At 38.2% G+C, this 272020-nt stretch overlaps 15 protein-coding genes, 3 long non-coding RNA genes and 1 pseudogene across 24 annotated transcripts in view; 5 read left to right on the forward strand and 14 right to left on the reverse strand.

Moving 5' to 3' along the window:
- Positions 1 to 6474: 6474 nt before the first annotated feature.
- LOC122341748 lies at positions 6475 to 8687 on the reverse strand (annotated as a pseudogene).
- A 321-nt stretch (positions 8688 to 9008) lies between these two features.
- LOC122341753 lies at positions 9009 to 11561 on the reverse strand. The gene is made up of 2 exons (XR_006250487.1): positions 10899 to 11561; positions 9009 to 9286 (listed from the first exon to the last, which is right to left on the reverse strand). It is a non-coding gene; the product is annotated as an uncharacterized LOC122341753 (long non-coding RNA).
- Positions 11562 to 11696: 135 nt separating this feature from the next.
- Positions 11697 to 14374, forward strand: LOC122341749 (heat shock 70 kDa protein). Its single transcript, XM_043235342.1, has 2 exons — positions 11697 to 11813; positions 12186 to 14374. Exon 2 carries the CDS (start codon positions 12202 to 12204, stop codon positions 14131 to 14133), a length of 1932 nt encoding a protein of 643 aa, XP_043091277.1. The 5' UTR covers positions 11697 to 11813; positions 12186 to 12201; the 3' UTR covers positions 14134 to 14374.
- A 1227-nt stretch (positions 14375 to 15601) lies between these two features.
- Positions 15602 to 19288, reverse strand: LOC122341754. The gene is made up of 5 exons (XR_006250488.1): positions 19157 to 19288; positions 17326 to 17420; positions 16255 to 16379; positions 15890 to 16002; positions 15602 to 15736 (listed from the first exon to the last, which is right to left on the reverse strand). It is a non-coding gene; the product is annotated as an uncharacterized LOC122341754 (long non-coding RNA).
- Positions 15648 to 18139, forward strand: hsd17b1 (hydroxysteroid (17-beta) dehydrogenase 1). The gene is made up of 6 exons (XM_043235344.1): positions 15648 to 15744; positions 15880 to 16041; positions 16207 to 16386; positions 16969 to 17062; positions 17205 to 17385; positions 17852 to 18139. Exons 1-6 carry the CDS (start codon positions 15648 to 15650, stop codon positions 18017 to 18019), a joined length of 882 nt encoding a protein of 293 aa, XP_043091279.1. The 3' UTR covers positions 18020 to 18139.
- Positions 19289 to 19887: 599 nt separating the features above from the next.
- Positions 19888 to 22792, forward strand: si:ch73-141c7.1 (coenzyme Q-binding protein COQ10 homolog, mitochondrial). The gene is made up of 5 exons (XM_043235343.1): positions 19888 to 20219; positions 20987 to 21139; positions 21246 to 21438; positions 21630 to 21731; positions 22239 to 22792. The coding sequence occupies exons 1-5, from the start codon at positions 20122 to 20124 to the stop codon at positions 22395 to 22397; spliced, it is 705 nt and encodes a 234-aa protein (XP_043091278.1). The 5' UTR covers positions 19888 to 20121; the 3' UTR covers positions 22398 to 22792.
- Positions 22793 to 23902: 1110 nt separating this feature from the next.
- Positions 23903 to 28112, forward strand: LOC122341657. The gene is made up of 2 exons (XR_006250479.1): positions 23903 to 24079; positions 24546 to 28112. It is a non-coding gene; the product is annotated as an uncharacterized LOC122341657 (long non-coding RNA).
- On the reverse strand, positions 27314 to 46511 carry aclya (ATP citrate lyase a). Its single transcript, XM_043235164.1, has 28 exons — positions 46334 to 46511; positions 42205 to 42383; positions 41041 to 41163; positions 40246 to 40308; positions 39476 to 39666; positions 37852 to 37931; positions 36952 to 37082; positions 36055 to 36173; positions 34881 to 35017; positions 34327 to 34388; positions 34093 to 34210; positions 33843 to 33997; positions 33529 to 33622; positions 32925 to 33066; positions 32578 to 32746; positions 32353 to 32457; positions 31709 to 31905; positions 31547 to 31628; positions 31360 to 31470; positions 31113 to 31240; positions 30940 to 31033; positions 30708 to 30862; positions 29815 to 29965; positions 29588 to 29731; positions 29365 to 29478; positions 28687 to 28769; positions 28349 to 28425; positions 27314 to 28256 (listed from the first exon to the last, which is right to left on the reverse strand). Exons 2-28 carry the CDS (start codon positions 42361 to 42363, stop codon positions 28162 to 28164), a joined length of 3279 nt encoding a protein of 1092 aa, XP_043091099.1. The 5' UTR covers positions 42364 to 42383; positions 46334 to 46511; the 3' UTR covers positions 27314 to 28161.
- Positions 46512 to 48751: 2240 nt separating this feature from the next.
- On the reverse strand, positions 48752 to 54700 carry LOC122341692 (2',3'-cyclic nucleotide 3' phosphodiesterase). The gene is made up of 4 exons (XM_043235235.1): positions 54536 to 54700; positions 52195 to 52863; positions 51978 to 52105; positions 48752 to 50535 (listed from the first exon to the last, which is right to left on the reverse strand). Exons 2-4 carry the CDS (start codon positions 52841 to 52843, stop codon positions 50068 to 50070), a joined length of 1245 nt encoding a protein of 414 aa, XP_043091170.1. The 5' UTR covers positions 52844 to 52863; positions 54536 to 54700; the 3' UTR covers positions 48752 to 50067.
- A 1717-nt stretch (positions 54701 to 56417) lies between these two features.
- On the reverse strand, positions 56418 to 63638 carry odad4 (outer dynein arm docking complex subunit 4). Its single transcript, XM_043229678.1, has 12 exons — positions 63292 to 63638; positions 63052 to 63183; positions 60407 to 60560; positions 60244 to 60305; positions 59953 to 60100; positions 59632 to 59856; positions 58949 to 59077; positions 58789 to 58867; positions 58606 to 58692; positions 58307 to 58503; positions 58019 to 58119; positions 56418 to 56684 (listed from the first exon to the last, which is right to left on the reverse strand). Exons 1-12 carry the CDS (start codon positions 63406 to 63408, stop codon positions 56649 to 56651), a joined length of 1467 nt encoding a protein of 488 aa, XP_043085613.1. The 5' UTR covers positions 63409 to 63638; the 3' UTR covers positions 56418 to 56648.
- Positions 63639 to 63781: 143 nt separating this feature from the next.
- Positions 63782 to 76424, reverse strand: dnajc7 (DnaJ (Hsp40) homolog, subfamily C, member 7). 2 transcript variants are annotated; one of them, XM_043229668.1, is made up of 14 exons: positions 76246 to 76424; positions 71651 to 71739; positions 71169 to 71293; positions 70015 to 70128; positions 69823 to 69897; positions 69627 to 69745; positions 69122 to 69275; positions 67668 to 67832; positions 67398 to 67489; positions 67236 to 67309; positions 67009 to 67155; positions 66399 to 66548; positions 65899 to 65961; positions 63782 to 65326 (listed from the first exon to the last, which is right to left on the reverse strand). In XM_043229668.1, the coding sequence occupies exons 1-14, from the start codon at positions 76407 to 76409 to the stop codon at positions 65289 to 65291; spliced, it is 1569 nt and encodes a 522-aa protein (XP_043085603.1). In that variant the 5' UTR covers positions 76410 to 76424; the 3' UTR covers positions 63782 to 65288. The 2 variants fall into 2 exon arrangements, with proteins under 2 accessions (XP_043085603.1, XP_043085602.1); XM_043229667.1 differs by having other exon boundaries at positions 65890 to 65961.
- A 1140-nt stretch (positions 76425 to 77564) lies between these two features.
- On the forward strand, positions 77565 to 79984 carry nkiras2 (NFKB inhibitor interacting Ras-like 2). The gene is made up of 4 exons (XM_043229689.1): positions 77565 to 77648; positions 77858 to 77995; positions 78087 to 78328; positions 78893 to 79984. The coding sequence occupies exons 2-4, from the start codon at positions 77902 to 77904 to the stop codon at positions 79133 to 79135; spliced, it is 579 nt and encodes a 192-aa protein (XP_043085624.1). The 5' UTR covers positions 77565 to 77648; positions 77858 to 77901; the 3' UTR covers positions 79136 to 79984.
- Positions 79985 to 81102: 1118 nt separating this feature from the next.
- znf385c (zinc finger protein 385C) lies at positions 81103 to 157574 on the reverse strand. Of its 4 annotated transcripts, none has more exons than XM_043235760.1 (10): positions 157063 to 157570; positions 134918 to 135181; positions 102373 to 102515; positions 99777 to 99887; positions 94006 to 94228; positions 88294 to 88593; positions 87816 to 88003; positions 86551 to 86649; positions 85994 to 86086; positions 81105 to 85057 (listed from the first exon to the last, which is right to left on the reverse strand). In XM_043235760.1, exons 1-10 carry the CDS (start codon positions 157109 to 157111, stop codon positions 84830 to 84832), a joined length of 1698 nt encoding a protein of 565 aa, XP_043091695.1. In that variant the 5' UTR covers positions 157112 to 157570; the 3' UTR covers positions 81105 to 84829. The 4 variants fall into 4 exon arrangements, with proteins under 4 accessions (XP_043091697.1, XP_043091695.1, XP_043091696.1 ...); XM_043235761.1 differs by having other exon boundaries at positions 81106 to 85057; positions 85994 to 86083; positions 157063 to 157565; XM_043235762.1 differs by lacking the exon at positions 99777 to 99887 and having other exon boundaries at positions 81103 to 85057; positions 157063 to 157574.
- A 14200-nt stretch (positions 157575 to 171774) lies between these two features.
- On the reverse strand, positions 171775 to 179720 carry dhx58 (DEXH (Asp-Glu-X-His) box polypeptide 58). 2 transcript variants are annotated; one of them, XM_043233655.1, is made up of 12 exons: positions 179584 to 179720; positions 178826 to 178999; positions 178509 to 178713; positions 177808 to 177998; positions 176044 to 176157; positions 175815 to 175947; positions 175544 to 175729; positions 174495 to 174742; positions 173876 to 174187; positions 173591 to 173781; positions 172873 to 172966; positions 171775 to 172754 (listed from the first exon to the last, which is right to left on the reverse strand). In XM_043233655.1, exons 2-12 carry the CDS (start codon positions 178997 to 178999, stop codon positions 172566 to 172568), a joined length of 2037 nt encoding a protein of 678 aa, XP_043089590.1. In that variant the 5' UTR covers positions 179584 to 179720; the 3' UTR covers positions 171775 to 172565. The 2 variants fall into 2 exon arrangements, with proteins under 2 accessions (XP_043089590.1, XP_043089596.1); XM_043233661.1 differs by lacking the exon at positions 179584 to 179720 and adding an exon at positions 179314 to 179538.
- A 453-nt stretch (positions 179721 to 180173) lies between these two features.
- On the reverse strand, positions 180174 to 188990 carry kat2a (K(lysine) acetyltransferase 2A). Of its 2 annotated transcripts, none has more exons than XM_043233668.1 (18): positions 188678 to 188990; positions 188123 to 188246; positions 187159 to 187304; positions 186930 to 187019; positions 186594 to 186775; positions 185997 to 186188; positions 185813 to 185919; positions 185482 to 185586; positions 185209 to 185345; positions 184641 to 184849; positions 184393 to 184519; positions 183346 to 183456; positions 183111 to 183254; positions 182753 to 182867; positions 182629 to 182662; positions 181957 to 182020; positions 181791 to 181875; positions 180174 to 181591 (listed from the first exon to the last, which is right to left on the reverse strand). In XM_043233668.1, exons 1-18 carry the CDS (start codon positions 188894 to 188896, stop codon positions 181398 to 181400), a joined length of 2385 nt encoding a protein of 794 aa, XP_043089603.1. In that variant the 5' UTR covers positions 188897 to 188990; the 3' UTR covers positions 180174 to 181397. The 2 variants fall into 2 exon arrangements, with proteins under 2 accessions (XP_043089603.1, XP_043089602.1); XM_043233667.1 differs by having other exon boundaries at positions 182629 to 182665.
- Positions 188991 to 190293: 1303 nt separating this feature from the next.
- Positions 190294 to 201817, reverse strand: rab5c (RAB5C, member RAS oncogene family). Its single transcript, XM_043234968.1, has 6 exons — positions 201663 to 201817; positions 195632 to 195963; positions 193262 to 193413; positions 192144 to 192266; positions 191966 to 192059; positions 190294 to 191767 (listed from the first exon to the last, which is right to left on the reverse strand). The coding sequence occupies exons 2-6, from the start codon at positions 195798 to 195800 to the stop codon at positions 191640 to 191642; spliced, it is 666 nt and encodes a 221-aa protein (XP_043090903.1). The 5' UTR covers positions 195801 to 195963; positions 201663 to 201817; the 3' UTR covers positions 190294 to 191639.
- A 3548-nt stretch (positions 201818 to 205365) lies between these two features.
- kcnh4a (potassium voltage-gated channel, subfamily H (eag-related), member 4a) lies at positions 205366 to 228858 on the reverse strand. The gene is made up of 16 exons (XM_043228896.1): positions 228215 to 228858; positions 221740 to 221973; positions 221060 to 221191; positions 220829 to 220953; positions 217810 to 218071; positions 217065 to 217222; positions 216770 to 216977; positions 215702 to 215896; positions 215300 to 215499; positions 213281 to 213530; positions 212100 to 212299; positions 211155 to 211193; positions 209958 to 210319; positions 209734 to 209819; positions 207341 to 207417; positions 205366 to 207002 (listed from the first exon to the last, which is right to left on the reverse strand). The coding sequence occupies exons 1-16, from the start codon at positions 228288 to 228290 to the stop codon at positions 206118 to 206120; spliced, it is 3489 nt and encodes a 1162-aa protein (XP_043084831.1). The 5' UTR covers positions 228291 to 228858; the 3' UTR covers positions 205366 to 206117.
- A 1082-nt stretch (positions 228859 to 229940) lies between these two features.
- Positions 229941 to 231935, reverse strand: hcrt (hypocretin (orexin) neuropeptide precursor). Its single transcript, XM_043235530.1, has 2 exons — positions 231819 to 231935; positions 229941 to 230840 (listed from the first exon to the last, which is right to left on the reverse strand). The coding sequence occupies exons 1-2, from the start codon at positions 231876 to 231878 to the stop codon at positions 230457 to 230459; spliced, it is 444 nt and encodes a 147-aa protein (XP_043091465.1). The 5' UTR covers positions 231879 to 231935; the 3' UTR covers positions 229941 to 230456.
- Positions 231936 to 233090: 1155 nt separating this feature from the next.
- Positions 233091 to 272020, reverse strand: part of plcl5 (phospholipase C like 5) — a 53558-nt gene continuing 14628 nt past the window's right edge. Inside the window, exons 2-6 of the mRNA XM_043234962.1 lie at positions 252184 to 254673; positions 245844 to 246047; positions 244296 to 244371; positions 239546 to 239655; positions 233091 to 234657 (exon numbers count right to left, since the gene is read on the reverse strand). Of these exons, the coding sequence (XP_043090897.1) occupies positions 234463 to 234657; positions 239546 to 239655; positions 244296 to 244371; positions 245844 to 246047; positions 252184 to 254673 (3075 nt within the window). The 3' untranslated portion in view covers positions 233091 to 234462. The remainder of the gene's footprint in view (positions 234658 to 239545; positions 239656 to 244295; positions 244372 to 245843; positions 246048 to 252183; positions 254674 to 272020) is intronic.

Genomic DNA, 272020 nt, shown 5'->3' on the forward strand with positions numbered 1-272020 from the left:
TAATGTTACAGTTCACACACTTATTCTGTGTTTTGTTTAATTTGCCTTTCTCTCCGGTTCTTTGTTTCTTTTCACAGCACTTTGCTTCTTGAAATAGTTTTCACCATTGACTCTCTGTGACTTTTCACCCCTGACCCCTCGCCCCCTCTCTGACCTGGGCCCCATCAGGTGTGCTTGTGTGTCATGATTCTGACATCCCTGTCGCGGTACAGAATGTGTCCTGGTGCTGCTGGCATGTCTGTCCTCATGTTGCAGACCAGGTCGCATTGCTGCAAAAATGCGCTAGATGATTTCTTACCATTCACACTGAATTCCTTATATTCAAAACAACAAAATAATAGTTATTATTTGATTAATGCAACCTGACTCATCATAGCTATATTATATATTATTTTAAAATAAAAATGACATTTTTGTTTAATTTACAGAAAAAAAAGAAATGAATAATTTTGTTTAGCAAATGCATTGAATTGATTAAAGTGACAGTAAACACATTTAAAATGATTTATATATGCTGTTTCTTTCTATTTAAAAAATCCTCAAATTATTAACCAGAATATTCTTCAAAATACTCTTTTTAACATTAATAATAATAATTGTTTCATGAGCTCCAAATCAGCATATTACAGTCAAGACTGGACTGAAGACTTGGCTGAAATGGCTGTTAAGCTTTGCCAGGAGAGGAATAAAATTAATTTTAATTTTGTAAAACAGCCTATATGGGAAATCTGCAAAAATCTGTCACACAATAGGACATATTGATACTTCAACTACCCATATACAGAAAAATGAACATCAAATATAAAAGATAAACCTTTCTAATGATATATAAACCATATAAATACCATATATATTTAATGCCATGTTGGACGGGAATGGTGTTATCAGTAAAGGCAGCTGCTAGGTGTGAAAGTTAAGCGGTGTACAGTGTACAAAAACACAAAGAACTTGTAAAACAGGAGATTCGTAAGAGATTTGTGAGAGAAATTGATTGAGTGATGATCTCCTGCTGGTGAAGTGATTGACGGGGCGGCAGGATATCTGAGGTTGTGCTGGAGAGAGACAGGACACATGGAACTGACAGGTTAGTGCCGGAAGATTTAAGAAATAACATTCCATCATTTTATGAGTATATTTATCCTTCTGTGGCTCTGTCATTGTGTATGCGTCTTCCTTTTTAGGACTGTACTTGGCTCAGGGAACATACAGAGACGCTGCTGATGACAGGAAGACGGATCAAGGGAAAGAGAAGAGGGACTCAGGAAAGCCAAGATGCTGGGATGAATTGAAGGTTAAATATATACAGTGGTGAATGAGAGGAGTGTAGAATGGAGTTCGGGAAACAAATATGAAAAAAGTTACAGAAGCGACAGAGTAAAATGTGAAATCGAGGAATTAGAGAAAGTAATGAAGAGGAAAATAAGGAGGAATAAAATCTTGGGGATATTCTTCTTAACTGCCACTGACAAATACATGATTTGCAAACGCATTACAGTGGCTTTTCTGTCTTAATATATTTTGCCGGTGTGATTTCGCACATCTTACACACGTGTACAGTATGTTGTGTACATGTGTGTGTGCCAAACAAGTGTGTGACAGGTGTTGGACAGGAATGGTGTTAAATTCCCAGCACTGTCCCTATTCTTGGTTATTTGAATCTGTGGCTCCAAAGTATGGTGCCGTAATCCAGTCTTTAATGACTAACGCCTTTATATATGCACGCACACAGATGGCACGTGAATACGTTCAAGATCATCTCGATGCACCTAGAAGTGCACTTCATATTGTTATTTAACAATGATTTGTACCATCACATTAGTAAGGGAGGTATTGCATGCTTTGAAAAATGATCTGCCCCTAAAGCATAAAAAATGTTTTGTCAAGTAAATTAAAATCATTTCATTATTTCTATGTTAGGTTGCATAATATTTTGCATTTCTATAGTGCTTTACTGTAGATTGTATTCCCATTTTATCTTAGCAGCAAATGTAATAGATTTTTGTCCATTATTTAAGTTGGGTAAAACAATCATAGCATATTATTGTAGGAAGCCAAGAAAAAAAGGTTTATTTCACAACATTTTTTTCATTTTCTAAACACAGATTTGTGAGATATTAGCTTGCAATTCTGAGGGCCAAAAAAATAACTCTTCTGAATTTATTTCTTAGAATTTTTAGTTTACGTCTAAGTTTACAATTCTTTTTTTTTTTTTTTTTTTTTTTTTGCTTGTTTTTTTTCCTACCACAGAATGACGTAAAGAAGTTAACTGTGATTTTTAAAATTTTTATGATTTTTAAGTTTATCATGAAAGGTTACAGTTGACCTTATTATTATTTAAAACCACAGATGATTTAATGTGTTTTGACACTTCTCACTATGTGAAATAATAAACGCTCTGACTATCATAAAGGCAGGGACAAACATTATTTATGTGGGTGGTTGGGAGCTGTCAGATGAAAGAATGTTTTTGAGCAAGTCAGATGTCACAGCTGTGAAAAAACAGTTATCAACTTTTACAGTGAAGGAACATTTCTATGGGAACAGCTTCTTATCACTATTAATAATAGCAGGGTTGTCCTTGGGTATTCTTGAAAGAAGAGAGGGCAGAGGATATCCCAAAGAAAACTTAACACCCTCTACTCAATAATCTCTCTCTCTCTCACACTCTCTCTCTCTCTCTCTCTCTCTCTCTCTCTCTCTCTCTCTCTCTCTCTCTCTCTCTCTCTCTCTCTCTCTCTCTCTCTCTCTCTCTCTCTCTCTCTCTCTCTCTCTCTCTGTCTCTCTCTCTCTCTCTCTGTCTCTCTACCCCCCTCAGGTTATATTTAGTTCGGCTTTAGGGGTGTCGACCTCTTGCTCTGCTGCAGACTCTGGCCTTACAAGGCCCAACCACAAGTATGGTTGCATAGCAACCCTTGATGTTTTCACCTATGTGAACGAGTCCACCAATGTGCTACAGTAGCAGCTAATCATCATAATCATCCTATAAGCATCAACATCAGCAGCAGACTGAGCACGTGCACCTTGTGTCTGGTGATGCTCCTGTTGCAAGATGTGCTATTATATAGGCATTCATTTTATATATGAAAGCTTATTGTAGTTCTGAATGATTGATTTTCTGTAGGTAACGGTTAATTTAGTAATTTTGCGTTTGTGCGTATTCTAGATTTGTTATTTCGATTGTATTTTAGATTTTTAACTGTTAAATCTCTTAGCACTGTCTAGTTTTATTGTCATTTGCTTTTTTATGTTTAATTTATAGAAAGTTCTAAAACTGAAATAAATTTGTGACCAATTTTATTTAAAATGTTGTAATCATGAAAATGCTTTAAGAATACAGTATTTTGTTAGTGTGTTTTTTGCATTTGTATTTAAAAAATTTTTTTTAAATATACACCAAAAGTGAAATTCATTATTATAAAGTGCATTACATACAAAGTCTTGCGCAACAAATTGCAGCTTGAGCGCAAAATTAGGAATGATGTGTTTTTTATTCAACACAATCGGTGAAGAGTTTATTGACACATCCACATGTCTGGTTTTAGCTATCAGAAAGTGTTAAAGGCCTATTTTTATATATATCTATACCTAAATAGGCTAATAATGGTAAAACTTTATACACGTTTTTGAATACACTAGAACCGAATGTGAACATGCTGAACCATGACAGTAAGATGAAAGTGTTTTGCTGGCTTGTTTACAGTAACATTGCTGTAAATCGAGAATTCATACTCTCACAACTTTGTCGCTCAGTGATATAATACAGGGGTGTATTCTAGAAAGCAAGGTTAACTTGCTAAACCCTGAACTCTACCAAACCTTGCTTACTCGTGGTATGTTGGTTCCACAAACATGTCCTGGTGTAAGTTATTTCAACCCAGAGTATGTTCCTGGTTAACACACAAGAATAAACAAAACCATAGTTCTTTCTTATTCTATTCAAAGGACATTTGCATTTATTTACATTTAAGTTTTAATCCTTGAGAATAAGAATTATACTGTTTGATTGATGCTAATTACATAATACGTCATATCAGATATGTGATATCAGATTTTTTTATAGAAATACATTTTGGAAAATGCTGAAATGATCATATATAATTAAATTATTCTATATATATAAAATATAATAAGACAAACATTGTCTTGTCTTAATAGTGTTTCATAATTTTACAGATAACTATTATTTATGCCAATTAAATAATTACAGTAAACTTATTAGATATTATATTTGACAATATCGGCATGGTAATATGACAGTGTTAATGTGTTTGGCCTTGGAAGAATACGATCTGCTACACTGCTGTGGAGAATTACGATTGGACGGTTCGATTGCCAATATACAATGCTGTGAGCAAACATGCTGTGAGCGTGTAAGAAATACTGCTGCTGCACGGATAACATACATGAAATGACCCCCATATAGCATACAGGAATCACCTCGTAGCAGATCTATACAGGTGGAGCTGGGGAAGGTGAAGGGTTTCTGAAGCACAGCAACAACAAACAATAGTCATATATTTGAAAGTTAGGCAGTGAGCTGATTGGCTATTAATATAGGAAAGAACCAATCAGCCGTGCCATGTGGTAATGATATTATTAGGTCAGATTGACTGTGCCGTCTGTTTCATTGCCAGAACTTTGTTTGTATATTACATAACTATGTTATTATAAAATTTTATATTGTGGCCAGCTCTGAAGTGAACTAAACCTGAAACAGATATTTAGTTGGTTTATGAACATAAGCTTCTATATGTAATTGTAATATGTGTAAAAGGTAAAACATAGGTAAACAGTGTGCTTTCTGCATGGGTGTGAGTATAGAAATACATTCAGGCATCTATTTGTCGTCTAATAATAAATCAGAAGGTGCAGTTGTCTACTTATAGAGTTACAGTATTTGTTCCCTTACAGTTAGGGTGAGATTTAGTGTTACTATGGAACAAACAAACAGCTAAATGTGCTGTATATGTGTGGGGATCGTAAAGATATACCAGGGTGATTTTAAAAGCATGTCATGTGTCCATGCTATATATGTTTGTAGATCCTCTTTACTGTCCCACTCATGTGTTGTTGAGGGTTTTTATTGTTCTTCCATTCTGCATGCTGTATTTTCTGTGGTGGGACATGTTTTGATTGGCATGCTTCAGTCCAAAAGAGCTGTCCTTGTCATACCAGGGACACTGCTTAAACTTAATAGGGAAAGGGCCTGATATTTTGTACTTCACACATGGTGGCCTTACACTCTTCCTGACACTCACATTCATGCACATGTGGTTTATTGGCTCCAGTCACACAGAGACACACATGCCTGATGCCAACATAATTGCCCTAATCAGCATCTTAAATCAGTGCTCATTATAACTCATCAGCAGCTGTTACAATGACGGCCGAATGTGTTACTGATGACTAAACTAATGGCTTCAGTTCAATTAAAGGAATGTTCTGGCTTCAGTAAAAGTTAGGCACAATCAAAACGCCACAAGATTTCCACATCTCTCCTTTTATCTAAACGCTGAGGGTTACAGTAAATGTTAAAATACTCAATGTTTCAGTTGTGTCACTACAAGATACTAACATCTATTGACTTTTTAATCAGCATGATGTGACAAATGCTTATAACTGATCTTGTGTTGAACCCAGAATGTTCTTTAAAATGCTATTTAACTATCATTAGTCTCTATTTTTTTTTTACAGTAACAGTATTTAAATAAAGAGGTAACTTTACACCTAAGTATTTTCTTACAACATGGTATCTATTTATAACTCATATAACTATTATATACATGCTTGCTGTCACATGGCCATGGTGGACAGTGTCACCTTCGGACCATGTCTTGTTTAATCTTCGAGATGTATTGAACGTCAAACTTCTTGTTAGAGTGAAATAAGATATGAGCAGTAAAGTAAGGATCATCTCATGTACTTTTGTGCGTCTTTGGAATGTGTTCTACAGTTTGACATTCAATATCCTTTTAGTAACTCCAGATGGTGTTGCTCTCCTAGATTTATTGCATAATTGCGCTGTTAGTAATTAAACATCTTTAGCGTACAAAGACTGTGTGTTCTATATGAAGAAGTCTGGGTGTTTGGATGAAGTATGGTTTTCTAAAATCAAGGAAGATTATGTCATAATTTACTTGTGACAGGGTTCAACAAAAAAGCCTTCCAGCAGACATGAGGTCCAGAGATTTGTGGTCAGGACATGCTGACCCCTGCTGCTTATATCAGGAACTACAGCATAAATGTATAGAAGGATTTGGGCCTGAAATCATTAGAGAAACTGCACCTTTAACCTGATGTCTTTATAGCCTATAGGCATTTTAATGTCAATTAAGATCAATCATCTGTAATGTGTCAAACCCCATAATATATGGATACTGCCTTAGATTTGATTGTAAATTTCACTTTCTGTTATTTTATTTAAATATACCTTATGTAACTGTACTTACAAAAAAAAAAAGAGTGCACACACAGTTTAAAATATAAAGTTTTATTTACAGTTTCATAACATTCGTAATAATCGCAGTAAAAACATGAATGATAAATAATTTAAAATCTCATCTCAGACAATATCAAACTTATTTTATAAGTTAAAACATTTACTAAGTAATGTCAAGTTTAACGGTAGCAAAATGGAGTAAACTAGTATAATGTGTAATGATTGAATAAAAAAGTGTCTTATGAGTCCCTGGACCATTCCATTCCTGAGGCATTTTAATCCACCTCCTCGATAGTGGGCCCCTGAGCACCGGCCCCTGATGCTTCACGTGCCTGAGCTCCACAGCCTCCAGCAGGCATCCCTCCCTGATACAGTTTAGTGATGATCGGGTTGCAGACCTTCTCCAGCTCCTTCAGGTGATGTTCGTACTCCTCTTTATCAGCCAGCTGGTTGTTTTCTAGCCAGCTGATGGCCTCGTTACATTTCTCAATAACTTTCTTCTTGTCGTCCTCACCGATCTTTCCTTTCAGGTTCTCATCTTCCACGCTGTTCTTCATGTTGAAGGCGTAAGACTCCAGAGAGTTTTTGGCAGCGATCTTCTCTCTTTGCAGATCATCTTCAGCTTTGTACTTGTCTGCGTCCTGCACCATCCTCTCAATGTCCTCTTTACTCAGTCTGCCCTTGTCGTTGGTGATGGTGATCTTGTTCTCTTTTCCAGTGCTTTTATCCACCGCGGACACATTTAGGATTCCGTTGGCGTCGATGTCAAAGGTCACTTCGATCTGCGGGACTCCACGTGGAGCAGGTGGGATTCCTGTCAGCTCAAATTTACCCAGCAGGTTGTTGTCCTTGGTCATGGCCCTCTCTCCCTCAAAGACTTGGATCAGGACGCCGGGCTGGTTGTCTGAGTAGGTGGTGAAGGTCTGGGTCTGTTTGGTGGGGATGGTGGTGTTGCGTTTGATGAGGCCGTCGCCATGACTCCTCCTGCTGTCTCGATGCCCAGGGACAGTGGAGCCACGTCCAGCAGCAGCAGGTCCTGGACGTTTCCAGATGTGTCTCCCGTCAGGATGGCGGCTTGAACCGCAGCACCGTAAGCCACTGCCTCGTCTGGGTTGATGCTCTTGTTCAAGTCTCTGCCGTTGAAGAAATCCTGCAGAAGCTTCTGGATCTTTGGGATTCTTGTTGATCCTCCAACCAACACAATGTCATTGATCTGAGACTTGTCCATCTTGGCGTCTCTCAGGGCTTTTTCCACAGGTTCAAGTGTTCCTCTGAAGAGGTCTGAGCACATCTCTTCAAAGCGCGCTCTGGTGATGGACGTGTAGAAGTCGATGCCCTCGTACAGCGAGTCGATCTCGATGCTGGCCTGAGAGCTGGAAGAGAGAGTCCTCTTGGCTCGCTCACATGCTGTCCGCAGCCTCCTCAGGGCCCTCTTGTTCTGACTGATGTCCTTCTTGTGCTTCCTCTTGAATTCTTCAACAAAGTGATTCACCATGCGATTGTCAAAGTCCTCTCCACCCAGATGTGTGTCTCCAGCCGTGGCCTTCACCTCAAAGATGCCATCTTCAATGGTCAGGATGGACACGTCAAAGGTGCCTCCTCCCAGGTCGAAGATCAGGACGTTGCGCTCTGAAGATTTGCCTTTGTCAAGGCCGTAGGCAATGGCTGCAGCCGTGGGCTCGTTGATGATTCTCAGGACATTCAGTCCAGCGATTACTCCAGCGTCTTTAGTCGCTTGCCTCTGGGAGTCGTTGAAATAGGCAGGAACTGTGATGACTGCATTTGTCACCTTCTGCCCCAGATAAGCCTCAGCAATCTCCTTCATCTTCACCAGGACCATGGAGGAGATCTCTTCAGGGTAGAATGTCTTGTTTTCTCCTTTGTACTCAACCTGCACCTTAGGCTTTCCTCCATCGCTGACAACTTGGAAGGACCAGTGCTTCATGTCGGACTGAACAACTGGGTCGTCAAACTTTCTGCCGATCAGCCTCTTGGCGTCAAACACGGTGTTGTTGGGGTTCATGGCCACCTGGTTTTTAGCTGCGTCTCCGATGAGCCTCTCGGTGTCTGTGAAGGCAACGTAGCTGGGTGTTGTTCTGTTTCCCTGGTCATTGGCGATGATCTCCACTTTTCCATGCTGAAACACCCCCACACAGGAGTAAGTGGTGCCCAGGTCAATCCCAATAGCAACTCCTTTTGCAGATGACATGTTTGATTTCTTTTTGTTTACCTGCATTAATCAAGCAAAAGAAAAAAAAAACACAGTGAAGTAAAAAAAAAAATAAAAATCATCAATAAATTAGTTATTTTTGTAATTAAATGTAAGATAAAAGTTTCTATGGAAATACATTTTTGCATGTTCGCACTATATTAATACAATAATAATAATAATAACACACTTAAATGGATTTGTAATTAGTGATATATTACGGACTCTTTATCACATGTATACTGATAGTTAACCGTGAAACAGATGCGTATACGAAAAACACAAGTACAGTAGGCTAAGCGTTTCAAGTCAGTATTGAAATTCCATTAGAAATAAAACGTGGTAGTATTATTTTTCAACTTACCTTGTATGAATTTTGTCAGGTGTAGCTGTAGCTCGTCGCTTGGACAGTTCACTTCGATGTTTCGCTCTTCCCGCAGTGTCTCCGATCTCTCCCGCAGTATAAACCGCACTGTTGGAATCAGCCGTATTTTATACCGTCTGGGGTTCAGCGGCTGAAGTTTCTCGAAAGCGCCAGCGAATTCGACCAATCAAAACGCGGCACAGTAGAACGGCTCCACCCACACAGCCGCGTCATTGCTTAGACCATTCCAGCTGCTTCTGGAGGTTTCTGTTGTCTTGGGGCCACACAAAATTATAGTGAACGTGAGTTTGTAATAGTGTTGCTGTTAAACTTGAACGCTTAGCTGTTTCAGCCCATTTATCACACTGACGTTACGGAAATATATTTTAAAAAGCAAACAGGCCTACGAACAGGCTATCATTCCTCGGCTAGTTTTGTGTCACTCGATAAACTTATTCCAATTCAAATATCAAGGCAAAATTGAAGATAGTAGTGTTAAACAAACAATTAACAAATATTTGTTATTTTTCTGTAGGGTGTCAATCGCCTAAATTTTGGTGAGATGCGTGTTTTACCTCAATTCTCTTATTTTGTATTTTTTCTTTATTTATTTTTCTTTTCAATAGACAAGTACGCTATACTCGTATGCAAGCCTGGTGGGAATTAAAATGTTTTGCTATAAAGCTAAAGATGATTCTGGAACAGTGGAGATTTTGTTGCAGTCATTCTGCTTTATTGTCAACAGAGGGCTCTATTTCATTATTCAGCATTTCTCTCAAGACTATTTCTGTCACTCTGCTCAGCAATTCTGGTACAGAAAACACCAATGTGTCGTTATCATCAAATTATAAACGCACAATTTTTTTAAAGCTACTAAGTGAACTCATGGCTGTGAAATGAATCAATAGCCTCAATATCAAGATAAAACTACAACCCTCACTTAATAGGTGGGTGTTCTCTGTTAAATATCTGGTAATGACATAATCTGCAAAATGTTCTAAATAATATCTGCTTGTTGAAAATGCATATTAAATGTAATTTCAGCTGTATTTAGATACTAAGAATAGAATTAATGTAATTATCAGAAAATATATAACAGTATTGAAACAGTGATTGATTTATTAAATATGCAAACTCTGAGTAGGAATATTGCTTTTTTATATATATATTTTTTAGAGATAAAATGTAGAAGGTGCGTTTTGTTTCCCTACAATGTCTAAAGAGAGGACTGGTTTGAATGGATAAGGGCTGAGCAAGGAACAAATGTGGGGGGGCCATGCGATATACTTGGATGTAAAAAAAAAAAAGATCTCATGTTTACACTGATCCTCTTTACTGTCCCGCTCATTTTTGGTGAGTTTTTATTTTTTTAATTGTTCTTCCAGTTCAGAAATGCCAAAACATAGTAAAAGACTTGACCATCAAATAAATTTAAATGCTATTAAAAAAATAAAGGTCAATTTTATGCATGTTGCAGTTTTGAACATGTGTCCATTTGTGAGTCATACGCTTACGAACACACTTGTAGTCACACGGTCACGGTGGACAGTGTCACTTTTGGTCCTTGTCTTGTAATCTTGGAGATACTTTACACATCAGACGGTGTTGCAGGCTAGAACTGTATCATTTCAATATTAGTAATGAAACATATTTGAAGGACTGAATATGAAGAAGTCGCTGAATTAGTGTTGGAGAGTTGTTCAGACACGGTATTCATGTGTAAAACAAAATATAATTGTTATAGTCTCTTTTTTTGTACTCAAGCCAGGGTCCTTCCAGAAGGCACAAGATCCTGTTTTACAGTCAGGACATGCTGACCCCTGCTGCTTATACCAGGAACTACAACATAAACGTGAAGAACTTACGTCTTCATTAGTGAAACCTACCTTTTATGCCAATGTCAATCTTGGCCTGTAAGCATTCAGATTTTCTTGAAATCCGGTATACAGCAAACCTAAAATATACCTAAAATATATGCCTCAGTATTGTTTAAGCACGCCTTTTACTATTCTTTTCATATTAATACATATGTAATGTTAATGAAAATCTTATGCAAATACACATTATCGTTTATATTATCATTAATAGGCCTTTCTAACTCCCGAGAGTTTGATGTATTATGACTTTTTTACGTTTATGAATAAAGCAAAAGCGTTGCCTTGGGAAGACTAAGATACACCCCAAACAGAAATAAATATAGTCATGTTTTATTTAATTAACTGGAATGTATAACTGTTATTCTAGATATATAAACTAATAATCAATGGACAGTCATAAAGTGATTAACAACATCACAAACCAAAACCGTAGTTTACATAAAACTTTTAAACAAAGCTCATATCACTTAACTTACATTTTAACTAGATTTTAAAATTAATGTTTCAAACTGCAAGTAACGCCTTCTAACGCAATATACGAATCGGACAAAAATACAGTTACACAGGCACATATTTTAACATAATATAACATATTTTACCGTGAGTTTTGCAAGAGTGCATTCAAATACGCTGGAGAAAACACGTGTTTTAAAGTTCGTATTTATCCTACTTTCGCTGCAAAATTCTGGAAACGTCCATAAAGTCCACGTAACGCAGTCGCGCGGCCGCTTGCTGTGTTCTGATTGGTCCGATTCACTGGACGCTTCCAGAAGTGTGTAGAGTTTGAACGAGCGCGCTCTCTGGTGTATTTAAAGAGCGCACAGCAGCCACTAACGAAACTGAGCTGAACAGGAGCGGTCTGTAAAGAGAGCAACAAACAGTCTGACCAGACTTTTTCATCACTTGTTAATAACCTACTCTACGGTAAGTCTTTTTTTTTTTTTTTACAGTGGGGAATAAGTATATTGTGTAATATTGCATAGAATATGATTTTATAAGCTATATTATAAGCTATATGTACTGAGTCTATAGTCTCTCTAAAATAAAGTAGAATATTGTACTCCTTATTAGTAATTTTTTGCAGAAAGAAAAAAAGCAATAAAAAGATTATGTTGTTGTCTTTATCGAAGCACTATACATTATGTACTGGAAAAAAAACCTTTTTTACTGTTATTGTGGGAAGCGTAATATAAAAACAGACTAGAAACAGACAGAGGGTGTCAATAAAATTTTCATTGCACAATAATTTTTTTAATATTTCTGATTCTGACTGTTCATTTTTGTGTTTTACTACAGTTCCTTCTAAGCAAGCATGTCATCTGCAAAAGGAGTTGCTATTGGGATTGACCTGGGCACCACTTACTCCTGTGTGGGGGTGTTTCAGCATGGAAAAGTGGAGATCATCGCCAATGACCAGGGAAACAGAACAACACCCAGCTACGTTGCCTTCACAGACACCGAGAGGCTCATCGGAGACGCAGCTAAAAACCAGGTGGCCATGAACCCCAACAACACCGTGTTTGACGCCAAGAGGCTGATCGGCAGAAAGTTTGACGACCCAGTTGTTCAGTCCGACATGAAGCACTGGTCCTTCCAAGTTGTCAGCGATGGAGGAAAGCCTAAGGTGCAGGTTGAGTACAAAGGAGAAAACAAGACATTCTACCCTGAAGAGATCTCCTCCATGGTCCTGGTGAAGATGAAGGAGATTGCTGAGGCTTATCTGGGGCAGAAGGTGACAAATGCAGTCATCACAGTTCCTGCCTATTTCAACGACTCCCAGAGGCAAGCGACTAAAGACGCTGGAGTAATCGCTGGACTGAATGTCCTGAGAATCATCAACGAGCCCACGGCTGCAGCCATTGCCTACGGCCTTGACAAAGGCAAATCTTCAGAGCGCAACGTCCTGATCTTCGACCTGGGAGGAGGCACCTTTGACGTGTCCATCCTGACCATTGAAGATGGCATCTTTGAGGTGAAGGCCACGGCTGGAGACACACATCTGGGTGGAGAGGACTTTGACAATCGCATGGTGAATCACTTTGTTGAAGAATTCAAGAGGAAGCACAAGAAGGACATCAGTCAGAACAAGAGGGCCCTGAGGAGGCTGCGGACAGCATGTGAGCGAGCCAAGAGGACTCTCTCTTCCAGCTCTCAGGCCAGCATCGAGATCGACTCGCTGTACGAGGGCATCGACTTCTACACGTCCATCACCAGAGCGCGCTTTGAAGAGATGTGCTCAGACCTCTTCAGAGGAACACTTGAACCTGTGGAAAAAGCCCTGAGAGACGCCAAGATGGACAAGTCTCAGATCAATGACATTGTGTTGGTTGGAGGATCAACAAGAATCCCAAAGATCCAGAAGCTTCTGCAGGATTTCTTCAACGGCAGAGACTTGAACAAGAGCATCAACCCAGACGAGGCAGTGGCTTACGGTGCTGCGGTTCAAGCCGCCATCCTGACGGGAGACACATCTGGAAACGTCCAGGACCTGCTGCTGCTGGACGTGGCTCCACTGTCCCTGGGCATCGAGACAGCAGGAGGAGTCATGACGGCCCTCATCAAACGCAACACCACCATCCCCACCAAACAGACCCAGACCTTCACCACCTACTCAGACAACCAGCCCGGCGTCCTGATCCAAGTCTTTGAGGGAGAGAGGGCCATGACCAAGGACAACAACCTGCTGGGTAAATTTGAGCTGACAGGAATCCCACCTGCTCCACGTGGAGTCCCGCAGATCGAAGTGACCTTTGACATCGACGCCAACGGAATCCTAAATGTGTCCGCGGTGGATAAAAGCACTGGAAAAGAGAACAAGATCACCATCACCAACGACAAGGGCAGACTGAGTAAAGAGGACATTGAGAGGATGGTGCAGGACGCAGACAAGTACAAAGCTGAAGATGATCTGCAAAGAGAGAAGATCGCTGCCAAAAACTCTCTGGAGTCTTACGCCTTCAACATGAAGAACAGCGTGGAAGATGAGAACCTGAAAGGAAAGATCGGTGAGGACGACAAGAAGAAAGTTATTGAGAAATGTAACGAGGCCATCAGCTGGCTAGAAAACAACCAGCTGGCTGATAAAGAGGAGTACGAACATCACCTGAAGGAGCTGGAGAAGGTCTGCAACCCGATCATCACTAAACTGTATCAGGGAGGGATGCCCGCTGGAGGCTGTGGAGCTCAGGCACGTGAAGCATCAGGGGCCGGTGCTCAGGGGCCCACTATCGAGGAGGTGGATTAAAATGCCTCAGGAATGGAATGGTCCAGGGACTCATAAGACACTTTTTTTATTCAATCATTACACATTATACTAGTTTACTCCATTTTGCTACCGTTAAACTTGACATTACTTAGTAAATGTTTTAACTTATAAAATAAGTTTGATATTGTCTGAGATGAGATTTTAAATTATTTATCATTCATGTTTTTACTGCGATTATTACGAATGTTATGAAACTGTAAATAAAACTTTATATTTTAAACTGTGTGTGCACTCTTTTTTTTTGTAAGTACAGTTACATAAGGTATATTTAAATAAAATAACAGAAAGTGAAATTTACAATCAAATCTAAGGCAGTATCCATATATTATGGGGTTTGACACATTACAGATGATTGATCTTAATTGACATTAAAATGCCTATAGGCTATAAAGACATCAGGTTAAAGGTGCAGTTTCTCTAATGATTTCAGGCCCAAATCCTTCTATACATTTATGTTGTAGTCACTTTATCTTTCAGATCTCACTTAACAATTTGATCATGTATTTTTTTATATCATGCTGCTGTACTTATATTTCTGTTTTATTATTTAACCACAAGCCACTTTCATTTAGTCAATATGTATATACTGTAACTATGTAAATAAAAGCATGATTGTCTTTTATGGATAGAGAACATTGTTAATAAAGTTGGGTTTTTTGTTTAAGTAAAAGTGTATCAAATGTGTTTTCATTCAGAAGAACTGGATACAGACTCTAATACGAATCATGTTGATGAAAATATTAAAGTATGGTTATAATTTGGTAGAAATAATTTTTTGTTTAATTTTTAGACAAGTACAGTCTAGAGGGACTAGTGAGTCAATGCAATATGCAGTAGTATAGATGAGTAAATATTTTAATTTAATTATAACAACATCACGTGACACAATCAGTCAGACACCACAGATTTCAGCATTCTCACCCAACACAGAAGTTCAGCTTTGTCAGACTCACCAAACAAAAGTCTTAAATACTTTCAAAAACTGAAGGTCAACACCTTGTGACATTAACTTGCTTTTGTAAAATATTGATTTTGCTATTATCAAAACATTTTCCAAGCAAAATAGGAAAAGGGATTAGATCTATAGGAGTTGTCGTCAACATCCCTTAACACTTATAAATGAATCTTTGTGATGAAACTGACACCCTGCTTTTATGGCATCGGTAGAGCTTCCCATTTTTATCACAGCATTGATGAATTGTCCACATTATAATTAGTCATTTTAAAACATTTAGTGACCATTTCTTCAGTTTTATGATTCAGCACAGCTGCTGAATGTACTGTGTGTGCCTGTTTGAAGCTGCACCTGCTGAGTTGAAAAAAAAATGAGCGCGAAATCAGAATATTTGCACTGAGCTGGCCTTGGGATAACAGAGAAAGCTAAACCACTGGATTCAAAGACACAGCAGTTAGACAGACCTCATAACTTCAATCTCGGAGCACACTGCAGCGCTCGTCTCCTTTGTGTCGTGAACCGATATTTACTAGCAGAAATGGAGCAAAAAGTTGTTCTCATTACTGGATGCTCTTCGGGGATTGGACTCAGCCTGGCTGTGTATCTCGCATCAAACCCGACAAAAGCCTACAAAGGTAAAAAAATGCAACATCATTTTTTATTTTGAACTTTATTTTCTTGTATGTACATCTGAACATTACAATTTACTTAAGTAAAAAGTCTACTTTATATGTTGTTATAATCAGTGTGAAATAATCATTAATGTTTAGTCTACGCTACCATGCGTAACCTGGACAAGAAGCGGCGGCTGTTGGAGAGTGTGAGGGGACTGCATAAAGACACTATGGCCATACTTCAGATGGATGTGACAGACCAGCAATCTATACTTGATGCTAAGAAAAACATTACAGAGGGCAGAATTGATATACTAGGTAAGAGAAAGTGACACATTCTGGCTTCTCAAAGGAAAAAAGTTTGTATCGCAGCAAGGTATAAGTCCAAATGAAGAGGATTCCTTAAAAGTATTTATATACTGTACGCTATGACCAAAGAGATCAATTATTTGATTAATTCTCTCCCCAACATATTTGTGTTAGTTTGTAATGCAGGTGTAGGTCTGATGGGTCCTCTGGAAGCCCACTCACTGGACACTATACATGCAATCCTGGACGTCAATCTGCTGGGCACCCTCCGCACCATACAAACCTTCCTACCAGACATGAAGAAAAAGAGACATGGACGAATCCTTGTGACCGGCAGCATGGGAGGACTTCAAGGTTAGGAGGGCGAGACAGTGAAAAAAGAGATAGAGAGAGAGAGAGAGAGAGAGAGAGAGAATTGCTCAGAGAAGCAAAGCAATTCATTCCATAAATAATTTTCTTAACCGGTGTTTGCATCTTGTCTTTTCATTTAAAAAAAAACATTGCCACATTAATATATATAGTGTCACTATTTAGCTTAATTTTCGTTCAGTGTCGATTCAGTTTGTTTTGATAGGTGTCACTGTTGTAGAGTTAATGTGCAGCTTAATCGCTGGGTAGTGCAGATGAATCAATAATATAACTATTAATGTAATATGAATAGTCTTTTAAATCCCAATACATATGCATAAGACAATATTCCTGAGCATCTAAAACACAACTGCAAAATTTATAAGTAAAATGTTTATAAAAACACTTATTTTCAGAGAAAATCACCTTTCAAATAAGTTTCTTTTTCTTACACTATTGGCACTTTTTCCCCTTTTGAAGCTTAAATCCTCATACATTTTGTGCTTACAATAAGAATTAAACTCATAAAAATGGAAATTAGAAAATGTGTGTAAATTAATAAATAACCACTCTTTGTCTGAAACTCAGGACTACCATTCAATGAGGTCTACTGTGCTAGCAAATTTGCAGTAGAGGGTGCTTGTGAGAGCCTGGCTATACTGCTCCAGCACTTCAATATCCAGTGAGTATTATATGTGCACAACTGCATTCGCATGAGCAAGGAGAACCATTTTGCCTATTAAATGTTCCAAAACGATCCTCTGATAAATTGCTCAGGTACCGCTACACCATCCTAAATCCATTACATCTCTCCCATGCTGCAGTGTGAGCCTGATTGAATGCGGACCAGTCAATACAGACTTCCTGATGAACCTGAAGAGGACGGAGCCCAGCGACGAAGCGCTGGAAGTTGACGCGCACACACGCAGCCTGTATGATCAGTACCTGCAGCACTGCCAGTCTGTGTTCCAGAACGCCGCTCAGGACACCGAGGACATCATACAGGTGCTGGGAGACACTCACGGCATCAGGGCTTGATTCTGAGACAAATCAACAAACAGATATGAAATATTGACTGTTATAGAATTGCATTTAAAAAAATTTTTTTAAATAAATTTATCTTAAAGCTTCTGTTGAGAACAAACAACTGGCCTAGAAAAATATTCATATTATCACACAAAAATATTAATATTACAGTAATATGTCAAAATAATGCTCGTATTTTTTAAACTTCTCTGAGGTCATTTTGACTAAAATAGCACATTTAATGAATGGCTATGGAAACAGTTTTGAGGTCAATCGATCTGACTTAATGAGGCTAATGAGGGATTTATATTCTTAGAATTGGTTTTAACTGAAAAGAATAGTATCATGTTGTTAGATATGTTTGCACATGTCTATATGTCTGTTAAAAATATAGTTTCATAATTGATACCACACATATTTAACATGTTCTTGTCTCTGTTGTTAGGTGTATATGGAGGCAATCGAAGCCCAAACTCCATTCCTCAGATATTACACTAACAGAGCCCTGCTACCCATGAGCAGCCTCAAACTCTCCTCCATGGATGGCTCTCAGTACATCCGAGCAATGAGCAAGCTCATCTTTTCTGAACCCAAAACAGATCCACAGATGTGATGAGATTCTTTTCATGAGCCCTAAAGTATGCAACACACTATATTTACAGTTTAAAAGCTTTTGACTGTACTGCAGTGTTTCCACTTCCACTTTCATACTACTTATGTGATTTGTACAACACAAAACCAGTGGAAATAAAGTGTATTTCATCTGCTAGTATGTGTTCCTCATTCCTCATTGTTGAATTCTGTACTCTCAAGGAATTTCTGCTTCTTTCGCACAAGACCACCATCAGTGTTTTACATTCTTCTTCATCTGTTTACCAAAACCAGAGAACAGTAAGGTCAGAGCACACCAAATCAATGCAAGGTCATTATTTTGCTCTATTTTGCGAGCGTTTGTTCAAGGACACTGTGAACTGGACCAAACGCCAATGTCACCAATGAGATGCCCAGTATATCTCAGTTCCCACAGATCACACCTTCATTCTGGTATTTGTAGATCTTCAACCTATTTGTCCACACAACAAGAAATAAATGCTTAACCTATAAGTCAGTTATGCAATAATTTGCAAAAGGTAACAGGAAGTTACCATTCCTTTGCCCTGTTATTTCACACTACAGTACAGTTCCAGAGGACAGCAGAGATTGTTCATTGACAGGGTGCAATAACATACACACACTGACGTAGTAATTTGCGTATTCTGACGGTGTCCGGTCTAAATTGAGGACTCTGATCAGGCACTATTCAAGAGGATTAGATCTAACACGAGAGATCAGTTTTGGTGAGACAGTCACATAACCAACTTAAGCCACTTAATGCAAGGATCAGCCATTGCAATGCATGTGGTCTAGTCCGTGGGTTTGAATTAAATCAAAGGGATGATACATTTGTATTCATAATATATGTAGTTTCAGTAACCCACAGAACACAATGCACTGTTTCGGCCTCGTAAGAAAACAAGACTATATCTTGGCTCAGTGGCACTTCTTAAACGTATTTTTTTCTTAGTGTGATGTATAGGCTATTTTAGTAGTCTAAGGAGCCTTTTTCCAAAATAAAAATGTTCATACTGTATTGCATACAACTGCTGCTGACTGCACTAGGCAGATATAAAGGCAGATATAAGTGTTATAAAGTATAGGTGTATTTTTGACTATAAATGTGTTTGCCATGTGTACCGCAGCGCCAACTCACCTAGAACTGTGGACTTTGATCTGACTGCGAGAGTCCACATTTTCTACATCAAGACCGTTCTTGCAATATCATGGTTGATGTTCCTCTTATTACACAACAGAATTGAGTTGCACTTTGCAGTCCTGTTCCGAATAAAAAAGTTAACATTTAAGCCCCTCTGTGGTATCACCTTAATTCCAGCAGCCAATCACTGCAGTGACTTACTGACTCTGCCTTATCAGGATTACTGCTGTTCCTCTTTGGGTTAATGACATGTTGGGTCAGGCTCGGACAGAGCTACACAATTCCTCTCCTCCAGACATTTAGCATGGAAATGAACTTACTTAAAAGCTAAAATGTTTAAGGTTTTGGAAAGATCTATTAATATATAATTATTAATAAATAACGAATAGTACATCATTGGTCTATTATTATTTGTACATAACCAATTTATAAAATTTTGACAGTTTACACTTGAAAGTGTATTTGTTCATCTCATCAGTTTAATCTTAGTAAACGTCTTGATTTTGGAAATTGGAAATTTTGGAAATGGAAATTGCTATTGCATTTTCTTATAGAATATATCTGAGTGAAACAGCTTCTCGGGCGTAGACAAAAATTTGTTTATTCAGTCTTTCAGCAACTGGTCCCCACCATGATCTTGGCAAACCTGGATATGGGCTAATTGCCTTAGGGGCGGCGGTGGGGGGGCTGGGTCATTCAAAAGGAGGAGAACCACTGCCCTAAAGCGCATTCTCAGTCAATGACGCGCCAGAGAGAAACCCCTCAAGGTGAATAAGTTGACGACCGTCTGAGTACCTGTGAGAGCCGGTTCTCAGCTCCTCCCCTCGGAGCGTCACTCTACAGCTCTGCCCTTAATAGTAAAGCCACCCCGCCGTCTTTCAGTTCCAGCGGAGCCGCCGGTTATTACGGCCATCGACACGGTCATCAGTGCGCAGGGATTTTACAAGCTTCCAATAGCACAAATGGCAAAGAAGGCCACTTCGCTTTTAGTCCGGGCTCTGGAGATGTCAGAAAGACACTCGTGTGATGCCATGAGGAGAAACTCCAACTGCACCGTCAGGTACCAGCGCATCTCTCAGCCTGTATTTGATACTGACAAAACGGCTTTTTATTAATAAGATAAAAAATCATTATGCTAATAAATAATTAGTCTAAATGATTCAATTTAGGCGATTATACCTGAACAAACCGCCAAATACGCACTGAATAGTTCAGGTAATGGCCGGGTGATTTTTTTCGACTGTGTTGAAGGTAGTTGTGAATTGTGTAGGAATGCTGAACAAAGCAGAAGAGCAGCTAGTGCTGGCGTAAAATAACTCCCAGGAGAGAGAGAAGTCACGAGACTGTAAAACTGAAAGAGCTGCTGCGAGCGGCGAGCCTGCCAGAAGACCTGTCAAACATTCCCGATGCTATAACGCAACTATAACATAAGTCTTTTATCCAGGATATATTTAGTGTGTTTTTTTAAATTCGAATTACTTTTATTTTAAGAATCCTGATCGGAACTTGAGGCACGCGCATCGTTCGAATAACAGCTGCGCGCGCTTTGGCCTCGTGCCACACAGCGGTGAAACGGGTTGACCTGTATCGATCGGCTGCTCTTTGCCGTTTACTAGAAAGTGCGTCATTTTACCTGGTCAACACAGAAATTTCTAAAAACACCGCGTCACATCGTCCTTTTTACATTTGTTGAGAACAAATCTGTCAACGTGCAAGTTACCTGATGCCGCCCTTTACAGAAACACGACAAGACTGTCGTGGCTCTGATATCCAGGTATTCTGCTTTTGTCTGGTAATAACAACTTCTGTTTCTATTTTCTTGTTTAGACATTTGAGCTCATGCGGTATATTAGCTACGAGGCGGGTAAGCTTACCTTCCCCATCCGCATCTTCTCAGATGGTGCCCACCCGGAGCTTCATTAACTTGTCAGCCCCTCTCATAACACGGAGAATGGAGTACTCGGAGAGCCGGAGCATTGGGTACGCACACACCGCTGTCACATAAAACCATAGCATCTTCACTTTAAGGCCAACTTAATTCTCCTTTAGCAATATCATTGTTGATAAAAGTTGTTTTTTCCTCCAGCTACTCGCCAGAGCAGATGTACAACATTGTTGCCAATGTGGACCAGTACCAGCAGTTTGTGCCTTGGTGCAAGAAGTCAAAGGTAACAAGGGGGCGGAACGGGGACATGAAAGCTCAACTTGAAATCGGCTTCCCCCCGATCATTGAACGCTACACCTCCGAGGTCACAGTCATCCCGAACCACCAAGTCCGGGTGAGTCCAAAAACTATTCGTAAAGCAGACAACAGTTTAAACTACTCTTATTTTAACACAAAAGAGTTTTAATATAGATTAAGTAGTATTGATAAGCCTTGAACATGTCTATGCATCATAAGGATCAGGTAACACATTGGCCTAGTAAGATGCCAGTGGCTGTCCGTTTGAAGTATGCGCTTGTGTTTCAGGCGGTGTGTACAGACGGGACGCTCTTTAATCACCTTGAGACGCTGTGGCGATTTACTCCTGGAGCCGCAGGCCAAACCCAATCCTGCAACGTAGAGTTCTTTGTAAGTAGTGCAACCAGAAAATACAGAGACATGCACACACTATCACAGACTAAATTCGTCAGTTTGACACTTCTTTTACTGGTGTTCCTCCTCTTTGGTGATTTAATCCCATAATTCCTGTTCAAAGTGAGCAGAGGTATTAGACCAGATTAGTGGCTATTTTTACCGCGTGCGAGTTGCCTTTCCGGTTCTCCTTAAATAGCCAGTAACGACGACAGGCATGATAACTATTCCTTTGCTGGAGGGAACTGTACGACCTAAATGTCACCAGATTAGACATGCTGCGATGGACATCGCAGGAAGGAGACAGGGATTTGGGAGATTAAGGGACCCGTTGATTCAAAAGAATGAAGACTAAAACATGAATGAATGTTAGCAGTGCCTTTGTTAATTAGGCAAACAAAATAACTTTAGCATAAAGCTAACTACTTCATGATCACAAAAAAAGCTAACCTTTTGATTAAAATACGTGTTAATTTGACCTTTATTTGTGCTTTTCCTCTCCAGGTGTCCTTTGAATTCAAATCTCTGCTCCACTCTCAATTAGCGACAGTGTTTTTTGATGAGGTGGTCAAACAGATGGTCAATGCTTTCGAAAAGCAAGCAACCAAACTTTACGGCACCGGCATTCATCGACAGACGGCTTCACTTAGAAGAGCAACTTGAGGACCTTGTTAAAACGGACACAAGGAGATACACAACCACATACAATCATTAAAATGTTCTGGAGAAGAACAGATCCTCTTTTTTAATCCAGTTTGTTGGATTTTGGACTGGTAACGCCAACACATATTTTTGCTGGAAAAAAAAAAAAACACATTTGAAAAGCCTATTTATTTTAACCAAGAGATATAATTTATTGTGATGAGTGCGTGCGTGTATAATTTATATATTATGCGTGGAGTGAAAGACGAAGATGATTGCAGTAAACGTTGTTGAGGATGGATGCTTTTTCATATTTATGATCATTATATTCACAAGGTCGACCAAAGGGAAACAAAATTTATTAAATTATTGAGTGCACTTTTTCCAGACTTGTAATAAATAATATATTTTCATAATACTGTTTTTGTCGTGATTTATCAGAACCACACTAAACGAATCATCCGAACTTCAATTCTTTTTAAAATCTTACAGGTTTGTCCAATTTATTCAATCTTCAACAGGTTCATTTTAAAGTAAACTTTCTAACCAAACCCAACCCATACTCTGGTTTTCTTCATAAAATGATGCAACACAAGGAGACACAGGTTTAATATACAAAAGCTACAGGGCATAGTTATGAAGCGCTTTATGTTCTTTTGTTTGGTGTGTCCTTTCTTTCAATGAGATTATGTCACTTGCAGGTATTTCTTCGATATTCTCGACAGTCACAATATGCCAAACTCTTCTGTTTTGAAAATGATCTGAACCGCTTCTTACATTTCGATGAGAGCAGCTATTTTACACATTATACCGGCATTATGTGTATGATCCTCAGAGTATCACATTCAAAATGCTCCTTCAGTGTGAAGTCTTGAGGATGTTCCAAGACACTCACATGATTTCAGGATCACTTACATAAACCTCGGCTGCCAGCAGAGACCACACCCCTTTCTGTCCAAACAACCAGTTCCTTCCTGTTTCAGCGCTGGCTGATTAGCTGAGACCAACTCTTTATGACACAAGAGGAGAGAATATGTTCTGTAGAGAGATTTTCTTACACACACACCCTGACAGCAAATGTGTCCAACAATATCCTGATTGACAGTTTGTTGTTCCGTCTACATACACACATCACAATGTAACTCAATGCGTTTCTAACTATAGCCCTTGTTATGTTCTCTGCAAACTACCGACTCGCAAGATAAATCAGACTATATCTCAAACTAATTTGTCCTATAGTTCAAAATTACATAATCCAAAAAAACAAATGACTTGTATTATATTTATATTATGTTTATATGATGCCGATCAGGTAACTCATGACAAGGTGGGCTTTTTTCACTGTGTGGTTAAAGCGGCATCGACGTTCAACCATTCCAGATTCTGTGAAGTAAATATCCTATTTCCTATTTCAATTTTTACACTTTTTGAAGAAAACATAAGGCTGATGATGCGCGGGGATGTCACGGTGTGGGGCGGGAAGGAATGCAAGAAGATGAAAAGTACAAAAAAAAAACAGCCTTTAATAACCCACAATGAGGTAGTCCAGCAAGAAGGATAGCAATACACATAATGACATTGCATTGACAAAGTAGACCGGATGAAGAAACACTGAACTGAAAGGAACTTACGGGGAAAGGAGATAATGGGGCTAATTAATGACACACACCTGAACCATACGACACGATCATGACAGAAACCAGGTCACACAAAGTCCATAACTGAGCATTGTTGAGACCAATAGGATATAAAAGTTAAATCTACATTTAGTTTATTATTATTATTATATATAGTTTATTAAGCTTTTAGAAACCATTTCTTAAATAAATGTTCTAAATATGTATAATAAATAAATGAAAAGTATATTCTGACAGCTTCAATAAGATCTTCATAATATAAATAACAATAAAACATTCAGAAATCTTTTAAAAGATTTTTCTTAGTTATAAAACCAAGCATTCAAACAAGCATTTTTTTTTTTTTTTTTTTTAGAAAAACATAATGCAAAAATGATGATTGAGGTACACAAATAAACGTTTCTTTAACACTTTATCATCTATACGTACACTTTATCATCTATCTTAAAATATTACTAACAAGTTATTCTTAAGTTTATTTTTAAAATTTAAGGTTCCAAAACAAAAAAGAAATGCATACCAGAACCTGAAGGGCAACATTTTTAGAATTACACTAACAGGTCTTAAAAGATTAGTTAACTAAAAATGAAAATTCTGTCATTAATTACTCACTCTCATCTCATTCCTCAGCTATAAGACCTTTATTCATCTTCAGAACACAAACTAGGATATTTTGATGAAATCTGAGAGCTCTTTGACACTACATAGACAAGTCAGCAACAACTGAAATGTTTCCTCTTTGATCTCGTCAAAAAATATCTTGTGAGAATGACGAGGGTAAGTAATTAATAGCGGATTTTTAATTTATGGGCGAACTAATCCTATAAACTTGCTATCAGACAAGCATGTCATCAGAGATTTAGCAAAGTTTTAGAAACCTTGTTTTAATGATTTAGAATACTATTCTGTGTGCACGTTTTTAATTTATTTCAAGATAAAGTTTATTCCTACGCTGGTCTTTAAGGTGGTTTTAAGCATTTCCAACTAAGACGTATTTTGGCATACACATACAGTAATATGTTTGCAGGGACAGCAGCTCTCACAGAATCTTCTGTGTTAGCAAACCAGGTGTCCCTAGGGTTCATAATCTTAATCTGTGGCCAACATTTGATCTTATTTTGGGCTTGTCCTGAGTTAGACTTCGGGTGCTCATCACGTTCGTGGCCTTAGATAGTTGCAGAGCGGCAGTGTACCCTGATCCTGTGACATGCAAGGACAGATGCTCTGAGTGCATGTCTCGCTCTGCTTTGAGCACACACTCCCTTTCCTGACCTTGCATGATACAGCACACAAACCTTGACTGGTATTGGATTTCTCAATGGCATGGAGTATAGAACGGCAGTGCAGATACTGTAGGTTTTACCGCAAAAGGATTATTAAAGAGTGCATCATAAAATTGTTATATTTGCACCCAGAACAGTGGCTATTAGAACTAAGTGTAAATAGGGATAGAGGTTATTTACACTATATATATACTATATACACTAAATGAAAATAGGATATTTTCTTAGTGACAGATGCTATTTACACAGTGCAAATAGCTATTCTATTTACACTGTCAAAATAACAGAATTTTCTGCTATGTATACTACTTATTGCAATATTGGATAACTACTTTGTAAATTTTATTTTTCATTTAAATTATTAAATGGGTGCCACCTTTTTGGCACTATAAAGCCCTCCCTACACCTACCCTTACCTTACCGATACTTTATTTTCAACTTTTTGGATTATTTCCTTCATTCTTGTTGAAAAATAAGAAGCTTTTTCTGGTGTGATATCAAATTTGGAAAGGTTGAAATAAAAAAGTTTGAACCCGGGGTCGATTGCATCAAAAGGCGTACGCCACCTGCTTTCTCATCTGCACCACTAAAGCCGATGACTAACGCTTGTCTTTTCTAGTGTTGACTAGCCACACAATTGGAGGGTGGAGTTAGAGCAAATAGCCTCTGCCAACAAGGCAAGCTATTTAGTGTGCAAAAAGGCGGCAAAGGTCTATCGTCTAACAGAAGAGGAGTCCGGCTAGTTTCATTAACTTGGCTATGTCATAATATATGTGCTCTGCTCATGTTGCAGCACTGACCTGCTGTGACTCTTTTGAAATCCTAGTAAACCCAGGCTGGCATCGCTGCTGACATCTCAGTGACTAGTGAGATCTCCTCTGACTCAGCGGCCATCGTTTACCTGTCAACAACACCTCCAAAGGTTTTATAACCAAGCTACAGCATTTTATTATCCCCTGAATGAGTCCAATAGGACTTAAGATGACATAACTTAATTTCTTAAATGAAGAACACATAATTAAAATAATCTCGTAATTCTGTAGTGTACGTAGAAACGTAACGTTACCTTTTCAAAAGGTACACGTTTATCCTAGGTGCTAATGTGTATGATATTTGTTGCTTGTAAACAAAAAAAAAGTCACGAGCAGAATCAGACATTTAGACAGAAGAACCACCTGAAATAAAACTGCCGCTCGCTGATAGCTGATTGTAAAACTCATTTAACATTATGTTTATGAATACATGCAAATCTAATATTTGACCTGCAATCAGTTTGGTAGGTAAGAGTTGTAAAATAAAAGAGAACATCCAGCATTGTTTATCTGTACGATACTTCGTGGGGTTTTTTCCCTGGTGTTTCCATCGACACCTGAGATGGGGAAAAATCGTGGATCCTGTCTCCAAAGCCTGATTTATTTATTCATTATGCCCTATCACACTGCCATCTAGTGCGCATGCCTTTAATAACAGCTTGCTCTTGAACGCAATACCAACTATCACCAATTAATTACTCTTTAACACACACACACACACACACACAAGTATGTTTTTGTGAAAAGTGGGGATGTTCCATAGGCTCAAATTGTTTTTATGCTGTACAAACGATACACACTATACACCTACCCACACCTCTTACAGGAAACTTTGTGCCATTTCAGATCGTCAAAACACTACATTCTGGTGAGATTTATAAGCCTTTCATAAATGGGGACATGGGGTAAAGTCCTGAAAAGACACCTTCTCCTTGTAATACCCGTCATAATACAAATTTATCACAAAAATAACTTTAATTTAAAAATCTGTCACAAAAGCGCACACACACACACACACACACACACACACACAGACACACCTGTGAATTGTGCAGACTTTCTGTAGCTTTCTATTACTTTTACACTGACTAATAAACAATATTTTCTATCCCCTAACCCAACCCCTTACAGTACACACACACACACACACACACTAGTTCAATGGTCATCACTGTTAAGCATGGACTGAACAAAAAAAGAAGATGTAATTTCTATAATGAGTTTTATTTTTAACCAGATCATTTTAAGTAAATATCAGACAGTGAACTTCGTCATCTGTTCTTCATACAGCTGGACTGGCAGATGGACTGTAAACATTGTGAACTGTATGGCACACTGCACATTTACAAATAACATTGGTGGCCAAAATACTAACGTATTAGTTGATAAAAATAGCAACTTTCTTTTTTCTGCAAATTAGTTGATTTGACATTTAAGACTATTAAGACTCACACACAACACAAAACACACACAAAGCTATTGCTTGCCGTTACGAGCAGCGTATTACTGCACTGTTAATTAAAGATGTCACTACTGACAAAGACAACTCAAAATAACATTCAAAAATCACAGCCTAACTATCAGGGCAGATCAGAATGACAGTGACATTCTTTAAGTGCTTCTTCAAAAGTTCAGTTTATAGCCACGGCTACTTTTCCAGCAACCAGGCGATTTAGTTTCTAATCTAATTTCCCTTTTGCAGGCACACTGACATGACAAGCTGATTTACGTGTTTTCGATACACATGAGATGTTTACTACAGAAATATGGAATGTGTTAGGAGGTTTTCACAGTTTTCAAATAACTTTGCAACACAATCAATACAGGCATTTAGGTTATTGACAGGTTACAATTACAGTTTATAGCAGAAGAGTAAACCCTCACTTTTACACAAGATCACAGACATTAAACAGGGAGAGAGAAAAAAAGAAAAGTAACACGCAAACAACCACGTTTGGAGGAGTGCATACACACACAAACACACACACACACACACACAAAAACCTCTGTTGCTTCCCTAGCGCACCGGTTCAGCGGGATCTGGATGCCGTCGTTACATGGTCATGTGTTCTGGAAGTACGTAAGAAATATCATCCCAAGGATGGCGGTACAAACCCTGCTTCAGCCGCTTCTGGTCCAGATAATGACCTGCACAAAATGAGATAAGGTCGTTTAAATAATATTATTTGATAACAGACACACAACAGATAGATCGCACACACACACACACACACACACACCTATGAATCCCATGCTGCGTCCCAACACAAAGATTCCATTCAGTGCTCCGATCTCCACAAACTCATCAGCCTCGTCGCTGTATAACAGAAAGAAAGACAACTGTGTGAGAGATCAGGGTTAGTTTCACTGACATTTACATGAACACTAAACATTTAGTTATTGTGATATCATTAATTGAAATAAGCTGAAATATAAAAATTAAGCTGGAAAAATAAAATCGAATCTAATTAAATATTACAAAAAAAAATGAAAACTATAAAATCTAAAACAATTTCACTAAAATGTGAAATACAAAAAAAGAACTTCTTTACGCATCTTTTTCTTCAGTTTTACTCACCGAGTGAAGCCGCCACAGTTTCTCAGCAGGTCCACAAATGCCACTCCAATGAAACCATCAACATTCAGGATAAGGTTTGGTTTCTGATAAAAAAACATATCCAAAACAAAAAGATTTAAATAAAATACAAAATAGTCGTCGCACTTAATTAATTCTCACCACTAACAAACCATTAAATATGACTTCTGCCTTAAACTCCTAATTTGCTGCTTATTAATAGTTAGTAATGCAGTTAAGTGTAGGTGTTAGGTATGATTAGGAATATAGAATATAATCATGCAGAACATGTGCTTTATAAGTACTAATAAACACAACTAGTTATTGGTCCCTATACTAAACAACAAACAAACAAACAAACAAACACAACCTATACTTGAATTTTCATCTAGCCACAAACAAATGTTAATTTGCTATTAAGATTATCTAAATGTATTTACTGACATTTATTCATAGCTGTTGCTTTTAATAATCACTGTTCTGTTCTTATTTTCTTTTTAAGCTAAAGTCACGTTTACGGCTGTATGGTGAATTTTCACTGAGGAAAGGTAGTCATTTCAAGAGGAACCGATGCGGTCAGAAATTGTATGGACAGGGAAAAACAAAAGATTTCTCACTGGGTTCAGTTACAATGTAACAGCAGGTGTAAATGGGATCCCAGACACATGCAAGCGTTTGTACCTTTGAGGTGGTGATCTTCTCCACCTCCAGAGCGTAGTCCAGCAGCTGAGTGGCAGGAAAATGCTGTTTCACAAAGTCTTTGAGGATCTGTACCCGCATGTCAGGATTATTGATCTGAAAAACATTTATCAATCATTAAAACCAGCAGAACAAACTCTGAAAAACAGCGTGAAATACAGTATTTAACACATTTCTGAACACTTTTGTGTGTTTTTGTACTCACCGATTTCACCCGGTGTCCAATGCCCATAATAAGTTTGCCATCTTTTTTCATTTTGTTGACAAACTCCATAGGCAGCATGCCGCTGTCGAACGCCTTGCTGAACTGCTTAGCAGCTGCGTCCAGGGCCCCTCCAAAACGGTCCCCCTAAACAGAAACAGAGCCAGTGATGAATCTCTGCTCCTCTGGTGCTAGATGGACCGCTTTGAGAAAGCCTGTAGTTTTCTTACGATGGTGAGCAGTCCTGAGGTCAGGCTGGAGATCAGGTCTTTGCCAGCACGAGCACACACTATGGTGTTATGAGCTCCTGAAACAGCAGGGCCGTGATCCGCCGTCACCATCAGACACATCTCGATGAACTGACAGGCGTAGCGCGGAAGCCTGCAGAAACATGAATGACGTGAAAATGATAAAAGACTGAATAATACTAGGTAAAAAAAAAAAAACAGCAACACTTTTCAAAACACAATGAGAGACCACATGTCCTCTGGAACCTGAGCAGCCAAAGGTTGCCACCAAGACCAATCTTATACTGAACAATACAACTTATAAAATTATATATTAAATAAAGTCTTTATATATATATATATGTATATATATTATATACATGTAATTACACAGTGAGTTCTAATAAATCACAATTTAAACCAAAAACTAAGTTGGCTGTGCAAATACCCCGAAAAGATTATTTAAATGAGTTTTTGTGTTAAATGAGAAAGTGTTAGGTAGACATGACAAACCGTATAATACTTTATTTGATTCAACATAAAACTGACACATAAATGTTTAGGCTACAACACTGAGAATCATCTCAGATTTTTTATTTCACGGGCTGAAAGAAAACAAGTCATTCAGGTTTCAGTAAATGACAACAATTTAATTTATTGGTGGGAACTATAATTTTAAAGATTTTACTTCTCTTTCTTTTTTAAATATAATAATAACAACAACAACACTCTAAAGACAAGATCAGCATCACATCTGCACATTGCATAATTATATGATATGAAACTTTGTCATCAGTATGAAACGTCAGATGTACAATGTTGGTCTGTTAATGCATCAATAATTGTAATGCATGATTACTACTACTACTACTACTCAAACAAAAAAAAAAACATACCTCCTCTGGAACCAGAGCAGGCCGAGGGTGCCGCCCAGCCCAATCTCAGACTTAAAGACCTCAGTAATGGGCATGCCTGCATAAATGAGCTCCTGTCCTCTCTCATCACAGATACTCGTCATGAAGGACGCCGGTTTACGGATCAGACCCAACTCCTACAGAGAGAGAACAAAAGAGATGATGCTTAAGCACAAGACTATTTCTCTTCAAAACGCATGTAGTTCATACTCACTCGTGCCCAGGAGTAATCCATCGGCACTGTGGGTGGAGGAACCTCTGTAGCAGGCACAATCACGCCCTTGGCTACTAGATTATCATACACAGATCTACAGGATACACAGATATGTGGTTACTGATGGCAAGGTTTAGATATGAATATAACTTAAGTACACAAAGATGACATACTTGATGACGTCTCCGAGCTCATCGAAGCTCCGGGGCACAAATGCTCCTGCCTCTTCCAGAGCTTTGTTCTTAGCCACTGCAGTCTCTGACGCCTGGTTAGCACAAGCTCCGGCGTGGCCAAACTGGACCTAAACTCATAAAGCAGGATACAATCAATTAATTCAGCCATTAGCCTTACTTAGCCTAACTCATTTTAGTTGCTTAAATAAATCTTCTGGACACGTAAGCATTGCATCCGCTCGCTCACCTCAGATGAGAACAGGGTGGCGCAGGTTCCTATGCACCAGCAGACCACAGGTTTGGTGATCCTGCCTTCTTTAATGCCTTCGCAAATCTTGTACTCTTCATTCCCTCCAATCTATGAGCGAAGAGATGATCTGTGAGCGTCTTGCAAATTTTATAGTGACTGTAAACATCACAAATGGCTCACTCACCTCTCCGAGCACAACAATCATTTTGACTCCGGGTGTGTCCTGATACCTCAGCACGTGATCCATGAACACAGATCCTGGATACCTTCATGAAGGACATGCACCAAAGGTTTAAACTCGCACGCATCGAAACATTTGCGGTTTCAATGGGATGTTGACACACACCTGTCTCCTCCGATGGCGACTCCTTCATAAACGCCGTCTGTGGTGCGTGAGATGATGTTATTGAGCTCGTTGGACATCCCACCAGAGCGGGAGACATAGGCCACACTGCCCGGCCTGTACAGTTTAGATGCCAGGATGTTATCCAGCATCCCGCCAGTATTACCGATTTTGAAACAGCCTGGTTTAATACCACCGACCTACAACACAAGCACACACACCACAGACTTTAATTAATTAATTATTACACATTTTTTAAAGTACTAATAATAAAAAATAATAATCATTTCATATGCACTGTAGAACTAAGTTTTTTATTGTCCAATGTATATAAAATACAATGTAACATTATTAGTTATTTAACAATAAATAGAATATATTAGAATATAATAATATTACCACTACAAAAAAATAAACAAGTAATAAAAATAAATAATAAAAATAAATAATAATAATAATAATAATAATAATAATAATAATAATATATACATTTATTTATTTTATTTTATTTATTTATTTATTGGTGGTCCTTTAATCATTGGCCTGTAGAGGGCACACACACACCTAGTTTATTTGATTATACTTGCCCCTCAATACACACGGCTACACATACAATTATCCAACAGAAAAGCAGTTTGGAGTCGTACCGTTGCAGGACCAATGATAGTGACTCCCTTCTCATCTGCCATTTTGATGATCTTGCGAGTCAATGCCTCTGGAATACCCTCAGCTATGATCGCTATAGTGCGGATCTGCACATAAAAAAAACACCCCACATCAACAGAAGAATAATCGGACCACACTGATTTGTAAACATTTCAGGAATATTTCACAGCACTGTAGAGTCAGATGAGCTGCCGCTGATCTCAGACCTGTGAGTACTGCATGGTCTCTATGGTGCTGTCGTAGGCAGAGCGCAGGGAGGCGAAACTGATGAGCACATCTACTTCTGGATGTTTCTTCATTGCATCAGCCATGTTCTTGTAGACCGGCAGCAGGATCTCCTTATGACCCCAATAAAACTTCTGCTTATGGTCCCCACTGATTTGATTAAAATAATGTATTTTAGGATTAAATATGCATATGCGTGACATATTGACTGTCAATGTAGGAAGTAAAGTCACACAAGTAAACTCTAATCAAAAGTTTCCACTCCTAGGCATCACTCTATTCTGACAAATGTCCCACACTAGGGTTTGAAATGTAAGATAAGCCTCACGTGAAGGGGTAAACCATGGCTGCTACTGACGGCTCCGGACGAGAACACACGTAATCAAAGTCCAGCATTCCCTGCACTGCCCGTGTCTGCATACCCCACACTATAGCCTTGGTGTGGTTACTGAACAGAGTGGTGCTCTTGGCTACAGAGATAAAGACAGACGGACAAAGAGAAACCACAGAGGGAGGAAAAGAGGGATGAAAAAAAACACCAAAAAACAATACATTCAATAAGTAGTTGAACATTTAGTAATACGACTATACGACTATGCGACTATGACTGTGTGTTTCCCCAACATGCCCTGGCCAGGATTTCTTAAATGCCTATCCACCTTTTTCTTCCTGTAATAAAAATGGGAGAGGCCATTTGTAATGCAACTCCAGCTATTATTAAAACGTTCTTTTAAAATGCCAAAACCCAGACATTTTAGTCGCTTTTGAAATCCTATCCAGGACAAGTCAAGGAAAAAGATGATGTCTGGTTCCCCAGTATTATCTCTGTCAATGACACATGGGCCTGCAGGGGGCGCACCAGGCTACCACGAATCTATTCTGTTACTTTGCTTATTGTCTGCTTGTGGGAGTCCGATCAAGTTTGCACCAACCTGGAGGAAGTCCAGCACGCCTCTTATGAGCTGATGAGTTTTCTGCTCCAGTTTTGACCTCAGAGAAAGAGGCCGATCTGGAGGAGGCGGGAGTCTGGAATCAAGAGAGAGAGCAAGGTTAGTCTTTATGGTGGCACTTAAAGTCCAGTTCGAGGGGCACAATAGGAAGTGATCACTAAAAGCAGTGGAGAAAGACTCAACAATAAGAAAACCTCACTTCACTGAAAGCCCTGGATCATCTAATGGCATGCTTGAGGCTGTGAAAGGTTTTTAATGCGAGGAAGACTCACAAACACACACAGACAAACACTCACTGTGGTACCACCGCTAGTGTTGAGAAGGAAGTTAGCGGTGTGGGCGGCACCTCGAGGCTGTGTGGCGATTGGCCTATGACCTAGTGCCATTCCAACAATGGCGGTCATGTGGGTTTCAGTGCCAAAAACATGAATGGGGATACCGGTGGTCTTTCCTACACACATACACACACACACACACACAAAGACATGAAAATGAAATCAAGTCTCAAAACTTTGACTTTGTACACTTTCACATGCACAAACTCACCAACTTCCCCCATTACTCTTAAACCTTCCTGGTAGTTTGGACCGCCACGACGGACAAATATAGTGACCTCGTGCTCTTTCAGAGGATTCTGGTAATCTTTGATAGCTCTGACGATACCCTGATGACAAACAAAACAGCCAAACAAATATATAAAAGAGTGTGTTCCAAAATATTGACCTGTGCTATTGCAGATACAGATGCACACGCACAACAGGAGGGACTTCATGATCTAACCTTGAATGTTGCCGCTACGTTAGTGAAGTTGGCAATGCTGCCTCCAATGATCAGGACTTTACCTACACAACAGGACAATATACATAAATTGGTGATTCTTCAGTTAGAGGCACTTATGCCTAGGTTTTCAAATCAAACTGAATCTTCCAGGTAACCTTTATCACACTGCTATGAAATATGATCAAGGCCTTGTCTAAACGATCAGTAGATTTTACAACACACATCAAAAATCATCCCACAATACATGACATCCTTCACTTTCCGGGTTGAGAAGAAAGGTTAAGACTTGAGACTGTCAGCAAATTAGCTACCAGTCTATTGAATTAAAATATCTTAAATATAAATAAAAAAAATCTGTGTCTCAGACAAACATCCCCAAAATGACCAATATGACCTAATATTTTTCCCTAGCCTAGTATTTTGTAGGAGGTTTTACATATTTAAAAAAACATTTGGAAAAGAATTGTTTACTTTAAACCATTTTAAACTTTTAACACTTTAAAACATCATTTTTGGTGGAAGACTAATAATGTAAGTTGTACTTTAAGACGTACCATCAGTGTGCTTCTCACGGGTCATGAGGGAAAGGATGGTCTTGGCGTAGTCATATGTTTGTTGCTCACTCGGTGCACCTGAATACTCTCCGTAATTGGCCAGTTCATTGACTCCACCCAGATCACAGATTGTGTCACTGTGAGTAAGGAAAAATACAATACTGTATGTTAAACTATTTGCTCTTATGTCAGAAATATTTATGACCGAAATCCTAATGAAATCCAAAGATTAGAAAATATGGTAAATAGAGCAAGTCAATATTATCCAGTAAATCTAGCATCCAATTTAGTGGTTCATTTGTTTGTTTAAGAGAAAAAAAAAAAAAAAAAAAAGGTTTCTTGATCCTCAGATCTACTCTCAGAGGACAGCACAAAAACAGTCTAATTAGTCTCAAAACACTTTCTCTCTCTCTCTCAGTCTCCTTCCTCCATCAGAGAGAAGGACAGATGCAGCAATGAAAGATAAACCTCCAGATAACAGTTATCAAGCTTGGATGGGTAAAGTCATTTAGCTCTCAGAGTCTGGCACATACAGGTATCTGCTTCATCTCCGTTCTGCTCATTACTCCAGCATCTTCCTTCAAACCGTAAATGTCTTATTCCAAGATACTCTGAAGATTAAAGGATTTCATTTTGAATTGAAAATTTGTATATTGTTGTTACAAACGTGGAGGACTCTCTCTCTTTTGAATAATGTATAACTTGGTATTTTTGGCCAAACAATGCAAGACAGTGAGGTCCATTGTTGCTTTAGACCTCATTGACTTTTCACTGTCAAAATAGTTGAATCAGAATTATTAAAAAAAAATGTCTTGGCTCTTCCAAGCTTTATAAAATGGTGGTACATGGGGGCTGAGATTTAAAAAAGAAAAAGAAAAAAGCATCCGTTAAATCATGAAAAGTGCTTCACATAACTCAGTCTGAATTTCTGTGTTTTTGTAAAAAAAATGTATATTTAAAACGTTTTCCTTTGCTAAACAAGGGAAACTTTGCTTCCTTTAATCCGAATGTATTTGTTTGAAAGAAGAAGGGTCACATACACCTAGAAGAATGGCTTGAGTGGGAGTAAATCATGGGGTAATTTTCACTTTGGGTGAACTACCCCTTTAAGCAATTAACATCAAGAGTTAAGCTTCATACATGTAGGCTAGACTAACTAGTGAGCGACGGGTACCTGTAGACGACAGAAGCTCCGCCCCCTGCCACCATAGTCCAGATCCGTCCACGAGGGTTCAGGAGAGTCAGCTTGAGGCTGGCACCACTCTTAGCATCTAGATCCGCTATGTATGCCTCCTACAGGAACATTACGAAAAAGTTTGTGTACTGTACCTCACATCAGTGGCTAAAGACAATATATGCAGTTTAACATCTAAAAAAATATCTTTTTATTTCCCACTAGGTTTGGTTCAAAAGACATGGGAAATAAAAACTATTAGTAAAACGCCATAAGAGAAAAATAACTCATATAAATGAAGCAAAAAACACATTAGCTCCTGTGTGCAGACACAGTAAATGGAAACATCATAACATTTCTTGTGGACTGTGTGTTGACCAAATATTTGATGAAGCCAACACTCGTCCCGCCCAAACCATATGGACCAACAACCAACTAGCAGCAGCTCATCTGACAGAAGGTAAAAGAGCGCACCATAGTTTATTTATTTTTATACAGATTTAATTCCTGTCTAGTATATTTGTGTGTGTGATACCAATTAAACCGGCCTTCTGTCAAATAAACATACTGCCAAAAATGACACGGCGCAGAAGACACATCACTCTCTCTCTCTCTCTCCTTCTCTCTGCACGACTCATCACTGTAATAGTGTCTGTGTGTGCTCAATGAATGATTTATGAAAAACTGCAACTAATTAATTATTAAATCATATTCTTTAAAAGAAGTGAAAGCAAGCAAACGCAGCAGAAACACAAGCGTCCTCTGATGAATCAACAAAACAGTGATAAAAGAAGACAGTTTCTTGCTATTTCTTCTTGGACTTATAGGTTAACTCATACAAATTAATACTTAGATGGCACCCGTCACTGTATCACTGAAAACTTGAAAGCTTGTTACCTCGGGATAGGCCTCCCTGCCGAAGGGAGGGGGAAACTCCACATCACCCCACTTGGCTTTACACAAATAATCGGCTGTGGCATCGATTTTAGCAGCCATGTCCAGCACATACACTCCAGCTTTAGTGACCACTGACAGAGAGAAAAAGAGAACCTTAGGCAATAATGAAACGTATATTTTCACTGAATCTTTTATTTAAATCGGTCACTAAATGCTTTGGGATGCACTGTGGAAATGTTGAGGAGCACATGATGCTTTCAGGCACATCAAAGTGTTTCGATATTTTGAGTCTTATTGGCTTATATGATTCTTGAGTCATGCATTCCACTGGATGACTATGCACTTTTATGTTTAAAAAAAAAAAAAAAAAAAAAAAAAAAAAGGTGAAATACCATGAGAAACTCATGCAGACAGGCTATATTTTCTAACAGACCGAGAACATGTGAAATGATACAAATGTGACAAAAAACACAAACAGGAACATCAAAGGAAGATAGAAACAGTAACAGATGCTGTAAGGCACACAGGGATTATTAATTAGTGCCCTGTGAAACATCCCCAATCACCATCAAACAGCATCCAAGTTAAATAATCAGCTTTCATTTTCTCAAATTAAACCTATCCTCAAAACATTCTGTGATGTTATTTTGACACTTAGTTTGGAGCAGAGTTCAGCCTTTAGTTCAGAAGAAAAATGAGCACAGCGTCAAAATAAGATTTGCTCGGTCACTTATAAGTAATTAGCAAGTAGAACGGCCTTGCAAAGAACTGGAAGTAGTTTGTCTTCGGTCTTCATATAGTGAATCAACAGTGCCAAGACACTGGGAAGAAATGAATCAGACGTCTGGGTGGGTGCACAAGAGGTCAGCTGAGGTGGGACAGGCTGCTTCTGAGACTTACCAAGAGGGTTGATCTCCAAGTATGTAAAGTACAAGTCTTCATACAGGTTAAACAAGCCCACCAGGAAACTAGTCAGCATCCTGCAGAACAATAAAACGTCTCTATTTAACATTCTGTTAACAGAGTAATATTGTTACATGGGATATTACGAACGTGATAAACTGACACAAATGAAGTAGTTCAGTTTAATTTCTTCTCATCGCTGACTTCACACAAAATAAATATGTAGATTTGTTCAGAAATATGTAGAAGTTCAGTTAAATTACTTTAAAACGAATTATTGAACAAACATTGGAAATACAAAACAACACAGACTTACTAGACTCTAACATAACTTTTAGAAAAATCATTCTAAGATGCTTAAAACACACTTATTATTATTATTATCATTAGCGAAAAACAGTTACACACTTATTCAAGATTTAAATAAATACATTAAACAGTTAAAACTAACAGCATTTGTTTTGAAATAGAAATATTTTGTAAGGTCACTAATGATCCACACCAAACAAAGCATAAAAAAACAACAACAAAGAATAATAATTATTATTAAAAATATAAAAATTCTCAACACTGACTGCTTCTGTAATATTGTCTTCAAAACAAACTGTAAGCAGACCGACTATGAACAGTAATGAGACTGGATTTAACGGCAGAACTGGTTACTGATGTGAGCCGGAGCAGCTGGTGTTTGAGGTAATGAGGGAAAAGAGAGGGAGGAGAAAGTGAGGGAATCATCCGTCATCCACCACATAAAAAAAAAATAAAAATAAACTGTGACGCTCCATAGTCCGGAGAACACAAATAATACACAAGAAAAGACAGGGAGACTGAATCACTGGAGGAAGAGGGAGGACTCGTGGGACGACAGTAAATCAGTAAATACACTGCCTGAAACATGACTAAAGGAGATCTAGGAGCGGAAAAATATCACTTATGTCACAATATTTGTGAGAGGGAGTTGCATGTTGTTGTTCTTTACAAATGGTAATCTTCATAAAAATGTGTGTGTGTGTCTGACTGAGAAGAAGAAAGGGAGAGGAAGAATAGAAGAGAGGGATGAATAGAAATTGAGGTGTGGATACAGGCCAATGCAGCCAAACCCGTCTCCTCGTCAATCTCAATGTCAGCCAAGATGGTGAGGCCAGCCAGAACGAGATGTGTGTGCCATCAAAAAGACAGGCAGGGTTTATAGACGTGAATTGAATAAGACTGGGGGGGTGGGAGGAGGCTGGCAACGAGGAAAAATGTAATTTGTGTAATGGATCAAAGTGAGAGCACCTCATGTGCTTGTTTGTCCTCCTTCCTCTCCATCAGTCTCATTTTTTGCTCACTGTTGTTCTCAATATGTAGTAGACCCAGTACCGTCTGCAGCGTCTTATGTACAAGGATGCAGAAGTGAGCCTCAAGGGGGTTTTTTTGCAATTAAATTATGGTTATAATTGCTCTAGAGTCTCACGAACAACTGGCAAGAAAGAAAGCTGCACACCAGCATAACAAAGAAGTGCAAACACCTCAGCACAACGCTGAAAGGCTGACTAAACTATTCAAAAAAAAAAAAAAACTATAGAGGAGTATAATATTTAACATGCAACGTGTGTGTTTGTTTTATTGTCTGGCTCACTCTTTCTTATCTGCAGGGGCATGTGTGAGGAGCTGACTCTTGACCGTGTCCGCACTGATCTTCTCATCCACTCCCACCAGGACTTTCAGGGCTTTAGAGTCCACGTCCCCCACGTCTACACCTCCTTCATGATGGAAGAGCATGTAATCGCCTTCACGTGTGGCATAGATACACACGTAAAACTCCTCCTCCTGAGGGAAAGACACAATTTTGCAAGATTACCTCTCTGGAGCCATCGTCTTGGATAGTAATCCATTAACACACATTATCATAATCATTGTACAACTATGTAAATAATAACCTTACTCTATAAAATTGTTAATAATAAAAATAAGATGCAAAATTATTATTATTAATTTATTAAACAATACATTTTTAAATTAAATTACATTTTTAAATTATAGTATATTATTTTACTAATTTGTTGAAACTATTTATAATAATAATAATAATAATAATAATAATAATAATAATAATGAGCTGTAGAATTATTACTCTTGTTATTATTATTATTATAATTATATTAATTTATTTAACACTAATTATGCTTTTAATAATAATAATAATAATAATAATAATAATAATAATAATAAAATTATAATTTAAAAGTAATAAATATAAATTGTTTGTTTGATTCATAATTATGGCTTATAATAACAACTCTACAATTATTCTGCAGCTTTTATGGTGATCATTATTATCATCATCATCATTATTATTATCCACTTGATTCGTGCACACAGTACATGGCACTTACTGGATGGGCTCACCTGCTTGTGGGCTACGAAGGGTTCAATGAGGAAGTTTTTGAGGATGCCTTTAGCCTTTCCCACCTGAGAGACAGAGAGAGGTTCATTTTTAAAGCTTATGCTTACATGTAAGGGTTAAACATCAGAAATTGCCTTTGGTCTGAGAGCTTCTCCTAATGAAAAACACACAATGAAAAGTGAATTATGTAAGAGGCAGAAGAAAAGGAGGCCAGAGATGGGAAGGAGGAGATAGAGAAGTGTTCATACAGTCTAAAGGCTTGGGTTGAGCACCAGTGACTGGACCTCTGTGTTCAGGGACTCGCCGAGAAAACTGAACGATTTGACAAGCAGAGCCGCAAGCCAAACACACACACACACACACATCTCATTTGTGCTGCAGTCAAAACAGCAGGCCAAAAGGCCAACCGATATAAATCAGTGAGAAAGAAACAGGGAGGCGAGGTGACATTTCAGAGAAAGAGAGAAAAATTAAAAGATGCCAAGGTGGGAAAACAATGAAACACTCCTGTGAAAGTGACAGAGATAAAGACAGAGAGAGAACTTGCAGAAATAAGCTATGAAACATATGTACAGCATGAGACAACAAAACAAATACCTCATAAAAACAACAAAAAAAAGACTCCCTTCTGTCTGTCTCTCAGCAATATGTTTTTTTTGCCCTCTGGCAACGTTGTATGCAGGTACATGACATTTAATGTATTGAGTTACATAAACTGCAAACGCGCAGAAGAGAAGTTGTGCACACACATTAACAAAGGGATAATATTAAGAGGCAGTTTGGGTGTCTGTCCTCACCATTGTCTCTTTCATAAGGCGTGTTTTGAGCCATTCCTTCACACCCTCCAGATCCAGGTTCACACCCACAAGTCCCAGCTTTCCTCTGCGCTTGATCAGCTGATCTGGCTTCACAACCAACCGCTGGACAGAAACAAGAAAACACCAGAGCAATCAATCACAAATCAACTGTTTATGACGTTAAGCAAACAAAAATGGACAGAAAATAACAGGAAATTAAAAATTTGGCAACCTGTGACAAAATCCAGGGTTGAAACAGACTATAAGATCAAGAATGGTCAGAATATTCGCTTCAACTCTTTTGTTTAGTTTTGAATTTTAAAAATCCTCAAAAAAGGTTTACATGAACACTGTGTTAAATAAAACTTTACTTCTTTAATCATTTTTAGAAACACAAACAGAAGGCAGAAAGACAATCAAAAGAAATGCCATGATTTCCTAATCAAGCCGTCTCTATATAACGGTCTCAGTCACGGACTAAAGATAAAGGACAGGGACAGAGTCAGATGTAATATCATTATACCCTCCGGCTCCTTCATAAAGGTGATTAGGAGTGCTTTTTCAGCAGAAACTGTCGCTGTACTGTCATCTGAGAAATTCTGCTATGCTCACTTTACCTCCTTTAATTGGTGTGCTAGGCAAGCAGCATACTAATGTACGCCATCCTCTCCATCCAGCATCCTCACTATCTCTCTAGATCACTTCTTTTATTAATTTACCCCTCGGCAGATTTGGCCTTTAAAAAATTAATTTGTTGAAACTGCTGATAATAGAAGATTTTGCTTTTAGTGGATTATTTATTAATCATTAAAAAATATATATATATAAAAAAATCAAATGTATAAAAACAAAACACATAAATAAATCTAAAAATAATATACATAAAATCATGAATATCCCTAATAAAGATTCAAAGACATACAATTATTGTAGCAAACAAGTAAATCTTTGAATGGAGTACACTATGATCCACTTTGCATTAGAGTTTGTAAACGTGTCTAAGATGAACACAGAGAACAGGTTCTCTAATTCGACCAGCTCTATTTTTTAATTATTGGCCTATGTAAGTCACCTTTGGTCACTAAGTTGCATCACTTGGCTGGTGTACTTTCACCTCATGCGCAAATGTGACCCCAGATCCATTATTCATAGCAGCTGTCTTACCTCTGTGAGAAGCCAGGGATGATCCTGAACCAGTCGCACCCAGTCGGTTTCTGCGGTCACGTTAGCATAGCGAAATCGGTTCTGAACAGCGGCTGTAGTGCAAATGTGTTTGTAAAGAAATTCCTTCCCCGTCTGCTCCGAGATGGCTTTGGCTGACATGGTGCTCGATGACTACAGCACTGCAGACAAAGATGCACAGCAACTCATTAAACATCAGTCACCTGAGACCAATAAATGAACAACACTTTTTTTTTTTATAGAAGGCTTTACTAAACTGCAACAGCTCAGATAAATGCATTAAATATATATATATATATTTTAAAAGTGCAAAATAAATAAAAGGCTATTTAAAATACATGCATATATTAAATACATAAAATAATTTCAAGCTAATTTAATAACAAAGTTACATCATCCATTCTGCATTAATCAGGAAACTGATCAGGAAGTTAATTGGCTGAGTGAAACTAACACCCTTGCATTTAAATAGCATGCTTTATCTGCCGGTCTTCTCTCTCTCCCCCTTTACCTTTGCCTGAATCAGAAAAGGCAGCTAAAAATAAGCTTGATGGTCACCCTGATTTGATTAGCCCTGGACTTCGTGCTGTGCATGGAAGCAACATGCAGCTGCAGTCTGACTGACACACGATGGGTACATCATGAAACTCAACTGAGCGGTCTTAAACCAAAAGAAAGCCCATCCAGACAGACAGAACAGTGTGAGGTACAGACGCTGTCTTTAGAACCAATTTCACCTAATCTTAGTAACCACTTTGAGATAGAAGTTGTTATTTCCATTCTCTACATCAACAGTGACTCAGTGGAAAACTCTCATTCATGAGTGCATTTGTGACTGGCAGGCTGAGGTCGCATTCAGATGACATCACCGCCGCCCGTCTGAACCCTGTCAGGACATGCAGTGGAACGAGCTGTCAGTGGGGTCAACCAGTCTTTGTTTAAAAAAAAACACAAGATAAACCAATCTGCAGGGAACGACAAGAAGAACCAACCGTCTCCATCTGTATTCAGCACCATACTGTGTGTAGGCTGAAACAACACAGACAACCAGAGATTCAAAGAATGAACACGCTTCCATTTAAACAACTTCTTTTGTCTGAGAAAAGACTACTTTTAGTTTGCAAGAACATCCATTTCAAGTACGTTGTGCTTTTGAACTTTCTATTAAATCAAAGAATCCTTTAAAAATGCATCAGTTTCCACAAAAATATTAGGCGGTCCAATAGTTTTCAACATTAATAAAAAGAAATTATCATCAACATACTGAATCCTGAAGAACACTATGACAATGAAAACCTTTTTCCTTAAAGAACAGTTATCAAAAGAAGAAAAGAAAAGAAACAAGAAACAAGTCCTACTGATTTTGTTTCAGTAATGTGTAGGCTATGTAATATTTTTTTCTAATTTATTTTTTAACAAATCAAAAAACTACTGTAACATCCTAAAAATTCATTCATTCATTCAGCAACAATGGCTATATTTTAATGTTGATTAATCTATTTCAAAAACACACCATTGTTTCATTTTTAAAATGGAAATTTGAGCAATCTAAATTACAATTCATCAATAAATAAATCACTGCCCCTTACAAACATCCCACTAAAAGGTTTTTTAATTTGTGGTGAACATTTTCTGCAAGGACAAATGTTATTAAGCTAAATAAGAATCCCACTTAATCATCTTTATGCACCTTAAAAAGTGGTCTCACTGTTTTTCACCGCTCCTCTTCTGCAATGAGAATTAATGTGGATGCATGTGGAGAGGAGAACAGAGTGTTCAGTTACTGTAGAAGACAGTCCAGTCCTTGACCGGGCAATTTACTAATGAATAGAGAGGAGCGCTCCACCCCCAGCCCCCTCCCTACACACCACCCACCCAACTCACTCCGGTGCTGTAGCTGCACAGACCAAAAGAAAACAATGCATCCAAAGACCTCTGTATTTAGCACTGTTCTAATAAAATGACAAAAACACAACATCCCCCCACACCCAATGCCGCAATCATATATTGCTGTCCCGGCGTACATCTAGATTTCACATCCAGCATCACTGCATACATCAGCCAGCAGGAAGTGATGAGTCATGGCGCTGGCCACTGATGTACAATACCACAGAAAACCAACACAACTTGAGAAAAATAAAGCTGGTCTTTAACAGCGTAAAAACTACTTTCCGAACTTAATTCAAGAAAAAGATTATTGGAGCATGTCTTGCAAAAAAAAAAAAAAAAAAAAAAAAAAAAAAAAATACTATTTCAGTCTTTCTACTTCAAACTTTTGCCAGTTCTTTGTGACTATTTGTGAAGGTGAGCAATTTCTACGTGAAAATTGTTTATATGCTGTATTTTATTCAGCCTTGTCGGTAAGCTGAGGTCTACATTCACATCTCTTAAAAAACATCCCACTGTGGCCTGAAGCAAAATCCACACAGAAACCACACTTCTCCGGTAAAACTGCAGTAATTATCTTTTAACCAGTTGAATCAAAACAAATAATTACATTAGGATTGTGACAGCTTACACTGACTGACAAATAAGCCATATTATCTATATGGCGTATTTGTCAGGATAGAAACAATGACAACGGTTATGATGGACAAACCAAAGAAAAACTAGCAGCGTATCTCTAGATTCTCAGTTACCCGATACGGATGTGTCATGTGCTTTCCTATATTACTGATTGCGCTGCAGAGCGCTGATATTACTGATAGCTCTGTTTTATTAGTATTGATCCTAGTGAAATACCAGTGACCTGATCTGACCCCATTTACAATGGTACAGCGATGGTAAGTGCATCTGTAAGATCTGTTGGCCAGTCTGCTTTACACGGCTGGTTACGGGTCTGTGCATGACACTAGTAGTGATGCAGCTGATTTATAACTGCGTTTCCCTCACTCACAAAACAGCAGCAGTATCATTCATCACATAGAAAGGATGTGGGGAGGAGCATGGGTTTTCACAGTCAAGATATTGATCTTATTACACTTACACTGTTAACCCAGCATATCTATCTGATTCAAAGGTGCATTAGACCTGTTATATTGGAGTAACGCTAAAGACCAAATTTTATTAAAGACCAGGGTTTATGAAAGGAATTACTAAATCTTACTATCCAAAGCATAGACGTATCTTCCTTATTTAAGCTGAAGCTTATATAGTGATTATATAATGATTGACTTTAATTTACTTCAGTTAAATTCCTGACTACAGAAATCTGTTTATGCATTTATTCCTGTCAAAAGAATCCATATGTTAGATATGTTTACTAGTACTTGTTATCTTTTAATGCACTCTTGGATCACTAAAAATGAGTGTCACTAATAATTATTTACAAAACACAATTTCTAATCTTTTGCTATTAGTCACTGTAAGAATGGAACAGGTAATTGGTACTACTGGGATAGTGACTAGTAGCAAGGGAATAAGAACAAGTAAAGCAGAAGTAACTAATTGATTAGGCACAACTGCAATATACGCTGGTCACTAATTGAAAAAAAAAAAAAAAAAAAAAAAAAAAAAAAAAAAAAGTAGTAGTAGTAGTGTTCAGGTGCCACATCTAATTTATAGCAACTAGCAAAATCAAAATAAAAACATGCTGGTAGCATTTAAATGACACACTAATAATTACAACAAAACAGTCAAATAAAATAAATACTAGAAAGTTAAGGAATGTGCGTTTAAACTGACATGGCTAAATAAATTACAGATTTTGTCTCCAGATTTTAATTTACTAAAAGAAATCAGCTGAATTTAGTTTTGAAGCTTCATGTATGTTTTGTTTTGAAGAATATAACATGCACCTAACACTTCCGTGTACGTGAAAGGTGTTATCGAAGCCATTCATTCATTTAAATCACACGTAAAGACCAGTAGAACCTGTCTCTGTACGGGTCTGGGATGTTTGACTGATATCCACGAGCAAAATCACAATAAATATAGAAAAGCTGCGCTACAGCTCCTATACAGTAAGTGTTTTGAACAAAAAAGAGCTGTGTCACTCTACGTTTTATATTCTCTGTTTCTTATATTTCGCTAAATGTACTTGCAAATAAGAGACTTGCTTTCAATATCCAGTGTTTGTACTACTAGTGCGCTGAGATTTTGAGTCACTTACCGGTCAATGTACTCTTAATGGCAGCAGGTTTTGTCCTGTCTGGGGGTTCTTAGTGCGCTGAGTCTGTCTGAGAGAGTTGACAGGCGAGATATGTTTGCAGGAGACACTTTTTCCTCCAAGCGTGGCTGCTGCTCTCTCTCTCTCTCTCTTCTCTCTCCCTCCCTCACTATGCTCTCAGTCTTTCCTGTTTTCTCTACGCGGACATCTGACGATGGCCTTGGCTGATCTCTTCTGGCTCTGATTGGCTCTCGCCATCCCCTGTGATGCGAGGCCACACCCACTCGAACAGAGAACGATGCATCGGGCCCGAGTTTGATTGGTTAATTCCGACTCGTTCAGCCAATCAGGCCGCGGCATAGGGCGTTTAGCAACGCGCCTCAATAAACCCCATTCAGTACCGAAGATGACCCGAATGTGCAATGTGGACTGAGTTTTGAAAGTGGCAATTTCTAAAATTAATTGTCACAATCATTTGTGACCCTGGACCAAAAAAACAGTCGCAAGGGTCAATCTTTTTTTTTTTTTTTTTTTTTTTTTTTTTTACATTGAAATTCATAAATCATCTGAAAAATGAATACATCAGATTTACATTGACGTATGGTTTGTTAAGATATGATAGCAATGTTCTTAGTTCAAAAAAGAAAATCATGCTTTGATATTTTTACTTAAATTTACAAAAATATTTTCATGGACCATGACTTAATATCATTATCCTTTTTGGCACAAAAAAATCTATAATTTTGACCCATTCAGTGTACTGTTGGTTATTGCTACAAATATACTGGTGCTACGCATGATTGGATTTGTGCTCCAGGGTCACGTTTCTATTTTACCAGACAAGTAAACAATCATTGCTAGCAATTGCTCCATACTGCATGCACAGTCTGTTCACAAGTCATTATGTAGTATTTCATTTTAGTATTTATTTTATAATCACTTGACTATAGCTTAGCATCAAGAGTGACACTTTGAATATTACAACTATTATTTTCAGAAAATAATGTTCACATTTGCAAACCAAACACTGAATCATTAATCATAATCAACATACACTAATCCAGCAGAGGCTCCACAGAGAGCGCATTTCTTTCTTTTGCACAAGAGTAATTTAAAATTGAATTAGCTTCATATCTAATGCTCCGTGTCAGATAAAATCAAAGTTTTTCAGGTGAGTTAATTGTCCTTTACAAAGGGCACCGCTGCACTGGTTGTTGCTAATGCACTGTTTGGCTCCTCTGTCCACAGCAGCATCAGTTAATGGGTTAGAAAGGCTTTGGCCAAGAGACATGACTCAACTTGAATTTATAAAACAGACAGTGCAGACTTTAAATAGAAACATAACCATTGATCAATGGATGTCAACAGTGTTTGCAAAAGCAACATTCTGATAAGTCAGTTTGGAAACCACAAGTTCACCAGCGTGGCATAGACCTTAGTCAGTTAGTGGAATATATATATATATATATATATATATATATATATATATATATATAGAGAGAGAGAGAGAGAGAGAGAGAGAGAGAGAGAGAGAGAGAGAGAGATGATTCTGTGAGTAGTAGATTGAGCTAAATGGCTTGTAGTCTTGATGGGAAAAAAACTTTCGGTAAACAAAATATATGAAAATTACATGATGTAGGGCTTGCACGCAAAAACATTGTACTGAACTAACACCGTAATACTGTAATATACTTTTTGCTATAGTAGTGTATTGTTGCATACCCTATAGTGAAAACTTGGTACAGTATTGAGTAATGTGTTTATATTACTATAGTTATTGTATTGCCACAATAACTATAGATTTACAACTAAATTCAAGTACTTTAGTATGGTTAAAAAAACACCACTATTTACTATAACATTTTTTAAAGGCAACATACAGTGCGTGCCATTATAAAGTCTGTATGCCTACTCAGTCTTATGTATATACACACACAAATTAAACCTTGCTTATCAGAGAGAAATAAATGTGAGGGTGTGATTATTTATACCAATACAAAACCAACACCTGGCCTCTCTGGTCTGTCATCTTAGTAGCTGTTGAAAGTTACAGCTGCACAAAAACTAGAAGCGTTCATCTTGAAGCATTTAGTGGAGACCATCGCCCCCTACCGGCAAACTGTGAACCGAACTAAACGCGAAGAGGAGCGTACGCCGTCGAGAATTAAAAGGTTGCGTATTCACGAGCCACTTAAGCTACAGTCTCTCCCCCTGCATTTAAAACAATTGAATTTCCTATGAATCCAGAAACCGGTGCTGATGAGGAACCAGATGCTTGCTGCAGTTACGCATTTGCTAATGTGTGAAAAGGTGGAAACTATCTGAAGTGGATCAACTCGTTTGGAACACACGATCCCACGCGAATAGATTCAATCCTTCAAACATAGAGAACATGATTCACTTACAGCAAGAACACAACGCTAGGTTTGTCAGAGCCAAGCACATTCTTTATTAAGTGTACAAAACAAATGAAAAACAAGGTAAGTGCAAAAATTTAGTGCCTTGATGTCAGACCTATAAGAAGCATGGCTTCGGCCATCTAGAAACCTACAGAAGAGGAAGGCACCAGATAGATGCTTGTCACAGTATTTAGAGTGCACTTTTTTTCCTTTTTTCAAGATTGATTAAGAATGAGAGAGACAGAGAGAGTAAATGTACTAATCACATGTGAATATACTGGTTTATGAAAGCTGATCGTACAGATATAATGAAGTACAGGCATGTCTCATCCGACGTGACGGGCTGTAGATTCAAAAAAGGGCCTCCGATGGTTTGACCAACACTGTGTAAACGGTAAGTTTAAGAGAGAACACTATCATACACATATACGCACTTTAGCCTAAAAACATGTCACAGAGAGTATGTAATCTTATTTGATAAAAAGAAAAACCTTGTTGAATTTAAAGTGATTGCGAGAGAGGGATTAACCATGTGTTTTTTTTCTTCTTTTTGGCAAAAGGCATGCACACACACAACACACATACACACAACAGATCACTATCGGTGAGATTATAACAACGGTGCAGGATGAATTCTTAGAAATTACCAGCTCCACAAAGGCTGAAGAACGAGAGGGACACTGAATGATCACATACTAAACTAACAAATTTATACTCTATGCCAAAACTCCCTGTGATGACAGATCAAGGTGCTCTATTTCATGAAGTCGAAGGTCTAAGTGTACACTTGGAATGCAAATCTCCTAAAGATACCGAAGGTGAAAACGTGTATCTAGACTAAATCAACAAGAACTCAGCTGGAACAGAGTATAAATCAGTTAATCAAACCGGTAAAGTTGTGCTAAATCTAAGTGTTCTACATGAGTGTCACGTGTAAGGAAGACCGATCGTGGATGTACCTGTGTAAAGGGAACAGGGATGGTGTGGCGGCCAAAACGGCCAAGTGAACTAGCACCTAACGCAGAGTGATCCATGACCTTAAGGCAGATACTAAGGCCTCTGAGCTTGTGTTGCCAGGCAAAAGGAAAAAAGGCACCAGCTAAGAGAGAGCCGGGAGCCAGCAGGCCGCTTTGGAACGTCTGGTTTCACACTGCCTGCCAAATCATCCCAAGCCATCCCTGTACGCACACTAAAGCTGCGAAACATACACGCAATCCACCTACACACATGCAGAAACACAACATCATCCTCAGCCAACCGAGGGCCAGAGCCCTTAGGAAAAATGTCTTCTCCTCCTCCTCCCCCCCCCTCCCCTCTCTTCTCCTCCTCGCTTTGCGCTCACAGAATGGTACACTTTTTCTTTTTCTTCTCTCCATCCTTTTTGCCCTGGTCGCTGGTGGGCTTGTCGTCGGAGAAGCTAGTGAAGGTGGTATCCGCGGTGATCGGTTCCCTCAGAGCGAGGAACCAGCGGCCCTCGCTCAGGTAGGTCAAAGTACCCAAGTCCATCTCGACCTGGGTGCCCTCCTTGCCCTCTTTCTGCAGAGCCAGGATCTCCAGCAAATCCAAACCGGTCTGCACCGCCTCCACGCCTGCCGAGCAGCCTAACGTGACGTGGGCGCGGCTGCCCGCCGGAAGGGCCTCCACGCTGGGCAGGAGGGCCGGAGGGACCCCTTCTTTGTCCGCTCCCTCAGGCCACAGCTTCAACTGGGCTTCCGTCAAAGCCACACGGGCCCCAAACGTACGAGGGGTCACTAAAAGAGCAGTGACGGAAAGCTCATAAGATTTGGAAAGGGATTCCTTGACCACCTGCAAGACAAAATTTGGTCGAAGTACCGTATTAATATTTTGAGAAAGTTAAAATTTGTTAACATTAATGCATTAAGTTTCATGAACAAATTTTCAGCATTTATTAATCTACATTCACATACTAACACTTGTACACCGACACATTTACATGTGATTTTTTAACCGATTTGTTATAGTTACTTATTGGTTGGACGACATTAACGTCTCTTTTGATTCAGTTCTTGATTGGGTTAAGTAAACCAGTTTAGGTACCTGAATAAAACTACTGTCTATTTACAGTAAAACAGTTGGCTACTAACAAAATATCATGTATATTTTTAAAATGTGTACAAGAAATACAAATTCAAGATAATTTCCATAGAGTATAACAGAAAAGAACATAAAAATCCCTCTCTAAATAATAAAATGAATACATAATTCTGTTTTTAGGCTATCAAACAGTCATTACATGATCTCTCAGGAACAAATGGCAGTGGCTATTTACACTAACTCCGCCCACCAATGTGCAAAAGATGATGATAAAGCGCATGGTGACCGTATTTTCACGTGGTCGATACATCAGTTTCGGAATTTCTTTTTTATGGTATAATTTAATAGTTTAATTTCATTTATTTACCATAAAAATTAAAAAGTATTGGGTAGGGTTAGGTGTAGGGAGGGCTTATTGGGGCAAAGCATGTCAACCATGGCATCTATTTAGTAATTTGAATTTTGTTTTATATACCGAGATGCAGATAACGGTCACATGTATAGTAGTTTACAAGTGAAGTAGTATTAATAGCAGAAAATGCTATTTGCACTTGGTGTTAATAGCCTCTATCTATAGCCGCTGTTGGAATAAATTGTGAACCAAACAGCTCTGCAGAGTTTAGCTCCAAATCACACATTAAAAGTTTCTAGTGATGCTATAGACCATACCTTAGATACCATAAATAGAATGCCAGATTAGTAATAATTAACTTTGCTGATATTTGAAGCTGATAATATAAAAGGGAAACAGTCTTTTTTAATGATTTTTGACTTTAATATTGGTAGTGTAGTATTTCTTACAGTAAAACTAGATAGACAAAGGAATGTTAAAAAAAATAATTCTGTCATCATTTACTCACCCTTGAGTTGTTCCAAATCTGTATGAATTTCTTTGTTCTGCCGAACACAAATGAAGATATTTTGAGTCGTTTATAACCAGGCTGTTTTGGTCACCATTGACTTTCATTGTATTTTTTCCTCTACTATGAAAGTCAGTGGTGACCAAAACAGCCCTGATTTGGAACTACTCAAAAGGTGAGTAAATGATGACAGAACTGGGTTAACTATTCTTTTATTTTCCTAGAGTATTACTTATTGGCTGGAAAAATATAATATTTAGGCAGGGGTCTCATTTCAAAAATAGTTTGCACTACATGACATATCTAACGAAACGTCCTGTGTGGACAACCAACCTGTAGCTCTGCATATTCTTTTGCTCCCTCTGCTTTCCCGTAATCACAGAACATTGTAGTGCAATGAAGTTGCAATGGGTTCTGGAAATACTGCTCTAGATCCACTTCTTTCTCCGCCTCACCAGTAACTAGAAAACACAAAAAACTACAAAATCAGCACTACAAACACACCAACTCCGAGGACACACACAAGCGTGTGTTTAGACAGCTCACTCACATTCACTGATGTGTTCTTTGAAGGCCTCCAAAGTGTCCAGCGTCTTGAGAAAGTCCATGGTCGCACACTTAATCCGTTCCTCTTCCTCTGGAAGCAGGAACCAGCCAAAGAACAAAGGCACCTCTGGCTCTTTCTGCTTGGTCTCTGCCTCTTTTGTGGGCTCAGCTTGAACTCCATCAGCTTCTGGTTGCACCTTATCCTCTTCTCCTTCCGTCTTTGTCTCCTCACCTTTATCAGATTCTCCGGGCTTGGCTTCGTTCTCAGCAGTGGGTTTGGACTCCGCCTCTTTGGCAGGCTCCTCCTCTTTCTTAGGCTCCACCTCCTTCACAGCTTCTTCCTCCTGCTTCTCAGGCTCAGAGTTCACTTGAACCTGTGGCTCCTCAGACTTCTGCTGTTCTGGCTCAGGGGTTTCCTCAGGAGATTTTTCCGGTGCTTCAGAGTCAGTCGCTTTCTCCTTTTCTGCCGATTCCTCAGCAGGATGCGCCGTCTCTGCGGTCTTCTCGGGTTCAGGGGACACTTTCTGAGGATCTGCAGGCTCTGAAGGTGCCACCTCGTCAGACTTAGGCTCTGGTTTCTCCTCTTGCTGCACTGTCACTTCCTGTGTCTCAGCGACAGCCTCTGGAACTTCCTGATTCTGTTCAGCTTCCATTGCTACACAGCAGGCTGTTTCTGATAAACAAGATAGAATTGGCAGGAGTTAGCGCATTTTTTCTCCCCAACAGCCGCAAACGTGAACAAGGGGTTAAATGACAGGCAACTCCAGGAGCGCTTGGTAAAGATTAACAGAAACCATCCACCTGAACATGTCAGTCAAAACAACCACTTCTTCAGACCCTTCACAGCACGTAGGCTCTTGGAAACTTCAATTTTACTACCCACAACTGCATATTTTAGTCCTGCAACCTCTGTACTGCATCCAGCTCTTGTCCTTCTGAGCAAATCTGAAAACCACTGCTCCGCTTAGACCAATGCACATTCGAATTCATATGAAATAAAACACCACTGTGCACTTCTAGTGAAATCTGAGTAGGCACCAGACTGCCAAAGCAAGAGTTGCTTTTTTTCTGGCCTACACATTATTCCTTAGCTTTTTATCCATATTTATATTCCCTTTGTCTACCATCTTTCTCTATTACAGAGACCCAAGTAAACCGTAGAAGCTCTGTATGCCTTAAGTCTGTTTAAATGACACTTTGCGCCATCACGTCGCTGTTAATGTCAGCTTTCACATTAATAAGCAGAAGTACAGCTGTAGCTCAGATATTAGGTTGTTTTCAAGCCATCAGATGTCAAATGACTCGGCTTTCGTTGTGAAACCAGTTGCCATTATTACCTTCTGGCCCAAAAACATCTGTTCCCCATTTTATAGAGCTATGCAAATCTTTACAGCTTAATCAAATGACAAACCTTGATAGCAGCCAAGCGATACAATTCACAGCTGATGATGGGTTCGAAAGAAACCTTACACTGCCACTAAATGTTAACTTCCGGCCACTGTATGGAGAATTCACACGAATAAGCTTTAATTTCACCCTGTGGACCAGGCCCAGGTTCAAATGGAAGCCTGTGAGAAGCATGAAGCAGGCCCCCGTTTTACAGGAGCCCTGCGGTGAGCCGTGAGACACTACCACCTGCACATAATTTAGGCCACTTTTTTGTGGCTGTGCCTAATATCAAGCGTGCCGCCTGCTTAGGCAGCATTTCTCGGAAGCAAACGCGTTGGGAGTCCGTTCAGCGTGTCTGGTGCCTAATCGCCGTCTAGGTAGGAGGCTCGCTGGATTTTGATACGCAGCCTTTGTGTGATCAAATTAGATTCGGACACGCCACCTAATCTGTGGAAGACAAAGAAAAGCCCAAACGCCCCGTGGATTCACTCAGACGGCAGCGACACATCAAGCAGGGGTCACAAGCATATAACGGTAACGGCACACGCTTTAACGACGTCCCGCAAACGAATTTAGACAACTTGGGGAAAATTTGTGAGTAGATTTAAAGAAACGCGGGCCACGTTTGATTCAGCGAATGCCTAAATCTACAGAGGCTCGTAAAGGAATATGACCGAATGAGCGAGTTCAGTTAATTAGAGGTAACAATGCAAAGCCATGGACCGGGGAGTGGCAGTGCCCAGCCACGCTGCATGCAGACAAAACAAATCAGCGTGGCAATGCCTCGCGCAGCTGGAAAAGATAGCACATGCCTGAAGCATGTTTTTTTTTTTTTTTGGTTGCATCTAAAAATCTTTGTTTTCGCTTAAAGTTAGACATGCATAGACTCTCCGGTGGCAAATACGTTCCACAAGATCACAAAGTAATAGTCGGCGATAAGCGTAAATGCAACTCACTTGATTACAACGTTGGCGGATGCGTGAAAAGCTGTCACCGTTTCCGAGGCTGAAGGTTCAAATCGCACGTTTCTCCAGAGCGCTACGCAGAAACCCCCGCCTGGCAGAGCGCTAGCAATAATCAGGAAACAAAACGGAAACCACTGGCACTTGAGCACGCTCCTGTGCGCGCGAGCGCGGACGCGGAAGGGAGAGGCAGATGTAAAACTGAACGGAGGCACATTTTGAGCGCGCTCCCGCTGCTTCACTGTGCACGTCAGCAACCAGATATATATATATATATATATATATATATATATATATATATATATATATATATATATATATATATATATATATATATATATATATATATTTTTTTTTTTTTTTTTTTTTTGTACATCATCTTTGATGTCTCGATTACCACGTGGTTGAATTACACAATGCAGTTCAATTTCTTAACAATGACTTAACACTGTAGCACACACACTCCATTATTTGTGTGTGTGTGTATATGCGAGATAAACACTGAAGATAAACCTCTCTCGTGCTATTTTTAACGCTAAGAAAGGACATACGTGTGTGTGTGTGTGGATGATTCTATAATTGCGGGTACATTTGGTGCCCGACAACTTTGTTACCAAAGAGTAACAATGCTGACAATAGTGAAACAGAATCGACTTCAATTTTATTATTTCCAAAAACTCCACTTGCTGAGAACACGACACTAACGAAAACATGATTCAAAGACCTTTAAATAACCCATATAAATAATCAGTTTTCCTTTTGATATTGTGGTAACAGAGCTGACGTTCTACAAAATAACTCTTGGTTTAAGTTTTTAGATTAAAACATTTTCAGTGTTTCGGTGATTATTAGTGAAAGTGACATCATTTCCTGTAATTTACACAATTCTGAGAGATAATTTCACCAATTTAAGGCAAAATATGAGAAAATACACTAACTAGAAGAAAAATAGAAGAAATCATGATTTTCACATATTTAAGAAACTTAAAAAAAATCTTGTAATTTATAACAATTAGTAAAGAATAATAATATACAAATGAACACAAAAAGTATGTATATGGAATATTTGTCTACACCTCTAAGTTTGATAGTATCTACTGCGAAGAATACACAACAATCTTTGGATAAGACAAAACAAATTTCTCAAGCTTTTCATGCCTCACACTAGTATGGACTTGATTTCCAGCAAACTCTTTAATTTCCTTGTAGTTCCTGATTGTCAGAATATATTATAATGAATACATGCCTATCAAAATGATCAAAATATTCAGTTCCGATGTTTGCGCTTTAAAAAGTTCAAGAGAAGAATAAAAAAAAGGATCTGCAAGCACCATGTTCTTTGAACGCACTTTGCATGCCAGTTACACAAGAACGTACCTAGCAAAAATGAAAACAGCTGGAGTGTGCATGCCGGGTCTTGTTGACATCCGTGAGGGACGTGTGAAATGTATGTTTCTGAGTGGTTATGCTTTCTGACATTGCACCAACAGGTTCTGCAGTTAAGAATCGCTGCTTCAGCTTAAGTTCAGAACAAACGCAGGTTGGCTGTGACCGCTTTCTCACAAGTATCTGTGGTGTGTTCGCATGAATAGCAGATACAACCCACACAAAAATACACTCACACACAAACTGCCAATAAAAATGCGTAGATAAAGCATAATGACAGGGCCTAGACTTTTGTTCAGTTTTGTCAAGCAATATAGACAATATGGACTCACTAGGTGGAGAGTAAAATTCGAACAAATTTTAATGATTTTCAATTATAAAGTAAAGTATTTCTCTAGTCAACTGAAAGTCACAGCATGTGTGGGTCTATTGGAAAACAGTATTTGGGCAACATCACTTGGACACACTGCATCACAAATAAAACGCATGATTTGTTATACCTCTGAAACTGTGACAGTTTATTTATGTAAAACTATTCAAAACATCAATTTATCTATATGGAAACAAGCACAGAAAAGGCAGTCATAAAGTAATTCCTGCAATCCAGCATCATGTTCCTCAGGCAAACTTTATTCCCCCAGTAGGGATGCATTAGTTCTGACTTGTCTTGTAGGTGGATGGAAGTCGATTGCAGCCATTTTGTTCAGAGGGGTTTCTTATTTTACTGAGCCACTCTGTTTCTTGCTTCTCGAAGAGCCTGCGGGGTGAGAAATTGGTTGAAGTAAATCAAATCATTTCAGGGCAACATGAAGAAATATAATATCAGAAAAAAGAATGGGATGGTCAAGAATAAGATACAAGAAAACCGATCAATTAATAATTTATAAATATTTTGAAATGAAGTTGTAACTAAATGCTCTGATTGTGGAAATTCAGGGTTTGTTAGAAAAAGTTCTGTCACGGCAATTGCTTTGGTAATGTACAGGACAATGTTAAAAGAACACTCCACTTTTTTTGGAATTAGACTCCAAGAGGACGTGATGTTGTTTTTTCAAGAGTCTATCACAACGTATCTGTCCATAAAGTCTTAATGGATTTTACAAAACATTAGCATGCTAGTCTTATTAAATGAGGGTCATTTTTTAAAATTGTGTACCCAAGCAAAGTCTCTGAGAACCTGAAACTTGTGGACACTCTAAGAAGGTTGAAGTTCTGGAAAATTATGGTGCTGAAGACTAAATAGATCCGGATGGTTTCTCACCTAAATCTTGACATTAATTCTTTTGCAGTTAACATGTGTCTTTTCATTCTTTAGCTTTTTTAGCTTTTAATCTAAATTCAATCTCTTGGCTATTTTTTTTCTGGAAAAAGAAAACACTTTTTACTTTCAGCCTTCCCGGACAATTATATCTCAATTATTAAATGCAAAACCAATAATAATTATTAACACTGATGTGGTTTGGGATTGGTCAAATGTCAGAATTTCAACTTGCCTATTTCGGCACACAGTGTATATCCAACTTTATCTGCACAAGTACACTTGTTTAATGATATACGTACTATATAGCAAATAACATCTGCTGCAAAAATATTTTGCCGCAAAATGCAACTATAGAAATATTTCAAACTTCACCGTACATACAGTAGAGCAATTTTTATGAAAAAACTGCTTGATTGCTTGGATCGGACCAAAATGTAAACTGTATTTCCGCAATTTGCTAAATGTGATAAGGAACAACGATATTAAGGCTTTATAAACTTTAGCACCATGAATATCTGTACAGCTACTTCAAAACAATGTGTATAGTGAAAAGCGCCCTCATGCAAATTTTATGGTTGCATATATTCCTATTCAAATGACTGGATAAATATTTGTAGAACAATTGTACATGTGAGTATAACTTTGGTCAAACAAACAATAATTGTGATCATCTTTGATTAAAGAAACCATATTGCCCATCCTGCACGATTTAGAATACCACTCGTTTCAATGTAGTTTGAATGGGACTATAGAAAAGGCCACAGGCGAGATGGATGGCGAGAGGAATGAGGCATAGAGTGAGAGAGCAGGATAGGAATGTCTGTGTTGACCTTTTGGATGGCTTCGCTGGCAGAGTCGTCCTGCAGCAGTTTTGCCCGGTCCAGTGCCCTCTCAAAGTGAAACACACAGGCCTTGTAGTTACCCAGCTTCACTGTGTCAGAGAGAAAGAGGATGCAAAATGATCTAATGGTCCTGCATGGCACGGATCAAATATACATAACGACCACATTAACTCCTATTGATTCGAAGCAATGTGGGAAATTTGATTATTCATGGTCAGAGAGTCTATTAAACCGCTGACTTCCTGGGCAATTCTGGGCAATGTAGTTTGGACTCACATTCTGCCTGTGCCATGAGCACACTGGCATTGAGCTGCCATTTTTCGTCGCTGATGTCATCCGCAGCCGTGAGTGAGCGGGAGCCATAGTTGCGAGCTTCGCCATAGTGTTTCAGCTCTAGGTAACAGCGACCGATCTCATGGAACAACCAGGCTTTCTCTAACCCGCCACATACTAGAGGCAGCTTCTCCTCCCAGCTGTACAAAGACACACAAAACTAAATTAAATGACTAATACAATAGATTTCTCTGTGTACATCAACACCAAAGTCAATATTAATTAAAGGCAAATGCACTTACACTTCTATAGCTTGTTGAAACTTGCCAATCCGTGCATACACACGGCCAATATTGTCCAGGGCCCTGGATTTACTGTCCATCAGGTCGCTATGAAACAAAGCATAAACCAAACACTCCAGATGAATTGTAATTTGTTAACCAACCAAGAAAAAAGGTAGCTTTCCTGCTCCCATGGTTGCCTACCCTTTCTTGGCCAGCTCCAGATCCTTCTCATGATGATGGAGAGCCTTGTCTATGTTCCCAAGATCTATAAGTGCATTGCCTACATGAAACATAAGAGAAACTTTTAACAGAGTATCACATTTCTCATTCTTGTACTATGGTATTATAAATATATTACTACCTATGCAGCTGTGTAGGTTCCCAAGCACTTCTCTCTTATTGGGAAGCACTTCCCCGGACCACTCCTTCACCACCTTCATGAGTTCACGGGCCTTCTTCAGACCGATTTCCGTGTTGCCTGAACTCAAAGCTGTCAAGTGAAGAGATTATACTTGAAAAATGGCTTTTCTATTTGTCAGTGTGGTGAATTTGCATAACCAACCTAAATCCGGAAATCTTGCACCATTGAAAGGATTGGATATTGACCATGAAAATTTGCAAGGCAACATTAAATGTGACCACAGCTTTAGAAAAGTAGCAAAGTCAAAAGATCTGATCTACCGCTCATGACCATGGCACAAATCGTATACAGCTGCGTGCCAGAATGTAATATTTATGGTATGTTTAGGGTTTTTTCAAATGTCCTCAGAAAGCACTATTAAATATTTAAATAATCAGATGGGTGTGTTCGCTTAAGCAGACATTATGGGGTTACCTAGAGAATAATTAGGGCAATAATGAGATTTCTGTTTTTACTGTATTTTTTATTAAATAAATGCATTCTTGGTGAGACTTTGAAATATATCTAGAAATTCTTCGAACTCCCTAACATTTCATCGATAGTGTATGGTTTTGCAAGAGTATGGTACTAATGCTAAATTTCTTGCTAGGAACCTATACTGTGAGCTTTGAGCCGAGGTTTACCTGTGTCAATCTCCTCCAGACTGTCAAGGACGTATCGAGTGGGGTCTGAGGGAGGCTTGTGACGAACCCGGTTCCACTGCTGCTGCATGAGTTTCCTGTCTCGCTGACGAGCATAGATAGGCTTCTGCTGCTGCCAAAATGCCGTCCGCGTGTCCAGATATGAGATACAGCCTACGATCAGATCTTGAACACGCTCGCCAGTTCGTATCTTACCTTTTATAAGATCTGTGTAGGAGCAGATTGCAAAACATCACAGAATATGCACTTTCACAGATGCAATCAAAAAAACCAAACAAAAAAACAAAACCCTGAAACACGCACCCTCATCTTGTAAAAGTTTCGCTAAGTATTCTCTGTCACTGTATAGCTCTCCCAGAAGTTCCTTGGCTGTTTTTTCATTTTTGTCCCTCTTCTGGGCATGCTTTTTGGATTCCCTCTTATTAGAATGATTCAAATGCTTGGGACGAACCTTTGAACAAATAAACACATGTGTGTTACTAACTGCTGAAATAAACATAAATGGAAAGCATTAACAATGGCAGGGCTAACGATGGGGGTAGAAGTTTTAATGAGAGCGAGCAAGAGATAGAGAAGAATAAATTGCCAGCTCACCCCATTCGACTTGTGGAAGAAAGACAAGTCTCCTTTATTTTCCAACTTCACAGAGGAAGGACCTTTTGGGTTGGGGTGAGAGATGTGGGTAACTGAGGTCTGTTTGCTGTGTAACCAAAATATGCGCTCCACATTTGTCATCATGTTGTGTCTGAGGACTTACTGCCCACTGAGTTGTCGATTGCCTCTTGAGCTTTCTGGATTCCCAGCCTGAACTCCTGCAGCTCTGGACGCAGCTTATTGCCTCTGTGATAGTAGACCAATGCAAACTCAAAATCGCCCATAGTGTAGAGAGCTTCTGCTTTCTGATACAGACCCTGCAGGGGACAGGATGGAGATCGAAGGAGAATCAAGGGTTATCTGTTAGAAGACATTTTTTCATACAAAGCTGTTTATAGTAGCTAAAGGGACTGGACGCCCAGAGGAACATACAATGGCATCAAACAGGTTTCAGATTTTTCATTGTTCTTTCATAATTCTTACATGACACTACATGCTTTGTGGTAACAAGCCAGATCCTTAACCATTAAATCACCGCTATCCCATGATATACGCTCATCTGAAAATCTCTTGGTTTAAAAACCTAATAAAAAGGTTAAGCTTTTAAGTATCATTATTGTAGTCTTTAGTGTCACATTACCTTTCAGAAATCATTCTGATTTGCTAATCAAGAAACATTTATTTTTATTAAAAATGTTGAAAATAGATGTTCTGATTAATTTTTTTGTGGCAACAATGATATTTCTTTGATAAATAGAAATTCAAAGCAACATTTATTTTTAATACCTTGTTACTGTTTCTTTTCACTTTTTCTATCAATTGAAATTTTGACAAAATGTAGAATTTTAAAATTTAAAAACTATACATAACTTCTTATAACTCAGTGCTTTAACTGGGATTGGACATTATTAATTTAGAGAGTTTATATAGCAGCTCAAAAAAGGTATTTGCATATAAACTATGAAATAAATGTATTTCCTCGCATTACATAAAAAATACCAAGCTAAGTGTCAATTGGAAAAGGTTACATTTGCTAGAATTATGATATTAAAGACCCCATATTGTCAAATCTGATATCTCATGGCTTTTTTTTTCATGATAAGTGAGGTCTAGGGGCTATGTCACTACCATATAAGTTTCAAAATGGTCAATCCTCAGTAAACTGCACACAGCCTGCATGAAGTAGCTGTGATCAGAGCTGTGAGTTCCTTAAAAATGTGCCATCAGATCTACACAGTCATCACCCGAGCACCGCCCACTATCCATGACAATGCGTCTACCATATCACACGATTATTTAGAAATCGTTAGTTTGTTGTTTCACGCACATGCACACAGACATTATGTCATAAACAACATAGTCGCAATAAAACTTAAGGCACTTTAGTGCACATAAAAACAAAAGACAATACTTTATTGAAACTTTTCCAATAAGAAGTGTGCAAACTCAACATTTTTGACAATCATGTCACTATCCAATCCGCTCGTATTATCGTGTTTGACTTCAGCTGTCGTTTTTTTTTTTTGTTTGAAAGTGGGATCGGGTATGCAATCATATTTCTAAATTGAGGTCAATTACGTCAATTTTGCCACCCAACATCACAAGATGATGATATTTTAAGCTCCTTATGTAGCCGTCACAGTCTTCCCTTTGTTTTGCATAATTGTGACATCGTTACATTTTATTGGCCTGGTCGTGTGTCACTCAGAAAAAAAAAACAGGCCAACCAGAAGAGAGGCTCATGAATAGTAATTAGACAGACCAAAATCGACCTGTTTTTGACAGAGCTTCTGAGAAAGGAGCTGTAAAAACACATTAAAAACACATGTTACTCATACCACAAAAATATATTCTAAAGAACATCAACACCTCCAACAACTCCAAAAAGGTGTACAATATGGGACCTTTAATTTTATACAATAGAGCAGAGCAACACAGTGTTCTGTTCCTTGAATGAATCTGTTTTTGAATCAAGAGATCCAGTGATTCGACTGTACATTCAGATGGACTCACTCCCTGCGTCCCAATGTATATAGCCTACTATCCACCCTCCCTAAATAGTATTCAAAACGAATAATATCGCATAGAATTTAAGATGGATAATATGAACATTTGGACACAGGCACTTGTTAAGTTTCTTATTGAATCAGCTGTTTTGAACAAATTGTTTGATTTGAAGGATTCAGTAAATCATTTATTAAAACAGGGACTTGCTGCAACTTATGTACTTATCCATGACAGACGTAACCTAGCAAAAAATACATTCAGCAAAATATTCTATATTTATCAATATTGCCCGTAATTCCTTAATTTTAGGCCCCAGAAAAAAAGAAAACTTACAAATAATAATTATTTCTTATAATAACTTCATATACTTGTTGTAAGAAAAAAAGAAAAAAAAAAGGGACAAATTTAGCAATCACTGTGTAAAATCCGACCACTGCTTTTAGGTGACTTTTCACTAGTTTGACCTGTCCTTTTTGTCTTAATTAATAAAACATTTTGTTTATCAATTCAAAACCAGACGTTATTTTTGTAAAATTCCAAAGCATGCTTCTGACCTAAATGTCACTTGGTTTATCATTTTGTTATCTAATGAACTAATATTTATACATTTGTAAGTGTGTTACAAGTGTACACAGTTTCTGGTGCAACCAGTGTCCTACTTTTGCCAGAATCATCTGATAAGGTTTCAGATTATGTAAGCACGCCCCCTTCAGGACAAGTGAAAATACACTCTGTACCTGCCGGGACCTCCTGGACCGAATGAGGAGATCAAATAGAAATTAACAGCACATATGAACTCACCTTGAAGAAGTCTTTGTTGTCTTTGAGGGAGGTCTCGGCGTCTTTCAGCGCGCTTTCTGCATCCCCTAGTTTCAAATAACACCTAGACCTGGCGACCAGACAGTTTTTATCATCTGGCTGCAAACTTAAAGCCTGGGGAGCAACAAAGAAATCTCTTTTAAAGAGTGATTTAACGCACAGTTTAATGTATTATATGCAAACTGTATTTCTCTTAATGCCCAGTTATAGTTACTAACTCACCGTGGAAAAGCTCTCAGTAGCTTTGACATACTCTCCCTTCTGAAACAGCTGGTCACCTTCAGCTACATATGTGCTGAAGGTACTCTTCGGCCCTGGTCCTTCCTCGTTATCGGACATTTTAAGCGTATTTATATAAAACTACATAAAATCATTGAGTACATATCAATAAACGTACGTGTTGTCCGGGAAAGTATTGTCCACTGTATCCTAGCGACGAGCCTAACAAACCCTGAACAGCCAATCAACTGTGAGAGACCTTTGATTGACGTTCCAATACGTACTACGTCATTGCGTTTTAAACTTTTAGATGTAACGTATTCATTTTTTATTTCCAAAATATAAACATTCAAAATTATATGTAATAATTATATATATTTTTGCAATGTTTATTTAACTTTACCTTTGAAGCAACACAGCAAGAACGTAAAAAACGCCTTCATTGATGCGAAATAAACTCCACATGTATTAGAAGAGACAGAGAAGCTAAGAATTTGGTGAAGGGGAAAACAGAAAGAGGCTTACTTTATTTACATGGCTTTTTAAAAACGGTCCATAGTCAAGACTGTTCCAGCGGAGTGAGCAAAGTCAGCATGGACATTGTCTTCTGAATACACTGAAGATCTTTCAAGATGAGCAATATGAACATATTCCAGACAAATGCTTAAATTGCACAGTTTCCTAACTGGGTACACGGTCAGGTCAAAGACAGCAAGAGAATGCTGGAGCACAACAAATCTTCAGCGATCCAAGGAACATTTAGGTAAAACGGTAAACATGGCTCACTGATCATGCCTGCAATTTACATAGACCCATATTACACACACTGTGGAGTCAAATGGTATCAAGCCCACAAATAACCAGATCAATAAGCTCGTCTGACATTCACTCACTCCAGAGGCTCTTTAATTCAGAAGTTAATAGAGTGCTGGCCAAACACGGTCTCTCCCTGGGTTTAACCTTTAAGAGTGTAGATCCTAGTGTATCCAAAGATCATCCATCCATCCATCCGAAGCTCACATCCAGCGAATTTACAATAAATATACATATCAAAAAAGTGAGTGTATTTCAGTTAAAAAAAATTAAACAGTCATAAACTATCAACACAAAGAAACACTTTACATTCCAGTAAAATGTACAATGCAGCAAGGGGTTTGAATGGCAACATTGACAAATGAATCTTAGAGAGGGACGTGGTCAACAGGTGCGTGAGCTCGCTCTCTCTGAATCTCTGTATGCAGTAGTCAAACAATCCACTCGCTTGACGAAACCCAGAACCAGCGCTATTCTTACGGTCAGATTTGGCATGAGGTGCTGCATTCACATAGTAGTTTGCTGAGGTCTCTAAAACGGTTTGCAATGCTCCATAAATATATCTATGTGAATTCTGACTTTGTACATGTTTAAACAATCTATACGGCACTAGCAGTGATGATTTCCTGTACTAACCCGTGTTTTTTTTTTGGATTTGGACGATATGGATCATTTTGCTATCACTAATATGTTTGGGAGAGGGGCTGTCTGTGGGTGGATGGGAAATGAGATCGAAGCATTTAGAGTGGGCCTGGGGAAAAACAGCAGATTTGCCTGTAGCACCGTCTTAGATTCCCCCCCAAACATCAGCTCAGCTTGTAGTTGAAGCTTTTGAAAGTGACAATGAATTCAGGGTACATTCGATAGAGCGGATTAAAAAAAGCTAAACAAAACAATAAAATTAAAGCTGGAATACATGGGCCAAAAAGGACACTGATCAGAGAGAGAACTGTGCAATGCATCATGTTGTTTTTTCTGGTACAGAATGGTCATGCCCCTGCCGTTGTTGTCTTTGTGCGTAAGCAATAAAACAAGTCAATGGCACAGACGCAGGTCCAACTGTGGAGCCCTGAAAGCCCCTTACACCAGAGCGTAATACATCAGAGAGCAGGGATGGAGGGGAGTAGTCCGGTTCAGGGCAATTCAGAGGTTGTGAAACTACTGCATACATGCTGAACGTTGCCAAGTTAACCAAACTGGAAGAAGAAATTTCCAGGTCCAGATGCTGCAGGAAAACAAAGAGGTTTTAGTTGTGCTGAAAAGAATCAAGAGTTGAATATAACATGAGAATATTATTCACACAAATGAGCTACATTATAACAGCTGTAGAGTACATTTTTACAGTAGTCTTGATGATATTTAAACATCTGATTAAAAGTTTGTGACTAGTACGATTTTTTTTTTTTTAAAAGAAACCAATGCTTTTATTCATAATGGTTTCTGAAGGATCATGTGACACTGAAGACTGGAGAATGATGCTGAAAAATCAGCTGACATCACAGGAATGAACTACATCTTAAAAAAGGAAAAAAATATAAAGCTCTTTTAAATTGTTATATTTATCAAAAGTTTTACTGCATTTTTGATCAACTAAATGATTCCTTGCTGACCATTAAGAGGAGTCATTTAAAACCATGAGAAGGGGGGGGGATAAATAAAAAAAAATAAAAAAATAAAAAATCGTACCAATCCCAAACTTTACAAAAGTACTGAAATTCAATGGTTTACCCTACAGTTTGAATATGTGATTAATGAAATGTATGAAAAGTAAATAAAGGTATGCCTTACATGAATTACCTTCAAAACTAAACCCACCCGGGCCACCAAAGAACGCTTTGAAGATGTTGTTGGCATCAAAGTCTGAAAAAGAGGAACAAAAAAAACAACAAAATAAAAAAAATCATTAGTTCACCATACACAGATTAAATTAGATGTATGGGCCAATCATATATATATATATATATATATATATATATATATATATATATATATATATATATATATATATATATATATATATATATATATATATATATATATATATATATATATATATATATATATATATATATATATATATATATGGGGGTCACAGATGTGCTTTATGTCACACACTAACTACTAGGCTATTGGCGTCAACAGATCAAGTAAAATTATTTTTTTTAGTTTTATGGAAGCTTTAGTTGAAAGACAGTGCCAAGTAATTAGCAAAACAATAATGAAACCCATATGACGGAATAAATCAGCGTTACAGAAAGAGAAATGAAGAGGAGCCTGAATGTGTGAAGGAGACAGACCCATGTTCATGTCGTCATCCTCCAGGTCGTGGCCGCTGTCATACCGGGACTTTTTCTTGGGGTCAGAGAGCACAGTGAAGGCTTCGCCCACCTCCTTAAATTTCTTCTCTTCCTCTTTCTGCACTTCAGCACTCGCTCCGCTATGTCGGTCTGCGGAAAAAAGTACAAGAGAAACTGTAGCTATGTTTCCATCCAAAAGTTATGGATTAAATTTATGCACAAAATTGGAATATTGCATAAAACATTTGCGAAGCAGTTTCCATCCAGTGAGTTGAAAAGAACAAAATTGTGACTTTCTGATTGACTTGCACTAAATATCAAGAAAAATTGAATTAGCTGTAGTATAGTAGAATGCACTGGATATAATTGTTTTTTTCAAAAAATTATGACCTTCAGAGTGCGCAGACAAAAGATCATGTTAAGTGCTATCCCATTGCTAAGTCACGTCTTGATTGATGTGCATTAAAGAATTTGGTAAGAAGAAGTTTATGCCTTTGTAAGGTAAGACACACTGGTGGCCCTAGTACTGTCTACAGTACAGACTTCTGAAAAATGTGCAGATATAGACTGTATAGAGAGAAAACACTGATTCTTTCAATGAAATGTGTACCTGGGTGGTGCATCAGGGCTCTTTTACGATAGGCCTTTTTGATTTCATCTTCAGTGGCGTTTTTATCCACCCCAAGGACCTTGTAATAATCTTTCCTCTTGCTTTTCTTCAGCTCTAACTGAGCGTTCTTCAACAGGTTCTTATGTTCTGAAACACACCGCAGGAAAAAATGAGATCTTTAACAGAAATGAAATATAGCTTTCAACACATTCAAGATGAACGCATACCTTTAGTCTTCTCCGTTTGATAAACCTTCTCATAGTCTCTGACAGCCTCTTCATACTGCTCTGTGTCCATGTAACTAAAGTGTAAAATCAACAGGTTAAAAAAAAAAGAAAAAGAAGAAGTTTTAAATGTTAAAACTAATGCGTGTAGAAACACAGACGTACCATTGAGCTCTTCTCAAATAAGCTTTAATATAGGTCTCATCCAGTTTAATAGCCTTTGTGCAGTCCTCAATGGCCTGCTCCAGTTTATTTAACTAAAGAGAGAAACGTCATGTGTTAGAGCCAAACAATTACCAAAATAAGACCGACAAGTGTGACCCAGCTTCAGAGCAGGAAAATGTTCTACTGCTTGGCCTTGTGGGTCACTCCAATACTGATAATGCATTTAAACCAAATGTCTATAGAAGTACAAGGAGTTCATCAAATGCAGACCTTGGATCCGACTGTAGCTCGGTTACAGTACAGCTTGGCATTCGTTTTGATGTTGTTTGGGTCAATGGTCAGGGCCTCCGAGTAGAGGTCATATGCTTCTTCAAAGCTGCCCTCTTTAAATGCTTTGTTTCCTTCCTCTTTCTTGGCCTTCAGGGCTTTAGCATTCTATAACAGAAACAATTAGATACTTTACAGACACTGTGCTAAAACTTAAAAACAACAGTTAAATTGGCAGAAAATTTACTCCGGCCATAAAAAAAAAAAAAAAGAAGGCAAGTTTATTTCTTCTCTTTAGCGGATTTGGAGAAATTTAGTATTGCATCACTTGTTCACCAATGGATCCTCTGCAGTGAATGGGTGCCATCAGAACCAGAGTCTGAACATCTGATAAAAATATCACAATCTTGTGAAGCTGCACATTAGTAAAAAAAATTTTTTACTTCAAAGCAGGCGTGACTAATATGACCAAAAACGTATCGCAATAGGAATCATTTTACAATCACAATAACAATACACACCACAAAATAGTGTTTACTTTTAAGGTTTTTAGGATATCAACGTTTTCGTTGACAAAGTAGCAATATGGCTGCTTCCTTTATTAAGAGTGGACATGTGAATCCAATACAACTCACCTGTACACTTTCATTTAAGACCTCTATAACTGTTTCAGAGAACGCTTGCAAAGACTCTCATTTAAAGACAAAAACCCACACTTTGAGCAGCGTCTTCATGTGTGCACGCTTCAGACTGCCTCACAGAAACCACATACATATAAAATCACTGCTGTTTGGCATTTTAAAATCACTTTTTTTTTTAAATCATAATGTGTGACCATGACCACAGTGACGGGTTAAATGTGTCTACCTGTATATATTGCCCGCCTCTACTTCAAACTGTTTAAACTAACATGCAAGTCCTAGATCTATAAAAAAAAAATTCTGATCATCTCATCTTGTCTGAATCGGGAGAGACGTATGCACAGACCAAACACCATTTACAAGCAAAAACAGTCCAACACAGTTCTAAAATATGTTGACAGATTCTGATCTGAGAGAACAACAGGGAATGGCCTTTTTGTTACTAGAGAAAACAATATTATGGATTATGAACTTGTCAAAAAGCAACAGTTTACAGTTAAAATGCCTTGCTATATTTGTTTTCAATGAACACAGCTTATCGCTTCACTGATAGACAGAAATTATTACTTGTGGATTTTTGTGATGTTTTTAATCAGCTGTTTGGACTCTCGTTCTGATGGCACCCATTCACTGCAGAGGATCGACTGATGAGCTGGTGATGTAAAACTACATTTCTCCAAAAATATGGTAGGACAGAAATACAAACTCATCTACATCTTGAATGGCCCAAGGGAGAGTACAATTTTAGCAAATTTTCAATTTTGGCTGAACTACAACCTTAATTTGAACACTTAAAATGCATTTAAATACACTTACTCTGCAGGCCAGACGGGCCTTCTCATGGTCTGGTGCCATGCGCAGCGCTTGAATGAAAAACTGCACCGCCTTATCAATGCAGTCTTCGTAATACAGACATAATCCCCGCACATACAAGGCATCGCCATTGGTGGAATCCATCCGCAATATATCACTGAAGATGCAAAAAGCAAGAGTGAGATACACCAGTGGTCAACTGATATGGATTTTTCAACAGACAATGAAAACTACGTGGGCAATAACAGATAAATATCCGTCCATAATAAATGAAAAAAAGAAATATTGTATTTTTTGAATATTGCAGCTAAGGGCTTATTACATGGATTACAAATTGCCAAAACATGTTGACAAAATCGTATTGTTTTGAATTTTTTTTATGTTGAACCAGATGAAAGTTTTTTTCTGCAGTTCTATGGATGTTTTGCCCTCCAGGTTTTCAAACTGGTCATATGACTTAAATCTATGAATTACCTAAACATTTCCAGTAACACTATAGTCCTGTTACCTGGCGACAGATTGGGCCTCTGGGTATCGTCCCAACAGAGCCAGACACTCTGCTTTCAAAACCTTGAACCTGTGACATGCAGAAGCAGACTCTAATGCCCGATCCATACAGAACACCACCTACAGAGAGAGACACACACACACTTATATTCATCCGTACAGACTAGCAACTAGACGAATAATAAAAACACACTCACCATCCTGAAGTCTCGCTTCTCAAAGCTGATCTCAGCCAAGCGCTCAAACTCCAGAATGGACTCTGCGTTCTTCAGCTGCAGGAGACACAGGAGGTCAGAGGCCGTATGAATGACACATGCCAAAAGTTCAGAGGCGATTATGGAACGCCTGCGATGAGACATAACAGTGTTTGGTATTTATAGTCAATGTACCTCCTGCTGAGCCTGACTGTTGTCTGTTTCCAGCTCGAGAACCTTCTGGAAGCAGCGTCTGGCAGCCATAGCATTGCCGAGCAGCAGGTGGCACTTGCCCTCACGCATGTGACCCTGTGGAACAGAACGATAAAGATTAGGGACATGCATTTGAAAACAGAATGCTGACTACATTTACATTTATCCAAAACAACATGCATTTCATTCGAGCTATGCAGCATTTTAGCAGTTCATGAATTCATTTTTTTTTTGTTTATGCCAGTTGAAATCCTTTGAAATCCTGCAAGTAACCCTTTCAGTGCGAAATGATAGTCAGAAGGGGAGTTTGTATTGGAAGTGGACAAAAAACATCTCACGCAATTGCATAAATTCTTATAGCTTGTAATGGAAAAAGGGAGGTCTTTGTAACATTATAGTATACTACTTATGCATATAAACATCAGCGGTCACCTTATATTTCCCAATAATATGCATTAGTAAAATGGCATTTAAATGTGTTATATGCTCTGTAGTTCTGTAGATCTTGTCATATTTAATACATGTGTGACTATCAGTGATTAAAAACCAAAAAACAAACATTTTTAATCCAATAAACCCAAGTCAAAAATAAGTGCACTTACAAAAAAAAAGAATTACTCAAGTTGTTTTATAAAAATAAGGTTTCACAGGAAAAATTATGTTTAACTTATACAGTGACATTTAAAAAAAAAAAAATAATAAAATAAAAAAAAATAAAAAAACTAAAAGGCTTATTACGTTCTAAAAAAAAAAAAAATACTAAAAGGCTTATTACTTTCTACAAAAAAAAAAAAAAAAAAAAAAAGTATGAACTAGCAATAAGATAACAGAAGGCATTTCAGCTTTATTTTTAACTTAATTTAATACTTTAAAGGCCACAGAAATGTATCTCTCAAATATGATACAATAGGCTCTTAAACATTTGTTAAAACATTTATTAAAAATTTAAACAAATATAATAATTTATTAGCTTTTTAATCAACTCACAAAACACACAACAGTTCCCTCATGAACCACAGTATTGGGATAACCTGAGCTAAAGCATGGTGCCACCTAGATCCTTCCGAGATTTATATTACATTATATGTATAAAAATACAGAAGTCATCCTAAATGCTTAGAATGTCAAAACGTCACCTTCATGAAAGTGTCATCTAGCCGCACGGCCTGCTGGGAGTCCTCCAGTGCCTCTCTGTAGCGACTCAGCATCATCAATGTGGCTGCACGGTTGCCATAGTAACTGGCATTTTTCGGGCACAAGTCTATTAAAAGGACAGAAACAAAATGTAAATAGACGATTTAGTAAACAGTAAGGGGACTTATTAAAAAAAACAAAACCTGTGGTTATTTTTGATAAAACCGGAACGGAAAAGGTCACCAAAATATTTCTAAAACAAGTGGTTGCTATAACAATTTATTCAGGAAATTATGTTACAGGCTTCAAAGAAACCATGTGGGGACGAGAGAAACCGTGAATACGAGTGAATACTGAGTCTGGTGTGAAGGCAGTAAGTGATTCAGAAGTGTGTAGGAACAATTTAATGCAAAAGATGCCTACAGAAAACTAGGCCGTCAGACGAAGCACTAATACAGCAAAGCACACTTTTAAGGGTTCTTACCAATAGCCTTGGTGTAGAAGTTGAATGCTTCAGCATAGTCCTTCTTGACATAGTATGCGTTTCCCTGCTCTTTGAAGCCTTCCGCTTCCCTGTGCATTGAAAAACAAAAATGATAACAATGCCTAACAGCTGTTAGAAGTGTAAGATTTATCCGCTCCAAAGCTGAACGTGCTCCTTGCGCTTTGGGACAAGAATATGCCACAATACCTTACAAAGACCAGATGATACAGATGCTGGCGTGTGCATATCACATTTCGAAGACGTGAGATCTCTAAAGAATGGTCTGCATTGTCAGAACTCAAGCTCCAGAATACCTGCCTGCACCGGTGTAATAAATACTCCAACACACAATATTAAAACAGAGGCCCATCAAGGTCAGCGGAAGCATGCGTGTATTTACCCAATACATTGTGTTCTGAGCTATAGGTGTCTGGGGGAAGTGTACGAAGTTAGATTACGCTGCTAAACATAGATACTTCACTAGCAGCGGTGTCTGTTTTAAATCAGTCAAAAGGCACACAGATGTACTGACATCAGGTGGGATGAAGTGCTTTCTGGGAAACAATGCAGGGCAGTACACATTTAAAGAAGACTAGAGAACGAGTGTCACATTACCAGCTTTAACTCTACCCCTCCACACTGAAGAGTTAAACATAAGAGTGGAGCAAAAAGGAAACAGTTCTGCAACAGTGAAAGCAATCTGCAGAGATGGTAACTTTATTCCTCTGGAGCACAGCGGAACTGTGGGTAACGAGGGGAACATGAGCCCTTTAGATCTACATTATGACAACATTTCTAGAGCTTCAAAATGAAAAGCAAAAGGTAAACTAAATAAACTGAATTATTATTTTGAGCAATTGCAAAATCAGAAAAGTGTTTAGTGTTTGAAATTATGGGTTTTCTCAAAATTGTGAGGAAAAGGTGGGCTAAAAGGTCGTAAATACCATTCGATACGGCAGAGGTGGCAGGCTGTTGAGAACATTTAAAGTCACAATAGATTTGTTTGCATCCATCCACCTATTTTTATGCACATTTTGGAATATTGCATTTAAAAAAAAAAATGAATGGCAACAAGATTCTAAAATTGTACTTAATAAAAACAAAAACAACTTATGCACACATGAGAGTAGGATAATATTTTTTATTCCGATTATAAAAGAGCATAAATTATGATGCAAACAAATTTACCAAATCAATTCCTCGAACTGCATCGAAAAAGTGACTTTGAGCTATGAACAGGACAACCTGACTAACCAGCCGACCGACTTCGTTCACAGCATTTAGAGTCCATGTTTTGGTCATTCTGAAATCCTCTCATTAGATGAAAATGCTTGTTTTATGCGGTTTTCCAGTTTTGGGTTCAGACCCGAGTGAGCTTGACTGAATGTGGCTGGGGTTTAAGCAGACTAAACGTTCGATGTAGTCCAAAATGCATGACTCGAAGGAAGTGTCGTTTATCTGGGGATTGAGTTAAGACATAATAGCCTTACTCAGACTAACATTCATGTTGTTTTGAAATCCTATCAAACTGCATTTAGGGAAACCCGTTTTGTTTGGGTTCTCCGATCGGATTTTGTGTAGCTTTCTCATGCCATGTTAAACATAAACCGGTCAGATGTTGTTTGTATAAAGAAAACATGCTGAATGACTTTGTAGGAACAAGGTTGTATTGTTGCGAAGTGTAAGTCATGCTGAAAATGACAAAATACAGCTGCTCTACACACCTCTTTGAATTTTGAGACTAGCCGTGACTTTCTGCCTCCTATGTTTCTGCTGCCACCTCATTCAGTGAAATGGCAAAATGGGTAAAAAAACCCAAAAAAAAACAACAACTTTTAAATACAGATTATAAAGATGTTTTTCTTTAAATTAACAATAAGAACCACTTGCACTTGGAATACTTTTTTCATTTTCCACATTTTAATTTGACTCTGCCGTTAAGAGCCTTTCTTGTAAATCCCCGATTTCCTTGATTATCTTCACCCTGTTTTCAGGTCAAGCTGACCAAAATCCCAATGACATCATAAGATACACTGACACACATGACAAACAATAAACCTAATCACTTCCCTCACAATCGCAAGGCAAGGCAGCATGCCATCTACTTGAACGAAACCTGCTCGCGTCTCACACGGCCGAGATATTAGTCAATGACGCCTTTATCTCTGGAATATTCTCAAGCGGGTTTTAAACACCAATCAACAGCTGAGCCTACTCAGTCGCAGAGCAAAGCTCAACCTCACTCTCTCCTCCCTGACAGAGAGCGGGCTGTAGTGAAGGGTTTAGTTTGTCCTGGGCCACCTGTGTGGTCATGCAAATATATTGTTTTACTCCGACGTCACGGTCACACCCTTAATCTGGAAACCAAAACCACACTAACGCTTTCTGAGAGAGAATGACGTAATGATGTGAATCATTGGTAGAGCAGGTACACGAGTTGTCAACTCTTTAGCTCACATGCTCAATTAAGCCATGACACATAGGTGCTTCCCATTAAGCGCAATAGCATTTTTTTCAACAGCCTTTGTTCTGGGAGCGGTCTTCCCATTCATTTTTCTTACCTCAGTTTAAGAGTTTAAACTTTAACCAAACCAGACCAACTATGAGGTGAATCGCAATACAAAGTAGAGACCGTGGACTTAAGTTTTATTGAGGGAAAGAACTATGCTACAATCTCATAAAGCATTGCAAATAACAACTGAAAAATGGACAATTTAAAAAAAAAAAAGCGCATTTCTTTGCAGAATCATGTTTAATTAAATTTTTCATTAGCGGAGCGTGATTATTTAGAAATAAAATAAGTAGACTGAAATAACGCAAGCCGATGGCTTCAGCAAAAGCATACACCATCGATTAACAACATCATAGCAGGTCTGTCTTCAGAGGAATGAAAATTAATGTTTTTTTTTTTTACTTCCAGAGCCCGACTTGGTCCAATTGACATTTAGAGTTACGGTTTTCCTACTAACTCTACAGCAGACAAATTATATGCCAGTCTGGATAACATAAGTAGTCATAAGGGTACATTTACAAACAAAAACAGATTCATACATCACCTGAAAGCTGAACAATTAAGTGTTCAAATTGAGGTACGACTAATTAGGACAGGATAATATTCGGCTGAAATACAACAGATATTTTAAAATCTGGATTCTGAGGGTCTAAAGAAAGCCACAAAACTAAATATTGAGAAAATCGCCTTTGAGCCGGTCCAAATAAAGTTCTTAGCAATGCATAATGCTAATAATTAAGTTTAAATATATTTACAGTAGGAAACTTATAAAGTATCTTAATGGAACATGATCTTTACTTAATATTCATAAAAGAATGAGTACGCTTTGGCCTGTGCCGTTTCTTTTTGTGCTCCAGACGGTCAGTTAGAGCTCGGAACATCAAGCTTGTACTGTATCATTACAGAAGTGTGACTCCGACAGATAATACTCTAACTACACTTCACATGAGGAAAGTTATGTCAGACACGAGGTTAACTTCTCGCGCATCTAGTTACCGTTCGGTAAGCGATCGTTTCTAGTCAACGTGCAAGTTCACTTCGCGCCTCCGTCCGCCAACAGAGACTTCAAACAGAAAGTTCCAGAAGTGAACCACTTATTACAGCTATAGCAGGTCCCATACATTCACTCACACACACACACACACTTCAGGGTTCAAATTCGTGTCTTGACTCGAATGACACTAGACGTCGAATAAACCTAATCGAAAGGCCATGTGCATTTAAAGAGGCAGCGCATCGAAAATTAAAATTCGGTGATCGAAACACAAGTCAGCCGGTCTCAGACATTAGTGACTGACAGCCTCATTCCCCATACACTTTCTTCACACGTCTTTTTGTTTGGCATACAATAAAACATAACTCTGACTGAGGTTGTCGTTCTCCTTACGGTGACCTAAATCAGTAATCCAAGTGTGTAAATTCTGTCACAACGTACATATTTTCTGGGGACCTGTCCCTTTAAGAGGCACATTTTAACCTGCTCGTGTTCCTAACCCGGAGAAAACGTCCAAGCGTGTGTCAAAGTAGTGGCCTGCAAATGTAGGAGACCCGCGAGGACACAGCGTCATTTCCTATATACGCATGAACGTTTCCCCCCCATTGTAGTCCTAACTAAGGGTACAACTCAACAACTATTAATGCTATATATGCTTATTGCAAAAGCGATTCGCTGATGAGTACAGAGCTGTCTTGTATGTGGGTTTAAGTGCGTCTGCATTGTGCTCCTAAGAGCAATGATGTCACGCTGCCTTCAACCTAATTCTCACCCTAAAACTGTGTCACGGCGTGCCGCACATCTGTCGTAATAACACGATGCACGGCACCCTTAATAGTCGCTTTTAAAGCCCGAAGCTCGTTTAAAAGACGTAGGAACAACAGCAGGCTAATCGCTAGGCACCCCAGCACTAAAAGCAGCTGCCTGGCACACTAGGCCATAGACACCCCTTGATTTTCAAGTTATGCGGCAGTCGCGATCTCAGCGTCTTCACGCAAGCGTTGGCCCGGCCGCGGCTTCCCTAAAACACAGATACCCCACGGATCGATCGGCCGGCATCTGATTAACGCGATCGCTCTCAGCGGGTACCTCTCTAACTCCTCGTCGCTGGTTAAGTCCATCTCTGGATCCGCGGACGAGTCGTAGTCAACAGTCGCCATTTTGCTGTAGAGAGGCGGAGGAAGACGCGAGGCACCCGAGCCTTTCATACCGCCTTCAGCTCCGCCTTCCGCAGCCCTGCGCAATGTGACCATAGTAGGTCAACGGATGCGAGAAACAGTACCGCGATGTAGTGTACAGAAACAATTTTCAGACCTATAAGTGCACTTAAAAGCAGTTAAAAGCAAAGCACGTAGTCTAGTTGGTTAAAATGAATAGCTCTGGTACTGTACATTACATCCAAATTATAGCTTAGTACAGATATCTCTATGGACATCAGTAGCGACTATTATAACTATGCGAAACAACGTAAAAGAGTTCATTTATTTGTACGCAGGGGTTTTGATTCAAGTCCATGATTCGAATCTTTTGAATCTGTTCACTTAAATAAAAAGATCGCAGGTGAAGTCGCGGTGCGCCAGTAGGTGGCGACAAATGACCGCGTTTTGTATAGCTAAACGTGTGACGTGTAATGTTTAAAAAAAAAAACATCAGAGAAATATAAGAAAATTTAAATAAAATAATTGCAGATATTTGCAGATAGTAGCTGACCGCATTTGACAGCTTTCACGCTTTTCGGACATGATATTGGTAGGTATTGCTTTAATTGGTAGCTTTTGATTTAAAAGCTAAATTATTTTCATTTTATGTAGCCTATAACTACTAAATTTAGTGCTAGTAAATTATTGTAATGTGAGTTGATGTAACTGGTAAGCCATCAGTCCTGTTTAGGCTCAGCAGAATAAATCATTACATTTATTCAAGTGATTCGGTAAAAATAGAAAGTGACTCGTAAGTAAAATGTTTTATACCTGTACTAAGTGTTTTAAGAAGGCTCAACCAAAGCTTCTTCACAACTTCTGCATCTGACTTTGTATAGGCTACATCATTGTGCTACATAGTAACTTTCTATACTGATAAAAATAAAAATAAATGTGGGAGATTCCTTTTTTAGCATAGCTACTATTTTGTAGTTTTATTATACCTTCAGCCTACTTGTAAACTTTTTCCAGTTAATTGGATTTATTAAAATTTTTTCGTAGTTAATTGTTTTGAAATAATATCATCCTGTTTTTAAATATATTGTATTTACCTTATATATATATATATATGTCATTTTTGTTTTGTGATCAAAAGACAAATATTTTCAGACAAAAAGATTTGCCCTTTTTTTTAAACATATAACTTTTTTGCATTGCATTTCTTTCAAACGTATTGCACGTTCTTGAATGTTCTGTCGTCCTCCGGACAGAGGAGGGCGCTCTTCAGCTGAACGGAACTGGTGTCAAATTTCGTCGAAGGCTGAAATCTGACATAAACAGGAAGAGAGTACGGTAAGAGCAGATTTTATAATAAAAAGCTCCGGTTATTTCTTTCATGAATACTTATCAAAGATCGATAAAATGTAATCTAATACACCCTGACGATGTAAAGGCGGCATGTTTATGCGAACCAGTGTGGTCAGCGCTCATGTGACAGCATTATTGTGGTCATCAGTTTTGTACTCACTCACTCCCTCCCACTTTTTTTTTTTTATCTCTAGTGTGTTTGTATACTTTGATGAAGTCTGCGCGGGTTTAAGTGATCATGGGCAAGAGCTGCAAGGTGGTGGTGTGCGGCCAGGGGTCAGTGGGGAAAACCGCGGTTCTGGAGCAGTTACTGTACGCCAACCATGTCGCAGGTGAGTGTTACGACAGCGCCCACCTGACACGAGCTATTTCTTAAAGCCAGATAATGAGCTAGCACGGGTTCACACGGTACCGCTGTGGCAGGTTCGGAGACCATGGAGACGCTTGAGGACATTTACATCGGGTCTGTGGAGACGGACCGCGGCACCCGAGAGCAGGTGCGGTTTTACGACACGCGAGGACTGCGCGACGGTCACGAGTTTCCGCGGCACTACTTCACGTTCGCCGACGGCTTCGTGCTCGTCTACAGCATCGACAGCAAAGAGTCCTTCAAGCGCGTAGAGGCTCTGAAGAAAGACATCGACCGCTGCCGTGACAAAAAAGAGGTCTGTGTGTTTGGGTTGCACAGATTGCACAAACCTGTTCAAAAGCTTGGGATCTAGATATAGATATACATATATGATGGATATAAATACATTATGGATATAAATACATATAGATAGCTAGATTAATATTTTATTAATACTTCTACTCAGCACTGACATTAATTGACAGTGGCAGTAAAGACAATGCAGAATTTTTAAATAGTTTTATTATACTAATTGATAAGTATACTGATCAAAACAATGTATGACAGCAAACATTCTGAGCAAATGCTCACCCAGTGCTATTAATAGAAGGATAGTACTAAATGTTACTTTTTATGTCTTTATATACCAAAAATGTTCTTTTACTGGTTATTGTTAGATGAGTGATGATACTGTGTTTTATTAAATAAACACCGCCTCGGTGAGCATAGGAAGTTTAACTGTCGTGTCAAATCTTGAGGAGTCAAGTTTTAATTGATGTGTTGAGATAAATCACAGTAATTTTTCAAGCTAAAAAATGACGTTTATGAGCAGACACCATGAAATAAATGTGTAAAGAATGTGTCTTTCTCCGTCTCGCAGGTGACGATTGTCGTTGTGGGTAATAAGCTGGACCTGCAGGATCAGAGGAGAGTGGACAGTGAAGCGGCTCAGCAGTGGGCACGGCAGGAGAAGGTCAGGCTGTGGGAGGTCTCCGTGACCGACAGGCGAACGCTCATCGAGCCCTTCGTCCACCTGGCCAGCAAAATGACCCAGCCTCAGAGCAAATCCACCTTCCCACTCAGCCGCAACAAGAACAAGGGCAGCGGCTCCCTGGACAGCTAGACACGGAGAAGATGGCAATAGCGCTGGCAGAGGAACATAAAGATACGTTAGAAGAGCGACGCCGGGCAAATCTCTAAAGAGTGACATCAACAGACGCTCGATTTTATATCTTTCAAAACATTTGAACTTGGAGTGCCGTTATAAGTTTAGCACACTGTATGAAGTTACTGCATTAATGAAGTTTTATATTCTTAAACAGGATAGAATCCATGTGTTGCTGTGATATATTTATCTCATGCTTATCTCAAAGCAACCGACTGACAAAAATACTGCTTTTACACTGAAATATATATATATATATATATATATATATACCTCTACATTGCAAAACGTTGTTATATCTTATGAGAAATCATCTATTATGTTCTATTATGACATATTTAATGAGATTTGTGCCATGACGACTGCTCTCTTGTGACGTCAACTTGACAGAAGGTTGTCTTAATCGAGTTAAGGAGACCGCGTGAATGTTTTGCTTATTTTCAGGTGTTCATATTTTACGTCGGACACATTCCTATACAAATGCTTACTGATTTATTCCATAAGAACACCCAAGTAAGTGAAATTTGTGTCTGTTTGATTGTGCGTGAGAGTTCACCGCTGTGCCATTGTACTTTTAACCCCGATGACTGCATTTCTTGAGTATTCAGTCATATTGTGTAACGTTAGCTTTTAGTAGTGAACCTATACATTTCTGTTCTGGAAAAAGTATGACCCATAAAGATCTGACTCTTATTTTTAGCAGAGATCGCTTTCACATGCATTTTGACATGTCTGTTTAAAATGTTTTGTCTGAAACAAAGACTGTATAAGCAGCTTTTTCGTATCTTAATAAAGATATCGATCACACAGCTCCTTCATCTTTTCTAATCTAAATCTAAATAAACGATTAATTTACACCAGGTCCAAAAACAAGGTTCTATGAAGACCAACTACGTTTTAAGCACATGATCCATACACAGTTAAGATCCTGTCTGCTTAACAGCACAGCAGCCCTCTTCCATCTGAATGAGCCCGACATATCTGCAGTCTCTCTTCAGGGGGAGTAAACGGGACAATTGGTTTTATTTGCCCTTTATCTATCTTTTTACAGAGCAGATATTTCATTTAGTTCATGGCTAGATCGGCAGTGACCTTATAATAGAGGGCTCTCCACTTCTGCCAGGGAGAGTGTGCGTGTCCGTCTGTGTCTGTGTGTCATGAACGATGTCTAAAGTTAATGCTCGCTCCAAGCTACCCTTCATTTCACGAGGCTTGCGTCAGTGGTGTTTACAGATCACAGATCAAATGTTTCACATTACGCAAGTTTACTTTTTACCCACTGTTCTGCGATACGCTACACACATCGCAAACTTCACACAACAAATTGTTTGCAAAATGCCCTCTCTAAAAGGCGCTGGGGACACCCCATAAACCGACCAAAAACAATCCTACCTGCAAGATTTGAAGCGGAAGGCCAGTATGGTGGTACGAATAATCACTGACCTTCAATAATAAAATACTTTTTTGTATGAATCAGTGTATTTAGTGAATTAAAATATGATGCAAATAATGCATAGTCCCCGTTAACACATACTCTGTAAGAACGGTTTGCTAACATTTCTAGTTGTGAGAGCATTATTTCTGAAAGTTCTCTGCACGCTTTTTCTTGGTTAAGCGATCGTTATAGGGGATACATATACACACACACATACTTTGAACGAACACAGTATAAGTTACAGGAGAAATATTTTTTGATAACTTGATAACTAAAGTCCTGAAAACGTTACTTGGGGCGGCTGCCCGACGCAGAGCCTGGGTCGCAATCAAGAAAATACGATTGAAGCATTGCGGCGGGCTTTGTGCTGACAATGAATTTTAATAGAAGGCGAACATTTGAATTTGTATTAGTACATTTTTGACATTTGTAGAAATCTGAATAAACGGAAAATTTTAATTAATAACAAATATATATGCTACTACTACTACTACAACTACTACTAAAATATTCCAAATTTAAAATGTTTCTTAAAATGTTTAAAATGAATCTAAGGATACAATTCATTAGTAAAACTTGAGAAAAAAAAAAAAAAAAAGTCCTTTTCGTATTCTTGCCGTTCTCGTCTTAAACACAAGATGGCGCACGCTTGCTGAAGTGATCGAGTGGACTAAGAAAGAGTGCCTGTGTGTATTATCGTGGATACCAGTTGGTAGACCTTTTTTTTTTTTTTGCCTAGTTTTGCTGCGTTTCGACAGGTTTGTCATTATAAAGCTAAGACGCCATGACAAGCTGTCATCCTCTAGTCAATAACCAGGAGTCCCACAAGCCCCCAAAAGAACAGCCAGAGCACTGGAGTGGAAGTCTAATCGATTTATTTCTCTCTCTCTCTCTCTCTCTCTCTCTCTCTGCTTTATTTCGTTTTCACACATTCATACACACCCTGTACAGAGAAAGAGCAAATGAGTCCGTAAAACAAGACGCAAAATCCTATGAAAATACGTTTTCCTTTGTGTCAGCTGACAGTTCAGATCAATGTTAGATCAATCACAGACAAAAATGTATTGAGCACGAAGAACAAATAACATATATAATGTCATTAAATTACGCAATACTGGCCATGTCCCTTTTAAGCTGTATCAAAATCTTCCCATCTTTGTTCATGCTTAAGAAACATCTAGTTGGATTGGACATAGTTCACATATTTTTCAGTTGACACGCACACATGCACATTTTCACACGAGGCTCCGTGATTTCCAACACATTCATGGGATTTGTTTGTGCTTTTTTGATCATATGAGAGATTCACTCTAGTAGGTTGTATGTGCAGTCTACTATTGTAAAAAAAAAAAAAAAAAAGTAAATTTGGCATTAATGAGTGTATTTTGGCACAAGGCTGGCAAACTAGTGCAGGAAGTAAAAGGGAGTTTGAGTCAAATAGTCAAATTAGCTTGAAGCAACGTGGAAGAAATGGGAAATGCCATCCACTGTCTTGTCACTGCTGGCAACGGATGTTTCCATGACTGTCCTGTGACAAACAGATTCCATCGGTGTAAAAATAAAAGGGGGAGAAATGTCATATTAAGCTTTCCAATGTCCTCCAGACTGGCATTAGGAACAGTGTGCACACTACACTATCAAGAGCACTCACAACATTAAGAGAACGAGGGAAGAAACATGTACGCTAAAGATAGAAAGAGAGAGAGAAAAAGAAACAGAGTAATCTTCCGTTTTCTTAAAACAGTTCCAGTTTCCTGTCGTTATTGCTTAAAGATTGAATTTCACTTAACTGAAAAAGCAACATAAAATCCCAACAAACAACCTTAAAGATATTTTGGAACTGTTACTTTTGGACAACATGTGAAATTATCCACCTACCAGAGACCGTCACAGTATCATAACCAGCCATATCTGCTGTATGGACCTCATGAGTGGTGCGGTTACGTCTTCTTGTGCCTCAAGAAAGCATGAAGGTATCCAGTGACGGAGCAGTGTTATTTCTCATTCGCTGTTTGTCCGTCGTTGGACCTTACGGAGATCAGTTTGACGTTTGGGAGTTATCAAAACACACACGCACACACAAACAAGAGATCTGATTCATGGAGTCCAAGCAAAGTCCTTGTTCTAAAGTGTCCTCAGAAAAAAAAGCTGAATTTGTCCATGTTGTGCCTCTTGAAGTGTCAATATGGCTGTTGTTAGATAGCTCTGTTCAAGGCCCCAGGCTTCATTCCCTCAGGGGCAAACCGTCCTCTGAAAAGCAAGAGCCCTGAGTGGGCTTGAGACTCACCCGTGACTCCAGGCTCTGAGGCCTTGTCTGGGTGTCCGAGTCTCGGCCCTTTTTTTTAGCAATATTTCTTATATTCCATCGCCTTCTTTCTCTCGCAAGCGCTTTGATTAACAATTTGACATAAAAACTACATAAACTTATCTATTTCGCATGAGATTATCTCCTTATTTCAGTACGCATGTCTCTGCAGAAATGGTGACAAAAAGTAATATCTTCAAGTAGAGCTCGTTCTTATTATCACATTAATTACAATAACCAGATAAAGAATCTACATTAAACATCTCATAAAATTCTACATATTTACTCTAATTGTATATATTATAAATGTTAATGATTCACTTTTAAAAGCTGTATTCATAAAATATTTACAAAAAGCTTTGTATGCTAGGGCACATTAAAAAAAAAAAAAAAAAAAAAAAAAAAATCAGACAGATGAAAAATGGTACAACAAAGACTCGACAGCAACATCTAATTCTACAGGTCTGAAGTCAGATGATCAGTCTTATTAGTCCATCCAAAACCATCAGATGACACTGATCTGGGGCAAAGAGACGTGACTTTGTTCAGGCTGACAGTAATGCTTGTATACTTGTAGCGGTTGAGTTAATATATGTCTGAAATTGAATACACTGCTATTCAAACGTAATCTTAAAGCACTCCTTTCGACAGTATTGATGTATATTCAGTGACCGCGATTATGGTCATTATGTTTTGGCAATGGCTCCTCTGTGCAAATAATCAATGATGCTTCCAGAATCGAAAATGTTATTCTGAATAAAATTGAGAGTAATGAACTCATGACAGGTTTTGGATCAAACACACACGCGCACACACACGCACGCACACACACACACGCGTACACACACAAGCAAAAAACATGGTGAGGGTTTAGATCTTAATCAAGATGGGACGCAGGCAGATTTTTGACAGGCACACTGACCTTTGTGAGGCCGTAATGAGGGAATACTGAGAACGAAATACGCAGACATAAAAGGCCACGTCAAACTGTGACTGAACCGTAATCATCTCATCTGAGGGGGTGTGTGCGTGTGCGCATTTGCAATCTCAAATCATCTAATCTATGCATCAACACTGAGAAAATTACGACACTGATTGGGAGTGTGTGTGTGTGTGTGTGTGTGTGTGTGTGTGTGTGCGCGTTGTCTTGCTACCAAATTGTCACCTTCGTATATTAGACTGGCACTCTGTGTTATTCTGTGATTACCCATGACAGAAAGCTTTATCATCTGTAAACTGACAGACCAATGAGGTTTGTGTTTGTAACAAAAGCTGTTCAGATGAGGTTACTCGAAATGTTTGCGAATACACAGACCGACAGCGACATGAGAAAAGACCAATAACAATTGAAAATACTTTAAAAGAAAAGCATCAAGTAAAGGGATGTTTGCATTTCCTTACTAAATGAACAGCTAGCGCAGTTATAGGTCTCTAAAATTGGCTTTCCTCTAATAAATTATAGAATAAAAACCTGATTAATATCGGTATAATGATAAATATCACAAAAAGCAAAGTTAAATATCCTTCTTATAGCTCTTTTGCTCCTATATCATCCTTGCCCTGTCTTTCAAGCGTTCATCTGCATAGTGGGCTGGTGTTTGCAATGAGGCCCCTCCCATATTCCCAAATATGGTCTTGCTCTCTCTCTCTCTATCTCTCTCTCGCACACTCTCTCTCCCTTTGCTGCATAGTTCAAGAGTGACCCTCTCAGAGTCACAGTTTTTGAGGAGGATAGGGAACACTATGGGAGTGTGTGTTTGTGTTTATATACTTAAGTGTATACAGCTTAGAGAGAGCGGGAGCATGGAGGAAGTTTGCACAGAGACCGTCAGTACTGAGAACGGATCGTAAGACTAAATCACGTGAATGTGCGCTCTTGTTGTAGGAGCGTGTTTGTTTTGTTTCGAGGTGATCAATAAGGGGAAAATATGATGGGAGTGTGTGTTGCTCTCAGAGGTCCGGGCGCTGGCCTGAAGAGGGCAGGGCCGAGGATGGGCGTCTGAATGAAAGTAGTGCCCGGCGGGTGTCGCAGTGCAAGAGGATTGGCTGCGACTGTGCAGAGGGTGGGCGGAGTTAAGGGGGTGGGGAGGAAGCTGGCGGTCAGATTTTTTGTCAATTGCTTCTGTAGAACCAGTTTAGTCTGAGAGAGAGAGAGAGAGAGAGAGAGAGAGAGAGAGAGAGACAGAATGAATCATTATTTTATAACATTTTACAAATGTTTACGCAAGGAAAGAAGATGGAACTATTATTTTTGCTTTAGTGTTGCTGCGGTGCCATGTTCTGGAGATGCTATGTTTCATTGTCAAAGAAATGTATTCTTTGTGCTTCCAAAAAAGGAAAGAACTAGAAGTCAGTGATTAAGTTGTATTTACAACACTGTTCCAGAACAGTTCAACACAAATTTTATGTGAGTGTGTTCAGTGTATTTATGGAGGACTGATTCCTAAAACCTGCAGGGCAGCCTATGCTGGCTGTGGCACAGGGGGGCAATTCTAACTCAGCAAAGACTGTCTGGCGCTTCTGACTCACAACCTTTAAATGAATTAAGTTACATTTTCTTATTAAAAGATAAAAATCTGCTACTTACTATTCAAACACCAGTTTTGAGCAGTGAACGGTAGTGCTGTTGTTGTTTCTCAGATCACAAATGCAGATATGATGTTATGTTTATGATGTGCAATGCGTAAAAAGACAGCACCAGGTCATTATAATCAGTAATTATGTCTCCACTGGATGCAACAAATGCCTAGTTTGCAATGTGTATAGTCTACAAATCACAGCGCACTGGTTAGCTGGCCAATAGATAAGCTTTGTACAAATCAACCTGTTTCAGGAGGCGGGGCTTAGATGAGAAACAATAATGTACGTGGAAAATAATGTCTTTTTCGAAACCACATAAACACATTGCATTATACCAAATACACAAAATAATTTATTTTTAGCAACATCATATGACCCCTTTCATTTTTGAAATGTATAGTCACACCTCAAAGTCACATCAACGGCTGATCTGATGTTGCGATTTGGTGCATAAATTATAGACTACAACTTTAAGAGACTGAGTTCGGTCACTCACCTGTGAGGACAGAGAGGACAGATTGCATTGGTTGATAACTTTCTTCATAGCAGACACTGCACCACTCGCATAACTGTTCCATCTGACACCCTGCTGGAACAGATCAGAAGAGCTGCTATAATCACGTGTGTGTAGCAGACATAAAAATTATTTTAATTACACAAAATTACTCCTTGTATCATGATGAGCCTGTTTGCTGCATCCTCCCCTCAATAACTTCCTCTCCCTTTCCCCTTTCCTCTCTGTCATGCTGAGAAGAGGTATGCTTCATTGTTTTGTCCCGTCAATCATCATCAGTCCTATTGTTTAAAATTACCTCTGGGTTTTATGCATTTGATTTTTTTTAAGCACTCTGTGCTGATTAGCTGAATATGACTGTTACATTTACACCAATATATTTGGCATGTGCTTCTATCCAAAAAGATTTTGCTTTTCGACATGAATCCTCTGTGAATTGAATATCTTTGACATTCCCAGCACTATGCAATCCCACTGTTTGAGCTACAGGTACACAGGACCATCAGCATGTACATCACAGTGAGTGTAACCGTGCTCACCGATGCTGCTGAGGTAGGCTGGCTCTTGGCGTGAGGGTTGAACTTGGGCTTCGGGGGCTTCCCAGCCAGTCTATCCTTGTGCCTTCGGCTGTTCATGTGCTAAACAATATACAGACATAAAGGTGCATTTTAAAATTTCAAGCCTAACATATTAAACCCTTGGTGATTTAATAATGAGATAAAATGAGAGCAGTTTTTCCTTTCCCCTAAAAAAATCTTTAACTTTTTAATACCTTTCACCTCTTTCCCTGCCCTCTCTTTATTATTCGTCATCATCTTGTTTACTTTACACTTCAGAGACAGCTTAAGGGAAGCATGAAATACCATTAAATGTCATGTTCCTCAGGCCTGAGTAGACACCAGGCCAACAACACACACACATCCCCTCATTCATGACACAAACTGAAAAAAGTGTAAAGTTTGTAGAAGCATTTTAGCTAAATTGCTGTTACTTAAAAGCAACAAATGGCTATGAATGATAAGAAATTCACTGTGGTCATGATTCATGAAAAAGCTTACGTGTGTGTAGAAATTTAATGATGATGGAAGATTTAGCTCTAGTGTCAGTGTAGTCCTATTCGGACAGGATTAGTTTTACAGGGGGTCGTTAGAGACATTTTTGTTTCACAGACGTACTTGGTGATTTTAATCCCGTCTGAATCTGCCATGTTCTGTTTTTCTTTCACAACGTCTGTGATAATTCCAGAGCAAATTACCTACTGTTTTTCAGCAAACCTAGTGATCCTCCGAGAAAACTAACCCCATCCGAATGTGATGTCTGTGATTGCCGGTAATGTTATTTTTCACAAAGTGTTTCCTTGTGTGTTTTGGCCAACGCAAAGTATAGGAGCTCTTACTACACGTATGCTTGATTAAAAAAAAAAACAATTTATAAATTATATATATATAAAACTGAAAACCCAACTGTCCTGGGTAACAAACTTGGCCATAGAGATGCGTTTCTTCTGACTTGAGACACACTGCTAATACCAACAACAAACAATTGGTCTGTCAATGGTGTAGATAATTTGTTTGATGATTTTTCTGACTCGATAAAACAACAAGCCTGCAATGAAACTACTTTCCACTAAAACTAGTTAGCCAAGGTTTGGTAGTAGGGAACACAGGAAATGTGAACCAGGCTGGATTTTAATTTTAGCCTAATATGGCATATTAAGACCTAAAAATAGTCTGTGTTACTAGAAAGATTTTTTAATGATATTCCAGTCTGTCACTTGCACGTGAGCTCATTTGTTTTATGTTACCTGGCTAAGTTGAGTCTCAGAGTTAACATGGATCTCGCAGACTTCACAGTAGAAGCTCTTGCTGGCCACGCCCACACTCCCCTTGCTGGCCAATCGCTTGCTTTTACACGAGGGGCGGGACGACATTGCCTTCCCTCGTCGTCGTGGCAAAACACTCTGTCCCTCCATCATTAATTTATGCTTGGTGCCTGTGATGTGCGAAAAAGGTAAAGAATTCACATAATGAAGGTTAATTATTTATGCACATAAAACTAAAGTCAGTAATAGGAAGTATCTAGAAAACGAATATGTGTAGAACTACTACATTTGGGTGAATGTTAAAAATACAGGTGTTAAATAAGTATGCAACAATAGTCTATAATAATGTCTACAAATACAGTATTGGCTAATCTCAGATTATATTTAAATGATTTTTTATTATGGAGCTGATGAATGGTAGTGTAAATAAATGAATGAATGAAGAAAGAAAGATAGGCACCACTATTGTGAGCATCCATTTGAGTGGTGGAGTTGACTGTGACTTTGCAGATGGGGCAATGCAGATGTTGTTTGGTCTTTTTGGGGTCTTTCTCAGGCGGTGTGTCCCCTGCAGGGTTGTCTTGCTGAGCGGCAGGCTCACTGGGGGCACCGGTGGGCTCCAGCACACTGTCCGGGTTCTGGAAGTGAGGGGAGGAGACAGACAGGTCTGCGGATGACACCTCCGATATAGGTGTCAGGACCACCGAACTAGAGTTAGCATCGTCCACCCTCACGACAGGATCTGAGTCACAGGTAGGAGCTAAAGAGAGAGAGAGAAGATGAATGAGTCAGACATCAATTACACAAAAGTACAGAAGTGTTTCTGCTTATTTAAGTTTAAGTGTTTATTTTAAAGGGATAGTTGGTCTCATTTCAAGCCTGAATGAATGTGTGGCTGTCAAACTACAAAATGACAAAGCATCATCAAAGAAGATAATAAAATCATTATAAAAGGGTACAAACAAAGTGTAAAAGTGTATATTATATAAAAAAAGTCTTCTAAAGCTATACCTCAATGCAGTTCAAGAACTGATTACCCTTATTTGTAAATGAATCATTCCTACTGATTTGTGAACTGGATCATATGAGTCACTGAAAAGAACTGAATTGAAAAGAATGAATCACTCAGAAATGGGACATTGTACTTCTATACATCAAAAGTGTATCATGACCTCTTAGGCCGTGTTCACACTTGGCTTCTTTTTTGACAAGAAAAAGTTGACAAGAGTGCTTTTTTAGACAAATAATACGTTGGAAGCATCTGTTACAAAAAAAAGCGGCTGAGAGCGTCTTTTGTTGCTATAGCAACAGCAGCAACAGTAGCCTAGCGCAGTGTGCCGCAGAAATGTAAAGGAAGCGCAAAAAGTTGGCTTCTGAAATTAACGGGGAATAAAATGACGATTCACAACGACGTTCCTTGTGCTCAGAGACTAGTGCGATCAGTTTATCTATCGGCAGCTTGTCTATTTTTTCTTGTTGTTATGGAAACGTCAGACCTCGCTACTCGCTTGGTCATTGGTCAACTGTCAAAAGCTTGACGTAAGGCATTAAAAAAAAAAAAAGACACCCTGTGCTGCAGAAAAAGACGCCGGCGGTGGCGTTTTAAAAAGCGCTGAGAACTTTTTAACTTTTTTATTCTATATGACTCTAATAGAAAACAGACACTGGCAGCTTCACGCTGAGTGTGAACATAGCCTTACAGTCCCAAGATTTCATTATTTTAAATGTGTAGCAAAATACATTTTGGTCCTTTGGTTTCAGATGACGTGATAAATAGTGTGCATCTCTTAGTGTACACCGTTTTTAGGAGAACAATCCATTTAATTCATTTAAAAAGCCTGTGAATCTGTTTATGTTTTCAACATGGAAAATGTCCCGACAAGTTTCAAATAGCAGATTTCAAATCAGACACTATCATTGAGGTAGAGAGCTGTGGGAATGCAGACCTCTATCCTTAACCATTTAAACAAACCTAAATTGAGATGAACAGGAATACTAACCAATAGCTTTTTCCAGGCCACAGTGAATTTGAAAATATGTGACAAAAAGGTGGACACAAGCTAAGAATAACAACAGACCATCTGGGAGACATCTGTAAACTGTTGTGTATCTGTGTGTGATTTTACTTATTAGCTGAAAATCAATGTACAAATCAGTAAGTGAAAGCAGAAAGCCAGCAGCAGAGCACCACTACACAGCATAAAAATATTCATCTGAACGTCTGCTAGCTAATTTAGCTGTGGGCTAGTATCCAAATTGGCAGAAATGAGCAGAGCACAGCAACACAAACACTTTCAGGCTTACCGTTTCTGGTCATGCAACTTTATTGAGAACCAGTGCTTATGTGCTGAACTTCAGACCATTTATTTAACTCTGCCTTTATAACTCAAGTGCTGTGTCCTATTTGATCTATTCTGTTAAAAAAGACAAGGGCCATAGCAGCCAGGGCAGTGAAAAATCAAACCAGGCGCTCTCAAAGTTTCACTCGGCACACAGAACTGTTTCTGACCATCAAAACAAACCTAAAACTGTTAAATAGAAATAACAATTTTATACTGAATGTACCGTTAATGTTTGCAACAGAAAAAAAGGTCTTTATACAAACTGTCTTAAAAACCTAAAATTGTGAACATTCATCATATTTATCTGGCAATGTCCAAGGTATGCATTAACTGAAAAAATGTAGAGACTGAATATAATGTAAAGTGCTTTGGATAAAAGCATCTGGCGAATGCATAAAATGTAAATAGCCAATTACACAGAGGATAAAACATGATATGCTTTCATCCTCAAAAACATGAACAAGGCAAAAGAAAATATGACCCAGACTACATTAAACGCAGGCTGAAATAAGGATAAACATATCAGTGTGTTTAGTGTTTTGAATTATTAGCTGCTGACGGCACAAACTACTAAAATTTAAAAGATATTTAAGAACCAAATACTAAAACTATAAAAAAAGTCTACGTTTCGTTCAAGTTGTGTGTGATATACATAAAGTTTATTTGAAAAAAACGGATAAATTTTTTTTTTATTATGTTATCATGTTTTTATTGTGTTAGCTGTTTTTTTATTTTATTTATTTTGTTTAGTTATTCTAGTTTATCTGTTTTTGCTAATTAACTCTTCATGTATTTCTAGGTTTGATTTTAAGGGTATTTTTAATAGCATTTTCATGTAATAAATAATTTTTTAATTGTTATTTAATAGCAAATCCAGGGTACCTTAAGCAAAACCCAGAAAAACAGAACAAAATGACAAGAACAAAAATCAATGTCTGCAGTCACTTTAGTCTTTCCAGATGCTAATAAAGTCTATGTAAAAGCCTTGTCATAAAACACCTCCCCTTGCAGGACTCCAATCACAGTAGGTGTCCTAATGCTTTAGCTTGGCTTAACAGCACAGGATTTAAACACATGAAAGAAACACATTTATCATACATGTTTGTGAGGGCCGTTTTGATATGTGCACAGATCTGCTGAATTCACCCATCTGGAGAATCAGATAGACTGATCCTTCTGTGCCTCATTGACATTAAGATTGTACCAATATTCCTAAAAGGGGGTTCCTTAGGGGGTACAGATGAAGAGTTTAAGGAAAATAGAGCGGGAAATGGAAAAGGAAGGTTGTGTGCGACCACATGTGTGTGTGTGTGTGTGTGTGTGTGGGAGGTTTGCCTTCACACCTGAAAAATGTGCGAAAGTTAATGAAATGGAGAGAATTGCCTTGGGTAACACTTGGTGCCCATCTCCCTGTGGAGTGTGTGTTTGTGTGTGTGTGTGTGTGCATGTGTGTGTGTGGGTGTCTTGGAGTGGGCTTGTAAAACTGATCTTCAAAGGCTAATATGATCTGAGTCACTCTTTGAAATCTTTCCATTTTGGACAACTCACTCTTCGCAAAAACATGCAATGTAAAACATGCGGGGACGGATGTGGAAGAATGGCGTGATGGATAGCGAAGAGAACAGGATCGAGCATGATGGCTATATTTAACTCTCTCTTTGTAAAAAAATAAATCGGCAAATGTAAAATACGGCACTTGCTCATACTACATCAGCAAGCTCATGATGAAAACGATCCGTGACATCTGACAGCAAGAGCATTCAAAGTGTTTCAATAGCTGTTATAAAATGGACCCCTTCTTTTAGAAATTTCCAGAACCCCCCTCCCATCCTCTCTTTCCATTTCAGGCATCTTATGGCTGCTAATAACAGCTGACATGCTTGTAGAGTTGTGATTGGCCCCTGCAGCTGCGAGCTTAATGACAGAACAGTGCTAATTTCATCAGGCAATCAGCTCAATTTGTGTGTGTCTGTGTGTGTGTTTGCATTAGCATAAGAGCATTTCAAAATCCACCGAGTGATTAGCTCTCGTGTGTGTGAACGTGTGAGACGACACTGGTTTTAAGAGTGTGTTATCTGTTAAATGAGAGTGTTAACCCATCGGTGGCCAAAATGCTGCATTGTAACTGACTGATGGACTAAATGCACGTATGTTGAAGCATGTATGGGTCACTAGTCAAGTGAGGATGACTAGCTCATCCACATTTTTTCTTAATAAAAAACACACAGCGTCACGCACACACACACACACACACACACACACACACACACACACACACACACGAAGACTATGATTTATTGTGATATACATAATGCATCATTAAATGCATTACAATTACGACTAAAGTAAATATACCTCCAGTGGTATCATTGGATTATCATTTTTTAAATAATCTATGAATTATTGTGTAATTGCTTAAATCCAGCCAGTATTCATTATGAAACATTATTGCTAATATTTAAGTTATTCCTGCTGTTACTTTAACAAATTAAGCAAAGATCTCACAGCACAAAAAATGCTTTTCAAGTTGCACATTTTAGAAATAATATTTATAAAGTCCTTCTAAATCCTCAAGAGCGTAGATGATCCACCAGGGGGCAGAAGACATATAGCAAATTCTATAGTAAAGATAAGCACCGTTAATGATGTATAAGCATTAGAAAGCCACATAACAAATGTAATATATATGACATCATAGGGTGAACTAGCATGCTAACAGTGTCTCTCCAGATTTCATTCAGTGTCAATTTAAGAGTAGAACCAAAAAAGAAAAACAAAAACATCCAACTAAAAGAAAACCTAAAAACCGATTAGATGTTTCCGGAAGCCATCAGCAAGTGTAGTTTTGTATTTTTGCAAATATCTGGTTTGAAGAATGTGTTGGCATGTGCACGAGTGCTAATCCACACACAAAAGCTTTGAGACAAAATTGCAAGAGCTAATCTTCTCATTCTCCATCTCTGTCGCTCTTCTAAACTCTCTCTCGCTCTCTGTTCTCTCTTATCTAATTTCTCCTTTTCTTCGCTTCTGATTGTACACTCCCTCTCACCGTTGTGTCACTATGAATGAGGGCGAATATTAAAATGTGATTTGATGAGCTTGGTGTTCTTGCTCTCTATCTTTTCGCCCTATCCTTCCACTTTCATTTGTTCTCACTCTCTCTCTTCCGCTTGTATTTTTTTTTTTTTTTTTTTTTTTTTCTTCATACTCAAGGTCTTATAGCAGAAGTTTCCAACTCCCTTTCCATTTTTTTTCCCTTTATCGTATCCCTTGGGCCCGCATTCATGTTGCTTTTCAAATCATATTCTATAGAGTTTGGGCAGAGGAGAAGAAAGAAAGAGTTTAAAAGGGATGAAAAGGTAGAGATTATTGGAGAGGGATGGCTCAAAGCCCTCTGTCAGCTTGTTGTTCTGCTCTCGGTGTCACAGTACTTCCCCGTAACAAGAGGAAAGCCAAGTCCTTCAGTCAGAAATAAAATCCCCTTAATATACAGGACAGATCATGAAGAGCAAGACTGGAGGATATTCACAGCATTAAAGGAACCACAGGCAAGCTAAATGCGTGATTCTTTTAAAACGCATATTAATATAAAACGACAAAAGTAAAAACAATATGAGCATAACAAAAAAAAAAGTATTCTCACAGCCGTAATACAGTGTTCGAAGCTGAATATTCTCCACACACTCTGAGAGCTGTCACATTAAAGGAGTTAAATATGTTGCAGATGCACTTTATGTTAGTCTATAACAAATTTTAATCGCATCAGGGCATGTTTCATGCAGTAACAAATACGCCCACTCTCTGGGCTAATCATCTGTGAGTTCACTTACTTTCCTCCACGGCGCTGTCATCCAGCAGGGAAGGAAGGGGATCCGGAGCGCTCGTTTTCACTCTGTTGCTGTCTCTCTCCCTGTCCCTCTCTCTGTCCTTCTCTCGGTCTCGGTTGTGGTGTGCGTTGTCGAGTTGTCGTCTTTGCTGTTTGTTCTTTTGAGCCTCTAATGCCTTCAGCTTACGAGCATGTTTATGGCCTTTATAATGAGCTTCAGCCTGATTCTACAGAAAGACAGAAAGAGTGAAAGGAATACAAAACCTTTATAGAACGTCTCACGTTTACAGAAACATGCAGACATTCACACCAGTCGTGAGATTTTACGTGAAGTTTAGGAAAATTAAAAGCATTAAAAGGCTAAAAGCAAGACATTTTTGAAACTATTATTTGGCCATAACATTGTTGCATCCATAGCAATTCGTTTTATTTCATAGTTTTGGTCTCTTTATCGATATCTGAAAACTATATACTAAATATATACTAGTATGACTCATAGCGCATGACAATAGATATGCATATGCACAGAAAAAGAAACATGCATATATGTCTGAGTGTCTACACATACACACACACACACGCTGTTGATAAATGTAGTCTGTGATTCACACCGTATTCTGAAACACACACATGTTGACTAACACCTCTTCAAGCCAAAAACATAAATATTTCTAGACTCCAGCAATCATCTAGAGCCATAATCCAGATTTCTGTGTGGTAATAATTCAGCATGTAATTAAAGGGAACATGAGCTGTTGACATGCTGAGCTGTGAATCCCTTATTGCGTACCGAAGTAATTTTAAAAACGGAAATTGATTTGAAAATGACACTAACACTGTTTAAAAAGCATAGAAATAACATTTTGAATTGCAAATGGAATGGCAGTTTGTTAAAGTTTTTCAACTTGCGAATCAAAGCTAACATCCAGTTCATCAAGCAAATCTCAGCACAGAAATGAGTCTGTGGGCCCAGAGGGAGTAATCAACCCACTCAAATCCTCTTAAGTACTTAGCAGATGACCCTCATCCGGGGACGGAGTTGACAACACTGCTCAGAACAGACGAAGGATGTTCATACAAACTCACACACACATATACATACATACACCGATCAGGCATAACATTATGACCGCCTTTCTAATATTGCGTTGGTCCCCCTTTTGCTGAAACAGCCCTGACCCATCGAGGCATGGACTCCGCTAGAGTCCTGAAGATGTGCTATGGTGTCTGCCACTGAGATAACGATAAAGTTAGCAAACAATTGAAGTCCTGTAAGTTGCGAGGTGGGGTCTCCATGAATCGGAGTGGTTTGTGCAGCACATCCCACAACTGCTTAATTAGACCGAGCTCTCGGAGCTTAAGTCAACACCTCAAACTCGTTGTCTTCCTTAAACCTTTCCTGAACCATTTTTCATTTTCCTTTGTGGCAGTGTGCATTATGTCACTAAAAGAGGTCACAGCCACCAGGGAATACTGTTTCCATAAAAGGTGTTCACGGTCTGCTACAATGCAGCACTTAACAGCTCCCTCAAAATGGATATACATGCTGTTTTTGTTGATTTCACTCAAGCCTTTGACACAATCGATCATTGTCAACTACTTCATTCCTTAGCTGACTTGCATGTCAGACGACCCCTTTGGCTTATTGTAGGAGCTATCTGAATAACAGAGAGCAGAAGGTGAAGTGTGTCTAACTCCTTTCGAGATCCAGCTGGTGTTCCTCAGGGGGGGGACTTCTATCCCCTCTGCTTTTTGTCATATGCATCAATATGCTGCATTTATATATGCCTCCTTCGGTAATACCTGTAAAGTATGTTGATGATCTAACAATCACAGAGTTTCTAATGGCATCTTTACCTGGACCTACTCAGAAGACCTTGGATAATGGATTGGAGACAGAAATTTCCATTGGCAGTGAATGGAGCTAAAACTGCGGACTTGTTAATTAGTGTCAGAAGAACAGCTGTATAGACAACTTACTTTCTGCTGCTTATGTATATACAGATGTTTTTGTTTTTTATTTTATTCTGTTTGAATATTATGCATGTATAGCAGTATTTTTGATTTTTAAAGACGATTGTCTGTAAGTGTGTGAGTTTGACACATTTCAGGGTTTTGTGCTGCAACATCTACGTTGATGGCAGGACACAGGGTTTCCCAGCAGAACAGGCCTAAAGCCTTACACTTCCTCACAGACCAGGGACACCTCACAAGAGCTGGAGTTCTGGAGATGCTCTGACACAGTCGTCTAGCGATGGCCCTGTCAAACGCGCTCAAATTCTTTGCCCATTTTTCTAGCTTGACCTGTCAGTGGTCATAATGTTATGCCTGATCAGTGTATATAAGGGATAATCAACAATTAGCCATGCATTACTGCATTATTACCGCATACCTGCCAGCCGATCAAAATCAAGCATTCAGACAGACCACGGAATAGGTCTGTATGAATATACACACATATATATATATATATATATATATATATATATATATATAGGCCTGGCATGATACATGTATTTGTAACAAAGTGTCACGTTATGGACATTGCAGTTCAGTGCATGCAGCCTTCCACCGAATACAGGCAACCCAACAAGACTTTGTGTATCCTACCACTCTCATTTGGCAGAAATCCAAATACTCCATAACGTTTTCATATTTCTGATGTAAAGTATCTGAATGCTAAACTATTGTTGGTTATGTAAATTAAAGGCGTTGTACTTCAGTCTCATTCCAGCGGTGACACAGGGGTGGGTGCGCTGATGTTTGCTTCACTGTGTTTTATTTTGATAAAGTGCCATCTGAGCTGTTAGTAATGGAACTGGTGTGTGTGCGATCACTTCAGCTGTATCCTTATCAGCAGAATCTACTTTAAACATTATTGTCTTAATAATAATTCATCACTGTATAAAGGTCTGCTTTTATTTGCGTACACTCACAATCAAAACAAAACATGCTTTTATTAAATACAGAAAACAGATAGGATGTTACTTTCTATTATTTGAGTTTCCGTTCTATAAAAAAAAATAAGCATATCACAAAAATGAACTGAAACTCATCAGCGTGACATCTGTGTATTGTGCCACCCCAAGTATACACACATATATATATATATATATATATATATATATATATATATATATATATATATATATATATATACACATACTGTACATATATATATATATATACATACTGTACATATATATATATATATATATATATATATATATATACATATATATATATATATATATATATATATATATATATATATATATATATATATATATATATATATATATATATATATATATATATATATATATATATATATATATACACACATATATATATATATATATATATATATATATATATATATATATATATATATATATATATATATATATATATATATATATATACATACATACACACACACACACACACACACACACACATACATACATACACACACACACACAGTATATACCATTAAAAGTGTCACTGTAAAAAAATGTTTCACATAAAAGTTCTTCTTTTGAACTTTTTACTTGTCAAAAAAACTTTGCAAACAATTGCACTAGTTTCTGCAAAAAAAAAAAAAAAAAAACAAAAGGGAGAGGAGAGGAAGAAAAGATGTTATAAGAAATGTTCCCTGAGCAGCAAATCAAAATATGAGAATTATTTCTGTAGACTCATGTGACACTGAGGATTGGAGTAATGATGCTGAAAATCTAGCTTTGCGTCACAGGAATAAATTACATTTTCACATAAATTGTGTTTTGTTTTTTTGTTTTTTAATGTGAAATTGAAATAATCTTTCACTATATACACATACAGTTTCAAACAGCTATTTAATTTTCTACCAGCTAATAAGAGAATATAGAAAGAGAGAAAGTAAAACAAAAGAAGAAGAAAGAGACAGACAGGCTAACAGAAAAACAAAAAGACAGAGAGACAGATGGAGAGATAGAGTGTTGTATGGTGAACCGCTAGCAGTGGGAAACTAATGAGCAATTGATAGACTTTCAGACGTCTAACTGAGCAAACTCTGCTGGGTGTCTCTCTCAGAATATATCTGGGCTAAAAATGCCCTTAACAGCAGTGAAAACTGAACAGTAAAGCAACAAATGACGAAATGACATCCTATTCAATAGTTTTCCCACAGCTTTCAGAAACATACAAATACACAATGATTACATGCACAGGTTCATTTTAATGGCCAAAATATTGATGTGAGCCGCATGTTCCACTTAAAAGTGTTTTGATGCCTTGCTAACAGGAGATGCACTGCTGATTATTCATTTACTAATGGCACAAGTTATAATTTTGTACCCACTAGAGTTATTCTGTGAATGTGTGAATCTCTCTATATACTTTTATGCATTTATTTTTATATTATATACACCTTGGAAAAAAATAGAAGCTCTAGAGTGACAGAACAGTACCCTAAAAATGAAAATACAGCCATCAAAATTCTTGCAAAGTGGCCTGAAACTGATCAAGAGTCACCCAGAGGCTGACAGACACTAAAGTGAAGGGGACATAACTCTTTATGACAACACAAGCAGCATGAATCTGGCAATGGAGATAAGCATGCTTTCATTTTTCATGCACATCATCTCAGTTGCGAGGATCTTCTCTCCACTCAAACACGCTGTCCAACACAGCACTGGACTTGCCAGAAACAACAAAGACTGTTAAAGCTGCCTGGATCAAGTTATTTACATATAATAAACATACATAAAAGGCTGTACTATAAACCCGTATGAATTTTTTATTTGCCATGGAACAAACGAAAAATGAATAAGGGATGAGAGGCTGGTGATTTAGACTGTTAGCACTGAATCTGTCCAAGTAGTTCTTATGACACGTTATATTTCAAGTCTTTTTAACTAATATAATAGCTTTGATTGAGGAACAAGCTGAAATTTTTATATTTTTGTTATTCCTGAACCTCACATTTTATTGGTACACATCTTGAGATCCATTATAAGTGTCCTGTGTGTTGCAACTAAATGTGAATGAGCTGCAGCAGAGGGGAAGATTTTCAGCGACCTACATTTTGGTCAGTTTTTCGCGAAGCTAACATATGACTCAAAATATAGCACATGAGTCATATGAACCACTTTTACAATGCTATTTGTTGCTTAACAGCCATGATCACCGTGAAATGTTGTTATAAGCAAAATAATTGTATGAAGATTCTTAAAAAAGGGTGCTCAATGAAAAAAATAACAGCATGTGATTGGGGACCGCACAGAAATACAAACAATGACAGAATTTTCATTTTGGGGTGAACATATTTCAATAAAATATTTTAATGAAAATGTCTGTCCTTTATTACATGTAGCACCAATTTTATGTAAGCAATGAGAGACTTAAGGCTGTGCTATACTGTATTCAATATAGTGCCTTATATTGCTTAATAGGGATTGGGTTACAGTAAGTCTGCAGTAATTATAATAATACAATTGTAGTCAATGGGAAGTACCATTTAACTAGTTAAATGTGTGTGTGCGTGTGTGTGAGAGAGAGAGAGAGAGAGAGAGAGAGAGAGAAAGAAAGAAAGAGAGACAGGGATGTTAAAGGGACTGTGATAATTTCACATTATCAAAGACAAAGTGAAAGAAAGAAAGAAAGAAAGAGAAAGAAAGAAAGAAAGAAGATAAATGCTGTAAGGGATGAAACAGCTTTTACCCATCCAGAGTGATGTTCAGTGTCTGTCATCACAAATGCGGAGGGTAGAACACACACACACTACACACTAACCGTGGAGTTGAAGCGCAGGTGGCAGATATTGCATGAGATGACCTGTTTTTTCTTCAGGGACTGAGGAACACCAAACGTATGGTTTATCACAGCCTTCTGCACCGGGTCCATCTGAGGAAGGGGTGAGAAAATGAAGTTAAAATGAACTGAAGAAAAAAAAAAAAAAAAATTACACAAATCACTACGAATCAACAGACTCACTCTCTGCTCATTCAAACACATTCCTTCCGTCCCAGCAGCAACCCTGAACCTGACGCCCAGGGCCCAGGGACTTTCCCTTGACACCCCTCGCCATGGGAACACACACCACATCACAATGACTCTGCAGCTGGTCGCACGTCTATTTGTTTTAGAGCCTCAAGAATGTTCTTGTTGTTCATCCGCAGTCATCCCTGACCGGCTGGGACGCTGCCAGGTCAATGCGTGTGTGTGTCAGTGAGTGTATGTGTCTGATGAAGCCGCCTTTTGTTGACTCTGAGTACTGGAGAGGGCCAGGAGATGGTGGAGCATGATATTAATGCAGGAATGAAGGAGATGATGAGATGAAATGAGACAAGGGATGATGACACCATAGAGAAGAGATGAGAGAAGAGAGAAGATATGATGAGCAGAGCAGAAGACAAAAGAAACTGTAAAAAGACAACAAAAGACAAGAGGAGAATACATGAGATGAGCAGAGAAAACATGAGAAATGAGATGAGAAGAGACAAGGAGGAGCAGTGAAAACCATGAAGAGATGAAACATGAAGAAATGCAGGAGACAAGAGACAAGAAGGGATGAAAGACAAGACGAGAAAGATGAGGCAAGAAGAGATGAGATAAGATAAAGTGTTTAGCAGTAAAATAAAAAGAAAAGAAGTAAGTAGAGAGGAAAAGAGACAAAAAGAAACAATCAGACAAGAAGCAAAACAGTAAACTGAAAAAAGTGAAAAAATATGGGATGAGAAACTATGAAGAGAAGACAATGAGGAGATGTGGAGAGAAGGCATAACCATCAGAAGATGAGACAAGAAACAACACATCATGAAATGGAAAGTATTGAATCAGTAGTGAGACAATAGCTATGTTTCTTTAAAATCAAACTTTTAGTTGATGCTGATAATCAGGTGCTGGTCGTCACAGTTGTAAACATGATGGCTTTTATCTTTCATGAGGGAGTTTGGTGTCACCTGGTGAACTGTGTTTCTAAGCAGGAGGTTAAAGAACACGACACACAAGTCTCGCAGAAATCCTGTATAATTCAACCAATCCGATGATGACTTTGAAACTTCTGAAGTGTTTCCAGATAAGTGTGCCATATGCATCAGCCCTTCAGCCAACAATCTGCCATTCCCTGATTAACTTTTACTAAAAAGGAGAAATCCCTGTACATAATCATTTTTGTATACAATAAATAATGGGCTTTAGAGTGCAGATGAAGCACGGTCATGATATCTTGCTTTTTTGGGAACGCAGGCTTTTGACGAGACTTTGCTCAAGAATTTTAGAACGACAAAACTAACATTTCAGATGCTGCGTAATGAAATTGTTCATTGGTTTTACGTTTTCCCATTGCAAAATGTCTTTTTTGATGTGCATTAAGGAATTTATTTTCTACCGTGTTTCCATCGCACTTACTGGATAAGAAATGTATCCTATTTAGTTAAGAGCATACATTTTAAAGCATATTTTTAAAATTTATGACCATCTCGACATGTCCATCCAACATTTTAGTTTTTTTTGATAACCCAAACTATGCATAAAAATAGGTGGATGGAAACATAATTAATATGAGATGAGGTGAGGTGAGACAAAGCAGCTGTAAAGAGGTGACATGACAAGAACAGAAAAGAAAAAAAATAAGACAAAAGCAGTAGCAAAGAGAAAAACAGAGCGGAGGAGAGAGATAAGCATACTAAAGTAAAGCGAAGAGAAGAGAGGAGCAGTAAGGAAAGCACAGGAAACCAGTGGAGGATAAGAGAGGAGAGAGGTCACTGACAGCTACTTTGCTGTTGAGACAGGTGCATTTATCACTGTAGTGCACACACTCTCTCTCTCACACACACACACACACACACACACAGATCTGATCAAAAAGAGAACCCACGCCTGACTATATATTAACAGTGCATAAATGCAACAAAGACATGCCCTTGGTGTCCAAGATATATTATTTTTAGTCGACCAACATTATTTTCACGAACATAACCCATGAAGTGTGTGTGTGCGTGTGTGTGTGTGTGTGTGTGTGTGTGAGAGAGAGAGAGACAGTGTGTCCAGAATGCGGATATCAGAAGAAAGAGAACCCTGTTACACACACACTACTTCCAAAACTGCGCTCAGAGAGTCTGAAACTAAATCTAGATCCTAATCTGAGCCGCTTGCTCGAGTCTTAAATCTAAAATTACTATCTAACACAATACACCTCTGTTTAGTGGCCCTTTTTGCAAACATTCTGCACTTTTAAAAATACCCTGCAGCCTGCTGAATCGTTCCTGACATTTAGAGCTGACATTTGGGACCCAGCCCGATGCCTTTAAAATGTTCTGAGTTAACTTTAAATGTTGACACATTCGGGAAGGTGAGGTGTAGAAAGAAAGAGTGCTGATGAACTCACGGTGTTAAAGTTGGGGAAGAGGCTGAGAGGGGAGGAGCCACTGAGCCGGAAGGGCAGGAAATGTTTCAGGTCCAGAGGGGTCTGCAGCGGGCGACCCTGCACCGGTAATGAGGCCAGCAGGGGGCTCCCCTGAGCAGCCGTACCTGAGAAGAGCAACAATACACATAAGAGAAAATCGCCACTGTTCAGCCAGCGACAGGAGAGTGTTTAAATCAAGCAATTAGTGCACAAACACCATGATCAATGAAGAGAAGGGAGATGCTTAATAACAGTCACACAGTTCAGTGAACCAGGATCGAATGAGTTTAAACCATCATTATTTCGACACAAAAACACTTTGACTTTCGCTTTATACATGATTAATTGTTAATATTGCATGATAAAAATCAGTCTGAAAGCATCTCATGAGATTTTGTGAGAGTGAATTAAGATTAAAAAAATCGATTAAAAAAAATCGCAATCTTTACAAATAACTATATGTACAAACAAATTAAGTTACATAAATTTGGTCACTTTCTGATATTGAACTAAAATTGTTTATAATTTAATTTTAGTATTTTTTGCTTTTGAACAATGAACAAAGTTGTTTATGAAGGTTTTTAAGGAGAAGAGAATGTAAGTAAATTAATTCATAACTTGATAAGTATATTCACTACTGGCTTTCACATGCCTTTTTTTAAATTAGTTAGCAAAAAACAATTTATTTCATATAAACTCATTCAAATTATATATATATATATATATATATATATATATATATATATATATATATATATATATATTCATAAAAGTGTGAGCAGTTTTGCTGAGCAAGATTGCTATGCTATATTCTATATTTTAAGAATACTATTATTATTATTATTATTATTATTATTATTATTATTATCTTCTCCTCTTGCTCTTCAGATTGTTCTAAAACATAAGTGTTTGTAAGGATAAATAACGATAAATACATTAAGAAAAGGCATTTATCACATTAATAATGCATGCATATAAACACACACATACTCTTAATCTGACTGATCAGGTGTGGACTGAACCACATTGGCTGTGTCTCACTCAGGAAATGGACACCATGGGATATGGGATTTTTAATGGGGTGTGTGTGTGTCTACAGGGATATCATGTTTCTAATGGAGCAGGGATGTAGAGGTTTCTCATTTTCCAGTTGGCTGAATCTGAAATCTAGGAGCGTACAGATACTTACCCTACCACAAAGATCAATCAGTGTAGTGTACACACACACACACACACACACACACACACACACACACACACACTCACTCACTCACTCACTCACCCCATGCAGGCCTGATATCAGTCATTTAATTCTATGTCAAAACTGTCACATTTCAGTGTGTGTGTGTGTGTGTGTGTATGAAAAAGAGAGAGTACTGATGCTTTCAACACACAGAAGTGCAACATTAATCATAGCCCTGACAATTTATTAGAGCGAGTAAACACACAGCCAGCACCTCACCCTACACACACACACACACACACACACACATAGGTTTAAACTGTCAGGATTAGGCCTTAGTGTACAAAATTCATGTAGTGCCAAATAAAGTGTCAAAAATATAATCTACTTAGCCTCATATCTTTCCAAATCTGTTTGATTTTTCCAAGTGAAATATACAGTATATATTAAATAATAATAACTACACAATAAAACGCAATAAAAACATGATTCATTACAATTAATAAAAACATTTTATCTGTTTTTGCAAATAAGTTTATATATGTATGGTCATTATATGAATGAATACCCGTACTATACCCTACTGAACAGTACAGTATAACAGTAAATGAATAATTAAAAAATAAGTATTTCTCGAGTTGTTTCTTCCATTCATAACTGATCACAACACAATCTGGATCTGTGCATAGGGATTGCCAGAGAATAGAGATTATCAATGAATAACTGCTTAAACTTTTATTCAAATAGGCCTATAGATGATACCGTGTTCTACAGTAGTAGTCCTAGTAGTCATTTTTGCACTTTCATTGCACAAAAAAAATCTTTTTGTTTTAAGGAAGATAGAAAGTCCAGTGGGTTTGGACCGAGTAAATGATGACAGAATCTCCATCGTTGGGTGAACTCTCTCTTTAATTTCCTATTTCTTTAAAACTTACACACAAAGCACTTCAGGACACTTGAGTCCTAAAGCCTCATGCAACCTCATTCCATCACATTTTCATGTTCCAAAGAAATGTCTGTGTGACAGTGTGTGATCTGTCTAATTCAATGGAGCTCAAAATAAATGACCAGCACGCCCTGAAAAGGCAGACTTATTTTTCGAGTGGTTATACGCACGCTATATTCAACCAGAAATACACACGTCCACACAATGAACGTCACACACATGCTCTTGGCCTCAAACAGATAAAGCTTTGAATTCAGACGGTGCCACCAGTGTACGCTGGTGTTTGAATGTAGTGGACGACAAAACGCGGAGCAAAAAGAAAGACGAGATTTTTTCCCTCTCTCTTTCCTGACAACATTTGAAAGGCGTAATTATGATTTCCAGAGAGCTGTAATTAGCAGAATCCGCTGCTCTAGCTTCTCTGTCTATCTCCCTCCCTCCATCTCTCTCTCTTCCTCTCAAACATAGCCACAAAATCAGTCCAGAGTCCAGCTGGCATCCCTCTCTGTGCTTCTATGTCACATCACATATTCCTTTTTCATTTGCTCTTTTGTTGCAACACTTCCTCACACATCCTTTTTATATATTCGAATATAAATTCAAATAACATGCAAAGATTTAGGTCGGTTATGTTCCTTAAAGAATTGTTGAATGCTCTCCAAGACTGCATTTATTTAAATCAAAATGCGGTAAAATTATGAATCATTAAATAAAATATAAAATGACTGTTTTCTTTTTTAATACAATGTTAAAATGAACCGTTTAATGAACGTTATATACATAGAAGTACAAAAGCAACAAAACGTATACACAACAAAAAAAACGAACAGAACAACAGAACAAAAGCACACATTTCTACTAAAACAAAATAAAACTAAAACTTCAGACTTAAGGTATTGAATGCAGTGGGATCCTGCACTTGACCTCCATCAGATCTGAGGATCATGCTCTCCATCATGAGCTGAGATGATTCGAGAGGCATCTAGAGCTTTAAATAAATGCAGTAATATCTGACAGTCTGTAAAGTGTCACATGACAAATGTCAAAACTGTACTTTAGTTATTGTCACAGAAATATAATGCAAGATCTGACATATGCTTGTTACTCATCGTGCAGAACCAGAGTTTGCTGAATGCGACATCTTTTTGACCCTGGAACAACATTGTGATCGTGCCAATCAAATCTGAAGAATCAGTTTATAGTTTTTGTGAAGTTTAGGCTTACAATCAGTGTTTGGTGCTTGAAATAAGTGTCACACATCTATCATTAAACCTGATTTTAGGCAGTACTCATGGGTAAGGTTAGGTTTAGGTGTAGAGATACGGTCAAGAATGATTTTTTTGATTAAAATGTTGTTCCAGAGTCAACAAAATATGTTGATCCAGGAACACATCGAACTCAGCAAAACCAGGACGTGCTAATCATCACACCAAAACACTTTCCCCTCAAAAACGTCAACATTTTGTTTAATTCCAGGCTTTAAATGTTGAATCCCGGAATTTTAAATGTGTCGTTTGGTCCCCACTGCACATGTTTTCTAATATGTTTACATGTGAAAGTGTGTTTTTTTTTGTATAAAAGGCATTGCCGACATCCCTCTCCATTTACATAACGCGCAAGCCTACAGCATGTACCACACACACACAACCTAAGCTCAGTGTCACACACACACACGCTCACAAACAAACCCTGCGGCGGCAAACCTTGCCTGAGTCCATCCTGAGACAAAACCGAGGGTGACAGGCATGTGCGTGTGTGTTTGTGTGTATGCACATGTATATCGTTTTATTTGTGCTTGCGTATTTCTATGTGTCTGTGATGCGAGAGAAAGTGACAAAGAGAGAGCTGCATTCTGTGTTGTTGAGACGAGCGCATAGTGTTTAGCTGCAGTGTGTGTCTGTCAGGTCACACCGGTGATCTTTAATAAGCACACACAAATTCAGCTCGGGCCTGGTCGGTCCAGCAGAACCAGCACAGACGGTGATGTTCGGCTTCTCTGCGGTGACCAGGTGACCAGACGACCAGACAACTGCTATTTGATAAAGAACCACATTTGGATATCATAGTGTCTTTCTAAATGACGGATGGCGGAAAAGTATTATCAGTGGCGCACCAGTATAGCATCTAAGATAATTATGAGCCAGTCATTACGCTTTAGATATTATCAGCTGCTCGGCAAGTGCATCAAGCATTTAAAAAAAAGATAATAAAAAGAAAGTCAACCATATTAATTTCTCATAAAATATCATAATATGTAATGTATATAATAATATTTATTATTATACATTAATTATTATATACAGCATATTAATGAATAAATAAATACATTTGAAATAAAAAATGTATACTTTTATACAGCAAGAATTAAATAAACTAATCAAAAGTAAGAATAAAGTCATTTAACGTGACAAAAGATTTATATTTCAAATACAATCTGTTCTTTTGAACTTTCTATTTATCAAAGAAATCTAAGAAAATTAATTCATCACAAATTCCACAAAAATTCATCAGCACAACTTAATTCAGCGCAACAAATCAGTATATTAGAATGATTTCTGAAGGATCATGTAACACTGAAAACTGTAGTAATGATGCTGATTCAGCTTTGCATTACAGGAATAAAACATATTCAAACACACAAAATATATTCAAACAGTTATTTAAAATTGCAATCGTTATAGCACCACTTTTTTACTGTTTTTTTAATCAAGTACATTCATGTTCGACTTTAATTCCTTCTCTTACTATTTTGTTTGTTTGTTTATACCGAACAGTACAAGTCACTTTCTGCTGCTTTAAAAAGAGTTGCATATATAAGCACTGACTTAATATATTGTGTATATATTTACATTTTATCAGCCACTGACCAGCCTAAAACACCATCATTCCACCATTAAAGGATATACCACCAGCAAGATGAGAAGTAAGAGGGATACATAATGAAGAGGTATGAACGCTGAGCATACTGTAGCTGAAGACATACAAACAGAGAAATAAAGTGGGCTTAATAGTTAATTAAGTGCGAGCGGTTCTGAATCTCGTTTGACTTTGGCTGCACTCAGACACAGTGAAGGAACATGAGTCCTAACGCTACACGACATGAAGCATCCCTGTGTGCTTCTTTCCATTCCTCAGGCCTGTCTGATGCCTCTTTCCTTACCAAAAAAAGTCAAAATAAATAAATAAATAAATAATCTGGAGTCAGGTGCTCTCTCGTTCTGTAAGGCTGCACAAAAAACACATTTCAATCAAATCCTCACTCTCTCTTTCTTCTCTGAAACCCTTCAGCAGCCACAATCAGGACTCACTCCCGAATCTCTTCAATTCACTCTCCTTCTACCTCTCTCCGACCTGCATGTCCTTCTTTCCCTCTTTCTGTCCTTCCCTACATCACTCTTTCTCTCTGTTCCTTTCAAGAGAACAATCCTAAAGGACGAGCGTGCCGGTTTTGATTAGACGTAACAGCGCATGAAGAACATAATGAGAGAGGAAATGATGGAATGATTGTAGGCTCCGCTGAAGCCGCGTGTCAGAGAGGGACCGAAACAAGCAGAATTAATTAGTTGCAGCATGAAGACCCTTCCAGAACACAGGGGTCACCCGACGCTGACCTTTTAAACCTGGAGATCTGATTGGCTGATGATGCACATGTAATACGATGAGCATAATGAGCAAAGATTTTATCAATTAAGCTTTAGAGAATGAAAAAAAAAGAGAGCTATTCGGTCCCTCTTTTTTCTGCCTTCCTCTCCTCCTTTGTTGTTATTTTTTGTGCGCCTTTTCATTTTGCAGTTCACCTGCCAGCTTACATGGAATCAAGCACGTAATTAGGGGTCTCTGGCTGTGTGTGTGTGTCCAAACTCACATGTGAGTGAATAATAATGGCTAATGAAACATCATGATGTGTTCACTCATGCCGAATTGAATCTACCCAGAAATCTCAAATTAATGAAGTGCTTTTGTGTTCGTGTGAATGTAGAAATGTGCCAGTCTCAAAATAAAATTTTATGTGTGTGCGCGCTCCAAATAGCCTCTGACCAATCATTTGCGTTAAATTTAAATATCCGGGGTCAGTTTTTGAAAAAAAAGTCTCTTATGTCACTGCATTTATTAAATCAAATATACAGAAAAATATTATTACAATGCTTTTTCATTTAAATATAATATAATTTATTCCTGTGATGTCAAAGCTGAATTTCCAGCATCATTACTCCAGTCTTCAGTGTCACTTGATCCTTCAGTATATTTATATTACAATTTAAAAGTCCTTACTTTCACTTAACCAATTTAATTCAATTAAATTCATAAAAAACCTTTCTGATCCCAAATTTTGAATGGTAATGTATACTCTGTTTAATTAAAGCGGTTCATGTAATTTAGTTTTAAGCCGAAAATTTAAAGTTAACATGAAACGACAATTTATTTTGCCATCATTTACAAAAGAACTTCATTTTCAAGTTCAAGCTTTTATTGTATTTTTTTGATCAATTTAATGCATTCTTGCCGATTAAACAAAACTATTTCTTACTGACCCCAAACTTTTAAACGGTAATGCACAAACAGAATACATGGAGAATATTACTGAAAGCACTTGCACAAAAAAAGATACAAGGATCACATTTCTAAGAGAATGTTTGACCTTGACTGATCTACATTTATGTTTAAAGCGACTCTGAATACAAATCTCCACTCGACATATCTCAAATCTGCATATGCAATATTATACACGAGAGATTCTGTCAGTTACATATTATCAAACTAGCTGATACATTTGCAAAAGCATGGAGAGAAAGCATGAGAAAAGAATGTGGTACGAGCCTCTTTCCTGTTCATTAAGATGGCCTATTCGCCATTCAAAATAAGAGCCTCTTTTAATAACGTCTTATCTTCTCTGCTTGGATCCAGAAGACGCCGACACAGTGCTTCTGCCTCAGCCACATTAAAAATCAGTTTACTGGACATACTCGCAATGAATTCGTGTGCCTTTGGGGTATATTCAGCAAACACAATATCCATAATGTTTTCTTCATTCTGTGCTATACAACAGAAATCAAATAAAACGTATTTAACTTATATACTGCTTATATATTTGACATGTTCTTTTTCAGCAATGCTCCGTTTCACAATAAAAAGCGTCAAAATGCTTATAAAGCACTTCCTCCGTTCTCTGCGTTGGGTCTCACCACGGCAAATGAAACTTTAATCCAAAAATGAATAGAGCATAATGTTTTCCCTTACAATAAGCAAGCTCTATGTTCAGTCAAAATTCAACAGAGAGCTTGTTTGAGAATTAAACAAGGCAGGTGAATATTATTCATTGGTGACGCCTGCGGTGTGAACGTACTTCTAATGGAACCTGTACAAACTGCTGCTGCATCACAATCGAAAATAGTGTTAGCAAGCCCAAAGGAGACAATAAACGACGTGATTAAATGATAAGATCAGAAGCCAGAGCGTTTGAGCGTGACCGGGAGCCTCAAGTGTAGAGTGCTGTGCTAGAAATTTTTGTCTTTTGTTAATCATTAACATCATCAATTCTATTTACAACTGAAATGAAATCAACACAAAATCAAAATCAATAAACGTCATTCTAAAATCACCCATAACACGCACACACACACACACATAAAGAAGAAATAACTCTCTACATGGAGAGTTTACCAAGTTATTGTCCATTCAATAGCTGCAGACCATATGGCCCCAAAAAACACATTTTATGTGCCATACTGTCAAATAAAGGCTTTTCGGTAGGTGTGCAAGTGTGTAAGCGTGTGCATTCCAGAGAGAGAGAGAGAGACTGAGAGCATCATCAAAACCAATGGTGCAAAGCGGGCAACCCATCTGCCACAAAGGAACAATAAAGCCTAAGGCTTCTGTGAGTGTGTGTGTGTGTGTGTGTTAAGCACCCTGAGGCTGCACAGTGATAAATTACTCCTTTTTTCTTTTTCCCCCAGAGAGTCCGGCTGAAGGAAGGGAGGGTGAGAGGTTTGGTGCACGACCGCAAATATCAAATTGATAAAGAGCAGGAATTGCAGGACATAAATATAAAATCAAAGTATCGCGCTCATTCATCTGTTACGCTTCTGCAAACCACAGCGGCACATGGAACAAAGCGGCATGCAGATGAGGAAGACGAAACACAAGGAAAGCAATGAGAAATAGAGAGGAAGTGTGCTCTTATTTGTGAGCGTCATGACTGCAGGGTGAATATATGCAGAGGGAGAGCGCATGCTGTTTTCTTATCTCAATCACACTCTGTGTGTGTGTGTGTGTGTGTGTGTGTGTGTGCGCTGAGAGAGCGGACTTATAGCGACAGCAAAATCTTGCCAAAGGCTGTGCAGTTGTTACACTGATAAGACAATGTTCTTTAAAAACGGTTTTGCTCTTTTTGTACTATGTAGGTTTTTTTTAAGTACTATTAAAAATTATGAAATTATATCATTTATTACAACCAACAGAATCATTATCAATCAGCACTACTGATTGTGGCAAACATTCTTCAACTAATTATTTTAATTAATAATGGTGTTGAATTATTAATGTTAATAATAATGCAATTACATTCAAGTTAAGAACGGTAAAAAAATACATTTTGAAGGGCCTTATTTAGTATTTTGGTAAATAATAATAATAATAATAATAATAATAATGTATATATCATTTTGATAATATTGTAAAATTGTGAAAAAAATTATACTATTCTTATTTTTTTACATTTACATTTTTATTAGAAAAAATAAACAAAGTAATATTCACAAAATGTCAATGTACATTGCAAAAACACTATATGCAAATTATATACTACACTAATACACAGTGACCCCAAAATATCTGTACAAGTAAATAAACAAAGCAAAGTAATGTCACGTAAAAATAAACGCCACTAGGAACGGAACTTAAAAAACAGTAGGCTACTTCCCTCCATCCCCTTCATGCCTTATCTGTCTGTCTGTCCGTCTCTTTCTCCTTTAACACACGAGACACCTCAACACACGCTCGATCTCAGCCACTTATGAAGCGATGCGGAGTGACAGAAGCTTAGCGAAGTTCATTTCCTGTTTAAATGAAGTCATTTCCTGTGTCAGTAGCCACTTAAGACCTGTGACTTCAAAATAAACATCACTTGCTACATGATTAAACACCTTACTGAAGAAAAGCACAACGTATACACCCCCCTCCCAGACTTAGCGAGAGAGATTAGACGCGCCTGACGTTAATGCAGTGGAAGACTGCAGCAGCGTGATAAGGAAAAGTGTTTTTAAAATCTCATTATTCAACCTCTATAGTGCTAAGAACGTATCTACCGAGAGCGTGAACGTAAATGCAAATGTAAGGCGGAAAAAAAATGTGTCCCGCGGACGGAGGGCTAAACACACAGCGATATCTCTGTCCTCATCGTTTTGGGCCGCTCTCCATCTCTCCCTCGAACGGCATTGTGGTTCATTAGTAAGCAGGTGTTCGGTTTTATCTTTTTGCATATCTATTTGCCGGTTGAATAGATGCAGCACCTCTTGAAGGACATAATGTCATTGAAATGTCCCTTCCCACTCGCCCTATTTCCTGCGTGTGAATGTGTGCTTTTTTAGGCTGCTTTCGCATTTTATCAGAGAGCCTGGCAAATGAGTTGGGAGCTGAATTTGGCAGCAGTGGTCTGTAATTGTTTTAAATAAGCCTCATGCGTCATGCCAAATAATGGCAGCTCAATGAAGACATTAATCTACACAAGCACATCTGTGCGACTTCATTTACCGTCCTCCCCCTCGTGACATCAAGCGCGCGCCGCTATAAACGGTCCCCGCGGTCCCTCTGCTAACCGAAGACATGTCGACTTATTAAACAGCCTTTTGGTGATTTAACTGAAGCACCGCACAAAGCGTAACACTTCTGACATTCATTTGGCTCTTATCTGTCCATCTCTCTGTTCTCTCTTCCTCTATCCTGATCTCTCCCTCTCTTTTGAAACAGGAGGAACATAGTGAATGTTAAAAAAAAAGAACATAGCCTTATTACATGAAAAAAAAAGCATAGCCTTTTTTTTTTTTTTTTTTTTGCTGTAAGCTGCATAAAGGAGTAAAAATTGTTTTGATGATGATTGGGGCCGGTGATAGAGCAAAACAATGATTTTTGGGAAATATCACAATATGCATTTAATCTAAAGAAGGGCCAGTTTTCCCTGCTTTTAAAATCTGAGACCACTAGTGAAAGTGCATTTATTTTGCATTTTAATACATTTTATGACAAATTATATTATCATCAATTCAAGAAAAACATGCTTTTGTACAAAGAAGTTCACGTGATCAAGATCTAGAAAAGTGTATAATTTAATTTTATTTCATAATTCTTTGTAGTACTTCAATAAACTGGAAAAAAATACTGGAACATTTTTAAGTAAATGGTTGCAATTGATTTATTTTAGCTACATTTAAATGAAAAATTTTTGTTGAACATTATTTAACTAAATTTGATTATTTAAACGTAGTTAAACTAAATGGAAACCATAACCACTTGCAACGGAACAAATTCAATTATTTTTTTATTTCAGTTTAGACGCTTGGTTGTTAGATGCCTGGTTGTTTCCAATATGCTCTCAAACCTTTAGACTGCACTCTACATTAAATCACTGAAACTTTGGAAAATATTTCTGCAGTAACGCAAACAAATCTCTGAAGAGTTTTGAATCAGTTCACCGATACAATCAGTTATAATAACAAATTCTCTGAAATGTTTAAAATCATTAAAATCATCCTGACATTCTTAGAATCAGTAAAATCACTGTGTATGTTCATAATATCTCCCAGTCCCAGTGATGATAATACACACACACTGTATTTATCCACTGAGTGTCCTGTGAGTGTGTTAGTGCGTAGCTGTTGCATTATGCATGAATCATCCAGACAAACAGGTAAAAGCCCTTTAGCAGGACAACACAGCAGAGAGATGCAAATACACTCATACACTGATATATATGTCTGCCATTATCTGTTGTGTTGCCAATAAAGTGATCTGCCAATCATAGTGCTGATTATTCATCAGTTACTCAAGTTTTACCTCAATTTTGGGGTCAAAAATTTAACAAAGTAAATACCATGTGACTAGCATTACAACAAGCCACATTTCTGAAAGGTTCTGGATTTGTGAGATAAAAAGTTGCAACTATATATACATACATATATATATATATATATTTTTTTTTTTTATTCTGTGCCAGAAACTGCTTTCACAGGGGCCTCAAACATAAAAACAGCAAAAATCAAATTCGTGAACATGAAGGTTAAACATGTACATAGATGTACAGAAACACATGCATATGTGTGCACGTTCTCACACACACACACACACACACACACACTGTCAAGGTGATGCATTGACTTCACCCTCAGGCAGTAGATTTGGACAGACAGAGCGCATCAGAGCCAATACAATGCTCACTAGTGATAGTAGATGCTGTGTCTCTCTCTCTCTCACACACACACACACAACATCAGAGTTTCCTTTTCACCCTCTCTGTTCTTCTGTAACCTTGGTGTATCTCACAGGAAATATATTCCCCAGCACATTAAGTGAAATGACCTTCCATGTAACAGACTCGGTGAGATCCAAGCGCTTGCGTTCTTCTTTTTCTCTCGCTCTCTCTCACTCATAATCATGCATTTAAACACATCAAACACTGATAATATCATATTTGATTGCATAACTAGAACAGACTGTTTTTTTTTTTTTATCAGATCCAAAACTAAGCCAATCAAGCCATCTTCAGACTAAGAGGCTTACAGGCTTAGCTGACTTAAACCAGACATTAAACTAGACTACATCTTAAGTGACTAGCTGGCTAATTACTTTTCTGTCTTAAAGATTTAGTCACGCTTTTAAAGAGCACAAACTTGTGAAGAAAGGCTAACCGATTAACCCTTTAAGTGTTAGTGCAACCACAAAGCAAACATTTACAGTAGGTCTTTTTTTCTATGGGAAATAAAAAAAGACATTTTAAACAATGTTCACGCTGACTTTTGATTCAGTGAAAGATGAAATGGCCCACCAAGCTTCCAAGAGACACAGTTCATTTATTTTTTTACATTTTTTCATTATTTTATTATGATACATTATTTTTCATATTATTATGAATTCTGAAAACATTTATGCTATTAAATACTTTAGTGGAAACCATGTTTCATTTTTTTAAAGATGGAACTTTCAAATGAACTGATTTAAATTTGAAATCTTTTGCAACATTCAAATAAATGTTTTTAAATTAAAAATAAATGTAAATGTTCTTTTGTTGACACTTTAGATATTTAATTGAATGCATCCTTGCTGAATATAATATTGATCTCATTCAACCCCAATAACTAAAGCTTTTAAATGCTAGTCTATCAAAATTTTAAAATTTTTCAATCTCATTTTAATTCTCCAGTCTAGTGTTGCGCATTTTCATAGTTTACGTTTTATAATACGAGTGCTTCTAGAATTACAATTATTCTGTGGCCAATTAAGTGATAAAAATGTTAAAAAAAAAAAATCATGAAAATGTACATTTACTTCACACTTTCGACAGCTGTATATTGGAAGAAGAGCAGCTTGAACATTCTTTCAAATATCTCATTTAGTGTTCCGCAGAAGAAAGAAACCCTATGGGCTTGGAACAACATGAGGACTGAGCGAATGATGAGGAGGGGAGAGGATGGGCCCATGGGCAGTACTGACCTTCTTTGTAGGAGCCTAAAGACAGGATTACCTCTCCAGACCCCCCTCTCCCTCCTGTCCGGAGCCACGGGTGTGATGATGTTTCTAGGCCACCGCACACACCTCCAGCATCCCACGGTGCACCCATGTATCAATGTGGCCAACACAACAAAACAATGCTGTGTGTGTGCGCGCACATGACGGAGTGCGAGTGTGTGCGTGTTATCCTGTTGTTCCCTCCCCCTCCTCCCCTCCTTCTCTCCAGGGACATTTGTAGTCGAAATAGCTGCCCTTCCAAAATCCCCAAATTACCCCCAATCAACCCTGCCCTTCCACTTTCTGATCCCTCTCTGTGTGTGTGTGTGTGTGTGTGCGCAATGTGCATACGTGGACTATTAGCACTCAAGGAGAACTGCTTGGTCTCAACACCCCCACTTTAAAGGGCCTTTGGAGAACATTGTCACCACTGTGTCCAGAAGGGGGGCAGTTAGACCCCCCCCGGCCTTAATGACCCCAATGATCACCACGAGTCTGTGGCAGAGAAGAGATAACAGTGGCTGCGCGCCAAAGTCACCTTCCCATCAGCCACGAGAGGAACCAAAAAGGCCAGTTGGCTTGGAGAACGGGAACGTGGGGGGGCTATTTTTGTTACGCTGGCTCAAGCTGGTCCTGCTGTTTCTCTGTTGCCCCCTCTGGGCTCAGTTACTACGACGAAACTGTAGCACCAAAATGGCTCCCACTGCAGAGACGATGCGAGAGGATAAATGATTTGGCGCTGAGGACTTGCTCACTTGTGTGAGGAAGAAAGAACTGAGATGAGGGGACAAAAAAACTACCGTCAGGAACCACTTTTAAACGCGTCAATATGATGTGACCAATGGGACAACAAACGCACATTACAACACCAACAACCCATTTGCTTTCACACACACAAAAAAACCCCATAGCTGATGTCAGCATGGAAAATACATTCACTCTTATTTTCATAATGCGCATTCTGCTTAATTTCACAAATTTATCAGTGTATGTTTTTCATTGTTTCGTCAAAATATATACAAATTAAAACAAAACGTTTTTTAATTCTGAAAAGACGTGCCTTTTCCAAAAAAAATAAAAAATGCTATCCAAAAGCCAATTATCTAAGAAAGTGACTGTAGTAATGCAGCCATTCCTAAAAGCTGTCAATAGTCAACGCACTAATTTAATGCAGATTAACATTAACGCAATAAAGGCGACGGCAATAATAGCAAATTATAGATGCTCTCGAGGGAGAACTTGACCTTCACCCCACACGTCTCATACACCATACATCTCCGGTCCCAGGAGGAAGAGGCTCAAATAAATATGGCCTGTTTCTTGGGACATTTTCCTTCTCCACAAATGACTGCAACATTAGTTTTAGGTTTCAGATCTTGATTTTTTCTGATTTGAAACGTCATCCTTTCAGGATCTTATTAGATAAAATGGATGTAAAATGGATTGCAAATGCAATAACATTAAATGAAACGTGATTTATATATTAAACATTAAACTATATAATCATTCAAACTTTACAGTCAGAACATTTTATTTCGCAAGGATGCTTTAAACTGATCGAAACAAATTGTTCTTTAAAAATGCTGTTTAGAGATTTCTATTCTTTAAACACGCTTTCCACGTGTACCTCATTCTTGATCTTAATGACCTCAAATGTTTGAATGTTACCACAAAAAATGTATATTTTAAATTGATATTTTTAACAGATATAGATAATAGTAAAAAAAAAATCAAGTTCCACCCTACATTATGTTCTACCAAATATCCTTTTTGACTATGAATTATGCCACATTACAGAATTTAAATACATTTTTGATGCCATCATCTCAACATCTGACTTGATTCAGTCACTCCATCTTAAAACATGATGGTCAAGCTAAGCACTCCATTATTGCAGCTCCATATTACATGCAGACATACATACAAAACAAACACACACAAAGTGCATAGACAGACACTATTGTTGTGCTTGGGCTACAGGAAAAACTTAATCCTAAAATCACTGAGTGCACATGAGTGTACACACACACACACACACACACATACACATTATCTTATGCTGGGATGGAAGAAGCCGATCTGCTGTGGATGAAAGACATTCCTTATCAGCTTCCTCATAAAGGAAAGGGAATAGAAGGTATTTACTCAGCGAGACAGAGAGAGAGAGAGAGAGAGAGAGACTGAAGCTAAAGAAAAGCAAGTTGTGTGGGTAGAAAGATTATGGGATGGGTGGGTTGCAGCAGTACTGAGCTGCTTCAAAGACCGTCACACTAATCAGAGCGAGAGAGAGCACATTTCTGCCCATTTCAGGTGAATTCAGACGCAACGATCCCCGTTTCATCCCGCATCTCTCTCTCTCTCTCTGGGTCATGAAGTCAAGTGCAGGGCGAGTTTGTGTTTAGAACAAGAGCTCAGCGCATTGACAAAGAAGCATGCTCTCACTCAGCCTGTGTGGATAAACATTCGCAAACACGCATTCAAAGATGGTCATTTTTCGTCTTGTAACCCCTGCTGAGAGCATATGCTTTACCCTCTTGTCACTGTCCAACACACACACGCACACACACGCACACACACACACACACACAAGCACATCAGACGTACTGACAGGCCAATCAAGCCCATGCCGTCATTTCATTTTAATGACTCGCCCTGTCACTCATTCGCTGTTCTACAGGGAGCAGACGCGCACACACTGCGTCACTAAATAGATGAGTTGAATATAACCACCATTACCGAAGGAGAAGCTCCGGCGAATCTTACAAAGACCGTTCGCTCTGGACGACGCTAGAAATTGATGCATCGGTGCACTGCGTCACGGGCTGATAAATGTGGGGTGGTAAATATTTGGAGGCCATGGTGAAGGCCAGAATGTAAAAAGATCAGAAAATGAAAAGGTGACGCAGTGTCGGTATTTTCAATGGCAAATCTCTGTGATAGAAGCACAGCAGATTTTTGAAGAACGGTGCAAGGTTTTGGATCAAATCTCTATTATAAAACAGATTCTGATTGGAGGAATCATATTCTAGCCCCGGTGAAAGGACTATTTGACCGCTGTTAACAATCTATTATTAGCATAATGAACTACATTACGTGAAAAAATAATTACAATAATTATTATTTAAAAAAAATATTTGAACATTTATTAACATACATTTTAAATAATACATTTGACTATTTTTTTTTTATTTAAAAAAGTAAATATTTTTCAGGTGAAATGGAGTTCCTAACAATTTCATAATTGCAGACGTGTTACTAATAAAAACAAGAATTGTGAATAAAATGCCTTACGTTGAGTTTGCAGTGTTTCGGTGTGGCCTTCCTAGAGAGTGCCGTAGTAATATGCGGCTGGCAAAGAGCATTCGCTTAAAGGATGGTATTACCGCATTCCCCACACTTACAAACACACACAAGGGCTGGGGCGCTGCCACGACGACTGAAACCATGACAGTGAGAGAGGGGTTGAGAAAACAGAGACGAAAAAAAATCTAATGTTTGTGGTGTGACTGCAGCCCAGAGAGCAGCACGCTCACATTCAAACACCTCTGCAATTACAGGGGCAAGACCGAGCTTTTCATCGACGGCTGATTTACGCAAAGCATACGTTAAATTAAAAAAACAAATAAAATGTAAAAATAAAAAAAATAACACACCAGTGGCAAAGCAACAAAATACCGAGCAGTCCAGCGAACACTAAAAAAAATTGAAGGTCAAGGTGTAGTCAGCGCGTGTAACTTGAATAAAATGTACATTGTTGGAGACTGTTAAAGAATGTCAAGGGCGTGACCTTTGTCCCCCTAACCTGAGCTTTTGAGGTGTTCACGCTAGCAGGTAATTCATGCCTGAGTGCAGGGTGATGGAGAGGTAACACACAGACACGTACACTGGATGCTGGTTTCAGAGTGAACGCTGGAGCCATTTCATGCTGCAGCTTTCCGTCCTTTTTTTCCTCCTCTCTTTGTCTTTTCCTCCTCTTTCTTGGATTTAATCTGAGTGTCTTTATTTAAAGAGCTTTATGGTTTCGGTAACTTTGTATAGCTGTGTCACATCTGTCCTTTTGTCCGTGTTGCTAAGCGGACAAGGCATCGGTATCTAGCTAATAATGAGAGAAATTGAGAGCAAGGAGGTGAGAAGGACATTTAAATCTTTCCTGCCTCCTTTTATATCACTTACAGTGGATTTACAAAAACCTCACAAAAATATAAATGGTGTGCTCTAAAATTAAAAATTATATTTAGAACAAATATTAAAAAGCGGAATTAATACCTTAAATAAACAAAAACCCCTTCAGTAGAATTAGAACACATTTTTACAAATAAAAACAAATATGACAGATACAAATGATAATAAAAAATACACTGTATTTTCAATATTAAATATACGTTTATATTAAGCACACGGTTTATTAAAAACCATTAGGATCAGGGAAAAAAAAAACTCAAAAGGAGCGAAATGGAACCCAAAAAAGAAAAAAGCACCGTTATGAAATGCATAAGCAAATGGCTTCGATCCCAACGAAATTCATGAGCTAAGAAAAATAGAAAACGCGAACGATTTCCTTAAATGAGCTGCGTTATTGATAAAGCATTTTCAGCGCGTGCAGGATCAATCCTTTATCATTTTTAATTTTCCGCTCCGCTGCTTTGAGCTCTTGTGAGGAACACCAGGTGCTTTGAGGAGACAAGATGCCTTTAAAAAGGAGGACTTTAAAGAGTAAATTCTTTAACAGAAGAAAACATTTTTATTTATTTTTTTTGCGCGCGAATCAAAAATAAAACATTCTTTAAAAATAAATCATTTGTGCTCGGCACACAATTCAAAACTGGCGGCGTGTGAATAACAGGCCGCTTTATCTTTTTTTTTTTTTTTTTTTTTTAAAACGCATGTTTGCTCATAAAATGCTCATAATAAAATCTCAATTTTTTTTTTTGCGATGCATAAACGAATGAAGCTGCATTGCTGTAGACTAAGCAAGAAGCGAGAGAGAGAGAGAGAGAGAGAGAGAGAGAGAGAGAGAGAGAGAGAGAGAGAGAGAGAGAGAGAGAGAGAGAACGAAAGTTTTTTTAATGCCATTCCAATGCGCTCATCCGTGTCATAAGAGATCAACAAAAATACACACCATTCATTTCATCTTCTCTGCTTCGCTCGCGTTTTTTGTATGCCTTCGTCGGTCGCTCGCGCCACAGAGACGTAAAAAACGTGTTTTATGGACCGTGGCACCTGCTACAGATTAAACCGGGATTATGAATCCAAAAAAAAAAATCTCTCGTGTTGGACTTGTAAAATTATGTCCAGGCTTATGCAGGTGTTAACTAGACAAAACGCCATCCTAGTTATTCGGCTGACACGCTGAAGGCCGTTTGATGGCACGCGTATGACAGTCGCACGCGCGTCTGCCAGCATCGCGAGCAACCAAATCAGACACACAATCGCTTCTCGAGCACCTCTGCTTCTGGAAAAATCCACATCGTCCGCCTTATGTTTTCTGGAAAGTTTTCCTTACGGTCTCGCGTCGGATCGATTAAGCAGTAAGAGCGAGACGAGGCTGAAAAGCGTTACGCGTGCCGGTGGTGAGGGCGCAGAGCGCGAGGAGTTTTGGCACGGGAAGACGTCCTCAGCGCGATATCGTCACATTTAAGACTTTTATACAGCATGTATGCCACACACGCAAACGTAACAACATCCCAACATCTCATCGGAACAGACTTACCGATCAGCATGTTGCGATGGGTAGCCTATCCTGGTTTCCAAAAAGAAACCAACCAAAAGAAGAAGAAGAAGAAGAAGAAAAAAAATCAGCGCAGGAAAATCAGAAGGGTTGATCGATACTCTCCGAGTCTTTCCCCCTCAGATGAGTCTCACTCTTGTTTCTGGTCCTGGAGTTGATGTGTCAGAAGAAACGTTACACGCGCTCGCCGCTCGGTGCTCCGCTGATCTGCGCGCCTCGACGGGGAACGGGAGGAGGAGGAGGAGGAGGAGGAGGAGGAGGGAGAGACTATGATCGACAGTCTTTTACCCCCGTGTCTACTCCCCCTCCACCGCTACCACCTCCTCTCTCGCTCTTTTTGCTGCCTGCCGCTTAACCTGAACGAACGGCACAGATGGGGAAATTAGCTGGTGCTATTTTCTCCTTTCATGGTCCTTGATTTCGACTAAATAATTCTGTGTGCGCGCCTGAAAGGTGGGGGAATTTTTTCTACCTCCAACAATTCTAGATAATTTAGCACAGAGACTCTTAAGAATACATTTACCCTTCTAGAATGAAGCAAAAAAAAATCTTGTTTTGTTTAAACGGAAAAAAACAATTTCGGCCAAGAATGGCTACACTTTACGGTATTGTGTCCTTGTTAGAGTGATATTACAGATTTAAATACTGAGTGATTTTTTTTAAAAAATTTAAAAATTTAAAATTAAAAATTTAAATTTAAAAACCTGACCCTTATGACTGGTTTTGTGGTCCAGGGTCACATATGGTTAGGATTAGGTTTCAGGATTTTTTTAAGGACACCTTAAAATAAAGTGTTATCCCAAGAACTATACCAACTCACAATAATGTTATGTAAATGCTGCAGCTCTTTAAAGTTTGGTGGATTCTGATTGGCAGCTAATGATCGTTCAACACGTGTTTCCCCAAAGCAACTATGGTTGCAAGTTGCGACGTTACCAATAGTTAAACACAACTTGTGGCCACAGTCAGCCCTTTAGCTAATGATCCCTTATATGATCCAGATAACGTTTCTGATTTCACTTTTTTAGCAGTGCTGTGGACTTCCCTGTTCTTTTTAACTTTTTTAGGTACGGTTATCGTCCTTGATTTGAAGGGCCTTCAGTTAGATTTTTCTTCATGAACAAAGATATTTCCCAAAGAAGCCAGAGCATTAACTTGAAACCAATAACAGCACGGCAGAGATGAATTGCATCCATACGATTGTCACTATCAGAGTAGGTACACATTCAATATATACCTTACTCATTAAAACAATCTACCTAAAGTACGCATGAGCTTAGTATGAATAAATCAGGAGACAGTACGTTCATCATGTTGCCGCTGTCAGGGTTTGTCAAGAATTTACGAATCCACATGGACTGAAAAGGCGCTTCGTGAGATGTTTACTACAGAATATTTTTGCCTACAGTTTTTTTAAATACCTCTAATTCAGACGTTTCAGACTAATGTCGCATCTTTTTGCATGCTATACGATGTATAGAGAGTAGCAGGCACTTTCAGACGCAGGCATCTTAAATGGTTCTATAAGCACTTGTGTTCAGCTCCACTCCAGACAGAAACCCCAATCAAAATTCTACAACTCGCATTTCGTCTTTCAGGAAAAGTCAACTTCCCAATCTGCACGACTCACTACTTTTGTCAGGAACAGCGAACAAGCAGAATATGCGTCGATAACGTAGTCTGTGAATGATTATGGGAGATCGGAAACTGAACAGGACATTCTGGTGTCCATATTTCAGGCCATAAATGTCTTGGCTGGCGCTTATTACAGCACAGTACTGTATCTGCACTAGTGCTCTGGGGTATCTGGATCCCAGCCTGAGGACCCCCTACCGGTGCCATAAACACCTCTCCCTCACCCAGCTAGAGTTTCCCCCGGAGGTCTCTGTGCCTCAGCAGGGGGTTGCAGTGGCCACTTGTTGTTTCAGCACTGCAGAGTAGACTGTATGTGTCAGATAACAAGAAAAATTATATATACGTTTAGTACATTTCTGCGTGATCTTCGTTTTTTTTAACATAACATTATCAACCAAGAATGAATTCCATCACTTCCAGGTATTGTATGTACTGCGATCATGAGTCGTCTGGCTCAGCATATGTTATGTAATATTGTAGACATAGCTCAAACGGTGTTCAGATGTATTCCAGTCCTGTGTGCATGTGTGTGTATGTGTTACAGTTTGCTCAGCCTGAAGCTCTGAACACTGAGACATTAGCGGAGACAGCTGTGCCCTCTTCCTGCCAAAATACTTCCGCCATCCATCCATCCATCCATCCATCCACACACAGTTTAGGTTTTGTCTGTGCTGTGCTTGAGTAAGAGAACTATATAATACAATAAATGATTCAGCCTCTTTAAGAGCATCAAAATAGAATTCTCATCTCTCAGTTTAGATAAACAAACAGTTTGCTTAAAATAAAATTCTCTCATTATTTACTCACTCTCATGTGGTTTCAAAACACTCTCATCTCTCTCTCTCTCTCTCAAACAGACACACACACACGTTTGTTTTTGTGACTTGGTGACTCTCCATAGGCGTAATGATTTTAAGTACATTAAAAAATATACCTTAGATATGCACGATTATTCAATTATTTAATATAATAAGGTATTTAATTTCTGTTTAATTATTGAGAGTGTGTAATATTCCATGTAAAAAATGGTTTAGAGAACTATAAAGTAGAATAAACTACAATAATATAATAATAATGTATTCAAAAGATCTTTAGGTTCTTTACATAGATCTATTTACATAGATTCATATGCATTTATGTACTACAGCTTATAGTGACCATGGACTGTCAAGCTAAAAGACAACTACAAAAAGCATTAGGGTAAGTAAATGATTACAAAAAAAGTTAATTCAGTCAAAAGGAAACTATATAGTGTCTCAAGACCTGTTACCCCACAACTGCTTGAAAAAAAAAATAAAAAGTAGAAAATATTGAGAACTTTTCAAAAGTCCTTAAAAGACAACACTGTTCTTGAATCATTTGAATAATTCAGCAATTAGTCTTTAAGCCTTCAGTATCCCAGAGTGCAGTAGGGCGTATTACAAGAGGTGATGGGCAGGTGGAGGAGGAAGCGATTTACTCCTCCAGTAGCGTTAAGAGTCTATTACAGCTGCAGACAGACATTCAGAGCCATCTCATGACCTTAGCGTAGCGCTCAGTAGAAATCCCTTCAGCTGAAAACATGGCTGATGTAAATAAAGCAGCCTGCCAATCAATCCCATCACTCAGAACAAGCCAAACTCACACATACCATACGGCTGCTTCTGGCTATATTTAAATAGTACAGTGAGCTTTTCATTTCGTTTTCATTCGTTTTCTTGTCTCCTTTCATTATTTACTGGCACCTTTTAATCCAAATGGCTGGTACGAGCACATGGTAGCATCTCACTGTCTGGTCATGCTAGTCTGCTAGTCCATCTGCCTCCTCCACACTTGCACAGGTCCAAGTGCGTCTGAATGGTAAGGCGGGCTGTCAAACAGAAAAACTGCTGATGAAGTCAAGAGAGAGGAACTGGCAGCTTGAGATTTTCAAGGATGACAATATTTCCTTTCGCTTAGGGAATGATAAAGCTAGTCTGCCGTTCATCAGAAGAGAAGACTATTGCTGTTGTGTTTAATTGCTAAACAACAAATAAATAGTCGATATTTGTATTAATCATTATGCTACCTTGTGATACATAAGTGTTTGAAGAATCCATGCTTTTTTAAAGATAAATTCATCTATTTAATATTTTAAGTATATTATAAAAAATATGACTAAAATTACATTATGTGACTATCGATTGGCCATTTATATTTATACAAAAAAATGAAAAAAAATACTGTGATGCGTTTTACAAGAAAAGATTATGTTTTTAAACTTCAAAATTTCATGTTTAATTTAACGTTTTATTCGCTTTTGAACCAAACATTTCATTTTTTTGATTATTTGATTAAGATGATTAAATATTATATATTTAAGACTATTAAAGTTTAATTTATCAATATTTTCTACAAGAAACATACTGTACATGGAGATTTGTGTAGATACCAGCCTATGAATGTAAAACATTTGCTGTACTTAAGTGAATGAACATTTTGAGCACCGTAATTTGACAAGTGCCACTAGCAAAAGAAATATGCATAAGAGAAAGAGTTTTCACACACATAACCTGGAAAATCGAAGAACAAAGCGGCTTACAACCTAAAGCAAACAACATCCCACACTGCTGGCGCTCCTGCTGCATGACACTATGGAATAATGACAGGGGCATGGGGCGACGACAAAGAGAGCGAATACATATGTGTATTTAGACACAGAGAACGGAAAGAGAATGGAAAGAATGGAGTCTTAAGCACCTGGGAAGAGAAAGGGGGGAAGAGAGAGAGAGAGAAAGACTGGAAAAGCAGTAAAAAGAAGTCAATAAAGCAGAGGAAAAACTGAGTGTAAAGGTCGAGCTAAGGAATGACTCTTGCAAGCGCGACAGAAGCCATTCATTTCTAAGAATTTCTCCTTTTGTGTTCTAAAAAAGAGCAAGGTCAAACAGGTTTGGCATGGCATGAAAGTGAGTAAATGACTGAAATTTAATTTTTCGGCGAGCTACTCCTTTAACTTCTGATAGAGACTGTGTGTATGAGAGAGAGAAAGTGAGAAAGAGATTTGTCAGTGTCATGAGCAACATTACCCCACTTTGATTAGATGAGGAGATATACGCAACACACACACACAGCAAGCACACAGACAGGCTGCTCTGCCAACATAGTGTCATATGGAGCTTGAGGTTGCTTCCTGCACATCATTTCCTGTGCAGGGCTGTCACTGCCCATCAGAGCACTGAAGAGATCTGACACTGACAAGAGCTGACAGAGAAAAACACACACGACACAAACACCCCCTGACACACACACACACACACACATACACACACACACACACACACACAAATGCTTACTGTCACCAACACACACAAACAACAACACACTGAACACGACTCTAACACACTACTATTACTACATGTAGGTCTATATTTGTAAAAGGTATAACTCAGCATACACAAAATATACTCAAAATGACAATATTATGACAATAAGCAATATTACTAGTTGATGAACAAAATATTTTGATTACGTTTTTGAAATCATTTAAATGCATTAAATAGTAGCTATATTGTATATTACTCAATATAAAACAATTATAAAACATATTAAACATATTTTATATATACTTTATAATATATTATATAATAATAAATCTATGAAGATTTATAATTAATGCTATTATTTTGACCTTTCTATTTAACATTCTTTTTGAACTTTTTATTTTCAGAACATAATGTATTACATTTTCCACAAAAATGTAATTATTAATTAGTAAGCAACACAACGGTTTAAACAGTTGCTCAAGAACAGTTTCTTGAGCACCAAATCAGCAAAATAGAATGATTTCTAAAGGATCATGTGACACAGAAGACTGATGTAATGATAATGTAAATTGAGATTTGACATTGTAGGAATAAGTTTCATTTTTAAATATTAAAAAACAGCTGCAATTGCAATAACACACACACACACACACACACACACACACACACAATAAACAAACAAACAAGGCAAACAATACAGAACAGAGATATGCTAATCTTTTTTGTGTCTTCTAATGACAATAATTTAAAATAAAACATGACAGATTTTGCATTCAGAGAGGTCCTGGGTATTCAAATCCTTCCTGCAGCGTTCAAACGAACATCCCATAATATAGGTGCCACGATGAATCTGAAGTGATTTGCTGAGAATGTAAAACCTGAATATTTCACAGCAGCGCATTAGCCTGAGTCAAACACATATACTCCAGTGACCTGCGCTCAATGTCACATACGCGCACACACACTCACACTGGACCCCTCTTTGTTCTGGGGCAGCATCTGTTTGGTCTGATAAAGGGATTAGGACATCCATTCCCCTGACCAGCCAATGGGGTTTAACCTCACTGAGAATAACAGTACGAGTTTGTGTGTGTGTGCATGTGCGAGATAGACGCCATCAGAAACAGAGAGCAAGGCTAGAAGTGTGCTGTTGTTTTTTTCTCATGGTGTGTGTATGTGTGTGTGTGTGTGTGTGTGTGTGTGTGTGTGTGTGGAAATCCAGATTGTGCCATTTTTCGCCTGAATGAGAGAAATGATGAAATCCTAATTACACGCTACAGACATCACCCCAAGCAAAGACTCGCTCAGTCAAGCGCTGCCCAGCAAAGCACACGCTTGCAACCCTTAGCCTTCACGACATGACTCCAGTACATTCCTCTATCTGTCCTTCCTCTTCATCGGCATGAACAGAGTTGTTGCGCAGCTACAACATAAGAACAGCCGTGTATAATTGGGAAAATAATTCAACGTCACACACGCAAACTCCACCTTGAGCACGCTGATGAACACCGATGTGTGATAGAGCGGAGTGATTTGTCCGCTGTCGGTTCAGAGAATCATAGGAAGAGTTGCTGACACTACATATTATGCCCTTGTGGTTTAATACACTGATGACGATGATGACGGTGATGATGATGCTGATGACAATGGCCACGATACTAACGGCGCTGATGTAAACGCCTCTGTGATGATCCAGCGCTGTGGCCACCATATGTGTCTGGATCGGATCGTTTTTAGTAATAAATACTCTTTTGCTCTCTCTCTTGGTCTATTTCATCCTCTGTTCCTGTCGTTCTGCCATACTTTATCATTAACTGCAGCCACCCGGAGCAGCCAACCGGAAAATTTCCATCATGAAACACTAACTCATCTGCATATTACAGCCCCATTCGTTCACTCCCCGTGCATAAATTAATACATGAATAACAATGATAGACCCGGTGTCGCTCTCTGAACTGGATGTGACGTTCCTTCGGTGAAGTGTTACGCTGAGAAATATCCACACACAGGTTGAGTCTGTACACTTTCTCTGTGTGTGTGTGTGTGTGTGTGTGTGTGTGTGTGTGTGTGATTCGTTTGTCTGACTCTAGTTTAACATCTTAATAAACTGCAGAGACAAAATTTAACCGGACGTGCGTGATTTTTGTGACGTCAAATTACTGTACATTTTGTGCACACTAATCTCTTGTTGAATTTCTGAGAAGTGTAAAAGCTTTGCTGTTTGTTGGCAATGGCCCAACCTTGCAACATTGGCTCAACCAATGGTGTGAGTTTGGGGCAGGGCTAGCCGTTCGACTTGACCAATTGCAGCTAAAAGTAGAAGTGCTTTATAACTTCATTAATTTAGCATTTCTGTTTCGCAGTCTAAAAGAATGAATAAAGAAACAAACAGAAGCTATACGGACAATTTTGTTAGACAAGAAAAATAAGACTTTATTATTTTATTTTTTTCTGGTGTTATTATCTTGTGGCCACAAATAACATCACCTTAAAAAAAAAAAAAGAGAATCTGTTGGACATGAACTTTTCCATCTTCTTCTCACAGAAGTGACATTAGACTATGTGAAGAGTAATAGGGTGAAACGATGAAAAGAGAGAAGCTGTGAATAATCGAATGAAAAATGGTGATAAAAGGGGAAAGTCAAAGGAAGAAAGAGAAAGAGATTGAGAGAGCACATTGGAATGGCAGAAAAACGCAGCTGTGCAGACACACTCATGCAGAAAATTTCAGCCCTTAATAAATCTCTCTCTCTCTCACACACACACACACAGTCGCTATAATCCAATACCTCACGCTGCATTAGAGGAGACCAGAGACGGACAGCATGAAAGACAGAGAAAGACAAACAGAGGAGCAGCGTATACATGCAAAACACAATTACACAACACACACAGATGAAGCACTAGACCAAAAATACCAGCAAGTGTTCACTAAAGCAAACATTGGTATTAATGACAATACTGTACGCACACTTACATAAATTAGCTATTTAGCAGCCACTCTTAATCTGAAGAGCTTTACGATACACAATACTACTCTCGAAGAGGTTTCAAGATAAGTGCCTGGCTAAAGGTCACAATTATTAGAAACTTTGTTTTGTTCAGTTTTTTTTTTTTTATCAAGATATATTACATTTAAAATAAATATTTCAAATGCATTTCAAATTATGCAACTTAATATTTTTAAAGGTGTTTAAAGATGCCATCTTTTTACACAAGCTGATTTGATTCTTTAGGGTCTTGAAGAAAAGTCTATAACATGAATTGATTAAAAAATTCTCAGAAGTAGTGTAAAAAACACCCTGTCAAAATCAGCTTTGTTTTCATCAAGCCATTCTGGTCCAAGTTGCTTTAAATGCTGATAAGCTCTTCTGACCCCGCCTCTCTCTTCCATTGATTGACGAGCAGACCATAGATATGTGTAGATGCCTTATTAGCCTGCTCCAGATAAGATGATGTGTCAGCCATCTCGGGATGATTAACTTATAACACACACACACACACACACACACACACACACACACACACACACACACACACACACATGGATATATATATATATATATATTCAGCCAAACTTCAGCCATGAAACTGGCTAACTAGCACATTATCAGGAAAAACACTGGGTGGATTTTTATTATTATGGATGGATTATGATGTTCTACCTTAACTGTCAACTACGGGAGAGCAGCTGGTTTGTTGTAGTCATTACAACAGGACAGATTAGGTAGTTCGATTTTACGTTCTACGGTAGATACCATTTAATTCCATCTGTTTACAACTCTATATGTTTTAAAATTTAAGCGTTTTTTAATCATTTTTTTCGTTTGTACAAATATATGTCTGCTGTTAGCAACAGCACCTACTGAGACAAAAGAGATGTCAAGAGAACATTATAATTATTGCCTAAACATCTTCCTCATAATCCATCGATTTCATTTAAATAAATGACTGAATGTTGCATTGTGTTGCGTTCTTCATCACGTTAGCTTCATGATTTTTATGTTCTTTGCTATGGCAGTGCATCAGCTTACTTCCGGTCAATGTTCCACTCCCAGCTATCGCTTAAAGTTACTTGCATGTGGCACAGCATTCGATCTTCAGCTCAATCTCATATTCACAATAAAACATTACACTGAATGTCAGCTGAGGAAAGCGATATCTTTTTACTTTCAACAACAATTTGTAAGACGAACAAACAACTTTCTTTTTACAACCCTGTTTCAGTCTCTTTCAATTAACACACAAGGTTTCTCACTTCTAATGACTATTATTAAATATTATTCTTTATATAATACATAATTTGCTATTAAGAATAACAATACTTAATACTCACCTATCAGAAAAGTTGCTAGGCAATTTAGTTAAAAATGCTAAGACAGCGCTCTGATACAGCACTGAAGTTATATAAAATATAATGTAATGAGATTCTGCCCTCAGTGAAAACTATTTACTCTTAGATTAATAGATCATTTATTAAAATATAGATTAATGAGACCAAAAGCCTTATAATGATTTGTATAAAACTATTGAAATTATATTTCATGTTTAATTTGTATGAAGTCAAAAGAACCACATTCTTGCCCGAAATGTGAGCATCACTTATGGCTCTAAAGTGTTATAATTCAATTAACTGAAGTACATGACATGAGTTATACTTATTTGCCACATTTCTGACCAAATATTGGTCACTGGCCAGTATATACATCTATCATATATAGTCACAACGGTGAGCAGGATTGAAACAATGGAACTGATAGTAAGCAGGATTGAGATGTCAGGAATTCTCCAGCTGTTACTTAAGATCGAGGCGGATTGATCTTTACTCACAAATACACAGTAGATCTATCATGCACTACTATTCAGTTTGAGTGTGTATGTGTGTGTCCAGGGCAGTCTGAGAGAACACTGCTAATTTCAGCAGTCACATTACGTAGCATACCCATGATGCACCTGTCTGGGGATTGGGATGGTGGGGGTGTTAAGATAAGGGGTAGGACAGATAAGACCGAGGTAAAATGAAGAACTAGAGAGAAGAGCTGGGAAAATAAAGAGAAAAGTGCAGAGGGAAAAATATGTTTTTAAAGAGAAATAGACGGGGTGAAGTAAAACGTTATGTCAGTAAGAGTGGACCAGTAACAAATGTGGACGAAAGCAGATGCTCAGAGGGACTTAAACATACAGAGTCTTCTAGCAATTCTTCATGTATGCAAACAATCCCAAAACAGGCTGATTATAATTATTCAAACGGAACAAAATAAAAAGGTAGATATGATATCCCTGCAAGATTCATCTTAGCCTCCTCATGGCATGTGTGTATTTGTGTGTGTGTGTGTGTGTGCAGTCATGCTGATTATGTGGGTTTGAGTACAGGGGCCTGGAGGAGTCAACAGAAGGTGAGCAGTGATAAGACTGTTACTTAGCGTGTGTGTGTGGTTGAGTGTCGCCGTAAATCAAGTTTCCAGGCTTTTGCCTTTCCCCACTGACATGAAAGTGAAACACACACACACACACACACACACACACACACACACACACACACACATGCATTTAATTCTTCTAAAACTGATTTCCAATTTTACCACTGGCGATCTACAATTCAGTTTTAACTGTTAATTTAGAATGACTTTTAAAATGTATAATAAAATTATAATACAGTTATGGAATGCGTAAAATACACCCATTTTATTGTATTAGAGTTTATTAACAAGTTCAACATTGTTTTGAGTTAATTGAGTCAATTACCTTAAAGTATAATACAGAACAGTTTGCGTGCAGTGTCACAGACAAGCTGCAAGTCACACAGGTTTGTTTTTTTTTTTCAAATGACTCTTGAGTAATAATGAATTACTATCCGACTGTTAAAAATGTATATTTTATAGCGCGTTTAGTATAAATTAAATGCAGATTTACTACATTTAGTAGTAAAGCAATGCAACTAATGCTGGTAGGTCACATGACATTCACAACTGCTCTCCTGTGGCCTTATGGGATATTTGAGCATTTATTGGATGTACAGAATATCACCTATAATAATGGGTACTCGTATCTACTGTTTTTACATCCTTTAAATTTGGTCATTCTCTTTGTTTGTGTACCAAATAGGAGGAAAGGCTGCATATTTGGATAAAGCTCTACAGTTTTTAAGAGTGAATTACTGAATAATTATTTGTTTAATAATGTTTTGCCTTTGTTAGAAACTATTTAACAAAAAAAAGTCATTGTTCATATTTTTCAAATGCATTTAAAGTATTTTTTCATCATTTCCAAACAATATGTTCCAAATGTTTAGATTCTGAAAAAATGAAGGAAGTGTACTCCGTCCACTTAAAACGATAAAGGACATACCGAAGGAGGTAGTCAGGGTTTATGAGACCGTGTTTGCAAGCAGATGTGTTGTGTGTGTGTGTGTGTGTGTGTGTGTAGCTTCAGTTAGGCTTGAGGCGTTGCTGTATGCTCATGGGAAAGGTTGTCCAGTCTAATTTGACTTCTATTATGCTGTTGAACACTAGCAGAATGGCTAATCAATGAGCCTTTATGTCTTAGTGCTTGAATGCAAACACGTACGCTCACACATAGGCAGGCATTTCAGAAGTTTCCCGTAAACGACATACAGCTTCAACGTTTAAAATCATGCCAAGACCCTGACACGCTCGCACACAAAAACTGCATAATCTAGCTGGCTGGAGAGCGTGAGTGCCTGTACCCCGTTGCTGAAGGGGGCGTCGCCACGTCGAGCATTTCCATGGTGAACATGTTCGGTTGCTATGTAATTATGGTCTATTTGTATGAGAGCCTGCACCTGAAGTGGGTCTGACTGCTGCTCATATGATTGGCCGTGCATGTGTGTGTCTTTATGTGTAAGAATCAACAGCATGGAAGTTAGCTTTAATTTCACATTTGCATTACAAGAGAAGGGAAATTATGTTTGCAGGCCTGGGTTTCGAGTGTGTGGCATTTGCATGCACTTGCTGTCTGTGCAGGTTTACGGAGAGATCTGTTTCTGTTTGCGAGGACAAATGTGTTGCTGGATTATTGTACTGTTGTTCAAATAATATGACAAATTCCACCTCTAATCACATGATTGCGTCCGACTCCGCCCATTTTCTGGGGAAATAACGCTGCACGACACAAAGCTGCCACCAGCTGCCTTACTTTCTCTCCTGCAATTATGTCCAGACCCACATCTAGACTTACAGCCCCGTCTTTACCACCGTAACTACAACAATCAGCATCTCACGGGCCTCTCACATGCTCCTTCCTGACCTATCAGCTGGGTTTTAAAGCTGCATCACCATGGAAACATAAAAGCGAGTCGAGTCAAAATCACATATTAACTGCAGATGGACACAATGAGGTCTAAGGGTATGAATTACATGAAGATGTATGTCAGACCCCCAGCTGACAACATGAAGATGGCCGTTAAGGTTTTTAAAGCTGTTTACATGTCATAGAGATATGAATTTGTCAATAACACAAAGTTAATACATCCTGTGGCACCGGCAAAGATACAGATTTATGTAGAAATTGTTTCTACACATTTAGTGCTAATAATAGGAGGAAAAAAAAATCTCAAAAATCAACACACAGAATTTTGTAAATATTGTGTGTTAAAGGTTTGGACATAAACAGCATGACATGATTTAGCCAAGTCGAACATGTTCCTGGATCAACGTACTTTGTTGGTCCTGAAGCAACATTGCTATCACAATCATAGGGGAAACCCAATTCCTAAGGGTAAAATAAAATAAAACATAATAAAAAAGGCAAATAAAAAACTAAATTCTAAATTAAGAATAAATAAATCTAAAAATCTAAAATTTAATGAAATAAAAAATTTAATATATAATGTAAAGTAATATATATATATATATATATATATATATATATATATATATATATATATATATATATATATATATATATATATAAAAATAATAATATAAATTTATTACATATTACTATGGTTGTTTGAAAATTACTAAATGCAGTTTATAACACAGCTCTAAATGAATAAAACATCCTGCAAAGTTTTAAATCTGAAAGTGCACCATGTATAAAGTTATTGTCTCTGAAAAGAAAGAATTGGCTCTAAAACATTGAAAACATTGAGCCATTTCATGCTCAAAATTGAATATTAGAATATCGATCTTTTCCCTTTGGTCTGAATGAAAACGGCAATTCATTCTTTACCACTAGCTGCTGCTTTTGTAACATTAAACGTTCACAAACACTGTTTTAAATAAAAACGACCGATCGCCGGAGGGGTTTGGAGAAATGAATCGTTGAACAAATTGTTTAGGATTCGTTGAACAAATAAAATCTAAATAAATGCATATTAGGAAAAATTTTTTTTTTTTGCATGCATGTCAAGCTGTTGTTTGGGACTCCCTAAACTAAAATCATAAGCATTTTATAACCCATAATAGGGGTCACTTTAAATAGCATAACATAAAAAAATAAATCAAATGTTTTGATTAACAGTCTTGGGTTTAAACATTTCCTTCAGGTTTGTTAAGGTATCTAACAGTACCTTAATAATAGGTAGTGTCAGTGTCAGCTTAAGAGAAACAGTTTGGTCTTTACATATTAAAATATGTCTGTCATTTGAGTTAGCATTTTTGATGTTTGATGTTTGTGCTCAAACCCTTGAAATCAGATGAATCAAATGAATGGCTAGTAAAAATGTTGTTGACCCAAGTGCATCTCTACATCTAAAATCTGATTGGTTGATAGGAATGCTGCCCTGCTTAGGTAAATCATGTTAAGCAACATGCACAAGAACATACAGTACACAGTGGGATTCACCCTAATAAATCATGTTCCCAGATACACATCATTTACTGGTCCTGGAACCACTTTCTAGAAACAAATCAGTAGCTAGAAACGGTGAGGTCACCGTTTGGTTGCCAGATAGGCACTTCCAGGATGCTGATCCAGGAACATGACCTATTTGGGTGGATAATGTTAAGCACGAAGCTCTGGTTTTTGAGCTCCGGTTATGACAGGAACACCAGAGAAAGACACACATATCATACCTGCGCTGCTGTTGTTTATGTGTTTGAGTCTTTTCTGGTGTGTTTTGCCATTGTAGTGTATCTGTGCTTGTGCTGCGGAGTTCAGCTGAATGTTGCACACTTCACAGAGTGTGTACGACCTGTGTTTGCGCTCCCGCTTCGGACGAGAGTTTATCGGTGGAGCGTCCTGTCTGGTAAACTCCACCCCTTCAGAGGAGACGCCCTCATGCCCAGTCTGTTCAATCAGTGACCCGTCCTCAGCAGGACTCAGCGGACGCTTCATTCCTAAAGAGAGAAGAAAAGTTCTTTTACTTCTTTAAATGTTCATCTAACATATTACATGATCCATCTTTTAAAACCACATTTTCTCCATTTTATATTCATAAAAAAGCTAAAAGTTTTCTCAGACAACTGATTTGTCACTTGAAGCAGTATTATAAATGGATAAATGTAACGGGTTGGTAAGCGGTTTTAAAGTCTCTTATGTTCACCAGTGTTGGATTGAATCGAAAGTACAGTAAAACAATAATATGACAGCAATACTTCCATTAAAAGAACCGTTTTGTATGCTATTATATGTTCAAATGTAACGCAGTGCAAAGCTTTGATGCAAAGCTGAACTTCAGAAACTATTCAAAATGTTTTCAAAAGAACAGCATTTACTCCTTTGTTTCTTTGCATCAATTTAATGCGTCATTGCCAAATGAAAATATTCATTTAATTCCAGGAAAAAGAAACCCTTACTGAACCCTTAACGTTTGAACTGTAATGTACATGTATGATTGCAGTTCATCGTTTTTGTGTCATCTCTGGGGATTAGAGCAGTGCTGCTGACCTCCACTAGGGGGAGATATTCATCAACAATGCCCAGAATTGATGGAAATCCTGAATGCTTTTTTACTTTTTTTTGTTTTTTTACAGTTAAATACAGTCAAGTTATATATGGAACTTTATTAACTTTATCCGATTCATAATAATAATAAATACATAAAAATAGTAGCTCCTAAATATGATTTTGTGCACCACCAGCCTAATAAACTCCATAATCTCTAGACTTGCCTATCAAACACTCATCTCACAAGGACAGACATACACTAGAGCGCTTTACACACGCACACAGGCCCCATTGATCCTGTGCCTCCTTCTCCAAACACCACTCCCTGACCACAGAGCACAAACACACATCTGTCTCTGCTGCCCAAACACACTGTAAACCCTCCCCACCCAACGCAATGCTACAACTATGACTGGTTAAACGCTACAACGCAAATTTTGATTAAAAACTGCTGTTCCACTAATGACTTTATCGTTGATATTGTCAGCCGTTTGGGCTCTTTAACGCAGGGCTCAGCTATATGGACGTCGTTCAGTTGACTCAACCATCACTTGCTGAGCAGAGCTGCGTTGTCATAACATAGTACATTTATTGATTACCTTTATGCGTTGCCTGTTGTAAAGTGTACAATACATTCATTTGATATTCGTATACGTGTTTGTATGTGTGCGTACCTACATAACCATATTTTGGGAACAAATTTGTACTATTTGTCCTATTGTGCACGACAACAGAATAATCTGTTCAGTGCAAAAAACATTACATCTGTGTAATGTCACCACTAAGTAAACGTGAGCACACACACACATACTATATATAGCATAGCACAGCACAATAATGTGAATTTTCCGGGGGGAAGAAAGTTACAAAAGTACAGAAAGTGGGGCAAAAGTACAGAAATCTACAGGGCCTTCCCGAGCAGAGGGACAAAATCCTTATTGGTCAAGTTGACATCATGGAACAGTGGAGATTCATTGAGCTCCTATTTGTCTTAGTTAAAGATCTGAAAAGAGCCCTGAGGTCACCCTGTCGTCTGGACACACAGCTGAAGGAGTGGCAGCGGATCAAGGACAGGGCTGTTAGCGACGTTAGCGATCTTCTGTGCTGTGTTGCGCGTGTCTTGTTTCACGTCTTCTATCCACGTCTCCCCATGAGACCGCATCAATCAGTGCATGGATACCCTGCTGAAAGTCGCTCATATAGTTACATGCGTGTATTTCTGTCACTCTTGCTCACACACGCAAACAAACAAATGCAAAAACAGCAGGGCAGATTGTCAAGCGCTCCAAAAATACTCTGCTGAAACAAGACATTCAACTTCTGCGCAGAGCACCCTCCACAGGTCAAGAGAATATAGCAGTCCTTCAGGTACTGACAAAATCACAAAAAAAAAAATTCTAAAACTACATTAGGTTATATTATTATTATTAATTAATTTACTTTTAAATGCTTACATTTAATTAAAACAATTCCACACTTATTTTCATCGACGACTCCACAAAAATGCTATTATTTTTAAAAATTTGTATCGTAACTAAAAGTAAAAAAAGGAAAATAATAGACCTAATTAATGTGTTTATAAACAAACAAGTTAATATAAGTTAATATTAATATAACATAATACATCACATATGAGTGACACAAATTTTAATTGAGAATGCAAATGTTTCCAGTTCCAGTTTAACTCCTCATAAAAAAAATTAAATAATTTTTTTTTTTAAATCAGCCAGAGATAAACCATTAGAATTATCAAAGGCCTATAAATTATACAAAGAACACAAAAAGTTTGCCAAGTTGTTCAGTCTCTTTCTGTCTTATTATTTTTAGTTTTCTGATACCACTTGTCATTCCAAACTCTGAAAGGTTCGTCTGACTTCAGCACTTTTATTCCAGCCAAATTGAAGATAAGTGGTCATAAGTGGTGAAAGTGAAGATAAAATCAGCTCCAGAGTGCCACAGTAATATTTACTATCAGACACAATAAAGACATGTCAGTGAAAATACAACGTCTGCCAACGGTTTCAGATTCAATCTAGCAAATGGAAGCTGCAGAAGTTGTGTGTGTGACATTATTAGCCACTGGCGTTGTATGTTCAGATGAATCTATAATTTTCTGGCTGGGCTCTAGAGTGATGGGTCTTCTGTTGTTTTTCCACTAAAGTGATGCTCTGTCTGGTTTGGAGACACAGCCCCATGGAACATGATGAGTAGTGTGAACGGCTGACTGGATGCTCTCTGCCTAATAGGTTTTCTGAGGGCCGCTGGCATCACCAGTGGAGATGGGTGTGTTTGCTCAGGCTGCGTATGAGTGTGTGCTTGTGAGGGGACATGCGTGCCTTCAACTCAGCTGGGATGAGAAGACATTTGCTCTGTCTCATAGCTTTGCAACATCTGCTGTTTCACTTTAATCCATGTTCACTAACCCTGATTTTGTAACAAAAAATATTTCAAGTTTTCAAATTATAAGCTAAATAGCCGACTTCAGGCAAACGGCCGCGTCCACGTCCCCGAGGGAGGCAAATAAGAGCGTGTGACGTAAGCTGCATCATACGTTGAGTTATCTAGTTGTTGTTATTTTTAATACAGAGTTGTCTTTCCAGCACTTGCCCTCCACCTTCCCCAGCTCCACCTGTCTGCTGAGGGATAATTTAATGTATGCTATATATGCAGGATTATTTCATGTATGTTATGATATGCAGCAGCAGTATTCATCACATTCACAGCAGCATGGCAACATGTATTGGCATTAGCAAAAGTGATTTACTCTGCCACAGAGGATCTATTCCTCCAAAAAAAAAAAACATTTTAACATTGTCGTCAAGTATGTTATTATTTTTGATAAATGCAGAGTTGGTAAGAACAAGATGCTTCTCTAAAAAAAATGTATCCTAGTAACCTAAAAATTTTGAAGGAGTAGTACACATTTTAATAGGGTTAAAATGTATGTGTTTATGTTTTAATACAGAATGGTTAAAATGTATGCTTTTATGTTTTAATGCATGGAAAAAAAAACAAAAAAATAATTGAGTCATTTTAAATTTGTAGTGTATGTATTTTAAATGTAAAGCGTCATGCCAGAAAACTATTTCAAATGAATAAAAATCACTTTTTTATGCTAAAAACAGCCCAAGTTAATACATAAAAGAGCAAGCCTGATGCAGTGAGACATCCAGTTCTGATTATGCTAACAGATGCTGTATAGATTATGGAGGTTTGTGAAGAGCACGATCTGTCCAGGTCTCCTGTCTCTGAGCTTTACAACACCACAGAATGTCATTATAAATTCAGAATTATGCAGGTGAAGTCAAATCACAGCAGATAGCAAACTCGCACCGAAGGAGACGGCTGGCTGATGGTATGCATTAGCATAACTAAACATCAACCTGCACAGCCTCTCTTTTCTCTCTCTTTTGCTCTCTCATTGACATCGACATTGCTTTCAAAAACAGTGCCATATTTTCCATGGGGGAAGAGATTGGGCTGTGCTTCACACGTCTCAGTGATAAGAGAGCGTCCGTGAGATCAGGGAGAGGATGCCAGGGGACTGCTGAATCAAATGTGGGCATTATGAACTACAGATCACGGGGGGAAATTATCCAGAAAACCAACAGAGGGGTCAATTAACCTGCAAGAAATTACATTCAGTAGTAAACTAGGGTAGAACAATGGTTATTCATATCAAGAGAATGAGGCAGAAGGCAAAATGCTAGTGAACTGGCGTCAGTGCAGCCTCTTTTGACTGATATTGAATCTCAGAGAAGACCTACAGAGCAGGAATATGCGTATCTGTGGAAATCAGTAAAAGTGCCACTAGGCATCGTACTCAGCCATAACAATCCAAAAACAATGGTTATGTTTCGCAGAATAACCACTTAAGCCACTTTGCACCAAGGGTATAAAGTGCACACACACACACACACACACACACACACAAAATGTGTATTTCATGATGGGTGCACGAATGAAGACTGTATGCTATATTTTTGCTACAATGACGTTTCTGTTATGAAGTTGAGTGCGGTTTATTTTGTTGCTCTAAAGGCTGCTAAAAGGCACAATGCTTTATGTGATTCTGGCGTTCTTTCAAACACCCACACACAATTACCTAATGCTTCACACACACACACACACACACACACACACACACACACACACACACACACACACACACACACACACACACACACACACACACACACACACACACACACAGTAGGTCAATCAGCTCTCTGACACCTGAGGTTGATGCACTGCATCATCAAATAAGTGTGTATGTGTTCAAGCAGAATATATACAAAGCACAAACACTCACACACTCAGCAGGCTGCTTTACTAAACGCATGCACTGAAATTCAGATGGAGGAGGAGGAGAATGACACGTGACAATATTCTCTTATTCATGCACATCATCACACACACTTTGAAAGCAGGTCATTAACAGAAAAAAAGCATGAAAACCATCATTAAATAGCCATTAACAAATTATGCTAGCCTTCTGAGTTGTGAGGAGTAAAAAGAATAGTGTTGTGTTGAAACTGATGTATGAAGTCAGAAAAGCAGCACAGTTGTGATGGACACACACGAATACAGAGCAACACAGACACACAAAGCTGATTACTACTGAATCCTGATACAACAAGAGAGTAAAGCGAAGATGACGAGTGATTACATAGTGTGTGTGTGTGTGTGTGTGTGTGAGGTTGTAGGTCTTGAAAAGAAAAGGGATAGGACAGTACAGTATATTTACTGACAAGGAAATTCAATTTATTTTATTATTTAGCTTATTTGTTTTATTTATAATTATATTATATTACTTTTTGAAAAGCTTTTTTTGTCCACACACTAATGGTTGGGAAACAAGAATCTTCACAATATGTTTTTATGGTTAACAGACAGACACACACACACGTCTGTTTTTGTAAATTGTGGGGACTCTCCATAGGCGTAATGGTTTTTATACTGTACAAACTGTATGTGCTATTGTCCTACACTAACCCTACACCTAACAGGAAATTAAAGCTGTTTTTAGGTTTTCAAAAATACTCACTCTGTGAGCTTTTTTTGAGGTAATGTCATCTTAAGTCACGTTCTCCTTGTTATACCTGTGTCATACACATGTCATTATACACACACACACACACACACACACACACACACACACACACACTTTTCATTTTTTTGATAACCCCAACCTAACCCTAACCTTTGAAGGCAAAATCATTTCTGTAAATTAATAAACTGATCATACCCAGCCCAGTTTTCAGTGGGCTGATCTGAATTTTCACATCTAGAACCTTATAAACTCTTGTGACAGGAACACACTTTACTGATAGCTATCAAGCCCATCTCTATCCTTCAGTGCTCCACTAGAGCAAAACAGAGCCTCAAAAGAGCTTGACTTTTCAAGCAAAAAGTAGCAATATTTTAGACAAATGCTTCTCGGTGCATCAGTATATCTAACTTCAAAGGTCAAAGAAATAAGAGTGATGCTGTCACACATTCAGTATAACATGACATTTGCCTTTTAGAAGATTAGGCCTTGCGCCAATCTTGGTGGTGCCCAAATCCCAGCTGGCATTACAGAAATCTGGAGAGGGTTAAAAGAGGGACTCTTGGATGTGCTTTGGTCTAGAAATCTGTAGTACTGAAGTACAGTGTTACATGCTTTAAAGACTTTTCTAGAGAATGTAAGAGCCCTGTAATATCCCATGCATCTCAATCTTTACAGAGTTCATGCAAAAATAGTTGGAGGGAATTTTGGTTAACTAGTCCTTTAAGTTCCAATTTGCCAAATAAGTTCCAAATAATTAAATATTAATGTATTAGCTTAATATTAATCAGTTTTTTTTCCAATACCAAATAATTTAAACAATGTTTTCTTGAAATTCATCACGCAAAAAAATATTAATAACATCTTAATAACATTACTGTCTTTTGCATGTGCAGTACAAACAGACAGACTAAACAAATCTAAATGAAAATGTAAAAACATGTGAGTTTCAGGGTTAGGGTTGGGGGATAAAAAAATATATATAAAAAGAACAAAAATAATAAAAGTCAATGGAAAATCCCCACTATGACAAAAAAAATAAATAAATGCATGTGTTAGTGTATAAAAAAGAAACACAGAAGAGGAGGAGAGGAGGAGGAGGCAGGAGGGAGGGAGGGGGGGGAGAGAAAACGATGCTCCATCTCCATTAAGTGCAGGGATTTGAATGGATTTGGTTGCTGGCCACCTCCATTCCAGCACAACCAGACTAGTTTCATAATATAATCATCAAACGGTGTACTACTCCTACTCAGCAGCATCATTCTGTGTAGACTTTTACCATCAGCTGAATTCATGAGCTCAAGGAATGCTTTTTAAAAATGTTTCCACACACATTGGCACAGTGCGTGTTGCTTAGATAGTGAGGTGGGCTATTTGCAGCTGCACACACATTTAAACACGGCAAAGCCTTTCCAAAGCAAACAAGTAAGTTGATTCGATGTCACTAACACTAAGGGCAAACTGAAGCGGCCTTTTGAATAACCCCTCTCGCTCCTTCCATCTGTACATATGTGTGTGTGTGTGTGTGTGTGTGTGTGTGAGTGGAGGGCAGGAGGGTTAGATTAAACAACAGAGGGCTTAGTGTGTAACTAAAAACGTTTTCCATCACATTTGTACTCACTTTAGCCCTAATCCATCCTGATTACCCTGTCAATCATGACGAAAATACACCTGCCACGTTACGACACACACACACACACACACACACACACACACACACACACACACACACACACACACAAACACACACTCAGACTGATCAAATGATAGACGCATACTGCTATGCACTTAATAAATCAAGCTGGGCTATATCATTTCATTGGCTGAATAACACAAACATAGGGTGCATTAAAGCAAGCGATAAAGACAGATGGTTCTTGATCTTCCTGTTTGCCTTTATGGTTCATGGTGGCACATTTCGAATAAACTTTATTTAAAGCCTTTATGGATGCAGCGCGGCTTAAAGCTCAGAGACCAAACACACATTCCAGGAATGACCGGCCACATTTCCAGGCACGGTTTAACCGCAGCGCCATTTGATCATTGCACCCAGTCATGAACCCCTGTCATCTCTTAAATAGCTATCTGTTTATTTTATGTGCATTAAGACTTATTAAGCAAACACTGCAAGCCAACATACAGGTCTTTCGTGGCATTCTGTGTCACAGAGTTCAGTCTCATTAGAATATGTCAGATTAGAAACACTGAAAGGTGTTGATTTGAATGGGACTGGTTATTAGGGAGGGTTCTGACACGCAGGCCACAGCATGTGCAATGTAGAAATAAATATCCAAACAACACCAAGAAACAAAGCTGAATGCATTTAAACCGAAAGCACCAATGTGGGGCTGTGTGAGAGGGAATGAATAGCACAACTGCTCACATTTACACAGAACCCGCTCAGATATAGAGGTGTGATTGTGAGAGGTAGCTTGTTCTGAAAAAATGACTTGACTGCACAAACATGCATCACTAAAAACACTGTGTGTGTGTGTGTGTGTGTGTGAAGGTTCTGAAGGGGTTATTGGGTATAAACCCAGTTTGTACTGTGCTAAGCTCACCAGCTGACAGGCTGAAGGGGCAACTCTCTCTTCACTTCAGTACAACTTCATCCCTCCATCCACCCACCTATTGGTTTATCCTTCCTGTGCATTCATCCATCTGGCTTCAACATGTTTAGCCATATATGAATACATCCATTCATCCATTTATCTATTCATCATTCCATCCGGCCATCTATTTAGTCATCTGTCAATGCTATTTATCTATCCATTTATCTGTTAATGCAATCTATTTATCTATCTATCTATCTATCTATCTATCTATCCATCCATACTTCCTATTTCGGCATCTACTGTATCCATCCATTTATTTTTTTCATAATACTGTATCCATCCATCCATCCATCCATCTATCTAGTCATCTGTCAATATACCCATTCATCTAAATGTCTGTGTAGTCATCTATTTATTCTTCCATTTATCAATTTAGTCATCTGCCAATATATCTATTTATCCATTTATCTACCTATCACTCCATCCATAAATCCATCTATTTAATCATGTGTTGATACATCCATTCATCCATTTTCCATCCATTTATCTATCAAAATGCATCCATCTGTCATCCATCCATCTATCCGTCCATCCATATTTAGTCATCTATCCATCTATTCATCCATTTATCCACCCGATCAACTATTTATCATCTATCAAAACATCAATCCATCTATATTTCAGGGTAAGGTTGTCTGAGAGTCAGCTTGTTCATCTTATTTTTTTTATTTAGTACTTTCTTAGCTTGTTTATTCTATAAAATAATTTAGCACAGACCACAAGCAAGAGTCACCTCATCTTGAAACTGTGCATGTGTGTGTGCATTTGGCTTTGATACATATGGGATAAAAGTCTGGGTCAAGCTGTGGGGTGTTAATTGGACCCAAAGGGCAAAAGTAATTGTTGTTGCCCTCCACTATGCACACATGCTATGCTGTGCACTTTCCACATTAAAAGAAACAGTAAAAAGATAACAAAATGAATTAGAGAAAACAGGAAAAAGAGGGGTAAAGAACTGCATGCTAAAAGGAGAGGGAGTTCTCCACATTCCTGTGGTGGTTAACTGCTTTGGTAGAGAACAGACTCCCTAGAGGAGCCGTGGCAACCCAAAACAGTTTAGGAGCAAACAGGTGTCAGGATGAGACATGTGCTCGATGAGGAGACACAAGTCACCCTGACACACACACAAAACAACACATACTTGTCACGTCTGCCCACCTGCTTGCATTTTCCGCAACACTGAGCATCTCAAAATATTTTAATGAACCTATATTTGTGACACACTTGCACACACAACTGCACGGAGGGTGAATCCTTATAACCCTGAATAATTTTTGTCCATTTCACATGCAGGGACCCTCTCAGCATGTGTTTACATGCTCTTTCACACATTACATATTCATCAGGGTGTCTGTGTAAATTGCACAGACGCACACAAACACATTACACAGGCACTTACACACAGAGGCGAGGGTGACAATGTGGTACCGCAGAGGAAACAAAATTGCACTCTAAGTGACAGAGGCGCTACCGATAAAACACTAAATGAGGACAGACATGTAAATGCAGTTAGATCAACAAAGCAGTATAGATAGATAGATAGATAGATAGATAGATAGATAGATAGATAGATAGATAGATAGATAGATAGATAGATAGATAGATAGATAGATAGATAGATAGATAGATAGATAGATAGATAGATAGATTTCATGAAATTCTAAGAAAAGCTTTAAAATGTTGTCAGGAAACGAGGTGAGTGAGGATTCAGACATATTTAAAAGATTGTGTGTGATGGCTAAGGGCAAACACGAACACACAGGACGATGACATCTCATAATCATACACACTTCCTCCTGCCCAGCAGGTAACTTTGCTGGTTCTTTCACTATGTATGTGTGTACAGGTCACAACAACTATGCCTGGCACAGTTTTGAACCTGCAGCAACAATGTCAGTAATGAGAAATGGTACAGGAGATGTGTGTGTGTGTGTGTGTGTGTGTGTGTGTGTGTGTGTGTGTGTGAGTGTGTATCATATGCACCCGTCTGTGAGATATTCCTCTTCAGGGAAACCAGTGGGGGGTAAACAGTGAAAGTGGCTCACTTGGCCAGGTTAAAGAGAACGTTTAAAAAGAGAGAGGACGACTGAGACAAGCACACAGATAGACAGAGAGAGTCTAGGCACAAGATGGAGGGCTGGAGGAGTCTCTGGAGGTTACAGCTATTCTACACGGTCCTGGCTATCAACAACGGACAACATTGGCAATCTGGGAATCACTATTTCTGTGTGTGTTCAAATAACACCCACTCGTGCAGATTCTGTCAGCGTGTTGTGCTTCGTCATCTGCGTTTCACAGGATGATGGAGGCCCGGGCTGAGACTTATGCCATTTTTCATCAGCTGTTTGGAGTGAATCACACGTCACAATTTACTGAAGGAGATAATGTGTGTCAAGGTCAAAGACAGGCAGAAAGAATAATTAAAAGAGCATTTAATGGGCCATTCTGATGCTATTTAAATACACTGATGGATAGAATGAGAGAGGAAGAGAGGGGTTGGAAAGGGAAAGAAAGAGAGAGAGAAAGATAGAGATAGAGAGAGACAGATAGAGAGAGAGAGAGAGACGGATAGAGAGAGAGAGAGAGAGAGAGAGAGAGAGAGAGAGAGAGACAGCTGAAATTTTAGCTGAGAATTTTTTGTATGACAGTGCACTAGAGGAATACAACTATGAAAGGCAAAAGATGTGTGTGGGTTTACGAGCTCTCTAGTGTAAAAGATTTCCCAGGAAGTTAGAGAAATCTGACAAAATGTTTCTTTAGGGATGTCTGGGGGTTTAAGTAAAATAGTTATGTCAATGTTAGTCAAATAGCAGAAACTATATTGCTGTAACAGTAAGAAATTATGTATTACATGACTCAAATTGTAGGCCTGATCATTCAGACCTTGCTGGTGTTAGTAACATGCACTATATTTAAATCAATGACATACACATCCCAACGTTACAGTACAGTAAGGAAACAGATGGATGTTGTAGTTAGTTATTAGTGTTATTACTTTTGATATTGTATATAATATTAAATGAGCATCAAATGACAGCAAAAGTAGTTTACAGTACATGTAAAAATAAAGAGAAAATGTCTGCATGTCAATATTGTCCAGTGTATGTATCTAAAAGTATATAAAAAAAATCTGTATATTACTTAAAAAAAATTAAATAGTTGTATTGGTCTTGTAATTATTACAACTACATTTAAAAAAATAAAATAAAAAATAGATACACACACACACACATCGTCTTCTCACCATCATGTCAATCCAAACCTGTATGACTTTCTTTTGAACATGAAAGGAGATATTTTCAAGATTGCTGGTTATCAACAGCAGTTGACTTCCATAGTATTTCTTTCCCTAGTCTGGAGAGTCAGTGGGGACCAACTGTTGGGTTCTTTAAAATTCTTTGAAATATCTTCTTTTGAGTTCAACGACAAACATATACAGGTCTGGAATGACACGAGGCTGAGTAAATGATGACAACTTTGTCATTGTTGGGTAAACTATTATTTTAAGTCACAAGACTGTGCCTTTTTTAAATTATAATTAGCTTTTTAAAAAACAAAAAGTCTGTAGCATGTCCTCATTTTGTACTGAGATGTACTGTGTGTGTGTTTGGATAGGTACAGAGCTCCACTGTGTTCCACCCCCTCATCCCCTGCACCCATAACTCCTCCGCACCAAACCCAGATCGCCATCTCAAACGCAAACACACACATGAACACACACACAGTGTGGTCTTGTTCTAAGTGTTGGCTCTATGTGTGTGCTACATGAGGGAATATTTAATCATCAGGTGAAGGAAAAGTTCACTCACTGACCAAACACACGCACCAGTAACATCCTACAAAAGCAGAAACACACACACACAACACACATAAGTACCTATTCATCCACACCTCTCATGAGCTGATGTGAACATTCAGAGCGTCTCTCCTGCTCAGAGTATGAATCACTCAGTGTTGCGGCTCAATCTCTAATCACCCACTGTGGATTCCTCATTGCTATGTACCAACATCACTAAAGCTGATAGAAAATGCAATTTCACCTTTCCATGAAACCCATATCCGTGGTTCTGTGTGCTCCCCTGCTAGGAACTCTGACTCAAGCCACCAGGTAAAATAGATCAGGAGATACAGATACACAGAGAAAAGTAAAAATAGATGGAGAGAGGAAGAGAAACAGAGAGATAAGGGGATATAAAGTCAAGAGTCTGCCTCCTCAGCGTGAGTCAGCCTGGCCCAGACGTCACGATCGCCTCTAGAGCCATTCAGAGCTCCTGGACACCAGAGGGACTCTGGCTCTCACAGGCATGCCGCCTGAGGTGGAGGTGGGAGTGGGCCGGGGTCACACGGGGAGACCTGGAGGAGCAGGGGTGTGTTTTGTCCTTGAGAGCCTCATTAATGCTTCCCACCGCAGCACCCCAAACACACACACAAACACTTCAACGTTTGGAGGTTTTCTATGCCTCTTTGTTGTTTCCTATGACGCAGGACTTGAAGTAACAAGGCAAGATGAAAAAAAGTATCATATAATGATAAATCACAATAATAACAAATTAAACTGTATTATAAATTAGAGTATATTAATACAATTAATTATGACAAAAAAGGTTTGCACTAAAGGACAAATATTCAAGCTTGCTGGCAGAGGTTATTTTCACTAACTCCACCCACTACTGCTCAGGCAATTTGCCCTACAAATAGCATATCACTTCTATTTACACTTTGTGTGAATAGTATCCACAGCTATTTGCACCTAGTGTAAACAACAAGGTATTTGTTGCTATTTATACAGTACGTGGTGCAAACCTACGATTTGTTCTTAAATGGCAGTTACTACTTTCTTTACACAGAGTAACAGAGTAAACAGTACATTCATAAAAATATTTATATTGACAGTAAATGCTGTCCCTTTCAATTTTCTATTCATCCAAGAATCCTAAAAGAATAAAAAAAAAATCTATTTTATGGTTTAAACACAAATATTCAACACAAGCAGCACAAACATTTGTGGTTATATCATCAGAAAAGAATTTAAAAAAGCAAGAAATCAGCACTTCAGAATAATTTCTTAATTTGACACTGACGGCTGCAGTAATGGCTGTACAATTAAATTAAATAATATTTTAAAATGGAAAACAGCTCTATTAAATAGCAATACTGCCACCTTATTTAGTTTTTTTTTTTAATCAAATTAATGCATCCTTTGCGAGCATAAGATACTTTTACAAAGAGTGAACTTGTACAGGTAAACATGATACTACACTAAAAAAATGTATTCATTAAATGTACTTTTTTTAAGTGGTTGCAATCAATTTATATTATCTGCATTTAAATAAACCACATTTAGCTGACATCTTTTTTATTTAAATTTAGCTAAATAAATGGTTTGTAATCACATTATATTTTGTTTTTTCAGTGTAAATGCCAGTTAGAATATGTAACTAATTCTATGTGAGTATGCTATTGTCATAACAGCCTATACTGTTTATCTGTCCATCTTTTCATCTATAAGGGTGAAATTGAGATATACATATATATATATAATCTAATACTCTAATGACCACCAGCTGACATGTAGTTGCACAGTTACTTACTGTTAGTAGAATGTAGAATAGGGGACTAACATGTTACCCAAATTTTTGTTATAAAATCAGTACACACAGTCATATCAAAGTATGGTAAATTTTTGTTTTGGTCCTCGTGTAAAGTAGGTGAAATGTCACTTGCTCCTTTCTGGTTCTTACCCCTCGATACAGCAATATTATAAAATCTATGTGCAGGTAAGGACAGATGTATCAAGCATGATTACACATGCATGGTGGTAGCAGTGAGAGTAACACTCATAGAAAGCATGGGAGGGATTAGTGTAAGTACAGAACACTCCCCCATAATCTCAGCTTTAATCAGAGCTGCGCTCGCTGTAAGCCATTAGAGAGGCAGAGAGGTTAGTTTGGAGGTTCATACAGCAGGAACTAGAGATAGAAGGAAGCAACAAAACTACAGCAAATTGGAAGGTTCAAGATGCTCTTTGATCATGACACAGCTAAATCACCTCTACTGCAATCAGCCTCTGCTTTTCTGTCTGCCTCTTCCTCGCCAACACACACACACACACACACACACACACACACTCATCAGAACATCAGAAGAGTATTGATGCCATCAGAGGGCTTCGACATGCTAATACAGCTGATTTTGAAGTTTAAACGAGAGCCTCTTAACCATGGCAGAAGCATCTTAGATCAATACTGCCAAATGACGGTGTGTGCTCGTGATAAAAAATAATCCTGGTTGGTGCAGTTGACTAAAACCTATCATTTCTCTCAATCCACAGGGATGCTGGGTATGTGTGCCACTTTCATTTACCACGATGCATTTTCTCTCACACATACATACAGGTCATGTACACACACACACACACACACACACACACACATTAAGGCTCTGGTCTCCAAAGCTCGTTCTGCTAAGAGGCCGTTCAAATGAAGATTTGCCTTCCAGCTCAGCATCTGCTTCTTGTTTTTTTAAGACAACAATGTAGCTCATTAAACATTGAATAATTACACTTATTTCTGCACAGTAGCGGTAATAGAGTTACAACGAAGAGGAAAATCCTCATCAGTCACACAAACGCTTCTGATTCAAATTGACGATTAAATGCATGTCATGACACTTTAACGGCACATGTGAAACAACACATAATGCTTCTCTGCCATCTAAAGGCGATTATGGGTGGTTAAATAGATAGAAGCAATAAAAGACCAATAACAGTTCAGGGGGCAACAAAATAGAAGAAAAAAAGACCAATTGCAACCCAATATGCCATATTACAATGATGTCATTTCTGTTGGTTACAGTTTGAAAAGTGAAAATTTATAACTCTTAATAGGAGATTTTTTACCATAACTTTACTTTTAAATCATTTTAAAACAACAGTTTACAAAACACCAAGTAAGGAAGAATAGTGAGGAAGAATAAGAAATATTTTAGACTTAATTTTGACTATAAAAGTTGGGTTAAAGGAGGCGTGCACACTGCACCTTTAGCATTAAAAGTATGTGTACTTTCATACTTTAACTCCAGATATCTACTTGCGTGGTCTTTTTGGCATTTACAAGATCACCTTGAAACACTTTTATGAGAAGGAGTGGCTGTTTAACAGAAAAAAGCTGCTGGTACTCACACACATATACACACACACACACACACTTAACGCACACATATACCCAAATAAAAACACTCTGCTCCTTGCTAAAAGGCAAACAGTGACCTCATTTATGTTAGACAGGCTCGAAGGTGCCTGGGAAGAAAAATGCCAACCTGTTCCTACACACTCCACCTCTGTTCACAGAGTGTTTGTTGGCTCCCTGTCGACCAGCACAAAAACTCTCTGTAGAACTGACCAGGCCAGCCATTCTTAAATGGTTTTATTGATGCTTAGCCCCAGGTTTTACGTTAGAGATCAAGTTGTGACATAACCTAGCATTAAAATTGTTGGTCACTTTAAAGTAACAGAAATAAGAAGGTACTTCAAATCAAATTACCATGAAAAGTACCACATGCACGTACACAGGTTGAACAGAAAAACAAAACACAAATGCAAAAAATGCAAAGGAAAAAAAGCACAGAAAAAATATTTATGAATGTATGAAACAACAAAGACAGATGTTTTTAATATTTGTTCCAAGGGATCTTTTTAATGACTGATGGCGAGCATCGCAGATACCAGTACTAAGATGACATGACACGGATTCTGACCCACTTCAGGACCCAGCAAAGTCTTTACTAATGAGTTGATGAGTTGAATCAGGTGTGCTACATGAGGGAGACAGTTTTGAAAACTAGTCCATTTCAGAGACTTATTCATAAGTCATATATAGCAAATACTAAATATGCACGCAGTTTTAAGTCTGCTTTAATCAGCTTTCTGGGAGTTCAACTAAAAACATTACTATGACATTAAATGCTCAAAGTTTCTTTTCCACTTTAATATGAAATTATATGCATTAAAGAGCACAATTCGTTTTCACTGATATATGGCCTAACAACATCTCATCTGACCGCAGTTCACTGATGTTCTACTGAAGCTCCTCGTCACCTGTACCATTTTCTGCTCTTGTTTGACAAGCACCCAGTGCTTTTTTTTTTATTATATAAGGCTCATTTTGGATCACAATCAAACTTAAATCATTAGGGCAATAAAAACAAAAGCGGCAACCAGAACCACCGTGTATGCGCGTGAGTATTTGTAGTTGTTGGGCCTTCTATATGATCCAAATATTTCTCGCAGTTCCTGACGCTCCTCATACATGTATAATCTGTTTGTGTAGACATCAAAAGCTTAAATATATACAAGCTATTTGATTTGTGCCTCCATACGTACATGTCCTGTGCTGTAGGGAAGAGAAAGGCAGCGCTAGCCACCGGCTGTCAGGTGATGAGAAATGAGAGAGGTCACAATGCTGAAACATTAACCCTCCAGACCTCTGGACCCCCGCTGAGAAGAGGCCAGTTCTCGCTGACCGCAGCCTAGAGTCCAGCACTCACCGGCGGGAAGCACAGACAGCCTGATGAGGGGGCGCTAAAGGCACGCTTCAGAAAAGGGCAGGTTACGTGCCCTTGGGGCCTAGACAGCTGTCGGACACCATAGCATACACGGTACAGAAGCACATGTACAAGGACACACGCTTATACTCAAGGGAAAAGAGTAGCAGAGGGTGAGAAGAACAGAGCTACAGGGAGAGAGACGGAGAGAAAAGGGGAAAGAGAGCTGACAGGGGTTGTCTCACTTGACCGCTCTGTCTGCTGAAGTGATGAAAGCCACCAGGACGGAGTAGGGAGTGGGGATACTACACCGTGTACAAACCAGATTCCAGCGACAAGCATTTCATCTGTCCACACTGAAAGAGAATACGCTGCGTGACGAAGCACATCAGCAGCCAATCAGAGCCTATTTTTAACATTCAGCTATCTGGAGGGGGATTTTTAACGATATTTCACTGTAACGGAGCTATTGAAGATGCAGTCACAAAGAATAGAACAGAACTGCTTTTTATGGCTGGTTAGGATAACCAAAAACAATGAATCAAGTCATGCCTAGTTAAGGCATATTGTCACTGTCAGCTCAAATAGAGTACACGCTGTCCAATAAAAAGCTGGACAAACAGCTGAGTACATTTATTGATGCTATTTTAAATGTTTTGGGAAAGCTGAGATATTAAAACAGCATGTTAAAACAAACAATTCAGAAAGCCTGAATTATGCAGTGGCACATACAAATAATAAAAAAAAAACCATGTCCTATACTTTTAAATTGTTAATTTTTTCTTTTTCTTCTAATAGACGTTCACAGACTAAAAAGACCATCTAGACCCTTTGAAATAATGTTAACACTGTATAGGCAATTTTGACCAACCTTTAGATCAAGGCTAAATTGCCCATTTTGACTACTGTACCTACAACTCTTTAATATGTACATTTATTTGTTAAGTAATTCTCTATATAATGAAAAATCAAACTTGAAAAAAATAATAAAAAAATATATATATAATAATATATATATATATATATATATATATATATATATATTTCTGCTCAGGCCGTGTTCTCTTATGCTTAGAACTTGGCAGTGTGTACTACAAGTATTGTTGCCTCTTATGATTAATTGCTTGCATTATTTCTATTTTATTTGTCGCTCTATCATGACTAAACATAAAATGTGAAAATTGAATTTGTTGCTACTCTGCGCTGTAAACATGCATCTGTATTGCAAATATTGCATTCTGTGGCTTTGTTTCACACCTCTCGTCTCTCCGTCACCGGCTCACTCACTGCCATGAAAATAGAATGATTGAAGAGGTAATGAATGATTAAGAGAGAGTGATGAGCTGAAGAGAGTGAATGACACCTAGAGAAAATCCTATATTTAAAAGCGAAGCATTCTGCCCAACAGTTTACATTCCAGTGCAGCTATTATCCAACAGGTGTCATCACCCTCATGCCCTTCAAAGCTTGGAAACAGATCCACACAACTAGACACACACATACACACACCACTATGGGTCTACAGTCGAAGTTCTTAATAGTCCCTCGTGTGTGCAAGTATAAACGGAAGCTAGCGTGTTAATTCTTCCAGGAAGTCTCTAACACGCCATTCATTCATTCTCAGTCAATCATGATGTAGTTTCCATTTTAAAGTTCCTCAAACAAACTGTCATTTCACTGCTGACAATGGAAAACGTGCACCAACATAGGTCCTTCTGGTAAAATATAACAATCCAAACATAACCTGATAACATAGCTAAATAAAATGTGAAAAAGTTCAAACTATTTAGCTCTTTGGGCGGTGTACTAAAAGTTCCTTATCCTGTAACCACAAACGGGTAATGAGGTTTAAAAATAGATGGCTAAATGGTAACCAGCCCTTTTTTTGTTTATTTACACTTCAAAACTCTTTGTTTCACGGCCTCTCCCACTTTGGCCAATCACAACATCAGGCACAGGAACTGCACTGTAACGAGAAGTTGAATGGGTTCAGAAACAGCCGTTCATTCATAGATATCACATTCAACGCCGTTTTCATACCTACTGAGAAGGTAAATACTCATGTGGTGATACTGGCAACTTTCCCAGAGTAGATGTTTGACTAAAAAAAAAAACGGGTGTAAACTAGTTTAGTAATCTTTGAACAATCAAACTCACAAATCATTATAAGCTAACAAAAATAGTAAAGGTTGCTCTTCGTAATTTTAAGCATGAACATTTTTCATTACGGGATTTACTGTCATTTATTACGCAGTAAAAATAAATATTTAAAAAGACACTAATAATTAAATAACACTTAAAATATCAAAAACATAAATGAATATTTTCATACAGTGTATATATATATATATATATATATATAATGTAATGTGCAATGCCAAACACTAAATTCCCTTGCAGCATTAAAAACGATCAATTTCGGTTTAGCGTGTTATGTTTGTAATGCTGGTACTTTAGTAACTTAGCACTTGAATTCATTCAGCAAAACAATAGTTCTACTTAAATATTAGCCATTTATGTTAACATAAAAGTAAAAAGCAAAAGATTTACAACACTTACAGTATTAAATGGGCAGACATTGAATGACTTCTCTAACCAATATATCACACAGCTGTTGTGGAGGAGAAGCCATTAAACGGTGCGACAATTTACTGTCCTGGCAAATAAGAGAATCATCAGTTCAGACTATAATATTTTTTGATACCTATCCCTGTTCAATATTACCCGAATGAAGATAATGATAGATGTACTGCATCTAAACCTTTTTAAAAAAAGATGCAGGCAGAATGTCTAAACATAAATAAGCATACCAATGATATACTGCCAAAATATACGAGTCTATTATCGAATCTCCAGTGTTATACACCGATTAGAAGAGAATATGAGAAATCCAGGTTTTCCCTCAACCCTGTACTGCCAAGAGAATCGACGGCTGCATCTTCACGCCATGTCCTAATAGCTGGCATTCTAGCCTCGTTTGCGTGATCCATATACCTGTTGGAAATTGGACATTTATAACTCAGCGCCAATAAATCAGTGCCTCTAAAAGTGTACTGGTATTTATAAGTCAGTCCTATTTCATAACCGAGAGAGGTGCAGAAGAGGAGAAGGCAAAGCGCACAAGAGGCACTATCACTGCAAAAGAGGCAGTGCGTCAACATCATCCTGCCCCAGCCGAGTGCGTTTCTTCCTGGTGTGATTTATCTGTTTGTGCCGCCGGCCTCAGCGCCTGTCCACAACACAAGAAGAGCATCGGCATGCAGTACGTCAAGACCGACATCCCTCGCCGTGGAGTGGGAAAGTGGTTTGTTGAAATAAAACTTATAAGTCGATATAATAAAACCTCAAGAGTAAATTACACATCGATTATTTGCGGCGATATGCTCCACTTTAATGCGGAGCAAAGACCCTTTATCATCTTCTTAGTGTTCACCTTGGAGCAATGGCCTTGGGTCTATAGAATGAAGCATTTCCTCTCTTAGATCAAAATGTGGCATTCACTGGGAGTCACGCAGCTCGAGGAGAAGAGGTGTTTTATGTTATTTAGAGTTATTGTGTTCTTCAAAAAGGCTGTGCTTGAAATAGGCCGAGCGTTGCTTTAAATTGTAAGCGGTTTCCTTCCTGATATGTAAGCTTTACAAAAAGGCCTTTATTTTTACCACACCCCTGACAGACATTGCATTACACCACAACCTTCACACGTCTCGCACATAATGAAAAGGGGGTGGGGGGGTGCAATGTTAAAAAAGTAAAGCAGTGAATACATTTTAAAATGGTCTTCATTTGTCAATATCAGAGCCGTCAGAGTGGACAAATAGACCGTCTATGCATCATCTCTCATATCGCCTCTAGAGACAGATGAGCATCTCTGATCTGCACACCTGCTATGCGATGCAGAACGAGCTTTCACTCTCCTACAGTGAAATGGGGAAAATTGGTGTTCAGCGACTTTAAATTATGATTAAAGATCATGAGCGAAGGAAAGATTTGAAATGTAAGGGGGATCCATTACGGCATGGGCATCTCTCTAAATGTGAATATTTCTAAGCCTAACTTATTCATTAAAATAAGATCAAATAGCGAGACTGTGTGTGTGTGTAATTCGGATCTCAAAAACGCCCCCAAATACACATATAAAGTGAATAAGCAAACCAGAAAGATCGTATTTAAATCGGTTTTATTTTGCTCTCAGAAAGCAGAAAATACTGTGTATCTACCAGAATTAAGAAAGACAACATGCAAGCAGCGGTTCAGACCAAAGCGATGAACCTCACTTATTTCGAGAACAAACTATCTGCAGACTATCCTCCTAAGGGGTTGATGTATAGGGTTGTGGGTTAGTTAGGTCCATCTTAAAACCGTGCTGTGTTTCAAACAGGACAAGAAGTGCATCTCCCGTTTCCAGCACATTTATGCATCGCCTGATGAAATAATCATCTTGTAATTTTTAAGATAAGGGTCAAACATCTTTTGCAGCATGTCATATTAGACCAGTGTGGGTTTTTTTGTTTGTTTTTTTAATTTACCTTACCCTATATGTTTTCATTGCAAGGGTTTAGAAAAAAAAAAACTATTAGGTTATACTTTTCCAAGTTACAATGAGGTAACCAAGACCCTTCTTCTATTTCCCCTTAATGTGCTTTTACTAAAATCAATGAACTGAAAAAATATGATAAATGTCAAGGCACATTTATCATGACAGGGTAATACTGCTTGTCTGAAGCAATGAGCTCTCAAGCGGCATTTCAGTGAAGTTTCATCCATTTTCAGAATGCCAGAGCAATATTGCCTGTTTTGACAGCAAAGTAAACATGACTTAGTAGCAACGCTTTATCACAGAGCTTGGCAAGAAACGACAAAAAAAAAAAAAAAACGGTTTAGAAGTCAAAACAATTCCCTCTTCGATATCCACGTTATACTTTTATATGCTGTTTCAACATTCCCTCAAGGTAAATTATTTCAGCCGGCATTTGCTAACGCAGATTAAAAAAAAATCATTCGTTCATCTGGCAGCACGTCGCTCGCGCATCCAAACTTATCCTTCTTTCGGTTTGGTCAAACACCTGCCGTTTCGGTCTAAACCGACAACGATATTGAAAGAGCAGTGAACGAAAGCAGCGCTTACCGGCAGCGTTTCGTTTGCGCGTCTCTCCGTGGTCCTCTGAGCCCAACATTACTAGCGTACTTCTCTCTCTCCGGTGTTTCGGCGCTGAACTGAACTGATCCCGAGCACCTCGCGCAGCTCAATGGTCACCGGTGCGTCACAAACCCACGGCTCTCTCTTCAGCGAAGCTCGTGTCACTCACACCGGCGGCGCGCGCGTCCAAGCTCTCTTCAGACCAACTTTCCACGCTCCCCTTCTGTCCTGAAAACTTGCAACTAGCGCACCGGTATTTGCTGCTCCCCTGAAACGAGGCAAATCTCCCTCCTCCGTTTGTCGTTCATTATAAATTCATGTTCCAGCTCCGCTTTGTGATGAATTACTCCACGTGTAATTCATCACAAGCAGCCATTAGCCTGCTATATAGTCTCGGGTTTGAGCGTTTTTAACAAGTGCTTGGCTATTGGGGTCACCTAACCCTAAAGCTTTTTTTAGCGTCGCGAGCTTGTCGGAAGACACGTCAATTCTGTTGTTGAAGTTATGTCAAGTAACTACTTTGTGGTCCGAGAGAACAGCGAGTGTTTGACACTCCGTTCACTATCCTTCATGTACAATTTTCAGTACGCTTAGGCTATAGCCTACTGTATTGCTAATGATCTGAGGGGGAGTCTTCACGATCATTTAGAGTGCACCTAAATAAAGTAGGCTAACTCCTCAGCCTAACGTCTAGATTGGATGTAAATTTCACAACTCACCACGTTCAGAGCTTTTTTTTTAGTGGAGTTTATGTCTACAGAGAGTGTTTTGAAAATAAATATTTCACATTGTTAAACAACACACTAATCATTGAACACACTTAACTTTTATCTCATAGCCTTGTTTTTATTTCGGTCAAAACTGAGATGCAGTGGTACCTGAATAAGATAAGTTTAAAGTTTAAATTTGAATATTTGAGAAGGCACTACCTCCCTGGCCTTTAAGAAAATATCAATGCTACTCAACCTTTTCTTAAAGGGTTAGTTCACCCCCAAAATGAAAATTATGTCATTAACTATTTACCCTCATGTTGTTTCAAAGCAGTAAGAACTTCATCTTTAGAACTTTAAGATATTAAGATAATCTTAAGATTTAAGATATCTTAGATTAAATCGGACAGCCATCTGACCCTCCAATAATGATCCAGAAACGTAGTAAATACATCAGTAAAACAGTCTGTTTGACATCAGTGGCTCAACTTCAGTTTGGCAATGCTAGGAGAATATTTTTTTTGCGTGAAGAGAACAAGAATGACATAATTCACTCAACCATTCTTCTCCCTAGAGTTACGTCTTCCGTCACTTTGGAAAGTATCACAACGCAACTGTATGCACGCTTTAACGTTTTCTGCAGTTGCGTGCACATGCCTTGTGATACTCTCTAAAATAACTCAGAAGAGAAGAATGGTTGAATAAATTGGCATATATTTGTTTTCCTTGCACAGAAAAAGTATTCTCTTACCCTCGCAGAACTGAAGTTGATGTCAGGTGGAGTGTTCTACCAACTTACTTATGCTTTCGGATCTGGAAACATTTCAGTTGTGTTGTCAGATGACGGGAGAGACACACATCGTAAACACAGCTCATGGTTTCATTTCACGTTTAACGATTTAACTTAAAGAGGAGACTGAATTAGCCAAATAAATATGTAAATAAATAAACAAGACTATAAATCCTGACCCATCAAACGTGTCACTACTTCAGCATGCCGCCACCTCCTCCTGAGCAGAGCGGTCCGCGCCAAACGACCCACATGCTACTTGTCGTAAATTATGCTATGCATTCAATGTAAGCCCTACCCAACACCCTAATGCGCCTGGCGTCGCTACGGCAGGGTTTCCTCAAAGCTCCCACCTCAAGGACAGCAAGATAAGCCCGAAGAGTGTGTCGATTACACGAACTATCCCCACACGTCTATAAAGGGCTTCCCCTGCACCAACTGCTGCAACGAGCTGCATGTGTGCCGCTGCTTTGTCCGTGTTTAATGACCGCAGTGACAACAGTTTCAAATTGAACTGCTGAAATTGATAGTAGCCACGACTGCTATATAATCACCGACATGTCAATGTTGTCATTATTCAGAATCTGGCCGTTTTGTTGAGGTCTGCTAACCATGATTAATTTCTAATCTTAATATCGTGGGTGGGCCTACTCTTAAACAGTGCATTCTGAAATTGTTATTGATTGGCTAATTAACTGATCTTATCAGAGCTCATCTGGCTTTCAAGAACTTGCAGAGACGCCCACGGGGTAAGATTTATCTTTGCCTTTGCAGTCTTAGCTGAATAAATTCAGAGCTGTATAAAATTATTTCATGTCTTGGTTGACTTTGTTTTTTTTTTTTACAACATGAAATGCAATTTTCATGCGCATGGCATATTTAAAATACGTGTTGTGCATTTTGCTGATTAAGAACATCTTTATTTCTAAAATTGGATAAATCATAAACGGGCAAATTTATTGCCCTATTTTTAATGTAATGAGAAAATGCATGTATACATACATGCATTATAAGAAATGAATCTGCAAAATAACAGAAAAGGTACAGTAAACATTAATTTTAAAGAAATGAACCCTAAACACTATGCAATGAAGTGCAAAATTCAAAATACAGGTAAACACCTGTAAAAAATCTAGATGATAAATACCTTCAAATTAATAGATTGCGCTGCACTTTATTTTTTACAGATTTTTCTTTTAACGAATACTTAAAAACTGAATTATTACATTCAGTTTGGCTTTTGGTCTTGCCAAAGGTACATCAATTGTGGATTGATATTTTAATGGGCTTGGATAGAGGTAGAATATTGTAGCTGGTATTAGTGTGCCCATTTATTGCTTTCAGCACATGGCTGATGGATGCTCTTGTAAACACACTTAGAGCTTTACTGATCCTTTTCTCTTCTCTGATGCTCTGATCAACCAACAGCAAGTGGCCAACCAAGATAAAACCAGAGTCCCACCCTGTGGAGCAGGACGAGACAAAATACCACACCCTACCTAACTACACACACACACACATACCCGCTTATTGTATTTCCACCTGCCACCAACACACACGCACTCAACATACAAACACAATGTCAGCAAAATCAAAACATATCCAATCAGTCTTGGCTTTCAAACCCAATCCACAGTTTTCATTTGAATCACCTGGTTTCCATGGTAACTGGCAGTAAAGTGCACATCATGCTTTCAAACAGTAGGTACTTTCAAATTTAGAGTTGAATGGAGCCTTTTGAGGGACTGTGAAAAGATTAAATTTAATGGATTGAGGCAAAAGTGAAAGAACAAGACAAAGACAATAAGCTGAAGTCCAACACTCTCTAGGTTGAACACGGTGTTATATTGGGCTGATTTAAAAGCTCTTAGTTAAATGGTTGGAAGGAAAAGGAAAGATCTCTTTTATCACATCTGTTTTTCCGTGCTCTCCGCAATATTTTAGAAACAAAAGGATTGTTATATCGAGCCTTCACTTTTGATTTTATCATTTGCATTATTCTGTTCCACCTTCATTCTTGGAGAATATTAAAATTCTATATTATTATAACATTTAACCATATTAGTAAACACCAGCTTTTATAAAGATTTCTCTTTGGGCGAGAAGGCAAAGTTGTGAAGAGAAATAAAAAATAGGAATTACAAAATATTCTAAAATATTTACGTAGAATTAAATATCCAAAATGTAATTGTACTGATTAATAAAATCATAAAAAAATTAAAAATCATTTTATCCTGAATTATGTATTTAGTTAGTAAGACTGGCACATCCACCGCTGGCTTCGAATGCTTTTAAGGAAAATAAAATACACAATTTGTTGAGACCACAGAAAATATACGCATCCTGTCTGGCATTCCTTCATCTTTTCCTTCCAATTTTCCTCCAGTCTCCACTCTCCTTCACTCCCGTGTCATTTCTCAGCTTTCTTTTCAGAGAGGTGTAATCAACGAGAGAGCAAACTGATGGAATGCTTTTTTTTTTCTCTCTGCACACCCTCTATTACATCTCTTAAAAAAAAAATGGAGTGAGAGAGATGATTCATTTTCCTCATATGCTTAAAGTCCCTGCCAAGGATCCCTATCCCCAGTCTGAACACATGGACAGACACAGAAAGCTAACTGTTTGCTCTTAGTAAACACTACTCAGGCCTCTCGCTTTAACTCTCCTCATGTTGATCCCCATGCACTCTGTTGCATGTTTACTGGGCAGTTACTTAAGAGTCTTTAGTCTGTTCATATATATATATATAGAATAGAAATACAGCTTACTTTTGCACTGCATAATTTTTTGTTACTAAAATATTAATTGAAATAATCACAGAATATTGATTATAGGAATAAACTTGAAAGTCTGGTGCACTGTAAACAGTACTGTTTAAATATATTATTGATATTGAAAATACAGACCAAAAAAATAGACACAAAAATATATTTTAGATCTTTTACTTCCACTAGTCTACTCGGACATGTTATGGAAGGGTATGGTCGTGCCTGTGGTTTATTGCTGTAAAAGAAGACATGGAAACCGAACTACACGGCTTGTCTTGGGATCGTGACCTAATTACACACACATTAGAGACTCTTTACACTTTTCATACCACTACAAAGACTTTCTTTGGCAAAAAACACATGCTACTAATCACCCGCTTAGGCAGGAAGTGACTGTCTGACCAACAAATTACAGTTTGTTTTGGTGTCAGGTTTATCTAAAAAGAAAAAAACCTTTTAAAAACCCGCACAAGGAGTCAACGTCTCCGAGATGCTTCAAGAAACCTACCTGAGAAACTATGCAAAAGCCGCTTTAAACACAAAGAATGATCACGCAACGTTGACTTAATTTAGTTAATAGGAGTTCATTTTATAATTGTATTTTTGGCAGCGTCCTCGTTTTACAGTATTTTGCGTGAACTAGTACCTGAGCTTCGCAGGTAGACGTCTCCACTGTTCTTCTGGATTTAGTCCGTCTCTGTTTCTTCATGATATTCCAGACAGACCGGATGATGACGATCAGATCAGATCTGTGTGGAGCACCGGCTGTTGGCAGACAAACATTCGATTCCACAAAAAATGTTAGATGTGTATTTATAACCTACGTGTGTGTATCAGTGCTTTGCCGTTGTAAATCTGTGTTTATCATGTCAATAAAGTTTCTTTGAAACTGTAACCTGCTGGGATTCATTTCCAGGTGTAAGAGACTGTGGGCAGTAAATACTTCGAACACATTCGACTGTTAATGAAGTAGATGAAGAGCATTTGGTTTGTAATTTGTTCTGGGGAGCTGTCCTAAAGCCCAGTAGACTCAAGTCCATTCATTTCACTGACTCCGTGGCTCTTAATTATTTTGTATTTAATCAATAAACCATTAAGGTGCACAGAGTGTAATCGAAAGACCCTGGTCACCTTCACACCCCGATGAACGCCTCGTGAATGAATATACAGGTCTTGTTCAGCCGATTACAGCTGTAGTTATCACTTTCAAAAATCACATCATTATTTCTTTGATCGGCAAGATATAGGGTGCAACGCGTGTCAAAACGGTATGAAAATGCATCGATATTGTGATAATGCCAGCAGCGGTTTTTGAAAACACGGTGTAATTGCTATGTTCACTCTCTCATGCAATTTTTATTCCGTGAAATGCACTATATTATTTCTCAATTGATTTATCAGTCAGGTCACTAATTGAATAAAGGTCACCCGTATCCTCAGTTACAAAGACCCTCTGTGATCACTTAGGGCCTTCGGCATCTCAAATGGGCTAGACTGATTCATTACTTCAGACACTAGGTAGGGAGCATTATAATGCATGCTTTTGTGTTCTTGCTACCAAAATATACTACACGTTAACATACGCTGAATATAGAATATGTTATAAATTATAATGCAGACCCCTTCTGTGTTATACCAAGTGTGTATGGAGTGAGTCATTGGTGGGTGAGTGCTGATGTGAGTGTGGGAGTGAGTAAAATGAGAACTATTTAATTCCACACACACACACACACACACACACACACACACACAAATTACTAGCATATGAAGAATCAGGTTGTCTGCCTTGATACGAGTCTTTGCAATAAACTGGAGAATATTAAAACAACACTACATGGTAGATGTGTTATTTTTAAACTAAAACAACTTATTATAGATTAACAACTCTGCAACAACTAAACCACTCATTTGTTTGTAATTGCAGATGTTTTTGATGGTAAATCTGATGGGTTTTTATCATTTATAGGACAGAATGTCTGAAGGTACAGTTTGCCCCAAAATTAACATGGCCATTTACTCACTTTGAGTAAACTACCCTATAAGATAAATATAGAAACCGAAATACACACAAAGTAATACGGTACGCTGAAATGTGTGTATGTTATAATAAAACTAGATTAGATTCTGTAAAACATTAAATTATAAAAATTAAAATCGCAAAAACTGCTGTAGTGTGCTTAAACCAATATAGCAATTATTTGAACAATTATCTTGTTTATACGGTTTAAGCAGCCAATATTGTGATTGAAAAAAAAGGTTTAGTTGTTCAGCCCTAGGTTAAAGCATTGAAATACTGTAGCAATTGGTGTTGATAGTGATGTCTCTGAAGGGTGATTGTAAGTGAAGTTTCTGAAAGATGTGATGATGGAGAGGCTCTTAAAATGACCCAGACCAGGGGAGGGAGACCGAATGTCACCCGGGGATGATGTGCCTTTATCGAGATACTCAAATGATAAGAGTCCTTGACTGGAGGTCTGGAGAGGCGCAGCTGAGTGGCTTTACCTAATCCACCCACACAAAAGCACATTTGAACCCCATAGCACATCAACACAAAGTCAACTGACACTTACACGCAGACCTTCACATACTGTATATAATGGACACGCGTGAACAAGAATGATCACACCAAAATTATTGATTAAATAAGTAAATAAGTACTTTTTATTTCATGCAAGTACTTTAGCCGCTACTAAGTACCTAATTAGGCAATTACTCTGTATCATGGCACCTTAAAATAAAGTGTTACCCCAAAAAATTATAGCCGTATCTTCTGTAAATTTTGCACCGCTTTAACCTAGAAAGTTTAAAATTCGGCATCCTTTCTATTCCCTATGCATTTTTAGTTTCCAGATGTAGTCAATGATCTTACTGTAAACTATTTCTGTTTTATTTTTCAATTAAAAAGTCGTAACTACATCTTCCAAACGACAAACTTCTCCAGTCGTTTAGTCCACTTAAACCCCTGCTTCTGCAATTAACTGCAATTTCACGTTCAGATCTGCCTACGACCAAGCAATTATTCCCCCACACCATTTTAACCTTAAAAATTCATTTCACTCAACTGTGTGTCACAATATGTAAGGAGAAATCTGTCTACTTCTCTTAACTTACAAACTTAAGTTCAGCATCTTTACGACTGTTTCACACATTTCTTAAAGACACGTCCCTGCTTTGGACCACCAAGAGGAACGCGAACCAGTGCATAAAAAACACGTTTTAAAATGAAATCTAAATCAGCACCCATTCATTTAAGAACATGTACGCGAGTGTAATCATCCAACATTTCTCCTGAATCATCCTCTTCATATGCTTTCAAACTCTTGCTATATAGTCAACAAAACACACAAAGCATTCATAGGAAATGAGTCCAAACTCAGGGCTAATATGATCAGAGGGCCAGGGAAAAGCACTTCCTCTCGCTGTGCTCCAATCACTGCAGCCACTCCTTATGGCTGGAAATCATAGAATAATATGAGGGCTGGATCCTCCAAGCCACTTGATTGCCAACCCATTAGGAAGTGAGCCAGTATGAGGGACTGTCATTACCTAAACTCACCGTTAAACAACGAAACGTCCACATCCACCTGCAACACATTTAACGCTCATTTTGTTGCTACAGATCTGATGTCAGTTTACGAATATCGTTTCAGTATCATCTCTAATTATTGCCTCACGGTAACATTGCAGCACTGGATGCACTACTAACATGCACACAGAAACTAGTCATCCAAACCTAATTTCATCCCTTAATCCTCTCTCTCTCTCTCTATCATTCTCTCATTCGGAGCGTTTTCATTTTCAATCTAAACGCCCCAGAAAAGCTGTAATCCTCCACCGCTCAGCTGATTGAAAAGCAGGGAGGCACACTGACGTTAAAGGTTTGTTGACTCAAGCAGTTGCTCTGGGTCACACTTAAAACTCTGGTCAAGAGGTGGAGCAAGTTCCTTCGCGCAACAAAAAAAACAAGAGTAAACAAACAGATCTCAAGAAAAGAGTGAAATTCTCAATTGCATTGGGATTTCAAGTACAGAAGCACTGACAATGTATTAAGATGTTGTGATATAAGCATTAACATTAAAAGCAAACAAATACAAGACTTACATTTTTTAATTTTGTGTTTTTGAAGAAAAATGGCTTCTTTTTGCCAAAATATTAAAGATCATGCGAGTACTTCCTACATTTTAAATGTCCTGGCTCTTGCAATCTTTAATGGCAGTAAGATGCGATTTTGAAGATCAAAATAGAGCAAAGAAGAAAGTCATATGAGCTTTGAGGGCGAGTAAATCATGGGGAAATTCATAACTTATGTCCATGTGTCAGGTCGTAACTACAAATCTACATTCATTTATACAGTTTAGAGTTCAGCAAGTTGTACATTAAAGCAACAACAACTGCACAAAAATGAGGGAAAATTAAATCAAAATATTACTTCAGTACAAAAAAATTTTTTTGTTTTTTTTCTAGTCAAGAGTACACGGATTTGAATATGCTAGCAGAAGTTGAGATTGCGTGGAGTTTTGTGGAGGTGGGAAGTGGGCCGGTCTGAGCCAATAAGCCAATGAGAGAAACAGTGGGCTACTTGTTAAACCAAAGAGCATCCAGGTGAACTGCTATACCCTTTCAAACCAACTACTTCTGTTTTTCTCTAGACAGTTGTTGAAAAAATGTTTTTTTTCTATCTATTCATCTTCCCATCTATCTCTCCATGGCTCTGTAAAACCCCAGCACACCTTCCTTCCCCCCGTGTCACTTGTTTCTCACTTCGTTCCTGTCCTTTCAATGGCTTACATCGGCTAGTGAAGGTTACCTATGCCTGCAGGGCAGTGTGCGTTTCGTGTCTGTGTGTGTGTGTGTGTGAGACAGAGAAAAAGCATGTGTGTGTGTGTCACTCCATTTGCAGCTACATAAATAGCCATTTCCCGCCAGAGCAAACCCACTTTTCCAACACCCACCTTACACACGAATCCCAGCAGGCGTGCGCACACACACACACACACACACACACACACACACACACACACACACACACTAGACTGACTGCAGCAGACAAAAGTTATTATAATACATTATCACAGATTCCCCCAGTCTCTTTAAGGTGATACACGGACTATCCATACATACCGACTGTACAAGCACATGTACACCATCACAGCTTAACAGGGACCATCAAAGCAACAAAGTTGACACACACAAGAAGAGAAGAATAGATCAGATAGGAATTTGCTTGTACTCAGTTATTTTGAAGTTAGCAAGATTAGCCTACTTTAGCATAGTGCTATTTTGAATACCTAGAACAAGATGGCGATAACACTACATATTTGATCAAAAACTGAGGAAGGGGAACAGGATAAGATTTTACACAACACTGACTCATATTAAATCACATGCAGAGGAAATAAATGAATGACAGCATGAGGAAAGAAAGCAGTGATGTTTCACACTGCTAGGTAGACATTGTATTTCAGGTCAACAACAAATAATTGCGACATCGACTGTTTGTGCTTGATTACAGAAGTTTAATTGTGATAGCAACTTACTTTTGACCGTTTTTTTATGGGTCATAATATGGACTTTAATGTGGAAATCACCCCCCATTCAGTACGTCTCTTATGCTCAACAAGGCTGCATTTATTAGATAATTCCTGTACAAACACAAATACAATAATAAACAGTAACACTGTGAAATAGTGTAACAGTTTTCTATTTCAACACATATTAAATTGTAATTTATTCATGCAATGGCAAAGCTTAGTTGTTAGCATCATTATTCCAGAATTTGTAATGCAAAAATGTAATAATTATTACATTGTATTTAATTATCTTTCAGTTGTTTCTCATGTTTTTTGATGAATAGAGTTAAACAAAAGCATTCCTCTACATATATGATTACATGACAGAAAAGAGTCGACGGCTTTGAATTTTATATTTCTCCATGTTTACAGTCAGGGCCTACTTTTTAGGATATATTAGTATATGCTGACGTGCAGGTTATTTCTTTGTCATCTTGTGGAAGGAGGTTTCCAAAAATGATAGTATTCTGTTTGTGCCAAAAGATTTTGATTGCTTTGTACAATACATTTATCTGTCTACTTGTGCCGCTGTCGTTTAATTCGTGTCGTCCTGCCTGTGGTGTTCAGGTCAGTTTTATCATTTCTGCTAACAGTGAACTTACTGCAGTGCATTTTAGAGATACCCAAACAAATAGAATGTTTCATTTTTAGCTTTTGTAATAAAGTATTATAAATGAATTAATGTTTGTAGAAAAAAATGCATCAACTCATTACTTAAACTGCCTAAAACACGAACAGAATGCCATTTGAAATACTAATAATTGAAAAAAAAAAAAGAAAAAACAACAACAACAAAAACATTAAATGCATTTTGCTGTACAAAATCACTAATTTCTTTTGTCTTACAGAACTCAAACTTTTTGACAATTCGTGAGTGGTTAATGTTTTTATTTTGCTATCATTCATTTAAATGTAATAACTCACTCCACCACTGAAAATATTTTTTGTTTCAAAATCGTGTTTTCATCCACTCGGTTCAGTCGGGAACATAATGGCACCTTTTCAAAATCCAATCAAAGACAATGCATACAATCAAGTCTTGTCCTATATTTTTGAGATGCGAGAGACATTACGTTCAATGGGTATATCATCAACCAAGATATTAAGTGAATGTGTTTGTGCAGTTTAGACTGCACGCTTTGTCCCAAACATGATCGAAATAACTGAGTGCTTTGTTTTCCAATATTACACATCGTCCGTCTCTCACACACACGGTCAAGAGCGCACATGCTAACACACACCTGCCTGTTTGTGGAGAGCTGGCCTGCACAAAAGCCAGATAGAGGTTGATTGAACACAGCAGATGTGAAATTACCCATACCCCATTTGGGCCAATTTCTTTGTCTTTTACTGGCTGTTACTGGCTATCTGAAGAGAGTCAACACATCCATTCAGTCTCTCTTTTGCGCACATTCGAATACACAGTCTACACAGACCGTTCTTTCTCTCATCTCTCTCGTTCCACATTGTAAAAAAAAAAAAGCCCAGTCTACCTGATCATTAATACACAGCTTCTTAGAAGAGAAAATAGGAGCCTATTAACTATAGAATAGGGAGAATAAAAGAAAACAAGACTGACAGGGTGTTTTTCATGCAAGCCTGAGAGAGATGGACAAAAGGAGGAGGAGGAGGAGGAGGAGGGGAGGGAGAGACAAAGAGAGCAGGACGGACAGAAAGACGGATAGACAGTGTGACTGCGCCGATAATGACAGACACTCAGTGCACACTGAAGACAAATGAGTGATGGCTTTTCCATGCCTGCTTAAAGGAATATAGCTGGCTCAAAAATAATTCTGTCATTATTGACTCACCCTCATGCTGTTTTTTTTATTCTGTAGAGCAAATTAGGAATTGCATGCTCCGTGGATCATAGTGCCTACAAAACAGACAAACACACACACACACACACACAAAAAAGTCCATGTGCACAGTCTTCTGAAGTCATGTGATGACTTTGTCGGTCTAAAATTTAAGTCCTTGCTCAGTCAGTCTGTTAACTCGAAAAAATGTCAAGTAGTGAAATTAAGAAAAATATATTTTGGGGGGGTTTTATAAAGCATTATAAATCAAGACAAGCAATCTACATAAAAAAATGTCTATTTTGAATTCAAATAATGAATGAATCATTGATCCTGGGCTTGTAGGTGGATCTCTAGGCACCAGTTCATTTAGGTTCAACTCTACCAGTCTACTTACACTCCACTAACACTCAGGTGCAACGCTACTTATAGTCAAAAGAATGTGTTAAAGAGACCATCAAAACAAAGTGAAACCAAAATGAATAATTCTAATTCAAAAGACGTGGAAAGTAGAACATGGCTTTTATGAACCACTTCATGTTGTTCTTTTAGGATCTTCAAACACCACTGCTGTCTGAACAAAAGACTTCAACATCCGTCAAAATTAAAAACAGAATAAGGGTTTGGAAACAACATTAAGGTACATGATAATTTTCATTTTTTGGTGAGCTATTCCTTTAATTAATCCACTACAGTCCCTCATTGTGTTTTATACAGTAAACTATATACAGGTTCAGAATGTCGTTAGTGTGGTCAGATGAAAACTGGCTTCACAATCCTAGACAAAAAAAGGAAAGCATGTGTTTCTGAGCATGAGTAATTAAAAGCTGTGTTCAGCCACGACCAAATGAGGAAAGGAATTCAGGAAATATAGATTTGCTTTATGAGGCAAGTCCGTATTTACATTCAAAGCTGTTTTATAATCCTTTTGAAGTGACCATAACCGTTCATTGGGGCTTTCGTAACATTTGGTTTCGATTACAGAGTCTTGTTGGACTGAGAAGATTGTCTCTCAGTCTCTATATGTGTGTCGAGTCCTTTTAAACTGGAGGAATATTTGGTTTTGCCTCCTTGGCAGAGTCCATTCATCCATCTCCATTCCTTCATCCTCTCTTTTGCACCTGGGTCTCTGTGAACAAACACAGAGGAAGCGCTAGAGAGCGACTTACACGAACTTAAACACACCTACGAACCCTGCTGACGTGATTAATCCCGTCTGATAAAGCCAGTCCGGAGCTCAGCACACACCAGCAACAACATCTGTGCCGTGTGCGCTTATGCTCAAGCTTTAGTTCTGTCTACATTTCTGACCCATAGCTGCTGCTAGACTCTATTTAGGGTCTTTCACTGTAACCCCCTCATAAAACCTGTGTTTAAGCTGCTTGATCCCTCCTCACGTCTGCTGTAAACTATTTACCACGCTCACTGAATTCAGTGGTCATTGTACACTAAGCTGTATATTGGTCCATGTCAACAATCTGTAGGCCTGCATGCACAGAGCTAGCTGTATCACACCTCTAATGCTGATTTGTTTGCTGTAACAAGCAGGATAATCTGCAGCCATGATAGCTAAAAAAAAAAAGGTCCATTGCAGTCTTACTCCAACCAAATTGACTTGAACGCATTTGCCAAGTAAAAAAAGTTTCTTGGTGCGGACACCGATATAGTTACATTGTTGGTATGAACGGCACTTAACTTTGAATACTCTGTGGGCTGAAAGCCTAGTGGGCAGTGCACTGACATACAAATAACGCTGTGGCGCTGAGGGCATCCCGAGTTAGAATTTCAGCTGGAGGACCTTTCCCTCCCCCCCGACCCAGGATTGAATACCCCTGCTCTACACTATTCTTTCATAACTGCAAAAAATAACAAAAAAAACTAATCTTGGAATACTCTGCTTATTTTTAATACATTTGTATACGGTTGACTTTAATTGGCGACACACCACAGAGCTATTAGACCTAAGATTTGCTCTAATCGCTAAAATGTCTTGTGCAGGTGATGTAGGCCAACTGTAAGACAACAAAACGAACAAACAAAAAAATGAGATGACGAGAAAATCAATGCGCTACGTATAGGGAGACCGTGTTAGCAGAGTTAAAGGTATGCCTGTAGATCTGATTCAACTCTTCCTGTCTGACAGAATTTTAGCTTTGACTTTGAATGTCCTTGCTAAAGTCTGTGTAAATGAGCAGCATGTGTATGTGTGTGTGATTTGTTCTGCAGGCATTGTGTGTGTGTGTGTGTGTGTGTGTGTGTGTGTGTGTGTGTGTGTGTGTGTGTGTGTGTGTGTGTGAATGTGTGCTGTGGGCGTTGCTGGGGCACTGATCCATGCAAAACCATACTGGCACAACACTACCCTTTATGTCAACCCCAGGCCTGTGGCACTGGCTCTTTTTTTGCTTTGATTACATTTAACATTACATTAAAACAAGTATATTTGGTCAAAGGTTGCTCGTCATCTAATTTGCAGACACTTGTTTACCAATTGCACCAAAGAGCCCGGATTTCCCTAATTGCACATTTGATTACATTTACTGTACACATATAATAAATATATATTTTATATGCTCTCTTGCCTGACACACTCACTCAAAGAAGTGTTTATAATATAACACACACACATCAGCATTATGTACTTTTTATGCTCTTGTTATGTCCATATCACTAAGGTTTGTCCTCCTGAGGTCTTAACAAGTCTTTTTTTATTAAAAGAAAAACCTGAGCAACTGACCTCCTGGACATCCAGTTAGTTTTGAATCCTTGTGCTGACTGAAAGAACACAATGGCTAAGAAAGATGAACCGTGAACATAATAGACTATTGACTTTTATAAAGACAGGTGTCACTTACTTCTTAACTTACAGGTTCGACTTACAGCACAGGAACTAAAACCCAGAACACAACAAAGTGTGTTTAAACGAGGAAAAATGACATGAGCGAACAAGACCTAATCAACTACTAGTAACTGACAACAATTAATAGGAACGGAAAGCTAAACTGCGTGGCGCCATCTAGTGGCTGAAGCTAAATACTATTAAAAGTCAATCTGAGAAACTCCACATTTTGAAATGGTAACGCTTTTATTTTCTTTCCGTTTCTCCTTATGTAAACCTATGACTGTATTTTTTTTTCTCATACACAACTACATGTTAAAAGACATACATGTTAATCATTTTCTTTTTTGGTTTGTGAAAAAAAGGGTTTTAAACAAACCTGTAACAGGTCTGTAACTGAAGGCCCACAGATTTTAAATTGTGTTCATATTTCTCTTCGTTTGTAAGTCACTTAGGATAAAAGCATCTATTAAATGAATATATGTAAATGTTCAAGCAATCTGAAAGAGACAGTCTGAGCAGACTACAGCTCAATGGGTGCCATTAAGAGCTTCAGGCGCATTTAGAGACATATTGCACTATAAAGTCAACAATAACTAATAATCAGAGAGCAGCACACTCCTGATCTCAGAAATGGTCAACAGAATATTCAAATGAAACTGTTATAAATAAATATACAGGTCAAAACATTTAACACACACAGCTTTCTCAGGTAAAATTACATAAACTTGTAAGTAAAGACTACAATTTAAAAATATATTTTGATTACAAACAGCTCTATTATATAGAAATGTCAGATGTCCTTCGACACTCACAACCGACCACAAAAGCATCTACCAACATCCGCCATGACTAATCAGCATAATCAGGATAGATAATTTCATAAGCTAATTAAATGATGCTAAGTAGTTTGCGATTAACAGCAATCAATGGCCCCTCGCAGTACCTCCTACAAGTAGAAAACTGAAGAAATCTGACAGTTATTGTTGCACCATTTTGCACGAGTTTATATGGCGTGTCAGTCGTCTAAGTCTAGGTCAGGAAAGCGGCTTTTCATGTCCTCAAGAAAGTCGAACTCTTTCACCTGGAACTCAACATTTTTCCAATTTTTGGGAGTGGATTTGCCTCCAGGAGTCTCCAAGCAAAAGCTCTTTATTTTCAAGCAGGGTATTACCATGTGCCTGAACTTAATCTCCATTCCCCAATCCTGAGAAGAGAGAGACCGAGAAATTAAGAAAAGTAGGTCAGTAGGGACTTCTTCCTGCGTTTGGTCGGTGATCTATCTTAACATGTGATCTACATGCGTAAGATAACACAATCTGTACCTTTCCACACTTCCTGCAGCTGATAAGCCGTCCAGGCTCCCAGTCTTCAAAGCTCCTCTCCAGAAAGACCTGCCCACCTGTTTTATAATGCCTCCTATGACATACACCAACAAAGACACATTTGATTTTCTTCATGGTAGCAGGAATCATCGACTTCATTATTTTTATTTTGAGCTAACAACATTTTCTGTTCCACAACCTATCAAATAAACCCTTTTTGCAAGAGTATTTTGTATTTGTACATGTTTTTTTTCTTAAATACACAATTTAAATAGATTATTTTGCTAGGATGCATTCAAATGTTTCAAAGTGACAGTAAAGATTTTTAGAATGTTACAAAATGATTCTATATTTTTTTTAATTCTTATATTAAGCAATGAATCCTGAAAACAATACATGTATACCAGTTTCCACAAAAAACATCAAGCAGCACGGCTGTTTTCAACATTGATAATCATTATATTAGATGATTTCTGAAGGATCACGTGACACTGAAGACTGGAGTAATGAAGCTGAAAATTCACAGGAATTAATGACATTTTAACATTATTCAAATAGAAGTTGTTATTTTAAAATATAATATTATTGCTCTTACTGTACATGTTATCTAATAAAATCATTAAAACAACTTTTAACTCATTATACACTCTCCTTGGCCCACATTTGTATGAATTATTTATTGTCTATTTCATCTGTGATGCACTCAAGAATAACTCACTCAAAGTCAGTGTTGATGTTGACGTGGTGTGTATTCTCTATTTTTCTTAAATCTTCTCCTCTGCAGACACGCAGGAAGCATCCTCTGCACTGAAACAGAACCTGACCAGGACTATAGCGCTGCTTCCTCTCATCCTTTTTCCTCTCGGCCTGCATTCGAATCATAACAGCGTTTTTTTGGAGCTCGGATATCTGACAGGAATAAATAGACAGACATTTTTTTTTTAGGAATTTGAAATCCGAACACTTCAAGTTTTTAATCACTTATTTGACGTGAATCGCAAACCTTGAGTCTGAACTCCCTGGGACTCATTTGCTGCACTTGATCGATAGCTTTTCCAGTCAGAACTTCTAGATACTCATTGATATGTTCCCTGCGTATTTCACGACCACCTTCTTCAGCCACCACCGAGTAGATGCTGTTGAGCGCCCGAGCCCGCCCACTGGCCTGCTGCTGAGCGATCTCATTGGTCAACAGCCCGTAACGTACAACTAAGTTGCATTCTGGGATATCAAGTCCTTCCTCAGCTACACTGGTGGAGATGAGGAGGTTGAGGACTCCATTTCTGAAATGTTTTATGGTTCCCTTCTGTTCATTCTACGAACACATACAAAAAAGCAAACATAAATGGTAAGCAGGGATTAAAACTAAACTTCTTCCTGTAAATATTGTACACTGGATGACTAACTAATGTTTTGTAGAGAAACCATTTTCGGTCCCACTTAATATTAGGTGGCCTTAACTACTATGTACCTATATTTAATATCTCATCTCAATAACAGCAGAAGTGTTTTGCAATACAATAGGAACACAATAAGTATTAATACTTATTTTTTGATGCAAGTACATAGTAGTTAAGGCCTCTTAATATAAAGTGTGGCCGCATTTTCTTGTGTGAGAGTACCTGGGTCATGTGATTTGCACCTGTGCCCGCTCCTGTGAGAATGCCAGCTCGGATGTTGACCCTCTGCAGCTCAGTGTTGGAGTTCACCCAGTCAAGCAGACAATGGGTGCCCCTGCGGGTCTTTGAAAAGAGGATACCGCGAGAGTTTTCATCCTTAAACTCATTCTGCAATGTGCATTGCAACTGGGCCAGTCTGGGGTTTTCGGAGCGGGTTTCCGATGCCAGCTGTTTGAGCTCCACACGGTTCTCTGAACAGAAGAGCGCAATACGTCGTTTGAGAGAATCATATCATCATATCTTATCAGCGAATAGCTGAGATGGTATGAGCTGAATGCTAATAACAAAAGACAACATCATCAAATTTTGCTTCAAAACAGACCACAAATAAAAGGATATTAATTTAAATATATTCAAACAAAACTGAAATTAAAAGAAAAATTTTCAAAGAATAATGGCTTTAATTTCAGCCTGGTTCCTCACAAAAAATAATATCATTTAATTTAATAATAATATATTTAAATATATTAGCAGATATCTAATATGTATCTAATGACTAATAAAATTAAATGAAATGAGCAAAAATAAATATCCTTGCACACTGAATCGGAAATGTGTATATGCATTTTTTTTTAGCTTTGTCATTATTTTCTATCAAAATGCGGATGTGAAAACGCAGAAAATCGAACCACAGTTTTTTTTTTTAAATGACAGATGAAAATTTTGGACACAGTGTGTTAACGTGATTGACGCAATGTAAGGTCATAATTATTTTTAAAATGTGTGAAAATATTGGACTTAGTGTGCAATGACCTTACCATTAGCCCATAACCGCTATTGTGCCAATATACCGTCCTTTTTTTAATTCCTTTTGAAAATTAACAGCCCCTCAACTAAAGGCCTATACTGTATGTTAAAAAGCATGTCAAATTTCTCCCTCTGTGTTATTATTATTTGTGAGTGAGAAAGTAAAAGTAAGCTTTTTAACAACACTGAGGTCTGTAAATGATGAGGGCTTAAATATCCTGTCACAGAGCATCACAAGTCCACACCATCAAAAAGTCCCTGGAGAAAGATGTCTGTCCCATCCAGCAATTTGGTTTTCCTTGAATTGTAGAACTCGTCTAGGCCCCGGAACGCATCCACCATGCGAACAGTGTCATTAATGAGAAGAGCGTCGTTGTATTGCCGCAGGTGCAAAGCGCACTGAGCAATCAGCCTGTTCTCTGTCTTTACACCTGACACACAAACACACCATCCAATCAAGTCATGTTTTTGCAGGAGATTGTGAATGTACAACTTTGCAGTTGCAGTGACATTAACCTGTTTTTTCTAGTTCCACCACGTCAGCTTCATATTCCTGGGTGCCTATCTCTCGCAGGCTGCGACTCTCAGTCGATGGCATAAACTCATGAATCATTGACATCATTGCCTTCAAGTGGTCGCCAAACGGGTCCTGTTACACACAAACACACACACACACACACACACACACGTTTAAGCAGTTGTAGAGTACAATCATATTATGACTCAGACACGCAGAGAAAAGTACCAGAGTTCTTTTTTTAACAATATCATATTGCTTTTTGGGTTTGGGGACGACTTTCTTCAGCACTGGAGTATAATTCTTGGTGGACACAATTACTGAATCCAAATTGGCACAGATCTGAGAATCAGAGAAGAAAAGAGATGCTTTCATTAGTTCACAGCACAAAATCAATTTGTTTTCAAGTGACTGGATGTTTGTATTTGCATTAATGTCCATTATGGGTCATGTATATGATATAAAAAAGAGAGTTCACCTAAACATATTCTGTAATAAATTGCTTATACTCATAAGACCTTCGTTCATCTTCTGAACAAAAATGAAGATATTTTTGATTAAATCTGACACTGCAGAGAGCACAACACAACTACCAGGTTCAAGGACCAAACAGGTAGTTTCAAAGGACATTGTCAAAATAGTCAATGTGAAATCAGTGGTCAAACTGTGTTCTTTTTGTGTGCAAACAAAACAGAAATAATGACTTTATTCAACAATTTCTCCTCTTTTGTGTCAGAATTCGACTTGTGTTCACGAGAGTATCACTACACACGTGTGTGCATTTCTCTGCTTGTAAACAAGGTGCAGCACAAACTTGAGTGCAAGAAATTATTCCCATAACTTCTAGGGCTGAAAAATCCTTAGTCGAGAACAGCCCAACTAGTAGCCATTTATAAGCATTAGTCAAATAACCGCACGTTTATTAATAAACCATTTAAATCATTATAATGAGCCTCAAAATGCCTACATAGCTCTCAAGCACAATCATAAACCTTGCTACAGCACACCGACAGAAGTAATGATTATGAATGTGTCAGGGGAAAAACAGTAAGGAGGCTGCATTTTAACAACTCACTGATAAACCAGTGCTTTATTGTTTTCGGCTTAAGACATGAAGTCGAATACACTGGCTGCAGTAGTGATGCACTTGTGCATATTTCATACCGATTACATAATCTGACAATATTTGTTTTCCATTTAAACCGGTTTATTTGAAAGTACATTTCACTTTGTATTTTTTATGTCTGTAAGGCGAAGACATACGAGTTTCACTCTTAAGTTCACAGAGACTGAGACAGCAGGAAGCATATCCGGTTTGCTTTCATTTTGTTTTTATCGTGAGTGCACAAAAATGAATGAGTCTTACTTTTATCCGTATGACCAAATATAAGGAAGTATTTTAAGAGCAAGTGATGACTCCTGTCTGTCATGGAGTGAGTGCACTACTTTTCAGCTCTATTCTCCACACAGACAACTCAATAGCACACATTTAACGTCAACATTAGATTGAGCAGCCATGCAAACTTTCTAATACTCAAATTTCAGATAAACAATATTTGAGGTAGATAAATGATGGGTAAACGTTTGGACGTCCTACCTGATGTAATGTTTTACAACAGACCAGCCATTAAAGATCTGTTAGTCACAGACTGCATGATTTAGCTTGTGGATTTTTTTGTGACTAAGTGACTAATGAAATTTGGGTTGACCAAGCCTCTTCTGGTCAACTAATTAATAAGTCAACTATTACATTATGGTTAAACCACTGACGTCAAACGGACCATTTTTATTCCCTTTCTGGATAGTGGTAATATCCATGCTGTCTATGGAGGGTCCGAAAGCTCAAAAATATCTTAATTTGTTTTCTGAAGATGAAAAAAATACCTTTAAATGTTTGTTGTGAAATGCGGTAAAACATGACTTGTGTTGAATTTGTGTTCAGTTCTTACATGATTTTTTTTAATCAGTCCTAATGTGTACATTTAAACAAACCTGCAGTACATGTTCAACAGCCTTATCCAGTGTCCTATTTCCTCCTGTACCAGGTGATGCTGTGAGACCCAAAATCTGAGGAAGATTCCCTTCTTTTTTCACTTTCTTTTCAACATAGCGGCTCATTATCTTATTATAGACGCTCTCCTTTTGTGTGTGATGACATTCATCTATTATCAGCAGGGTGAAGTCTGAAAAGAGACAAATGAAGGGTACTGTTAAAACTTAGTACATCATCATGTTTTTGACCAAAATCAATTTAATCAAGTGGTCAGTGAATAGAAGTGCTTGATCTTCAAAAAAATTGTCTACCTTAGTCTTCTAAATACTAATTAAATATTGAGTTTCATTTTGAATCGTTTTCTGTAAATTTTTCAACCCCCAAAAGAGGTCATTCGTAATTTTACAGCAATTAATGAACATCAAAATTAAATATAAACAATATTTGTGTACAACAACAAAAAACTTCAAATATATAAATATAAAATAATTAAATAAAATAAATAAACTATCCGAGAATGGGTGAATGGGTTGAAGATTTAGCTTTAGTAGGTGATACTCGGTTAGTAGTTTCTGATAAACTTTGGGTTAATATTTAAAAATAGTTAACAATAGTTAAGTCAAGTTCACGTTCATGGAAGATGTGTAAGACTGCTGCAGTGATTATGTATCATGGCGTGTCATGCTGAATTATCTGTTACCAGTGAGCTCCACATGTTTTTCTTCCTCCGTGCTGATCAAGGCATTCTCCAAGATCTGAGCCGTGCAGATGATTAGGTCCGAGGTCCTGACGAGACGCCCAAACAAGTCTTTCTCATTACTGTCCCCACTGATGGCTGTTATCTTGTATGTGCTTGCGAGATAAGGCTTGAACTCTTTTGCAAAGTGCTGGTCTACCAGATGAACCTGAGAACAATGAATATGAAAACATCTACAAGCAACAAGAGTAATAAAAAAGGTAAAAAAAAAAAAAGATCACGCACAGACACAGAGTGATGAAGCACTAATCTGGCTTTACCTTGTTGACGAGCACTGCTACTTTGGCATTGGCTGTGGTCTCCAGGTGTCTCTTAGTGATGTGAACCGCAGCACGGGTCTTTCCTCCACCGGTGGGCAGCCAGATGATGCTGTTCTCTCCTCTGAGTGCTGCCTGCACCACCTCCTCCTGGTACGGTCTAAGATTGCAGTCCATCTGAACTCAAACAGTCAGCAGAAGAAGGTATATTAAAGACAGCGTTTTACAGTATCAAAACTGATCAGTATTCATGAAACGCATCAGTTGTCACCACACATACAAAATGATTTGACAGAAATTTTCTAAAGCTTTAGACACAGATTTACAGATAAACCAGTGCATTGCAATAACAAATAAACTGATCCAGTGCCATCCAGAAACAGGTAGAATGTGCAAACCAGAGAGAAACATACACACACACACAAAAAAAAAGCGCAACCACACAGTTGCTGGTACCCATTGACTTCCACAGAAAGGAAAAAATACTATACCAAGTCAATGGCTGTGGGCAAACGTTTGGCTACCAACATTGTTCAAAACATTCTTCTTCATCATTCTTCTTCAACAGAACAAAGGAATTGATACAGGATTGAAACACGAGGGTGAGTGAGTAAATAATGACAGGTGAAAAACTAATATTATATATATTGTTAATACCGAAAGCAGCTACTTTGCTTACAGCTTTGGTTTTGAAAGCCTACAAACTAAGATCAAGCAATTGTATCTGCACAGGTCAATTTTGTGTCAGCATGTTCACTCACCTGTGCTGCCGTCACTGTAGCGATGAGGGGACTGTGTGTTGCTTTGAGAAGCTGAAACTCATCGGTCTTTAAACCCGTCCCTTTATTAGCCTGCTGAGCAGAAAAAACGAAACCGAAAACAGAGAAAGGGCCCTGCAAGAGGAGATGAATGACATACAACAAAATAGGGGCCAAACTCAACGACAGCAGGCGTCCATGAACTGTCGGTATAAGAAATAAAAATAAAATAAAGCTAAGGAGGTGTTTAATTGTTATCAGTTTTTTTTTTCTGGCCCACCGGCACAGTAGCGATGTGGAATGAAGCATATTTTGATCCATCAATGTGTAGAGCAGTAGCTGCAAAGAGGGCAGAAGAAAGTAATGGAGAGACCTTGACGGGGCCCCATTTGGCAGCCAGTGATGTTGGGAAATCAAAACCGAATGAACTGCCTTTGTCACCTGCCTGTTAGTCATGCTCTCATCAAAACAAACACATTATGGAAATAATAAATAATGACAAAGAGACAGAAGAGACAAAGAGAGTCATTCACACAAGACGGCCTAAGAATATGGGTGAGTTATGTGAAGAAATTGTCCAAAATGACTCAAACTAAAAAAAAAAAAAAAAAATTTATTTTCAAAAAAACAAAACAAACAATTATACTACACAGATCCGTAGCAATTTACATGCATCTTCCAAACGTAACCATGAACCGCTTTCTCGCACACCCATCTGTCCTCTTCATGAGGGTCATCGGTGGGTCCCACGGTAAAAGCAAAAATAAGGAACCCTGATAATACATCAACATTGCAGCAGTTCATCAAAGTCATGATTCAAGTAAATGCCCATTACAAGGGACTGAGAAAAAAAACAGCTGTCTTGTTCCATGTGTGTGAACGGTAAACTTGCAAAGAACATGTGCATACACAACAAACACATACATTTTTGGAAATTCAGGTTTGCGCAGCTGTCCATTATGAGTACTTCAGGTAGTAGCAGACCAAAGTGTTTTGCAGTTATGACTGAAACGGAAATAGTTGCTCCTGGTCCCAAATGGGTGTAAAAAAGCAGGCTGCAAAAACGGTGAATGGTTACACCCGGGGTCATGACACGCTGAAAGCTTTTGAAGATGACAAATATTGCTTTGCAAACAGATAAACACTTCACAACGACACCGACAAAGCCAAGTGGACAGCAGTAATTTCCCAGGAGAACAAAAACAAGAGTATTGTTACTTGAAGTGATCTGTCAAGGAATGTGCCGTCTTTTCTTCAATAAAAACCAATGTGCGAACTTAAAAAAAAAAAAAAAAAAAAACATTTCCCTCATGTTTTCAGATTTATATTGAATAGGCACGTCCTGTATGAGATTAACCGGCTGTATCAAACAGCTTTGGCAGTGATGGTATCATCACTAGAGGCCAAACATTGTCCGTCTTTGGCTGCAGCATCTCGGGTCAGTAAATGTTGCAGGATAAGACTTTGTTACAAAACCAAACGTTTGAGTACAGTATGAAGAGCAACAGCTTGTGCTGCTCGTGAGTCATTCGTTTAATGGCGCATGGGACAGAAAAACAGAACTGCTAATAGTGACTTCTGTCTAAGCTAACGCCCACATCGAACACGCTTTCAGTTTTCATTTTCCCTTAATGCACCGGCACAGCAGAGTCACACACACCAATATAACCTTGAGTTTTAGAACTATACTGAATAAGGATGAAAAAAGTAACAGAAAGCAGCAACTTTTGACAACTTTGGATGTCATTCATCCAAACGTGTATGCGATCGCACGCTCTACGGTAACTAACTGGTCCCTTGTCCTAGGTTAGATCCTGTTACTTGTCAATGAGCCCGGCCTCTTTCAGTTTGAAGTAGAAAAACTTCTCCAGCGTGTTGGCACACTTGCAGTACTCGCTGTCCGGAGGGTTGTACTCTCTGCAGTTTGTGATCACTCGCTGCAGGTCGGCGATAAACAGCTTTTTTGTCACATAATAGCGGTTCTTCAGACGCTCCGTCATCGTTTTCAAGTCTGAGTAGAAGAAGAGGTTTAATCAGTTGGATGCAATCTGCTGTTGTTCAAACTCTATAGACTTTTACTGATTAATTTTGGCAGTCCTGCACGCTCGGCTAGTTCAATAGGGGTTCTTCAGAATAGATAAATCTCATTACACTACATTAATATCTCACATTGTACACGCAAATTATATTAGTATTATATTAGTACCCACCAATGGGGAAGCGGATGACCTCATAATAGTCTGGAGCTTCGGATTTCTTCACTGGCTCCATGAAAGGCCAGGCATCTGGATGTGTCTGTTCACACACAGATGAGATGGGGAGAATATAGCCAAATATTACATAGCTAATGTATGCGAGTGAGAACAAGCCTCTTACTTTAATCTGTGCGAGTAGATTCTTTAGCATGTTGTAGAGCAGATCCGGATCTTTCAGCTCTTTACTGCAGAGATAAGAAAGCATGCACAAATAACACACATTAAACCACAAAGTAAAAGTAAAACAGCAGCTGTAAACTTAATTAGGAACTGCTACATAATCCTGCCGTTCCCTCTTATATCATACACGAAGTGTCAATTAAAATTAATAGAAAATAAATAAATAAAATATATATATATAAAAAAATAACTATATTATGTGGTATATCTGAAAATAATGTATTCCTGTGTCGGCAAAGCTGACTTTTCAGCACCAGTTATTATAAATAATTATTCATTCATCAAATAATTATTCATATTAGACTATTATTGATATAATTATCAATGTAGAAACAGATTAGTATTTTTGATGACACATGATACATTTATTCAGGATTATTTTATGAATAAAAAGTTCAAAAGAATAGCATTTATTTGAAATAGTAAAGACATAAATAATATTACAAAAGTTTTCTGTCAATTTAATGCATTCTTCCCGAATAAATTCTTCAGATTTTCAAACTTTTTAAGTGTACACTTGCTATCACTGTTAGATGCAGTTCCTCTATGATCTAATACAGACAGACAGATGGTCTAAGATTTCAGAATAAATATGCATAAATTCTCCTCTGACCTCTTCTCCTTGGCACTAGGTTTCCAACCAGTCTCTCCTCAAGAAAAAAGCGAGAGAGTGCATGAGAATGGAAGATTTTTATATGTTCATCATAGCTGCTATTAAGACACAAGCACAAACTTACTGATGCCTGGTATACTCTCCACAGGAATCTGCCGCACACCCTCTTTAAAGCAGGTGAGACCTGGGTACACTTTCCTGATCTGATTCTGTTTCCTCTCAATCAGTTTCTTGATGATCTACAGCAGACGACAACAAATACCTAGTCGTGTAACATCAGCCTGGCAGTCTTGCCTTAGAAGACAAACTGACCAATTTGGGATATTTTAAAGACATATCTATAAAAGTGGGGGGGAAAAAATGCCCTCCAAAAACAACAAAAAAAAAATAATAATTAAACACCAATACGCAGGGCATTACCACTGGACAAACCAACATGATGCATTCCTTTTCAGCAGCAGGGAAAATCTGTTCACCCTCACCTCTTTCTGTCTCTTTATAATGTGTGAGAGTTCGGTGTAGGGTATTCTGGGATTGAGCTCGCACTCCATTAGCGTGGCTCCCTCATAGTCTTTGATGTAACCAAGGTATCGGCTCTTCGGCACTTTGATGTCTTTGGAGAAGCCCTACCGACAGAAAGAGGGATTTACAGGTGAAGCTGCGCAGCGGTAAAACACGAAATGAAAAATATCTGTGTGCGAGTGGCTGGAGCTGTACCTGTTTCTTGAAGTAGCCGATGGCGTATTCGTCAGCATAGGTCAGGAAGTACAGAATGCCGTGCTTGATATGGTACTCCTTAAGATGATTCATCAGGTGTGTGCCGTAGCCCTGAACATGCACACACACACATCAAGTGAAAGACATCAATTGATACATGCCATGCAGTGTCGGGGAGTAAGTAGCTATATGTAATGAAATTATGTCAATTATGTAATTTAATTACAAAATAAATGTGAATTTAATCTGTTACTGATGTACAGCACAGAAAAATGTTCAATTAGTTACTTATGGAAATGTTAATCACAAAGGGGTTACATTTGAATATTTCTCTCTCTCTCTCATACACTCTCTCAGACACACACACACACACACACACACAAACAGATTAATTTCTTTCCCAAATTGCATTGACTGCTTTCAGATATGAAAGCAATATTTCAGGAGTTTAGGACACATGCTTATTCGTTAACTTCGTCAAATTCGTTTCCTGTATTTGATCTCAAAAATAGCTAGTATATAAGCTATTAAACTATATATTGTTAGGATTTTGAAAGTCTGACAGTAATCAGTGTAAACCCTGCTTGTTTTAAATGTTTGAAAATGATTGACAATTCTTTAGAAAAAGTAAACAAAAAGCAAATCAAATGCAACCACATACATTACTTGAATAAAGTAATTTAAATAGTTACACTACTTATTTTTTTTTAAACAGGGTAACTTGTTCCCCTGTCACCTTCCCAACACTGATGCCATGCCACACAACAAGGGTAATTAGCCCGAATGTTGAAAAAGAATTACACAGAACTTTTTTTTTTTTTTACTTTGTGTATTTATTAGTTCATAAAATAAAATGAGCAAACTTACTTCAGTGCATTCTGAGACTGCCTCATTTTGAAGCACAATTCACTGTGAAATTTATTCAGTCATAAAATCTGTACACTCTTCAATAAAATCACCCCCTCTACCCCATGGAGGTTTGCTAAGGTCCCCTGGTTGAGAAGCGCTGTCAGATTAATTTAACTTCCATCAAATGCGACCACATACCTTGACCTGCTCGTTTGAGGTGACCGCACAGAAGACGATCTCTGTGAATCCCTGAGTGGGGAACATCCTGAAGCAGATCCCTCCAATCACACGGCCATCTTTAATCAGAGCCAACGTCTTGTGCTTCCTGAGGTCACACAGAGGACTCAGAGTCAAAAGAGGCTGAGGGAGGGCTAACCAGACACAAACCCTGACAGCTAATGGTTGAGGAAAGTTGAGGAAAAAGGAACGGGTCGCTGTGGACTTACGGGTCAAATACAAGACGTGTGATGTACTCTTTGGGCATGCGGGGAAGCTGATGGGAGAAAACATTTTGCAGGCCCACGAGCCACATTAGAATCTTCTTATTGGACTTCTGAGAGAGAGAGTTACCAATGACATGGAACTCAATGATGCCTCTCCTCTCCTCCAGACGAGCCGTCTCGTCACGAGCTGCGTTTGCAGACAACAGGCTGGTCTGGGAAACAAATCACAGGATGTTCTAATGCAGAATAGAAGAACCTTATGGCATATTTAAGCAATGGTTGACCCAAAAATGAAAAGTTGATAAGCATTGTTGGTTTCTTAATCTACAAAGATTTGGAGAAAAATGTATCATCACATCACTTGCTCACCAATGGATCCTCTACAGTGAAGCTGAGCAACATATATACATATATACACACACACACACATTTTTTTTCTCTCTCCATTTTCAATTCTGTATTTTTTTTAATGAAGAAACCAACTCTTCTACTATCTTAAATTAGCACTCATCAAATTTACATTTTGGGTGAACTATACTTTTAAAGCTATAAGGGTGTGATGAACTCTGACCTCTGGCCCCAGCATGGCAGCGGGGTCTGTAATGGTCTTCATGACTTCATTGACCAGTTCCATGGGGATGTCACCCATAACTCGTATCCGCTTGGCATCCTCCAGTGTCAGTGCCTCAGGAAGCTTTCTCTTCTCTCCTGAGACAGTGTATCACAATGACTGCCACGATCGTTCACATCATTCACAAGTCTGATGCAGAAATGTTTGTGTACTTAAATTAAATGCCAATGTACACAGCACACGATAAATAAATCTGCAACTGGACCTTCGTACCGGTTACTGGTTCAGAGGAAGCCACATCCAAACCAGAAACACCCAGAGCAGAAGCACTGCTGCCTTTACTGAGAGGAGAGCCAGACACGGAGACTGGACTCAGCACTAGAACAGAGCGAAAAAAGGGCTTGAAGCAGCATAGTCCAAAACTAATGTTAGGTCTCAATGCATGCGATCACATAGGAAGATGAATTATTGTATTGTGTTAGCACCATTTCTTTTACTTATGCTAAATATGTGCTGTGAAAACAGTTTATTTACATAAATCAATACATTACAAAATCACTCCAAATGCTCATCCCTAATAAACCCCTCAATAGTCAACACACACCTGTTTGATGCCCCAGCTGTGTCCCCTCTGAGGCTGGCATGGTGAAGTCTGCCTCCCAAATGGGTGAGTTTTCTCCATAGATTTCTTCTTCCAACATGGAAAGAAACCTAGTACACACATACACACAAATTATACACCGTGACGGTGCTGGAGTGTGTATTGATAAGATGGTACTGTGTCTTACTTGGGGAAGTGTGTGAGAATCAGAGTGCGTTTCTCTGGTGGAAGTTTGTCTTTCTCCACTCTGAACTTCTCCAGTAACTGTCTGCGGGTGACAGTGAAGATAGACTTCAGCAGACTGCGGCCGAACACTTGACAGGTCTCGTACCGGGGCAAGCTGTCATTACTCTGAGGAACATGACAGTAACACAGCCACCTGAAACACACACACACACACACACAACAAAAAAAAAAAAAAAAAAATTGTATTGCTTCATAAACATCAAATGATGGCAAAGCATAATTTTCAGCAGCCAATACTCAATACATTATATATTTTTTCGAGTCAGATATTGCAATAAGGCGTTTGAGGAAAAGGATTATTGTATTTGAATGATCTATTTTGACTGTTTTGTGTGATTTTTATTATCTTTTTTTTTATATTAATTTTTGTTGTAGAATTCACCATAAATATAATTTAAAATGCTACATAGAATGCCAAAGAGTGAAACTGATCATAATTCATCATTCTAATCACAATGCAACTTACAGCACTTGCTACAGCATCTATATGTATATAATCCACAAACATGAACACTTAATTATATTATAATACACACACCTGGTGTAATCAACTTTGTAGGCGGCCGCATCCTCTTTCTGGGCCCTCTGACGAAACTGCGACGGGGTCTCCAGCTTCCAGTAGTTCAGACAGAGCAGAAACATCTTACTCAGCTCATACATGGTCTGCCTTTCTTTAGGAGCCAAATGACTGAACTTATACTGAACAAAGTTCAGCACCCCCTGAGGAAGAGAGAGAGCGGTTTTGAGTCTCACGCTACGATAATAAACTCACCTACATAACAAACGTCCCACGCTTCTTCTCGGCCATTTTGCAATTATTGTGAGCGGCAGAAAGCTTTTTGTCACCTTCCTCATAAACAACACACACACATACTTGTTCTATGTTGGGTTTTTCAAAGGGAGGGCTACCGAGAGAGCCTTCCACCACTGGCTTCCCCATCTGCAGAATGCACTTCCTCAGCAGCTAAGAAAGGAAACAAACGGTCACCAAAACTGCTTAGGAAACATGCGAGATATTACTCTGAGAGAACCATTTTTCAGCATGCTAGTAAATCATCTTGAGCGTGTTTGCACTTTAAAGCAGCCCTAATCTGCCCGTTTACCTTGAACAAATAAAAGTAGACTTGCTTGGTGTCTGTGTCTTCTTCTTTGTGGACAGACATGAAGAGATTCTCCACGTCCACCACCATCCCCAACAACCGGTTAATCTCCTCCTCAGACACGTTCTCCAGATGAGACACATGCTCCGCTAAAGATATACACACACACACACACACACACACACACACACACACACAAGACAATGTGAGCAACAATATCAATGTGTTATGTGACATGAACTGCAAAGTTAACATATATCAGTCTGTATATCAATAAAGGTTATATTTATGCTGCTTAACATTTTAAATGGTGACGCTTGGTTTCTATTCATTAGACCACGTCCACGGATCACACTTTGCGGTGTTTAACCATGCAAACTTTATAAAAAAACTTCAAACTTCAAACATATAAAAGGGATCCAGAGAGAGCAATAATCCAGAAGTTAAATCTCACACATATTCCTCACAGGGAAATTGATTCAAACCATAATTTATAAACCTTTAAAAGACAAGGGTGTTAACCAGCGGTGTGCTGTTTTGATAACCCTGATAATAAAATTACACTACCCACGACTCTGCAAAGAAATTTCCACCAATCAATAAAAATAAGGATGTAGTCAGTTTGCATGTTCTTAAACTACTTAAATATTCGTATGTGTACTTTGCAATAAATGTTACATTAACTGTTTCCTTGTATAGCATAATAAATAAATCAATAGTTTTACATTTAGTTGAGTTGAATTTGATTGTCTTTCACAATGCTTGAGAGACTGCAGCTCTTTATCTCATTAAATCCATAGCTTGCTTCACAGCTTGTGGATCATAAACAAAGGCTTTCTAAATACCCGTTTGCTAAAAACTACTAGAAAAGTGGCTGGGCACAAAGCCTGTTTGGATGATACCGAGCAGAGCCACGGATCTGATGCAGCGTGATGTGACAGAACAACGTAAAAGGCGTTTGTTTTACCCAGAGAGTGTCCACAGCTTCGGCAGGTCTCGGTCAGGCTGGCCGCCTGCTGCTGGAGCTCCATACGAGCGGCTGTCGGCGGGTTGGGGTTTTTCCATCCATTACATTTGCAAGCATCATTCGCCTGTGACAAGAAAACACAGCTGTGACTTGAAGAAGACAGTAAACATTAGGTTCACGTCCGTGATCACACAACCAAAATATTCCGATTTATAATGATGAGGAGATGATAACATAATACAATAATATATGGTGCGTGTTTGAAAAACGCATTTAATGAACCACCACAGACTAGTTTAATACTATACAAGCCTGTTAAGCTACCCATTTTGACAGCATTCGTGTAATAAAAAATTCAGAACAGGTAAGGAACTAGAGATTTTCATATTCTTGCGTTTATATTTTCGAAGCTTAAACCGTCTTTAGGCTTTTAAGACTTCGTGAAGCATTTGCAGCAGGAAACACGCGAGACTGGTTTGCAGGCTGTTCCTGAAGCACGGACACATGACAGGCCAGGGCACCCGCTCTATTGTTATGGGCCGAGCTCTCGGTTACCTTGCAGGAGGAAAACACTCCGAGTTTCTCCAGCTTTTTAGCCCGCGGAAACGAGCGGACCTGGGCTTTCTTCTGGCTGGACCACTGCTGCTGACTCAGGCCTGGTCGGGCCGGGTCGCTGCTCGCGGCCCCGGGGTTCGGGGTGGACCCTGCCGGGCCGCTTGACTGCGCTTGCTGAAGCCGGGGCTGTGCGGAGCTCTGTACCGCCGGGTCCGCCATATCAGCAGCCTCACTTCCCCTCCTAGGATCGCCGCGCTCGCTTCCACACTGAGCCGCTGCAATAAAGTTTTGTGATGGTTTTCGATACGCGTTCTGACCACTGCACTGCGCGTGCGCACCACAGGAGCATGCTGGAAGATGTAGTACATAGGCAGTACTAGGAAATTAAACGTTATACTACTTTCCACTGGGGGGCATTAAACACTCGAGCTGCTTATTATTTCACTATATCGTTTTAAAGAGCGTATATTAAACTTGTTCATAAAATTTTATTTGCTAAACGTATTTAACGTTATATTTAGTAGCAAAATGGCAAAATTAATTTAAAAATGTAGCCAATACATTAACTGTGTTAGGATGCGTTTATTTGTATTTCTTTTTTAAATACCATAAGGCATTTTGCTACTAAATGTAAATAAATAAGTTTCTACATATTTGTGATTAGGGATGCTAATATCTAAAAACTGTTCAGTTTCGGTTATTCTGCGTTTACTAGCTTTGGCAGTCCGTTTCTAAATGATAAGATGATTTCAGTTTCTAACAGATAACATATTTTTACATAAATTAACATCTTCTGAATCTTAACAATGTAATTGTAATTAAAATCTGAACAAAATTAATTTAAAATTACAGAACACTGTACAATAAGGTTTCATTTGTTAACATTTGTAAAATACACAAATACACATTTATTAATCTTGGTTTATGTTTACTCCAACATTTATAAATACATTATTAAAATCAAAAGTTGTATCTCAATGTTGTTTAATGGAATTGTGCTAATATTGAGTTTTTTTATATATATATATTAACAAAGATAAATGGATATTGTAACAATGTATTGATCATTGTTAATGTTAGTTTATGCATTTAGCAAATGGAACCTTACTATAAATGACCACTGATGACAAAACTTATGTGCATTTATAACTAGCAGTCAGATCCTACATGGATTTTAAGGTGCACCCAGTCATTTTTCTCTTAGTCAAGAAGTTTTAGAAAGTTTGAAACCGAACAGCAACAACATTCATATTATAATTATCCAAATATTTGTGTTCCCTTATAAAAGCAGTTTAATGGAACATTAAACATTTAAGGCAACCACGTTTGTACCACATGACCAGCCAAATACTATTTGCCTAATCTTAACCATCCTGTTATTGGACACTTTCAAGCACGAACAACCTTAAACATGGTTGACTGCGAACACTGATTTGATACATCAGTTAATTCAAAACTATGGCCAGCACAATAAAACTAAAACAAAAAAGAGTTACTTTTAAATTCATTTAGTAATGGTGAATAAAGAACTCCATGCTCAAGGCTATTTAGGGCAGGAAAAACCAAAAAACAAGACACCGCCTATATTTGGAAATAACAACACAACAAACAGAATGTATACCTTCCCCTCCTTTATTGGTAAAATTACAAGTTCTATTCGGTTTGTGTTTTTCCATTTATTTGTTTTTGTCCATTGCCTCCCTCGTTCCTCAGACCCTGCTTGAGACGTCTGGGTCACTGTTCACATTTGTTGTGCTAGGTCACATGTGATGTTGAAAATGCCGACCGAAAGAATGGTCCTTCGACATAAAACAGGAGGGAACAATATTGACAGAAAATGACACGTTGTCAGAGGACAAAGAAATACCCAGTGCACTCTAAGAGACCTTACGTACAAAAACAAGTAAATTCTTACAAAGGTGCTGAAATGAAATGGCTAATGATTGGGGTCAAAGTCACAGGAAAATAAAGGGAAAAAAAACAAGAGTACAAGAACAGTGACATTATCTTTTTTTTTTTCCCCCTCTCGTAGATATTTGTGATTTTGGTCAGAGGAGGCTGATTTTGCCTTGTGTCATTTATATGCATTTTCTCCAAGTCTGATTTGAAAAACATTTCATTAATGCAAAGGAAAAAAAACAACAACAACACATCGGAGTTATATCACCTGTTAATGCATTTAGATATACAAGTAGATATATGTAAATGATTAGAAAAGTCGTCTAGCCTATTAAATCATATACTGGTTTCATTTGTGCTGGAATAGTGGACGTCTGAGAGACTAATACAATAGAAATAATACAGGATCTACAGAACAGCCTGACATCGACGGTTTGCTCATTCTCCGAACTTTCCTCTCTCCAACAAAGGAGGGATGTGATCAAGGAGAGCAGGAGAAAGATGAGGTGTAACTCAATACTGGCAGTATGCATCCACCAAAAGGGAGAGCGAGTTTGAATAGTGACGTTGCCACTAAATTTTTCATTCAAACGAGCAAATGAGAGGATAAGGAAATACAAGGGAGACACGACTTGTTTTTCCACCAGCAGCAGTCTGGAATTTCTTTTCTTTTAAACGCGATTGGTTAGATCTGATCACAAGTTTGTCTCCTTTCGCTTCGTCAAAACTCTATATAACTTCGAAAAAACAAAAGACAAAAAAAAATAAAATAAAAAAAAATAATAATCACAGATGGCAGAGACACTCGTGTCTTAGCTTGTGTTTGCTTGTATCTGAATGTGCATGTACTGTTTTTGGGACGAATAACTGGTCGAAACATTAACGTGTCGATTTACAAGGGTATCGATGGCCAGTTTCCAGTTCTGAAGCTGTATGGTACAGTCTAACTGGCCTTAGTTTAGAGCTGGGTCGTAAGTGAATGGATCTCACGCTATGGATTCATACTGTGTTTGTGTGTCTGTATCAGTCCTTGGGTGAATCTGCCAGCTGATTGGTCCGATGGTTAGTTGCTGCCTCCACAGCACTGGCCGCTTCTGCCCTGAGGTGCTGTCTCCTGTAAGTCAACGCCTCCTCTGGCCCGTCCGCCACTTCCTGCTCCACCCTGCGGCTCGTTCTTCGGCAGCTTCTTGGCTAAAGAGAGACAGAGATTGATAAGGAAAACACCTTCATTAACGTACTAGATTTGAACCGAATTAAATCCTCAGCAGTATTTGAGTGATTGGGTGTGGTGCCTGGTTGAGCGTTTTTGCGGCAGGTGAAACTGGTGTCATGTTGCCGTGTTTTGCTCCGGGCTTGAAGAGAGTCAATTAGACAGAGGCGAGATCGTACCGATAGCCATGAAGATCTCGTTCACGTTCATGGCGGTCTTTGCAGACGTCTCCATGAAGAGTAGGCTGTTGTCATCTGCGTATGCCTGCGCCTCCTACAGAAAGCATGCGGAGGTGTTAAAAACGTATTGGAAGCAGATTCGAAAGCACGGCTTGTTTTGGGTTTACATAAAACGCACCTGGAAATCAACAGCTCTCTTGTTGGCCAAGTCTGCCTTGTTGCCAGCCAGAGCAATAACGATATTTGGACTGGCCTGACGCTGCAGCTCCTTCACCCAGTTCTTTGCTCTAGTGAATGTGTCCTAAGAGTGCGCATTAAAACAGTAAAAGTAATAGTTAGAGAGGACATCGGACATTCACTTTTTTTTGCATTTAGTAGAGCATGTAGATACACAAACAGAAATCATCTGTCACGTGGCCTGTGACTACTGAACTAAGCAGTAAGCTCTCTTTCATGTCTTATTGTGCTTAAACTGTCAGATACACACACATTTAGATTAAAAACACACAAGCTACAAAACTATCGTTCATGCCTGTGAAGGTAAAGGGCATGTTTACACTACATCTGTGGCAGAAGTGTAAAATTCTATAAATAAATCAATGAATCCTCGGCTCTCTTGTCTCCTCTGAGGCCGGGACTGGTTCAGATTTCTGCGCTCGTCAGCCCAGCCGACGACAGAACAGTTAGCAGGCTTTGCTCGAACTTGTCATTCGCGAAACTTGCAGATTAAGGGGCGGTAATATTATATTAAGATCATCTTCCTACTTCACGGGGAAATGAAATGTGAGCGGCTTGTTTTTTCACGAGCTTGTAGAAAGGCTTAACCAAAAAATTTACTGGATTGGCAAATGAGCCGGGGCCTGTTAATAGCACTTAATGATAGAAAAAGTCAGATTTTCATGATGCTTTTCACTTTTAAAATATCTTACATTTTACAAATAAAATAAAAGTACTGTATTTTGATACAATCACTCATACATTAGCTTAAGGCTGCCAACGGGAACTGCACTGCCACTGTGACTTGCTTGACTTTGAGCAAAGGTCTGAATGTATCCTACAGAATAATAATTAACCCCAGCAGTCAGTCAGGTGAAACCTTATTATTCAGACCTTACCCTTCTGCTAAGCACCACAGCGTGATGTCAGCCTTTATTAGAGCGGATACACGACTGGCAAAGTCACATTGCAGCCGAGGTGCCACGTAACCCTCAGCTGGTGAATGATTGGCTGTACAGGACACCCGTCTGATAAAAACTCAGACTTAAATGTTTTGATTTCATAACCACGGGCACTTACTGTGTTAGTAATGTCATAGACGACAATGGCCGCCTGGGCTCCTCTGTAGTACATAGGGGCCAGGCTGTGATACCGCTCCTGTCCGGCTGTGTCCCAAATCTCAAACTTTACCGTTGTATCATCAAGGCAGACCGTCTGTGTGAGGAAAGCAGCTAGAAAGGAAAGAGAGACAGAAATGTTTATGACGTGATGCCAGTGCGCATCAGTTCATAAGATAAAAATAATACGTTTAGCGCTTCCTTATTGCTGCGCTATTTAAAGCTGAACAAGGGTCTGACAAATCATCTGTCGCTCATCACAGTGAATCAGGCCAAAAACGTAAGTGATGAAAAGCTTAAACCATTTGAGAGTTGGAATAGAAATTTTCAGAGCATGAGGGTTAGAAATCGGATCACAGTCATCACTGAAGTCTGGAGTAATGATGATGTCCAGCTTTACATCATAAGAATAACAAAAAAATAAAAAATAAAAAAGTCATTTTAAAGTGCAAAAACATTTCAATTTTTTTTCCTTGTTGGTCATAAGAGAACTTAATTATATATATAGATAGATATAGATATCAGAAAATAAGAAGTGACATCCGACTAAACAACCACTAACACCTTAGCAACCACACAGAAACACATTTGCAACACTTTATCATCGCAATTGTGATATTTTGCACAGGCAAGCGCTCTAAAAACTATTCAGAAAATGTAGATTTTAGAACACAATATACATGACGCAGACACAGGAAGTGCGCAGAAGCGGAGAATAAGAAAAGGCCGTGCAAGTTTCTAATCCCTTCAACTCCAAACATTGTGCTGAGTCAGGTGCCATGGTCACATGTCTGTAGCTCACATTCATTTCTCCACAGCAATGAGCTTTGACCTGCTCACTGACGACAGGATGATGGCATTGAAGGAAAATATGTAGAAGGACAAAACAAAAGTGCTGAGGATTTCCTTATTGTCAGCCTTGTGTAAGCATGTGGTATCCTGCCTGTGCTAAATGTCACTCCAGCAGTTTTCTTTCCTCATGCCGACTAGAATGGATCTCTTGCTGAATATGAAACTGAGCCCTGATGGAACAAATCCATTAATGTCCATAATCTCAATCACTTTAAAAGATCCCAGAGACACTGGCGACTTAAAAACAGAGGGACACACTAACACACACTCTCAGGAAATCCCATTGTTGATTGTTTCCCTTTCCTTCTGGTCGCCGAACTCCTTCCTCTCTTGCCCCATGTAACTCTTTAAGAGAACATAAATCTTTTTTTAAAGTGAGTACCATTTTTAGCTGTATACAGAATGTTTTATACATGTGCACACGTATAACCGCGTGTCAGTTTTATACTGCAGCATAGCTCATGTGGCAGTCATGTGATTAGCGAGTAAGAACCAGCTTGTCTGCTTCTGAACGAGCCCAGCCCTCTCACCACATATCAACACAACCTCATACATGCACAGGCTTTGCTCTATATTCAGTGTGTTCTCGCTACCACATATGTGATTTGTTTCAAGATATGATCCCGGCGCCAATCTTTCAAAAGAAGATATTCTACAGTTTTATTCCAACGATCAGTGTATATTTCATCTTCTGGGAAACATGTAACCATCTTCCGGAGCCTCTGAAGGGCAGTACTAAGTGAATTTAAAAAAAAAAAAAAAAAAAAAAAAAAAAAAGAGAGAAGATATTACAGAAAATAGGAAAAATGTATACATTTCCATTCTGTTCATAAGTTTTCACTCCTGGCTCATAATACATAATTATTCATTCCAGTGTTTTTCCAGTCAGCGTGTGTTTGAATGTTGTCCTTGTTGTGGAAAGATGGGATGTCAAACATCATACATTCATTGTTGGAAAGGATTCAAATACACAAAAATCTGGGGAAACTAAAGATTTTGTTGGACCTGAAGGATTTTGCTGAAGTACAGCAGGCAGTTCAACTGCTGAGTACAAAAAGACTCATAAACAACTAGCACTTAACATAGCAAAAACATAGCTGTGGAACAACACAGTATTAAGAATCAAGGGGTTATAAACCTTTGAATGGGGTCATTCTTATAAACTAAACGATTGATTGCCTTTGTGAACTATATGTAAACATCTTTCATGTGAAATATCTTATTTAGGTCAGTACTAAAACAATAACACGCATTTTGTAAAATCCCTTATTTTAGTAAAATAACTACCATTTTGCACATTTCAAAAGGGCGGGATGTAAACTTTTGACCTGTACTGTGCATCCCTAACATTTTTTTCAAGCCTGCTATATTTTGCTCAAGTTGGATATCAGGACCTGTGTACATCCTTGCTCTGCAAATTTATAAATCAAAAGCGTGAAGAAAACCTGTTATCATTTAAAAGAAAAACGTTCTGGCTAACCTCCGATGGTGCTCTCCTGATACTCGTGGAACTGGCCTTTGACGAAACGCAGCACCAAGCTGGACTTGCCCACGGCAGACTCTCCCAGCAAGACCAGTTTGAACTGGCATATTTTGTTCCCGACGGGGGCGGCACCATTGGTCCGCGCTGGTCCACCTCGCCCCGCCATGCCAACAGGCCCAAACAACAGAAGAGGAGAGGGCTGACTGGATTTGAGAGGGGTCCTGAACCAGGATCAACGGAGCTTGGGGGAAGATGGGGTCGAGAGTGAGAGAACCAGGGAGAGAAAGCGAGAAAAAGATAGAGAGATGGCCCCTACTGGATGAACAAACCTAAAGAAAAAGGAAAAAGAAGTAAATTGGTCAACAAAACACATAAATGACCAATATAAATGGCTATATTATAAAACACTGGACTGTGACGCTGAACGGAAAGGATGGACTCATTACAGGCCGTTAACGGCTATTACACCATTCCAGTGCACTAACCATTAACCAGCCACCCCATAATGCTCCAATAAAGCTCACCACAACAAAACAGTCCCCTTTACGGATTCCACCCACACTGTGCCGCAATTACAGTTAAAAGCATCAATATGAAAACACACAAAGTAAATATCAGTGTCATGTCACACATAAACTAACCCAGCTCCCCAAACAACCTACACTCATCTGCGCTCCAAAATTATCTGCACTGTATCAACTGATAAAATGCTGAAAATGGGTCAGAACCTGTTGTTTTTTTGTGTATATTTGGTATTCGGAGCGTAACACAGACCCACATTCAGCTCAGCTTGGGGCAAAACAAATCATGGACAACAGACTGTGGTGTCACATTTTCTTTAGGCTTTCAGACTGATAAATACAATCATAGTAGGGGAAAACACATATTTTCAACTCTTTTTTTTTGTGCAAACTGGATGTCAGTGTTACTTTGTTTATTAGAAAAGTTTCATGGTTCTTCTGAAGCCAAATATAAACAGCAGAGCTGAAGGAGACCACTAAAAATGAGAGAATAAAGATGAATGTGATTATTTTTAAAAAGAGAGACAGACATACAGACAGAAGAACTAATCATAACTCTGAAGTTATTATTTGAGCTTGTTAAAAGCAGAATTTCTTTCTACTGTGGGCATGTTAATGTGCATAGGGAGATGATCAATAAACAGATGGGTGGACCTTCATTCACTGTAGGAGACTATTCAGGTATTGAGGTCCAGCCCATCAGAAGGGGTAACACAAACAACATTTTTATTTTAGTACCATTAACCTGTATATATCCTGCTAATAACTGCAGGAAAAGGCCAAATGATGTGGAAAGTAGTGGAAAATGAAAAAAGTGATTATAAAGAGTGAGATGTCGCTGCCAGCATCACGTCTTGAGGTTCAGTCTAATCCAAAGCATGTGATGAAGGTTTAGAGTCCCTCTCCCCACACACACACACACACACACACACACACACACACACACACACACACACACACACACACAGTTTAGGGAGACTCTCCATATGCCTAATGTTTTTTTTTTAATTGTACAAACCATAATGCCATTTTTTTATTTCATAATTAAGTATGTTTTTTAAGCCTTTTTTTTCCACAGGGACACAGGAAGTGTCTTCATAAACCAAGTTTATGTTCTAGTACCTCTGTCATTATACACATTTGTTTCCTTATTAACCACAAATTCCGGAACACACACACACACACACACACACACACACGAAACGTGTACCTTCTCAATTCAACATGCCTTGATGGAGAAAGTGGTACAACCTAAATAAAAGCAAACAAATAAAAGCTCACCAAAACCACACCAGAGTGTCATTACACAGCAAACATCTATTAAATAGAAAGTAAATATCATTTATTGCTCTTTTTTATACTTCTACTTAAATTATACTTAAACGCTAATGTGTCTAATTTGACAAAATAAAATTATACGAGGGACAGGTGTAAGAGCAGCAATCACACACAACATGTTTTTAAAAGCAGAACACATTGTGTGAGATAAATAACTACAATAGCACAAAACAGTACCTTCAGAGGTGCACACAAGGTCTCGAGCGTGACATGCACAATAATCAGACGTCCATCTTGTGCATTTTTATGTAAACAAATAAAAGCAACACAGCATGCAGTGAACAACTCTGATAGAGCTTTTTGATTGGCCAAAATGCATTCAGACCTTGTATATGCTCACACTGGCAATTTGTACATTTTTCTTTTTATTTTTATTTACATTTTTATGCTTAATCAAACATATATTCAAAATATTTTTTTATAATACTTGTTCAAGAAACCTCGGGGCCAAGAATAATTCTCACAGTGAGGCCAACAAAGGATCAAAAATACAGAAATAATTTCACTGGAGAAGGTGTGGGTAAACCATGAGCACGTTTATGAAATACTAATGCGATTTTGTCCAGCTTTTAGCAGGACTGAAAAGCAGATGGACTGACCTCAAATTGAAACTTGCAGCAATGCTTATGAAGTAATTCAATTCATAATGTCATTAATAACATCTGAAACGCTCTGTGGAATAATGCTTTCATCATCAGAACTCTCTTCACCGCAATGCCCCTTTGGTCTGAAACCAAAGTTGAAGTGACCAAATTCCAGATAACGACACAGATAAAATTCCACAGAGCGCCGCTCTAATTTCCCGGCATAGCATTTTAATCTACTGCTATCAGAACTAGAGACACGTGATTCACTTCCTGTCTTGTTGTGACACACCTGTTCTTACACGCATTTACCCAAAACACTGTGACCAGCATTACAACGATTAGGGCACATTGCCATTTCACTTGAAATCATATCATACCAGCTGAATCTACAGTGCTGTGGCAAATCCAACAAAGACTGCAACAGCACATCCCTCCCCCATCAAACAGTTCACTGAGAGGGAGGGATCACTACTGTGTGGAAATAGGAAATGCTCTCCAGGAAACTGACCGGCTGGAAGGAAATGGCATACATAGGACCACAAGCAGCCTGATCATCACACACACGTCTGATAGGGTGTGTTACAGAAGACTGTCTATCTAGTGTAAGAAGTCATTTGAATTCTGCAGAGCAAACACACAGATAACAACACACACACACACACCCTGCCCAACGACCGTCTGGAAGGGCAAACTGACGTGCTCAACAGCTGCATTCATTAATAATAAAACTCAACAGATGCTACTATACGCATCTTACAATAAAGACGCCGAACGCTCCATCAGACAATGGCTTTTTCCATCTCTCAGTCTGTTTGTGCAGGCATGTAATCTACTTTGTGCTCCAATTGTTCCTGTTCATTACAGTCGCTTCAGGATCAGTTCAAACATTTCATCTTCAGATGGGCAGATCTGGGTTGTTCAGACACGTTAGGTGGTTTTGTGCTTTCTACATAAACATGTTTCCAGAAATCATAACATTCCTCTGTGTGTCCGGTCTTCACCAAGACCTGAACACTAAAAGCTGATTTGGCTGTTTAAGGTTTAAGGTTAAACAATGTTTAAAAAAAAAAAAAAAAAAGAAATGTTTATTAATATATGTTCAGCTTTAAATTTTAGTTACGGCACGAGTAATTTTGCCATTTACATTATTATTATTATTATTATTATTATTATTATTATTATTAATACATGGATTTAATTCATTTTTAAGGTCATTTTTTAAGTAATTTTAGTACTTTAACTTAAAATGATTTCAGTTAGGCCTAACTGTCAAGGTTACCGTCCAATTTAATATTGCATGTATGTTATTTCTGTTTAATTTCAATTAGAAATAATAGTTTAATAACAGTTTAATAGTTGTAGTCTTTATTCTAGCTTGTACACTGGCATGCTGATTTTTCTCTTTTTTTTTCTGGTTTTCTGATAAATGTTTCTTTAAAAGTTTGATTTCCACTTGGCAAAATAATTTAGATAAAGATAACAATTCCTGTGAATCACAACTGTATTACTCACTTTGTGAACCTAGTATGTGTGTGTTAGTGATTTAATGCCATGCCATCTTCCAGCAAACCCTGTGTAAAACAATATAATTGGAGATCATAAACAATCATAAACGGAGAGAAAGAGAATTCACTCGAAAGTAAAAAAAAAAATACAAATCCTTGATCACACCCTGGTTTCTCATAAAAAACTCAAAATTAACATATTACAAGTAATCTGTTATAGGCACATTTTGGCAATAACCATTTCAATCAAATGAGCAAAGCAATTCTAATTTGATTGCTTTAATGGGAGAAACACAAAAACAGCTTTCCTGATGACCTAAAACGCCTCAAGCAGTCACAAAGCATGCTGGGAAAAGCCACTTTGCTCTGCAGAGCAGAACTAGGAGATGAAAGTAATATTCTGTTCCCGTTTGCTCACCTGCAGTGACAGCCAAAACAAGAAAGCGTCATACATTACCCGAAACGAAGCCTCTTACGATATTTCTTCAATTCAAATACTACTTATGTTAAGAAATAGATTCTCCTAACCAAACCACAAATAAGACGCGAGCCCGTATTGTATCTCTCAAAGACAACGGAATTACGAGACTGTAAAACAGTGCTGAAGAAAGCAGGTTTCTGCAGTCATGTGTGCATCAAGTGGCTCTGCTGAACAAAAGTTCACTACGAGCAACAGGACAGTGAACAGGCATTATACCAAAGGTGCCAAAGGTGAGCATTCATAACTCACAATAAAAGGATCAAAAGATAGAATGTGCATGAAAAGAAATATGTACTGTTGTAAAAGTATATTTAAAAAAACTTAATATATAAAATCAATACATATAACTTAATATCTAAGACAAATACATACTAAACATTATTACACAAAATATACACGAAAATTATTACTTAGTTCAAATAAGCACTATTGACTATCAAGAACAGACATATGTTTCTGCTTGGCTACAAAGACAGAATTGTGTTGCTATAACATTTCAGAATGGACTGATGCACAATTTCAAATACTAAGTTTTATTATATAATGTAGCCGATTGTAAATAAATAATATAAATAATAATTCATTAGCATTAGCCATAGGTTACCGTATTTGATGGTCAATGATCACTCTTCATATGTTACTAAAAGCATAAATAAATTAAATCTGCCTGTGACAAGAATTGTGTGTGTGTGTGTCCTAATCCTAAACCTACCCCTTACAGAAAACCTGTTTGCATTGTTAGCCTGCACTTTCAGGCAAACATCTTTTACCATTTTTAAACATTTATCCCCCAACAACGTAGCCTGTCTGTGTGTGTGTGTGTGTGTGTGTGTGTGTGTGTGTGTGTGTGTGTGTGTGTGTGTGGACCGCTATCAAGGGGTCCTGAGAAGCTTCAACGCATATTGCCTGATAGCTTTGAGTTCATATCAATGTATGCGCGATCTTAAGTGATGACTCATCTAGCTGACCTGTCAATCAAGCCTCCTCAGGCCACATTACTGACTTCCTCGTGAAGTCCTCCGTGTGTTTCACTTCTGATCTGCACCTCCCACGATCTCTGACCACGATCGCTCAACTGAACGCCGGTGAACCTGCTTGCACTGATAAAAAAAAAACAAAAAACGGGCAGGGCTTCGGAAAAGTTTTTGAAAGCGATAAAAAGACGAGCGCGTGCGAGTTTGAAGAAGTATCGCCTTACAATACAACCGGCGCTTTGCGACACCTCGGAGATGCGTGTGGCTGCATCGCAACGGTCAAACGATAAGCCATGAAAACAAGGAAGCCCTGCTGTAGATGGTCAAACTTCAGAGCTGCTCTTTAAACACACACACACGTCTGTGAACGCACCCACAAACGCCTTCTCTATTAAACGGCCACTTTGCCGTCTTTTTTTATTCACCTTTAAAATGTATCAGATAAAAGAAAGGCCCAAGTTACTCCTTATTATGTCGCTGAGGGAAAGATCCAGAGGAGCGGGTTAGGAGCGCCATGAGCATCGGCTAACAGTCTTGACAGTTCCTCTGTATCAGTAAACCACCACCAGCTAGCAACAGCGTATCAATAATCACATCAGTACCAAAACCAGACAGCGGTTACCTTGAGATATGAGTGCGGCGCTTTTCTCTTCCTGTCAAATCCCTGGCTGTCAGGCTGAGAGAAAATTCCCCTCCTGCCGCCTGATGCGTCTCCAGTCGACGGGCCTCGGCCTTCACTTCCGCTTTGAGGGACGAACTTCCGTAATCCGCCTTCTTCCGAGGGGAGGGACTTGTTTTTGACGTACATGGTGGCGGCCAATAAACCCGTGGTTGTATTTGTTATCCAAGAAGGTTATAATAAATATATATGTCTACGTTTTCTCATTTTAATTTCAAATTAGACCTACAATTATTTTTTATTATTATTATTGTCATAATCAAAATGTTGTTTTTCCTTCTAGACAGTGTTTTGTGTTAGGCAGTGCTGTTATTACCTAAACCCAAAACTATTTAATAATCATGTTATGCTTAATGTTCATGTTAATTGAAACAAAGCTATAATAAAATATCAGATGAAAAACAGAAGTAAAAGAAAAACAAAAGGAAAATTAAAAGGAAAATTAAAAACACTGCCTGGCAACTAACTAAAAATAAATGTATGTTGATGCACTAAAATAAACAACAAAAACAAGCGAAAGCTTAAATGAAATACGTTTTTATCATTATACTAATTATTTTTAATGCACGACACATGCGCTAAAACTCAAAAATGTAAATAAAATCTATATAAATCTAAAAAGCTAAATAATAACACATACATACAAATATACATATATAAATAATTGATACTAAAATAACACTGGTGTTAGGAAACCCAAGGCATACCTGATCTTTTTTTAAAAATATGTAATTTGCAGTACAGTGTTGATCAATATGTTTTTTTATATGTTTTATATATGATAACATTTTATATGTTATTGTTTCTTTCTTTTTTTCTTTTTGCTGTCTGTTAGATTAACAGATTAATTTAAATTATATTTTACTTTAATAACATAAACAAAACTGACGTTATTAACTATATAATTAAATCAAGATAGGGGTTCTGTGGGTGTGCAGTTATATATCGTTTTTGATAATAATAAGGTAACACGATGCCACATCTAGATCATCTATGTAGGTCTGCTCTGTAGACTAGGAAAACTGACCCTTGTTTGTTGTTATATCAAAACGAGCTTTACATTAAAACGAGATCAGCTAAGTGGCTCAAGGTCAAGCACTAACCAGTAACCACCGAGCTGGGGCGCTACAGGCTAATTCAACTTTACATGGATTTTATTTATTTTTATTTTTTTCAAACGCTGATTATTTCTGTCAAGAGTAAATCACGGCTTTTTTTTAACTCGAAGGCGCCGAGTTGTCCAACTCAATATTCAAGACAAACATAAACTAACACATTTTAAGTAGCTTCGTAAAAAACAAACAAACAAAAAAGCAAAATAATAATTATTAATAATTTAAAAAATAATATACATAAAATAATAATGATCAAAATAAACTGAAAGTATTAATATATTATATTTATTAAAAACTGTTTGTTCTTCAGTTAAAACCATACCCTTTGAGGGTCATTTAAGGTCCCACTACTTAACATTAGTTAAACTAGCATTAACTAAAAACGGCAATGCATTTGTTTTTTCACATTTGTTATAGCAATATCTTTGTTACTTGATAAAATACAGCTGTTAGTTATTAGTTCATTTTAGCTCATATCCATCAAATAATATTAACAGATTTTTTACTTTTTGTCATGGCAGGTTCTTTTAGAGCATTTTAAATTATTAAAAGAAAAAGGTACAAAAGCTTACGGTAGAGATTTACCCGTAAATATTACATTTTAATACCATAAAGCTACATATTAGTACTAACAGTATACATGTTAAACGTGTACATATGAGTAGGCTACATTTTGAACCCCAGTGACAACTTTTGTTCTGAGTGTACCTTAGTTACGATGAAGCCCATGTTTGAGAAACACTGAAGGAACAGCATTATTGCACATATCTGGTATGTTTCAACAGGCTACAAACTTCCCTTATTTAACTGCCACTCACATTTCGCTGTGAAATTAAATCAGATCTTTTCTACAATGCGTTAGATGCAACGTATCCTGCTAATTACTGCCCAGCGGTACATGTAGAACAGTCATTGAGCAGCGTGTCATTAAAGTTGTGCGTAGGTGGCGAGTACACATATGCTGCCATATTCTCAACAACTGCTTTATGCCATTAATAACCATGCTAAATTTTACTCAGACACACAGCAACTATTTCTGCTCATTATCCGCATTCAGTATATGAATGCGCTTAAAAAAAACCACACACACACACACATTTCCTTCGCTAAGGCCAAAAGACTGGCACTCTGATGACAAAACAGGCATACTATGTATCTTATTTGACAACATGCCGGCCAAACAGTCATTGTTCCAGCTCCAATTCAACTAAAAACAGCAGAAAAAGATGCATATAGATACACGTACAGTATATAGAAATAGTTACGCTTTATGAAATGTTGACATGAGGCATATATCGGCCTGGGGAGGAGCTGAGAGATAACAGGTTGTTAGTAAGATTATCCCACAACCAAGCAGCGTGTGTGGGTAGCCTCCTGCGGCTAATGATGTGTCTGGAGCCCTGATGTAGACAGAAAGAGCGAGATGGTGGGCGTCTAAAGAAACATCTCTTTGGAGAAGATCAGTGCAGCATTGCCGCCTCAGTATGTGCTGTTTAAACTAGATTTTTCGACAGTGTATCTTGACTTAGATGTGAGGTTAAGCATATTCTGATGTTCAGCAGAATAATAAAACAACCACTTACCATGTTGATTTTGGACAGTTTCACTTAATACTCTCTTCATGTGACATTTTATTTTATTTAATACGTGTAATTAAGGCTGAGATTTTTGTGGATATGTTGAATGAAAGACCAGGAAGGATAAACATAAACATACATATATATATATATATATATATATATATATATATATATATATATATATATATATATATATATATATATATATATATATATATATATATATATATAGCCTGTTTTTTAAACCTTATTTATCAAGGGTGCCAGTATTTGATTTGCAGATGCCACTGTGTATCTTTTTATGAGGACTGATAATCCTGAGATGTACTGTAATTTGCTGATATCGACCACAAAGCAGCCTAATTAAATGCCAATATAACATTCTTGGTTTTAATTTAAAGGAATAGTTCACCCAAAAATGAACATTCTGTCATCATTTACTCACTGTCGAGTTGTTCCAAGTCTGTTTCTTTGTTCTGCTGAACACAAAGGAAGATATTTTGAAGAGAGTTTGTAACCAGGCTGTCTTGGGTCACCATTGACTTCCATAGTATTCCTTGTCCTGCTATGAAGTCAATGGCGACCCAGAAAAGCCTGGTTACAAACTCTCTTCAAAATATCTTTCTTTGTGTTCAGCAGAACAAAGAAACAGACTTGGAACAACTCGACAGTGAGTAAATGATGACAGAATTTTCATTTTTGGGTGAACTATTCCTTTAAGTACGGACAGCCCGGTTTCACGTGAAATGAGCCGATGGCTGCCAAACTGATTTGTGTTTTATTCTTTGAAGAGGGTATTTTCAAAAGGCAAATGCCTTTTTTACAACCCCAAGTCAATTAATTTAGTCACAGTCGAGAGATTAACAACACAGGCATGAAAGAGGCCCAGAAATGATATATGCAGAGAAAGAATAAATCAATATTCTTTCTGACAATGAAAAAAGAGGCTCAGCAACAAAAATAAATTTATATTGTTCTGCACATGCTTTAATAGTTTTTTTAAATAAAGAAATAGTTCACTTACAAAATGAAAGTTCTGCCATTTTTGCTTTCATATTTTTCACAAAAGATGTTATGCTAAAGAATTTTAGAAACTTTTCTATTGTCCAGTTAACTGAGACATTTCTCTGAATATCTTCTATGGCCCAAAGAATAAAGAAGTTTCATACAAGTTTTCAACAAGGATGATGATGGAATTTAGATTTTTGCACGAACCATCCCTTTAACACAATGTCAGGGAAATAAAATGCAATTCATCTTCTGTTATAAAATCATGAAATTGGGTGCAAGTGTTTTAAAATGAGGTTTTGATCACGATGCAGTGTGATAACAGCCAGTAAATTCTAGCTCTTCGTAATCTATGACTCAGTCCTAAGGGACACCCGTCTTATACAAAACCTACACGGTAAAACTGCCAATGTAAAATCAAGCCATATGGAGTAAAATAAATCCAACCGGTGGAAACAGATTTAACCTAAATACAATTAAGCATGACTCACAGACCTTTAAGTCCTACTTGAAAAAGAGGCTATTTTGAAACAATAGGCACAGTTTTGCACATTATCGTGCATATCTAGCATAACCCACATGCACGGCTCCCACAATGCATTGCATTTGGTTAAAATGGGGGCATTATCCATGCAGCAGACAAAGAGTATGATAGAATACTCTTAATATGTCCATGACTCCTGCTAAGAGATGGTTCAGTGATTGTGTCCCTCCTTGGCAGGTCCTGGTTTCGCCTGTTTCTCTCCACTGGATGATACAATGGGCTCAAGTGTGTGAACAGGACTTGATCCCACCAGGTCATTCTGTCTCGGACCTGTGGGGAAATGCAGCAAGCTAGAACTACAAATCCCAGAATGCAAAAGTGTGCTGACTGCTATAAGAGGCTCTGATGGGCCGGTTGGTGTAACCGATAAATGGATGGGTGTGGGCGCCCTGGTGTGCAGCTCAGAGGTCATTTGAACGTTTAAAGATGGATGCGACTGACTCTGGATGTTATGGGTGCACAGAGACAATGTGTTCCCGGGACTCCCGCTCCTAACCTGAGGAGCCAAACTACTGGACGGAAATGCTGCCAAGCCTAATAGTGACCCACCATTGTGAGGAACATGATGTCCTAGACAAGGAGAGTTGGGTGTGGTTTTAGAAGTTTGATATGAGTTCGGCTGACTTTCTACGCCCAAGGTGGCGACCCTTTCCTGGTCAGGGCAGCATGGGAAATAGGTTGAGTGAGGACTGGGAGCTTGATGGAGATGTTCTATGTCCCCTTCCTGACCTAAGACGGAGCCTCGTTCCTGGGCATGGCTCCCGCTGCAAATGCACATGTGCCTAGATCCTAAAGAATCTCTCTGAGACGCCTCCGGCTGGAGGCAAGGACCGGCAGACATGTTAAAGGCCAGCCTGGATGGCCAGTCAGTGGTGGAGGAGGCCACGCTGGTACAGTTGGATGATGTATGACAGAAAGAGCTGAAGGGATTGAAAGAGGAAGCGAAGTGAGGAGGGGTCACGTGCGTGTGCAGGAATTGCATCATTTCGTGGAGCTCCTTGGTCAGTGAGGACACTTCCTGGTTCAGGTGGTTCATCTGAAACAGAACCAAACATCAAAAGTTGATGTCAGACTATAGCAAATGACAAATAATGGTGATGAATGTCATGAATACCATTCAAAGGTGCTGTATGTAAGTTTTTGACTATTCTTAAGCCCAAAAATAACATAATATGTTTGCAAATATTTAGAAAACATGTTATGTTTAGGGCAGTTTTGGGCAGATTCTGGGCCAGAACTAAAGTACCCATTTCAACCGCTAGCTGGCCAAATATTCCAGTTGTCAGACTCTAGCTGTCAATCTCACATACTGCACCTTTAATATAAAGGAAAAACTGCTATTTAAAAATGTTATCTCTTTTGATTTCCTGATACCTCTGTATTGAGTTGACGGAGACTCTGTCTGACCTCCTCTGTCTCAAGGAGAAGGTTTGCACCAACTTGAAACGGGTCTAAAAAGTCCAAAAGAAGTAAAAAAACTGACTATTTTCATAATATAATATATATAAAATTTACACCAGGATTTCATTCCTACTGAGTTTGCAGCAGTTTTCTCATTTTTTTTGTACATTTTGCATTTGAGTTGAACCAATAACAAATGTATTTGTGTTTGTCAGTGACAATAGGAGTAAAATTAACAGTGACCTAAATGTGTATAATGAGAGTGTTTACTATACATGTACATCACAACACTGATAACTGTTTTAAGTAATGTGCACTCTGAATAAGCTGCCAGAAAGCCAATTAAGGTGTTACATGAAAAGGACAATTGGGTAATGGCCAAAGCAGTTTTGACCTGTATTCAATAATACAGCACTATTTAAAGTGTGACCATGACCTTACAGGTTGTCAGTTGCAGTGCCATTGCCTTAATCACGTAATGGTACAGTGAAGACTAGTGAACAGCGCGTGGACATATTTACTGAAAGGGTCAGTTTGGTCTGGTTGCATTTTTACTTTATTTGCAAATGCAAAATCACGGAGGTACTGAAACGTTCAATTTCATTAATAACAATTAAGTAACAAAATATCATTATCATTAGTCTAAAAAATATGTTTTATACAACAGCATTTCTACAGTAACTCTAACCAGTAGTTCTACATAATAGGGGTTCTAGTCTTTAGTCTTTAATAAAAGCCGAACAAAATTAAATACTGCACCGAAGGCAGAACACCAAGCCAGTATACCAGTACCAATTTTTCGCATTTTCTCCATATAATTTGCCATTTTTTTTTCACAATTGCATAAATTAAATAGCCAAAATGTGCTTTTTATTGTTTTGTCTAGCTTTTCAAAGACAAAATAAAAAAATACTTATAACTAGGCCAACAATGGACAATGTAACTTAAAATTAATAGGTAGAAAAAAAATGTTTTTATTTTTATTACCCCCTTCTTAAATAGGGCATGTATTTTTACTACACAAATAAATGCAGCCTTGCTGAGCAATGTTTTCCAAAACATTGGCAAATATTACAGATCCCAGTTGAAACACTATGTATGGTGGTTATAATACATCTATTAATAGAGTTGTTAATTGTTGTTAATAATTATTATTATCATGTGCGTGTCATTATTTAGTTGTTTGGAACGCAATTGTCAAAGGGAACAATGTCATTTCAATACACTCACATTTCACTCACACTCACATTGGAGCCCTTTGTTTAGTCACGATGCATTAAACGTTGGCGATATTTGCGTGTGATATTTGTCCCACTGTGTGCAAGACTTTAGACATCGCTCCCTTTGATAAGTGCATTCCAAACGACTACATAACGGCATGCATGTGCTCTGTTCACTCTTTTTCTCTGATTCTTTTAAATGACTTTCCACAGCCCACATGTTTGCTGCATATGTACGTGACCACACAATTGTTTGGCATAATTTATGAGGTCTTTTCGGTTAATAGGTTGCCAAACAACTGGTGCATCCCTAACCACAGCCTCTTAAAATGATGTGTAAAACAGGACAAAGAAACCAGGAACTGAACACCCTTCAAATACAACTAATGTATGAACTAAAGAGGGAATTAAATCAAACACAGGTGGAAACTAATGAACTATAGCAATGATTAACTAATAAGAACAGGAACTACCAAATAAGGGCAACAAAGGGAAACTAAACAGACCAGACATGCAACACTTGGGCTGTATCCAAAATCGCCTCATACCTCCATTCACTATTCCCTACATTAGTCCACTCATTCAATTCACTTGAAGTAGTGAATGAAAGTGTGAATTCGGACACTTTTGCATAGTTTTCTTACTGCTTCATTATCATTTGACACATGTAGCTCCATGTAATAAGATTACAGGAATTATCCTGAATTCTGTCACAGAAATTATGTTTAAACTGGTTAAACAATTTAATTATCACTGTACAGTGAATTTGTTCCTGTGTTGTATTACACTATTGACGAGTGCTTTGTAAAATGAATGGATGGAGGATTCAGCTGTGGACGGCATCTTCTGGAAAAACGTGGCATGCGGCTCTCACACTTCATTATGAGGATTCTGTAGCTTTTTAGTGTACATCGGATGTAAAGACCTTTTTTTTGCGGTGCATTGTGGGAATAAATTAGTGAGAATAAATTATTTGAGAACGTCCACTATGGTTTCGGACACCACTAAATGGCTGTCCCCTCATATAGTGGACTATTTGAGATTATAGAGGGCAATATCAGATACAGCCTTGTAATCAAAAAGGTTCAGAATCACTGATCTAAACCATAATGCACTAGTCTTATATTAAGGGAGACGCCACCTCACCTTTGACCTCTGTGTTAGGAGATGGCTCACTGTGTTCAACGTTGAAATGAAAAGCGTGCTCGTTATCCTCAATGCCATCGACAACCCTACAGGACAGACAAAGATATTAGTGCATCAGTAATCAATATTATCTGCTCTAAGTATCAATAATGCTTGTTTATGGAGGTTACCTTCTTCTAGAGGTCGTGTTAAAATAACAGTAAAAAACAGTAATTTTTTCTCACCGGGGGCTTAGGTCCAGCGGGCTGACACAATTCAGGGTGGGAATGAGCAGTTTGGCTGGTCTGTTGCAGGAGCTCTTGTCTATTCTTGGGGCAGGAACAGGAACAGCTGCAGCTGGAGACAGATCCTCATGGGGCAGCATCTGAGGAGAGGGGTTTTGTACTCGGGAGCTTTGAATGGGGGATCTGCAGAGACGGAGCATGCTAAGGTGCCGAAACTCTTCCCCTAACATGGTGCTCAGGTTAGGCTGAGATGAAGGACCTCCCAAGCCAGAGAGCAGGGGCTTCCTGCCCTGGTCCTGTCCAGCATCCTCCTCTTGCTCTGCCTCCACGATAAATGGCAGCTTGCAATCATCAAAGCGCTCCTGGAAGTAATAGAAGAAAAAGATTAATATAATATAATAGAAATAATTAATATTTATATGTTATTAAAAAAAAAAATTTGAAGAAAATTTGCATATTAGAATGATTTCTGAAGGATCACATGATTGAAGTAATGACAAAATGCTAAAATTACTTTCCAAGACATATTATAAAGGAAACACAGTTATTTTTATCAATTGTCACAATTACTGTTATTTTTGACAAAATAATAATAAGTACTGCACAATATTTAGAAAGAACTATCTAACCTAAACACGTAGCTGTTACAGTTTTGGCAAATTGTAAGTTACAGTAACCTGACATCATGTACTCAAAGGATTTCATTAATTAATTTGTAAACTGAAAAAGCAATAAAAATGCATGCCTTCTTTTTTGAATTCCTAACCACTCACAATTTACAGTGTGGGGTTTCATGCTCTCTGCTTTTGCAAAAGAACACTCAAAACTACTTATGAGTCACTGTTCTGAGTGTCATCGCGTTCTTCTGTGTATGACACTGTATCCTTCCTTTGGTTGGTGTTTGTGTGTGTGTTAGATGTGATGTTCTGATCATTAAGACAGCTGGCACAGCAATGAAAGAGAGGGTCAGTGCCACAAACAGATTGCTAATTCACCTGATTCTAGTTGCTGGTTGCCAGCTCTGATGTGACGCACACACACACACATCTGCAGCTCAGAGTGACACTGATAATTGGAGGCTTATGTAAGGTGGTCTTTTGGTAAGCATGTGTATGGCTGCGCATGTGTGCAAATGTGAGAGTGTGAATGGAAAGGTTAAAAAAGACTGTACAAGTGTGTGATAAATCTGTTCATTACCTGTGGGAATCGAGCTGAGCGAGAGAATCTGGCTTGGCCCTGTTGGGATAAATGAAAATCCTAAGAACCGTAATGACTCAAGCTCAGACAGAAACAAATGCAAATGCCAATCTACAACACTTAAGCACGAAACCCATATTGTTTTTTTGTGTTATGCATTGTTAATTTATTGTTTATTTATTTACTTATTTTTGTATTTTCACTCTGCACAGAAGAAAGCTCTAACTTCCTAACTATGTACTTTTCTTTTTAATTAGTTAAAAACAAATACATGCTTTACTAAAATAAATGGATGTAAATTAATGTTTTGAAATGAAATGTATTATATGCAAGAAGACATTCTATTTTACATTTCTATTCATCAAGGTTCCAAACAAAATGAATCCTAGTTTTTAACAAAAATATTAAGCAGCACAACGGTTTTCAGCATATATAATAATGTTAAAAGGTTAATAATGGTATTAGCTAATCATTCAATATGGAATGTCTGCTGAAATTTTAGCCAACACAAATAAGACATTTAATTTTAAGCAGTAACATAATAATTCACAATATTACAGTTTTAATGTATTTTTGATCAGTTAAATGCAGACTTGGCGAGCAGAAGATACATTAAAAATCAAGCGTTTGAATGGTAGTGTACTGAATAGATGTGTAAAAATGGACATATAGTTTATATAAAATAATACACTGAAAATAATCAAATTAAATTGCACCAATATGTCTTAAACCAGACAAAACAACATGGCATAATGATTAATTAATTTAAGTTTTAATTAATGATTCAAGAAAGGAAGGGACAGCCAAATGATACAAGAGACTAGCACAGCAATGTAAGAAAGTCAACTGAAAAATATTAAATATTTAATATTCACAAAAAAAATGTAAACTCCAAAAACGGAGACTGGCCAATCAGCTCCATGTGTAATTTCCACGGCACTTTACCTCTCTGAGGTTGTAGGTGAGATTGTGGTGTATGTCCTCATTAAAGCGGCTGCCATACTCTGGGTAGAGCTCCAGAACCTCCTGCAGCGCTCTGACGCTGATGTACTGTAGATCACAGTAGGTCAGAGCCTTTACATCTGCATTAGCTTTGATCACCTGATCCTTCCCAGGCAGGTCGGCACCAATCAGGTCTCCCTTACCTGTACATCAGACAAACATCTTAGTACACGTGAGGCAAGATGTTGTTTGATTTTATTGCACTGAGATAAAGATCCGAGCTCATCCCTTTAATTAATTATCTATAAATCTATCAGTTCGACTGCCACATGATTACCTATTTGGCTTGAGTTTAGTTGCAGCAGCTGCATCAACCGCGACAGCTGGTACTAACATTTAATTGGTTGGATTTTGAATTCCAAAAAAGATCTAAAAGACTACAGAAGCTAGAGACTATGGTCTACAAATAGTGCTGGGCAACGAATAATCTAATCCAACATTAAAGTTTTTGTTTATATATTATAAGTACTGTTTATTGTGCATATTTAAGCATGGGGCCATTGAATGCTTGAATCTGATTGGCTGACTATCGTTCCAGGGTTAGCGAACATAGTTCCAGGCAGCCGAGCACACTTCTCGACTCCGGGCCGGGGTGTAAGCGTTTCACGTCGTGACCACATCACCACCTTGGGTGTGCATTATTTTTTTTTATAATTCAACGGCCCATCGTCAATTATTCCCTACATGAAGACAATCACATACAGTATATATTTTGAAAATATTTAGCTCTCCTCACAAAAAATGTTTTATTAATTTGTAATTTAATTCAATTAATTTTATTTAATCTGTAACCCTACCCTTTTATTTTAATATCTGTTTCTGAAGCATTTGATCTATGAAAAATTGTGATTATTGGCATATGTGTTTAAATATATTTTTTTCAATAACTATATCTGTTAACCGAGGCAGTCTGCGTGTTGTAAACCAACCAGTCCGTACGGTTGTAAATATGTGTGTTTTGTTATCCAGTGTTGGTTAGTGTTTTTTTTTTTTTGCATTTGTGAAGTCATACACACCCAGAATGGCTTGAGGGTAAATCATGGGGTAATATTAATTATTGGCTAAACAAGTTGGTTTACTTTCTGACTTTTTTAGGCGTTTGTCTATTTGTGTATATAACATACCCAGTATGGCGAGCACCATGCCGTCCTTGAGGACCTCCAAAGACCCTGAGCAGACGAAGTGTTGAGCGTGCAGGGCATCTCCATGCCGAATGAGGTACTCTCCAGGTGCACAGAAGGAGGTCTTAATGTGCAAGGATAGTGAACGCAGGCACCCCCTACTGGCGGAGGAGAAGAGAGGCAGCTGCAGAATGTCTTTGTTTAGGTGCATGGCGATATCTGCCCGCAGCTCGTCTGGGAAGTCATGTAAAAGCTAACGGACAGGAAAAGAGATGGACGTTACCCAAAATGCAATGGGGGGATGTAAAGATCATGGCTGTGTCTTGACATAAAAAAAAAAAAACATACAAAGATGACATTTAAATGCTGTGGCTGGTCGTTAGCTAGTGTATAAATGTACAGTACATCTGCTTTTGATGTAATTTCTAACAAGACATTTGTATGTAATAATTAAATTTCCTTGCTAACCTGCTTTATAGGATAGTGCGGCTACTAGTCAGCTATCAGCTTTCAGACTCGGCACAAGTTTACAGTTATAAAAATAGATTATTGTGCTAGAAGGCTGTCGTATCCGTCATAATCATTATGCAATAGTCATATTCTTTCCCTCAGAATCTGTCTTTCAATATGATCTCAACGAGATGGAGTATCAGCAGAGTACAGTAACTGTTTGAAGGGTGTTGCTGTGAACCGCTTTCAGTGTTTTTCAATCACTGCATAAATTAGTAGCATGGCAAATTAGAGTGTAAATGAGCTAGGCCATGCTTCAGTTCCCACACAGACTGCGGTCTAACTAACTAAATGTAGCAGTGCTACTAACAAACTTCATTTTTAGTGCTGTGACTGTAGCTGAAAATGTAGCTTTTACTGCAACATAGTGGTTTACTCACAAAGCTTCATAGCTAAAGAAAGCATTAAACATCAGAAAAAGTCAGATTTAGGTAATCAGACGGTTCATTTAAAACAATTCGAAAGAACAGTTCACAGATTCTTTTAACTTGATATTTTATGTACTTATGTGCTAATATTTCTGATCTGCTGATTTTTAGCTTTGTTTTTATTAGTTATAATTAATTTATAATAAGATATTTACATATTGTTTGAAAGGTAAAGTCTTTCATGCTCACCAAGGCTGCATTTTTTGAGCAACATACTGTAAATCAAGCAATTTTGTGAAATATAATTACAATTTAAAACAAATGTTTTCTATTTAAATATACTTCAAAATGTAATTTTAATTTACTCCAGTCCACAGTAAATTAAATTAGTCTTACTGCCTAAGATTTCTTCAGAATATTTTCAAGAAAAGAAAGTTTAACAACACGTATTTGAAATAAACCCATTTAACATTATAAATGTAATTATGATGTTTTTAATTGTATGCCCTCGCTGATAAAGTTAAATTAAAATACCTTTAAAGCTTGAAAGCTTTCCTTAATAGCAGTTTAGCTATTTTTTGATAAAACACAATAGCTATGGTTTTTTTTTTTTTTTAAGGACAACTTTAACTTTAGTTTAACTACTTATAAATTAGTAGCTTGCAACTTTTTACAGTTTTAAAGTAGTTTCCCCAACACTGCACTCAAGACCTTCGTGTTTCGTGTTTTTAATTAGATATAGGTCTTTTCATGGTGGGCAATCCAATTACCACTGCTATAACAATGACAGTATTCAGCATTAGTGAATGTCTCAGGAAGCTATAATTAGCCGATTGGAAGTAGATGTGACCCAGATCTGTGCTCGTGAATTGTTCTTCATCTGATGATACTAGTATGTTATTAAACTCTGATGGGGGCTTTTACACAGCTGGAAAAAAAACTTAATTGGGGTTCTATATATAACCCTTTATATTGCTTTGCACCGAACTCCATAGAACACTTAATTCTAAACACACTCTATATAAAACAAAGATCTGACCTGAGCCTCCATTCAAATAAATATAAAGCAAGTGAATTAAACTGTCGTGGCGCTGTGTAAACATTGCAGTCATATGCTCCAGAGCCCCCACTTGTAGGGTCTCACCTCGTTGGCGTTGATGCCATTGTTGACAGACCAAGTGGTCTGGAAGTACTCCAGCATGCGCTGCTTCAGCTGCTGAGGCAGGCGATGCACACGGATGAAGTCCTTCAGATCCTTCATGCGCGTGTGGTAGAGCGAGCGGCGGGAGTACATGCGCTGGATGATGGCTGTCACGTTTCCAAACACCACAGCGTGCATCAGGGCTGTGGGAAGATCACGAGAGAGAGTCTTGAATAATTGGCTGTTTGAATCATCTCAGTGAACAATATGTTCTACATCTTAAATTAGATGCTGAACTTTCTGAAATGAAACTTTTTTTTCAATAAATGGTTACCAAAATGGGGCTCTCTTGACCTACAAACAAGCTAATTATACATTAGGCCTGAAATGCGCTGGTGAACACACCCCCGATAAGCATGGTACAGATGGAGAAGATCTTCTCAGCGTCTGTGTTGGCACAGACGTTTCCGAACCCAACGCTAGTCAGACTGCTCAATGTGAAGTAGAGCGAAGCGATGTAGGCGCTCCGCAAAGATGGGCCGCCAACTGTACCATTCGTGTAAGGAGTCTCCAGACGCTTGCCCAACTCCTGTAGCCAACCTACAGAGGACAGAAACAGTGGAAACAGAAACAACAAACAAACGGAATTGAAACATTAACTTCATATTGACTTTTGTGAAGTAAAAGTTATCATTTGTTATACCATCAGCAGGTTTATTGAGCATCCAATCAGCATGTTAGAATGATTTCCTGGGGATCATGTGACACTAAAGGCTGGAGTAATGATGCTGGAGAAAATCACATGAATCACATGAATAAACTATGTTCTGGAATATATTCAAATAGTCAAATTAACACATTTCTGATCAAATCCGAGAGCTCTCTGACCCTCCCATATACAGCAAGGATACAATCACGATCAACGCACATAAGTGGAGCAAGGACATTGGTAAAATAGTCCAAGTGGGGTTCAACCATAATTTTACAAAGCTGTAAATTACAAAGCTTTGTGATACAAAGAAAACAGTAACTTATTTGACAATTAATGCCTTTTGCCATTTTGGTGAGTTCCCTAGGGTCTAATCAACGCAATAAGTGTTGTTTACGAGTAGTAGAAAGCGTGAGCATGCTGAATGTAAACAACACTGATTATGTTAATTATGTTCTGGAGTGCTCTTCAAAGTATCTTAAAGGGTTACTCCATCCAAAAAAATTTACATTTTGTTATTATTCACTTCCCTTCATGCTGTTCCAATTATTAATTATTAATTATTGACAGAATTGTTTTCATTTTTGTGTGAACTAACAATTTAAACTATCATAATATTTTACAATATTACAGTTTTAATGTATTTTTAATCAAACAGAAGCAATCTTAAAGGACATAATACTCTTTTTTTAATCAAAAAAGATACTGGCCTAAGAGCTTTTGAATGGCAGTACATTTAATTGGCAAAAAATACAGCCTCTTACCAATGTCCCAGGTCAGGGGGTCATTGCTGGCAAGCTCTTTGCGTCCAATGACGTACCAAACACAGGCCAACCAGTGTGCCAGCAGGGCAAATACAGACATCAGTAGTGTCAGGACCACAGCACTGTACTGAGAATAACCATCCAGCTTCTGCAGCAAGCGCAGGAGACGCAGCAAACGCACCGTCTTCAACAAGTGCACGAGGGAAGTCTATCAAATAAAGTACACATTTAGTGCAGCCTTACAATGTATAGTTGCATGGAACTTAGCATTTATAGGTTTAATATGCATTCTCACCACTGAGATGTTGAATAAATAGAGCAGGTCAAAGGGCAGAGCAGCGATGAGGTCCAGGACGAACCAGGTAGTACAGTAGTGTAAACAGATGGAGCGAGTGTCATAAACCACCTGACCCGCAGGCCCCACGTAGGTGGTTCGGAAATTCAGAATGATATCTAGGTAAACAAATGAACACAAAAAGCAAGCGAATTCAGAAATATAATTTAAAAACTGGAATAATATTTCTCACCAGAGCTCTCAAACAGTGCCCTTTCAGCCGAACACAAATATTGACTGTGGACGCATGAATATTAAAAACATGCTAATTAGAGTGATGAAGCCTCGTACATGCTGGACTGAATAAATATTCATGAAGCTTGTTCAGTGTGGATCTTTTGTCCATGGTACATTTAGTCCCATCAACCAATTATTTTACCACATCCGTGTACATGAGGTTTATTAAATCACCACTTGCTTCAGGTCACGGTGGTGCTTTCAAATTATTATTATTACTATGTTTCTGATGAAAAGAGATTTAGTTGTGTGCTTTGAGTAAAAACCAGATTAGATCGGGAGTGTGGTTTTTAAAGACGGTCTCGGTTGGGAATTAGGGTGCGATTGTCACTTTGTTAACATGTTTAAGGTGAAAGCAGCTCTGAGCTCTGCAGATGTCGGAAGTTAACACTGTTTAAAAATGGAACAGAGGTGGAAATGAAGCACTAAAAGGAGACGCAGGACAAAGTTTTCCACAAAAACCACACACCGAGGATGAAGAGCATCTCCACAGCTATGTCGCTGACGATGGTGGTTCTGGAAGTGGAGTCGCAATCAGGGTTGTCAGGCTCGCTGTCGTCGGGGGCGGAGAAGCAGACGTTGTATGGGACGGTGACAGCCACGTAAAACGTCGCGAGGAGGATCAGCCAGTCCCACAATGCTTTGCACATGCTGTAATGGAGTAAAATGAAGCGGGATTTCTGCACCGACGCCACCTTGTATTCCGGGAGAGTTGGCTGTGAAAAAACACGCTGTGAAAAACATGAAAAGAGATGTCTTTTTATTTCTGTGTTTGAATTATAAACCTTACACACTACAGGAAACAGGAGTTCGAAAACTAGGATCTAATCTTAGATGTCATCTTTACTAAGAGCCTCTTAAGTGGAAGCATTTATTTTTTTATGCGATAGCAAATTATCTCTCAGCAGTCGGTGATTTGAGCGTTGTTATAAATCATAAAAACCGCATTCAATTTCTTCTCAGTAATTCAGCCTTTTAGCCTGTAGTATTCTGAATTTAATCACGGCTGATCCAAATATTCTTCACTATGTCTTTTGTGTGAATGTGGGCCGCACTGTGCCCGTGTTATTGGAGTTTTTAAATTAACTGGTGACCCAGCAGCATGCCCAAATGTGCAATGTGCACATGCTGTCACCTCATTAAAAAGTAAAAGAATAGTATCCTAATAGAAATTGTTTCTCGCTACATTAAGCGTGAACCAGTAACCTTTAAAAACATTTGGTTATGATGTACAGAAGTGGTGTACCTTGCTACTACAGAAAAACCATCAGGCAAAACCATCTGTACCAGACAGTTAAATTTATCCAAATGACTAAAAACGAAGACATTCAAAGAGGAACTAAAAAGTCTCCAAAACAAATCTCACAGACTCCCATCTTCATGGAAATGATGCACATTTTCATAAAAAAGTAATCGGTGCCTTAAAAAACAGCGATATCAAACACAGTTTGCCAGTTCATAGAAGGCTGCGCTTGAAGTTTTATGTTTGTGCAAAAAAGCTAAATGTGGATTTAGTCATTTGCCCAGAAAAAACTGGGAAGGCGTTTACAGCAAATCAGAAGGTTTACAGAAGCTAACATTTGCAATTGCTTCCTGAATGCATCAGAAATAAACGTTCATTGATTCTTCGCACCTGCAGCGTTCAGAAAGAGTATCTGAGACACTCAGAAAAGTGCAGGTAACAGCTCATAATGACACACGGCAGGAACATTTAATATTTGCTGTAAAATGTCAGGGCAACTCTTAATGATAATTATACCTCACCACAAGAGAGAATGTCCTCTGACTCAAAAGCTCTCGATTTAGATTCATTTCACTTATATTCATCTGCTAAAGCTGAAAGTTAGCGGGGTAAGATGAGCCATTTTGCGGTCCTCGAGCAGGGTAAGATGAGCCATTATGTGGTCCTCAAGTATCTAAAGCAAATTCAGGATGTTTTGTGTCATTTTAAATGATATGTATATTACTTGGAAATTTTTTTTGCTTTTTCCATGGCTCAACTTGCCCCAGGTTGGGGGTAAGTTGACCCGAGTCAGTGGGTAACATGAAGTATTTGCGTGAAAACTTTTTGACTGAATCTGATTCAAACCCTTGTGGACTCTCTTACAGACTAATTTAACAATCAAATCATTTGACAAACAGTCAAAAACCAAAGTTGTATCCTTCCAGATTAAACAGAGGTTGTTGAGTAAGATGAAATAAAAACTGAGTTACTTAAATAGGCATAGAGTCTTTGGATTTGAACAATTGTTCATTCAAAGATGGTGATTTTTATTTTATTTTTTTTTACCATGAATCAATCATTTTACATAAGAATAAGATTTCAAATCATTGTCTGTAAAAATTGAGATTTGAAACATCTGAGACTTTGTGTTCAATATTTCGTGCAGTTTTAAAGGATATAAAGAACAATATATTGAAGACATATTTTGAATTGTTTGACTATGACTAGGGTTTAACTCTAGTTTGTTCTTCCACAGATATATTAGAATCGTTTTTAGCTTTTATGCAAATGTGAGTCATCTCTTCATCACTAAAAGTTCAATAGATGTGATTTTTTATACAAAGCCAGTTGTTTACATGTAATCTATTAAAAGGCACTCGCATCACAATGTAGGTGTTCAGTGAGGATTTTGGGAACAGTATATTCTTTCCAAGCACGAGGACTTATTGTCCTAAACAAAAGGTCTGTTGTTTGAAATATTTATTCATGAAAGTAAGAATTGTCATCTTGACATAAATATTGAATATTCTGCTAGAGATCAACACAATTCCAGACATGAAATGAGTCTGACCTTTTCCTTTTAACAGCTACGGTAGACTTTTCTTTCATCTTGTTAGCTGGAAGCACGAGGACATTTACTCTTTAAAAGCGTCAGCAGATTGTAAGGTCAGTCATAACAGAACATAATGTCAGAGAACAAGAATCTCATCTTTACGTGCACCACTGAAGAAATGCGTTTTCTTTATCGGTATTTTCATCCATTTTCCAGGACAAAATACAGGTTGCTTAAAACGAGATCAACCTACTTGCATGAAGCAAATTGTGTACAAGGATTTTGCCAATTTTTTTATACGTATATATATATATGTGTGTGTGTGTGTGTGTGTGTGTATATATACAGGTTTTTAATAAACATTTTGGAAGGTTAATGCTTAAAAGTAGGACAAAATATTGATGACAGGGTAAGCAACATTTAAAAAGAATTATTAAATTATTATTTTGGAAAAAAAAAATTATCCAAAATAAAAGGTTTTGTTTACATAATATATGCACGCTGTTTATATTTATTTTTATATATTATATATATATATATATATATATATATATATATATATATATATATATATAATATATATATATAAATCTAAACATGCATGTATATATATTTAATATTGATAATATTGATCTATAGTATGGATTCTTTACCACATTAAAACCTCCACAAAGGTGAGTGAGAATGGTTGTGGTTTTCATATCTCCTTACATTTGGCAGCTTCCTTTTGCTCTTGTTGGTGAACTGACAGGTCAGGTGGTACAGGACGCTTCGGCCACGCTCACGAGCTTGACTCAGATGAGTTCGACCCGACTTCCTGTTGTGAGTACCGTCCTCTGACAAACACACAACAAGTATATAAAGTGTCAGAAAATACAGATATATTAAAACTACAAAATATGAATTAATATAGATCAAACAGGCTCAGTGCCAGTCAGGTACCTTCTGTGGCGGAGCAGGGATGTGATTTGCCGTACGAGTCAGTGATGTTTTTGAAAGATAAGAGAAAAAGAACCACTTCTCCTTTCTCATTTTTAATAGGCACGATGTCCAGCAGACACCAGAATGCGGTACCTAGAGTCCCAAAAGGTAAATTATCATAGCTCCAGATGTGTTGAATACAAATATATATACTGCTGGTATGAAGTTTGTAATAATTAAGATTTTTTTTATATGTTTTTGAAAGTCGTCTCTCACCAAGGTTGCATTTATTTAATTCAAAACCAAGTAAAAACTAGAGCGATTAATCGCGGTTAATCACATCTAAAATAAAGGTTTTATAAATATTTTTGCTGTGTATGTTTGTTATGTAAATACACACACATACAGTATATATGCTGAAAATATGTATTTACATTTATTTGAATGTTTAATGTAATCGTCACATGCTTGGACTCTTTGTTGTTGTTTTTTCATGTCCCATGTGCTCTGTGTTCAGGTGTGTTCAGTTAATTACCTCATTTACTTTGTACTATATAAGTTAAGAACAAATTGAGCATTGCATCACAATTACATATTAAAATGATTTCAAACAGAAAAAGTGCTATATTAAATTGCAGCATTACTACTGTGTAACAATGATATATTTCTCATTTTCTGAAGTTCTGCAGAATGGTCTTTACCGTTCTTCCTGTAATAGCGGACCTCGGTCTGGAACTCTCTCTGCCCTTCCAGGGTTTTCTCCACCTGCTGAGTGACTCTCTCGCTTGTTTCCTGTCCGTGCAGGAACTGACATGTGCACGTCTTCTTCATTACCTCAGTGCGTGCGAACCCGGTGAGCTCGCAGAACCCGTCCGAACAGTACACGATGGGGTACCCGCGACTCCCCTGAGCATTTCCCAGCAGGAAGTTACTGTCTGCACACACCCAACACACACAAAGCAAAGAATTGGAAAAAGGCGAGATGCACAAAAGTCACTCACTTTGCAAAATACATTCACGATGTTCGCCGTCGTCATATAAAGAAAATTACAGTAGTAATCTCTCATTCTCGCCTTCTCGTTAGCAAGCTAATTATAGATTTCCCGTTTTATTCTGATTTCTTTAGATCACTGGTAAAAAAAAAAAAAAGATGAAACGTGTGTGTACTGTTTCCAAGGCAACTTTGCTATTCATTTCACCTTAGTTTTGCAGGGGTGGAGATTATATAAGAATCAATTGACTGTGGGTGCTTGTGTACGAGTAAAAAGAAGTGTTATAGTGGCTTCAGTTTCTGGATCCTAAACAGATCCTAAAATTCGGCCCCCAAACTGGGCAGCACTCTTTCTTTCTTTAGCGCTACTGAACTATTATAAAAGCCAAGTGGAAATAATATTTGTGCAACTGATCCCCATTAATGAACAAACACACACAAAATCTTTTCCTTCCCACTCATTTGTTCATTCAGAGCTTTGATAAATAATCTTAATGGAAAACCATTGTTAAACATTGCTAACAGCATGTAATTGATCCCTATCGTGTCGCACTTTACACAAAGCGCTTCATCCATCCATGCGTTCAGCTGTTCCTTGCTTGTGTAAGAATCAATAGACAGCACTGGTGCAGAGCAACTATAAATAAAGCTTAAGTTAGATGCATGACCTCACCATCAACCTCAGCGCACAGAACAAGCCTATATAGCGTTAGTGCTGCATCTGCGCCACTGACATAATGAACAAATAAATGAACCAGAGCATGAGAATATGAAGCGATCGAGGTTCCTAAGTGAGCAAATAAACTATTTGGTGGTGGATCAGATTTCATACACTTACTGAACAAAAACACGTGCATATGAGAAAGGCGCTTGATATCCGAGAGGGTTTCGCTTCATCTGTTGCTAATATTATTTCATAGAATGATATTACTGATATAAAATTATTGACATACAAGATTGCACTTGAGATTGCCAGTTTGTCTGCCCGTGTTTAATGTTTATCATTATCAGAGGCTGGAATCTGTCTGTGCCATCAGATAAGCTGGAAAGAATGCTTTTACTACTCTGGATGCAAAAACTAAAAAAACATGCTTGATATCAACCTGTAGAGCTAAACCAAGTCCAAAAAAGGACAAAATAAGACACGAAGCCAGCATTATTGTGCTCTTAAACTCTGCTCAGAAACATTTCAAAAATACTACAAAATAGTTCAGAATTTGTTGATTTAATAATCATGTTATAGTCAAGTTTCTACAGAGCTAGGTGGCATAGTTAAAAAGTGTAGATCACACACACACACACACACACACATATTGTGTTTCCATGATTTATGGGGACTCTCCATCGGCATAATGGTTTTTATGCTGTACAGACTGCATGTGTTATTGTCCTACACCAACCCTACACCTAAACCTACCCCTTACAGGAAACTACTCACATTTTTAGATTTTCAAAACATTAAATCCTATATGTTTTATGAAAATGTCTCCAAAAGGTCAAAATGTAATGATATTTCCATCCTTCTATCCATTTGGTCCCCATAACTTGATAAATAGCAGGTGCACACACATGCTAAAAAAATCATGTTCTCATGTTTTTATTGTTAGGTAGCTGTATTTTAAACTGCAGTTTAAAGGACAACTGGAATTCACAATGAAAAAAAAAAGATTCTTGAAAACTGTTAATAGTTATCCGTTTTCGCAAATTAACTCTTACATATAAAATGCACATGTAAAATGAAATTCATTAACCCAACAAATAACCTTGTATTCACAAATGGTTTTATAGATTGACTAAAACTGGTGTTCAAACCATGTGTGTGGTTCTTCACACATGCAGTCTTTTCTTTTCCCTATCAATCCGTTCAAACGCACGCTGCTAATGCTGCAGAAGCCAACGGTTTTTGACAGATTCAGCTTTCCAAGATGGTGAGATGATACTGTGCAACTGACAGCTATGAAAACTATCATTACGTGCTGTGGTATTAAGGCAAGATGTTCTTGGTATCTGGTTGCTATGGAAATATATATTTAAAAAAACATATGTCAGTGCGCTTATTTCTGTCGTTGGGGTTACCAGGAAACTATGTCTACAGTTGATTTTTAATAGAAACTGTGAAAACAGGTTCATATCTATGCAATCTAATGGAAAATACACACCCGCACATAAAGAAATTTGTTTTTTTAAAATACCTGCTGTGACATTTTCACTCTTATGCTCTTTCTTCCTAAATGACTAACAGTACACAAAAATACTTGGCAATTAGCAGGATGAGAAACTAAGAATATATGACGCTAGCTAGGCTTGAATTGCCAAGAGGAAGCTGCTAATAACTGCAAATAAAATACACACTAAAACAGAGGTAGTAGCTGGTCAGGACGCTCCTGAGCATGCATTACAAAAAAGGCTCAAGGCTATGAAAAACATGACACGACAGTAATTATTATTATTATTTTTAATAGAAAGAAATCAGGGCACACTAAATTCATCAAAAATGACAGTAAAGACATTTATATTGTTATAAATGGTTTCCTTTTTAAATAGGGGCTCGCCTTTTTAACTTTCTATCAAAGTGTCCACACAAACATTAAGCATCACAACTATTTTCAACATTGATAATATCACTGATAATAAATATTTCTGGAGAAGCAAATTAGCATTATTCTTTAAAATTATGTAACTATGTATACGTTTCTATGTATGTACTGGTACTTCTGAATGGGTTCTGAAGTCAAAGTACTTGATGAACGTATACTAAGTGTGGAGAGCATTCACTCAGTATCATTTTTGATCAAGATGGCTTTGCATTGGAGCTCTTCATATATGAGACCCTGAAGCTCAAAGCCAATCATAATAGCATCGGTATATTTGTAGAATTAGCCAAAAATACATTTTATGGGTCAAAATTGCACATTTTTTGTTAAAAATCTGAATATTAAGCAAAGGTCGTGTCTCATGAAGACATTTCATAAATTTCCTACTCTAAATATATCAAAATTTAATTTTTGATAACAAACCATACAGCAATGCTTATATGTTAACTTTCAGATGATATATAAACCTTAATTTAGAAAAATCTACCCTTATGACTGGTTTTGTGAGACACACGCATTAGAAAATAAATTATAACAATATTTTTATGGAAATGTTAGACAATATTATGAAAATCTGTCCAATTGTAACTCTGATAATGACAAATTTTTTCAACATGCTGTCCTAACATTATATTAATTATGTAAATTATATACAGTGTATAGATACAATTGTGTTTAATGGGAAAATACATTTAGGGAAAGTTGTATGCACATATTGCATAAAACAAAATATTTTATTACATAGTTGAGAATCGGCCTTAAGGAAAGTTTAGCATGAAACATCCTGAAATCTAAAATTATTTTGGTGATTTAAAAAAAATAAATCACATTTTGCCTTTTTGATGTCTGTTCATGTTAAAAAAAAAAAATCTGCAAAGCCAAACCATTCGGGCTCTTTTATGATATAGACGGTTATGCATGCGTAATCAATACAACAGTTTTAATGGAGTACAGGCTAAAAAATACAGCATCGATCCGTTAAGTCCTTGTCAAGCACCTCTCTGTTCTAATAATCCTCTTCAGATCTTTAGTCTGCCGCAGCTAATTAAAAGTGATTTAAGCGATTATGAAGGAGATGGGAAAAAACAAGAGATAGAGAGGAGGGTGGCGATACCGAAGCATACAAATACTCAACGTCACGTCTCTCACTCACACATGTACATACTGATGCTGAATTTAGACAGCCAGTGTTGCTAAGGACGAGTGTGACACGATAGCAGGAGGTTCTTCTGAAAAGTGAGAGAGCAAATGGTCAGCGTGACATTTCATAGTGTGAAAATCTGTCCCCTGGAACGGCGGAGGGAATGATTCATATGATTTATATGATTGGCTGCACAGTGAGTTAAGGACATTGCTTTTGTTAAGAGCATCACGCTTACACAAAAAGCAGTGGCTAAGAAGGAGAGGACGAGAGAAAGCCCTTTTCTTTTTCTTTTTTTTTAGATAATATAGATATCGATATTTCTTTTTGCCGAGTGGTTGCTGTCATTGGTTTTTAATTTTTCTTATTTTAACAGCCTCCTCACACAGGAGTGCCGAGAAGGTGAAAGGCTACTGATGGCAAAATCTCCTGAGAGCTCATTAAGAGACTCCTTACAGTCTAAACAGCAAGACTGACACCAGATGCTTCGATATATCTGAAGATGGGAGAAGATGGTGCGAGTTCAGAACGAGATTCTCAGTCACTGTCTGTTTGAAACGTACAGCTGTACCAAGCACATGTATGATCACAGACCGAAAAGGTTAGTCCTTTCTGTCCATAACTTGACGTGATAAACTTAGCGATTAATGGTGTATTCTCACCAGTAGCGAAACGTATACGGGCTGAATGAACAGCAAAACACGCCACACAGACCGCAGATAACAAACACAGAACGCAGCTGAAGCAAGTTTAACATTTCAAAGTGAATCCAGTTTGAATTCATTAGGTTGTTCGTAGCGTGAACAGAAAAAACACTACACCCAATCTTACTAATCTAATTTACATGTTGTATTATTATACTGCAAAAATTATTTTCTATCTTAGATTTTTTTGTCGTGTTTCTAGACAAAACATCTAGAAATTCTTAAACAAAGAAGAATAGTCAAAATTAAATAGTCAAAGTTTTTAGAAATTAAGCAAAATAGAAATTAGCAAAATAATCCGCCAATAAGGTAAGCAAAATAATCTTATTCCAGAGCTTGACTTGGGTTTTTTTGTTTGTTTTTTTCCTGAAAACAAGACTATAATTTTTACTTGTCTGGAAAATTTCTCAATTTAAGAATTTTTAGATATTTTGGCTGAAAACAAGACAATAAATGCAAGCTAGATGCACATTTTTCACACAAAAATCACACATAGCAGCAGTGTTTAAAAGTACTCTGTCAAATACACATACTTTAGGTACTAATGTGCTTTTTGGAGGAAATTAAGGTAGGCGTAAACTTTTGAGAAGGCACTGCCCCAGTGTACTTTTTTTCTGAGAATACATAATCAGTCAGAAAGACGCTGATTTGGTTGCAGCTTAGATGACTGGACAAGATGAACGCACTCAGTGACTTAAACCATATCCTGCATTGACTGCTCAGAGTATAACACACTAACACCACTGTGTCTGTCAGTTCAGAGTAGTTAGGGTAAATACAACACTTCTGATTCAGTCATGCCCACCTTCGTGGCTTTGGTGTGCTTTGAGTTCTCTCAACGGACATGATGGCAGGTAGAGAGGGAGTGAGGACCACTTACACAAAATGATCCCATCATCTGTTGCCCTCCATCATTTGTTCGCTCGTATTTGTACAGAGTTGTAGAACATAACTCCCACACTATTGAGCACTGAGGGCCGTTCTTGCAATGAATAACACTTCAGGGTTTTTTCGAGTAGTTCTGTTCACACACAAACACTCAAATACAACAGCTCAGCCTAGATTTATCAGTACAGCAGAAAAGCACGACTCTAGACCATTACCAAGTACAAATTCAACACAGCTCATCTGACCTACTGACACTAAAATAAAACATTCAGCCTTCAAGAATGGCAACATTTTTGCATGATTCTCTTTTGACATCCTAGTAAAGTAAACACTTACGCTCCTATGACACTTCTTACAATATTTTGCAATCACAGCGTGATGCTCATATTAGCCTAAAACGTTCACTTAATTTGTCACAAAACAAAGGACTCCCACAGAAAGTATCTGAACAAAGGTCCAAGCAATAAACACAATGATGGAGGAAGAATGAAGATAGTACATCACAGCCAGCATCCTGATTTTAGTTTTTTTTAGAATTGAGATAAATATGTATATTTGAAATGCATATGTATTGCTTCAAAATATTTCATGAGCAAAAAGTCTTATTTAAAATGCGGTCTAGCCTTTGAAGACTTAAGTTAACAATACTCCACTAGTAACATGATTATCATTATAAAATAAATGAAAGATTTAAGAAACAAACATTTTATGAAAACGATAAAAGCACAAATGAAATGAAACTGACAAAATAGAAGCTAATTTAATATAACCTTTCATTTTTGGATGTCTAAAGTCTGAAGCGGCGTTAGGAGGAGTTTGAGAGCCTCTGAGGATGAAAGCTGTGACAGAGTTACTCACGTGTGCCATCAAAGCGCTTGGCGATGGTGTCAAGAAAGGTGTTCTGAGGGGCCAGGAGCCCTTTCATCACCGGCATGATGACTAATCCTCAGAGCTCCATCACACACAGAACAGAGAGCGGGAGAAAGTGAGAGGTGAGTTCAAACTGTGTTGGTGGCTGGCTCACGCAAGGTGCTAATGGCTGCTTGTTAAGGACCGTATCGGTTGAGCCGAAAGCCTTCTGCAGCAGCTTCGCTGCAGTCTTCAGTGTCTCTGCTTTAAAGAGCACGCGGTGCAGGAGTCTGTAGTTTGGTAGGATGCATTCTTGTCACCCAGCAGTCTGTGTCCGGATGGTTAAGTTTGTCTAATCTGCGGCGATATTGCGCTCACTTTCCACAGCCCATCAGTTTGGTACATCTGCTCTCTCTCTCTCTTCTGATGTCTTCTTCTTTCAAAAGCTCTTTCCTTTGTTGCTTGTGTTGTGTCTCTTCAGCGTTCCCCGCTCAGTCTCTTTTTTTCTTTGGATTCCTGCTTCTTTTTCTTTGTGTTTTTTTAGATTGTCCAAATAGGAGGTCAGACGATTCTTTGCATCCTTTTCTTCCTCCTCAATCCGTTGTGTCCGATCTGAGGCAGGTGCACAATCTCTACTGCATCTCTCTTTCACTCACTGCTATCTCTCTCTCCACTCTTCTGTCCCTCCCTCTTTCTCTCTCGTTCTCTTTCTCTCTCCCACTCTCTTTCAGAAAGAAGCAGCACAAAGAGCAACAATGGAAAAAAAAATAGATCACACAAGTAGATCACAGTGAATATAGTTTCTCAAAGAAACCAAAAATGCTCTAATTGGTTAAATTAATCAAGAATCTATCATCTATCTAAATATCATTATCGCATATAATTATCAAACTACTATGAACAATGATCTCATTTATCTCAATAGCACTGATTGCTCCTGTGGGGATGCAGATATGTTTCGTTTTCAAATATTTTCAAGGAGGATAATCTACCCGAAAGCCTGCAATAAAATATTTCACATATAACCAAATTAATGTGGCACAAGCAGATCTCTCTGGTGACTGAGTGACAGTTATAGAGGCTGCAATGGGAGCAGTACTGAGTCTTAAACCACAAATAAAGAGACTTTAAGGGCTGAAGTGGGTTTAAAGGGACAGTGACATTACCAGAAACACAAGAATTAGGTGGAGAGGGAGAGAGAGAGAGATGGTGTGAAAAGAGAAAGCAGAACCGCCATCTGTGCTGAGCAGATATTTACATATATTACCAGACAAAAGCAGCATCTCCCACAACACAGGAATTTCTATAAGGCAGAAATTTGTAAGGATACAGCTCTGGGTCATTCACAATCTGAAAATGTGTTGTTTTCACAGGCAGTGGGGGTTGAGCGACGTGAGCATGGGTCTTTGAAAAGAATAATTATCTCTCAAAAATGTGTCAGGTTGAGACAAGCTGTCACACTGATACTGGGGCAAGTTGTCACATATGTTCGTGATTATTCTACTGGATCACATTATGAGAACCAGCCATGATGTATCACACAGCCCTTCTGTATTTGAAACACTGATACGTTGTGGAGGAGCATTGCTGACTTAAGATGATAATTAATTTTAGGCTAGAATGTTTCTAAATTAGTTTCTCAAGCTTTAGTTGTGTAGTTCAGCTTTAATCTCAAGCAACAGTTTTTATGAAAGCAAAAAGAACAAAACGAAAAAAACAAAAACAAAACACGAACTTTATTAAGCCAGTGTTTTATTTTACAATATTTACATTGTCTGCCATCTGCTGACCACAAAACATACTACACATGACCGAAATATAACAACTTCTATTTATAAAACAAGACAAATTGTTCTGCCCTGATAACTGATAAAATAGCCTACTCATAATTAACAAATAATTTATTTATTTTTATCAATCAGAAAGGCGTGAAGCTTGTTTACTAGGGAAAAGAAAGGATTTAGCATTTTCTGAAACCTTGTGATTCCTTCAGGAGTTTTAATGTGTTTAAATTACGTACAACGTGAGTTATAGGGGCATAAAAAAATAACATTTGAGGTACGACTGTATGCAGCTTACGCTACAGGCCTATGTCTCTCATTAGCGTAATGTGAATCAAAAAGCTTTCAGTTTTTTTACTCAAATTAAAACCGTTGTTTTCAAACCCCGTTGAGAACTCGCTTTCTGAGCTGGCCTGCAAATGAACTTCGCCATTGAAAAGCGCCGCCGTGGCTCCAGAAAGCGACGACTGTCATCGTTTTTCGCGAGCGTCCAGATCCTCCGGGACCCTGGGCATCAGGTACAGCGGCGGCGGGCGCGCGCCGTCCGCGAGTCTCTTTCCCATCGTCAGGATGCCCGCGGCCTGGTTCCGCGAGCCGTGCAGGAGCTGCTGCAGGCGGTCCTGGACGCGTCTCTCGCCCACTTTACGCTTGCCAAGCGTTAGAATTCCGACCGCCGCGTCGTTATTAAAGCGGCCGATATGCCTGGCGACGGACGTGTCGTTTCGGCGTCCCGCGCGGCACAGAATCTCGTAAAGTTTGCAGGACCTTGAAGGGCTCGTGCAGCAGGTGGCCACGCCCTCCGCGTCCCGCGTCAGGTGCGCCAGCAGCGCCATGAAGAGGAGCAGTAGAGCTCTCTGATGGAGAGACAGAGGGTGTATGCATTAAAACCCGAGCATTTATCAAACGGTTCAGGCGTACTGGCTTATAATATTAAAGTTACAATAATGTTTTGTATATTTTGCTTTATTGTATAGTTTTGCTTTATTATAACTTGTCATCCCGTGAGCCTCAGACACGAACTGCGTCAAATTAAAACAAAGAGCTGCCAGGTGAGATGCCTTACTGTCCATACAAATAAATTGTTTTAGAGCTTCCAGTACACAGAGACAACAACTCACAGATAATAAAAAAATATTAATATAAAAAAATATATAAAATGAGCACATATGTGTATATAAATAAACAAGAAATAGAAAACAAAATGGGAAAATAAAATAAATTGTATGTACAGCTGTGCTATAATATAGAATATGTATGTCTTGGATGTAGGGTGATAATAAATAAATATAAGGTGACTGCACTTTTTATTGCACAATATTGCACATTTATCTTTCTATAGGTAGATATGGCTCTTGTACCTGGCTGTCCTGGAATTCAGTGTCTATTTATCTGACTGATTTGTTTCTTAAGCGTATACAAATAGAAATTTTGCAACACAATAACGTTTAATCAAATACAATACAGTTTCTCACATAAAACTCATAAAACTGTTTATTCCAAAAATTCTGAGTTCTAACTATTAATGGCGGGCAGCTGTCGGTACAAATATGAAAGTTACTAAAAAGCTTGTTGATTAATTTCAGCTATAATTCTGGAGAAAAAATAAACATCTGTCTTTCGAGTTGACCTGTAATTGAATGTCTGAACCGTCAGATTGCCATACTCTTTATCAGTTTAGCTTAGCAGCTGCAGCTTGTATGATTTTTTGGTTCCAATTAAACTTTATGATCAGCATGAATGTCACGGCAAATTAACTAGTATAGTCCTCGGATGGACCCATGCAAATTAAAGCCTTTAGTTCAAAAAAACTGAAATAATTTGACTGCTCTTACCTTGGCTGTGCAGTCCATGCGTCTGGCTGCTGCCCCGCTCTTGTTGAAGACAAACGTCATGTATCTGATGGACTTCTTGTGTCGATGGTCTTTTCACGCTCTGATACGGCACTAGTGTTTTTATACAGAAGTGCCACCCATCTCTCCGTCCTCTGAGGTTAATTATAGGCATAAATTAGACTGACAACCAGCTGATGTTACCCCCTTAATATCTTCAATGTCATGTTTCTTATTTGAAGCTGGATTACGGCACAATAGAGAACCGTTAGGGTTGTTAGCATCTTTGTCATTAGTGCCTGCTCGTATCTAAGTAATTGTATAGAGAGCTCTTTAGGACTATTGTGGAGGGGTAGACGAGCTTCGTTAGCGAATGCCAACAGAATGAGTGTATGATGAGGCCTGGACTTAATTAGCGGGATACGCGGAGGGTCCTGATACAGTGACAAAAGGCTGAATGGAACAAAGGAGCAACAACGCCACGCCGTCACTAACAAACGAAGCAGCAGGAGAATACGAATGACCGGAGGCCTTTGTGTGAAGCGGAAGGTCAGAAAGCAGGTAATGACCACATACTCAGGTAGACGGACCGTCCCGACTCCGTCGGTGTGACGGACTGCGCGAGTAATGGCATTCACATTATATGTAAATGGAGGATTTTGGAGGTGAGCAAGTGTCCGTTGTAGTTGACTGCGTTTGAATGTTTGTAATGTCACGTGTCTTTGGATATGTCACTGGGTGTGATTCCCAGAGGACATTAACTGATCAAACGTATTCGACAAATGCACGAGTCCCGAAAATTGTATGATTTGCTCTACCTTTAAAAATTGTATAGGGCCAGTGGGATTTTTTATTTAAAAAAAAGAAAAAAAACCCCCACTTTTTTCAGCAAGGTTGCATTAAATTGATCAAAAGTGATCGTAAATATTTTATAATGTTAAAAAAAAGATTTCTATTTAAAATATTCTTTTGAACTTTCTATTGAAAATGATGTGACATTGAAGACTGAAGTAATGATGCTGAAATTCGGCTTTGCCATCACAGAAAAAAATTACACTTTAAAACAGAAGATGGATATTTTAAGTCAAAATAATATTTCACAGTGGTACATACTGTGTTTTTGGTAAAAAAAATATAAGATACTTATTTCAAAAGCAAAAAATACATAAATAAAAATACCGGCCTCAAACTTTTGTGTAGCTTGTATAAGTTGTCTGGTGATTTTCTTGAAAATGTGATACAACACAAGCATAAAGAATGACCTGGAGAAGTTTCTGATGTCAATCAGCTTTTATATAACATCATGTGGGCTTTATAAATGACAGACATCATCTCAATCAGATGTTATTTGACATTAATGTGACAGTAAACACCCAAATTCTTTGACTCAAACTATAATTTCCACCCTGGTCCCATCATCTCCAAACAGTTTACATTTCAGCTTCCTGTGAATTTTTCACTGATGAAAACTGGTACAGAATGACACCTGTTTACACAAATATAAAATAACCTCCATTTTAATTAACACCTACCCACAATATTAACAGCAGTAATAACAATATTCATGAACAGGGTGTATTATTGGGTGTGATGTGTTTCTTAATGAGATGGTCAAGTGTCCTTTACCTTGCCTTAAAATGATTCATTCTTCATTTATTGAAATAATTATTTGCTTGTCTGATCCTCAGTGGTGCTTTTCTCTCAGCGACTGAGATCCATGTTTTCCCAGAGTTTCTATTCTTCCCAGTAGAGCCTACCTCAACGGGACGTGTCCAGTTTCCAGTTTCGAAACAAAATACACACTTTTCCTTATTCAAAATACACCACATACGCATCACGCACACTCGTGCACACGCACACACACACACACACACACACACACACACACACACACACAAAACACCTGGATAAAGGCCCCTTTTAGAACCAAGGTGTACGGAGCTGACAGTTTTTATTTCAGTCAGTTGTAAAATTAATAAAAATGTGTGGAGGAGCCAGCAGGGGGAGTGAGAGAGTCTTTAGTTCTATGTTGGTGTAAACCCAGGAGGCCTTTGCCTCTATAAGTGAATTCACATTTGCTTTGCTTTGTCTTGTTCTGTTTCCTGAAGCTCTCTTTGTTTGCTCAAAATGCTTTACTTCTCTTCCAGCAAGTAGTTTTCTACTCTTGACCCATTTTAGAATTTACTGCAGATTTATGAACGCCGTTTTTCACAAAAGAAGATGTTTTGAAGAATGTTTTAACCACTACAGTGAATCTCAATAGCAGCGGCTTTAAATTGTTTTTCAAGTTGCCTTCTTTTGTGTTCAACTAAACACCATACAGATGGGGTGAGTAAAAGAATTTAAATGTTTGGGTAATTTTTTACTTTACATGGCTGAGATTTGGGGATTTTGACTGGATAGTGTCACAGCGATCACAGCAGCTGTGTCACAGGAGAGCAGGTCACTGTAATCCCTTTAAACGTGACTCCATGGTGGGGATAACAATTTAAGACCAGAGCCCAGCAGACCTGTGTGTGTCCTTCCCTGAATCCCTCCACCCGACTCTTTCCTTACGGCTCCCTTTCCCAATTTTAAAGAGGCAAAGGCCACCTTCCTCACAATGTGGATAAACTGAAAAAGCAATGTTTCTCTCTCGTTCTCTCTCTCAGTGCAGGGTGGTGTTGTCCGGCTCAGTCTCGTGGATGGTGTGCAGGGGCCGAGGGTGGGGCGGCAGTAGAGGTGAGGCGGGGGACGTGGAGGCTCCGTTCTTGGCCAAACCGCACGAGTGAGCAGCACAGTGAATCTGTCGCAAAGTGTCTACCGCTTCTCCTTTTGCATGCTTCAACAAGTCTGCCTGGCCCTAAAAGACACAGGGAAAAAAAAGAGAAGTTCAAATCGTGACAGTAAACAGTCAGAAGCTGTGAACGACTGAGGTTGCAGAACAAAAATGTGCAAGCAAAAGGAGCTACAGCTGTACGCTTATGAGCATGAGGTTCAAGAATTACTTGTCGAATTAAACAAAAATAGTCACACTTTAAAACAGGTCGCCTTAACTACTACGTACTTTCCTCAAAAAATAAGTAAAAATAAGTTAAAAAAAATGCTTCAGGTTTGGCGGTATGGGTAGGTTTAAGTGTGTTTTAAGGTGTAAGAGATGGGTGAATAATGTAATTACACACAGGTACTTTTAAAAGTTTAAAAGTACAATGTAAAATCTTGTATGTACACAATAAGTGCATTGTACCAAATGATTAATTTATATGTAAGCACACAGTTAAAGAGTTTTCTAGATGAAGAAACTGCGCAATTTAATTTTATCAAGTAAGAGCAGGAAGGTGTTATTTAAAAAAACTGCCAATAATGCCAGAACTAGTATATACATTTAATACAACAATACATTTAACAGAGAAAAAAAAAGAATAAATCTATCATGAATGCTCCTTAAATGCAATGCAAGGGTCCATCCTGCAGGGTTCAGTCTAACGCAAGGTGACTGATCACACAGAGCCGGTGACACTGCATACAGAATCCTCCCAATACCCTCCATAAATCAACCTCTCCTTCTCTCCTTCTGGAAACGACCCAGAGGGGACACAGACAGTGTGAGAGGATGAGACAGGGAAGGGGGGGAAGGAGGAGGATCAGGACAGCATGTCCCTTAAAAAGGTGTACTGGGGAATTTATACGCTTTTATGTATGCATTTATGTGTGTGAACAGACATTTTGAAGGGACATAATAAATAAATGCTAATATACAAGGGCATGTTATGTACTTTTTCGCCCACAAAACATGCCACACATAAATGTGCTTTATATCTTTTTCACAAGGTCACCAGTTCTCCCCAGCCTTGTTTCTTCATCATCCAGCCTTGGTACAAATCCAATCCTTCGACGCAACTGGAATGTTCCTTAAAAAATTGAAGAGACTGAAGCTTATTTGTCCATTTCAGCAGATGTAACTGCATGGACTAATTTCTCAAACTTCTCTTCTCTTGAGTTATAATTTATGATTCAAGCTCGAATCTCGGAAGCGCTTTTAGCAGGACCGCATCATGAGGTCACCTAGCGTTCCTAACCAGAGTAAAACAGATTCAACTTTACTCAACGTGATGACAACTCCCTGGGAGAGCACTGCAACATCAGCTGCACTGCGTTTTTACTCGTTGAGACTGCAGTGACGCTCTTTATGCGGCCTGATGAGAAACAGACTGGACAGGTGAGACTAATACAGGCAGCTGGATGCTTTTCCTGCATGAGCTCCAGCACGGATCCTCGGAGGACACCTGCATGGGTGCCCAGAGCTGAAGAGGCTCCTTGACCTGGATAGAGGAGTCTTTTGCCATAAATAAGTGATATATTTTAAAACGGATGAATTATGCATATGGGCGTGACGCATATAGACTCTTAGGCTGTGGGGAGAAGAGAGGCTAAGAGCACTGCAGAAAGACAAGGTGGTACATACTTTATAAAGCCTGAATAAAACACTTCTGTGTACTGGCTGACAGTTTGATGTCACTTCCTGGAGTCAGGACTCGTATAACTCATCTAAAATGTGCCACAGGATAACATTAAGCATGAAATGAAGTGGTTAATCTGCACAATGAAGCACAAAATATTTCAAATGAATGATTCGTTTTCGGGGTCCATACAAAATTTGAGATAAAATCAAATTTATTTGGACATGCCAGTGTAGATGTGTAAACTTGGAATACTTAAATATCGCACTGTTTTTGTCATATTTTTTTAATGGGTTTTCATGCATGAAAATATAATGCTGCCTTAAAAAATCTTTGGATGTGTGTCTCTCACAATTCTATAATTGTATTGTTTACATACACTAACGTACACTTGTTTATAATTATTTTAAACACTACATATGTAATTATTGTAATAAAATTAAATATAAGTTTGATATTCAAATCTGGTAAACTCATTCATTATTAGGCAATAAATGTAGATCAAGAAATGTTTTGGAATCGGATCATAATTCCCAGAATCAAAACTGGCTTCAAGACTCCCATAAATAATTATATTTGGGGGTATCAAGAATTTTGAAAAACCCTTATCTAAGGATGTAAGTCTGGTTTAAGAATATATATAATTGCATTCAGTCTTGTGCATCTGGAAGAAAAGGAACTAAATCAGCTCATGCACACACTTGGACGATAATGTTTATGTGAAACACAAACAGTCCAATCCCTTTTAGGCCTCTTTAGTACTTTAGTCTAAAGTCATCTAATTAAATTAAAGGCTTAATCAGGACAACAGTCAGCCCCACCTGTGCTGCACACTTGCTCTGCAAAACACACACAACCTGTTTAAAAAAACCCAAAAAACTCTTTATACATTTTCTAAATACATCAAACACACACACTATTAAACACTAACCCTAAACATACTAATAAGTATTCTAAAACGTAGATGTTTCAACGAGAGTGAATTGCCAGCATCAGTGAAATTAAATCTACATCTGGACCATTGTTCCGCAATTCGACACTTTCATTAACACTATCACACGTTAAAGGTGACATCTCCTAATCTCTGTTCCCACTGTTCGCGGTTTATCTGTTTACATAAGTAAGGACACAAATAATCTGTTAGGAAACATGGCACTTTGGTGAAGCTTATCTTATCATGAACACCATAAATATATAAACACATCTCCAGAGAGATAAAGAGCGAGCAAAAGTGATTAAACAGAGAGAGAGAGAGAGAGAGAGGGAGAGGGAGAGCTGAAAAGAAGGGACATAAAAAAAAAGTCTTACAAGACAGTATTACTGTGATTTCTCATGTTGCCAGGACTACAAATAAAGATGTCTGACAATGTTGTTAGCAATCTTCACAAATTCATTTTCACAGTGTTAATGAGTAAGTCTTAAAAGACCCTGGAGTGTCCTTACAGGTTAATTGTCTTTCATTGTGCTACAGGATATAGAAGAAGCTGATTGCTGTTTAGAGATGCATAGTATTTTACGATATATATCATCTGACGTTTACCGAAAGCTGTTACTCAAGTCTTCAGGGTCACATGAAATGAAATATAAAAAAAGAAATGTTTTGTAACGTAATAAATTATGTTTTAATAACAAGGTTCGGGAGGAGCATGATCAGATAATCTGTTAATTAGGCACAGGTGTAACATCTTAACTAGCTCGTTAAGTATATATACCCCAAATCAACTCCTCATCCATAATCCATGTTCTATGGGTTCGGGCTATATTCTCGCCTCAGTGCAAAAGATTGTTTGAACACATAAAAGCTACAAGAAACTCCTATCAATCAGTGAGATAAAAGAGCAAAGCACAGGACAGATTTTAATATAAAGATTCTATACTATACCATATGCTGGATACACACTAAAAGATTATTTTTTTTTATTATAAGGTCTTCAAAATGCGAGAGACCACAAAAATGAAGACAAAAAAATCCTACACTTAAATGGTTTACTCCTATAGTGTTCCCCTCACACATTAGGATTTCTGATCGCCTGAGGTATTTATAATTCACGATCGGGGAACCTCCGGCGATCTTCCCAGCAGATTCACTCACTGTTAACACACATCACACCACAGGAAAATCTGAAAAGATAATCTTTACAACCTCCAAGATAATCCGGACATTACTTAGGATTGTCAGAAGCGGAGAAATCAGCCCGATTATCTTGTGGAGTGTTCCCAGCCTAAAGCCGGGTTCACATTACAGGATTTTTAGCCCTGATTTTGCCCTCCCGAGAATAAAAGCAAAAATCTTGTTGAGCAGCTCGATCGGTTCTGATGTTCGGCACGGATTATCTGGTAATGTGAGGCATCCACCGATGGAACTTTGCACCTCCCGATCTATTCGTGCACAAACCGGGGCCGCCCCGATCAAATCAAACATGTTTGATGTTTAGGATTTAAATTGGGATGATTATGGCTACACAATTACATCAGTACTTTCACAAAACAGCTGCTGTAACTGCTCCGAGTTGTGTAGACTGCCTGAATAATGTGTCAAACCTTAAAAAGTAAGATAAACGGAGTGAAATCACATCAGTTTGAATTTACTGGGTGAGTACAGAAAGCTGCTAGCACGCTAGCTAATGTAAACATCACTGAAATATCAGTGACAAGCTGCTGCGTGAGATCACATGAGGCACTGCCTCTGGCATGATAATCTTATTAATATGTTAATATGTAGTGTGTGATGCGCCACGATGTTAAAATTTTGTAGCTTGTGCATGTTTAAGATTCGAGGGAAGATAACAGATTCTCCTTATGTGTGTGCTGCAACCAGATTTCATAATGGGTTAGGATTTCAAAACTCCTGTATTGTGAGCCCGGCTTACGGTAAATACTATGTTAGGTGACACATTTGTATTAACAATAATTGCAACCATGATTGCAACCATAACCATATGATTGCTCTGCACACTAGTGCTTTCATGTATTTCATAAAAACCCACATACATCATTTCATAAATTACCATGTTCTGTAATTCCACGGCTTCGGGGGGCTTCATGTAGTTTCAGCTTCAGCCATTGTAAGGTACACAACAATGTCAGGACAAAAGCTATTTAATTGTGGCCTCAGCTAGCATGAAATCTGATTGGCTTCGGTTCAGCTGCAAGCCAGGAGTAGTTGCACTGAATGCAAACCTATTAGCAACCCTGTAATGATTATCCCCTATACTAAAGTGTTTTGCTAGCGCTAAATAAGGCCCTAGCGTATACATGCCTCAATCTATAACATGCAGTATAGATACAAACCTTCAGCACAGTGATGTTCCAAGCGTAGCTCTCCATGGCCTTCTGTAACTTCCTCCCTTTCAGTCCTTCTCTCGCCCCGATCCGGTGCAGATCTTCATGAAAGTCCAATCCTGAAAGTCCAATAAAGCAACATCTGTGTTGATTCCTAGCCAGCATACAGCGGACCTCAAGAATACGTTTCGTTAACATATGGGCAAAGAGTAATACGGGCGTATTGTTATTGTATAGAAGCTGTTTTTTTCTTACAAGCTACCACAGGGCAACTGAATAACAGTCGTGACTCATCCATATATCATTCATAGCAGTGGCACAGATAAGAAGAAAACAAAGAGCACTGAATGGATGGACAGATGGACGAACTAAAATGAAAACAGCATGTGAAAATAAAAAGTATCTGCTTCAAACAATAGAGCTGATGAAGGGCTGACTGTACGATTCAGAATAGTTTGTTAACAGCATCTCAGTGTCAGTGAGACAATCTGACGGCAGATAAGAAGAAAGGGCTGTTTATGTTGACAGAAATCTGCGGCGCAAATGTTCTCTCAAGTAGAACAGTTTTTATCTGACTACACTCTGTCAAAAAGATGTTTTCTGCCTAGTAAACAAAAGTTTTTTTGCACCAATAGCCATCAATCCCTTATGAAAGTGCTGTGGCAGCTCAAGGTACTTTCTGTCGAGGATTTTTGTAACAAATAACTTTCAGGTTCAAGAGAGAAAAGCAATGTTTACTCTTAAAAAGTGTAAGACAGTTGGTGCCGATAGCTTTGTGGTAAGTGCATCGACATAAAGTGCGAATATTTTGGTGAACATCTTCACTTTTCCACAATCATCGTTACGCCATGGTGCCATGGTCTGTTTTGGTGCGTTCAAATATCAACTTTTTTTTGCCCTAAATCGCTTTGGCGCACCTTTGAACATGGTGTGGTGCTTCATGCGTTTGACAATGACGTTTTTATGCCAGCAAAATAAAATAAAATAACAATAATAATGATTAATAATAATTAAATGCAACTTCATATTCCACAACTGCTCCTTGCTATTTTTCAATGTAGTTTTATATCCTTATATCTACATTTTGACATCATATCTTAAAATTAGACTACTTCTTACATATAACGGATATCCTGACACACAAGGGTTCCAAGAAAAGCAGTGCTCCAATTACACACACTTCTCACACTTCCTGTTTCTTGAATTCTGCTTATGCTATTTGACTTTTACTCTGGTTTTCACACTCTCTCTTCTCGATAAACGCACCCACAAACCCGCAGAACGCACGCTTGTGACATCCTGAATAAAACGCTAGATATGATACGGGCTCTCTGCTGGAGCAACAAGTGCACACGTGTAAGAGAAACGTCTGAGTGTGTATTTGTGTGAATTCAGACGCACCCACTTTAGGCGCTAAGCCTGAAGGTGTCAAAACGCTCCCCAACACCTGCCCACCGTCCACTTCGCTCAGCTAGGACTCGGTCCAAGAACAGCTCCTCTCGTCTCCACTGCCAAAGCCGATTTAATGCCAACAGTCTAGGCTAGCTATAGTCATAAATACTCCTTTTTTTAAGTAAAAATCGTCTGCAGTTGCTCAGCATTCGTATGATTTTACATAGGCCTCTAGGCCACTAGTGCGGAGATGTACGCGAGAACGGCAAGTTTATTTTCTTACCGTGTCAGTATTCTGACAACATTGTTATCTAAATGAGCTCATCTGGAGCGCCACATTTTCGTGGGCACAGAGCGAGGAAGGCCTTGTGAAAAGGAAGGAGTAATAGGGCTGCAAATGACAACAGATTCCATCATTTCCACACAATGTACCTTTCCGAGCTGTCAGCGAGTGAGAGGACAGCTACATGTGTTTGTGCCTGCGAGCCTTTGAAGTTCGATACAGATGAGAGTGTTTAATGACAGACAAAGTTGCCCTGTTACGTTTAATGTGGTTGCTATGGTAATGGTGATGTACTGTATGGTGATCCTCTTAGAATAGGCCGCCTCCTGATTGGACGATCGGATGTGACATGTTTGCGTGTGGGATGGGATCTTTGAGTCGGAGGTGTCATGATGAAGGCAAGAGAAAAAGAGATGGATGAAGAAAAGGATTAAGGGAAGAAATGAAGGACAGGATTAAAGTAACAGGATAAAGTACAGGATTGAACGATTGCGATGAATTAAAGAAAGATTGTGTTAGTTATGGGCAGTACTGAATAGGCGCTTAAATGCGTAGATGAGTCCTTGAAAAAGAAATATGGGCATGTCAAGTAGATTATTATGAATATAAGCCGAACTCGTGCAGTTGTATTCATGTACTTGCATTTGTGTGTGTGTGTGTGTGTGTGTGTGTGTGTTTGTGATCGAATATACACATGCATTTCAATTAAGTGTGAGAGTTAGGCCTGAAACAATCATCTATCTATACACCTGCCGAAACCATGCTGAAACCACAAATAGGTCACGGACACTAGATAAAAACTATAGTAAATGTATAATATAATTATGCATTTTTGGGATTATTTGATTTCAAATGTATTTCAAAAATGTAAAATGTGATGTAAAAAAAAGAAGAGAAAAAACAAATACACCTCAGGAAAGGTTATAATATAATTATATAAAAATGCATTTCATGCCCCTCTAGCTAAAATCTAAACTATTAAGTACATTAATTAAAATAAAATAGAATTATTCGAATAAAATGTAAATGAAAATAAGAAATGTTTCTTTCACAGCTAAATGAAATAAAAAAAGATTGAAGGACTAAAATTACTAAACTGAAATAAAGGAAAGCTATACAGAACACAAAAATACAAAAGCACATAGCAAAATTACAAAAGAAACAACTTAAAGGTAAATAATATAATTTAAAATATGAATATATGCTATAAACAACCAAAAGTTCACAATCACAAAAAGATCAACTATTCTCTTCAGTTTGTTCTATGCTATATTAGGCCTAAGCAAATCATCGTAACGTCAACACAGTTTTACAACAAACAATTTTAGTTTTAAACAATTCAATGACATTTACAAAGGCACACTATTCTCATAGCCTGACTGAAATTGAAGTACATGCACACATCCAGGGAGTTGAACAGTATATTTCTGGCCTGACGCAACCATGGGAAATGCTAATCATCAGAACACGTGAGCGGGAACAGACAGTTATACTTGTCCTATCCCTCAATCCTCTCCATCATAATTACTTAACTCACATTTAATTAGCAGAGTCTGACCGAAGTGTTTATTAGAATGGAGAGGTGCTGGACAAGGCTATCAGCGGCGCCTTCCACAGCTCAAACAGCTGCCCACCCTCCCCGCACGCTGCTAATTACGCTTCAGATCGGCAGCTGTGACACTCGGCCGGACAAGTCCAGATCCGCGGGAGAATGTGAGAGACTGCAGAAACGGGTTTATTTTTGAGTCGAAAACCAGTAAGAGCAGAGAAGGTCATTAGCGAAAGCGTGATTCAACCTCTCCACCGGCGCGAGATAGATGGAGGGAGGTGGAAGAATGCGAGATGAGAAAGAGTGGGCGAGGAGACAGCTCTAGAGCACGCCAACCTTGTTTATTTACTGACTGAGCTCTACCGCTCTCTAAAGCAGATTTCTCCATTAACGTGGTGACACAAGACCGACCAGGGGTTCTGAGGCGACGTTATAAAACCGATTGTTCTAAATTTAGCACGAGCTGCATTCGAAGCTGCTGCGAAATGTCTGTAAACACGCTCGTATTAATGCACATTTTCTGTGTTAAAGCACTGTGTAGCTTGGCAACCACAAATAACAATATGGCTTGGTATTTTTATCAACAATAATTGCAGACTTATTTGTGTCGTGTTGTGCCTAAGGATGCAGAAGCTGCTAGACATTGCACTCGACCTGACATAAGTCAAGCTCAAATCTGGTGAATGCTGAATGCGGTGAATTCACATGAGAAGACATAAACCCGGAGTAGATGCTGTATTTTGATATTTAAATGCGCACTACCATTAAAATATTTAATATATCAGTTTTTACCTTCGGAAAATATATATTTTTAATATAATATTTCTGAACAGACAAAGGCAGATAAAGGTGAGAATGTTCAAAAATATCTAAAAATTTCACCAAGCCCAACTTACAATATTTAAGCATTTCAATTATTTATTTTAACAAAACAGAAACCATTAAATGTTGCAGAATGTTGTGTTCTTAAAATCTAGTGTAATCGTAAACCCATTTCTTCTTCGAAATCACTGCAGTGCGTGACCCTTGTGCCATTTCCTTTTATTAATTTATGAGATAAATTATTAATACATTTGTTTTTTTAACAAACATTGTTTTATTAAAATGCTTCTCTCTGTTGTAGCTTTATTTGGGTGAAAACAGTGAAAGGCTTCAGGGCACAAGCCTCCTTGCATCACTTCAAAATAATGGACAATTGTGTCTGTTGGTATTTGTGTTTTATTGTGGGTAAAAAAGCCCCTAGGCTATTGAATACTGTCCAAAGGGAGGTCAGATGAGTAAAATGTTTCTCCACAACATGTAAAAAGACAGTTTTTCACTGTGCTCCGCAGAAAAATTCACATCAGCTACAGAGTAGATTATTATTGGGTTCACTGACTATTAACTGAGTAAGAAAAGCGTTTGTTTCCTGTTGTTCCATTAGTAAACAGACAAAAACATTACAGTCATTAATAATGCATAATTGTGGCATACTGTATTAAAAAGATCAAACGGAGATGTACATGCAATCTATGTATGTGTTTGCGCAACATTACCTGCTCGCTGTGCTTGTGTAAGTTTGGAGTACACGCCATCGGCTGATTCGATCAGTGTGCGACTTGTCTGGATCATCTATAGGAAACCAAAAACAGGAAACAGGAAGTCAGGTCTCAGCAGGAAGTGAGACTTCCAAATCAGGAATGCCCTCCCCAGAGAAGCTCGAACTCACAAACACATTCACACACTCAGTAATAAGCTTGCTATTGACAGAAGAGATGGAGCAGCATTCCTCAGCCCGGATGACTTTCCTTTCGTTGTCTCTTTTGTTATTGCTACTGGTTCAATGATACTGTTTAAAGCTAAATTTAGAATCAAGTAAGAACATCAATATACAGTATGTTATGTACACACATTTGTTAAACCACTCAGGCGTTGAGGGTGTCTCATTTCACTTTCCTAAAATGTACATCTGTATATCGTAAAGCCCAGAAAGCATTGACTACAACTAACCTGGACCGATGCTAAATTTCATGCTGGTCTAAACTAGTGCTTTCAACAGATTTGTCAAAAAACAAAAAAACTTTTCCAAAATTTCTATACTGAGACAAGACTTAACTTTTCTGATTCAGAGTCTAACAAATACTTTGACACCTGACAAATAGTTTGACCTTCATGAAGGCCCAATTCAAAGTGCAAATCCTACACAGCCAGTCTTGGGCTGACAAGCACTAACACACACACACACACACACACACACACACAGAGTGTACATTTCTGCATACATTATATATGAAGTCGTCAACTCATATCAAAATGGAATTGTGGCATGAAAGGGAAAACATACAGCAGGGTGTGATAGAGAAGCTTTGGAGGGTATGGAGTGTGTGTGTGTGTGTGTGTGTGTGTGTGTGTGTGTGTGTGTGTGTGTAATGCAATCAAATACACTCTCACATCTCTGCAGAATTTAATCTGTTGTAGTAAAGTCCCATTATAGAGGAACAAGCAAGAAAGAGCTCGATGCTGCAGCTCTTCTACTGGAGGCTATGACTGAATTCATAAAAGCAGTTAATTTACATGCTGTAGAACTATATAAATAAACATTTACATCCATAAAATATAGATTTCTTGATTTATTATTAAATACAGTACAAATCCTATATATTAAAATCTAAAACAAACATATATGACACTTTTCTATTTAGATTTGAATTTATATATTGAATTTATATAATTTACAGCACGGACAATCTACTACATAATCTGTATTTATAACATACATTCGGGTTTTCTGAAATTATGCTCAGGTTGTCAGCTGTGCTGGATTTATGACAATAAATTTCGATTTACAATAATATACTGTAACACTATGATTTTCAGTTTTGTACTCAGACTATATATATTTCTATTCACAACTACGTATTTAGGATTTATTATTGTTCAGCTTTGCAGTACAGCTATTAAAGGAGTTAATGTAATACTCAAGCTTGTGTATTACCATCATGTTGGCTCATGCAGTATTTACCGCAACTTAATGGTTCACATGTGCTAGGTTATTTACATGACGGCACTTGAAGTTAGGGTCACGCTGTTGAATTTCACCCTACCGTGTCATAAGCGGTGAGCACTTTGCGCAGCAGCTCTGGTATCGGGCCATGGGCTTCCATGGTGGGGTAGGCCTCACTCAGATCGACTGTTACCCGCAGCGCTCGCTCGCTGTTCATCAGCCAGGAGGACACAGTCAGGATGCACTGTTTCATGTTAGCTGCCGGAGTCAAGCCGCAGAGCTCCTTGAACGACACCATGGCATTCTGGAGAAAAAGACAGCACAGTTTTAGTGTCTGAAAACTGCAGGACAGATTACCCACAGCAGAGTAATGCGGTTCGAATACATCAACCTCTGACCACGGAAAAGCTCCTGTCTGCCCCAACTAAAAAAAACTAAACTTTCCTCTCTGTTTTTGCTCAATAACTGTAGAACGTGCACAAGAGGACACGACAGATGGAGGCTTGATCAAAGCCGCGCTCTAGATCGCAATGAAAGCACATTCAGCTCACAGAAAGGACAAAGCTTTGAATTCTACTAACTAACAATGAAGAACTAAATCGCCACTGAGAGTCTGAGAACCGCTCTTGCCAACAATGTTGCCTTAGTTCAGGAAATTATTAGGGATGATATCATACGCATCTGAGAAAAATGATGTTTCTGTGAGAGCTCTGTAAACACAGAAGGTCTTTGAGAGAAGAGCGGCACTGTTTAAGTTCCCATGACATTAGGATCTCAGACGACTTGGATTTTGGGTTATTTGCAGACTGACGCTGTGTTTGTGTGTGTATTAGGAGAGTATCAAGCAAGCCAGTGTTTTGATTCGTGAGTGTGAGGGTGGACAGCTGCTTGTGAGACTTTGACACTGAACATAGCAATGCTGTTTTCCTGGCCTCCTGACACAAACACAAACTCACGATTAATTGGAATTAAAATGAAACCATCGCGATACAGTTTAGTGCAAGTATGTGCTGTGTGATTTTTTTTTTCACGTTCTATGTTTTCAGTGTCTCAAAGAGACTTGGTTTAAAGTAAATGTAGATCCGTGCTCACCCATCTCTGATTCTATGGGTCTGGGTTGCATATACAAGATATTGTTCATTGGGGAATGCAACACTTGTCAACCATTCCCAAACTTATACTGAGGATAGAGCTGACATGATTTTTTTTTGACATATTTACACTTAATAACAAAATTAACACACAACAAAAATGACAGTGGCAAGAAAACCACAATTAAGAAATCTTAGTTTTATCATAGTGACGCAGATAATTTTGCACTAGCACATACAGTTAATATTTATTATTTATTAGTTAGAATAAGCATAACTCAGTAATATCACTCATTTTAAAAGCTGAATAATAGAACAAAGCCTACTGATAGAAATATTCCACTAAGGCCCGGTTTCACAGAAAGAGCTTAGACTAAGCCAGGATTTGGCCATAGTTCAGTGAAGACATTTAAGTCATTTTATAAACGTGCTTAGAAAAAAAACATTACTGGTGTGCTTTTTGAGACAAAACAAAAGCACTGATACAGTTTAAGATCAGTCAGTGCAAGTTTTTGTTCAGTTGAAATAGCTCTTACACAGACTTACACTTTAGTCTAGGACCAGGCTTAAGCCTGTGAAACCGGGGGTATGGTTTGTGGAAGCCCTAACTGAGAAGCACTTAAACAAGTTGCTTTACAGAAGCTGCTTTAATTCCATCCTGCGGGTTTCCGTCAAAATAAAAACTAGATTAACATTTCTGAAATAAAAAATTAAACCTTAAAGATCACTACGGTAATTTTACAGTTATATGTTAATAATATAAGAATAAACAACAATAAAATATTTGATTACAATAGGTTACCACATCCAGTTATTTTGTCCCCGAATTTTGCAGACTTTGAGGACCTCATACCCAGATCCAGCGTGTATTTATGTCTACATACATGCTAGACACTTGAAAAACACATGAAAACTTAAGAAAAACATGCAGACCTTATCAGACTGCACATAAGAGCTATCTAATTAAAGAAGATGAAAAGAAGAAGTCCACAAAAGAGATTCTCTGGGATATTTTGGAGATATACTGAAAACTCCTAAAGTTCAAACAGCATCGGTCCTCAGTCACAGCATGGACAAAAACAGTTCTTCAAAAACATTCTTCAAAATGTCTTTCATACAGGTTTGAAACCACATGAGGGTGAGTAAATGATAACATATGTTTAATTTTTGGCTAAACAATACTTTGGTTTTGGTGACATAACAGCATTTGTCAAACCGATAATCAATCTCCAGACACATGCAGCCACATACTCTTTCACACACGTGGATTTATATTTAGAGCATTTATTCATCTATTTTCCCTGTGAGGGACAACCCTCACAAGATTTGCTATTCCCTTGGGACATTGTGAGAAATATGGTCCCAATAGGAATATCAAAACATGTTCACACAAACCCACCTAGTTACTACCTCGGGCAAAAGTATAAAACTGAGACTGAGAAATTAGTAGTGTTTCAATATAGGTGTTTAGGAATAGACTTGGACTATCTTTTTCATATAAGAGAGCTACCACCCACACACATACACAAGAAGAGCTGCTCTATATTCTATGATGCACTTTTTTCTCTATTCATCATTCATATTTGTTATTTTCAGTTTAATGAACTCTTTGCCGCATGGTCCAAATTCCATAATTGAATTGACACACAAACTGTGTGGCACAGGCCAGGAGAGCGCGGGAAAGAGCCTCTTCCGGCACACGCTCAGATAATGTGTTCCAGACACTTCGTCCTGTGTTTGTGAAAACAAGGGTGTTTGTGTTTGCATGGGTCAGGAAGAGGGGGGGTCATGATAGCTGAGCTCTAATGTGAAAATGGATCAGAAATATAGTGTAAAAGAAGACTGTCCTCACCATAGATTTGGGTACAAATTGAGCTTGTGAGTCACTGAAAAAACAGAGAATCATGCAAAAAATGAGTTTTGATCATGTGGAAAAAATTACAACGAAGATCTATTTAATATCTAAGTTGTTTCTATTTGACACATATGTTTAAATGGAGAACAAATGGAGAATTTTTTTCGCCCCAAATCCATTTACTATACCCTAGTTTTGTCCCAAACATATATTGCTTTCTTTCAATAGTGGACTAAAAGGGGGCCACAAGGGGGTGCTAAGGGAAAAAATGTAAAATATATATATAATCTATAATTTAAAAAGGTAAAATGGAAATAAAACTACAAATTAGACTGGAGCTTTTCAAGCATATAAACACTTCTGCTCTCGCTGTCCTTGGTATGTTCAGCAGAGAATTAGCAATTTCTGATTCATGAACAAATAGTAATTTTCAATTAATCAGTTGATATTTCACCAAAGAAATAAAGACGTATGGCTTTAAAATGCAGAAACTCCTGCATTCTTTAAAAAAACAATAATTCACCTGTTTCCAGAGCTATAAAAAGCAGCCTTTGAGCAATAAACCTTCCTAGCAGGGTCTAAAATGAACACTCATCAAATGCACACAAAAATCAGTGCTGGCGAGTACATGAAGTGGCGTTACTCGCCAGTTGGCTTATTTATTAATACTAACAAAGCCTGAGAATGCGATACGGCTTAAAAAGATTTTCAAATCACCAAGACTGCTCTGTAATTGTCAAATTCAATCTTTCTAGTAAAAAGCAGTTTAAGCAGAAGTTCATTATCATGAAACTCAATAGATGCTCTTACAGTTCACAGTTCTCATACTATGACAGCTGTGATTTATTATTGCCGTTGATGCATAAAGCTGTCGCACTATGGCCATGCAATACTCATTTTTACCTATTAAACACTGCAGCACAAGTCTTATTCATCCACTTACTGGCTCTGTGGTTTAGACACAGTTACAGATTTCAGTCTAGAACAGACACGTTAACTTTAGACAGGATGTTATGCTAGTCAAAACTGCTGACTCATGACAGTGTGCATAGTAAACACTGTGTGTTGTGCAAGCTAATATGTCTAAAGCAGAGCACATTTAGATTAGAATCAGGCTTTAATATGGTTGCAATACAAGCATATTTTTTTCCTGCATTGTAAGTTCACTTTCTCGTGATAGGCTAATAACATTGAATTTAAAACTGACACGCAAGCCATAATTACAAATGGCTTTGTGAGGCTAAAATAGTTCAAGATGTGCTTTCAAAAATAAAAACATTAAAATATCAATACCAGGGAACCATAATCTAATCATCTGCTTATTCACATGTGAGTCTGTGTGTGTGTGTGTGTGTGTGTGTGTGTGTGTGTGTGTGCTGCAGTTATTTCATTAGTGTTTATAGCAGTGATAAGTCTACACAAAGAGCGCTTCCTGTGGGATTGCTATGACACCATGGAGACCATGAAGACAGGCTTGCTGTTGAAGTGTATAAGAGAGACATGGAGAAAGAGGAAGCAGCAGACAGCTTGATGTTGAAACTTTACAAATGATGATAGAGCAGAATAACATCCTGCTAAGTACAGGATCACCTGCCGTTTCATAGACCCTAGGGCTCTGCACTCACCTTCCCTGATCTTATTCCAAGAAACAGCAGGATGAAATAAAGCCTTACACAACGCACGAATTCTTAATAGCAGCATTAAAACCCTACACACATTCTGCAGTGTGTGACTGGAGTTATTCACTGATCCCTTTAACTGCTTGCACACTTGAAAGGAGTGTTTTTCTGCACCCTGCCCCCTTTTTCTTTCCTCTTTAGTAGACACGCATCAGTTTCACACATCAGTAATCAGCAGCGAAACTGGCTAATAGGAAACGGATTCATAGTTTCAATGGCACAGCGACTTTTCTGTATTACGTATAATTAAAAAATAATAAAAAATTAAAAAAATTAAAGTGAAATGAATGTAAAAAAGTAATATAGTTTTTTTATTTTAATGGATCACAATTATCTAAAATACTTGTTTTCAAATAAAGCATGATTTAATAACTGGATGCACCTGCTAATTCCATGTGAACCAGAAGTTTGCAACTGATTTTACTTCCATATTGTGACATACTTTAAATTGATTCAAAAATGAACACTGACAGTTGGAGGGACATGGTTAAGGATGCCACGCTCATGTCCAAGCCATCAAACGGATGTTAGAGGCCTGTTGTTTTAAAGAGGAGGAGCATTTTCAGATTTGGATTAAAGATTATGAAGGCAACATTTTTTTTTCTGGATTGACACTTTGTCACTTTGGATAAAAGCATTGTATACATTTTAGAATAGCTTGCCAAATCTAAATGTAATCTTTCATTACATTTAAATAAAGTAGACTAGAAATATTTTACAATATAAAAACTAGATGAACATATGCAAAACTAGAAAAACTGACAATATTAGACAATAAGAGTATGCAAAAACAGAGATCTGTGAAATAGAAACAGCCGAAAATGCATCCTGGCAAATGAAATAACACAATTACACACATATGTGCACAAATTTAAAGACGGGGAAGGGATCCAGAGCAGAAGGACAGCTCAAGCTGGCCATATGTTTTCTGTCTCTAATCATCTAATGGGATGTCCTTTGAGGTTTTAGTCTTCTTAAATTAGGACCATGTGCTAGAGGACAACATGTTACATCTGCTGAGCAAGAGTCATTCGAAATCAATATTATTTGCAGCTTGCATCCAATCTTTCACGACATGAACAGGAATGATGTATTGCCTTCATAACCCTGCAATCTTACTCCTCCACCAGTATTCAAGGACAAAGCTTCATTAACATTCTAGCATTTAAGAAACATCTGCAGTCTCAGTGAATTCTCTGATCTGTAAAAGCACAAACATTTTTTTCAACATGTGAAAACATTTTTAGAGAGGGAAATCAGCTATCCTGTTTTAAGGGCATTACTAATGAGCTCAACAACAAAAGCTTCTACTTGGCTTCTTTCTTGTATCATTTTCTCTCTCTCTCACTTTCTACCTGTCCCTGACTACACAGGCAATTTTAAATGTGTGTTTTCTATGCCATGTTGTCATAATCCTCGTTATATCCCCTTTACCTCCCCTGAACTGCCTGTAGGGTCAAGACGGCTTGTGAAAACTGAAAGTGGCAGCTGATGCAAGTCAGCAGGGGAGGAATTTACTATTTTTTTCATTGTGAGACCTTCATGGCATTGCAAACAAATTTCACATTTCATACCAAACATATTTTGTGCTTTAACCACTTACTTAGACACCCACCCCCCCTCAAAACTCTAAACGTGCCTCTTCCTGACTGCGCTATAATGAGAAAAGAACATTTGACAATGTCATCTAATAAACTCCTGAAGCAATACAAATATCACTAATACTTTCAATATTATTGGTTGCCGCCTGTGCATCAATTTCTCAGTGCAAACAGACTCTTAAAAACATTGACACTGAAAAGACAGAATTCTTACCTGCACATTTTCCCGCAGGTCTGTTGCTTCCCGTAATGGCTGAGTTGATGCCCTGAAGAGCTCATCTACCACTTTGATTCCTGTGGTCTTTGTGGAGGTGTATTCCCTTGCTTTGCGGCCCTTTCTCACAGAGAGACCCCTCTTATGGGCCTTGCCCCCACCTCTACGGTTTGTAATGGCAACGTGAACAAACAGTGTGGTGTTAGGCAAAAATTCCCCTGTAAGTGACTGCAGTGGTACGTGCCGATAACCAGGAAGCAGGCACTCAAAAGGAATGGTGTACTGGCCAATAAATTCATCGCCAATGTAGTCATCATCAAGGACAACAAAACGCAAAGCAGCCAGTTCGGGAAGGTTGATTTGGAACTCAAAGCTTTCATCAAAAATTGGATTGTCACCATTTTGAGAGACAGTTTTTGTGCGTTGTTCTGCACAGTCTGCAGGAATTCCGTGGATCTCCACGTAGATGTACGGCTCTACCACATCGCCTTTAGCAGCTGAGCCTCGAGGCTTTGGTAAGTTTTGACCACTGATCACCTTGATGTGGAGAAGTTGGGCTGAGACTCCTGGAAGCGAGTCACGAGCATTGGCACTGAAATACGACACCTCCTCACGCATTATAGCTGGGCGCAGGACATAGCCGCAGTTGCCGTTTTGCCTAAACCAACCAAGGTTTAAATCCATCATCAATCCTGGAGTCTGGTAATTCATGGCCACGATTTGGCAACCGCACTTCCAGAAGTCTTGTGGATTCATGTTGCTAGCATCAATGCGCATGGGCGTAGGGTACACCCGTGACAGAAATCGCTTATTGTAGGAGACAAAGTCCTCAGGAAACTCATTGGCGAAGCGGTTGGCATCAACCTCATTAAAGGAGCAAATCTCCCAATGCTTCTGTTCCCGTTTCGATGTCTCAAAGTCACGGAACTGAACAGACTTGCAGAGAGTGACTAGGTCAGAAAGTTCTTTACAGAGTCTTAACCATTTGCAGCCAATCCCATTGAGCTGGTCCTTATCGTCTCCACCCATCGTTCTCCTGGACATCTCGAAGCCTTCCTCTTCATCCGTGACCTCCCCTTCAGAGTCTTGCGAGTCTGACGGCAAGCTCTTCCCTTTGATGAGTATCTTTCCCTTGAGCTTTTCAGGGGAGGGCAAGTAGTGATCCTCCATATTGGGAGAGTCAACGTGGAGTTTGTCCCCAAGGATCTTCTTCAGGTGTTGAGCCATGACCCTCTGCTGGGGAATACTGCAGTGTGTGACAAGGCAGAGGATTAGTGGATACTCTGAACTCTCAAAGGCATACTGGTTAATGACATCTAGAACTTTACAGAAGGCCAGCTGGGAGGCAACAGAGCTACCGACATAGACCACAGGCTCGCAGTCAGCGCCATCCCAGACTACAACCTCCAGGCTTCGACAACCCATGCGCAGAGCCCGAACATAACTGCTAAGGTCCGATGAGCCCCAATAGTGATCTTCCAAAAGTGAGGCGTTGTGGGAAGAGTTGATGTAGTAGTGTGAAAGGGGCTGTGTCATGTCCTGACAAACTTGCTTGTGCTGCGGGTCAAAAATGTGGCACTCGGATGACAGGAGGTAGTGTGTGAAGCCATCTATGGACAAGTAGCCATTGTGACGTCCTTCAGCGGACGGTTCATACTTGTGCACAATCTCCCGACACATTTCCTCTGTGACTCCCTCAACTCCCTGCTCTACCTCTACAAAGAGCATCAAGTCCTTAGAGTCCAGGTACTCTTTGTTGCTGGAGAATTGCACCAGCAAGAAAAAGATCTCAGGACGTGTGCACAGTTCACAATAGGCCTCTACAAATGTGTCTAAATCAATGCCTTCACCATAGCAGTCTTTGGCTTTCTGTAGCTCTTTGAACTTGAGTTCAATACGAGACTCCCTCATGCCAGGATTGAGACCTTTGATGATTTGGGTGGCCCGGAATAGGTCAATGTGTCCTTGCCTTTCTGGATCAGCTAACTCAAACACGGACCCAATCCAGGATGTTCTTACACTGGGTTGACTGGGCTCGACTACACCTACCATGTGCCGCCCATATGAGACCAGGTACCGCAGTCCCATCACCCAGGTGCTCACCACATCTGCTGTGCTGGCGACAAGATCCAGGGACTCGTAGTTGTCTCCGTATATAATTGAGAATGCACATTCATCTGGGAACTGATCCGACAGGCCGTTGCTGCGCAGAACGGGTGTTTTCTTCCCCAATCGAACCTCTTTGATGCTCTTGATCTCAAGCTTGGCCTTTTCTGAGTCTTTCTTTGATGGTTCCCAGCGGAGCCAGCGCATATCAGGGTCTAACAGGAAGTAACGATTGTACATGCGAGAATTAGAGCGAACTTTCTTCATCTCACAGCCTTCCATCATGAAGGCCATGCAGGCAGCTGTGCTGTTCATCTTGCGGTCACTTGGCATGGAGCTGAATGAGACGGTCTTCTTCCTTGCCTGCCTCTGCTTGGAACCATCCTGCAGAAAGAGTACAAAGAATGCCACTAAGTACACAGAGAACACACAGAATTTAAAAAGGAAACATTACATATAATTGTTTCTTATATACGTTATCAAAGCTATAGAACATAATAGAATGCATATTAAAAAAGGGTGTAACAGTACACGTATTTGTACTGAAAATGTTCGGTACAAGTATTCCGGTTTTGTGCACATCTGTACCAGAAAGTTACATAAAATGTATTAACCACCATGTTGTCTTTTCCAGGAATTATACAGACATATTTACATTACTAATCCCTAACAGGGAAGTTAGGTGCAAATCAGTGACAACAGGCTATAAAACATGAACAAATTTACAACTATATACATTAAGGGAAATAAAGTAAATGGTGTTAGACAAGGCACATACATCAAAGAAAAAAGGACAACTATGGTCTGGAATACATAAAAGGAAACAGCCATAAATACAACGCAATCTACACCTGCCCCAGCTACATAAAATCTAAAGTACTTCTACAACAGGTCAATGTAATCTGTCACACAGCAATCAATAGAGAACAGACAGAAAAGAATCAAGCTTTTAACATATAACCTCTGATAACGACCGCTGAGTGTTTTTTTTTTTTTTTTTTTTTTTTTTTTATAAAATCAAAAAAAGAAAAAAAGAAACAATTACACCTACACATACATGCATGCTTTAGCACACATAAGAGAAGGAAATACAAAGTGCAGTGATATTTAAACTATCAAAGATCAAAAGTTGTTGTCTTCAGCTTTAATAAAATCTATAAAGTTTCTTCACGGATGAGACACTACCAATCTCTACCATCAAAAATAGCAAGCATACACAGAAGATCAGAGATATAAATGTGTTCACTGCCGGAAGAAACATCAAAATAGATCTGATTACTTGATCTAAATATGAACTCCTGCTCTGGAGTCTTTCCAAGTCGAAGCATATTCAGGGAGAAATACCAGGGGAGTCTTCAGCCGGATCAAAACCGTATCAAGCCCATATCACATGAGCCCGCCTCTGATGAAGAGGTCTGTAATGACAGCTGAGCTTCATGAACTCTACACGCATATGAATGCACACTATCAAACTACATACCTTAAAGGTAAAGCAGTAAGTAAAAATGGGAGTGTTGTGGAATTTAGAGCATGTTTGTTAGTTCTAAGTGAAGTAGGTAGGTAATGCGAAGCCAAAATACGTTTTTCAGGCAATGTACCTGAGCTACGAATGTAAGTTTACAGTTTGAATTTAATTACAGACTGATATTACTAAAATGGTAGCAGTTACATCAAAAACAAACTAGTGTAGCACATTTTATTCATCTGTCTTAAAGCTGTTTTATTTAGTGAATCAAATTTACAAAAATCTGATTAAAGAACTAATGACTCTTTTGATCCAGTTCTTTTAATAAATCAAATATGACTCACAACCTCATGAGTTTGAATTAGAGATTCCTTTACTGAATGAAATGGTTAATGAATCAACATTTGGCACTCTCTGAACTGTAAGTTGTCTTAATGTAAATAATGTTAACCTGAAAATGAAGCATGTTTTGTTCAAATGACATGCATGGCTATTTGTTTAAAAAAAAAGTGTCAATTTTGCTAATAATGAGTTCATTTTTATTTGTATTTAAGCTTTAAAACTGATAGTCCTGTCCCAAGGCATTGCTAATTAGATCAATGGTTAAATGCTCAAACAAACTGTCAAACATTCAAACAAAGGATTTCAAAATCGAAAACTTCAAGTAATGTGTGTGTATTTACATTCAACCAGACTTGTAATGATTTGTGCTAGCGGCCTGATGAAATGAGTAAAGCAAATTCAGAAAAGGCCATATCTGGTACCAGGCAACTTAGTTCAAAAGGTTAAGGGTTGTATTTCATTTCCTGGAAAATTCTGAGCTTATTTCGGCACTTGTATTATTTTGGCATCGCTGCACAGGAAGTCATTTCACCAAGCCATGTGCATGTTATTGGGAGTGGATCCGTAAGGGTCGTCTACGCATTAGCCTTGTTTCGTAACACAGCTGTGTTAGCGCTGATCTGCTGAAGGTTGTCTGCATGCAGACTGCTCCTGAATGAGAATGACAATGTCAGCGCATGTTTGAAAGCGTCTCCATGTGATGAGGAGCAACTGAGAGAAGAAGACAGAGAGGTTAGGGGTGAGAGTGCACCGAGCTGACAGAGAATGATTGTGCACTGACCTTTGTCAAAGGATAACAGAACATACATCTACGCAAACCCACACATGAGACATGAGAAGGATCACGACCGTCTTCACTCACAGATATTTACACTAGTCAAAGTGTCAGCATGCTACAGGAATACACATACATTTCATTCCTCCTAATATCTTGCTGTCCAGAAAAAAAGTTTACTTAAAGTTGTGCAAAATAAACATCAAATGAAAATATCAGTGATGGATATTAAATTACATATCGGTGAGCAAAGAAAACAACCTCTAAGCAACTTCTGTTAACGCAAGCATAACTTGAAGCAGGTTATTCAACATAAACAGTTAGGACATTTGCTGGTAAAAAGGCTAACCGATTCATTTGAAGAATAATGCACAGGTGAATATCAAAAAGGAGCCTTTGGATAGACATATCTGTGTTTTTGATAAACACTTCCATTGGTTAAATCGCAAATGGATTTGTGAAACTGATTCAAATCACAGCAAAGGACACACACATAATGATAAAATTCAAAGAGGTTAATTTATAACGTCACAGTGAGGGAAACTGAGAAAAGAGGATAAAAAACACATGAAAGCATAAATGATTCTGACATCTACACTTTGAAATGTTACTTGTGATGTTACAGTGTCAAAAATGCACAAATCAGAAGAGTTCATATTACTCTCAGCCTGTTCTCAGAAGAAAGGGCACACGACTGATACCCTTTTAAAAGGTACTAATACGCACACTTTACAATAATATGTATTTTGCAGGTAATATTTAGTATCATTTAGCAGCGGTAAATAAAGTACAAAGATGCACCTTTTAGTGTTAGAGCTGCTCAGAGTGAGAAACACTGAAGACTATTAAACACGTTTTCATAAATAATTCTAAACTAAGCATGAAGGTTGTGTGTGTATGTTGATAAGAACAAGAGGGGTCTCTCTTGTGTTATCCATTATGCACTTGGCTCATGGTTTTGGGATTATTTTTATGTTTTTCCAGCTTGTGCACGTATCTACTCCAAAGGGACCAATTAGAGTGCTGTTTGTGATATTGCTTTGGTCATACTAGCTCAATCACGTGTGTATGTGAATTAATGTATATGTACAGCCCACAGTCAGTATGTGCTTTCTCGGTGCCTATAAATCTGTTATGGTGTGTGTGTGTGTGTGTGTGTGTGTGTGTGCGTGTGTGATTCTTCAGTTTTAGCTGCAATGCAGTCAGTCAAGGTTTCTGTGGAGTTATAGGCATATACAAATGCTTTAACAGGTTTCTGTCTCTCACCGTTGTATATTTCCATTCTCTCTTCTCTCTTTTCTATTTTTCATTATTAGATGCAGATGTTTCACTGACATGTTTTTCTTAGACACCTTACATGACTAGCACATACCTGTGATGTTTTGCCTGTCATCATTTGGTGAAATTTTACTTTATATTGCCAATTAAATAACAAACACATAATCATTCAGTTTAGCTGTGCTTTAATTAGTTGCAAATTCTGTAACTTTGGAATCAAAAAATTAGCACCTGTTCAGTTATTACTAAGTCAGTAATTACCTACACAGATTATGCTTACAGAAACGTCTTAGAGAAGATCAACCTGGCCCAATTTCAATATTTTTGAGTTTTCTGATTGGTCAGAAGATCTGAAGTCAAAACAGTGTATGCATTATGATGGGCTCATCTCTTAGGAGGCAAATGACTGGCCTGTGTAAATGGATCTGAGCATGGTCTCAAGTGTGTGGGTGTGCTTTCTAGACACTGTGTCACTTCTGAAAGCAAAAGCCCTAATGGTTTGACTTGATATTTATATTGCATAATGGTTCCATTATATACACTTACATTCATCTGGCAGATGCTTCTATCTAAAGCCAGTGAATTCAAGGTATACAGTTTTATCAGTTTATGCTTTCCTGGGAATCAAATACATGACCTCAGCATACTTAGCTGGAGTTCTCTAACACCTCTGCATATAAAACATTGTTTGCCTGGCTCTAAATTGTAGTTGGATTACACTTCATTTTGAGTCCACTTTAGAAATTCTCATTAAGTTGCAACTACGTGTCTACTAACTCTCTAGAGTAGGTTTAGGGTTGAATAACATTACATATAGTTGCCGAATTTCTGTTATTATCTTGTGTGTTGTGAATCCATCAAAATAAAGTGTTAGAAGATATTAAGCAGACAATGACAAATACTCTCACTGCTAGTTGACATGTAGGTGCAAAGTTACTTACTGTGAATGTGTGGACTATACGAATAAATACCTGTAGTTGAGCTGAAATCAGATAATTGAACTGCACATAACTTTAATTCTAATGTTCCAAATCATTTTGTTTTGTGCCCACATAAAGCATACAGTAAACTGATTAACTATATTATATGGCAATATAATAATATTATAATAAACTCAACTATTTCTTTTGAAGAACACCAATGTCTTTCATCATACTGATGTTACAGTCATTTTGTAAACGCAATAAGCCGCTTGCTTACACTGATATGTGTGCTCAGAAACCACTCGTCTATCTGACATTTATTAAAGCACATGCAAGTGTGATTTTTTCTTGCTGTAATACACACTACTAGAGATGTGAGTAATGACATTTAGTAGCTGTTTGCCTAATTAAATTGAACAGTTCCCTTGTGTCTGTATATTGTGCCTTTGTATGTGTGTGTGGTGTTATTCACGTTTGTGTGCATGTTAAAAATGTACGAGAGCCAGATTTAGCAAATTCACTCTACTAAAATTACAGACCGAGGAAATGAAACACAATCCCAGACTGCAGACCAACAGTCTGAGAAAAAGAAAGAAACATAGCGTTAAGAGTGAGTAAAAGAGAACATTGTGGGAGTCACAGAGAGGGAGTGGAATTGATGTCAAGTATTGAAAATGTTAATTTTGTCCACTCCATTCAAGGCTGTGTTCAATACATACTTCTAGTAACAACCAGAGAGCAAAAAACATCCACAGATTGGTTTTAGAGGGATTTTGAAGCAATTATTCCTATCAGTATATAGGAATAGGAAAAAACCAAAAAACCTAAAATATGATTAGTATATATATATATATATATATATATATATATATATATATATATATATATATATATACTGTATATTATTATAGTATTACTTGTTTAAGGTAGCGTAATAAGTGAGTTTACAGATGAGAGTCCAATCTAAGACAGGACTAACTCCATACATAAAACTAATATCCTGCAGAATGGCACATTTTCATTCTCCACTTATACCTCTGCAGATCCTTTCTGATTAGTGGAAAACAGCTGTACAGGTCAGACGCTATTTAATTCCTCATATATCATCTCACCGCAGCTGACAGGCAGCAGACAAACCAATTTCGCTGTACTTCCAGTGTGTGTATGAGTATGCATATACGATTAGCACACTCAAACATGTCCTCACCCCTTCCCGTTGTGCTCGCTTTTTCTATTTTATTCAGAACTAATCAATAACGATTTAAGTAATGAGATGCAGGGCTTTTTTGTGTCTCTTTCAATATTTATAATGCTGTTTGTAAAACACAACTGTACGTAAATGCGGCTTGCTGTTGAAACATACACACATTCACAAATGCACACACCATGACTGTGGAATAGCTAGTGGGTGGAATAATTGACAGCTATGGCTTACAGATACTTTAGTAAAGTGATAGATAGATAGATAGATAGATAGATAGATAGATAGATAGATAGATAGATAGATAGATAGATAGATAGATAGATAGATAGATAGATAGATAGATAGATAGATGGATGGATGATTTTTCTCTGTATTTGTAAGAGCGGGAATATTAAAGCATCCTTTTTTAGCACAGAAGTCTTGGCTCGGTTCAGCTACGTGAGGGTTCCTCTGGCATGTGACGCGGGCCGCCCCTGCAATGGCATAACCCACGCACTGCTATAAATACATCCAGCACGGGTGCGCTGCTACAAAGCTGCTCAGCCCACTGAGCACCTCTGAGCCTTTGGATCTCTCCTGACGCTCCAACGGACCAGAACTTTAGGCCTCAAAGCATAAAAGAGTTTTTCTTAATCTTGCTGCCAAAATGCAAAGGCTACAGTATTCGGTTTCTTAATAAACCCACCAGCGAGAATAAACCCACCTTGACTCTGATTTGACAGCTGCACCGTGTAAACTGTCACTGCACTCCGTTGTCTTGATTGCGCTGTGTGCGCTAGGTGTTTGATGCCGCTGTTCTTTTGTGGCTGAAGTTTGCAAAGCGCTGTTTTTGAGATCTGACTGGTTTCTGTAAGAACACTGCATTTCCAAAAGTCTAAGAGTTAATCTTAAAATGGTTTACGGTAATCTGTTTTTCTACCTAGACCTTCTTAACATTTAGTACCCTAGTAAAAAAGTAATATATTTAAAACACATATATTTAAAATCTATTAACATATTTACTGATATACATATATGAGGATAGTATGATATTTGAATAATATCGGTCTTTAAATGCAAAATATTTAAAGTGCATCATACAATAGCTCCACTTTTGCACAATCAAATATATTTAAGTATATCTTTAGTTGGACTTCAGCACTACTTACACACATTTAAGTATAAAACTTTCTGTTCAATTTTAGCAAACTATACCAGTTTGGTATACTAAGGCCGAAACCCAATTCTATTGTATACCCCTTCACCTTGTCCCTTTAAACAGAAGGTCAAGGGGTAGGGGTGAAAATATTGCCCTACAAATTGTGACACCACTACAACGTCACACATCATACGTCATATAGTTCCTACAATACACATACCTGCTTGTTTACATTACCTTTCAATATTAATATAGCTTTTTTTATTAATGCGCTGAAACTTGTCAATGCTGCCTCATGACTTTTATTTATATAGCTTTAATACCTTTATTTATATAGCTTAAATACTGAATCGCTTCATTTTATTTTCCAGCAAAGAGAGGATAAAATTTCGCTGTTTCTGCAGTAAACTCACTCATTGTAAAGAGACGAGCACTGACGTACATACATGCAATATTTGAGAAATTACCCCTCCAACTAAAAATGAATCGAGACACCCCTACCCCTTCACGTGAAAGCTCAAAACAGAGGAGTAGGGGAAATGGATGGGTTTTGGCCTAAAAGTACAATTAAAGGGAAATTTAATAAGGGCATTTATATTAAGTATATAAATATTAAAATGTATTTGTAGTATACTTATCATAAAATATATGTATTTCAAATATATTTAAGTATATTTATTTTTCACTAGGGTAAATTAGATAGTGAAGAATCATATTGGAATGCATGTCTGACTGGAGCATTTACTTAATGTTATTTAAACCACTCAGCACCCGCATACATTAAAGGTGACCTACTGATTACCCAGAATGCACTGCGGCCACATATCAAGGCCACCTACCCTGTGGAAGTAGGACGCCGGATAGCCCTGCACGTACTTGCTACTTCCTTTGGGAGAAGGAGTGGCTGCTCAGTAAGTACCTCTGCAGGAGAGGAAACAACAACTCTTCTCACCTTGTTTCCCAAGGGCTCGACACAGGAGAACAAGCAGTGCAAAGTCTATCTGACCTGAATTCAGTTTTGCAGTTTCTATTACAACAGCCGAACTTTGAGCCGAACTGAAGGAGGGCCCAGGTTAAAGGTGTAGTTCACCAAAAAATGTACACTCATCTTCAGGCAATCCAAGATGCAGATTTCTTCAAGTTTCTTCACTGGAACAGATTTGGAAAAGTTACATCCTTGGCAAGTGGATCCTCTGCAGTAAATGGGTGCCGTCGGAATTAGAGTGCGAACAGCTGAGTTCAAACACAGTCCATTACATTAACTTTCTTGTAAAGTGAAAAGCTGTGTGTTTATAGGAAACAAATTTAACATTAAGGTGTTTTACCTTGAAAGTATTGGTTCTGGCCAAAATTTAATTATTTTTGCTTATAAACGGTTCGCAATGTTCTGTACACAGCATTTAGACAGATTCATACGTGTGTGCATGACCACGATATGTACAATGACCATCAGACAACATTTTTTGAGCAAAATCATAATTTAAATGAACAGGTCCTACACAAGAAAGGCCTTTGTTTACAGAGTCAACAGCAGCAATTTTCCTTCTATTCAATAAAACAACAAAGACACACAAGCATACCTAACAATATGAATCAGAGCCAACAACTCTCATAGAACGGCAGGTCCTAAAGTTCACAACACCACTCTAATGTAAAAAAAAAAATAAATAATCAGAAGTATCCTCGCAACCAGCTTGCGATAAACACAGCTCACTTCTTCTTACCGTAGTGCTCTGTATCAAGCATCGAAAGCACAGCGTGATTACAATAGTCAGCATGTGCTTTCTCATTCTCAAAACGAGACCTCACCCTGTGAAGAACACAAAATGCACTCAGACAGAAACACAGATAGCAAAAAGAAATGAAACTTTGGAACAAGAGCCAGATACAAACATGGACACATACACACAGTGAAGTGCGGCGTTAGTCAGAGCTCTTCAGGGAGAGAAGAGTACCTGTTTGTATGTTTCAAAAGGTAAATGGCCATACAGGACTAATTAAAACCTGTGGCAGAGCTGCTTTTAAAAATGGTCTTTCAGCTGAGGTGTGTGTCGAGTGGACGGCAGTGCTTAGTCTGGGGGAGGCTATACAGAATTAGCAAAGCTGCACAAACTTTCCAAAAAGCACCTGCACATCATTGTCTGCTATTGAATGAAGAGTACAGATGAGTGGAAAAACATGTACTGGAACAATCCACCACTGAACCCAGCATAAGGTGATTAACTCAACATAAATATGTCAAAAAGCAAAAATGAAACACTTTCTTTTACGGTATTGCTCTTTCAAACGGCATATATTGCTGCTATAATTACTTAGGCCAAAACATTCTTTATTTTGGTATCTGAACGCAAATGCTTCCAATTATTATGTGTTTACTATGCACAAGCACGCACTGCAAGGGGCATACTAGCGGGTTTTGACATAAACATGTGTTTATGAAACATTAGAAACATTGGTGAAAGAGGAAGGATAAGAGCTTGAGGTTAGCAGTTTTATGTTTTAGCACCGTGTAACTTTCACTTCACGCCACATTTTTATTGGTTGGTCAGCAAACGTGGGTCACAGCAGCATAGCAGTGTCATAGCAGTGTGATTATGATGCTGAATCTCTGACACTGACAGAAAATGATCGCAGTTTATCTTTGGTCGCAAGACCGTTATAGCAGGTGTCTTTAAACCTCTCTCAATGTACGACAAAGAACACTGATTAGGAAACATAATCACAGAAACTGGCATGATCATTTCGCAATGCCAATCTTTCGTCTGTGACAGCCTAAAATCATTCAGCGTGTCTCAGACTTAATGCAAGAGCATGTTAAGTTAAACACACTGAACTCTTTATGATCCTTTTGCTAGTTATTCTCTGTATTCTTCAAAGGTAAGTGTGCTGAAATAAAACCTTTAAGATACCATTCCTGAACTTTTTCTCTTCAGAGTAAAGAGACAGAATTTTTGCCAAGTTTTTCTAGCAGGGAGAGAGAAATAGACAGACAGAGAGTGAGCGAGGGAGATTTTTTGGGAGCTTGTGCGCAGGTGTTGTGTTCTAAGTCTTTGAGATGCTGCCAGCCTTTCATGGAACACAAATGTACTTCTTTGCTTTCTTCACATGGTGCGACCTCTTCTCACTACACTGCAGACAAAACTGCCTACAGCTGTGCGTGCTCTCACCCTCTCCCCCTCACACACATCAGCTTTATGCAGTAGGAATAATATTTGCTTATATATTTGCCAGAGTTCTTCCTGTCAAGCGTCTGTCGGTTTATAGTTATTTTAAGACAGGCAGGTCCAAGGCTACTACCACACACAAATGCTGCCTTTTGTTTTTTGATCAGACCTCGGAAAACTTCCTCTAAAGGTGCAGTCACACTTGTTTGTGGGTGAAATCCACTTATTTAAATAGAAATCCATGCCATCTAGGGTTTTGCAAGAGAGTGAAAAAGTTGCCTACGCTCTTTTTGCTCATGTTTAAGTTGGTTTCCCAAATTCATCTGAAGATTTATGTGTGCAGTGTAAAATATCACACCTTCAGTACTTTATAAAATCTTTGACATTCATAATTTTTCCTTATTTTAAGAAGCTTTTCACATTTCCAGGGTTCTCAGAAGTGGAAGTAGCCATAGCTCTGTCAACTTTTATAGTAGTGAATATATTTGATGTCCCATTTGCTCAAAGTGCTTTTTAGGATAATACAAAAGAGGAGCAAACATCAAGAGACAGATTTTTTTTCTAATCAGAAGAGAAAAAGATGACAAATATTCTGTCACTCTCTTATCCATTGTATTTAGAACCACTCACGCAGCAACATTAAAGGGTTAGTTTACCAAAAATGAAAATTAGTCCACGTTTTATTTACCCTCAAAGCATCCGTGGTGTTTATGAATTTCTTTTTTCAGATGAATCCAGCTGGAGTTGCATTAAAAATTGTCCTTGCTCTTTCAAGGCTTGTAATGGCATGGCCGGGTGTTTTTGTTCAACAGTCCAAAAGTAGTTAAATAAGGTGTGAGCATCCATATTAAAGAATGCATCACATGGCCACGGGGGGTGAATAACAGCCTCTTGTTCACATTAGGGTAACCATAACATTCTTGTCTATCTAAAAACAAAAGCACATCTGCAAATTTTAGGCTAAAAAGAGGATATATGATTACCCTAACTAGCTTAAAACAAAGATTTACCAAACTCGGTCCTGCCGTTCTGTTCTTCTATCAGACTTTGTTTTTTAAGATCTGTTCCACACAAGGTCATTGGTGCATGCACAGCCATATCGTTCATAGGGAGACCGAGGCCCGCTGTCATCTGTAATGTTCTAAAACTGGGCCTGACGGAGGCTTATTTGAGTAGAACAGTAACATTGATTAATGGCAGGAGGAAATTCTGCACTAATGCTCTGCAAACGTTCCAACAACCTCCCCTCTTATGTCCTCCAAACGTTTAAGTGACATTGAAGCAAGGCAAAAGTGAAAGAGATAAAGAGAGTGATTCAGACTAGAGGATGATAAATCAATTTATGAGCCTGTGGGGCTGCTCTGAATCCCTTTAAATACTCACCCTATCCTTTCTTTCATCATCTGTCATTTCCTTATTTTCCTTTTCCTTGGCCTCCTTTACCTGTCTTATGCCTTCCTTTTTCCCCCCTTCCTTCCTTTCTTTTCCTGTCAAGCATAATCACTGTTATCAAACACAAGCAGTTTGTAATCATCAATCTGTCCATCTCCATTAGGACACATCTGTCATATGCGCCGTATAGCTGAAGTTTTGTCAGTCTTTTGCAGCTATTAGTTTTGTTATAAGTGTGTTAAATGTGTATTTGTGCATTCAGCAGGCTTGAGATAGAGTAATAAGTCTTTGAACATTAAGATTAAACAAAAAAAAAAAACCTCTTGGGCATCTAAGATTAGCCAAAGACAGAAAAGCTTTTAAAAATGTCCTTTCAGAGGCCACAAACAGTCAATGAATTCAGCCATTTCATGATGAAATAACAACAACAGTCCTAATAATAAGAATGTGTGCCTGGAATAACATTAAGGAAATATTACAGCATGACCTAGCCATTTTTCAACGCATATAAATAATGAAGAAAAAAAGCTTTTATCAGTATATATGATTTTTGTTTTAGTTTTCTGCTAGCAGCCAACAAGAAAAAGTGATTTTGCCCTGACAACAAAAAAGGCAGACGACCTATTGTCTGTATCCTTGAAACGATATTGTGAGATAAGGTAAGTGGACTTTAGATTAACCGTTCAACTGGACACTAAAGCTGTCTATTGGTTCACACACACACACACACACACACACACACACACACACATCTATATTATGACATGAACAACAACGTTTTATGTACACTGACCCAACCTAGTAAAAAGGAAATACTGTATATTTAAAATACATTTATTTCATACACAGTATAGTTTAAATCTATTAACATATTTTCTGATTTATCACTCAAACTAATATAAAAAATAATCTATGAAATGCATTTTAATGTGTTTTAATCTCACTACTGGTCTTTACATGCTAGATATATAAAGTGTAGCTGAAGCACACTTGCAATAGTTCCACTTTAGCACAATCAAATGTACTTTAGTTTATCTTTATTTGGATTTCAGCCCCACTTCAGCACAATTAAAGTGGAGTTTAAGTACACCAGTTTAGTATAGTACAAGTACAACTGCTTTAAAATGAAAGATAAACCTGTCTCATGTATTTGTAAATCTAAGACTGACGCTAAATTGTTTCATGTTATTTGGGTGTTCGTTTTTTTTCTACATTTTTGTAAGTCCCACCATAGGGCACAGTCCAGCTTTTATTCTGCAACTACCCATATGCATTTATATCACAGTTAGTGCATAATAATTCTATTAATAATTTCAATAATTATTTATCACTATAGGGCACGCACATGTATTTATCAAAGCTATAAAAGTCAGGACAGACGGCAACCTTGTATGGGTTTATACAGTTAATTATAAAATGAATTCTAATTCCAAACTCAAAAAAATGATTGAATAAAAATATCTTCTAATTGTCACCAAAGACCAAAGGTTTTATCAATAATCTTAGCCAATTATGGACTATACTCTATAATGGAGCTAATAAACCCACAAACTTTCAACACATCTAATGACTTTAGAGTACCACACTAAACGACCTCAGGAGTCAATAATCTCTTTGCTAATTGTGCATGATGATATTGACACTGAATTAGATTATTAACCATTTGCCATACCCAATTAGCCGGTCAATTGAATGCTGAGCTAATTACCATGCTGAATCATAATGCCAGATTAGCTCATAATACCAGTGCAAAGTCAACATATTGTTGTGTTCCCTTAATAGTCTTTCATAGTTATCATATGAAACACTATTCATAACCCATTTTACTTTGATAATCTAATGTGTTAAGCTCAGCGCATGATCAAATCAAGCAAAAAAATATTTTTCTGAAAACCAATGAAACATTAAAAAGCAAACAGGGTCAGTTTTGAACTCATGTTGATTTTAGGTAATAGAGTTCTTCAAGCCTTTTGACTTTGAGGCGTTAAACAGGAACAAAAAGAGACTCAATGGAGTCGAGGCCTCATTGTCCTGCTATAAATTACCTACTGACAAAAAGAGGCCATAGAGAGCAGGGACACAGGAAATCCACATCTGAGAAGCTCTCAATCTCATTAAAGTGTTAAGCACTAATCATGAATGCTGGCCAAGAATGCTTTAGAGCTGGAGGAGTGATGGATGTCAAACAATGACACTGTGTCTCAAACCATAGCAAGCTGCCTTGACAGCGTTTTCAGGTTTTAAACATGCTATCTATCTATCTATCTATCTATCTATCTATCTATCTATCTATCTATCTATCTATCTATCTATCTATCTTTCTGACTACCATTTTGTGCATATTAAAAATAACTAAATAGTATAGTTTTCATATTTCATAATCTTGCATTTTACAGTTTTCTCATATCTGTGTACGAGTCTCAAACGGCGTCAGCATTCAGCAGCATTGCCTACTTTCTATTACTCTAGAAACAGTGGCCAGAGGAAGTATAGGAAAGGCTGGTTGCTAAGCAATTTGACGATGCCTTTTAAAACATGGTTGACATGGCTAGGTCAAGGACTCCTCCCTCAGACTTTCCCCTTGTTCTCAGTACAAAGACTAAGTGAAACAAAACCAGCCTTCACCTGCACACAGCACCAGAGCAATACTAGAACGTTAGATCACTGCAGAAACATAGACTCTAGATTAAAGTAAAATGAAATTGAATGCAATTTGTTGTTTTGCTTTTTTTAACAAAAATCATAGTGTAATCATGTGTAGAGGTTCAGCTACATATAATTATTTTGATAGTGTTTAATTTTTTTTTCAGTATGGTATTGCTGCATAAATGTATGTAATGCAACAATAATCATTTTTGAAATGTTGAACTTTTGAAAAAAAAAAGTAAGTTGGCCTGTAAATATATAGAGTTTGGCAGTGTTGTGTCTGAGTGAGAAAAGAAATTTGAAAGATGCAGTCATTAAATGTATTTTGTGCCAAAGCAATAAAAAATAATCCACAGATTAGACCACATAGATTGAAAAAAAGTGACCCAAGTATTGAGAAATGGGTTTTAGTGAATGTAAGAAAAACTGTAAGTTCAATGAAAACTGTTCTACTGAACTGGTGACCTGAATCATGAATCAAAATAGTGATTTTTGATTACTTGCAAACTCCAAACCACTTTTTTTGGATCATGTTAGTATGACAATGATTACTAAAGCACCACTGTGAAGCAGAGTGATGACTCAGATGGAGAAAATGCCAGTTTAACTGTAAAACTTTGCACTTGCCCTTGTTTGCTGCTGATGCATTGCAACTTGCAAAAGGTGCAAAAAATGAAAGCGGCATTACACTGTCTATGAGCATACAAAGACACACATTAAAGGCCATTATTTTTATATTCTTGAAAATTCTCTGTTATACTACCCAGCATAAGAATTACAAAATGGACAGCTTGTACAATATGTTTTTTATCCCAACAGCTCTGGTAAAAACTTGCCTCCTGGATTGACAAACATGAAAGGCTGAAACAGAGCCTAATGACTGCAATTCCCAAAGGGAGCCATCACACTGACACAACTGTCTAATGCTGACAGGAATATACTGTATGTTATCTGCACATAATGAGACTGTGGCTTAAGGGGAGTCCTGAGGCTCTGGAATGCAGCACAGACAGGAATCAGCTGCCTGGCAGGGGATGGGTCTGTTTCTCTGGCCTTGTGTGCTGCTGGGTCAGCAGGATAGCAGAGGAATCCTGACCTCATCTGCCCTCAGAATCAAACTCAAAGCATACTTACGCTTTGCCCAGGTATTTATTAAGAAGGTTGTATGCATGACAACATTTAATGCATGCAATATACATGATTTTGAATGTCTATACAGAAATATCTGCATGCATGTCTCTATGCATGTAGGCATCTGCATGTCCCTGCATGTGTGTGTGTGTGTGTGTGTGAGTTTTCAACAGTTACTTTCAGATTGAAAGACTACAAAACAGGTCACCAGATTACATTTGATTTCCTGTATCATCTGTTACAACTTTCATATCAAATACGCCCCAAAATACAAACACCCACACAAGCAAAGATGTTTTTCTATTTTGGTGGGGACTTTCCTTTGACTGTTTGTACTGAGCTACTGATGTTCTTATGCAAAACCCTAAATCTTACCCACACAGACACTTTTCTGGATTTTTATTTATTTCAGGTGTTAACCTTATGAAGACATTTCGTTTCCACAAGACAGACAACATGACCAACACATTTATTCACCAGAGCCAAGGGCATTTTGTTAAAGATGAATAATTAAGAAGACTGATGTGTTGATATTGGTCCAAACCCTTCGATAAAACACCATCAAGTCAGTCTGACAGTGAAGAAAGCAAGAAAAAAACTAGCACGTAAAAAATCATTACATGAAATGGCAAGCCAAACGAGGTTACCCACAAACCTACTGGGTATCTCAGGGCCATCTGGATTGCTGTGGCCAGATTCAATAGAAAACCCATTCAATTTAGCCCGACAGCCATTAGACAGCCTGGGCCACATTTTCAAGAGTCAAGGACTCTGAAGGGACAGATAATAAGTTGGTAGGAGATGCTTTCACTGCCTGATGACATATAGATCTGCAATCTCTAGGGAAATAGTATGTGGAAAAGCAGTGTATGTCACTGCTAATGTTCACACTCACTCACAACTACACACACACCCCGCATGGTATAATAAATGTAACATTAAAACTAAAGAGCTGTAAATTAACGTTAGAGAGCTGTAAATTAACAGTACATTGCTGGAAACAGCAGTTGCCAGATTACAGTTATTTAACAGCGCAATTTCTTACAGTCTAAATATGTTAAGCATAGTTAAAACACTTAAATGTCTATTTTTCCTGTAGCCGCTGAACTGTGCTAAATAGCTGTCACCCAGATGAGGCAATGATGATAAAACTTAGCATTTTTGTCCCAGTCAACCATAGTCCGCTCTTATCTTTGAAATTTGCAGGAAGTGTGTGTATTTGCGCTAATGTTTGATAAATAGCTCGCTAATCTGATTTAATCATGTGCATCCTCTAATTTAACATACTTTCCCTATGATTTATCCAACTCTCTCCCTCACAGTTTCCTCATCTTGTTTCCTTTCCTCTCTCCATCAGCACACCACCCTCCGCGAGCAATCGACATCTGTCTAAACTTGTGAATATTCATCACATACAAACGAAGGAGAAGATTAAACACATGGTCCGTGTGTGTGCGCAAGGGGACATTTTGATTACAGGTCACCTTTATTCATTTTATTGTCCAATTCACATACAGCCTGTTGGGATAAAACAAAACTCAATTTACAACAAATATTTGTGTGTGTTTGTGTGTGTGTAAATCTAGTGAAGCCCTGCCAGTTGTCTGTTCTTCGTCTGTTGACTCTCTCATTCTCTAAGAGCTGTCCAACAGCTTTGCGTGTGTCTGAATACTTATTACCAGACACAATCTTGAAGTTTCTGGGAGAACATGGTAAACATGGTAAAATGTGTTACACGGTTCACTAAACTCATAAAGATAGCAAATGTTCTGAAATATTAAAGGGATAAACCTATAAGGGACTGAAGATGTGTACAGATGTGGGCACTGTGCGAGAGCCTCAGAGAAGGAGCAAAATGTTCCTTAATTTAGCAAAGAAAAACCAATCTTCTCTTGGCTTATATTGAAATCCTCCAACATTTTTCTTTACAAATCCTAGATCTGTGCTTCTAACTCATGACAGGCATTTAGTTTTTCTCTCTCTCCGTGTTCGACACTTATCACACAACATCAGTGCAGACGTGACATAAAAGTGTTTAATCCGTTTGAAATATGGATATTTATCTTAAAAAAATGCATGGATTCTGTACAGGAGGTCTGTATTCGTTTAAAGAGACACACCGGCACACTGCAATGATAAAATGATTAGAAGTGCCAGGACAACTTTTTATATTACTCCGAGAGTCACATACACCCAGGGTGCTTTGAAGGTAAGTAAAAGACGAAGGCGAATTTTCATTTTTGGGTAAACTAACCCTTTAACAGTTTTTTCAA

The sequence above is a fragment of the Puntigrus tetrazona genome, chromosome 3 (assembly GCF_018831695.1).
Source record: "Puntigrus tetrazona isolate hp1 chromosome 3, ASM1883169v1, whole genome shotgun sequence".
Taxonomy (NCBI): Eukaryota; Metazoa; Chordata; class Actinopteri; order Cypriniformes; family Cyprinidae; genus Puntigrus; species Puntigrus tetrazona.

Bases quoted from the DNA above. Each gene is read 5' to 3' on its own strand.
- LOC122341749 (XM_043235342.1), top strand. From the start codon at position 12,202: ATGTCATCTGCAAAAGGAGTTGCTATTGGGATTGACCTGGGCACCACT.
- hsd17b1 (XM_043235344.1), top strand. From the start codon at position 15,648: ATGGAGCAAAAAGTTGTTCTCATTACTGGATGCTCTTCGGGGATTGGA. The intron at 17,063-17,204 runs GTGAGTATTATA...CCCATGCTGCAG, and splicing joins CTCCAGCACTTCAATATCCA to TGTGAGCCTGATTGAATGCG. The intron at 17,386-17,851 runs GTGCTGGGAGAC...CTCTGTTGTTAG, and splicing joins ACACCGAGGACATCATACAG to GTGTATATGGAGGCAATCGA.
- si:ch73-141c7.1 (XM_043235343.1), top strand. From the start codon at position 20,122: ATGGCAAAGAAGGCCACTTCGCTTTTAGTCCGGGCTCTGGAGATGTCA. The intron at 20,220-20,986 runs GTACCAGCGCAT...TTTCTTGTTTAG, and splicing joins AACTCCAACTGCACCGTCAG to ACATTTGAGCTCATGCGGTA. The intron at 21,439-21,629 runs GTGAGTCCAAAA...CTTGTGTTTCAG, and splicing joins TCCCGAACCACCAAGTCCGG to GCGGTGTGTACAGACGGGAC.
- aclya (XM_043235164.1), bottom strand. From the start codon at position 42,363: ATGTCAGCCAAAGCCATCTCGGAGCAGACGGGGAAGGAATTTCTTTAC. The intron at 34,389-34,880 runs GTACGTCTTAAA...CCTGTTGTGTAG, and splicing joins CCGTGAGAAGCACACTGATG to GTAAAGTCCTGATCATTGGA. The intron at 29,966-30,707 runs GTATGTTTTTTT...ATGTTTCTGCAG, and splicing joins CTGCTCTGGTTCCAGAGGAG to GCTTCCGCGCTACGCCTGTC.
- LOC122341692 (XM_043235235.1), bottom strand. From the start codon at position 52,843: ATGGAAGCTGAACAGAATCAGGAAGTTCCAGAGGCTGTCGCTGAGACA. The intron at 52,106-52,194 runs GTGAGTGAGCTG...TGTGTTTTCTAG, and splicing joins CAAAGAACACATCAGTGAAT to TTACTGGTGAGGCGGAGAAA. The intron at 50,536-51,977 runs GTTGGTTGTCCA...TTTGTCTTGCAG, and splicing joins AAGAATATGCAGAGCTACAG to GTGGTCAAGGAATCCCTTTC.
- odad4 (XM_043229678.1), bottom strand. From the start codon at position 63,408: ATGTCCGATAACGAGGAAGGACCAGGGCCGAAGAGTACCTTCAGCACA. The intron at 63,184-63,291 runs GTGAGTTAGTAA...GTTGCTCCCCAG, and splicing joins CTACTGAGAGCTTTTCCACG to GCTTTAAGTTTGCAGCCAGA. The intron at 59,857-59,952 runs GTGCGTGTTTCA...GCTCCTACACAG, and splicing joins GAAACTTTTACAAGATGAGG to ATCTTATAAAAGGTAAGATA.
- dnajc7 (XM_043229667.1), bottom strand. From the start codon at position 76,409: ATGGTCACATTGCGCAGGGCTGCGGAAGGCGGAGCTGAAGGCGGTATG. The intron at 69,276-69,626 runs GTAACAGGACTA...TTGCATCTTCAG, and splicing joins GAGGCCCAATCTGTCGCCAG to TGATATATTGCGGATGGATT. The intron at 66,549-67,008 runs GTACACATTTCA...TTTTTTCCGCAG, and splicing joins AGCCCTGATGCACCACCCAG to ACCGACATAGCGGAGCGAGT.
- nkiras2 (XM_043229689.1), top strand. From the start codon at position 77,902: ATGGGCAAGAGCTGCAAGGTGGTGGTGTGCGGCCAGGGGTCAGTGGGG. The intron at 77,996-78,086 runs GTGAGTGTTACG...CCGCTGTGGCAG, and splicing joins GTACGCCAACCATGTCGCAG to GTTCGGAGACCATGGAGACG. The intron at 78,329-78,892 runs GTCTGTGTGTTT...TCCGTCTCGCAG, and splicing joins GCTGCCGTGACAAAAAAGAG to GTGACGATTGTCGTTGTGGG.
- znf385c (XM_043235760.1), bottom strand. From the start codon at position 157,111: ATGTTGGGCTCAGAGGACCACGGAGAGACGCGCAAACGAAACGCTGCC. The intron at 99,888-102,372 runs GTGAGTTCATCA...CCCCTTCCTCAG, and splicing joins TCTTCCCCAACTTTAACACC to ATGGACCCGGTGCAGAAGGC. The intron at 94,229-99,776 runs GTTAGTGTGTAG...GTCTTTCTGTAG, and splicing joins ACCTGCGCTTCAACTCCACG to AATCAGGCTGAAGCTCATTA.
- dhx58 (XM_043233661.1), bottom strand. From the start codon at position 179,352: ATGTTGGTAGCCAAACGTTTGCCCACAGCCATTGACTTG. The intron at 175,948-176,043 runs GTACTTTTCTCT...TGTGTGTAACAG, and splicing joins TTGTTAAAAAAAGAACTCTG to GACCCGTTTGGCGACCACTT. The intron at 174,188-174,494 runs GTACTCTCACAC...ATGTGTTCGTAG, and splicing joins GTGCAAATCACATGACCCAG to AATGAACAGAAGGGAACCAT.
- kat2a (XM_043233667.1), bottom strand. From the start codon at position 188,896: ATGGCGGACCCGGCGGTACAGAGCTCCGCACAGCCCCGGCTTCAGCAA. The intron at 186,189-186,593 runs GTGTGTGTATTA...TGTGTGTTTCAG, and splicing joins TACAAAGTTGATTACACCAG to GTGGCTGTGTTACTGTCATG. The intron at 185,587-185,812 runs GTGTGTGTTGAC...GCTCTGTTCTAG, and splicing joins ACAGCTGGGGCATCAAACAG to TGCTGAGTCCAGTCTCCGTG.
- rab5c (XM_043234968.1), bottom strand. From the start codon at position 195,800: ATGGCGGGGCGAGGTGGACCAGCGCGGACCAATGGTGCCGCCCCCGTC. The intron at 192,267-193,261 runs GTAAGTGCCCGT...GCGCACTCTTAG, and splicing joins TCTATGACATTACTAACACA to GACACATTCACTAGAGCAAA. The intron at 192,060-192,143 runs GTGCGTTTTATG...TGCTTTCTGTAG, and splicing joins AGAGAGCTGTTGATTTCCAG to GAGGCGCAGGCATACGCAGA.
- kcnh4a (XM_043228896.1), bottom strand. From the start codon at position 228,290: ATGCCGGTGATGAAAGGGCTCCTGGCCCCTCAGAACACCTTTCTTGAC. The intron at 211,194-212,099 runs GTAAAGTGCCGT...TTATCCCAACAG, and splicing joins TCACCTACAACCTCAGAGAG to GGCCAAGCCAGATTCTCTCG. The intron at 209,820-209,957 runs GTGAGAAAAAAT...TCTGTCCTGTAG, and splicing joins CCGCTGGACCTAAGCCCCCG to GGTTGTCGATGGCATTGAGG.
- hcrt (XM_043235530.1), bottom strand. From the start codon at position 231,878: ATGACGTTTGTCTTCAACAAGAGCGGGGCAGCAGCCAGACGCATGGAC. The intron at 230,841-231,818 runs GTAAGAGCAGTC...TCTCTCCATCAG, and splicing joins GCATGGACTGCACAGCCAAG to AGAGCTCTACTGCTCCTCTT.